The sequence below is a fragment of the Primulina tabacum genome, chromosome 5 (genome assembly GCF_025594145.1).
Source record: "Primulina tabacum isolate GXHZ01 chromosome 5, ASM2559414v2, whole genome shotgun sequence".
Lineage (NCBI taxonomy): Eukaryota > Viridiplantae > Streptophyta > Magnoliopsida > Lamiales > Gesneriaceae > Primulina > Primulina tabacum.
In genome coordinates this window covers 7,306,443-7,535,041 of record NC_134554.1, presented here as the reverse complement: position 1 = coordinate 7,535,041, position 228,599 = coordinate 7,306,443, and the positions used below count along the sequence as shown (strand labels likewise).

Below are 228,599 nucleotides of genomic sequence, written 5' to 3'. Positions count from 1 at the left end.
ACAATTACTGAGAAATTAATTAAATATAGTTAGTATATGCTGAATTATGTAAAGATGATTTTTTTAGTGTATTCCCGAGAATTAATTTATATTCTTTTCGAGTGACATTTTTGAACATTCTACACGTACCATTTCAAATGTTTGTCTGATCGATTGTTTCTTTCATAATAATATATTAAAATTCATTTAAAAATAGAACAGACTTTTCTAAATTGTAAAAAAAATTAAATAAAACAAAAGTCGTGTTTTGTGGAATGAAGTTTTGACCAAAACAATGAACGACAAGACACCATATATTATTAGGGTTTAGGGTGGGTTTGCCAGGGAGGAAGCAAAAGTCCCTGATTACTTTTTTCGGCACGTGTACTCGTAACTTATATATTAAGTAATATTTAAGAAAAATAAAAAACTAAAAGCACAAAAATTAACTCGAACAAGCATAGAAGGATATGATTGCATTATCACGTCAGAATTGTGTCATGATGTATAGGGTGGACAATTGCAGTGTTCTTGAGATTTCAAGAATTAAATTACCAAAAAAAAACTAAACCTTAACAAATATATTAAATGTGAATCAAATTTTATTCAATAAATTCAACGCCAACCAACTCAAAGACTAAAACAAACTCAATTTTCAACTAACAACGCATAAAGAAATAACAACTTTCTACCAAATCGTCATCCCCGAAATTCAGTCTATTCTCATCTGGAATGTAAGGGATGAGTGACATGACTATAATTGGAGATAACGTATTTTTAATCCAGTAACTTGGTCATTGCTTTATTTTTCTTCCTTTTTTACAAGAGTGGTGACATAACATCAACAAATGATGGCGTGGTATCGAAAATTGACCACGTTGTCAACATTGTACAATTCATGTAAAAGTATGCCAAAATTACTGTACAAAAATGGTAAAATCTTTTGGGTTGTGCGAATGTAAAATACATTAGTAGTCATAATATCTAAATGCACGTTAATTAGTTTAAAATATTCTGAGTTCATGATTTGAATATAAACTGTAATCACACGTAAGAGGATCAAACACATGCATTCTTCGCACTTACAGGAACTTATAACTCGTTTCCATGCATGCATTCTCTGATCTGGAAATTGATTCGGTCCGGCGCACACTGTAACTCCCGGTCTTCAAAAATCCGGCAAGGTTTCTCAGTACAGGTAGATCATATTGACTAAAAGCACGTTGTCCTTCACTTATAAGCATGCTTATTTTAACATACAGATTTCCCACTCTTCGTTCCGAAACCGGAAACATCACCTGCATCTGAAGCCGTTGCGAATCCCCTTTTCAATCTCTAAATATTCATGTTTCCTGCTGCTGTTAATTTGATGATCAGCTGCCATTCTTTTCAGTTTCTGCCTCTTTATCATGGCGCTCAACCTTTCTCTCCTGATAATATTCCCAGTTTTTACTGGAACTGGAATTGCATCAAGCCCCATAAGTTTGGCCACCACCCCTGGATTGCACCAAATAACACCCTCCCCACCAGGCATTAATATCTGATCAGTTCTTTCAACCGGACCCAAATTTGTGAAAGAACACCGATACATGGAGTCTTTCCCGTCAAGTGAAAACCGCGGACACTGATTCAAGGCATTTCTCGCACTTCTCGGGATATCGGAGCTGTTTACACACGACATTCTATGCTGAACCCCGACTTCCCCGTCATTCAGTGCCTTTGATCTTCTAGATATTCTCTCCTCCATCTCTAACTTCAATATCATCTCCTACAGCGTCGGATGGCTCTTCTGCGATGGAGAGTTAACAAGTACTGGTTGCGCCACCAAAGTTCGATGATCGGCTGTTTTGTTCTGGTCTAGTGTGGAGGTTGAGATGTCACTATTGCAAAAGTTTCTGAACCCCTTCTTCATCTTTGCTCCAAGAGAATTCTTGAGCAGAAACATAGAGAAGTCCTTCATTTTTTGGTGATTTATACTCCAACAACGGATTTAGCTAACTAGTTTGACAAACATATATATGATCAGTAGTTAGCCCGAATATATAAATGGAATCGCGGCGACACTTTCTTTAAAACTACTCACATGATGAATATGAATGAGAAGGTCTCACGAGAGCTCCATGCCTTTTTATGAAAAGTTACAATAGGAACTTTGACTTTGGAGGTTCATCTGCTCAAGTTGGTTGAGTATGTTTTAATGAGTATTAAAGTCCAAATGTCCTATTTTTTTTATTTTTATAGTTTGGGATTAGACATAAATATTTTAATTTGCAAAACAAAAATTAAAACAAGTGTAAAAAATATATTTGGAGACAATGTGATAATGGCATGCATGATTTAATTTTCCTTTAAAATGATCTTGCTTAAATTTTTTCTTTGCAAAATGACTGTTTGAAAAGACAGACTAGTACTTTTGCGCCACCAATAGGCACAGAGTTAACAAGTACTGGTTGCGCCACCAATAGAAGGTTTCTTGTGAGACGGTCTCACGAATCTTTATCTGTGAGACGGGTCAACCCTACTATTCATAATAAAAAATAATACTCTTAGCATAAAAAGTAATATTTTCTCATAGATTACCCAAATAATAGATCTGTCTCACAAAATACGATTCGTGAGACCGTCTTACAAGTTTTTGTCTATCTCAAAATCTTGGTCAAAGGTAATTTTTTTAATCTTCTCTAAAATACAAAGTACTACATAAAACATCATACTTGCATAAGCATTAAATGTGCAAAGGCATGACATTTAGTATTAAAATTAATTATTTCAATTAAAGCTGATAAGAGTTGTGAGACATTAATTTTTCATGCCATATGAATGTGTTTTGGGCAAATTCCCATTTTAAAATGTCAAATAAGAGGGATTATTTCCTATGAATTACCATAATTAAATTTGGTTTTAGATTAAATCACTAATCAAATTATCATTTAATTATGTTAAATTTCAAACATATTAATTAACTTTTTACCTTTTTTACATTATTTTTATTAACACACACATAATTAGAATACTGTAGTTTATATTAAATTAACAAAATATTATAATATCACTATAAATTAATTCTAAAATTTTATTAAAATATAAATTAATGTATGCAAATAAAATAAAGAACCATACGCATGTTACTAAATTGATTATGTATATATAGCCATAGTTTATTAAATTAAACTTTTATAATTCTCGAAAAAAAGACATCTAAATATTTATAGATGTCTACATGTAGTACTCGAATTCTTAATATAAAAATTCAAGAACAAAAAAATTAAATAACCATTTTATCAATTTTTATTCAAATTAGTCTTTAAGAATTTAAAAATTATAAATAAATTTATGGAGTAAAAAATTTATTCTCATTAAACTTATTACTTCCTATATAGTAGCATATTTTAAGATTAAAACTAATACTTTGATATATTAATAATTTGTAAAATTTCAAAGAAAAAATTATGATTTGGTAATATCATTTAATTAAAAATCTCAGACTCGAATTATAAAATCAAATATAAAAAATTGTATCGAAAAAATTTATAAATTTAATAATTATAATAAACTTACATTCCGATAATTACCCATGATCGTGCGATACGCGTTCTAGTATTAACTTTTTAAATAATTTACAAATTACTTCTACATCATGCTTATTTATATATAAGTCAAATTTTGTAGCTTTTAGGTTCAGAAATTATATAGTTGGAAAAATATTAATTAGGATAAAAGTTACTCATCCTCATACGAGTATCAATCAACTCTCAATAATTTGTGCACGTGTATAATTATTGTATAAATTTGATATGGAATTGAAATAAGTATAATTATAACAAATTTTGTCAACACTATGTCATATTCAGGGGCGGAGCCACAAGCTCGGGTGACCCAATTTTTTTTTTTAAAAAAAATTATAATTAAATTTTGTATAATTTTAGAATAATATGATATTAGCCCGGGTAGATCAATTTAAAATATTAAAAGATTCTAAAGTTTAAAATTTTAGCTCGGGCAAAGTCATATTTCTGACTCCGCCACTGGTCATATTCAACAGGCCAGCTCAAAATAAACAAAATTGTACAAATCCAACAGAAGTCTACTCAAAATTCATAGTATACGGTGAAGAGGGTAAGGCTCATGACATTATCATTCAGAGTCGAAGGAGAAGAGGGAGGCCGTACAGCCATAGAACATTGAGCTCCTGGCGCAGTGCTTCGTTATCCTTCATCAGCGCCTCACATCTTGCGGAGACAGGAGAAACCCCGGATGTCGCAGAGCAGCCTCGGCAGTAGCAGCATGCATCAGAAAGAGCATGCATGCAATAGTTAGCTGCATCAGCGTGAGCAATGGCCTCAGCAATAACAGTAGACGAGCTTGTGCTTGAAGCCCGACCGGCATGACCTGACAGAGCATCGGAGAAGGTGACATATGCCTGAGAACCGATGCCATATAACTGCTTCTTTCTCACCCCCACCAACCATCTACTCAGCAACTTTGATCTTTGATAGCCCTTCCACAGCGGTAGATTGGGAAGCCTCAAAAAACCTCACATTCAACATCTCTTACTAAATACCAAATAATACCATTATGCCATTTATTTTAAAATATGTAAATTTAATTAAAATTTGAATTGTGGAAAAATTGTAATTTTAGTCGTTAAGTTTTCATGTTCTGAATTTCTATCTTGTAACTTGTCAAACTTTGATTTTCATCTAATACCTTGGATATTGCTTGGTTTTGATCGTTTTTTTCGCTAGAAACCATTAAACTCATCAAATATTACTTACTTCGCACGGATGCTCTCTACCATGATTAATATGTCAAAAATAAAGCTCATGTCATACATATTAAAATCCATCAAAGTAAAAATATAGGAAGAAAAAAAATGACACTCAATATTTCAAAATGAGATAAAAAAAAACTTGTCGTTTATTAGTTTTCTTCTATTTTTGCTTACGTATATTTAATATGTACAATATACGTTTTATTCTAATTATATCAATCATTAGAAGGGCATGGTGATAGTACTGAAGTTAATTTTTGTTTTTATCTAACTAATATTGCTTAACTTTAATTTGTACAATGTCCAATATTTATTATTGAAAAATAGAGTTTTTAGATTCTCACAAGAAAAATCCACAACAATGTACAAATTACCTTTACATCAGGCTCATTTATAAATCATATTGTCTGGCTTTCAAGTAAGTTCATGTTTTTGGCAAAATATTAATCAATATACAAGTAAATCATCCTTGAGCAATACTCGTGCGACTATTAACATTTTTATATTGTACAAATTATATTTGTCATGTTTATTTAAAACTTAAATTTTGCAGCTTTAAGTTTGCAAATTTATGTTTTTGGAAACATATTACTTAATATCTTGAGGATAATCTATTTTGTCAAATTACTTCAAAAGGTGAGTCAATATTCATTTAATTTTGTTTAATATCTTCATGTAGATATTATTTAAAAAAAATCACTATTTTTCAGTCCACATTGAAGAAAACAAACCAACTAATTGTACAAAGCGAGACGCATTGAACTGTCTCAAAGTCTTTTTACCATATTCTGTATAGCACATCTATTGAAATACAAAGTTTAAAATACTATAAAAATATTTAACTTCATCATCAACTATAATTTTTATTATAACGAGAAATTCAAAACCAAACAGGAGTGCTTCACGAAAATCACATAATATTAGTACATTAATATAATAATGTAATATTGCACTTACATACTATAATTCGACAAGTCGGATATAAACGACGTATGATCCATAGACTCCCCAGGCGTCTCCTCGTGCTTTGTCGGCTGCTCTTTCCCTCCCACCAGTCTTGCCGGATTTCCCACTGCTGTCGTTCTTGGAGGAACGTCTCTCAGAACCATGGATCCCGCACCAATCTTGGCCCCCTCCCCGATTTTCACGTTCCCCAATATCGTTGCCCCGGCACCAATCAAAACCCCATCACCTATCTTGGGATGCCTGTCTCCACCAAGATTTCCAGTTCCACCTAGCGTCACATGGTGAAGAATGGATACGTTGTTTCCAATCACAGCAGTCTCCCCGACTACTACTCCAGTTGCATGATCAAAAAGGATGCCTTTTCCGATTTTGGCAGCTGGGTGGATATCAACTGCAAAGACATCCGAGATGCGAGGTTGAAGTGCGAGCTCCAAAGGCTTTCGGGATTGGGTCCAGAGCTTGTGAGCCACTCGATGAGTCTGAGAGTGTAAACATGATTTCAATGCTAATATTTAGCTGAAAACGAGATACCAAGAGAGGAGTGAAAATAGAAATAGAAGCATGTAGCAAGTAAAAGATTCAATTTTTCAAGCAGAAAAGTGCCAACATAATTTGAGTTCAGAATTAATAAACTGATTAAAAACATAAGATGAATGCTATTTCTCCAGCATCAAAACTCCACGTCTCATTTACTTCATTTATCTGGTAAAATGTTAATCCCTCTTTCAAATTAAAACACAAAAGGAATACCATTTTTTGTAATGTGCAAAGAAGAAGTATCCATGACAAGTAATAAACTCCTCATGATCCCTATAATTCATCCTTAAAAGTATGTTTGGCCCGTCAAGCTCGACCTCCCAAAATATTATTCTTCTCTAAAAAATAACAATTAAAATACACATAATATTAAAAATCAAATAAAATATGAGTTAACAAAGATTTCAAGAGCTCCAAGTTCCTAATCCCTAACAAAAATTTTAGAAGCATTTTAGAAGCAAGCTAAGTTCTTGGAATGGCAAAATAAAAACTCTAAAAACGAAAAAAGTCATACCTGGCAAGCAAGAAATCCCTTATAGTTAAGAAGGCAATGAGAGAAGGAGACGCACGCGGGATCGCGGAAACGACAGGCGCGAAGGTCGGCGACAGTGGCGGAGCGGAGGGTGGCGTCGTTGGAGAAGATATCGAGAAATAGATCATACAGAAGAGTCGAAAGCAGAGTGGAGCAGCAAAGCTTGTTTCCCAAGTGAAAGGAGAGGGACCGCTCCAAGGAGGAGTGAGAAAGAATGGTGGAGTAGAGGTAGCTAGCTAAAGCTGGTTCGGCTTCGGCGTCGCAACGAGCCTCGGATTTGATCTGGTTCCACACCCACGCCTCCTCCTCCGCCGACCCGAGCGGCGGGGTTGGTTTCGAAGGGTTGAGGAACTCTCCCGCTGGCATCAGGGAAAAACTGTCGTCTGGAGTAACCGAGGGCCGTGTTGCCCTTTGTTTTTTGTTTTTTTTTTTTTTTTTGTATCACCTCTTTGTTTTCGAGTGTTATTGAAGATAATTATATCTCATAATCATACATTTTTTATTTATATACGCAAATAAAATATGTGCTTCATCAATAAATATTAATATAAAATTTACTATTGTTATTTTATTAAAAAATTATAATTATTCCGTATTCCTCCTTGCTTTCAGCACCGAGAAAATGATGCGTGGGAGGATAAGTTTATATATATAATTTCTTCATTTATTATTATGAAAAACAAAAAAATCTGTGAGATGATCTTACTCGTCAATTTTGTAAACAGATATGCTATTTTAATCACTCATGAAAAAATATTATTTTTAATGTCAAAAATATTATTTATTATTGTAAATATATGCAAAGTTGACTTGTCTCAGAGATAAAGATAAATGAAATCATCTCAAGAAAACTAATAATTATTTTATTTATATATATAAAAAAGGTCGGTTCCTGTATCTATGAATAAATATGAATATAAAATCTATCTTTTTAGTTAACAACAAGTAAATAAAAATTGATAGATACTTCTAATTAGCTTCTTTTTTTTAAAAAAAAAAGATAAAATCCTGTTATTAGAATAAAGGACCCATCAGAAAAATAAATTGACTGGATTTTATTTATGAAAATTTTAAGCAGAAAATGACAACGTTTGTCATTTCCTTTCATTATTAAAGAATTGCCATCGTTATGATTACAATGTATTTTATTGAATTTATACTCAAGAGCATAAATAAATACAAAATCCACTAGTAATATAATAATGTAATAAAATCTATAACATAAAATAAAAAAATATGTTGGCTTGTGGGCTATTTAAATATATAACCTATGATGTGGACTATCTCCATTAGCTCATGATCCGTTTTTTGTGAGCTTAAATCCTCAATTATTTCATAACTCATATTGAATAAATATATAACCCAATAAGGTCGGAGGATAGCATGGGCTTCCTACGCTCAAATCCTAACTAATTTGTTTTTGACCATTTTCTAAATAATAATACTACATTTATCTTATTAAATAAATTAGTTTTCAAATGAACAAACAAATTACATCACTATTTTTTATATATAAAAATAGAACATTATCCACACCATGATTTTTCATATATATATATATATATATATATATATATATATATACACACTTTTATACTATATTATTAAGAATATGTATCTTGTGAGACGGGTCAACCCAACCAATATTTACAATAAAAAGTCATACTCTTAACATAAAAAATATTATTTTTTTCATGAATGACCCAAATAAGAGATACGTCTCACAAAATACGACTCGTGAGACCGTCTCACACAAGTTTTTGTCTATTATTAAATGTGAGATATTTAGAGTAACTAACTTAGAAAACACCAAAATATTTAATTCTATAATTACCCTTTTAACTTACTAAAAACCTACTCAAATCACTTCATATTTTACAAAGAAAAAAATCTAAATAAAACTACCATTTTAAATCGAACAACTTTTCTAAATTGAAAATAATTTCGTGTTAATTGTTTAGTATCATTTGATCAAATTAAAAATAATAATAGCACATGGAATACGTATACATCTTTTACTAGTATATAATTAAGTTTGAGACACCTATTATACTTATTTTGATGTCAGATCTGCTTTTTTATAAACCAAAAAAACCATTATTCTTAAATTATAAAAAATCATATTTTTCGTTTAATGATTTTTTTATGAAACACATTTTAGTAAATACATTTCTTATATATCTAACATATCTTAAAATATATATATATATATATATATATATGTTGAACTTTTAAATTAATATCATATCACTCATAACATAAAAGTGATATAAAAAATATTTTTAAGTTTTAAATTTTAATATAATCTTTGGAATTCAAAAAAAAAATTTACATAAATTTTTTTTATATGTGTTCACGTATCATGGGCAGAGAGACTTTATTTTATATTAGTCTCCTTTCATTTTTAATTAAATTAATTATTTGCGAATAAAAATTTATTATAACAAAATATTATTTTTGTACAATTATTATGATCATGCAAAGCGTATGTTTGGCGGCTAGGTTGGCGGCTGGTGTATATGTGTGGGGAAAAATAAAATTTTTATTATCTATATTTATCTTTCTATAATTTCAATATTTTATGTTATCAAATTTATTTTTAGTCAATTACCTTGATAATTTTTTTGTAATTTTAATTTGTTTTCACGTTATATTTATGTATTTAATGTCACATCAATATTATTGTACAAAATAATTAAAATTGTCAAAAATGAAATATATATATTTATATATATATATATATATATATATATATATATATATATATATATCAGGGCCGGTCTTAGACTTTGAAGGGTCCGGTGCAAAAAAAAAAAGGCCCTTTCTATTTATATAGAACTACTACAAAAATCAATGATATAAAGATAATTTCATTATTTGATTACATAAAATAATATCTATAATAAAAAAATATTATATTCCAAATTGTTAATAATCAGTATCGTTACATCATATAAAAGGAAAATATATTATATTACGATTAACAGTGAAAACCCGATCTTCTTGCATTTTTATCAGCAAAGTCATCAATCAATATTTCATAATCAAGTTTTTCCAGAAACTCACTCTCAATCGAAATCATAGCTAATGCATTCAATTTTGTTTGGGTCATGGTTGATCTCAAGCAAGATTTCAACCCAATATACCCTACCCATTATTAAATTTTAGAAAATTTGAAGATAAAATCCAAAGCCCAAATATCCAACCCAATATACACCTAACCTCATTTAATTTGGCCCTATCCAGCTGGGAGCCCTGTGCAGTGACTCCATATTGACCATCCTAGGGCCGCCTCTGAATTATATATAACGAGGCAATGGAAGTAGTTTTCAGTTGGATTATACATAAAGTGGATTATACATAAAGTTCGGATAAAACGATAAGTGAAACACTCGGCAACTTACCTTTAGTAATGCAATCGCGCCACTAATTCTTAAAAACCCTACAAGGATATTTAATTTCTCGAATAATTTTTTCGATATTTTATGTTTATTATTTGTATCACTTAATCTGTCAGATACTTAAATAATCTAAATTAATAAATAAATAAGACATGAACGTCATTCGTTTGACTAATTTGCGTTTCAATCATTACATTTTCGGAAGTGGTTCTCACCTATGAAGAGTGAATCAACTTACTAATTTTAATTTCTATAATAAAATATTTAAAATTTTACGTTAATTGAACAAGAGTGTGTATTTTGATTTTTGCAGATTTTTTCATTACTAACTTAATTATTTGACCTATATATATATATCATGAGAATTTTCCAGTGCTTCAAATTGTCTTACATTTGGCACAAGCACCTGCCCTGGATCAGACCACACCTCGAAAATTTCTGTCATCTATCGACATCCGCATTATTTTATAAAATGCAATCAGACTACACCTCGAAAATCTGTCATCTATCGACATCAGCATTATTTTATAAATTAAAAAGTTAATATAAATAAATAAATATATATATATATATATAATGTGTAGTTGAAATAATTATTTAAATATGATAATTTTTGTATTTTTTAATTATTAATTTTTATATTTTTTTTATTAAGAGTGACATGATTTCTCAAAATTTAAAAATATAAATAAAGATAAATATTTTTTTTAGAAATTTAAAATATTTTTTAAAGTGGATATAATATATTAATTATATATTTAAAATTTTTTAAAATACGTTTTTATGAAAAAAAAGTTATAAAATAAAAATTGATTGTAATTGGATAGGAATTTTTTTTATAATTAAAAATATGACAAGCCCGACACCAAAACAAGGGTAGAGTTCAAATTACCTTTAAAATAGTACCCTAATCGTAGATTTAATGACTCGTATTTTTTAAATTACATTAATACTATAATGTTAATTATATCGATATGAATTATTGGATACGTGATTAATTTGGGTATTACAATAAGCTAACATCCCTTTAGCCAAAACAAGATATCTGAAATAATTACTTTAATAAGCCTCTTATAATGTTTTATAATATAGTAGTAGTATACATAAATATATGTGCTTCCGTGTGTGTGATGTCCTTAATCGCCAAAGCACAATTTTGAGAGGGAAAAAGCATGTTTATATATTTAATTAGAGGGGAAACATCAAGCCACAAGAAAATTGCATTATTTGTACAAAAATTATGTCTGCATGCTGCACGCATGTAAAATTAAATAATGTGTGTGAGATAAAACTTTATCCATGGAGAATGATATCGCGTATTTTTTTTCACAATGTATTTTTTTATGATGTTGACATGACATATGATATTGTTAATATATTTAATGTTGTGCGGTCTGTATCTTTTGAAAAAATGATTAAAAATGAATGAAGACTTGAATTAAACATTGATGATTTATCCGATCGGAAAAAAAACATGGGAATTTATTGGATGAATTTTATTATTTTTATTGGAAGAAGTATAACACATTATTTCTTACTTTGTTTACCAATAAAAGAGGATCCAAGTTGTCTAAAATATCCAATATAAAACAATGGCAATCCAATCATCTAAATTTATTGTGCATATACATTTTCATAAACCCCACCCACCGGCCACCATATACATCATATCACATACAATATCCTTCGACATACATTGTTCTTAATACTAGCTAGCTAGTGTAGTATCCTCCCTCTCTATCTCACAAATACACACCTAGAGCGCGTTTTACGAGCATTGTCGGTGCTTGGAATGCGAAAAGATTTGAGATTTTTTGAGTGAAAATGGGCAGAAAATGCTCGCATTGTGGGAATATTGGCCACAATTCAAGAACTTGCAACACTTCTTCCAAAGTGCCTGTTGGTGGAGTGAGGCTTTTTGGTGTCCAAATTGACATCTCCTCCGCCTCTTCAATTCCCATCAAGAAAAGCCTTAGTTTGGATTGCTTATCCTCCACATCACCCTTATCTCCATCTCCTTCAACTTCCTTATCTTCGTCCATGTTTTCGATTAATGAAAACTCCGATAAGACATCCGCTGGCTACCAATCTGATGGCCCGTTAGACCGAGCTCCCGAAAGAAAGAAAGGTAGGCTACCATCGGGACAAATCAACAATTCTGAAGGAAGACACTTGTCGTTTTCCCAAAGTTACTTGAAAAGTTTCAAATAACAATCATCGTAGTGATTGTTCAAATCACGTTATATGGCCGTTTTCAACTGATCTCTTTCATGATTCATTGATGTTTGGTTATTGATTTTGGTTTGTTAGGAGTTCCATGGACAGAAGAGGAGCATCGCATGTTCCTACTCGGACTCGAAAAGCTCGGGAAAGGAGATTGGAGAGGGATTTCAAGAAATTTTGTGACTACTAGGACTCCAACTCAAGTTGCAAGCCATGCTCAGAAGTATTTTCTCCGACAGGGCAGCCTCAACAAGAAAAAACGACGCTCTAGCCTCTTCGATATGGTAAAACGAACTCGAAACAGCCCGTATGTATATGTCTTCTTACTTTGTGTTGCATCTTCTGTCATACTAGTTCTAATATTGCATTGAAGTATAACATTGATGTAGGTTGGAGACATCAATCTAGTGCATCAAACTGAAAATGATGCTTGTTTGGAGACTTCTTCTTCGAAATTGAGCCAAGAATTTCATGAAGGCGTGAATCCATTTCAGATGGCCTCCCAAAAAAATGTCATTTGGGCTTATGAATCTCTCAACTTCAACTCTCCTGATGCAGATGATCATCTTGAGTTACAGCTTTCACTTTCAGGCTCAGCTCCAACTACTTCAATGGGGCAGAACGAATCTTCGCCTTCATCGCTTTTAATAGAATCGATTCGGGTTATTTGATTTTTCATTTGAATGTTGTTGTTACAGCATGATCAATGGAAGAATAGTTTTTCAAAAAATGAAATACACGTGCTTTAGTACCAGGAAAAGTAGTTGGGGTTTTTTCCCTTTCTAGTTGCTATAGTCCAATGATTGAACCTTAACCTTTGAAGCAGTTATATTTTCCCCACTACTTTATACTTAATTAAGGTTGGTTTGATTGCATTTGCTCCACTAATATAGTCTCAAATGTCATGAGGATCTCGTTGGCCTTGGCCAAAATCTCGGGTTCGAGCATCGTGAATGAAGACTTCGAATTAGTTTGGCCACAATGTGACTCCGAGAATCTTTGTTGCAACCATGCTGAGACTCTACAAGCAGTTTGGCACTCGAAGCTCGTTTCAAATTTGATAAGTTTGAATCGATGTCTTAAAGCTTCCATCCTCGAGTTTTAGAATTTAATTTTTTAGAAATATTTTACATCTTATCCTTATAAATTTGAAACATTTGAGGGCTTCTTTCTAAATAGAATTTCCCGCTCAACCTCGAAAAATCCCACTCGATAGAGTTCGAGTTTGAATACTATTTTGTGGTTGTCTCCGAGTCACTCGAGCTGGAGCTCAAGTCATTTGAGCTCTTGCCACCCTTTATAAACTAGAAAAATAACAGTACTATCAAAAGATAAACACATCGAAACTTCGAAGTTTGATTTTTTAAACAAATAAAACATGAATAACATAGTATTGGCCGGTTACAGTGTCTACATCCTATTATAAAAAAATGTCATCGTGATCACATAAATACACCAACCCTAGGAGATTTTGTAATTATAGGTTAAATATATAATATTCTTACAAAAGTTGAGATCCAATAATTGTCTCCGTAGAGATATATAACGATTGAACCGTGATACTTGAACTGTTTTACCGTTTAAAATCATTATCATTAACTATGATTTTTGTACAACGACAACGCCGAGTCCTACAAATTGGTATCAGAGTCAATGTTACATGTTCGATTATCATTGATTGCAATGATTGCGATTATCTGGAAGAAGATTGTTGTGATACAATAAGTGCGAGCCATCAAACCGTGGTACTTGAGCTGATATACAATTCAAAATTTTTGAGTTGTACTATTATCACAACTTATAATTTTTAGCAAAGCAATCGCTCGTTCCAATAATAAATATATTTATTTATTTATGATGGCTAAGGTAGACCAAGCAAACGAGAAGGATCACACAAATTGATGTCCAAAATTGCATGCCACCAGGTTAGAGGAATTTTGTCCATATTGCCTCGAATAAAAAACACCAAGTTCAATCATGCATGCCCCCGAAGCAATAGACAAATTAAGGGCGTATGATATAATTTTGGATGCAACGACAAATAATATGGACCACTGTCTAAATCCAATTAATTGTGTATATAGATTTTACAATATATATATATATATATACACACACACACACACAGCGACTGCTATTTACACTATAAATATCGATTTACCGCATAAAATTATCTAAATCGGGCAATGCACGTAGACTCGTACGACATTTTATAAAATTAATACATATGTGAATGTAATAAATCTCAATAATTATGTGCATCAAACTTTTATTTCCCTTTTCTTTGTGGATTGTGGCAGACTATAAATATTTTCTCCCGACAAATCACATATATGATGAGTACTAATAATATAATGTCACAAAATTTATATTCCATTTGTGAATAAAACAACAATTCATTTGTACGACAGTATCGATTACGGAACTGGATTTTTTTAAAATAATATTTTTTGATAATGAAATTAAAATGGGAGAAAATAGTATTCCGTTAAGGAATAAAACAATTATTGGACTTTTGGTGAAGGAATTTGGTTTCTGTCAAATTTATTCGTTCTGTCAAATTTAAAAGTTGGACCATCAAAAAAACAGGACCACGGATTAAACTAGAAGATCTCATTAATTGATGGCTTTCCGAGAAATGGACAGTGGAAAAAAAAAAAAAGAAATTAATTTTCTCATGTAATGGATATTCATGCTCCAGCTCGTTGTACGGAGCTGCGAGGCACCGACTGTTAAATTGTTTTTAAATTGTATCTTTTGTTTTTACTTAATTTGATTGGGTAATTGTTTATGTTTTTAATTTTTAAATATAAGAAATATTTAAATCATTTCATATAGATATAAATTAAATTTTAATCAAACTTGAGATTTTTTAGTTAGCGTAGGATTTATTATAACTGGATTTCGAACACGACCAAGAGGACAATGGAATACAATTTACCATTTGATATTTGATGCCTTTTATAAAATAATATTCCAATAAATGCGTCATTTTTTTTAAAAATGGTCCATGTTTGTAAATAAATTATCTGTGCACTTTTCAGAAACTAAAACGATGTTTCGATATATTTATGTTTATTTTTTTTTTATAGTATAACGACGTTCGAGACACAGCACATAATGAAATGTCAGTATTACCCCTCCTCCACCAACCACCTCAATATAATTTATTTTATATATACACCTCAACAATTATTCATGTCGCATTACTCCATTATTGGTTTTCTTTTAAAATATTATTATGAACGTAGGAAACCTCTTCTACCAATAATTTACGGTCAATTTTTTGTTTCCGTTTCAGTTTCAGTATTTTTTTTCTACTTGTTTAATTATAGGTTTATGAAAAAAATTAAATTTTCGACGATGATAAATATGTTCTTTAAGATAATTAATACAAGTGAAAGGAGTACATACGATGTATCTCGAGATATGTTTGTATGATTTTCTGTAGTATTTTAATCACTCGATATTTTTAAATAAAATTTTTGAGTTAATTATGATATGATAAATTCAGATACTTAATGTGAAGATGAAATATATTTTTCCAACAAAAAAAAAACTAATACAAATGTACAAAAATAAGATTTGTTGTGGTTTGTGTGGTGACACACCTCAATATATTTCATGATATACATGTTACTTTCTCTTATAATTATATAAAGCAACAAAAAAAATGACAATTTATTAATTATGGGAAAAAAACAAATTGTGTACCTTCTTCTGGGCCATTCTATGTTTTATATTTTTATATTTTATTATCTTTCATTTTAAATTATATCCACATATTTTCTTTCTCGTCTATTCTATGTTTTGTATTTTATTTTATTAGAATTTATCCTTCAATATTATAAATTAGAATATATTCATACTCATGGTTTAGAATCTTATTCATTATCATTATAATTTTATAATTTTATGTCCAAGATGAAATCTATACTATACATTATATACTTTTGGTATGACTAGTTTCTAAGTTTGCATTTAGATTGATATATTTGAAGTTATTAATTTTAAATACATTAATTTATTTGGTTAAATCCACCTGACAATATATTTCAAATCTCAAATAGTTATTTTTAGTCGTTTTGATGAATTTCAAATTTATCTCGATATGAAATCATTTTAAATTATTATCTCAAATACTTTCTCAAATTCAAATATTTCAATCCAAAAACGTAACATAAATGTCAATACTAACCTTCATTCCATCAGACAAATCAATGTTAAAATGACCATGCTACCTCTATTCATAAAATAAATTAAATGTATATCTATGAGTTGGTATACTATGAGACGGTCTCACGAATCTAACATTCATCCATCAAATAAATCAACGTTAAAATGACCACACTACCTCTATTCATAAAATAAAGTAAACATATATCTATGAGTTGATATCTTGTGAGACGGTCTCATGAATTTAAATAAATTCGTGAGAAGAATCTACTGGTATATATCTAGAGTGAAAATTAATATTTTAGACATAAAAATAATATTTTTTTATGGTTCGTATCATAAAATTGACTCGTAAGTCGATCTCATAAGAGTTCTTTTTAAAAAAATAATAATAAAATCAAGTGTACAAATATGCACAACACCTGTTCAAAGACGCTAATTATACATTAAATAAACAAAGTTTTGAGTAGGTCGTCACAAATGCTATTTCAAGTTTTAAATTGTGTTATAGCACGCAATTGGGCAGGTGATAATATAATCATGGTCTCACTTACTACATATTCGTAATTATGTAATGCTATATTTTAATATTGGGAGCGTATTATGAATTGTGTAGAAAAGAAAATGTTATTTCATGATATTTTTATTGTTTTGAGTTTTAATTTTCTATTTGAGTGTGACAATACAAAGCCCACATGAAGAGAGCCTTAAAAAAAAAATCCAACTAAACAAATTTTATTTTTTCAGAATTCTCCTTTTTTACACCGTCTTCACCTTAACATCAAAGATGTTTCATCGGGAAAATCTCTGGTCGCATTTCCTCTCGTCTGTTTTCTTTGTGTTTCAGGGTTCGGTCGACCCTATCCCGACTGCCCGCAGGGATCGATCCAACGGCTCGGATTTTTCCGAGTCAAATTTTTTATTTTTTTTTTACAGGGAGGTGGGCCCGGATCACTCATGTGGAGTGATCCGAGCCGTTCCAAACTGTGTTTCAGCCCTTTGAAATTCGGAAAACAATGTTAGAACTCAATTCAATAAAACTGTAAATGCTCTGAGCCTAGTCGTCATTTAACTTTTTAACGACGAAAATCATTGTATCAATATTTATAATTCTCGATATGAACAAAGGAATCGTATGCTGTTTCATGGGATACATGGACTATTGATATGTTGACATCCTGATGATTGAGGAATCTCCTTTCAGGGAATAAATGGAGCAACTTTTTACATTAATATATCAAAAAAAAGTCATTAATTGTATATTTTGTAATGAAATCAACTCTTCTTCTGCGAAACTATCAAGCAGATATAGTCTCCTCCACTACTTTTATGCTTTAGATTAAATGCAAGCACTAAATACCATGATCTTATATTTTGATTACTTAATTAGATTTGAGAATATGGATCTTAATCCTCATTTATATGCTTTTCTAGAAAAATCCTAATAAAATCACACTTCTTTTCCAAGAAAATGATATTTGAATATATGCTTTGTTCTTGAGTATATCTTATTAGTTTATGGAGCGAAGCAATATTAATTCCTAAAGAGTTGATATCATTTGTTTCATGGAATATCAGATATCTCGTATCCTGATTTACCTATCATACTTTATATTATGTCTTCGGAGAATCCGAAGACGTATAATCACATAAACATTTGTCTAGAACTTTGCATGATTTTAAATATTTGAATTGTATTATGACTATCATCATTGGTTTAACGGTATGCATAAGGTGAATGGGTGAGAGTCGAGATCGTCTTAAGAGGTATTTCAAAGTAGATCGTGGGTGATTTAAATTTTCTCATTTAGGAAAATGATCACTACTCTAAGCCTCCTAGTTCTAGCAAAATTTAAAAAAACAAACAAACAAAAAAAAAAAAAAACAAAACAAAACCTATGGGTAAAGGGTCAGATCAAATACCATCCACTGGTATTTGACTAAGAATGTTGGTTTCAGAGCCAAAATAAAAAACATAAAAGAATGCAAAATTCAACACTAAACCGCCCATGGGAAAAAATAACCTGGATTCATTTCCCCCTACCTCATTCAACGGCAGACTGCACCTAGTTTCTCCAAAAATCATAAATTAAAATGAAAGAACCCATTAAATACAGTAAAAAAATACTCATAAAAAAGAATATAATAATCCCTGTTGACACGGAAAAATATGCATGGTGGGAAGGAATCAGATGAGTGTTAAGGTCAAAGGGTAGCATCCAATCAAACAATAGTAAGACTCATTTCGTCCAAACACATTTTATTGCTACTATGACTCATTTCGCTGCGTGTTTTAGGAGACGGGACTTAAATTTTTCGAATAATAAGATTTAAACCTGTACTTTATGTCGTCCGGACTCTATGCATGCCACTTCTGAAAGCAAAGACATCCCATAAGCAAAGATCTGTGGCAGGCAAACAACAGATTTGGTTGCAAGTCAAATAAACGAAAATCACATGGCGGGGTGGTGGTGATCTGAACATGGACTTATTTTAACTGTTTTGATCTTCCCAATGCACCCGAATAATTCTCCTTTCAGAAAGGTTTTAACTACCATTCCTTAGAATCAACTGTTCTAATATAAAATTGTTTGTTTCTCCATTACATCGAGATGTGTACACTGATTACATGGATTACCTTTAGATATCGACCTATAAAAAATGCCTACTACTCATTCATTATGCCCTATATATATTCCTCCAAGTTAGAACATCTAACTCATTCAGCATCATAGTTAAAAGAAGACATCCATTCTCTGATAAACAAAAAAGGAAGGAGATGGATATCCCTGTGATCGACCTTAACGACCTCGACAGTGAGAAGAGAAGCGAAACGATGACACTTCTCCACGAGGCTTGTGAGAAATGGGGTTTCTTTATGGTAATGAAAATTATATGGATATTATCTTGATTGAGTAGTCATGCATGTTCTGTCAAAATTAAAGTGTTTGCTACCTGCAGGTTGATAACCATGGAGTTGATAAAGAGCTCATGGAGAAAGTGAAGCATTTGATGAATCTGCATTATAAAAACAACATGAAAGACGAATTTGAGAGCCTGGAAATGGCGAAGACATTGGAAAACAATGGATTTATCAAGGAAAAAGATTGGGAAAGCACCTTCTTCATAAGGCATCGCCCGAGTTCTAACATCCATGAGCTTAACTGCCTCTCAAGAGACCTCAGGCGAGTCATTTAAAATAGCAAATGAAAATTCAAGATTCTTTCAAAGGACAAATATGATAGCTAACATCTAACTTTATTTAAACTTTACTACCATCTTGGGTGTCATATGGAAAATGATTGCAATGTATATGCAGGAAAACAATGGAAGAATACATCGATCAGCTAATTAAGCTGGCAGAAAAGCTTTCAGAGTTGATGTGTGAGAACCTGGGAATAGAGAAGAATCACATTATGGAGGCATTTTCAGGAAGTCAAGGTCCTTCTGTGGGAACAAAAGTGGCAATATACCCTCAATGTCCACGCCCTGAACTTATTAGAGGCCTTCGAGAGCATTCAGATGCTGGGGGTATCATTCTCTTGCTCCAAGACGATCAAGTCCCAGGCCTCGAGTTCTTCAAAGATGGGAAATGGGTGAAAATCCCACCTTCCAAGCAGAATAAGATATTTGTTAATATTGGTGATCAGATCGAAATATTAAGCAATGGAGTATACAAGAGTGTTACACATCGCATTATGGCCATGAAGGATGGTAACCGGCTCTCCATTGCCACCTTCTACAACCCCGCAGGAGATGCAATAATTTCTCCCGCACCGAAGCTATTACTTCCCAATCGCATCTGCTTCCAAGATTATCTGAATCTTTATATGAAAACAAAGTTTGGAGATAAGGGTTTTCGGTTTCAGTCCCTGAAGGATTTGGTCAATGGGCATCAAACCGTTCTTACGACAGAGAACTGATCAAACTTCTTGATCTATGCCTCTATGTAATTGTTATGTCACCCAGTGTGTGTTATGTCTTTCTTTCTCTCAGTTACCTGTTTTTTCTTTTTCTTTTTCTTTTTTCTTTTTGTGAGTCAAAGTTCAAGTGAAGCTGCTGTATTCTGCTTCCTTAACTTTAACATTAAAAAAGTCAATGTTTGGGTGTTTAAGGTGTGAAGTTTGAGTATGTTTAACTCTTTAAGTGCCTTAAGATCTGCTCTTTTAACAGCTTCAATGCTTAATCTCACATTTGAGTGTCTGCAGAACTGCTGATGTATTTCTCCTTGAGGTGTCAGGGGCAAAAATTAGATAACCAATTCTGTAGAACAGCAAAAAAAAACAACTATGAACAGATTCTAATGGGGAAAATAAATGAAAATCATTTAATAATGCCGTCGTCAGATTCATTTCAATATGAACTAACAGCAAATATCTTAGTTGATGAAGAGTAAAAAGCCCAGGCAAGATGTACATGAAACTGAAGAGAGATTTTATTTGATCATATGTTCAAGACCAAAGTCCAAACCAAAAGAGTAGCCTTTTAATTAGGTAAGAGATTATCGGATGTTAATTATAACATTGGACACTCCTTCAGAAACCGATGTTCACAGCAGCCCGTTCTCAATGGTTTTAACTTATTCAGCAAGTGCACACTTTAATCCAACCTATAATGTGAATATGAATACTTCTCTGCGCCCTTCTCATGTTTTCTCATCACGCCAAAACTTACTTTGCAATTATGAAGAAGGCCTGAAGTTCATATGCCTTCTTTATCACCGATGTTTAATTTGTGATGAACTCGTGTGGACGGAATCTCTGTGTTGCTTATTTCAAAACAACTTGAATCTCAATGTTCACTTGACTCAAGATTCAGTTGATCAACTTGTTCTCCGAGTTAGTGAATTCGCTCAGCATAGAAAGGATTGTTAACTCCCTTGGTCCGCAGACTTCAAAAAAATGGTTTGACCGAGATTATTTCGCTAACGACACCGATTTTGCCACATTCTCAAAAATAGCATATAAAGGCTCATCAATGGCCATTCCCTCCACATCAACTCTTCCGCCACCTCATCCAAATCTCTCTTTCTTTCCCTGAGCGAATCCGGCACCGATTGACACTCGTTTTCCACATGTTCTTCTTCAGAATCCAAATTCAAATCAGAAAGCCATCGATAATTAGACACAGACACCAAGTCAAGAAGCTTTTCTTCAGCTTTCTTCACCCAAAAATAAAGATATTTTCCCTCCACCGACATAATTCTGGCAATTCTACACAAGTCCTTATTGCACAACCTCTGATAATCATATGCAAGAAACAACAGTACTCGGGCCTGAACTAAATCAGGCAGTGTTTGTATCCACATGACCCTGCTCATGAACCAAAAAAAATCGACACTTTCAACACACACACACACACAAAAGAAAAAGATGAAATTTCACGACACTTTCAACACACACACACACAGAGAAGAAAAAGATGAAATTTCACAAAATCTACACCCAACACACTCGCAAAGCATCAAAAATCCAAGTTGGTATACCTTTTCTCTCGATTTGGAGTAGAAGAAACAGAAAAATTAACTTCTGCCGGTTTCATAAGCAAGGAAATGAAAGAGGAAGTGGAAATGGAAGTAGTGTTTGATGAAGGGTTGAAAGATTTCTGCAGCCATGTTGAGGTCTCAGTCTCGGGGCCTGGGGAGTTCAAGAAAATCGAAAAGTCGAAAAATGGAACCCAACACTCCATTCTCTTTGTATCCCCTTGCTCCCAAAAAACGTGCACAAAGAAGATGCGTATGCAGATCAGCTTTCAACAAAACAAAACTCCTCTAGAATCAGCTTTCAACAAAACAAAACTCCTCTGCGTTAGATTCTGCACGACGGTAAATTAAAGGACAGATTAATAACCAAATTGATCAATCTAAATTTTCACCCAAAAAATGAGTTTTTTTAAAAAATAAATAATATAAATTACACGAAAAAAATTTAAATCTTATTCGCATTATTAATACTATTATCCTAAATTTATATTTTCTATAACATCGATTTTTTAGAGGTGATAGTGTAACATAAACTTGTCACAACTTATGATACGTGCAGTCACTGCTATATTTTAAACATTTAGCAAACCTTAGAAACGGAACTTTTTTTGGGTTGATTTTGATGCTTTAGTTTCTTCTTGGAAACTTAAAAACAATTAACTATAGTATGCAAAAAAGTCAGTACTTCACCTTTTAGCCCAAAAAAGGGCTTAACGAAGCCATTTTCCCAACAAAACGCCATTGTGTCACTCACTGGTTAAAAAATTTCAAGGCTAAATTAGTTTCACTTAAGACCTCGACAAATTGTAATACTATCAAAACTCAAAATAATAATGTTTTTTTTATAATGTTTCATATCTCTATAAATTTATTTACAACATATAATAATCTTTGATTGAGAACAAACAAAATTTAAATAATAAAATTATTATTATTAATCTGATAATATTATACAAATCATTTTTATATATTCAGATTTGACTTTCATTTCACGACATATCTTTATGTCAAAAACTTTTGTCGCGTAATTCTCGTTTCCCCTCTTGTTACACTTGACTTGAGTGTGTACTCTGAACCTGCCAATCGTCGACCTTTGTCGGGAATATCAGAATTCAGAAGAACACACACTCACGCACCGCCACCGCATTACACAATCTCCCAAAACAAGAAAGATTCAATCTTTTTCAAACAATCCCAAGTCCCAACCCACTCCGTCTGAACTGAAATCATGGCATTGAGCAACAACATAACAGCAATCTTGAACTTCGTGGCCTTGATGTGCTCGATCCCGATAATCGCCTCCGGCATATGGCTGGCCTCCAAGCCGGACAACGAGTGCATCCACTGGCTCCGGTGGCCTCTGATCTTCATCGGGATCGCGTTCTTGCTGGTGTCCCTCACCGGGTTCGTGGGGGCGTACTGGAAGAAAGGGGCTTCTGGGCGTGTACTTGGTGTGCATGGCTATACTTATTGTGGTGCTTCTCGTGCTGATTGTGCTGGCTTTCGTTGCCACGCGCCCCGACGGCGCGTACTCTGTGCCCGGGGCGGGGTTCCAAGAGTACAGGCTGGATGGCTTCTCGTCTTGGCTGAGGGATCATGTTACGGGGAACGATAACTGGGGGAAGATAAGGGCTTGTTTGGAGGATAACCAAACATGCCGTAAGCTAGCCCAGAAATATGTTTCTGCAGCTGATTTCTTCGCTGCCCATCTCTCTCCTATTGAGGTAAAAAAAAAAGTTCTTGATTTTTCTTGGAGTATATTCAAATGCAAAATCTGTGACTATTAATTTTTTAAGGATTAAACCACAAGAAAATTTGAAATATAGGCTTTCAAGTACTCCATAGTTGTCTGTGTTTGCGCTTTAGAGAAAATTCTCTGTTTTTTGTTGGCCACATTCTCTTATTGGAGCCCCTTTTTTCAGTCCCTGTTAATTAGATTAGACTTTCATCATAATATCGAAATCCAGCCTGTAATCTTGTTTGTTCTTTGGCATTTTTTAGTTTCATGCTGCCATTTATGATACCATTCTTGTTTCTTGATTTTACATTTGACATAAAGGTGTCCGATGTGCGCTAATAATGTAAATCCTACAGCATATTTCTTGATTTCACGTTAATTACCACGGATATTGGTTTTGTGCATATTCTTCGATCTCCAACTTGAACGCCCTTTAGAGCTTATTAAATAATGAAACTATTATTGGGCTATATTTGAATCAAGAGAAGTAGATCCACACACTTAACTTGTGCATTTTCTTTCTCACTACAGTCAGGGTGCTGTAAGCCTCCAATGGTTTGCGGGTTCCAATACTCGAACCCCATAACGTGGATTGGGCCATCGAACGCGCCTGCAGCAGCCGACTGCACTATTTGGAACAATGATCCCAGCCAATTGTGCTACAACTGTGATTCTTGCAAAGCTGGTTTGCTAGGGAACTTGAGACATGAATGGAGGAAAGTGAACATTATACTAATAATCACAGTGGTGGTTCTCATCTGGGTTTTATCTCATAGCTTGCAGCGCATACAAGAATGCTCAAACCGAAGAACTTTTTCGCCGATACAAACAGGGATGGGTTTAATAAAAGATGCGTCAAAAAAAAGAGTTCCAGTCTTTCGAGCTTGTGTTTTTTAGTAGCTTTTCAGTACCCATTTTCTTTATGGGCTTTGTACGTATTCCTTGTAGTTTGTTTTGTGCTGTGAAGTATAAAACTTTAATGGAAACCATAAAGGGAAAAGAAAAATGTAAGGGTGGAGCCTCCATCACATGTTCATATTCTTTAGAAGTTGTTGCAGTCACTTCTCCATGGTTACAATTGAAGTCGAAAATTGATCCTCTATCGCAAATTTAATGTGTAGATGTATACGTATACTCACAGCCAGCTTACTCAAATATTATTTGGTATACAAAGTCAGGCAGTTGCTAGTTTTCTCGAGTACATGACGTACATTGGAGCTGTTCGACCAGGGTTTGGAGATATATCCAGAGTCTGAAAGATATGCATATTAAAATGATGTGATCATTGTTGACATGAGCAAAATGATTGTAACGACTATCGAAACTATGTCAATTGTAAACAGATCATAGTGTCCTCGGTATATATTCTTGAATCAGTGAGCCCAAAATATGAACGAATCAAAACCTCCGGCATAATGGAAACAAGCACCGACTATCATTGCATGATCAGCATCTCCAGTAGATGTACATATTGAGATTGCCTGTCCAGAAACAGTGATTTGAGAAGCTTATGGTGCAAGAATAATACCCAAATTTAGATGGAATTTAGAAAGAGAAGGTTGAAAGTTAAATGTATTTGAAATTACAAGATATATTTAAACAACAAACGATAACAGCCCTATAAAACTCAGCTCAATATCATCAAGAATTTATTGCTACTCAAGTGCCATTCTCATGCAGCTTATACTCTCATAAAATCAATTTGTTCTCACCTGATAACGGCAAGTCCGCCTGGTTTAAGGATCCGGGACATCTCCTTGAAAACGTCTAGAAGTTTTGTAAGGTAGTCGACACTAACCTAAGACACAAAAACGGTTAAAAAGCTTGCAATGTAAGAAAACGAATGGAATGATTATTCTATGTCATACCAGGCGAATCATTTTCTGTAGAGGAAGTAACCTTGGAAGGAATAGGTACCAGGTGTATTTCATATAGCTCTCACTAGTCACTACTCAATCATATATTGATGCACCCGATGATCAAACTCTAAAACACTGTTTCTTCCGTTGTAGAATGGGTCAAATCATATTGGGTTAGCATATAAATGATACATTCAACATTTGTAATAACATTGAAGGTATTCTGATTTTTTTATAATTATAATAATTTTTAAATGAGAGTGTTGTTGCAACTCTGCACATATGATTGTTATGTTTGCGTTAGGACATCACCATATTGATGTCATATTAGTGTCACGTGAGCAAAATACCAAAATTGCGAAAAAAATAATTAGTGGACTAAAATTCAAATTTTACAACACAATATTAAAATCGCAAATAAACATATATATAGAACAATTTTAGGTATTTATTTTAAGAAAATTGATGCAGCGCATGAAGAGAATAAATCACCTATTTACCAGATAGATGAGCTAATAATTATCAGTTTGGTAAGATCAAGGTACATAGGCATAAAAATATATAAAGTCAAGTCCAAAAAAAAAGGAAAAGAGAAATCAACTTGGCAAGTTAATCTGTTTTTAGCTGGCGTATGTTATAAATTGTCTGGTGGGCTTTTTTTTCTTAGGTGGTAAAAGAGAACAGCAGAAAATTTTGAACTTGTGAATCTCTGTAAATATTTATATATGTTTACTTCGCTTCTGTTTTAATAACAAATTATTATTTTATGTATATAACTATTATGTTCATGCAACGCGTGTATCAGTATGTGTCGATACTACTATACTTTTCTAGCTGACAACTACATGCAACATTTTTGTGCAAAGTAAGCGACCGAGACATAATGTTTGAACTACTCCGCAATTTAGAAGCTCGGAGTTGTATAATCTTTCTGTAAAGCAGTAAGAACTCCATCATTCAATATATTTCATGTGTGTTTCAATAGCCTGTTAGGCGAACGAATCACGTGCATCTGTTATGTAATTGAAAGAACAGACCCGTAGAAATGGTATTCAAATGGAATTTGAATAAAATCCAACTGGGCAGACCTAATACGAACACGAGGGCAGGTAAAGTGAGGGTTCCACTATAGGTCTTTTTTAAAATGAGTTTGAGAAAGCAGAGCAATTTCTATAATAATAAAAAAAAAATAGAAGTGAAATTACGTAGAGGTAGCCTAATAAACAACGCAAATTAATCATCGTCTTTTAATCATAAACAAATTATGTAAATTTATTTAAAGAGAAAATTTTAATATATAAAAAAATTAGATTTATTTGAACACATTTGTCTCTAATGAAAAATTGACAACCATTAAAAATAATCAGTTCCTAACTTGAATAAATACAACGTAGCACATCAACATCAATCAATTATTGGGAGCCACGTATATTAAATGCATTTTTTACATCATTGTTCCACGTATATTAAATTCGCAATTGGTGTCGGTGAGTTTGGATTTAAGAAAATGGTAAAATTGAAAAAATAAGATTTGAGATAAATAATCCTAAGAGGTGAAGAGTGATTATTTTATCACACCTAATATAACATAATCATTCATATGAGGGATTGACTTGATTAAATAAAAAAAAACGTACCAAATATGTGATTAGATGGGTTAAAAAAATAAACACACCTAATTATCCCTACCAAACACAGCCTTATAGTTCAATAATATATAAATTATAAATATCTGTCATTTACAATAACAAAAATTAGAACGAAACACGATATATTTTGTAAATACGTAATTATCTTGACTGTAATGTAAGTAATACTACAATTTTTAATTATTGTCGTTTTTCTTTTGTATTTGTTGGCAAGATTCATTGAATTGGTAGCTAGGACAAAGTTCCTTCTGTCGAAATTTATGAATGCTATATTCTCTGCGTTGTCTGAATTGTGAGAAATCTTGGATTTAAAATACTCTCGATATGATTAAAGCTAAAAATTGTCGTAAAAATTTTATAGAGTTTTTAAATGTAATTTTGGATTCGTCTTTGGTACAAAAATTTAAAAGTTACATAATTAACATTTTCATATAAATAAATAAAAGGAGAAATAGTGTTACGATTAGTAAGAAAATAGAGAAAACAAAAGTGATTGGGTTATTGTTCTTTTTCGAATAGTTAATTACTTGAAATGTGAATGATGTACTTGATTAAATAAATTGGGAAAAAAGAAACACATTGGTAGAATTAAAATGTAATAATAGTAAAATTTAACAAACAAGATCGACTAAAAACCTAAACACAAACGGTCAACACCTAGTTGTTATAGTGATTCAAATATATGTGTAAAATTTGCAAATTTTTAAAACTTAAAGATATCTTTTTTTATTTATTCAAGATCTTTTATGTAAGATTATTCAGATTATCTAAAGTTGTATGAGATAATTGTTTATAAATATATTTGGAATTAGAAATTTGATGATAAACCTATATTTTGATTTTTGGGTTAAATAAATAGGTCAGGATACAAGATAAATGTATAAGAATTGAGATAATATTTATATACATATGTATCAACATGTAAGGGAGATCGAGCAACATAATAATAATTTTCAAGAATATCAAGAGTCCTATCTAAATGATGAATGATTAAAAAATTAAAAAATACATAGGACAAAAATTCGAAAATCAAGTTGTATTGTAGAATAAAAAAATCTACCGGATAGTAGAAAACTAGACATGTAATCCAAAAAATTTTAAATTTTCGAATTGATTTAATAAAATTCGAACTCAATTTCAAATATAAAAAAAACATATGATTTGGTTCGATTCATTCACAAAGTTGTCCACAAATTTGGATCCCCAAACACATAGTTAATAATTCTTTTTTCGTTGAATCCACGTTTGACTTTAGTTCAAGTAAACTAATTATCGCAAACATTGATTAATTTTTTTATTGTTTATGCGAGAACCAAAGGACAATGAAAGAAGAATTTACATATATATGTATAACATATAGCTAGCTTTCTTTACTAAGAATCTTCCTAACTTATTAAAATAATAATAAAAAAAAACAGATATAAATATTTTGTTGATCTAAACAAATAATAAAATTAGCTAGAGGTAACCCGACAGCATCCATTGGATAATCAATGTTGTTGCTGTCATAAAATATTTAAAGTTGAAGATATATTAAGTGTAATTTGTTACGAATTTTACTATTACGATTAAGTATAATGTAAATTTCATAAGAAATTACACAATATCAAGGAATTAATTTTGCTTCAGTCCGGTTGGTTTGGCTTTAATTTCTTCTGGATTTTGATCAAATATATTTAAAATCGATTTTTTGATACCGTGAATTGAAATTCTTTAATGATATCTAGCGCCCCTAAGTATGCGATGCATATATGGTATATACATAATGAATTTTTTTTGGTCTAAAATATTTTTTGGGGAAAATATAGAGATTATATTAAAATTTAAAACTTTAAAAGTTAGTTTTTTTAAAACATCTTACGAGTGATATGATCATTTTAAAAATAAAAAATATAGATAAACAAAAAAATTATTTTTATTGAAATATGATAGTTATGAATGAGATACAAATTTACCAAAAATAAGTTTGAGTAATTTTTTTATTATTAAATGAAGATGTATTATTTTTTTAATTTAAGAGTGATATTTTTGGTATATTGAAAATTGTCATGACCCCAAAATAGTTACCCCAAAAGTTGAAAACTGAAAATAGAAAATTAAATTTAAATTTTCTAATTTTAATAAGCTTATTAGATTTTTTGGTACATACTTTTTTCATGAAAAAATAGAAAGAAATGTGTTTTGGGGATTCTAAAAATCACACAATATATTATTTTGTCTCCACTATGGCTCAAACTTCACATACAATATAGATATAGATATATGTTGAGTTAAATATGCATGCTTAAGAAAAGTATAGTGATTAGTAACATATTGTGAATTTTTTGTGTTTCAAGCTGTTGACATTATACTTTATAATTTGATTGGTTGAGTGAGCTGTAAAAGAGATACTGCATGTTAATGAGTAAAACTACTTTCCGTTGGGGAGCCATCGACTAAAATATGATAAGATTGATTTTTAAAGAGATATGATATAACACCAGCCGTACGACAAACAACTCCCAAAATTCATAGGCCTCACAACCTGACTAATTGACACCAAAGTAGATGCATTCTCTCATGTCCAAATGTCTCTAAATATTAAAGTTACGTCTTGGGTTACAACTATAACTTTTGGCATAGTTTTAAGCGTTTGATATCAAAACACACATAAAATATTTATATAAAACTTGAATTATGATTCCAACACTATTACATTGATATTAAATAACGGGAAATTTTCAATTTTTGTTCTATATATTTATTTTTATTTGATTTTAGTAATCTATGTTGTCGAAATTGGGTTTTTGTCATATATATTTCAATTTGTGTCTATTTTTATCAGGAATTTTGATGTGACACTACACACATGAATGTCACAATGTCAACAAAAATATCAAAACTGCAAAAATATAGATGATAGGTTAAACTGAAAGTTGTTATTAAAGATAATCAAAATCGCAAAATTACAAATATAAATAATCAAAATTGTGTATTTTCATTTTAATTAATAGTAACAATGTCAAAGTTACTTGGAACGTTTCAATGCAGAATGCTGGTCCAGTGATCGAATACCGTCCTCGTGGTGCTAACAAGGTTGCAGGAGAAATTGTGAATTTTGTGTTTTATGGTTGGAATCATGTTGTATATGTAGATTTCATTAATTGCTAATACAAGCTCTTTTGAATTTTTTTACATTTTTTCGTATTAAAAAAGAAAATGTGTGTGTGCGTCAATCGTGTACTTAAAAAATGTTTGAACGAAGAAATTGTACTGAAAAATGGGTTTTCGAAAGGGAAAAAAACTTAAAAAACCAAGATAAGAAACAATAAAATATAGTTTATACAGATATTTAGATTTTTGTATTAAAAAATAGGAAAATATTTTTGTTATGATTTGTTCAAATTAAAGCATCATCCGTTTTTTTTTTAAAATAAAAAGTTATTTATAAAAGCAATCTTATCTTAATAAAAAAATATATAAGTGGAATATTTTTGTATCCAAACCTATCGTAAGATAAATAATAAAATCTAAGATAGATAATTGAAGATAACACAACAAGATCCTATAAGATCGTCTCGTTTAATTTTGTGAAATAAATCTTTTATAGAACTTGATTTATGAAAAAATATTAACTTTCACTAAATATATGGACCAAGTCGGTCTATCTCACATATTTATATAATTATTATTTTTCACAAGATTAAAAATTGCAATGGAGATTCATCCAATTCACTCAATTTGTTAACTTTTATATTTCCTCCAAAAAAATAATAAAAACAAGACAAATAATTATAAAAATTATGTGATGCAAACCTCTCCTAACTCCAATTTAAAAAGACCACCACCAACTCAAAATCCTATAAATACCAACCACCTTCTCACCATCGTTCCTCCCCCACTCCCACCATTCTTCAAAATCCAATCTCTGTCCCCAAAAATTTCTTCAAAAAATAATTGCAAGCAATCATCCATGGATTCCAAGGTATCCCAATTCGTTACAGATGCTTCTGAAGCAGAATCAATGGCCAAATACTTGAGCCTTCCATCTGTACAGCACCTTCTCCCCCACCTCGTCGACTCTGCCCAGGCCTTAGCTCGCCCACCCATCTCCAACTTCCATGTCGGCGCCGTCGGACTCGGCTCCGACGGCTGTGTGTACTACGGCGTCAATCTTGAATTCCCCGGAGTGCCCTTGCATCACTCCGTGCACGCGGAGCAGTTCCTTCTCACCAATCTAGCGGTCCACCGCTGCCCCCGCCTCCTCTCGTTTGCCGTCTCTGCGGCACCCTGTGGCCACTGCAGACAATTCTTGCAGGAGATCCGCTTCTCCGCCTCCGTGAGAATCCACATTACCGCCGATTCAGAAAATTTTACAGAAAATCTTGAATTAAAAGGTGGGCTTAAAGATCCCACCTTTAAGCCCTTATCCGAAATTCTACCGAATCCGTTCGGCCCGCATGATTTGCTGGATCAAGAAACTCCCCTTCTCCTTGAATCCCATCACAATCGGTTGGATCTGTCACCATTAAATGATGCATCAAATCCGAGGAATCTTTGCAATGGGAATTCGAATGTGGGAAAATTGAGTAATGGGAATTGCGAAAAACACGATCTTGACGAAGCCCAATTGAGAAAATCGGCGTTGGAAGCTGCTAACAGTGCACATGCTCCCTACAGCAGTTGCCCGTCTGGTGTGGCGCTAATGGATTGTGAAGGGAAAGTGTACAGGGGTTCTTACATCGAGTCTGCAGCGTATAATCCGAGTCTCGGTCCGGTGCAGGCGGCATTGGTGTCATATGTGGCGGGAGGTGGCGGCGGGTATGAGAGGATTGTGGCGGCGGTTTTGGTGGAGAAAGAAGTGGCTAAAGTGAAGCAGGAGGATACCGTGAGAATGATCTTGAAGGCCATTTCGCCTAAGTGCGAGCTCAAGGTATTCTATTGCCACTCAGCCAAGAGTTAATGTAAAAAGATTGCTTGCTGTCCCACAAATTCATCTTTAGTGATCTGTGATTGTAATTTTGCTTCTGTGGATTTCATCCTTCAGAATGATTAATCTGTACGCTAAGTTATGTACAAATAATTTTCTACGATGATTCGATAAATGAATAATCATACTTCTTTTTGAATCCATGTTTATTACCTTTTCTTTTGCACTTTGTATTTATCCGTGGTATCGGTAACTGATCATTCATTTCACTGTTCTTAGTTGAGAATTTACCTATCTGCTACTCTTTTGTTGCACAAGTTCTGGTGCACGAGAGCTTTTCTAGCGATACTGAAAATGATAGTTTGTTCTGGGGATAATGGGCTATCCCGGGAAGCTTCGGGATACAAGTTGTAGTGGCCAGTGGTTATCGATATGAATTCTTGGTGGAGCGGCCACAAAGGCGATCGATCAGCCGTCAGGGGTGCACCCAAAAATTACATTGAGTGGGGCGACTGAATACATTTAAAGAAACAAAACTGTCTTGAAAACATTACATTTTAAGTTTCAATCTTTTACTTTGGTTTGAAGGGTGCCGGTTTGCCCCATGTACCCTTGTTGGCAGTGATGATACAATTAAATAGCCAAAAACGCAAGGGATTAGAAATTGGAGTAAGGAAAGTATGTGGCACCCGGGTTGGCCGGATACAGCAACCTCGTTGAATTGGCATGGATAGATCAAATTTTACTTGTTCTCGTTTTATTTGAACCTTTCCTTTTCAATATAAAACTCTCACTTACAAAAGGAAGTGCGGACTGCAGATCGTCCTCGGCAATTTGCATTACAGCTGCAGGGCTGAGTTTTATGTTTAATGTGAAAGTTCTTTCACTCTATGATACATTAGAATAAGTTAAAAATAGAACAACAGACTCATGATCCCGTTGAAGCTGAGTTATTTTTATAGGGAAAAAAAAATTACATTTTCCAAAAAAATATTTTAAACCTGCTTTCCATCCAATGGATGTTGATTGATGTTTGATCACGCTTTCTCTTGCACGATTCAGCTGTTTTTATCGGAGAGAAACATGTGAAAAGGGTGCATTCTGAGTTGGAATTCCACTATTTGAAGTCAATGTCTTTATATGTTTAATGTCAATCGGACCACTCAGCATAAAGACGAATATATAAATATATATGTGTGTATAAACATGAAGAAAACACAAGTTACATTTTATTAAAATATATTAGTCGTCATTCCGAGTGGATTTATGGGCTTGAGAGAGTGCCTGCCCTTTTCTTTTCCGCAATTGCGAGATTCAGTATTGGCCAAACCAAGTGGAATGAATCCTTTATTGTTACATCTTTTGATGGTGCAAATCAAATTGTCAAAGCCACCATAAGATGGTAAGACTTAAATTGACTTCTTTGTGCTGCTAATTGTTGGGTTTGGCCTTTGAAGCTGCGTGGGCTTCTTTTTTTTTTTCACAGATCGATTAAGATCACCGTGGCTGGATTTATTGAAGCGAGAAACGTCACGTGTTTTCTAATATATGATTGTTATTATTAGAGTTTCGTGGAAGTTATGGTTTGATTCTGTTTGAATTTGTACAATTGCATCAGATCACACATATAAACTTTACTCATATTTGAGACATAATAGCAGCAAACCCTTCCTTAAACTCAAAAAAAAAACATTAATTAGATATATATTTATGTAGAAAAACTTCCATAAATTTTTTAGTGTTATTTTTAAAGAATATTAACAACTTTTTTTAAAACCGAAAACAAATGAACAAAGTAAGATATTTTTTAATAGGTTCTCTATTTACACCTCAGTATGTAGAATATTTACTTTTACAAAACACAATCTAACCACTTAGAATTCATCAAACAATTATCAGATTTTACTGATAATTTTTCAACCCCGGTAACATAAGCTTCAGAGTGAGGATGAGTTATATTTGACTATCAAATTCAAAAACGAGTTTAGTCGATTTTTTTTTTTTAAAAAAGAAAATTAGAACAATCATGTTCGGTGCAATAATTGTGTCTATTTGATAGAGCAATTAACATTGTGATTGAGCTGTTGTATGATTTAATATATTAGAGTTACACATTTACCACTAGCTATAAGTTTTATAAAATGACAAACGTTCGATCCTAAAATCGATATCAGAGTCAATGTAACGGGTTCAATTCTCATTTATTGCTAGTAATGCAATTATTGGGATATTGATTGTTGGGTTGCTTGGTAGATCAATTGAAACGTGGTGATTGAGATGTTATATGATGTAAAAATTAAAGTTGCATCGTTACCGCTAACTATGATTTTTGGTAAAGCGACAAATGTTCGATCTTATAAATTATCTTGTATAATAATTCGTGAACATTATTGCTTATTACGCAGTGACATTCTATCAATGATTGTAATGAAACGGGAGATGAGATAAATACGTTTGGATTAAGAACTTTTTAACACGAAACCAGTTTTTAAAATCAAAAAGTCAGGAATTGTAAGTATATCTTTTGAGCTTCGATTTTAACTTTTAATAAAATAAAAAATTCTTTTTGCACTGGTATATCAAAATGTAAAATTATTTATACTCTTTAAAAACTCGATTGAAAAATCATGAAAAATATTTTCTTAAAATAATTATGCTGTCACCAAATTGGTCCATCATCAATAAACACACAAGAGTCCCCATCAGAAGATGTAAGAAATTTGACCCCCAAAAAAAAATAATATGTAAAAAATCACTGTTTATTATAAATCATATAATTTATAGTTCAGCCAATGTGATATAAATATAATCTTATTATATATATGACAAATCCAATAATTTTTTATCATACTATTTGATATATATTTTATTTGATGTATATCATCCACCAACCCTTACTCATGTCAAATAAATATTTTTTACTTATTTATTAATTTTTAACAAAATAAAAAGTTGGTCTCTTGTAAGACGGTCTCACAAATCTTTATCTGTGAGACGAATCAATCCTACCGATATTCACAATAAAAAGTAATATTCTTAGTATAAAAAGTAATATTTTTTCATGAATGACCCAAATAAGAGATCCGTATCACAAAATACGACCTGTGAGACCGTCTCACACAAGTTTTTTCCCAAAATAAATATATATTTATACCTAATAATTTTGTACATTCATCAATCATAATTTCATTCTCCATATCAATTTTTTTTTTAAAAAAAAAAACCATTCTTTATCTGCCACTATTGGCCATTGTTAATCTATGTGCGACCTAATTATTTTATTTAAGAATATTTTATATATTTAGCATATGTTATCTTGTTGCCCCGATTTACTTTTAATCGTGGTCATTGTTAATATGTATGCAGCCTAATTATTTAATACTTTAATAATTTTTTTTTGAAAGGGGACATTTTTTTGAAATATTCTTTTTGTGTTCGGTTCAATATAGTAGAAATTTGTAGCGGCGACAACTAAACATACCTTTGATATCGAGAGTGCACCATTATAAATCTATTGTGTTTTATGTATATTTTTCACCAACTTTTATCGCTTTCGGTAATAAACCTGGGACTTAATTCCTAATAACTGATATTAGAGCGTCATGTTGAATTCAAAAGCAATGGCTAGTGAAGAAGGTTTGACACATGAGATTGGAAAAATATGATGCCAACAATTTTTCTTTCTGGATAATGCAAATTGAGGGCTATCTGTATAGTAAAAAGATGTATTTATCGTTTAAACGGAAGAAATTAAGAAAGAAATTAGACGATGATTGGAATCTCCATGATAAACAAGTATCGAAAGTTATTCGATTGACACTGTCGAATAACGCGATTCATAACGCGATTCATAAATTTGCAAAAGATAAATCAACTACAGATCCAATGATGGTTTTGTCAGATATGTCCGAGTAGTCTTCCCCGCGGATAATAATGTATTTCTTATTGATAATAAGGTTTGTGATATACAATTTTGTCGTATTTACCAAACAGTTGGGAACCAATTATCATATGTATTCTCATTGATAAAACTACCATTTTTGGGGGGGGGGGGGGGGGGGGGGGGGAACGACATTCACGTGACTTCAATACAACCAACCAGGTATCACTTTAAAAAAGAGGAACGAATTTAAGGAATGGAATGAATGGCTATCAAACCACCAAAGGACACAACCCTATCTCTAATTTCATTCTTGGCACACTTGTATGATTGGTCAATCAACGATGGTTCTCACCGCACTATATATCTTAATATAAAAACTTAAGTGAAACGATCTTTCATTACAAATTGAATCTACTTTGTTTGATTTGAAATTATCCAATTTGTTTCGTGAAAAAACATTTTGTTTGCCTCATGCTATATTCGGGGAAAAAAAAAGAGGTGTAAAATTCTTATCTGATGCAACAATGGCAAGATGGTATTCAAACTGGAAAATAAAACGTGTTAGTTGGTTTAGATATAATTTTGGTACTTATATTGGTTTTATTTTGCACATTTAATCTGAATTTTCCAAAATGCTAATATGGTACTTATATATATAGAAAACTAAAAATAAAAATTAAAATATAAGAAATAGTTTTTATTAAAATAAATATAAGAAAATAAATAAATTTTAAAAAATTTAAAAAGTAGTGAACCGGTGGTACTGGTTTTTAATTTGTTCATTGGAGAGTTCTTGACTGGTTCAACGGATTCTGGCTGGTGTGACCATAATTACAGTTTTTAGACTAGATTGGGATTAGATCCATGACCGGTTCTCGAGCAAATCGGTCGAACCAATCGGTCATATCCGATTTAAAAAACAGTGTTCGTCTAAATTGAGGTCTAAATGTTATTAAACTTCATGAGCAAAAAAATGACACGCTGATTTCTGAATGCTGCATGTGTACTGCGTTGTATTCAGATTACCTTAGTATTGCCAAAACGCATTGATTGCCAATGACAGGCAAATCACCTCAAGACCTCCAACATAATATTTTATATTGAGAGAGATTGAGACGTAGATATATTTGGACTGTTATACGGTTCAAAAAATTGAGTCGCTCATTTTTACCAACAATAATTTTTTGAATGTTTGATTTATATACAATGTTAATTGTCCCACGTCGGTTGGATAAATAACATGAGAGTTGTATATATGGGCTTGGACAATCCTCCTCCCTTGAGCTAGCTTTTGGGGTTGAGTTAGATCCAAGTGTCAATCTTAACATGGTATCAGAGCCCGCATTCCACCGTTATGTGTTGGACTGCCTATAATTAGGCCACCAGTTCTGCCCATAATTGGGTCATTTGTAAACTCTACGCTCCAGATGTTCATTCCTGGGCGTGAGAGGGGTGTGTTAATTGTCCCACATCGGTTGAATAAATAACCTGGGAGTTGTATATATGGGCTTGGACAATCCTCCCCCCTTGAGCAAGCTTTTGGGGTTGAGTTAGGTCCAAATTTCAATCTTAACATACAAATCGTGTAATTATTCGGGGAAGAAATAATTGTCTCATCTCAAAGATTGATTAAAATGTTACTTTTCAATCAACTGTTGTACGCATGAAAAAATTGACGTGTACCGTTACGAACATGTATAGCTTTTACTAAAAAAAAAAAAGAGAGCGCCAAGAATGGCATATTAATCTGCCAAATCGTTAGTAAGTGATATTGGTAGGATTTTTGACGCTGATGTTTAGAATATCAGATGGTGATGTAGCTTTTTCCGAGGAATGTTCTTCGATCTTCTGATTTTCGGCTAGAGATCGACTTGAAAGTACGAATAATAAGTCAAGAGGCTTCAATAATTTTGCCCATGAAAACCCTTTGGACGCTCAAGATTATTAACGGAAATATGTAAGCTAAGAAGACATAAGTTAGGTGAAAGGCTTAGTGCCTTGAATATTTTATTAACTTCTGGACGCCCTTAGTCAAATGTCGATGTTATCTTTCCAATTAATGGAGAAAAGAGCCCAATGGACTTTGCAAGTTTCATTAATGGGTCTAACAAATTAAAAATTAGTCGGACCGAATATCACAAAGTGGTACATTTGAATCCGGGTCGGTTTGCAGACTTAGGATAACAGATCACACACACATTTTGAGAAATACGTAATTACATCAAATTGTTCGATTTCTTTTCAAAAATTAATCCTCAAATTAACATAAATATAAGATAACTGACCAATTCCGTGGGAGATCGCCGATTTCAAATACGGTATGGACAGTAAAAATAATGTAATTATCGACATAAAATCTTAAATTTTCAATTAAAATATATTATGACGAATATGATCAACCTTGGGTTGTTATTTTTTTACTACTGGGGGACGATGGACAGCTTAATCTTATATAGCAGCTATCGTTGAAATTTGAGGCTAAAATAGTTATCACTTTTAAAGGTCGGAATGAAAGGTTTATATCTTCGATGTGGTTTTTTAATTTCATTCTAATCAAGCTTTAATTTATCATTTTTTTACAGTAAGCATTATCTTTTTTTTTTTCCCATCAGTGTTGAGGAAATAAAATTGCAGTACCAGAAAAGTTATAAGCAAAAAAATTCCGTTGCTCCGAAAACTTTAGTTTTTGATTTAGTGTTAAAGTATTTGATCTTAACAGAAATTGTTATATGTCTTACATTCGGTTGCATTAAGTTCTTGAGAGTTGTATATATGACTTGGACAATCCTCCTCCTTGAGATAAATTTTGCAACTGAGTTAGGTTCAAGTCTCAATCTTAACATGATATCAGAGCTCAAACTCACCGTTATGTGTTGGCCAGTCTTATGAAACACGCGTTAGTATCTTGTAAACTTCATGATCTAGTTGTTTATTATTGGGCGAGAGAGAGATATGTTAGATGTCCTACAAACTAGTTTGTGGGATTGAATTGAGTTCGGTTATCGATGTTAACGGAAACCAAATTTTGAAATGTAAATTTATACTAAAATATATACCAAATATCCTTCTTAGGTGTATACGTATTTATTATTCTTGACAATAAAGAGAGGTGAAGTGGTGGCCAACTACAACCCAAATTAGTTGAAAATATAGGGTACTTCCCAATTAATATGTTTTACCCTTTACATAATTGAAAGAAAAAATCATATTAAATAACAGCAAATTTTATTAAATAATAATGGCAAAGCCACCATAAAATATACAAATAATTTATTTGTCATTTATTTCTATAAATTTTCAATTGTCTAATCAATAGTAAACTTCAAAAGTTTGAAAACTCGTACAAGTTTTCACTTCTTTTCAAATGGATGATGTGTGGACAATTTGGATTGATGGGTCAAAAATAATTGAAATCGATGTCACGAGTGGTCCAAAACATATAAAAATACATAATTTATCGATGATTTTATAAACGTTTATAATTCTTTTTTTTTTATATATAAAAATAATAATCAAAAGGGGCAGCATTATCAGCATGATATTCTACTCTTACTCTATTCAATATATAATTTTAAAATTATTGAACCAACCTAAATCTCAAATATATCAAGTGACTTGTAAGTTTTATCCTAACTAGATCGTAATCAGGTTCACGCATCTTAATTGTTTGATTCATGTAAATAAATAATCGAAAAGTATTAATCTTATTTGTTTATAAATCTCGATTCGAATTCCACACTGATTCTTAATTAACTGATATCATACTCGGTCAATCCATGAAAAAAATTATTTTTTATTCTAAAAATGTTAATTTTCATTTTAAATATGAATCAGATTGACTCGTTTTATGGAAAAAAATCCGTGCGATCGTTTCACAAAAAACCTACTATTACGAAACCATATTCGAACAACTATCAACCCGATATATATCAACCACGTTTATGGTCAAAACTATGTTCATAATTGGATACATAACATTTTATTGGGAAATGTTTTAGAAATATGGCATATACTGTGTTGTGTGAGTAAGAAGATGGCCAAATCCAATAAATATGGATATACACCGATTAAAGGTCCATTTTAAATTATGTGGCATTCTCATCCACTTTACAAAAACTAAAAAAAATCGAAGAAAATTAAAAATCCACACGCAACTTGCTTATTTTTAATCCATATATGTCATGTGGTATATATACACTCTTTTATCAGTCGGATCTACAACCTCACCTTATTTCAAAGAACTCAAATTATTCATTTCAATCTATATATATATATATATATATATATATTGTCCACCAACGTGTCGTAATCACGAATATTAAAGATTAAATTTGTGATGAATTTAAAATTGTCGTTTAAAAGTGATGGCACGAAGCCACGAATAGACTTTTATTCACAAACAGTTAAAGCAAATCAAAATTTGGATTATATGTTAACATCTGTTTGAAAGAATGGTTTGAGGAAGGAGTGAATCAGATAGCTGAAAATGACAATTTGAAAAGTCCAATTCACCCAATTTATATAGCAAATTAATAATCAATCAATTAATTAATTTGTTTACTCTCTTCAGCCAAATAATTATTCAACCATTTATAAATATATTTCCCTAGGAGTGTAATTTTCTTTTATAATAATGTAAAAATGATCTAATTAATCAAATTTGATGGATAATTTTTTTTTTTTTTTTTAATATGGTACTCCGACGATGAAATTGGTATTCAAAATATATGTGGGTTAACAACGAACTTGAATTTTTGGATTGTACATTCAAGAAACTCGTATTTAAAACATTTGAAATTGTTAATTCTAAAATCCAGAAATTTCGTTTTCACATTGGCCAATCAATTTGTCCTCGTGCATACTTTAAAATAGGAAAAGATATATATTTTGCCATTCATATTTCTTTCTTTGTAATTGGATCATACATATGCTAAATAAAACTAGGTCATAGTTTTGTATCTTTCGATTTTATCAATTTTAATAAAATTTTATTAAAAGTGTTAATGTGCCACTGCACACATGAACATCAAGTTTCGTCAAATCAGTGACATATCAACATCACATTAACACCACGTCAAAAAATGAAAAAAATACAAAGATAGCGGACTAAAAATATTTAAATTTGATAAATTGGAACGATAAATGTGTACATTTATAAATTAAAAATAAGTATCTATATTATATTTTTAAATATTCCTTTTATTCTTCTGAGTCTAAACACAAAATACAGAACAAATAATTAGAAAGAATTAGGTAAACCATAATATCAGCAATTAAATTTATATTATTCACAGCTAAAGCATAATTATGATAACTTTTTTCCAAAGTATAATATTTATTATTAGTTAGTCCGTCAATTTTCAGCAATTACACCATCCCCACTCTATGATAATTAGAATTAATAATTCTGACTTGGATCAGATTTTACCAAATTTTCAACAGATTTGGTGACCCGAAGACTTAGCTAAGTACGTATTAGGGTGCACTCAGGGTTTGGTAGGAGATCGTTAACCGAGTTAGCATGCAACCAAAATGGGACCAATGTTGATTATTTTGTGGCGGAAAATGAAATCCACGATATAAATATTTTACTAACTCCAATTATTATTATTATTATTTTTTGGTTCGACTCGTGGACTTCGAATTGGGTTATACGGTAAAAATATCGTCCGCATGTTAAATCTTTAGTTATGTATCTTTTAATTTTTTTATAATTTTAATGTTTTTTTTATGAAAGTACTGATGAGATGCTATATATGTCAACGAGACATAGGTGCTACATCGACGTTATATTTGCACATATATTTTCCGATGTACGACAACAAAACACCGACACATGAAGTGCAACATTGATATTCCCACGAAAAAGAGACTAAAACTGTTATAAAAAAATTGAAAGATACCCAACGACCAACACTAAAATTTGACAATGCATATGATAAAAATCGCAAAAACACAAATATATAAAACCAAAATTGTATTTTTTTTTTCTGCGATTTTTGTAGTCATGTTAGGCTTAAGTTGATTCAAAATTGAATCGAGTTTGATTCATCATCGAGAAAATTATATTACAAGAAGGTGTAGTAGAGAGTATAATGTATGACCAATTAGTATTAAGTACACTTACTTTATCAACTTAACATTCAGCAAATTCAAAAGCTTTCTTTGATATAAATGAAAATTGATGAGAGGGCATACAACTTGCCACAAAAAGTCGACTTCACATTAAATTATCCCAACTGGATTGTGTTTAATAGAGGGCACCATTTTTTTGCTCTTTAGTCTTTATTTCTTGAGTTCATATTGTTCGATGTATTTGTCGAAAAAAAAATGTTCGATTTTTATTTTATTTTGATATTCTAATCTTTTAACACAATTCCTGGATCTGTGTCTCATTTCTTCGTAAACTTATTATATAATTTGTCTTAATACATATTATAGTAATTATATGCAGACATTTTGCCCGAATAATTTAGATTTTTATGTATAATATTTTTTAGTATTTTGAGTAATTTTTTTTAAAAAAATTAGAGAATACGTTGATTTTTGTAAATATTTTATAAGTTTTTGTTTTTGTTTTTTAACAAATTTGGGTTTTTTTTAAAATATTTTTTCATATATTTTATATTAAATGCGAGATGATCATTTTATGAATATAACTGATATCAAGATTGATTATTTTCACAACTTTTACCTGCTGTAAAATATAATATAGTATATATATTTCAATCAATATATTACTTACTTTGAGGGGAAACTACATTTTTTTGTCATATAACTTGTACGTTTTTCATTCGTAATTTTATTATATGATAATTTAGTATCGTAGTCCACTAATTTACTCATTCTTTATTTCCGATTCTCTTCCATAAAATTACAACTTTGAATCTACATCCTATTATATATAATACTGTAATGTTTTTTGTATTTATGAAACAAAAACACGAATAAGTGCACCCAGCACCCACATTGGTGCATGAATATAAACACCCATTAATATTCATGCACCAATGTGGGTGCATGAATTATTAATCTTGACTTTCATGTCAGCCAAGAAATTCATCAGAATGAACGGCATTATTTCGCAAATAGCGACGGTTTTTCGTGAACCGTCGCAAATTGAAAAACGTCGCTACTTGCGACGGTTTCTCAAAACCCGTCGCTATGTGCGACGCTTTCTCACAAACCGTTGCTAATTAAGGCATGTTCTGAAGAAATTCTCCCCAACGGCTCTTTTCAAACGGCTATATGTAGAATATAATGTCAAACTAACCGTTTAAATAAAAGAGTCCAACATTTTTTTCATTTTTTAATAATATTTTAATGAATATTGAAATTAAGTTATTTTTAAAATAATAATACTATTTATTTTTAATAATATTTGTTATAAAATTTTAACAAAATTATAAAGATATTGAATTAATTAAAATTAAAAAAAAATGAGTAAGTGGACAATGAGATCCATAAATAATGTAAGTTGATATTAAATGAATGTGAGTGTGTTTAGTGTTAATGTAATAAATATGTGGCTCGTGGACCCCATAATTTTTGAGGAGATGGAAAGTTAATAACATAGATTAATGTGGACGGATGCGGATGCCCTAAGAACTACGATTCAAGCCATTGCAATCGGTTGACCATTTGTTCAGTAAATTATAATTAGAAATTGCGGGACTTTTGTCTTTTGTCTAAATTTCCAAGTTTGTACTTCAACGTGGATCATAATATAATAATTTTTAATTTAGAAAATCCAAACAACAAAAAGTATAAAACCGAATATTGTTAGGCATACGTTTGTTATAATCCAAAGATTCTTGTATTAAAAAAGATGGCAAGAAATATACGAAATTCTCCATAAAAATACACAAAATTAACGTAAATTTGTAATGAAAACATAAATATAACACATTAAATACTTTTCTTTTTAGTTATACACACAACTTTATTTTTCATTTTTTGTATCTACTTATTATAGAAGTATTTTTTTATATTAAATAGGGAGCTAAAAATATATTTAATTATAGATATATATATGTGTTTGCTAAAAGAAATAATGAAAATAATGATCCAAGGCGGTATTTTATTTTTAATATCAAAATAAAATTAACAATGAAAAAGTTGATAAATAAAATTATAAATTTCATATTAACACATTTTACATAAAAAAAGAAGAAAAAGTATATAGTTAAATCCGATAATAAAATCATCCAAATATTAAAAATATGTTTCATTTAAAAATTGTAGGTCACATTCTACTCAAATAATTACATTTTTTTTGTAGAATATAAAATTTAAAGATATTTTTGTTGATATATACCAAAAATTTAAATCCAATTGTTTTTTTCAATATAGTAGGTGGAGTTTTGATTTTTTTGAGTATGAGCTCAAGTATCTCGACACGTACATGAGTCGAGCTTGAAATTAGTTACTCGATCGAGTTTGAGCTAGAACATGCATAATTTAATTCGAATCAAGCTCGAGTAGTATGTACTCAACTTAACTCATGTGTATCTCTAGCTGATGATAATGATACAACAAAAATATTTAAATCATACAACAGTTAACACCACGTGTCAATCGTCTACGGGAAAAATTATTGTACCCATATACAGAATAAAACATTGGTAAAATCACTTAACTATCAAGTCTTTAGTCTGCTTAATTACTTTTTCATGGCATATGAAATTATATAGAGTTAGAAAAACTTTTATGACACGACTAAGAAAGCGAAAAATATACCTACTACTTTTTTGTTAATGTGAGTTTATGTTACAGTAAGAATTTTATTATCGATGTGTTTATATAAGATAATTGACTGATTATCTCATTAAAAAAAATATTTATGAACTCCGACACAAAAATCAAAAAATATAATGTGATGTAACATATACTCACTTTATTATTTGGATGAGACCAAATTCCTTGTCAGAAACGCTGGCTCCTCCCTCCATCCCACAAAGAGTACATAATTATAAAAGCAGTTAGAGCTTCCCCCATTTTCTCATGCAAATAACTCTCTTCTTTAAAATTATTATTGTGACAACTGCATCATTATTCTCAAAGAAGCACAAAAAGGAGAGAGAGACAATACACAAGTTTTCATTTTTATCTTTTCCTTCATTTCTTCCGTTGGAAGAGGGAAATGTTTTGAACAAAAAAGTGATTTCAAGAACACGAAAACAGAGGGGCCGGTTGTTTTATTTAGTTATTTGATTGAACAAGAGAAATGGGTTCTATTTCGATAATGTTAAGAATCAAGATTTATGTGTATGTTTTCTTGAGTTTGCTGGCTTGTTCTTCAGTAATAGCCACTGTTTCTTACGATGATAAAGCCTTTATTATTAATGGGAAGAGAAGAATTCTCATTTCTGGTTCTATTCATTACCCAAGAAGCACTCCGGAGGTATCATTTGTAATATAATAATAATAATTTTTTTTGTTTACAGTTTCTTGATTTGGGTGGATTCCTAGTGACCCGCATTGCCCAACTCAACTGAAAATTTTGAAAGAAATTGCAAAACTTATTTGAATAACATATAAAAATTGCAAATTTTCTCTCTTTAGCCGTAGATTTTGAGCTGGTTTGTTATGTACAGATGTGGCCAGATCTTATACAGAAGGCTAAAGATGGAGGCTTAGATGTAATACAGACTTATGTGTTCTGGAATGGGCATGAACCATCTCCAGGAAAAGTAAGGCAAAAAATGATTTATGTATTTCTTCTATTTTTGAGCATATTTACATGAAGAAACGAGTGTTTCCATATGAATAAATCAATCTGTTGTTTTGTGGTTCGTCCAGTACAATTTCGAGGGGAGGTTTGATCTTGTCAAGTTCATCAAACTGGCGCAGCAGGCCGGCCTATACGTCCACCTTCGCATTGGACCTTATGTTTGTGCAGAATGGAATTTTGGGTATCAGGAGAATTTTAATATTGAATTACGTTTGGATTTTTTTTTTTAAAAAAAATATTTCATGTTTGGATTGTTTTGAAAAAAATATGATTCTCAATCACTTCCTAGTAAAGGATTTGCCTCATAAACCGGGCCCGCTCATGAGTTTTTATGTCTTTTCGCGAAAATAATAAAGACAGACGGTTGCGTTTCGATTTTGATTAAACTATAATTTTAATTGAAGTGTATCTTGTTAAGTTTTTTAACTATAAATAGATAAAAGTATGTTAACGAGATCATCATACTTGTAAACTAATTAAGTTAAAATATTTTAAAATATACACATTACAAAATATTCCAACTAAGCTTTATCGATGAATGTTCGAGCTTTTTGTTATACGAGTGAAGTTGGGGATGGAGCTTAAGCCTTATATATGAATGCACGATGCTTGGTCTCGATTTTCAGGAGATGGTTCTGGTTTCTATTCACGGTTCGAACTGAACATGGTTCTAAAGCCATATAGGATGTTACAATGCAAATGAATATTGAATTTATTGGACTCGTAGAAGATCGGGAGTCATTTTTTTATATGCTCTTTTTACATCCCCTGTTTTGATGCAGGGGATTTCCTCTTTGGCTAAAATATGTACCAGGAATCCATTTCAGAACAGATAATCAGCCTTTCAAGGTTTAATGATTTGAATGAATATAATTTTTACCATTTGTTTAAATAATCAGTAGTTTTTTTTATTAATTGGTTGAGTATGATCAAGGTGGCTATGCAAGGATTTGTTACAAAAATTGTCAGCTTAATGAAGTCAGAAAGTTTGTTTGAGCCCCAGGGAGGACCGATAATTATGTCGCAGGTCGAAACAATCATGCTTAGCTTGCCGATGCTTTTGTTTTTGTTTTTGTTTTTTTTTGTAGTATTTGAATTTCTTTTCTTTAATTTTTTTTAATAATGAAATGTTATAGATAGAAAATGAGTATGGACCAGTGGAGTGGGAGATTGGTGCTCCTGGTAAAGCTTATACATCATGGGCTGCAAAAATGGCTGTGGGACTCAATACTGGTGTGCCATGGATCATGTGCAAACAAGACACCGCCCCCGATCCCATTGTAAGAGAGATCGCAAAATTACCAAGTTTTTCTTATCTTTTTTCCTTTTTCGGATGGACATTCACGGTAGAGTTGAAGTTGGTTCTTGATAATAATATCCATGATTATGACACGATTCGGTTTTATGTGGGACCCACAAGTCGTTATGCTCGTTTCTTTTTCTTTTCTTTTTTTGTTTTTTGAACCTTTCCTATGCTTAGGACAAACCTTAAAGCATCAGTCAATGAAGCCTGATAGAAACAGATAGTTGGGCTGTTAAATGTTTTGTGAACCCAAAATGGTAATTCGTCGTATTACAGATAGATACGTGCAATGGTTTCTACTGCGAAGGCTTCCGTCCTAACAGGCCTTACAAGCCAAAAATGTGGACTGAAGTCTGGACAGGCTGGTAAGAAACGCCAAAACATCAGAGCTGATCCTAAATTTTCTTATTTGGATGAAATCATATATTTTTTAATGTGTTCCTCTGTAGGTTTACGCAATATGGTGGCACGGTTCCTCACAGACCAGTTGAGGACTTGGCTTTTTCGATAGCCAGGTTCGTCCAAAACAACGGTTCATTCTTCAATTATTACATGGTGAGTTTATCCTCCAGTCCTTGGGAAGAACATGCTTTTCAAGTCTTAAATGTGTAAGAATAATGCCCTTTACATATTGTCTCTTATCTGTATGCTTTAGTACCATGGAGGGACGAACTTTGGTCGAACTGCGGCTGGCCTTTTCATTACCACCAGCTACGATTATGATGCTCCAATAGATGAATACGGTAAACCTAAAAAATGGCTTATCTCATGCTAATTTATTACATTTTATTACTCATAAATATAGTGTGTTACAGACGCTTTATAATTTGAAACGATCCCATATGAATTAGGACTTGTCAACGAGCCAAAATATGGGCACTTGAGGGATTTACATAAAGCAGTCAAGCAATGTGAGCCGGCTTTAGTTTCATCATATCCAACTGTGTCATGGCCTGGTAAAAATCAAGAGGTAAATTGAATACTATTTTGGATTCAGCTGCACATATATAGTGGAGGCTGAAACTAAACTATATTCTTCAAATTGTAGTCGTATACTAATGTTACTCCTTGATACATTTTTAGGTTCACGTCTTTAGACCAAAATCGGGAGCTTGTTCTGCGTTTCTTTCCAACTACGACACTACATATTCTACAAAACTAACCTTTGGAAATACGCAATATGATTTGCCACCTTGGTCTATCAGCATTCTTCCCGACTGCAAAACCGCTGTTTACAACACAGCAAGAGTAATGAGAATTTCCTTCATTCTTGGTTTTCGTTATACATGTGCCTCATTTCTAATTCAATCGTTTAGCAATCGATATTATTTCTCTTAGAAAGTGTTGCACAATGAATGAAACGTAATATTTAAACAACTGTATGTTTTAAAGATTTAATAACAACTAACATGATTATCATTAGCTATACTTTCTTGTGCAACAACGAATGATTGCTTTTATAGTTCCAGAACTTAGTCATTTCTTTTAAAGAAAATGATTGTACGGTGTGGTTGCAGATAAGCTCCAAAGTTTCAGATGCAAAGATGATACCTGTGAATGGTGGACTCTCTTGGCAGTCTTACAACGAAGAGACGCCTTCTGCTGATGACAGTGACCCTCTCGCTATGGATGGTTTATGGGAGCAAGTAAACATCACTCGAGACTCATCTGATTATCTGTGGTACCTGACTCAGTGAGTATATTCACGATATAAATAACTAGCATCTAGACGTTTTTATGGAGATAGTGCCATTTATAACTATGTTTTTATCCTTTTCCTATGTTTTTGTGCAACACTTGTTGATAAATACAGAGTTAACATAGCTTCTAATGAAGCCTTCTTAAAGAATGGACAGTTACCTCTTCTCACAGTCATGTCAGCAGGCCACGCCTTGCATGTTTTTATCAACGGCCAATTATCAGGTACCATGTGCATTTTCTTACTCGTGCATCGAACAAATTTGCATAAAATTTCTTGTTCCGCGATAGGAACTGTGTATGGGAGCCTGGATCGAACTAAACTAACGTTCAGCGGGGATGTGAATTTAAGAGTTGGGATAAACAAAATCTCTTTACTTAGTGTCGCTGTTGGTCTGCCGGTTAGTTTTCCTATTCCACTCTTATTTTTCATAAATAATACTTGAATCCCTTGATTAAGTTTTCTCATCCATTCTCTTTTAATCAACTCAGAATGGTGGCCTTCATTATGAAACATGGAATACGGGAGTTCTTGGTCCCGTCACTCTAAACGGTTTAAACGAAGGGACAAGAGACTTAACAAAGCAAAGATGGTCGTACAAGGTTCGTTCTATTTTTTAAGCTCATTTTTTCTTCACTGGTAACATAGAAAACAAAATCTTTAAGTAATAAACATCAGAGAGATGATTCTTGGAGTAATGTTTCGTTGATTCTACTTAAATAGGTTGGTCTAAAAGGCGAGTCACTCAGCCTCGATACTATTACTGGAAGTTCTTCTGTTGAATGGAACGATGGATCCCTCTTGGTTCAAAAACAACCTCTGACATGGTACAAGGTAAACAAACATTTCATCATTCCAAGAAGAGATAACATGTAATTTCCTTACATATATTGATGTTTTTGGTTTGTTCTTTCTAGACCACGTTTAACGCACCAGAAGGGAACGATCCTGTGGCTTTAGACATGTTAGGAATGGGAAAAGGCGAGATATGGGTAAACGGTGTAAGCGTAGGAAGGCACTGGCCTGGATACATAGCAAACGGCAACTGCGGTGGCTGTAATTATGCAGGCACATTCACAGAGAAGAAATGCCAAAGCGGTTGTGGACAGCCGTCTCAAAGATGGTGAGACATTATACTGATTTTGATCCAAAAACATTATATAACATCTATTCACAGTACAATGAGATCAACATACTGTATTGCCTCTGATTAAATTTAAATAACAGGTATCATATACCACGTTCTTGGCTGAAGCCAAGTGGGAATCTGTTGGTAGTTTTCGAAGAATGGGGAGGCGATGCGAGTAAAATTTCTCTGGTTAGAAGAACCGTGTAAAAAAATATGCAGAAAACATCAGTTAGTGTATTTTCTCAATACCTACTGGATAAAGGATAAATGGTTGAATACACAATTTTTTTTACTTCTAGCTCGATCAAGTATTACGAGCCGTTTGATGGATCTGGAGGATGAAAAATTGTGCAGTTAAGGTACCATTCTCCGGAGATAAATATAGATAATGCAATTTCAAGAAAATGTATTTGTACATGAGGATTGTGGATTGTTGAATCCGATCTGAAACTTGTATGAAACTTATGTTTGGGTGTAATGAACACACCAAATAAAAATATCTATCACTATATATATTTCCAGTATGATCTCAAAACTCTTCTTTCTTTATTGTTTTTAACTTTCCATATCTCTTCTTTTCACCATCTTTGAATTTACCAACTTTTAAAGTGTTACAAAACATCTATTATTCACATCAATTTCACGAAAAATATTTATAAAGATTGAAATGCGGTGGAAAAGTTCTGTTCCTCCTTATATAAAATAATGATGTCATATCCATTATTTGTTGCTCTAATTTTTATAGTATTGCAGTTTTTAAATAGTTTTCTGCAGACATGTTACGGATGAATAATTGAAAACGTTGATATTCTTTTTTATTGTCATTTTATTGTATTAAAATTATGATTTCTCGTATAATCACATTTATGTTGGAATACGTGATACTGATTGTTATTTATATACTCATACCAGTCACTTTATTTATATTTGTTTGCTAATTAATTGTCTTAAGAATTTCATTTACATCCCTTTCATTGGATTTTCTAGCTTTAACTTAGATATGTCAAAACGAACCACCCGCCTCATCGTATTAAATAGGTAAATTGGATTTGCAATTTCTCGACCTGCCATGCCGGCCTCGCCCCACCCCATCTAATCTAACTCAAAACCGGCTATGCTCGTCGAACTGACCTGCCCCATCACATAAAAATAGGTAGGTTGAATTGGCCTTTTTTGACCTGTCATTTTCCGTATAAGGTGTAAACAGACTGAATCGAGCTGAATATTATAAAAAAAATTTAAAGTTCTAATTATGTTCGAAATAGATATATTCGACCTCAAGCTCGATTTTTTAACATTTTTTGTTCGAGTTCGACTCTAAAAATTCAAATATCGCGAGCTATTCAAACTATTACAAAAATAAATAATTGAAAAGCTTGAAATCTATTTATTTAATATATATTTATACTTGAATTCGATAAATTCATTTACGAAACAAATATTTTTTGAATCGGATCGAAAAACCCACGAGACGAATTGGTTCGTTTACACCTTAGTCCCGTCCCACCAAATAATAAGTTGCATCGACACAATCCACTTGCTCATTTTGACATGTCTACTGTAATCACTCTGATAGGATAAACGTGCATGAGTGAAAGTAATACTGAAATGAGTAACATCGTTAGAAGTTCTCATGCGTCAAGCTGCTGACGTTGAGTGACTTGATCTGGTTCGTTTGATGAATCGTAAAAAAATGAAGTCAGATTTCAATGGATAATATTATATCTACTGTAGATATTGATATCTTTAACTGTGGACTAAAATTTTTGAACTAATAGTTAAACACTCAGAGAAACGTGACAAAATAAAAGCTCTAACACAAAATATAAATAGAGATAATTTATTCCGGTTCCACCATTGCTTAAAAATATTGTAAATAATAAGGAAAAGAAAACGGATAGATTATTGACTGGGCCTCTTCTCTGTCACGCTATCCAATCGTTTTTATTTCTCTTGAGATATTATCAGACACTAACTGTTCATAATCCATATCACATAAATGCGAAAGCATGTCGTAAATGTAATAAATGCTTAACAAAAATTATAAAAATTAATTAATCCAGTAAATAAACGCCAAAAAACAAAAGTTTTCTTTGGGCAGGTTGCACTATTTTTGTACTTGTACACGAATTTGGAGACAAACTACAATAATTTGTGGGCTATATGGTTCGCAGTTCGAACTATGCGTCAGCTATTTCCATTCACAAATTTCTATTTATATTTTTCGAAATACCAAATTCATATGCCAACAAAAAATAAGGATAATAAAAGATGAGAAAAATGAAAATAAATTTAATGGAATAAAGAAGAATTTGCTCCATCTTTATATATATACTTGGATTTTTCTATTGGAAAAACGTGAGGGGTGGTGGGCAGAGGTAAATCGTAATCCTATCCTAACAAGTTGGTCCACTATCCATCTTCGCTACACTCGAGCGAGCGATCGTAAGCCGAAGAGTCCTATCCAAGGTGGTGTGAAATATGGATGTGAATTGATCAGGGCTTAGTTTGGAAGTTGGAAAGGAAAATTTTATTCTCTACGTGGATGCGTAACATATTAATTTTTTTTTTTGTGTGTAATAATTTTTGTGTAAATATATATATATATATATATATATATATATATATATATATATAATTTTTTAGGATATGATACTTATAAATTAGATATTATATAAGATTTACTGAGATAATTTAAAATTTTAGATAAATTACAGATCAGTTGGAGAAAAAATAAAAGAAAATGTAAAGAGATGTACAAAAATTATTAATAACTCACACCATAAAAATTATTTAACATATGTTATAAGGATAAAATCGTAAAAAAACTTTCATGTCACGTTGAAATACCAAAATCAGCCACTATGACGTGTTCAAGTTTAATAATATAGTATAGATTTTGATGCTTTCAAATGAAACCTAGATTTCATCCACCTATCGTTATGATGTCGTTTTTCAATTATCTCTTTCATAATATAAGCATAAATATGAATTACAATTATTCTATTTTTAAAATTAGTTACTTTTGGTCAGTGGTGAAGTTAGAAATATGGTTCTGTTCGGGCTAGAATATTAAACTCTAGAATTTTTTAATATTTTAAATTGATCTACCTGGGCTACTATCATATTATTCCAAAAATATAAAAAAAAATTTTTAAAAAAATTGGACCACTTGGACTAAAGCCCGGGTACAAATGTATGTGCCTCCGCCTCTGCTTTTAGTATAAAAATCTGGTTATATATATATATATTAGCAAATATTACCTAATTTTTTCCCTTTCACGTGAGAAATATATATATATATGGAAAAAATTAGGTAATATTTGCTAATATTATATCTCAACTCAATATATATATATATATATAATAAATATATGATTAATGATCTCAAGTTCCAATCTTATTGCCTATCGGGAAATTAATTTTCCTAGATGTTAATGGCTCGAGATCCCATAGATACCTATTCAACACAACTTTCAATAGCTATCAAGATAGAGGGAAAGAAATTAGGTGCTCAAGGAAAATGTAAAAATTTGTCGGAGACGGTCTCATGGGTCGTATTTTGTGAGATTAATATTTTATTTGGGTCATCCATGAAAAATATTACATTTTATGCTAAGAGTATTATTTTTTATTGTGAATATCGGTATGGTTGACCCGTTTCACAAATAAAGATTTGTGAAACCGTCTCACAACAAACATACTCAAAAAAAAAGGACACAATACAAGGAACTATATTAATATAAAAAAATGTGTAATTAATATTAAGTATTTGGAGAACTCGAGGATTAATTTGACTTGTTCTTGATCAAGCCTTGATAATGATGCATCAACTTAAGTCACATATCTAATGCTGATAATTTGGAGAATCCAAACCACTATAATAATAATAATAATAGTTCTTATTATTATTTAATTTATGCAAAGCTATCATTATGAAGTTATCTATTCTCTATTTATTTTTCCATCTTTTAATCATATCATTTGAACAAGTCGCGGGATCGAGAAGTCACGCTCCGACGACCTTTGAAAGATCCACATCAAATTACGAGAAGTATTTGAATTGATTAAGAAAGTATTACAACGTACAACTATAATTAGTTTTCGTAAAACAAGATTGAATAAATTAGTTGTTACATGAACTCGTTGTGCAATTTTGAGCAGAGAACATGACGTTAAAAATTTTAACACATGGATATTTTAATTAAACTCGGATATAATGAATTGGGCCCTTGATTTCTTTATTAAATATTGAATCTTTCATCACCCCTTTCAGTTCATACGGAATTCAACTATAACTTCCTTTCAAGGTCCAGGAAACAAAACAGTTTGAGTAAATACGATCTCACGAATATTTATTTATAAGACATGTCAACACTGTCGATATTCACAATAAAAAGTAATACTTTTAGCATAAAAAGTAATATTTTTTCATGGATGACCCAAATAAAAGATACATCTCACAAAATACGACTCGTGGGACCATCTCACACGAGCCACACGTGAAAGAAAATATCTGAACAACGTCCAAAATGCATGTGGACTTTAATGCGCTGTCCGAAATTCCCTCCCTCTTAGAACAGTAATGACAATGTTTGATAAAGATAAAGAATAAAGTGTCCATGAATTTACCTCATAAAGTTACAAGAATAGTTGGCTCCATATATGGTGAAAGAATATCAAGATTACATTTAATACCTAAATTAACTTTTCGTAGCATCTTGTGATTTTAGGATTTAATTATGCCTTTAAAACATTTTTTTTTATCAATTTACGATGCTTAAATATCTTCACTGCCTTCTATGAAGATTTACATAAAGGAACTGCTTTTTGATTATTAAAGAATTAAGATTTAATGATATTGTTTTGAGAGAAATTATACTTGATAAAAATTAATCGATGGAAACTTGCACGTAAACCATCCGATTTTTTTTGGCTTAAATATATTTAATATAAAATTATATTTTCGTGAAAATTTTAATGTGCTGCTAATTTTTTTTATAGACTAAAATATAGGAAAAGATAATATATGGATCTTTCACTTGGATTGTCACGCCCCGAGACCGGGTTAGTCGAGACCGACGTTATTCAATAATAGCATTATTGTTAAACAACAAGTATCGTAGTACAATATAAACCAAAACCATTTTATATCATAAATACCATAGAAATAGAATTGTCTATACAATAGTAACTCTGAAAACGATAAAAATCTGCGGAAATATTTATAACTTGAATTAAAAACTTACAAGAACATATTTTTAATTAAAATTCTTCATGCATCAACTATCAGCCCTACAACTGGTGTCCGATTCTTCTTTCTCTATTTCTTCTTTTGATTTATCTGGCGAGGGTATAGTAACTCTATCAATCCTTAATTTTTACTCGTGTAAGGGGGCGATGTCATATAACGGTTACATCCCCACCGCGTAAGGGTCATATAATATATTTTAGATTTTCTCTCATATCAATTTGAATCCTCACTGTGCCAACACATACATCATGCGACAATCGTAACCAGAAGGGGGTAGAAGAAGAATTTTCACTCGACCAAATTTTCAAAAAAAAAATGCATATAACCAAAATTAAATCTTTAAAACAAGCTCACTTACCTTAGACCTGGAAGAAAACTTGAAGAATTCAAAAATCATGGAAGAATCATGCAACAGATACTTCGAAAAGCAGCAGCACATCACGCGGAAAATCAGCTGTCTTGAAAATTTTTTTGCACCTTATTGAACCGTTGGATCAGAATTAAATTTTACATCATGTTCAAAAGTACGTCAAATAAATTATGAATAGCGGAGATCAGGTTTAGAAGTCGTTTCATCCTGTTTATCGATGAAAAACCGTAGGTATGCTGTTCTCGCCTAGAATATGAACAGTTTTCTTGCGAATGTTATAAACGAAAAACTAACCATTGGTTTTGACCGAATTTTGGATATGTGTATTAGAAACATATGAAAGCTTATTCTGAACGGTAGAGATCAGATTCCGATTATCCGAGCGAGAAATTTCAGTGTAAATTCTGAATGGGAGCTTATCCTATTTATAGATAGGTGGTTGCTATCATGATAGTGTATTATCCTCGTGTTTGTACTTTTGAATCAAAATTTAAATATATGATAATTATAATTTTTTTCTATCATACTAGATAATTTCGAAATCTATATATTCATTCTTTGGATATATTTTCAAAATATTCTCCCGTCCAAGCTTGCAAAATTTCGAATTTTTTTGTCTAATTTCAGATATTCGCTTTATCTTTTATTTTTTAGTATAATTAAAATTTTTGCTCTTAAATCCCAAAAATATCCTTTATTAATTTCGAACTTAATATTAATTTTTCCCAAAATTTCAAACTTTAGGGATCATATTATCCTCTTGTTGGATCTTTATCCAGGTATAACAATATCATCTCAAATCTTATATCTCTATCTGGTATAATTTTTTCAACTTTGAATTTATATCTCAAAATTTACTTGCTTATATCCAAAAGTTTCTTATTTAATTTCTTAGATCATGATCTATTTATTTATCCTAAATTCAAAATATATACACAATATTATCTTAAATTTCGAGCTCCATACACGATGTAATTATCCACACAACTTTAGATAAACTTACAAATCTTACATCTTAAATAAAATAATGAGATATATATCCAAAGATTGAATAACCTTAACATATTTAAATTACAAAAATATTATCACGATTACAAAATCTTGAGTTTTACCTATATTACTTTCTAGTTAAATATTGTCTATAAAATAAAGGATATAATTATGTAGGGAATATATGTAATGATGGACCTTCAAAAAGAAAATATTGAATGAATCTACGGAAAATAGAACATGAAAATAGACCCTATACGTGTTTGAAAAGTTGCACTGTTGAAGATTCAGTCAGATTTTTAATTAAAAGCTAATTCCGATGTTGCAAAAAGATAGTCTAATTATCAATATTATTTTGTACTTCAAATATCGAAAAAATTTAATATATAATTTTTAGATCTAATGTCCTTGCACTTTTATTATTATTATTATTATTATTTTTTAAAAGTTTTTGGTCCGTTGTAGTGTCAAAATCTCTAGTTAATTCTAACTTTATTTGTTCATTTATCTTAATGGCGTGATTGATGTGGCCATAAAAGTATTCTTATGAAAATAAGATTAAAATTGCAAATCAAATGATCTAAAAATGCCAAAATACAAAAGATACCATAACTGACTAAACTAGTATTCGATGATAAACATAAAACATTTTGAGAATTGATTCTCTTTCTTTCTTTCTATCTTTCTTTCTTTTTTGCTTTCTCATATTCTATCCGACAGCAGATTATTTGTTTTGATTCTTTGATTGACATGTATAAAATCTTGTTAAATTTGAGGAACTAGGTTTATCTTATTTAGCAATGACTCATCGATGTATTTATGGAGATCTTAACCTGATCTTCTCTTTTCCATTTTTTTGAATATATATATGTGAAAAGTGATTTTTCATTTTCCGATATCCGTGAAGCTTGTTCGATTTTAGATTTGATTCTTTAAAGGGGATTATGGTATTTTACTAAGTAAATGAAAATATTTCTGAATATTATTACCCTCAATTTATACATCATCAAATCCTATCTTCAGTTATTTTTCAAATGTTGGGTCTAAGCAAATTTTCAGATTTATTTCAAATATTAATTAGCTAAGGACTTTTGATTTGTTCTCAGTTCTTCACAATCAAACGTATAATATTTTACAAACACTTCATGAATTTAAAAGGGAAATAATGAGTTTAAACATGAGATAGGGAATATGGCATGTTAGAACAATTTTTATAATTATTTAATTTGTCGATAACGAACAATGTTTACCGTGCGAAAATTACCGGGATCGATCTCGTGGGGACTTGAGAGCAACGCCCCCAACAACTCTTCGGAAACCACAGAATCATTCGCAAAGGATAAGACAACTCTTTTGAAACAACAACTTGTTTCATTATTGGTTTTCATGAAAGTATGCAATGTTTGATTAAATGTGACGTCTGTTCTGAATCGAATTTTCGTTTATACATATATAGCATCATTATATGAAGAAGAAAAATTTTGGTTTGTTGAATTCTGATTTGATTTAGTCAGCTAAAAATACAAAATATTTCCATTGTATCTGAGAAAAAAATTTCATATCCCTTTGACTAAAAAGAGAGACAAAACATTTCTTAAAAAAAAAAATTCATTCACAAATCATTTATATTCGAGATAAATTTCTCGACACATTCATGACTTGATAATTGGTATTGATCATGTCGTTGAAATCTTGTGTGTGTGTGTGTGTGTTGGAAGGGCAACTGGTATTGATTGGAGGGATGATTGAGTAATGAGAACCATTCAGTGTGTTCAGTTTGGTGGGCCATCGTTTATTCATTCACATGTGAGGTTGGTGGCGGGCTTCATCAAACCCTATATCATTTGTACTGTACATCAATCTCTAAATTTTTCCCCACCCTTCTCAACCTAGATTCCATTTTATTTTTTTATATGGGAGATCGACCCGAAAGGGACGACTAGGCTTAAATATTTTAATGCGTAATTTGTTTAAAAAGAAACTGTGAAATTTTATCTCCCGTAATGTATGAAATAGCCCTTCTCACTGGATCTCGCGCGTCCGCTCTCTACCGATGCATATAAATGCGCTTGTGGTAAAATTTGGTGAATAAAGCTAAACAACACAAAGGGCCATTTCAATGTTTGCTACTCTAAATATGGTCTAAAGTTTGTCGCATATTGAATACAAATATTTTCGCCAAGCACCGGTTACCTATCATGAACATATGGTCATGATCGCATGCTTAGTTCTCTTAGTCTGTGTTTGAATTAATGGATTTGATTATCACGATTCAAATCAACCGCACTTCTAAACAATCGAGATCGCAGAAGCAAAGTTGACATGAGAATTTCAACCACACTCATAATTTTTTTCTTATCAATTTATTTATTTAGTGGGTTTTTTGTGAGACAGTCTCGCATATCTTAATCCTTGATACGGTTCATATTTATCATAATGAGTAATACTCTTTTAACATAAAAATTAATATTTTTTATGAATTACCCAAATATGATATATATGTCATAAAATTGACTCGTAAAACCATCTAATAAAAATTTGTGTGCCTATGTGTTGGAGAGAATGGTAAGTGAAGTGTTCAAGAAAAGTCGTGGCATGTCTTTATTAGCTAAATAAATTTGCAAAAGAATAAAATAAAGAAAGGAAAAAAAAAAAAGAATTAAAGAAAAAGGCGCACACTTGACCTAAATAAAGCTTATATACCCTCTCCAGTAACTCATCCTCGCCTCACAAATATCATCCCAATTTTCATTTCACTCTCCACAGAAATCTCTCTCATTATTGCAACTGTGATTAGTTGTAATCAAGCCATATAAAAGGACACAAAAATGGTGAGCAAAAAGCCTAGAATAGTGATAATTGGCGCAGGAATGGCAGGCCTCACAGCAGCCAACAAGCTCTACACAACTGCAAACTCGAAGCAGCTTTTCGAGCTTTCAGTAGTGGAGGGTGGAGCCAGAATCGGCGGAAGAATCAACACTTTGGAGTTCTGCGGTGACAGGATTGAGGAAGGGGCCACCTGGATTCATGGAATTGGAGGCAGCCCGATTCATGAAATCGCGCAAGAGAAAGGTCTACTTCACTCTCAGGAGCCGTGGGAGTGCATGGATGGGATTCTTGAAGATCCTGTCACTATTGCAGAAGGTGGGTATGAGCTCAACAAATCTCTCGTTGAGCCCATTTCGAGTTTTTTCAAGAATTTGATGGATTTCGTTCAGGAGAAGCCCGTTGATGAAGATGGTGTTCGGGTTTGTTGCGAAGTGTTGAAGCGTTGTAAACTTGGCTCTGAGAATTTGAGTGTGGGTTCTTTTCTGAGGCAAGGTCTTGAATCTTACTTGGGGCTTTTGAACGATCAGAAGTGTGTTAATGGAGTTGGGAATTGGAGCAGAAAATTGCTTGAAGAAGCCATTTTTGGTATGCACGAGGGGATACAGAGAACTTATACCTCCGCAGGGGATTTGCGCGATCTTGATTATGTTGCCGAGAAAGAGTACGTGATGTTTCCAGGGGAGGAGATTACTATAGCTAAAGGTTACTCTCGTGTGATTGAATCTTTAGCCTCTGTGTTACCCGTTGGAATGATTCAGTTGAACCGCGAGGTTGCGAAAATCGAGTGGCGATCTGCTCATAGTGAGAGAGAGCTTCCGCACATGGAAAATGGCCACGAAAACAGGCCGGTGAAGCTGCATTTTTGCGATGGATCGATCGTTCAGGCGGATCATGTTATTATCACAGTTTCACTTGGTGTTCTTAAACAAGGTTACGACTTGTTTAATCCTCCATTGCCTAGTTCAAAGACTCGAGCCATTTCGAAACTTGGGTATGGAGTTGTGAACAAGGTGTTCTTGGAACTTAGCCCCTCAAATTGTGATCAAGAATCCAATAATCCCACAAAATTCCCCTTCTTGCAAATGGTGTTCCACCCCCCGGATTCCGAGTTAAGGAAACCCAAGATTCCTCAATGGATCAGAAAAACATCCTTTATATGTCCAATTTACAACAATTCAAGGGTCCTCCTGTCATGGTTTGCTGGAGAAGAAGCTCTCGCACTCGAATCCCTCACCGATGATGAAATCCTCAACGGGTTCTCCACAACCATTTCGAACTTCTTACCGACAAAATCCCTACCCCAAAAGAACACTAATCCTAATCCTAATCCCAACCAGTTCAAGTATTCAAAAGTTCTAAGAACTCAATGGGGCACAAATCCACTCTTCTTGGGATCATACAGTTACGTAGCGGTTGGATCAAGTATAGATGACATAGATACATTGGCTGAGCCATTGCCCCAAATCACCAATCTTGAATCTCCACCATTGCAAATCCTATTTGCAGGAGAAGCCACACACAGAACACATTACTCAACTACTCACGGAGCTTACTATAGTGGGCTAAGGGAAGCCAATAGGCTTCTTGAGCATTATAATTGTCTTGTTGTATGAAATATTATTTTGTTGCTGCTGCATTATTAGAGCTGATTTAATCAGGCTGCTACAATTGATTTGTTAAAGATCCAGGGATGATATATAGTATTTTATCTGTGTTTTTGGTCTAGTGAAAAGGAGAGATGGATGGGGACATGAAATTCAAGAAACTTCATTTTCATGTTCATTAATTAATGTTTTTTCGATATGAGGATTCATTGTAGCGTCTTGATCTTGTAAACAAACAAAACTGCCTCCTGATTGCGTTAGGCCACGAAATTTTTAATATTTTAAACAAAAAATAAAGAAGCATAGCATCTCATTTTGTTATCATTGGAGTTGCTTTACCAGCTTCCGACCTGGACAGGATCCGGAAAAGCCGGCCACCTTCGACTAGCCCGAATCGATCTTCATTAACTCTGATGGTACTTGCTGGCTGGTGATTCTAATTTCTACTCTCTATTTTTATTGTTTTTTGGGTTCCTCAATTCTCCATGTTAAAAGTCTGAGGGATATTTTTTTTTTCCAAAGCATAATTGCCATGTGAGTCCGACAAGGCCGTACCTATGCTGGATGGGGACGTCAAACAAAAATTTAAAAATATATTATCTGATTGCTATAAATTATGTTAAAATTCAGTTAGTAAATAATAAATACATTAAATTCAGTATATTACATAAAAAAAAAGTCAATACATATTTGAAATAATTACATAAATAATAATTGTCTAACTATTTTATAGGAAAAAATATATATCAAATTTGTATAATGTAGGTTTCAAATAATTTCTTTATTAATTAACAATATAGCTAGTTCATTTATTCTATTTTGTGATATTATTTATCGAAGTTAAGTGTTTATTAACTTCAACTTCAATAAACTTCTTTTTACTTATGGAACTGTTATGAGGATAGTTAACAAAATCTTATAGGTAATATAAGTATTTAAAAATAAATCATTCAGTTTTGTCAAACACTGTACCATCTTAAAAAAATGTTGAAATTCTATAAAATACTTCATCAAAATAGTTAAAGACTAACTTGTTAATTTCTCTAAAATCAACAAATGTCCCAAAGTCTTTTTGATATTATTTAAATTGTACAAATCGAATTTGAAAAAAAAAATCGAGTTTGATCAATTATACACAAAAAATAATCAGATTACTCTTCTTTTAATTTAATATTGAGCCAAAAAAAATCTATGTCAGCAAGTCATCAATTTAAAATATATATGTTGGACTCTCTCAAAGATCGGACCTTGAGGCGGTGGCCTCCTTGGCCTCATAAAAGGTATGGCCCTGGAGGCCGGTTATTCTTGCGCAGCGACACCAGCAAGAAGGTCTTGAGCTCGAGATTGAAGCCTTGAACCCTTTTCAATATATATTAAAAAACGTGGCACATGAGACCTGCGCAAACACTAATAAATTAAGAAGACTTTCTTTTTATAGTTTTAGTCATCTCTGAATGGTGGATTATTGATACAAGAGGCAAACATGAACACTCTCTAGTATGGGGAGCAAATATCATCTGACCATCACTATTAGATCGATTAAAACATGATACTTGTGATCATTAGTACAACAACCACTCTCGGAGTGTTTAATTGTAGTTGGCCTATGATCAAATATCTCATATTTGACACTCATATATCGTTACGTGACGTGATTAATTCAAAGGATCTTAATTAATAGATCGATTGAAACATGATATTTTATTTATATAAAAAATTTACTATTAAATTGCTTATTTATATCAAAATTTTAAAATTTTGAAAGATTAACACAAATTTTTGTTTGATCCGATAGCAGAAGACCGCTTGCCGGTGGTTTAGATACAATCATTTTCATGTTATTGTTAATTGTCCCACATCGGTTGGATAAATAACCTGGGAGTTGTATATATGGGTTTGGACAATCCTCCCCCCTTGAGCTAGCTTTTGGGGTTGAGTTAGGTCCAAGTTTCAATCTTAACATGTTATCAGAGCCCGGGTTCCACCGTTATGTGTTGGACTGCCTATAATTAGGCCACCCGTGTTGCCCATAATTGGGTCATTTGTAAACTCCACGCTCCAGATGTTCATTAATGGGCGTGAGAGGGGTGTGTTAATTGTCCCACATCGGTTGTATAAATAACCTGGGAGTTGTATATATGGGCTTGGACAATCCTCCCCCTTGAGCACCCTTTTGGGGTTGAGTTAGATTCAAGTTCCAATCTTAACAGTTATGGGCAATACAATACAATATGGTTCCAACGAGGATAAAGGCACCATGGGGTCTTTGATCCTTACTCTCAATCTAATGAAAATATGTTCAATCTTTTACTTCTGCTAGAGTTTTGGATTTATTTATATGTATTTTGGTGCAGGGTTGGAGATGATCTAAGAAAGACATAATAATAACGTATATGAACAAAGTTCTAAAAAGAGGGAAATATAGGAAACTCGGACGTCAAACATTACAAGTTTAAGTGTAATGAATCGAAACTTAATCATATTTAACTTTTGAATTTCGAAAAGTGGATGAGAAATGTAAATTTGTAAAATTCAATTTGAGGTTATAAAGTCGGATTTGTCCCGTGATATATGGTATAGATACAACGATCGAATCAAGACCCTCTAATTATAATAAAGTCTCAAATTCCAAATTGGATTGTCTATTGATCACATGCAGCATTTCGCAATTAATATATTCATCCCCTTTGTACAAAGAATGAGTGCTCAAGCACACGCACGCTAAGCGCATGAGACTAAATCCCCATACAAGTAATTCGAGTATTCAAATTGTTTTGGCATTATCTTACCGACATAATGTATGGATTAATCAATCATAAAAGTCCTAGGCAAATTATTTGCTAAAACAGAAAGAAACAATCACCATCTCATCGAGCGCTCCGACGGTGCCGAGTGGAAAGGCCGTCGGCTCAATAGCTGCATATTGTACATCACTAAATTCCATAAATCTTGTCTTGTGCGTCATTTCTCGTAGCAATATAGTGGTTGCAAAACTAGCAATGAACATGTAAAAATGCTACCCGATCGAACCCTCGTCACATATTTTACTGCTCATATATGCATAATCCAAAGGAAAGAATCGGCAAAAAAAAAAAAAAAGGAAAACAAGAGGACAAGTCCATTCGAATGTAAGTGCATCTTGGGACAAGCAGGACAGTTCCTTTTACATTTCATTCGTAATTCATGGATTTCTTTCACACATAATAATAATGTCTAAGAAGCTACTCCCCGAATCAAGCAAAAACAATCGATTCCAAAGATTACCAAACATTATTATTATTATTATTATTATTATTATTATTATTTAACAGAAAATCTTGGTGGGCATTAATGGTGAATATAATTGGGGACATGGAATGAGCTGGATGAAATCTTAGTAAATTTGAGGACCCATCCCGTATCTTGTTATTAAATTGGGAATCAGATTCACTCGTGCTTGCTTCCAAAGTGTCCTTAACTAAGAGACACCAAGCATAATAGAGGTGTTTTTGCATGCATTATCTATCTTAGGTTTTATTATCCATCGATAGGTCTTCTTCTACACATATAAGCCAAAAACTATTTGGTGTCATGGATTTCCCTCGACACCATGTCAAATTTCTCAATTATTTTTCTACTAACGACAATAATTTTCTATGTTTCATCATATCTAATAAATAAATGTAACTTCATCGATACTCACATAAATGTGAACAATAGATATGCAACTTTTATATATATATATATATATATATAATCTACAAACTTTTAGTCTCAAGGTTTCAAGTTATATAAGAGGATCGAGTGATAAAATGAGTGTTTCAGATTTTTTTAAAATATATATATATATACATATATAATCTACAAACTTTTAGTCTCAAGGTTTCAGAATTTTTTTTTCGAAATAAGTGTTCACTTTTTCAACTAAAAAAATGATAATTCGTTTTTCCTCTCATCATGGATATATCCTTAAACATTCTCCGCGATGGAGTTTTCGTGTTCCGTCGAGGGCTTCAACAAATGGAACCCTATTAATCGATTTCAAACATGATATTCAGTATATTTTGGGAAAATTACAATTTTGGTTATGTAGACTGTTAAAAATTGAGCTTTAGGCATGTAAATATGTTTTAGTTTTTGACAATTATATTAATTTTTCATCAAGATTCTCGATATGACACTATATATATGAGCGTCACATTTGCGTCAAATCACTATTATTCGCAAAAAATACAAAGATAACGTAAGAAATTTGAAATTTAATAATATAAAAAGATCAAAATTTAAAAAAAATTATAAAATCAAAATTGTAATTTTCTCGCATATTTTTTTTTCGCGAAATGAATATAAATTTTTGTCTTACAAGTATATGTGTTAATATTCATGTTAATTTTTATCTCATATATATATATATGTATGTATGTATGTACGTGTGTGTGACATTTGAATTTCACCAATAGCAAGCAAAATAGCAAATCTAATTCAGAGTTTTGTTTGGGATTGATATTTGGTAAAGGGGACATCTGTGAGTGACATCGAGTAGTCTAAATCAACAGAGCTGTTCTTCGTTACTCTATTATTGAAAATTTTGCTTTGTCAAAAATAAAATAAAATAAATAATATTGCCACAAAAACTAGCTGGCCCACTTACTTCTTATATAAATAGATTGATATGTAATTCAAGAATTAAGTAATTCAAGATAGAAATTAACAATTCACAAGATACGAAAGTTACATTTTAATAAATTATTTAGGTAATTTAATTTCTTTTATAATATAAATTGAATAAGAATATATAACTAGCCACTTGATGTATATTTTTTTATATGTAATTCAAATTTTCAATCCAATCTGTCAATCAATTGTTTTGTTTGGTTACAAATGTAATTTATAATAATTTAAGCACTGATAAGTAAAAAAAAAAAACCAAAACAAAATTGGAAATATATTCTATTTATGATGGTGGCTTACACAATCCAACATGTTTATTAAAAAAAACTAGGACCCCTCCAATATGTGCACTGTTGGAGTTTTTCTTTTACTTTCAACAACCATAGTAACTTGGAAAAAAAACATCTTAGTAACTTTTGGGATTAATTAGGATAGATATTAAGGACAGATGACATGATTTACAGACAATGATACGAAATCTGGATATGAATATGACAGTGATAAGAGGATTTTACAAAATGGTATAATTCCAGAAGAATGAGAGAAAATAATCAGAACACAAAAAGGTCTATCAATAATGAAAGAACACAACAAAGTTCTCGAATCACCATGGATGAATAGTCTCTCAAGCATAGAAACATTCGTCTTGATGCTCACACCACACCGTTATATCAGCACAGTTAGCAGTACCTCAGAGCACAAATTAATTGTCATGTCAAATCATCAGGGTCGATGTGCGTTAACACTTTGTTGCATACTCTACTCAACCTTCACACTGATTCGACACAGAAGAAAAATGAAAATAGTTGTAGAAGTTAGAGTTGATCACCCAACTTATCGTCTGGTTGATCGATCGTATATCTATCAGTCAGGGCTTGTCGTATTGCTGATTGAGTATGTTAGGAGATCTAACTAATGGTGTGACTTCAATTGGAGTGAATATGTACAATATATATGTTAAATAAATCAAAGTTTTCTAATGAAACTTTCCAGAAACAGAAAAAAGATAGACAATAGAGAAATTTGGTAACCGTAGCTTCCAAAAACAAACTTATCTATTTATCTATATTTTTTAACACAATCAATTCTGACACACACTTTTTAACACGTTACCATGTTTTCCTCCCACCCACACAATCATCAGGCTCGTGACCAACTGTTGTACACAGAAAAAAGCATCACTCCATGCCTGTGTAATATTAGCATCTTGTCCTTTATTTTCACCCAATTAAAACCCAACTTCATTTGCTCTAGCGCAAACATAGTTCTAAATGACCAATAAGAATAGGAATTATGAAAATAAAAACCGCGAAAATTTAAACAAATACTAGAGTAACTCAAGAAAATCTAAACAATTTCTGGAATAACTCAAACTGCAGAAGGTGGGGATGCAGGGGTTGAACACCATCGAGGTCTACTTGTTGATCGAGTTCTCGATGTGTTAGAATTATTGAGTAAAGTCATTTCGTGCTCTCTTACATTTCAAGAGAAAGGTGACCTAATCCAAGATTTAATATAATGTTGTTTGGTTTACTTAGGTGAACATGAAAGGAATACAAGGGTGTAGATTATACAAATCTTGTCATTACTATTTTCTTTTGTTGTAAAAACACCAATCCATTTAGGACTAAGGCAAAGATTCTTTGGTTACGATACACGAAAACCACAGAGGACAATCACTGTTATAATATTCAACATTCGACTCCAATTGAAGGGTGAAACATGATCAATGATGTGAGCTTGTCATGACTACTATACTCAAATCAAATATCATATATATTTATAATACTACATTAATTATCTACACATCTCAGTTATTATAAATCTTACAATCATCACATTACTCAGATCAAACGATGCTTACTGTGTTAGATTTAGTGGTAAGCAAAAACTACACAATTGGTTTAAATTAGTCTTTTGATCTAGACGTCATGTCCACATCAAATCAACACCTTGTCAAAAAAGATCAAAATTGGGAGGAAAACAAAAACAAAAACAAAAACAACAACAACGTACTAAAATTGAAATTTGATAATATAAAATACCAAAATAACAACACCAAAAATATACAAAAATAAAATTACATTGTTTATCCGATAATACAAAATTACAATAACTATATTATTAATAATGACATATAAAATACATACGTATCTATAATTATAACCTAGTAATAGCTAATCATGGACAACAATGGCTCTACTTCAGCAACTCGTGATAGGGTTGCTTTGGAGTTGAAATGTCTTTTATTATTTTACCTCTATTCATTATTTTAAATAATTCAATATTTGAGCAATAGGTCAAATAAGTTACTGTGCATGTTTAATCAATGGATAACCCTTTTTCCCTTTATTTATTTAGATAAATAATATAAATTTATGAATTGATTTGATACAAACATATCATCGGAATGTTAAAAACTTGTGTGAGACGGTCTCACGGTCATATTTTGTTAGACAAATATTTTATTTGGGTCATTCATAAAAAATTATTACTTTTTATGCCAAGAGTATTACTTTTTTTATTGTGAATATCGGTAGAGTTGACACGTCTCATCGATAAAGATTCGTAAGAACGTCTCACAATAGACATACTCTATCGGAACTTATTTATCAGTAATCTCCTCAAACATACTTTCCTGTTTCGTAGTAGAGAAATGTGTGTGTGTTTCCAACAAAAATAGTTGATTTGAATGCGTATATTTTCTTCAACCATGACATAAAACAAAAGAATGGACCATGTTTTAATAGCAAATCTAAGATTAGCTACCATAAATCATATCGATTGATAATGATCTTGCCCCACATTTGTCGAACCAAAATGAAAAGTGAGGTTAACATTATTTATAGTTTATATATATCACACATCTTCAATCTTTTATTGGCTAATTAGAATGAATTTATGTGGTTATAGTATGTTATCATATTAACATCAAAGTTTGCTTTTTTAAAAAAAGTCATTAAAGAAAGAAACTCTTTTATTTAAAGAACAAGAACATATAATCTAGATTAACTAGGAGGAATCCATATGTCTAAATCATAAGATATTGGTATTTTAAGGGACTTTCTCACCACTCATAGCATAAACTTTATATCAATACACGGTCTTTTGCATCATAATTGCTTTATAAAAGTATATGCTACAATCATCAATATTTATCTGAATTTATTTCATTGTGTTAGATTTGAATTTCAGATCCACATTCAAAATACTAATTAATTGATAAATTAAAATCTATAGTCAAATGGATATATCCAGACAACTAAATAAATATGTTGTTACGGATTTGAAATCTTTAAATCCAGATCCATCGTCAATCCAAATGCAACCTTAGCATTTCTCCCGATATAGATTAGATAATTAATTTTTGCCAATTAACATATATTATCAGTCTCTTGCCCTCTAATAGGAAATTTGAATCATTGTTACACGAAGTTTTGCTTCTAACCAAGTTCAATCCGAGTTCAAATGCTAGACTTACTCAAGTTCTATTCAAGTCGAGCTCGAGTATACGTAAATGCACAACATAAACTTGAGCCATTGGGGTCACTGCTAATCATGTTATTCGAATTACTAATATCTTTAAGCACTGTTTGATACCAATATAGAACGATATATTTTAAATAAATGTTCATTATAAGTTGGTTCGACGATTAATTATTCTATATTATTATTTATCCTTAAAATTAATAGATTAATCATTCAATAAATAATCTCTCATCATTCTATGAATCGAACCAAATAATGCCTCAAAGCATCCTCTAAACTTCTAGTTTTAACGATTATTTATCTGAAGATTTGATATCCGTCCGAATTCATCTAATAAGTCTAACCAAAAGACTACATTACGCTTGGAGCAAATTAATTTTCATTTATATTCTATTATTAGTGAGTTTTGTAACAATCAAATTACAGTAAAATTATGTAACATTCTCAAGTGTTTTAATATATGATTTTCACTTATAATCAACCAAGATCACGATAGAAGAAATTATCGAACCTATATCTTTGCTATTTTTCCAGATTACAATATCTAATGCACTGATTCTTTATAAAAAATTATAAATTAGCCATCAAAACCAGATTAAATAGAATCAAACCAAAAATTCATAGTTTGGGTTAATTATAAAAATTTTATGGCTTTGTTTGATTTTGAATAAATTTTTTAAAACTGATGATATAATCTGATCCGAATTTTTATGTAAAACCGAACCAAATAGTAGTTGACACCCCTAAAAATGATTTTTAGAACAAGAACACTACAAATATCAAATCCCATGGCATTTGCGATTCCTTAAAAAGTTAATGGAACTAAAGTTTAAAATGGCTTTCAAAAAATTTCAAATGCTTAATAAAAATAATTGGTTTTTAAATATATCTAAAATTAAAGGTACTTCAGTTGTGCTGCAACTTGGAGCAACCTATTGAATTGTATAGAACGCGCTGTAACAGAGAGATGATATTTTAACCTCTTCTAGTATCAAAATGGGAGGAAATGTGAATTAATTCATAAATACTGGCATCAACATTCACCAAGATATGGTTTTGTCTCGCAATCTCGATGTTCAGAAATCAAACATAGACTCCACTAGAAAGTAGCAAGAACAAAGACCCGAAACCCTGCCAAAGAACGGTAAACTCGATATCAACAAACAACCAAAAGTTGAAAGTATAACTGTGAGAATAAGATGAATCTTATAGACGTACCAAGAAGACAGATGCGACCGCACCAGTAGTTAGTTCTTTTGCAAGACTACGGTTCTTCCTCGAGGATGTGGCCTCGTAGCTGCATGTAAATGTCAAATATACTAAGACGAGGTAATCGTATAGCTTTGCAATATTTATATAAACGACTCCACTAAAGTGTCATAATCTGAGATCACTGTATTAATTATTTCAGATAGCATGCAACATTCATTAGTTCCTGTGCAAATGTGATGGACTCCTGAGTTAACATTTAACCTTAAATGAACAATCCGTTTATCATATAAACAGAGAATTGCGAACTTCAGTCTTTATGGCATGCCAAGAAACATGCAATAGAAAAGCAGGGTTAAGTTTAGGTAAAGGATAAAGGAGCACATAACCAAAAGACATTACTCCACTCATTAAATAGCTCGGTCAATAGCTTTAAGCACTAGAAAAATAATTGTCAATCGAGAATGCTCCTAGATCCTGCATGCCTATCGAGAATGTTTCATCAAGTGACGGATTTTTTCCCGAAAGTATTAATAAAAGTGTAATGAGGTGATTTCAAAATCCAACCACCACTAATTTTGAAGGTGCGAAAAATAAAGCTATCACCTCTTCAGGCCTGCTTCAAAATCCTCAAGATCCAGTTGACCAGTTCCAATTCAAAGCTATTCAAGGTTGACCACCATCAACGATGAGGACCTTTTATTAAGGGGTGGAAGGCTGCATTTTTTCATAGGTTGGAGAATTTTGCTGAATGTTTAATGTGTCTAATGTATTGTTGTGTTGACGGCCTGGGAACAACATTTTTGCTAATGACAACATAAACATCAAAATTTGTCCACTTAGAAAAGTGAAACGTCCCTCAACTCAATAATGATATTAGAACTCTCCGTTAATACTCATCATGGTTTACTTCGGTGTTAGCCAAAATTTCTATCCATTTAACATGTAACAGATAAAAACTATCCAGTGTAACATTTACAAAGCACATGAATATTATTCAACATCAAACTGCAACCTTTTCAAACTTTGAAAAAAAAAATGAATAAATTTGGATGGTGTACAACAACCAAGCTATGAATCTTAAAAGAAAAGAGAAACCGAGAAAAGAAAGAATCAACACCAACACCAGAATGAATTCCGATGGTACATAACAGGTATGAATGCTGAAAGAAAGATAAACTGCATGCATAAAATATCATGCACCAAGGCCATCGACCCAATCTGATCCATAGTACATTAGTACTGTTGAGATAATCCACAAGATTTGGCATAATTCCATACAGACACACAAAAAGGGGTAGACAGACTGTCCGGGTAGCTTCAAATCATGTAAATTTTGAACAAGAGTAAATACTGTCATTGGCAAGAGACAGATTTGTCACCAGCCATTGCAAATAAGGTGGAATACCACTATTATCAGCAAATCTATAAATTTAACACGCTCCACACCAACCAACTCAAAATAAACACTAAATTAAAGTTCTTATTAGAAAGCAAAGAATTAAACTTCTCTCCAAAATCGTGCAAGAAGGTGTAGATAAAAAATATATATATACGTGGCAGCGATCTCATCCAAAACACAGCTGTATATTTTATATGCATCAAGTGCATGGATCCCCAACAGAATAAACAGAAAATGCTACCAAAAACAAGTTGTGCCAAAATTAGATCCAAAACCAGCATCTAAAATCAAAAGCATCCAGCAAAAATCCAAACTCAACCCATACAATTACAACAGAATCCAAAATCAAGAGAATGAATCCTTACATGAAGAAAGAGGCGGTGACGACGAGCCCAATGGCGAGCATAAAAACGGCGAGTGTTGGGTACCACGCGTCCGGGACGGGGCTTGAGATCGGTTTCGCAGATTGAGCCTTTTTTGAGAAAATCAAATTGAAATTAGCTTCAAGACATTCCGAAAAAACATGTAATCAATCAAAAGATGAGAAATATGTGAGTAAGAACAGCGGAAATCAATGCTCATGAGATTCAAGATTACCATTTCTTCTTCCGAGGGTTTAAGGGAGCGCAGGCGTGAACAACTGATCCGCTGGTCTATATATTCACAAGAAAATCTCTGGACTTTAAAGTCGCTTCTTAATAACGAGAAAAGCGCTTCTTTAATAGCAACACGTTTTTACGTGCCTAAACTTGGGCTGGCATCTTGGTTCGTTACTGAATCCTATATGATGGATGCATTGGGATTCAATTTGTTGGTTTATTTGCAAAATCTAATCAGAAAATTTTTTTTTTTTTTTGCCCAGATTGGATTTGTTATAACTGAATATCGAACCTGAGACATCGTCTCAAATTTGAAATCTTGATGTCAGATAAACTATTTCATATTTTTAGTTGGATACAAAAAAAACTCGAATTAATTTGAATTTAGATGTTATTGATAACTAGAATAAAATCAAATATTATAATTCATGATATGAATATCATTTGCATGCTTATTATCAAACTGACCATTTAATGGTTATAGCGTCTTCAAAGAAAGCAACCCATGTATTGTATGAGAGAAGTGGATCCAAAAACATATTTAGAAATGCTATACTTAACATTTTTTTTATATATATTTTCATTGGAAAAGACAATAAGTACATTTAAATTCGAAGCACATGGATGAAAATTTTACCACCAAAAACATTACATATATGAACATCAAAATGATTCGCTAACGAGACCCCGGCCGCAATCTAAGGAACATCCTATGCTCACTCACGCTACCTCCTTATAGTCGCCTCATCGTCCTCCACAGACGACTGGTGCTGCTGCTGCTGCTTGTTCTCAAAGGTCCGGAGCTCGAATTCCACCTAAAAGATTCCGAATCGTCTCTCCCGGGTTTTGCAGACGAACTCAAAAGCTCCGACATAGAAAGATCTTTCTGGGCATCGAGCCTGTAGTTATAGTCAGATATCGGGGACTGATTAAGCACAAGATCGGGTAATCTATCTGAGTTAGTGCTTTTCCTAGCTTCCATATCTATAGATAAGTCTTCTTCTTTCGTCTCGTCGCACTCGTTGTACACCAGTTTTCAGGCCTGAACAACTTCTCCCATAAAGGGTCTGTGTGATACGTCTGGTTGGGGACACACATCGAAGCAATAGCGGCAACTTTCGCTATGCTGTCGAATGGGAAATTGGGGCCTAAGGATGGGTCGATGATCGACTCTAAACCTTCTCGACTAGTTAAGAGCGGGCGGGACCAAGAAACTAGATTTTCTTGGCCGGGTGGCTGAGACAAGTCTATGGGTTTTTTCCCTGTAAGAAGTTCGAAAAGGACTACGCCATAACTGTAAACGTCGCTTTTTACAAGAAGATGCCCCGTCATTGCGTACTCAGGAGCTACATACCTGGTATGATGCATAAAGGGCGGTTAAAATTCAAAATATTGACACGAAAACAAAAAAAGAGTGCAAAAAGAATATGAAATAATGATAAAATTTCTCCCCGACGGGCCGATGCATGAATTTCCATAAAAACGAGGGCTAAGGAGGTGGGTTCACCATTTCTAATAAATGGCACACATCAAACTTTTTCAACAAGATCTATAAGAAAAGAGTTATACCCGAAGGTTCCCATGACACGGGTTGAAATGTGTCTGTTTCCCTCTTCCAATGCAGTGCGAGCTAAACCAAAATCAGATACTTTTGGGGTATAATCATCTTCCAGTAAGATGTTGCTGGCCTTGAAGTCCCTGTGTATGACTCGGGGGCTTGAATCTTCGTGCAGATATGCTAGAGCTCGAGCAGCTCCGAGGGCAATTTTTAGCCGGGCACTCCAGTCAAGTGGAGCACTTTCCTTGTCAATGCCTGAAAACATGTATGAGAATACAATATTAAACAGCCAATGAAAAGAAATATAAATTGACAGGAGTTACTCAAAAGTTCATACCATGTAAATGAGATTCCACACTGCCATTTGGTATTAATTCATATACTAAACATCTCGTACGATCCTCAACACATATACCCATAAGTTTGACCAAGTTCCTATGATGAAGCCGGCTAAGCATCTCAACTTCCGCTAAGAATTCACGGCCGCCCTGCTGATCATGTCTCTTGAGTATCTTCATCGCAACTTTGGTCCCATCATCAAGCATGCCACTGTAGACCATTCCAAAGCCACCTTCTCCAAGTATTCTTGATTCGTTGAAGTGATCGGTTGCTCTCTCTATATCACTAAAACTAAATGTTTTTGCAGAGGCAGTATAAGCTGCAAAGCTTGAACTCAAGGAGAAAGAAGGAGAACTGGGGCCACTACCGATCATAGATACTGCCTTGCCTACACCATATGCATTATATATTCTCATCAGCTAAATTTTCGAAATATTTTTGTAGAAGTTCATAAACAATTTTTAAATGGAATCATTGTGTCACTATGATGCTCACAACCACTGATTGCTTCCAACCACTGATGAATGTATGCCAAAAAAAGGAAAAACCATATTCTACCTGATGATTTTGCGAGGGTACGGATGGTAGTTGGTGGAGTTGGATTAGATAGGTAGCCACGGTTTCTGTGTTTGTACAAGAAAACCCATGCAATAGCAGAAAATAAGACAAGAATTATGAATACGGATACAATGACTGATGCCAGAATGCCTCTTTTTGGTCCATCATTATGCTGATTTCTCCTTACATCCACCCCAAGGGGTTGCACAGTTCTTGCATTATTGTCACGACCAGGGTATGGGTTACTTCCTACAATGCCAATGGTTGATGGAGGCAAAGGCGGAGAAGGGGGAAGACCTAAGATTTGTAGGGTGGCAACTCAAATGGTGAGGACAAACCATAAACAGATAACCCATTCAAAAAAAACTAGGTCCACATCGTTACCTGGATATCGCACATATATCACGTCATAATCACCAAACAATGATGTACTTATAACCACTTGCTTGTGACAAAATCTTTGAAATGTTAAATATGCTGTTGCGTCATCAAATTTTGCTCCGGGAGGTATCAAATCAATGAGAACAATGGTCTTTTGTGGATTAACTGCATTTGCATTTGCTCCCATGATGCGAACTTGGCTTTGCTTCATATATACTCCAGCAGCAATTTCTTTTGCGAGTTCTGAAACTAAAGGAAAGAAGGTGTATAGTGCTACAGTAAGGCTAAGCCCAACTTGTATTGGCAGCACACAGACGCAGGGAGAGTCAGGAGGACCATATGTTAATGGCTCGGTGCAAGTCAGAGGAGCACAAGCTGTGAAATAAGATAAATGATTGAGTTTGTTGACAGGTAATAGCTAAAGCACCAGAGGAAATCGAGTATGTTTAGGAAGAGAATCTTTTTGAAAAAGGATTCACAATTTTTCTCTTCCCTAAGAAAATTGAAGTTTGGTGAAAAAAACTCACCTTTATGAGGAGGTGGAGGTGGCAGTTCTTGCAACGGGGATGGTGGAGGCATTTTTGCGACTTTTTGTTGTTGATACAGAGGCGGGGGGCATTATAGGAGAAATGAACGGAACTTAAACACAAAGACAGTATTCATTCAAGCACTCATAGTAAAATCAAACCAAAACTCAAAGGCAGCTTTTCTATCACCCATATAGAAGGGCAAAAACAGACAAAAATTACCTTTGGCACGCTCGGGTGGAGATTTTGGAGGTGAAGAAAATATAGGAGGATGGTGATTTCCTGAGGAAGGAATTGGGGCAAGCATCGGAGATGCAGATTGAGAATAGCCTGTCATTTCACATTATTAGACATTCAAGCACAACAACAAGAACAAAATAATAAGCCGTGGTCCGACCGAGTATAAAAAACCTGCAGTTGTGGGTGGTGGAGCATAATGCCAGAAATCAGCCATTGGGCCTGAGCTTGGAGCTGAATGGAGAAAAAATATGCGTCAGATATAAAGTATGACGGTGTTATTATCAGAAAAAACTTTTGGGAGTGTAGAAAAACCTTGTGTGCTTGAAGTAGGAGGGATTAAATGAAACAATGGAGCAGGAGCGGTCTTATAATTCCTTGAATGGCGTGGCTTTTTCAATGGATAAGGCCCCGGAGCCAACTCGGAATATGGATGAGGAGGAGCACTATTAGAATGTCCTGGCAGATTACTTGCTGAAGGAGCTGAACCAGAAGAGGTGCACATTACTAAGTGTTCATTTACTTGATGTCCAGATTATAGTTAGGAAAATAGAAAGTTTTTGACAAACCTTCAGATGAGGAATGGCTTATAGGTGCATAATGAATTATGGTATTAATTACGGGCGATGCAACTGGTATAGCACCTGTTACACTTGGAGGAGGTGCTGATATGGGAGAGGTATCTTGTTCTACCAGAAAAGGACAGTATAGAAGTTGAACTAATAATATCCTCCCTCAACAAAGATGTTTGTAATATCATACAGCGGGAAGCATGTCTTTCAAGAAATATGAACTATAGCAACTGTGATTAAAAATTGTTTTCATACAAAACGGAGTTCATAAATGCTGATAAAATTGCATTTTTTGTTCTTTATCCATGAGAGTGCATAATTGTAGGATTAAAAAAAAACAAACAAACAAAAGTTCACCCTTGTTACATAATAATTTTACAACCCTCAAAGCAATTTTCATTTCACCAAGATGCTCAAGTGATACCAAAGTTAAACTTCAATGAATTGTCGCTTACTCCCCAAGATTTATGAGATTCCATTGTGGTCAAAGAAGATTCAATGTTTTTTAGTGAAAAAGTGATTGAGGCAACATTCATCCATTTAGCTCAACTTTACTTTATGGTAGTTGGTTGCTGCACAATGCAGCTGAACTAGAAGACTCAAATAGCAATTGTGCTGATAAACTTGAAAAAATTACACTAGTCTCACCTGGTGGGCTGGATGGTGTTTCTTCAGACAATATTGGATCAGCAGGTGGGAAATTTCCAGGAGATGATGGAGGTAAAGACATGTCTTGCACCATGTGATCGACTCGTCAGACAATCATCTTTAAGGAAGATTTGGTTGAAGATTTACTCAAACGGTTTTTTTGAACAATAATGTAGTGAAAAAACTCATACCAGGTGGAAGGGATGGTGGTTCTTCAGGCAAAAAGTAGTGTGAAGGTGGCGGACTGCCTAAGTTACTCATTGGTGCTGATGCATTTGATACTGTATTTCAAAATATCCAATATTAGGTGAATTTCACTGCAGGGTAAAGAATCATGAGGTCAGAACAAATTATCAGCTTTTAACAACCTGGAGCTATTGGTGAGTGGGGAGCATTATTTTCAGGTGCTGTAGTTGGACGAGAATTTGGCGGAGCAGATCTTGGCTCCGATGATGAACTACTAGAAGGTGGAACACTTGGTACTGCGTACTGAAAATCTAAATCATATCGAACCAATATAAATTGATAAGACTTCATATTATTACTAGTTACGACTAGTTACCTGGAGCATCCAACACAGAGGGAGGGGGAACATGTTCTGTGTGCGAAGGCTCCTCTGGAGGAGGTACCGGTGGCATGACTGGGACAGGATGCTGAATAGATGTGGTGGGTGGAACAAGAATATTTGGAGGTGGTGTTGAAAGAGGACTCGGGCGTGGGGAAAAGTTAAGACCTTTTGTTGATTGAGGAACTGGTCCAGAGCTGCGAGGAGGAGTTATGAGTGGAGGTTGGAAACCTGTCCCTGAAATGGTGATACATATGCAAGTTAATTTAATATCACATGTTGCGTTGAAAATTATAATGCATTTATGAATACAAATACTACCATAGGATGGAGGATCTGTAACAGGTGCTACGCTGATTAAGACATTTTCGTCATACAAAATGTCAGGCATTCCTTCTCCATTTGGAAAACCTTCAGAAAATAAGGAAAGAGGCAAAATTATGAATATGCAAAATCAAAACAATACAAACTAGAAATAACAAACTTCAGGACGTTTGCCAGTAGAATTTATAAAATCGGATATCATACATTTCATTGTCAATGATCCAGAATTCTATTTTTACAAGAATAGAGTCGCAGCCGAATTTTTATGCACTCCAGGGAGATGGAACAAACAACTTGTGTATATATATGAGCCCGGTCTTTGAAATTTAATACGCACATATCTGCTAATGGGGGAATAACTTCGGCAAGTACGCATTGAACTTCGATTAGTCTGTGGTCAATGTAGCCTAGCAAAATCTTTCAACTATCAAAAGGCCAAGCTTACGAAATTAGAAGAATGGCCACTAAAATTTGAAGGCATTTGTTACTACAACAAGATATTTGAGGCAATTCAATGATCTGGATCCTTCACATTTCACCGACAAATCTTTAAGGGGTTGTAGCATGGAATTCCAATTCGGTGCAACGAATCTCTCTACATAAACTACAGAAAGTCAGAACTTGTGCTGGCAAACAAACTTGAGAACGTAGAAAGCTTCAGGAAAGAAAAATAGATGAAGATTTTGAGCAATGTGCGAAATTCAGAATTCACAATCATATTTGATATCCACCCTTTACTTCCAAACATTTAAAATAAATAAATAAATAACAATAACAACTAATTCCTAGACACAAGTAGGACATGCATTAGCTTGATGTCGCCAAAACTAAATCAAAACGGCGGCAAGCCTCCAAACTAGAACAATCAAACCAATTGTTCCCAACACTAAGGGAAACAAGGGCTTCTCGGATCTTTGGATAAAACTTTAAGCAGAACGAACTGAAATAATTACCAGCAAGTGCGTGAATCGCCATAAAACAAGTAAAGGCACAGACTTTCATCACCAATCCAAGAACTTGCAGCAGGATCACCCCCATCTCACCCAAAAATAGAAACAAGAGAAATGGAAACCCCTCCACTCAATCTCAATGAAAATCCATTCATCAAGAGGCTACATAGCATCAAAATAAGGGAAGCCCAAAAAACTCTTCCTCACAAAGAACAATGCACTTTCTGAAATCAGTGCAATAAAGATAGATGTCTTCAAGCAAAAACAAAAGGGGTTAGATTAAAGATGGAGACCTACTGGCAGAAAGAGTAAGAGGCAAGCAAAACACAAGAAATAAGGAGGGTCAGTTGCTAGCAAAAACGCAATCAAACACAGGATGATACCACGAAAATAAACCAAGAAAATAAATATTTTCTCGTTCTGATTAAATGGGCGTTGCAGAAATTTAGAACCGGATAAAAACAAGATATGGGAGGGGAGCTGTGAATAAATGAAAGATTCGAAATTTTCCAGGCCGAACACAACAAACAAGTGAGAAACAACCGTTTCCACTGACATATTTGCAATTAAAGAAAAGTGTGCATAAAAAGCTAGCAATATTTAAACATTTCTAGTAAAGGGAAAAAAAAAAGAACAAACTTGTTGCAAGCGAATGTCAGTAGCTGGTAAACAGCGACAGCCATGTTTTGTTTTTGTGCAAGATTTTGTGAATTTATCCCTCCTACTGACTCACATGCACACATGAGACACAGAGATGGAGCGTCTGAGAGGGATTCTGTTATATTTAATTATTATTAATTAATTACTAATATTGTATATTATTTATCATGTTCTTGACTGGAAAGAGATTAGATTTCTTTGATATCGATTGCAATTAATAGCCAATTAATGAGATAGTTGCATGAAAAGAAAGAAGGGGAAGGGTCTCATAATAAGAGCCCCATTGAATTTTTGTAATCTCAGATACTTTTTTGTTGAACCCCAATTATTTGATGATTTTATACAATAAAGTGTTTTTTAAAATATAATTACTTATAACAAAATTCTAATAGAATGTTACTATTGAAATAATGATGTACATTTATTTGATCATACATATTTATGCTTTAAAAACATATAAGATTTGTCAATTGACTGCACTAATTTCACCATTATATGTATCAGGGACAAGTTCAATAAGCAAATCAACTTTAATCATCGCAGAATTTGGAATTTTTTAAGCATAATTACGTAATAAATACAATCATTATCTTCAATCCATAAATTCTAAACTTTACTCTGAAAAAGATTCACATAATTTTCTTTATTATTTTATTTACAATTTTTTTTATCCAAAACGAATATTTTATTTATAAAAATATTTTAGACTAATTTAGTGTTTCATTATTGAAAAAAAGGATTCTTCATTTTCTTTTTTTTTAAGCAAGAAAAGAGGGAATAATATTATGAAAAATTTAACCTTCTTAATTGGGAATGAGCCAAGTGTTGTTTAAACAATAATGATAGTAATTAAACTAACAATAATTGGTCAAAAAACTTGTAAGAGAAGAGGCTTAAATTAATGAATTCCTTGACTCGCTTCTTTTTTGTGTATCGGGGGATTTGAAGTGTTCATGTTTACACGTGGGAATTGCTCTTTGACACCTCAAATATTAATGGGTCAATAAATAAATGAACGAGGCAAATCAATTAATTGTTGCCGAAAAGAATTTCGCCGATATAGCGGAAAACATTTATTCAAACATGTGATTGGATTATTTTGATTAGGATCTTAGTCCCCCATGCTTAGCATCTTTGGTCGTGTATCCTACTCTGATGTATTTATTTTACAAGGTTTTTGTTTTGGAGAGACTTTACAAATTCATTTGTTCTTTGAGCAGGTCTTTTGTGAAACGATTTCACGAATCTTTATCTGTGAGACATGTCAACCCTATCGATATTCACAATAAAAAGTAATATTTTTTCATGGATGACCCAAATAAGATATATGTCTCACAAAATACGACTCATGAGACTGTCTCACACAAATTCAAGATCTAAATCTGTTTTGGGAATATGTAAATCATGGAAACAAAATAATAAATAAAAAAAACTAGGGGCAGAGCCACCTGTTTGGACCTGTCTTCAAACGAGGCACTAAATAGTAACTCAACCGACCTAATTTTCATTATAGGACCGACTGACTCAACTGATCTGACTCGTTGCCGCTCCAAAACCTAACAATGAAACAAAAGGTTTAAAATTTTATTAGCAGTAATGTTTATAAATAATAAATAATAGAAAAAAGTAATTACGTTAGTTATTATTAAAGACTAAACAAATGAAAGTAATTATTTACACATTCAGCAAATTAATTATGTGAATTAGTTTTAAAATTATTGACTTAATAAAAAAAACATAAAATGATAAAATGGCTAGTTTCGAAAAATAAATTAAATTGATAAAATGCCTCGATGCGGGGAAAACTACCCCTTTGCATATGAAGCTGGAAGAACATATCAAAATGACCAAAGGAGTAACAGTCCAGATCCCGATGATCCATAAATTCATGTAGAGGCCATTGAGCCAATTACACTACAAAATAAGACGTAATCAAAATTAAAGCATTGAACACCGCATGCGCGCACACACAAAACACAGCACACTCTTTCCAAAGTGAAAGTCAAACCCTCGTGGACTATTTTTTTACAAGAAACGAAGTCAATTAATAAATATAGAATTTTATAATCATAGGGGGAGGGCAAGACATCCTCCTGTACAAACTTGCAAATATTTTAGAGTTTTTATCTTGACGTAAAAAATACAAGTATCTTTAAGATAAGGCAAACAAAAAAGGATCCAAAAATAATCAAGGAATCAGGGAAATGGTGAAATGTGGATTTCAATTGACAGTAGCCAGCAGGCGTCGGTGGGTTTTACAACTAATGATGGTTGTTTCCGAAATGGGTTGCAAGTTGGAGATGTAGACTGCAAAGTTTGGTTCAAATATTCAATAATAATGCAAATCGGTCCAAAGGAAGATTTTTACATCGTAATTTCATAAATCAATTACAAGCAAGGGTTTTAAAATTCTTTAAAAAATTGATTATGATTTTTTTTTTTTTTTCAAATGGAGTTTTCATATTCTCATTCGAACCGAATCAATTTAATTATATTACGAATTTGTTTATTGCGCATATTTTAGACCAAATAAATATAATTAAAATTCGAAAAATTTAGGTTTTTCTATAAATTATAAATTTTGTGTAACATACATAAAGTATTCTAATATATGATTTTATTTATAATAATTTTTTTAACGATCAAATAAAATGTTTATTAGACTTCTATTAAATGTCAACTTTTACATATCGGAAGTAGAAATAATCAATTTTTTAAGGGATAGAAATAAGCATTTGGTTGAAAGAGTTGTCAAAACTTGTTATTTCGTCTTCGAGATCGGTAAAACCCCACTCCCCAAATATGAAGAGGAAGATTGCCGTTTTACTCGAGTAAATCTCTTGTGTCTCACGAATCTTTACCTGTGAGACGGGTCAACCTTACCGATATTCACAATAAAAAGTAATACTTTTAACATAAAAAATTATATTTTTTCATGGATGACCCAAATAAGATATTCGTCTCACAAAATACGACCCGTGAGACCGTCTCATATAAGTTTTTGTCCAAACCCTTTTTCTATATATATATATTTTTTGCACTTGTTTTTATCAAATTTTCGAATATCATTGAACTTATCACTAATTTTTTTTGGAATCATTTTGTCTGAATGATGATGTATTAGTTGATTACAAATATTAATTTCATTCAATATAATATCATATATCTTTTATCGTCTCGTTCCATTAACTAAATGACTTATTATTTGATGAAGATTAATTCATAACTTGGATAATGCCTTTTGAGGTTATAAATAAACCAGTATTAGGTTTGAATAAATACTATGGCTGTATGCCCGTTTGGGCCCGATATATATGGGCTTTTGAAAAATGAAGTCCAAATTCTAAGCCCATTACAACAATATTTACATCACTATTTATATTATACGATTTTGCTATAATATCATGAGATTTTGTATTTAATATGCAATAAGATTTTGATAAAATGAATTTTTGTATTGAATTTTTTGTGGTGTAAAAAGATTTTATTTTTTAAAGTTTGATTAATGAGGGTTATTTTACAAATTTCCCTAAAAACTGTACATAAGACCTTAAAATTTAATATGAATATATGGATTCAACATGATTGGGATTTGATTTTTTTGGGGCTCTAAATCGAACAGAGATTTTGGTTACAATTATAATTTCGGCTTCGAGAAAACACAATTTCGGTCTTTCAGAGACGGATCAAAATTCGGTTTACAGTTCCAAAAAAATCGTAGTTTCACATTAACTCGTGTACTTCACTAAATCGATTTTTCACAATCTGAATTTTTAAATAAAAAAAGATGCCGTGGTCAATATCGGAAAATTAAACCCATGGGAGTGAAATTAAATGGTCTAAAAAAAATGTTTGATTTGGATTTCATTTCGATTGTTTATGGGCAAAAACTTGTGTGAGACGGTCTCACGGGTCTTATTTGTGAGACGGATCTCTTATGTGGGTTATCCATGAAAAAGTATTACTTTTTATGCTAAGAGTATTACTTTTTATTGTGAATATCAGTAGGGTTGACTCGTCTCACAGATTAAGATCCGTGAGACCTACTCTTGTTTATGGAAGATACAGAAATCTTTGTTCATTGTGCTTTTTTCAAAAATAAATCTTTTTTTGGAGAACTTTCAAATTGGCCTAACTCAAGAATTTATTTTCTCCAAGTGTGATTTTTTATTTAGAACTGATTTCAATTTTCAACCTAGCTACAACCCTAATGTGTCCACTTTAAGTGGCATCAAAGTCCATATGTTCACAACATTATAAAGTCTAAAGAGAATTATCATTGTGTCCAAAAATCAAATCGCCTAAGAAAATATGTAATCGTTAAATTTTGTAACTCGAAAAAATTTAATCAGCTTCGCGAGGCGGCGTATTGGTCTATATATACTTATAAATTATATTTTTTTAATAAATTTTTTTTATATATTTAACATTTTAGTTTTGGGGAAAAAATTATTTCCAACTTAGGAAAAGGGCTAATTTTTTAATAAACTTTTGACATCTCAGGGCAAAGGCACTCGTGCAATAAAGCTGGATAAAAGTAATTGCCATAGACGTAATAATTATTTTTATGTTATGCACGCATGCATAGAAACATAATAATTTCTTGTCTATAATGCTAATAATTTGCAAACTTAGCACGTGAAATTGATTAGGGACATGATTATCTAATTGCCTTTTCACATATAGATATAATGATTTTGGAATATATACACAAGATTTTTGGTTTTACAAGTCTTTGCTCCACATTTGGAAAGCCAACCATTTAAAGCTAAACATATACGATAATAGTTCATGTAAATCTAGAATTAAAAAAATGTAATTTTCCGAAGTTGAATAATAATGAAGGACCTCTAGTCCTCTACGCAAAACGTGTATGATCCTATGGCCACCAGCACAACGAGCCAAAGTATATGGGCGAAATTTCCTCAAAATGAGTGTATGAGTTGATCGAATAGGTGAGTGTACGATCAATTGTCAGAAGTTCGATTTCTCCCATCAACACATTGTTGAACGAGTTTGTCACACAAAGTTTCTCCATTATGGTTTATCTGACTAACGTGATTTGCAGACTATATTGTGTTAAGTCAAGAATTTATCCAGTACGTACCGACATGTAACGTACGTGGATTTTGAAAAAAGTATAATGGCCGATAACCCCATGTATAAAATTTATTAATCTTTGAAAAGATCGTGTTAAAATCAGACTTATAACCTCTGTAAAAAGGGAAAATGTACATCATTTTTCAAAACACAGTTTTAAAATGCTTTTAATTTTATATGAGGAGGTTTCATAATTTTTTAATATTTCGCATGAGTTATAACTACAGTTATCCTACATAATTTCAAATGACTTTTCAAACTATTCAATCCAAACATATTTGAACAAACCATCATTTAAAAATTGACCTCGATTATCAACGAACTTAAAATTAGTAATCTTAGTTCATTCAAATTTAACCAACTCCTTCCATTTATTTGGCATAGTCCAATCCACCCTAATTTTTTAAAAAAAGTTGAGGGAGAAAACTATAATAATTGAGTTTCGAACACGATATCTCATTCCAAACTTAGAACTTTTGCGACATACGAGCAATAAATCATCGGACAGTCCATCACAAGTTCATTTCAAACTTTTACATTTTCGTTATTTTTTAAAAATGTTACCATTATAAATATTATGTGTCAACTGTCAATTGAACATTAATTGCACACACACATATATGGCAAGATAAATAATATACCCCTAACTCCTAACGACTTTATATTAACAAATTGACGTGAAAGGTGATTTAATCGCTAGTTTTTGTGGGCTGCTCTCAGCTCTAATGGAGCATACAATTAATGTACAAGGTCAAAATCATTGAAAATTTGAATGGAAACATGCGACACTTCCTTAACATATGGAACTTTAAAATTTAAAAACATAATAATAAAATATATATATATATATACTGTCGCTGAATACCTAAATCATCCTTAATTGAATTAATATTCTCTATGCTACCACCTAATTTATGGATTTTGCCACATAAATTAAATTATTTCTATTTAAATAATGTTACTCCCAATCACTCCACAACTAGCCTATTACATGAAAATTATGACAAATCCCTTGTAATTTTTTAGTACTTGAACTTGTTCCAAACTTTCTTCGACTCCTTATATTGTTTTTGTCCGTTCGTGTATGTCTGTTGGTTAAGTTGTCTTTATGGGTTGATGAAATACAACACTTAGAGTAATATCTCAATCGTGTATATAATGACCTATATTTCAAAACATATATAATATTAATGTTGATAGTGTTAATATGACAAAACATGCATCAACCCTAGCTCGAACTCAACCGTTTTCATCATTTACATGTCTTTATTGGGTAACATGTTTCTTGAATTGTTATGTATCTTATACCTGATTCAGATGATACATGACTGAGTTTATACGTGCAGTAATTATGTTTGATTTGATTTAAGAAGCTGGAAGACATATTTCGACCACGATTCCAAAGGCAAAATATCGACTAGGTTTCTTTCATCACATATATAGGTATTCTAGGTAAAACCTAAGAATGCAAATTCATCAAAATTCATCGTAATTTTTCAGGCCGCATTTCTTTTTTTCGAAATCCGAATTTAGAACTATATTTTTAGGTTCATCAAAAAAAAAAAAAAAAACTATATTTTTAGGATAATCTTTGGTAGCGATATTTAATATGAATTTAAATTCACGTCACTCTCGAAATATTTTATACGAATCTATCATATCTAGAGTATTGTCTAGTTATAATTATTCATATAGATATTGCATACGTATGCTAAATTAATTTCTTGGTTGAGAGATTCTTTGGTTAGTCATATGTCAGATGAGTGCTTCTCACACGAGACAAAACGTTTTAGAGCAATTTGTGAATATTATCATCAAGAGGTTGATAATTACTTGTTCCATCCAATTATCTAGAATTTTAATTTGACCAACAATTTATTTGTCAAGACGGGTGAACATGATTTGATTAAGCAAAAATTTAATTTTAATTATCTTAGTTTTTAAAATAAAATGAAAATATATAATAGTTCCATGAATAATCAAAATTGTAAACTTTACAAAGTTGAATTAATATTTGCAATTCAATTTTTTTATCACTTTCCTGCATATGTTCTCTATTTATTACTTTCTCCATCTCAAACATATACACATCTTATTTTTCATTTGTTCGAATTATATAATCAAATTTCTATATTTATTTGTAATTTTCTTATTCTTACCAATACACTCATATAGATAAATGTATTAGTTACTTCTAGCAATTTTTTATACACCATTAAAACACTAATTAATAAGGATAAAATAGTATATATGTTTGTACAATTGGTTATTCCAATGATATCCCGGACGGACTTTGTATATTTTAGCTGAAAAATCAGAATATTTTCAAGTTCTAAATAATTTAACCACTAAACTGCTCCACTAGCTTATATAAATTCATCATTGATCGTATGATCGATTCTTGTGTGAAGTATATTTCTCATTGAAATATTGTGTGAGATATGTTCTGGGCAAAAATTTGTGTGAGACGGTCTCACGGGTCGTATTTTGTGAAACGGATCTCTTGTTTGGGTCATCCAGGAAAAAATATTACTTTTTATGCTAAGAGTATTATTTTTTTATTGTGAATATCGGTTATTTGGGTCATCCATAAAAAAATATTATTTTTTATGCTAAGAGTGTTACTTTTTATGTTAAAAGTATTACTTTTTATTGTGAATATCGGTAGGATTGACCCGTCTCACAGATAAAGATTCTTGAGACCGTCTCACAAGAGACTTATTCTATGTTCTGAGAGTCAGTTTTTGTTATTATCTCCCTCAAATCTCTGCATACTCCTACATATAATTCGATTTACCTTCTTCTCTTAGACAAGAAACCTCATACTCATATAGAAGGTTTTATCATTTTAGTTATTGGAGATAGTATACATCTTAACTACTTACGTAAGCTGCAAAGTACAATAAATTTCTTGTTCGTGTGATCTTTGAGTCAAATCATCAAAGATTTGAGTTGAATGTTTCATTTCAATTTTGTCCTTTGTCTGGGACATAAAAATATGCGAATCCAATCTAGATTATGTTTTTTTTAAAAAAAAAAAAAAACATGCAAGGAAAACATGGAAATTTGAATGGTTTGATCGAGTTGCGATTAAAATCACTATGAAATATCAAAAATGAAAATTACATTATTGTAGTCTACAGAGGTTGTTCTTGAATTTATGTATCGATTTTAGATAATGAATTTCACAAGATATGCTTGTAAATGATATTCAAATTCATTGTATCTTGGACGACCCTTACTTACATAGTAGTTTTCAAGTTCTTACCCAAAAAAATTATACATTAGCAAATAAAACACTTATAAAATAGGAGACAAGAACCAATAAAATATACCAAGTGCTCAAGGGGATATGTTACGTATTTTGGTGGGACAAGATTGACATGGCAATTATGGTTAGAATTTGACTTTTAAGACAACGTAATCTTACAATGATCGGGAAAGAGAACATGGGGACGTTTCCACTTCATTTCCTCCATATTTCTTCTCTGATTATTACTCTTCATGGCTGCATCGATACGTCAAATCTCGATTGAATATTTGTTTCAAAGATTCTTTAATTATTGCCATGTATCATCACTCGTACGTGAACCAAATTTTGTAATACAAAGTGTTTTCCCACCTAAGAAGTTTGTTCATGTATATAGTTTTTTTTAGTGGTATATATATTAGCCAAAGTAGGTTAGATTTTGATTATATGTGTTTTTGTATTCAATTTTGAGCTCGGAATTTGTTGAGATTGTATCTGAATAGATATGATTAGTCAATAGAATTAATTGGTTTTGAAATGAAACCAGTTTCTATAGTTTATAAATGTGTCCAGATTGTACGCAAGTGACTTTGAAAACTCATGACTTAAGATTTTATTCATCTAAATAAGTCGAATAGTTTAAAAATTCACGATTTTAAATGTCTCAAAACAAACACTTAAATTAATTTGGTGTCAAGATTGAGAATATTTATATTAGACATTTAGTTTATATGAGTAATGGCTAGGATTGTAAATGAACTGAATCGAGTTTAACATGGAAAAAAAATTAGGCTCGAGTTCGAGTTCGGCTAGAACATGTTTGCAAGTTACTAAAAAATACATGCTCGAAATATATTCATTTAATTAATATATAATCATATTATAGAAACAAAATATTAAATTTCTCGCACTCTTAGTAATGACTTAGATATCAATTTCATTAAAAGTATAGATTCGAAGAATGCATCGAGTTCATGTGATTGTAGTGAAGAGCAATAATTATCCATACATGAAAGTAATTTAAACATGAATTTCTAGATGATGTACTTTTTATGAAAAATTGTTTTTATGATAATGTATGTTTTTTTGCTTTGGGATTTCGATATTCTTCAGATTGACCGTTTTTTCCTACCCTCGTTGCCAAAATCCATCTTCTCCAAATTTGCGAGTTTAATTGGTATTAGCAGGTCGGACGGTTGAGTCTCCGAGATGAAAGTCGGAGTGGCTAGTTCATTAGAATGTAATCGTTGAAAAGAAATGTATATATATAGACATTTTGTGCTCCACAATTCTTCATTCTAAGAGCATATCATTTGGAAAACACGCAGACTTGAATTTTTTCCTCCAAATTGTCTATGTATTCCAATAGTAACAACTCTAGCTCGACAAGTGAAAACAAAGTCCAAGTTGAAGTTGATGACAAAGACTATGATCCGGGAAAAGATCTAATGTCAAGTATATACTTCAAAATAGCCGACAAATAGTTGAATCATGTCAAAGTAATAACGTGATGCAGCGAAGAAGGATGTTTATCCAAAGAAATTGTGAAGTTGGGCATGCGAGGCTCTTTAATTATTATTTATCTACAAACCCGGTGTATCTAGATCAAATATTTCTAAGACGATTTCGAATGCGAAGAGAGTTATTATTTAGCGCAGTTAATGCACTTGAGAATCGTTCATCGTATTTTCAGCAGAGAGACGATTCTGTGATAAGAAAAGGCTTGTCACTAATACAAAAATGCACGGCTGCAATTCGTCAATTGACTTATGGAGTCTCAGCTGACCATCTTGATGAGTACCTAACCAAGGGTGAATCAATTACCATCAAGTGTCTTTTCAAGTTCTGCGGATATGTGGTTGAACTATTTGGTGATCGATATTTGACAAGGGCAAATGATGTTGAATGTCTTCTTCAAATGTGTGATGTGAGGCACGACTTCCCTGGAATGTGGGGCAGACTTGATTGCATGCACTCTGAATGGGAAAATTGCTTATTTTCTTGGAAATGCCAGTTTACAAGAGGTCATGGGTCACCAACAATCGTGCTTGAAGCTGTTGTGTCTCGATTTGTGGATATGGCATGCATTCTTTGGTGTCGCAGGTTCACGTAATGATATTCACATTCTCATATTCAATAACGTCTTGCGAGGAAATGCCATGTAGATTAACTTCCCAGTCAAGGAGACTGAATATACAAAGGATATTATCTAATATATGGAATGTATCCGGAATGAGCTATTTTCGTGAAAGCTTTTCCTTGTCTAGAGGATCCCAAAAGGATGTTGTTTAAGAAAAGTTATGAAGGTGCAAGAAAAGATGTTGAACGAGCATTTGGGGTGTTCCAAGCTTGATGGACAATTGTCGGAGGTCCGGCTCATCATTGTTACATAAAAAGCTAAAATATATTATGTTATCATGCATTATTTTGCACAACATGATTGTTGAACACGAGGGGGTCACGTGAAAAATTGGTATAACGATGAAGGTGACAAACCCCCACAAACCGTCCAGGGCTCAAACCGATTATTTCTTTATTATCTCCGGACAAATTCCGAAATATGTGACAGTCATGTGCATCACCAACTTCATGCCGACTTATTTAAACATATTTGTTCACAATATAACAAAAATCTTTGAATTGGTATTTTACAACTTCTCTTCACAAAATAAGATTAAATCAACATTTAAATTGTGTAAATAAATTTGAAATTATATTTATTTAATGTATAATAAAAGTAAAGATAAATGAGTGGACAGTCGAAATTCAAAAATAATTATTGTTAAAAGGAACATAAGAGAATAAATATATTAATATAATGTGTAGGTGTTACGTAAATATTAACAGTTTTTATGAGATGATAGATACTATAACGTGAAGTAATTCGAATTCACCTGCAACATAGGCAACAAAAGGAGCATATTAAAGTCTTGTCCTTTCGTATCTTTGATATGAATTCATGCATCACATGTCCAAGATTTTTATCCTCAGACCCCACGATTCACCTCACCTTCTTCCATGCAACCTTTTCTTCTCTATAAATACCCTCTCCATTTCCACGCAATTCCCTTGTAAATTAAAAATCAACCTCCATCTCCATTACAGCTACTCGAAAATGGCAGCTAACCATTCTCCGATGTTGGCTTCCTACTTCATCACCTTCTTCATCGTTGTTCCATGGGCTACAGCACTACCAGATGAAATCCTGCGACAAAACATCGGAAAAATTCTTCGAACAGACCTCGGATCCACCTCAATAGCCTCTGCAGACTACGGGAACCTCGTCCAAGAAACCCCGTCTGCGGTTTTCTATCCTTCCACCGTCGATGAAGTGATCAGTCTCATCAAGCTATCGAACAACCTATCGACTCCCTTCTCCATCGCCGCCAGAGGGCGGGGCCACTCTGTGAGAGGGCAAGCGATGGCTGGTGACGGGGTGGTGGTGGAAATGGCTTCACTGGCTGGAAACGGGATCCGAGTTAGGGTCTCGTGGAACCCCGCGTTAGGGTTTTTCGCAGACGTCGGGGGTGAGCAAACCTGGATTGATGTGTTGAAGACGACGCTAGAACACGGGCTTGCGCCGGTTTCTTGGACTGATTATCTGTACTTAACCGTTGGAGGAACACTCTCGAATGGCGGAATCAGTGGGCAGTCGTTCTTACATGGTCCTCAGATCAGCAACGTGCATGAACTTGATGTTATTACAGGTAAAAATAATTTTATTTTGATGTCGTTTTATGTTATATTTTTAACGGGGCAGGTAAATTTATGTTCATTTACTAGGAAAGTCACGCGTGATATGTGCAATATATACGTTGTATCTATAGATTAATGGATACATAATAGTCGCCAGTAAGTATTCCATAAAAAAAGGTGAAATAACAAGTTATAAATTTCGTAATCAAGAATTATTAAATTACCACTTTTTTTGAGTTAATTGCATGCAATCACAATTATAATTATAAACCGCACGTATATATTATAATTTGACATAAAGTCATACTGAGGCTGACCTAATATATACTTTATATATATATATATATATATATATATATATAATGCTCAGCAATCTATCAATCTATATGGCCTTAAATGAAAGGAAATTTAACTATTACATATAAAATTTTGATATGTTTATCACATCCAATAAATAAGTGTTATTAATGGACACAGAGATGGACACAGTTAATGGATAACGTACATATCAAAACTACGTATACACACTTTGAATTGTTGCTTTCTGCACTTTTTTTTGGTTTATAAGAATGTTAAGTGGGCCAATTGATTGATACAGTGCTAGGGAGAGAGTTACCCCCGGATCTAGCAAAGTGATGATGGACAAGATTTGATGAGAAAAAATTAAATTTGTATTTTAAGAGATTGGTTTTTAAATAATTAAACACTCTATTTTAACGTTTAATTTCGTGCTGATCAACTTTGTAGCTCGCTAATGAATATACATGTGGAGAAATACTTAGGAAATTTGCATATTTTATATTGAATAAAGAAACAGAAAAATAAACATCCATCATTAATTACTCATTTTCTAATTTTTTCTGAGATTCTTGATAAGATCTTCATGATTATTTGTAGCCAAAATTTCTAATTTTGTATATCATTTAAAGTAGCTTTTAAGGATTAAAATTGTCTAGGAATATGGTTACATGTGTTAGGTACAAAGTCACAAAAGGTATTTGGTTTTTGGACTGATGAGTTTGTAGTCAGTCTGAGTGATTTATCATGTGAATGGAAGAATCTTTCTTCATGCATTTTTTGCATGCATGTGATTTACTTTTTTCCATGCACTTTTAATATGATGATGATATGGTGGCCGGAAAATTGTCTCCCCCGTCATATTATAAGGAAAAAAATTGAAATTTTATTCACGATTTTCTTTAAAAGTTCGATATAATCAACGTATGAAATCGTGTATTTTCGTCCCTTGTTTTGGCCATGCTAACTGACCAAAGGTCTTTATTTCATATATGTATTTGATTCAGGTACAGGGGAGTTCATGACTTGCTCTAAGGACATGAATTCTGAGTTATTTTTTGCTGTCCTAGGTGGTCTAGGACAATTTGGCATTATTGTCAGGGCAAGAATTCTACTACATAAAGCTCCATCAAGAGTAAGCACATAAAAATTCATTGGATCTTCATATTTTATGGACTCAATTAAATTTATAATAATATTGAAACTAATTATCGATACACATGCATGAAATAGTAATTTTTACTCATCCGAAAAACAAAAATTATATTTCGCTCGTCTCTGATGGGGGATTTCAAAACCGGATTTTGGATTTTTGAGATGGAACCAATATTTTCTGGCAAGCGTTATAACTATATATATGTTTTCCTTTTTCTCTTTTTGTTAGGCCAAATGGGTGAGATTGATTTATAATGATTTCTCAAAATTCACAAGAGATCAAGAATATTTAATCTCCTCGGGTAACATTAATGGCCCAGATTATGTGGAAGGTTCTCTTATTACGGACAATAGCCCTCCAAATAACTGGAGATCTTCCTTTTACTCTTCCTTAAATCAATCCAAAATCAGTTCTTTATTGAAGAGCAACCAAGGTCTCCTCTACTCCATCGAAGTCGTCAAATATTATGATGATCTCACCGCAAACACCATTGATGAGGTATGCACACACATGTATGTATGCATTAGTGCCTATAGATTTAGTTTTCTTTTTTACATACGATTATTGTCATGTTAAGAAATTTTCATAAATTATTAACACCCCTCATTTATTGTAATATCGTACATATATTACTGGTTACAACTTGCAAGTTTCTCTGCTCGTATATAATGTGTATTTAATCTTACAATTGATATCACAGTTAATGTAATTAGATCGAATAGTCGTACTTGTTTTGGGGACCGGGGTACTGTTTTGTCAACATGCATGCAGCTAATTTAACAATTTTGTCATTTTGTTCGCTGTGGTGGTTGTTCATTTAACTCTCAGGAACTCGAAACTATGGGAAAAGATTTGGAATTCGTTTCCGGTTTCATATTCAAGAAAGACGTGCCGGTGATTGATTTTCTGAGCAGAGTTGCGATCGGAGACAATCACAACTCGGAAGCTCATCCATGGCTGAATCTGTTCGTACCCAAGTCAACCATTTTGGATTTCAATGATGCTGTCTTTGCCCACATCATAAGGAGACATAACCACACCACCTCAGGACCCATCCTTTTCTACCCTTTTAACAGAATCAAGTACAAGATTTTTCTATTTCTTTCAAATCTAATATACTTTTTTTTAATACGTTAAAATAACATTTTTGTAGGAAAAATCGTAAAATTGAAAATGTCAGTTTTTGCCTGTTTAAACTTTATTTAGGTTCTAGTGTAATAAATAGCTTTTTTATGGATCGAAGAGTTGGTGCTTTATATATCAATAAATATCAACAATATCCGATGTCATTAATTTCAGCATAGTCGAGAAATCTTGATTATTAGATGGACAAAATAAAACTCATGCAAATTTACGTAGAGGGTCCTTTTTTCTCTTTTTCGTTTTAATTTATTTTTATTTTTTTCTTCAGATGGGATGATAGGACGTCTGCCGTTATACCGGAAGAGGAAATTTTCTACACTCTGGGGTTACTTCATTCATGTGTGCCTGATGAAGTGGAGATTTATGAAAAATTAAATAATGAGATACTTGAATTTTGTGAAAAGAGTGGAATCAAGATTAAGCAGTATCTTCCACATTACAAATCCAAGGAAGATTGGGTTAAACATTTCGGCTCCAAATGGGATTCTTTTCAAGAAATGAAAACAAAGTTTGATCCGAGAATGATATTGTCACCGGGACAAAGAATTTTTAATTCCATTTGATTCTGGGGTAATTATTCTCTCAAGAGGGCTAGAAATTTGTAAAATATAGTTATTTGATATTCCATCCCAGAAGGACGATTTTTATAATTACATGTCTACAATAAATGATCGTTTCAATTTTTTTTCTATTTTCTTTATTCAAATAATTGTTGAATTTTGTATAATGGTTGAAATGTACTTTGATCAACTAAAAATACAAAAGTTGCCAAATTATTGTACTAAGATCCAAAAAAAAAAATTAATCAACTAAAGGACCAAATCTTTTCCCATCACCTAATACAATGTTTTCGGTTCACTAATTTAGTTATTTTGGATTTTTGCCTGCTAAATTTTCAAATTTTGATTTTTGGATTTCATTATTATTTTGTTGGAGTGTCGAAGTGATACAAGAAAATAATGATTTGACACTGAAAAATTCTGATGTGATATCGTTAATTGTTGACTCTTCTTCCTTGCACAGTCACCAATTGGACTAAAAGCTAGCGTACTGAAACCAAACTTTGAAAACATAATGGACCAAAACCAAAACTGAACAAGTTAGTGGAAAAAAAAAGTTATTTTTCCTAATAAATACACACTTATATGATGTAACCAGAGAAAACGTTATTTATTTTTGTCCCAAAATTTCCCTCTCTGGTTAAAACTCTAACTTCTATTGTATGTTTTGGTTGGTGAATCAAGGAAATAAGTGAATAATTGATCCTTATCCCCATTGAACCTTGTTGTTTTGAGGTCATAATTCGAATACCTTTTTTGACACTAAAAAAAACCCTTTTTTGGGCAAAAAGATAAGTTCTAAGTTCATATTACTTTTGATACATTTTTAGACCATATATTCCATGCATAATGATTCATAATTCGGTATGCTTGATTCGAATAATATTCTAGATTATGATGATGTTGATCACATAGAGAGAAAATGGCGACAACCCCTAATTATATGTTCCTTACATTTTATGCAAAAAAAGATAAAATAATCTCTCATTCATTGGAAAACTTCGTAGCTGCCAACATTAAATTAATTTAATATTGTTTTTTATATATATATAATATGTGTTTGTTAAAAAGCAATAGTGTTTCATTAAAATTTGTCATGTTAATGATTGTGTCGCTTTGATTGGTTAATATTTCATCAGCAGACGGCTAAATAGATTTTGTCGGTTGGTGAATCAAACTGTGTATCCTCTTTGCTAGCTGGCATCATGTACAAATTTATTGTGCTTTTTTTTTTTATGTAGTAAATTTTTGTTGCTTCTAAATTATATGATTTAATGGAAAGTTTCTGCATGTAATAAAAGACAAAAATTTATTTGAGACAGTTTTGCATGTCGTATTTTGTGAGACAGATTTTTTATTTGGGTCATTCATAAAAAAATATTACTCTTTGTGCTAAGAATATTACTTTTTATTATAAATATCGGTAGGGTTGATCCGTCTCACAATATAGATTCGTGATACCGTCTCACAAGAGACCTACTCGGAGGCAAAAACTTGTGTGAAACGGTCCCACGGGTCGTATTTTATGAGACATATATCTTATTTGGTTCATCCATGAAAAAATATTACTTTTTATGCTAAGAGTATTATTTTTTATTGTGAATATCAGTATAGTTGACCCGTCTCACATATAAAGATTTGTGAGACCGTCTCAAGAAAGACATACTCTTGATATAATTCCCACTTTTCAAACAATATTGTATTTTAATATTATTAGAACAAAATAATTTATTTGAATCAATAAATTAATTTCGCAACAATATATATAATATTAAATGATGTATGGATTACAAAAATCTTTGGAGTGAAGAGAAAATTATCCCAGGCAGTAATCGATGGCCAATATGTCAATTCTCGAGTAAATAAAATATCGAAAATATTACCTTATCTGGTCCACCCCTAGTTGTACTTAGGTTTCTCATTGTTAGACACATATGATGTACTAAGTGTGCAAATCTTTTAAACTAGATTTCGTGTTAACATCAATGATGGGACTGTTCCTATGCTACGGCTTCTTGATAGATTTTATGTATCTGTTCATTTTTGGGGAGTGGAATAATTTTTGGACCACATTTCATCAATTGTTTGTTTTATTTATATATTTGGTTCAAATTTCACTTCCAAATGTAATAAAAATTTTAATCTAAATTTTGAATTCGATTTACATCATAATTTTTTTTTTTACAAATACGTTATTGATGTGGCAACGATCCAGTAGCCTTTTATACTTCCATCATTTTAAATCAAAATAAAATATGATTTGCATTGAATGAAAGAGTCTAAATTGTAAAATAGAATTTTCTTTTTTTCGATACAATTGTAAGATAGATATGATGCTAATGAAAATTATTGCAAGTCATGAGTCTGTGATTTTTCTCATATCTGACTTCATATATCATGCAAAAGCATATTAATGAAAGTTACGTTCCACGTTTAGTTTTTGCTTTGCGGATTTGTCTATGCTATAACTACTCGTGTGTATAAACATTTGGATTATCATTTGATATGTTCATTTTTTAAAATTCAAATGAGCACACGAATATTTTACGCAAATATGCATATAATAACACTTCAAAATGTCTGTCATATGCATGAAGCTTCCATGTATATGTAGTCATCAATCAAGTCATTATTGTGTATTTGAAAAAATATTGGAACGAGGATTTGGACACTTTTCTGGAACAAGCCCATTTTGATCTCCTAGAAATCCATTACCTGTTTTTTGTAATTTTAATAATTTTTGACATGTGTAAAAAAAAAAGACAAGAATTACTTAAAAGACTAAAATTTAAATTTGACCACATGAATTAAAAAAAAAAATCGCAAATTGGGGAAAATTGCAATTTTTACTCTTTTTATATAATAGTTAAATTAAAGTTAACTAGTATGGGCCGATCTTTTTCAAACCGGTCCAAGTTGCAGGTTTTTACTTTTTACCATTTGGTCTACGGTCCAACTTACAGATGCGAGCCGAGTTTAGCTGACCACTCCTCCATGGTGGCAGTTTCTATATCGCCGTGGAACTCCCACCCGCGCGTTTGAATTTTTTATCATCGTCTTCACGATCAAATTTCCCTTCGAAATGTCCTTTTTTCTTATATTTAATCCAGAAATCCGTTCTTTAAAACGGTTTGATTCGCGTAAGCTTAGGATTTCTTGTTGCCAGTTCAGCTCAAGGATGATGAAACCCAAGAAGAGAATCTCTCCACAAGGAAGATGAGGAAGTCTAGGCCGAATTTTATTGATCAAATTCAAGGCAAATGGTCCCTCAAAATGCCTTCTTTGAGACAGAGTTATCCTTGGGAAGTAGAAGAAAGTGGTAGTCAAAATCAAGGATTTCATGCACAGAGGTTACGTTTTTTCGAGGCTGTTTCTTTAGAAACAGGAGTTCAAGTAGTTGAGTCGGTTGGTGGTTCTGGTTCTGCTGTAAAAAGCAATTCATTTTTGGTTCCATGGGTTCGTGGGAGGGAAAATTCGGGGAAAATTAATGAATTTGAAGGCAACAGAAAATTTAAAGGGAAGGGTTATAAAAAGGGCCAGTGTCAAAGTTAGGAATCTTTGATTAGTTTTGTTCAAGAGTATGGGGATTTAGAAGAGGAAGTTACGTTCGATGGCAATTTGAAGAAAATTGTGGCAAATTCGATGAGTTTCCATTTACATACTCGGAGAAAAATAAGTTTTCGGGTGATGAGGACAGTGAAGCTGCCACTTTTAAGAAGGATTCATCGCCTCTTACTCGAGAGATAGGCATCACGGGACGTTCTGATGCTGCTAATGGTTTAAATAGATTACCATGGGAAATGGGAGCTGATGAAAATTTGGATAGAGGGGAGAAGTTAAGGAAGTGTAATACAGAGCTATCAGAGAGATTTCTACCGGATAATGAGTTGAAGAGGCTTAAAAATGTGGCACTGAGGATGGTGGAGAGAATGAAAGTCGGTGCAGCTGGCGTGACCCAGGCATTTGTGGATGCTATCCATGAGAAGTGGAAGAATGAAGAGGTGGTCAAGTTAAAATTTGAAGGGCCGCTTTCTATTAACATGAAGAGAACACATGAAGTGCTTGAGGTTAGTTGCTATAATCGAGTACATTTCGTTGATAGAACAAATAAACAATCTTGATTTAATTATTCTGACATTCATTAGATTCATTTACCGAATCATATTAACCATCGGGAGTTATATAGTGTTTAATCTTCGAAGTTTGTGTTGTGTTGTGTTATCTGTCACAGAAAAAAACCGGAGGTTTGATAATATGGAGATCAGGGATTTTGGTGGTGGTATATAGAGGAATGACTTATGAGCTCGATTGTATAAAGTCATAGGGTAAACACATCGAAGCTCACATTCGAGCATCGGGCACTTCTGAAGATTTAGGTAAAAGACTCTCCTCAAAGCATCAGTGTGAAGCATGTTAGTCGAGCCACAGAATCCTCCGAAGCTGATGCTTCAAATTATTCGAAAAATACATCCAATGAGGAAGAAATGGCATTAGATGAGCTCAACTGTCTTTTAGATGAGCTTGGTCCGAGGTTCATAGATTGGTCTGGTCGTGAACCACTTCCAGTTGATGCGGATTGACTCCCAGCTGTTGTTCCTCGATACAAGCCTCCTTTTAAACTTCTTCATGGGACTAGACAAGATCTGAGAGAGAGAAATGACATATTTGCGTAGAACTGCAAGAATACTGCCTCCACATTTTGCGCTTGGTGCGTGCGATAACAATTACCTTTATTTTCTAATACATACAACGATATAATCTTTGTATTGAGTTTCTCTATTTTGCTTCATTGTTTAGGAAGAAACAGAGAATTGCAAGGTCTTGATATGTCTCTGGTGAACTTGTGGAAAAAGAGTGCTATTGCAAAGATAGCCATCAAGCGTGGTGTTCATAATACTTCCAATGAAAGGATGGCTGAAGAGCTCAAGGTCTGGATCATTTAACATGTTAGCTATGTACGCTGCACATGGCTACCAATTATACAGTTCATTCCCACTAATTTTCCTGAAAATATAACAAAATAACCACACACACAAAAAAGAAGAAAAAGAGCTATGATGGTTTTTTATGATTCTTTTGGTTGTGATATGCTGTGCTAGAAGGATGTTTGTGTTGGAAATTTTAATCAAATTTAGAGGTTGAATAAAAATTATGTCTCATGAACATGGGAGTGTCTTTTGGCTCTCCACATTCTTGAGTTAGTTGAAGAGTTTTGAATCTTCGTGTTCTTGAGTTAATGGGAAAATTAATTGAGTTATTAATCTTGCATGACTCTTGGTGTGCATTTTGGGACTTATAAATAGTGTGTTCATTTCCTCGTTTCATGTACATAAAAATCTTTTCTCTTTCAAGTATTCTCTTGCATTTCATATTGTTAGCTTTTCATTTGACCTCCGTTAAATCTCGGTGATAAAGTAAAGGTACGTTTTCAGTTCGCCGTAGTAGTGTCTCGTGCTAAGCCTTTGCTGGTTGTTCCGTTGTATCCTGGGAAACAGACGTCCAAGACGATCCTCGAAGCACATACAGGAGGGGACGAATCTGTTTTAAGGACATTGTACTTCGTACAGGTCTCGGTTTGGTTTACTTCATTTATAGCGTATCTCTACTGTTTTCTCTTCATTATATTGGTCGCTGATTTTATTGATAAAAACCTTTCTGTACTGTACCATTTGATAAATTGTGCAACAGTTTGATCATGCAGAAAATTATTATTAACGATGAAACAGATTTAGTTAATGAGCTATACCTACCTTATCATGTATGTAGATATTGACCGGAGGAATGCTACTTTCCAGGAACAAAGACTACATCGTCTTTTACAGAGGTAATGATTGCTGTTTCCTGGTGTTTCAAATGCACTAGTTGAGGCCGAAAAAATTACGGCATTTCGACAGGATGAGGAAGAGCATACCCAGCATAGAGCTGCTCTATTAACTGATTCAAATGTCAGAAAGCCCAAGCAGCCATTAGTTACAGGTACCCTTGCAGAGACAGTTGCAGCAACCTCACGCTGGGGAAACCAACCAAACAATGAAGAAATAGAGAAGATGATGAGAGACACAGCTGTTTCGAGACATGCCTCTTTAGTCAACACTCTTCAGAGGAAGCTAGCATTTTAATGTTTTGATATTAAAAACAAATGATAAATGTACCAAGTTTGAGCACATTCAAGTTTGATCAAAAGTTACCATTACCATATCTGGTGCAGGCAAAGCATAAGATCAAGAAGGCTGAGAAATCCTTGCAAAAGGTTCTAGAAAATCAAGCACCGGCAAACCTGCCAACTGATCTGGAAACATTAACTGATTAGGAAAGGTTTTTATTTAGTAAGATTGGTTTGAGCATGGAACCTTACCTGCTTCTGGGTAACAGCTGCATCATACCGTGTTGCTGGCTCATTGTTTAAATCGGGACCTTATTTTTTTGTTTTCCTTTTGGGGAAGCCGGAAATTTTTGACGGCACTGCTGAAAATATGCACTTACGCTGGAAGTATAGGGAGCTGGTGAAGATTATTGTAGATGGGAAAAAATTTCCACTGGTCAAGCATATTGCAGTTTCTCTTGAAGCCGAAAGTGGTTGTGCTTGTATTTGTAGAAAAGAAATTCCACTAGTCAAGCATATTGCAGTTTCTCTTGAAGCCGAAAGTGGTTGGGTGTTGGTATCTGTAGAAAAACTTACCAAAGGCTATGCTATAATAGTCTATCGTGGAAAGAATTATCAGCAGCCTTCTGCATTTAGGCTGAAAAATCTTTTAACAAAAGGCAAGCATTAGCTCGTGCTATTGAACTTCAGAGACGCGAGGTAATGCCTTGTTGACCATCAACTAGAAGATGAAGCGTTGTGTCATAAACAAGTTGTGTGTTTTTATTGGTTACATACCTTTCTTTCAAATATTTGCAGGCTCTTAAACACCACATTTTGGAACTGGAAGAAAACATCGAAAAGCTGAAGGATGAACTAGTAACATGTGAGTATAATTATTCTATCAGAACAAAACTAAAACACGATGATATTTGATTAAACACTGAATGCAAACTGAACTCACAGGAAGATACGAAAACTGCAAATGAAAACGATTCAGAGAACTTCGATTTAAGCTTGGACGCTGCGTCTGATTCATCTGCAACATTGAACATGCAAATCGCGTTTCAGTCATAGAGGTAATCTTATCTCTGCTTTGGAAATTTTGCCTAGTTCTGATTGATAGTTGATTGCTTCACCTTTGCTTTATTTTCATTTATTTTTTCTACTTTCTAGAAGAATTTTTGTTGAGATTTTTACTTTTTTCTTTCTTCCCAAGTGCATTAAAGCAATCACAGTAAGAAATCACTTTTTTCTTTCTTCCTATCATTGCCTGTTGAAGTTTCTGCTTTTATTTCACGAGACCAACGAGCCCATTGTCACAAGCATGAGAGCAAGAAGTACAGAAATACTGAAGAGGATCGGTGCAGTAATCTGCAGGTCTCCACCAATAAGGTTGATACTTTTATAGAGCAAGAATAGTTGAATGAGGACCTTTGGAAAAGGAAAAACGAACACAAAAATGTGGAAGAACACGTGTTCTATATTATTTTATAGGCGCAGATTCTGGAAAGCAATCACATGGCGTTGTATAGTAAGCCAAAAATTCTCTTTGCATTCTTCATTGAAGTCAAAATTTCTTTATTCCATTGCCAATAAAATTTTGCGGGAAATCAAAATGCGGGAGGTTGTTCCTAGGGAGTACGTTTTTAGACTAAATAAACCGTGGAATCTGTTGTTTACTTTCTGTGTAATGCCTGGACTTTCGTAGATGGTCTAAACCATTTATTTAAAACCTTGTCTGAGCAGTACAAATTTTTCAAGATATCAAGGCCTCAGCCATTTTCCTTGGTTGAAATTCAGATATGTACTTTCTCTCCGATTCCACATAAAACTAAATTGATTATCTAAAGGATGTTACTTACACAAATGATGCAGAATTTATACCATTACATCCATATAAGGTTCATCCTGTCAGCATAAGACTAAACCTCATTTATCTTTGCGTAGCTGCAGATATTCTTGCATATAATGTACAATGGTTGAAGCTAATTCATCTTGATGTTTAGTGTAGCCATGATTAGCTCCTTTTATGATGTGTAGTCTGTGGTTTGGTATAATCTTGTTGAACTCCTCTGCATCATCTCGCTTGACAACTGTATCACGAGACCCGTGGATCGTGAACACCCTGAATAATTTGTGCCAAACTTAGCTCACGTTACAAAACAGAAAAAATACTCAGTTCGAGAACACGAAATGAAGTCGCATAGGCAAATTAATGCAGTTAACTGAGCATCAATCAAAACCTGCAACTTTTATCTATTGAGAGGCAAACATCGTGCATATTTGTATTAAGTCGCTCCATCAAACTTTCCCTGGTGACTCGTTTAACTCCCACCGTTTCTCCTTTTTCAAGATCAATATATCCATGTTTCTTGATTCGCTCCTCAAAATCAGCACCCAGAATCTCTTTAAGGCCTCTGTCAAGGTGGTAGCGGCCGGAAACATTTACCACTGCTTCAATATCATGATATTTAGATGCATAAATGAGTACATCACCACCACCTGCAACAATATTGTTGAAGAAATAAACAAAGATTCAAGACGTTTATTTTAGAAAACTAAGTGGCATGATGTTCTTTTGCAAGCCGAAGGAATAATGGTGCAAAATGAAAACTCTGATCAATAAAGATGTTGGGGCACCTTTACTATGTCCAAGAATCGCAAGTATAGCGCGTTTTTCAGCACCAAAGTACTCAGTCACTGTTCGTATATCTTCAACCTCTCTGTGGTAACCGAACTGAAACAAACCTTGGCTTTCTCTGGAGATGAAATCATAAATATAAACCGAAAAATGGTAAATCGTTGAAGAACATATTAACATGCTATGAAGCAATGACAGGAAACAGAGAGCAAAAAAAAAACCTCATAACTATAATCTTGAAAAACTCTACGTTCTTCTGATTTTTTTAGGCTCTAGTTTGATAGCGAGAACTCGTAAAAGCTTACCCGTTGCCAGAGAAATCAAATCGAAACACACTTAATCCCTGCATTTTCTAATGCCATGGAAATGTTCCTTATAATCTGTTGTTCCTGCGTATGGATTATGAAACTTAGTTAAGCACATAACATTGACATGGTAACTAATCCAGTAAGCTATTTGTTACGTGAAGCATTCTCAGCAATTTAATCTTGTATAACAGATTTCCTTTCTAGCCAAGCAAACCAGCCAACCCCTTACGGAAGTGTACTGATAGGAGGAAAGGTATACAGAGAAATGCATAAAAAACAGCGTGGATCACGATGCAGACAATGTTTTCATAGGTACAGCAGTTTACTTGAAATAAGTTTTTCGAATTCTGTTTCACATGTAGTGAGTGACTTTGATTCCCCTGCAACATATAAACTGCAGCGCAAAAAGGTTTTAACGAGAGATCGGCAGTTGCGTAGTAGGGTGTATGAGGACACATGTTTTAATTATTTGAATTCTGAATAAATATATGTTGAATCCATTCGATTTCAATTGAACATGATGCATTAGAACATATGTAGAGTGTTACTCGAAGTGTGACATAGACTCAGCCGTCTTAATGATTTCAATGTTTCCATCATAAACTCCATTTGTTTCTTCAAGATTTAAGAGTACGCAATGAGGTGGAACCAGAATAGAACAGTTGAATATAAAACATGCATGATTTTGGTGAATGAAAAATGGTGCTTGTATGTGAAGGAGCTAGCTAACTGACCTTGGTGCATCGTAGACCATGGCACACAACTACGATCTCATTAGATCCAGTTTCATGCAGCACCCCCACGAGTTTTTCGCCATTCTTGTTCTTGATTTCTATTTTATACTGCATAGCTGTTCGAATCCGAAAGAATCAAGATCCTGTAACCTCAGGATACGGATGAAGGAATCAAGAAACTACGTACTCGTTGTGACCTCAAAGTTCGAAGATTATGCAAATAGCAAAATCACAAGATCATGCTTAGACATTGTTTGGTTCATACTCTACTTTTTTTTGTTCATTTAATTTAGCCTTCGGGTTTTATAAGTCAAAGCCATCCGACAGAATACGGTCGAGCCGCTTTCAAATTTACTCCATGGAAGAACTTCAAGTTTCAACTTTTTGAACTAAAATCCAACATCCAAAACACACTTTTCCCGTGCAAAATTCTTGAACTTAATTTTGCCCTCGGTTTTTCACTCTCTTGCAAGATTCATGCGAAAAGGTAAGACGATAAGTCTTCCTTTGACAGACTCAAGAATTTCTTGCGTGGGCCGGCAAGTGGAGCTGGTGGGATTAGTGTGTGTTGTATACACGCGGCACTTGAATTTTCACACTCTTTCGTCTCACCTCACACCTCGAGAAGGTTCAACACTACCTGTGGGCAGGGCAGGATCTGGCAATTGATTTTAAAGAAATTAGTGAACCAAGTGTATACGTGTATAAATCTGGACCTTTGATCTTTTCATGGCAGTTCCACAAGGTAGGATAAATCTTCCACACCTCGAAACGTACTTGACAAAATCTCCATGGATAATGTTCCAACAACAGAACTTTAAAAACAAGAAATTAAGACGATCACACATATATACTGAAGAAATGGGCCCAAAAAATCAAAATTTTAAACTAAAAAACTACTTTTCTTACGTTGAAATCTCATGAAAACACTGAACTATAGATGCAAAAAAAGGTAAATTTCACCTGGGTTTTTGCTCAATTTGATGATATATCTGCTTGCGATCAAGAAGAAAATTAAGTGTGCCTGTTGAACACTGATAAGCGATTATATCTATAAATGGGGAATCAAATATGCAACAATTTTCAAACTTTGATCGGTTCAAGTTCAAACTGAGTCAATGGAATCAGAAAATCACATGAAAGTTAAGTGGATAGTGTAGTCCTCGGTAAACCAACGAGGAAGCCAAATATTACACGTAAAAATTAATATTTTATTATTTATTTTCTAAGTTTTAAATAATTTTTAAAATTCATATTCTTCATGAAAGTGTATTTAAAAGATTATGTGAGGAATATATTAATCTATTCCTCAGTAATATTGCTATAGTTTTTATTATAATTCTTTTGGTTTTTTTTAATAAGTAAATAAACAAAACAGTGGATATTTGGAGATCAAAATATTTTCTATTATGAATAAAAAGTAAAAACAACTTTGGTTATTCATAAATAAATAAAAAATGGATATTAGATTGACTAAAATCTAATACTAAACGTGTCCTTTTCTTCCACTTTATGTATATTACTTTCAAAATTAAATACAAACATAATTAATAAAAAAATTGGCATGATAACAATTATATTAGTATTTATTTAAATGAAATATACTTGTGAGACGATATCACGAATCTTTATATGTGAGATGGGTCAACTCTACCGATATTCACAAAAAAAAAGTAATATTCTTAGTATAAAAAATAATACTTTTTCATGGATGACCCAAATAAGAGATCTGTCTCACAAAATACGATCTGTGAGATCGTCTCACAAAATACGACCCATAAGATCGTCTCACACAAATTTTTGTACATAACGTGATATCCTTAAGTATGTGTTTTAATTATTATTTTTTTAAGAAAAACAAATTGATTATTATTCAAAATAGGCGGCTTGTTGTCCCCACAATCTGACATTATTTTATGTGGATGAAATATAAGAAGACTTCATCTTAAAAAAACTATGACGTAGGGAGGCTGATGTAAATATTTGTCACTACCCTCAAGTTTTCGAATTATAAATTGAAAGAATTTGAAAGCATATCTGTTGGGATATACTGACACAACTCAGATGTATTTACACTGGACCAAAATTCGGATCCGGGTTTGGGTTTTTATATTTTAAATTTTAAATTTATAAAATTCAGATGAACACTGGGATTCGACCCGATCACCAACCAAACATCAAAAATCGGTAGTCTGACCCAAATTAATCGGGTACTGATTTGAACTTGAACCCTTTCTTAAGTTTATGGGAATTTTGGACTTGATCCATGTTAAAGAACGATTTTACAGGCAAGCTAGATCAATAGTGCAGCAGAATACTGTGTTAGAGCTGACACACTTTTCTATAAAAACTAACAGTTAATTAGATGATAGAACAAGAAATGATCTCAAATTAAAATTGAACCATTAGATCAAGCATGGAGTTATCGTCGTAATGTCAGCATGACGAATCAAGATTGGTGATGCAGTGCAGCAAATCCCTTGATGGAAGGCACTCATTTCTGGATGTTACCTCACATCAACTTCCACCATGGTTGTTCACAAACTGCTGAAAATGTTCTCTACACTTGAATTTACTCGATCATAGGAGCCACAAATGGAAAGTATATCAGGAGTTTTATCATTTTCTTCATTTATACCCATCATTAGATTTTTATCTTTACTAGGACTAAAAATTATGCTCAAATACAAACTTGTACGAAAAAAATTGTAGTAATTAAGATTAATTAGGATTGAGAAATATCGAAGTTTTCGGTACAATGAAGTTGCCATAAAAAATACAAAAAAATTGGTACGATATGATATCGATATCTAAATTGTCGGTATGATATCGATATGAAATTTTGTTATTTGCTTAAGCGATATTTATAAATTAAAAAATATATATTTAATACTTTTAAGTAATGAAATTATATAATAAAAAAACCAAGGTAAAAATACTCAAAAAAATGTTGCACTTGGACGGATAGATTTGAAATTCATGAATTTCAATTATATTTTTATTATTTAGAATCAAACAATATGTCAAATCTTAAATCAACACGACAACACCTTATTTATTTATGTATTCATAATACAAAGTAGAATAAATTTCAAATGACGTCATTATTGTGTGAACTTGAAATCTATCTTAATTAACCTTAAATAACTATATAAATATGTAAATGTGAATTTGAAGTTTATGACGTTAATTCGCTAAACAGCAAAATAAATTTGAAATTCATCAACTCAAAAAGTGAGCAGTTTTTAAAAATAATAAAATTTCGTCTAAAGTTTTGGTGACCATATAATATAGTTTTATTCATCGTAATTAACAAATATAAAATATTATTTAAACATATAAAAGATGAGTTTGAAGTTTATGATATTATTTATCTGAACAGCAAAAATACATTTAAAATTCATCAACTCAAACATAAAAAAAAAATGACCAATTTTTAAAGCATTAACACAGCTTTGTCTAAGTTTTTGTAGCAAACATGTTTTTTTTTTCAAATGAAATATATAACAATGATAATGTATAGACATCTGAGTATACTACAAATATTTGGCATAATTGATATGCTACTTGTACAGTATTAAAATTTCAGTATTTAGAGATCTCAATGTATTCATTTTACATATAATATTGATTAATTTTTCTTTTATCAAAAATTTCTATATGATACATGGGTTAAGCAAAGAATTTCGATATACCAAACCATCGTTATCTCACATCATTCACCACAAGTAAACACAATCTAAGTCGTGCGGATTTTGATTGGAAAAATTAAAATAAAATGATTTAGTGTTTTATTTCTACAAATGATGACCAGTGTACTTGTATTTCAAGTTTGTAGAAATACAATTTTGATCCACAGATTTTTTAAAATATTTGTAAAATTGGAAAATGGACATAAAGTTCGAAAACGAGCAAGTTTCCCAAGGCCCCGAGCTTACCTTGACGACTGCCTACCACACTCGAAACAAACAATGTAATCATTGAAATTCAAAAAGGAACTTCAACCATCATTAATACAAAACTATAAGAGCTTTATGCTTCAGTCTTCATGCACAAGCAGTTGGCAAGCCACGAGACACCTCCACTACTTGATCATTACCTCACAGAATAATAATAAAAGTGAACAAAAAAGATCAGTTTTCAGCTGATCCAAATAAAATTGAGGGATAGACTCTCAAGGCTGCTCGTAAGAGCGTAAATCTATGGTGAGAAAACAAACTCTGGCATGATCCCACACAATTCGAAGCCACGACAATATGGAATTCTGATAAGACACAGTTCAACAGCTACTGTTGTTTGCATTCGGGAGGCCTCTCACCTTGCTGTGCATCGCTAGCAGGCGGCCTTCCACTCTTCTGTAAGTTATCAGATCAATAAATTATCAGGATTTATTTGCAACGTATGGAAAAGAATTGAAATTTTTTTTATTAGTGTGAGGTGAGTAAAGAATCACACCTTACGTGCTGCAGATGACTGTAAATTGGAAACAATAGAACAAAATTATCAATCACTCAAAAACTAGATTTTGGGGGGAATAAATTTTATCAGACGCCACTTGGGTGTAAGAATAAATGCTATATTACCTTTTTCCGGGTCGTCTTCTCATCTTCCTCTTCATCATCCTCGTCTTCCTCATCTTCTTCATCTTCGTCTTCATCTTCGTCATCTTCCTCATCAAGATCGTCATCTTCTTCATCAAGATTGTCATACTCATCCTGAGCAGCCTCACCGGTAAACCATGACACTGCATGGGGAATAATTTTGTCCCTAATAGTTGACCTACACAAATTCACAACACATTTTCAAAGAGAGGCTTTTTTAAGGAGGTATAAATAAAAATTTAACGAGACAAGTGTGACGAATGAGTAATGATTAAAAGAACCATCGCCAGAACACCGTAACATGTCTACAAAAACAAAATAGGAACCAAAATTTCTTTTTTTAACATCAGAATTAGGAAAGCTCCCCTCTCCGTTTGAAATCCAGGCAATAAAACAATGTACACCATAAGAACCACTTATATCTAGAGAAACAAGGGAGAAAAGAAAGGAAAAAGGAATTAAATATCTCTTAGCTGGTTCCCCTTTCATTGATCGGTACTTCAAACATTGAGTTTCATTAAATTTCAAATCTTTAAATTCCATATTTTAATGGAAAATTATTAATCTTTAAAATTTATGAGCAATTTTATAGAAGTTTCAATCAGACAATTAGGTAAAAAATAAAAACTGTAAATCGCCAATCTTAAACCATCCAACCACAAAACAATTTCCAAAGGTAGTTATTTAACTACCCAATTTCCTGAAAATCACATCTATCTAGCCATTAGAGGGCTTGGGTTACTTAAAGCAACCCAGTCAAAATGATGCAAAAGGATATTATCTTAAACTCACCCAATGTCATAATCTTGTTCCATAAGATTTTGGAGTTCTTCAGCCTGTCAAAAACACACAGAATATTAAAAAATAAATTCACTCAGTAAGCAAACTACAAAACAAAACACTCAATTCTTACAGCATCTTCATCAATGTCTTCATCCTCTTCAGGGACTTGAGGTGGACTAAAGAAGTTGAAGAAACTTTCACACTGTTCAGTTTTAGTAATTGGTTTGGCATTTTTGGACCCTTTCTTAGGCTTCTTTTTCAGAATCTTTTGTGTCAAACATTTCCCAGGATACCATTCTATCTCCGCCCTACAATGCATCATGAAAATTGAATAGGACTTACACTAACTGTTTAAAAACATCCCCGTAGGACAGGCCAGCACATCAGTGGTGGAGCATAAATAATTACCCGATTGCTTTCTCCAGAATAGGCTCATCTTCATCAATCATGTGATAAGTCTTAGTTAGAACAGAGTTCTTGAAGAACGGATTAGTATCAAAAAAAAATTCAAGCTTGAACCCTTTTGGATTATCCACTCTGGACCACTTTATATCTTGGAGAAATTTGAGGGCTCCTTCATCACGCTCAGAAATCTGTCACCAATATCAACACAATAACAAATATAAAAGAAATGAAAAAATGTGACTAAGATACAGAGAGAATGAACAGTGGTTTTCTGAAACAACCTACCTCTTCAGCGAGCACTTCATTATTCTTCATCGCAGTCAGCCAGAAATCAGGAACTCCTTTTTCTGCATAATTTCATAAGATTTTAGGAAAACGGGGATTCCGGTGTTTAATTTTTTGAATAGATGTCAAAACAACCTTCGCCCGCTTTGTCTGCATATTTTGCTGGTTCTGTATCAATTGTGCCACCTCCAACCTCAACAACACCGTTTACAATTTCGTACCTCTGCGGATATTTAAATGAGTGAAATGAAAACAATAAACAAAGATAAATGAACAGATAAAAAAAAGTATTCACACCTCAACATAGAGTGGCTGATACAGCTTTTGATATTTAGATTCAAGAGCTGCTCTTTCCTCAAAATATTTTGCCTCTAACTCATTGTGTCGGGTCTGAGAACATGCGACAAGAACAATATTTAACCCAAAAAAAATGGTTTGACAGCCACATAGAATGGCAGCATAAATTTCTATCCATTCCTAACATATCAACAATTCACAGCCGCTAAAAGTAACCAATCAGCTTTTGACCATAAAACAGGTTCACATCCACGAGTTCAACTTCAATATGAGAATATAACAAGAATAAGGACCGGTATTGGACATACACCAATGAACTGAAAACTGAAACAAGCCAAATATTGAACATTCGAATCGATTAATCTAATACAAACATAATTCTAATAATAGTTTAACTAACCACACTTCTGCCATAAAAATCAATTTTTTTCCAACATCAAACAGCTGCAATACGAATTCCATCTTGATCTCGGGCTAACATAAAGATGCAACTGTAGAAGAGGGCAAACCTGAATTTCCCTTAGCACGTCCACGCGTTTTCTGACACTGGGGGAAAGATTCTCAAGCACATCCGAGTGCTTACCGGCAAGATCCTGAAGTTTGTTATGCAAATTAAAAAATACAAAAACGCATCAATTTAGCAGCGTTGCATCAGTCCAAAACTTAAACAAATAAACCCACCAAATGAATAAGCGACACAAGTAAAAAAAATTTAAAAAACAGTAACCTTGAGAACATTAACAAGGTCAGCCCTTCCCTCCGCGTTCAAAGCTACAAAACATCAAATCACCCAATTAAATTAAAATCAAATCAAACGCAACAGAAAACAATAGTTAGGGTTTCGCGTCGGAGAATTACCGGCATCGAGATCGGCGACGTTGAAGGCGTCCTTGTTGGTGTCGCTCATTTTGGACCAAAAACCCTAAATCGGAGAAAGAAAAACCCCTGCGGGGGAGGTGAAGTAGGGCGACAGAGCGAGCTGTGTGCGGGAGAGGGAGAGGGAGAGGGGATTACACCAAAACGGGAGAATAAATATAAATATATATAAACAATAAAAATAAATAAATAAATCCTTCACCAAAACCTAGCACGTATACTGTTTATACGTGTAAGCTAAGGCCGCGTTTGGATCTTCTCTGTTCTCCGACTCATTGGGCTTTAATATATCCGTGTTTTATGGGGCCTTTCGCGATTTTGTGTCTAAAGAGCTCTGTCTATTTGATATCTGACCCAACCCAGCCCGATTCTCGAGATGCTTTCTTCCTGACATTAAGGATCATTTTGATCCAAAAGTAGATAATTTTTAAATAAAATATGTTACATTTTAATATTATTTTTTCAAAAAATTAATCCACAAAAATATAAAAATAATAATTTTTAGAAATCTAACCCAATAATAAACTTTTTAAAAATTTTAAAATAGGACTCTACTATTTTCTCTATCTTGATTTTTTTTTGGTTTTGAGTGTACATTTATTTAACAATCATAAAAATTGTAAATTTATTATAATTATCAAAGCCATAAATATTTTTCATGAGATGATTTTTACAACTTGATTTTATTTTAATAAATACTTATTTGTATTAGTAATAGTATTGCACATGATAAATCGTGAGATGTTTAATATGAATTTGTGTAATATTTGATCACTTTAATAAAAAAATATATTAAATTCATTATCTATATATTTATTATTATTGTGGAAGAGCACAGCAAAATATTAGAGGATATTTTTGTAATTTTGATTGATTCTACGTTTTTATATTTTATATCGTTAGATGGACTCATTCGGTTGGCTGTTGGATAGCCGAGGTTACGATCAAAACAAGAAAAGCGCTTACAGTTGACACAAAAGTCCGCGATAAATAAAAAAAATATTGTAATTTTAGTTTCATAAGTTGACATGTTTTGAATTTAAATTTGTCTTAAAACTTATCAAATTTGTGTTTTCATCAAATAACTTGGACTTCGAAGTTACTAAACCCACCGAATATCCTTAAGTGAACTCTTGAATTTGAATTAATAACATTTTAAAAAGAAGATAAATTAGTTATAATTATGGTGAAATCAGTTCCCCTGATTTTTATTGATTAATTTCGAACTTTATTGGTTTAATTTTGCATCTTAAATTACTTATTGGATGTTAAATGGCTGAGTTTCAGCTCTCTCTCAATTAATAAAATCCCTTTGAATTTTTCTGTCTGATTTATTGTTTTTAATTTGATAAATCTCCAAATCAATTCGGTATCAGAGTAACTCACAATTTTAAAAAGAAAATAAAATGCCAAAAAAAAAAAGGAATTTAATTTTCATATCAACAAAATATATTACTCTAACTCTCTCGAAATTTCTTTAACAATTTTACTTTCTTGCAAAAATGTCTAATACTGTAAGTTCGAATCCAAGAAAATATTTCTCACATACACACATATGTACAAACATTTACTCATACTCGAGAAACTGAGGAATCTAAGCTCTGCCTCGATTTTGGGTCACAGAGGAATTTCAAGAAGTTCAAGGGTTCTGCCTAAAATTTACAATGTGGGCCCAAATCAGTGACTCAGGGCAAGGTATTATTACAAATGGCAAATATAACTGAAGGGGCCGTACCTCCTCAATGCATTTTCCTGTTTTTGCCCAATTTTCAGACAACGCACCACTCTTTGCATCACACTAGTAGGATATCTTGTTTGCTTTGGAAATTTTACACGTAGAAACACCAATTTAATTTGATATTTACTAAATGTTGGATTATATATATAATATATATTGAATTGTGTGTATTGATGGGTTTTCCATGTGTGTGAATGGAAATCAAGGAATGATAGGTTTGTTCGAAAATTAAAGTTGTATATAAGAGCTTATATTACGTTATACTTTATAAAAATGTAAGAATGATTGGTCAAGAGCCTATTTTTCACGTATATCGACGCATGATTGCAAACTATGAGCCCGATTTGAATTAGAAAATGCTTGACTTGAAAACACATCTATCAGTTCATGCATTCTGCCTTGTGCTTGCTACCTGCGCATACTGCTTCTATTTCTGAGCGCTCTACTTATAAAGTTTATGTACTATTTCGTTCGCTAGTGTGATGATTTTTGCAACATCGCTATAGGTCACCGGATGAGACGATTCTTTTTTAAGAAAACTATAATTGCTACAGACCTTGATTTTGTTTTGTTCTTAGATACACGATACTCATACTTTCAAGTTTAATGTTTTGTCAGCTTTATCTTTACGAGCTTAGTTCTATAAGTGGAGTAGGCATGTGTAGGGTTCATATATTTTTAATCGGAAATCCAACATACTGCTTTGTCAGCTTTGTCTTTACGAGTTTGCTTCTATAATTCTGTTATTAGCAATTTAGCTAACACTAAATGCGAGAAATATAATTTCCGAAAACCAAACTAATTGAATTTTTAGTAGGAATAGGCATGTGTAGTGTTCATATATTTTTAATCGAAAATCCAACTAATAGGATAGATAAAAATACCCGATTATAACTCGATCAGACCGAGCACCAGGTAAACCCAATTCTTTTTAAAAAAGTATTCTTACTAGTGTTAAGAGTCCACAACAAAATATTGTGAAATGGAGATTTGTTAATACAACAAAAAGAGAAACTATTCATTTGAATGGATGGCAGGGAACTTGTTTAATCTTATAAACTATTGTCTATGTTTAGAATTGGATCCCAAATTTGGCGACATAAGAAAGTTAATGGTTGTTTGTTAAAAAAAAGGTGGGGAAATCCCATCCTTCCTATTGTTTAAAATATTGTGTTATCATATTTTATATATAATTTTATTTTATTATATATCTATTGTATATATATGATTAATTTATATTATTTCCCGTATGTACGTGAGAACAATACGTGTGCTTATTATAATGTCGAATCCAAGAAAAAAAAAAAACAAACCGAATATTTTGAAAATAAATCGAAATATAATATTTTAATTTTAATTTTTTTTGAAGTTTGCAGTGCCACTCTCGAAATAATGAATTAACCGATATTCAAAGATTAATTGCCAAGAACGTCGATTATCATAGCAGGAGTACATCACCCTTGCTCGATTGCAACTAGATCAACAAGTTTCTACAAGAGGAACTCCTATCTAGGTTTACCACTAGTAATGTCTGTGAAATATTATATATTTTTTAAAAGTGATTAGATTTATATATTATCGAAAAATAAGAAAAAAATATGAAAATCAGAGGTGAGTAGTATTTGATAAATGAGCGATCATATATTAACTTTTTACAAGTATTATTTTTGTAGACGCGACATCAACGTCCAAAACTTACACAAAATCATGGTATTTGTAAAGCTGAAAGTCGACAATAACATTTTTTAGCAATTGCAAACACTCATTAAGTAACGGAATGTATCGATAGTATGTAATTTTAACTAGGAAGAACAAAGCCATATATTACTCTTATTCTATAGCCAATTTTACTGGCTCCGAAACATAACTAGCATGTTTATCCAACACTCGAGAACACACGCATCTTTCATAGGTATGCGGAAGTAAGTAACCAGCGATATGTCTCAAGCAATAGATAAAACAAAAGTTCAGACACAAAACTTTTTGCAAATTTGATCGCAGAAACCACGATGGATCTGTTCAATGCCCTTACTTAGGACCGCGGCCGCTAAGTCTATTTTCAATATCATTAAACGAGTCTTTATATTTTAACACAAATTCAGACTAAGGTCATGATATTGGGTAATCCGCTTAGTGATTCATAGGATTTTCAAAAAAAGTTTGAAAGGTCTGACTAAAATGTGGGCGTCAAACAGTGACTCAGCGCAAGGGTAGTGCTACAAATGGCAAAGCCAGCCGCACGAGAGGGCAGTATGCATTCCCACTTTTTGACAGCTAACCACTCTGTGTTGCTTTAATAAAAAAGAAATAATAAATATCTTTGTAATGAATTGTTTATCATAGATATTGGGCACCGTTCTCTCTCTCCTCTTCGTAGTGCCACCACCTGTACAGCGACTTGGCTACTACTGTGTCCCTATGCTCCTTTTTTTTATTAAGCAGTCCCTCTCCTTCACGACGCGTGTTTTTGGATTCTTGTGGAGGTATTGGTGTCGAGTAAACAATAAAGATAAAAGGTCTCGTAGTGGCCTCGGAATAGGGAAATACACACACACATGATATCTGGAGTAGCTGGAGATAGTAATCAAGAAATGGCGCGAAATGCGGGGAGGGAGGCTCTGATCGGTGTGAAAGAAGAACCCTTCGTGTTTCTTGATGAGACTGAGTATTCTGGAGGTGGGTTTAATGGCGGTGGCAATGATGGAGGAGGTGAGGATGAATGGGGGGACGCGTCGGAGCATCTCCCGAAGCCGTTAGAAGGGCTGAGAGAAATCGGGCCGCCGCCGTTTCTGAAGAAGACGTTTGAAATGGTGGATGATCCTCAGACGGACTCGATAATATCGTGGAGTGGTGCGGGTAACAGCTTCGTTGTGTGGGATCCCCACACTTTTTCCACTGATTTGCTCCCTAAGAATTTCAAGCACAACAATTTCTCCAGCTTCGTCCGCCAGCTCAATACCTATGTAAGAATTTACAGCGATTCTACTCTCTTGTTTCTTGAATTTTTTCTGTGTGTTCAAGTGGAGACATGAATTGTGTGGCTTACGGGACTTTTTATTTGCCAACTATTTACAGAGGTTCAGGAAGATTGATTCGGACAGATGGGAGTTCGCAAACGAAGGGTTCCAGAGAAGCAAGAAGCATTTGCTGAAACACATCAAAAGAAGGAAGCAAAGTCCCCAAATGATGCGGCCACAAGAAGCAGCACCGCAGCCTTGGCAGTACCCCGCAAATCATGGAGTGGAGTCAGAGCTTTACAAGCTCGGAGCCGACCAAAACGCACTGAAACAAGAAATCTTGAAGGTAAGGCAGCAGCAAGAGTGCTCGCAGCGTTACATAGCCGCCATGGAAGAGCGTCTTCACGCCTCCGAAATGCAGCAAAAATATATGATAATTTTCATGATCAAGTCCTTGAAGGATCCCATGTTTCTACTGGATTCTGTAGATAGGATTAACAGGAAAAGAGCAATAAGCAGCGGAGGAATCTTGAAAAGGAGGAGGCTGTCCGAAAACTTGGAATCCATTGATAATGAGGATTACAAGAAGTTCCAAGTCCAGGAAGAGTACAGCACTATCCAATCCGAAATTCAGACATTGTTCTCTCCCGCTGAATCGGGGAGCCCTGTACAGGACCAGAAGGCCGAAACATCATCGGAAACGAACAGTTCCGATGTCTGCTCCGACAATTTCATATTATGGGAGAAACTTATGGAAGATGACATGATTTACGAAGGGGAAGGAGGCCCGGAGAAGCAACAATCAGATTCGTGTAGGATAGGAGAATTTTCCGCAGTGGGATTCGCGTATTAGAAGTCTGGGAGGTTCTTCAGATCGTAAGTAATTACACGTATAATTGAATTAAGAACATTATAGTTATTGTTGTATGCTAAATGATCAGTTGTCTTAGCTTAGCTCTGTTAGATAGGGAATAGGATTTACATATGAAAATGGCCTTTTGCAGAGAACAGAAAGTCTGCCAATAATGTCGTTACGTGTATCATATCCATAATTTTTTTCCCTCTAGTTTATATCATGTAAAATCGTGTAAAGTCCTCTAATATTCTATTTTATGTATGCCACCGATTAACAAGATAATATAAGAATATATCTAAATATATTTTATCAAGAAATTGTCCTATCAAGATAAGGACTGTCTTTTATTTTATATTTTTAAGCGCAAGATAAGGAATATTATAAAAGACAGAAGCCAAGGGGCCATTTTCTGAGAGTGTAAGGTGGGGTTGACTTGCAAACCCATCAAACATGGGTTTTTTTTTTGACATTTTATTAAATTATTATTCATATTTTTATTACACTATTACGTCGTTGACTATAGTCCGAACATACTTAGACACGAACCAAGAAGTACGTTAGGGAGGGATAAATAATGATGATGAACACGATGACAACGTTTCAAGTCCAACGGGTATTCGATCGTACGGATATGAAAAAGGTAGTGGGTCGGGTGTGAATATTAAATTTTGGGTATGAAAAATACTCAAAAATGATTTTTAATCCCACGATATGAATTGGATCAACTATACGAGATCCGACTCTCACCGTGATCACTGGATTCTAATGTTGCCGATCATAAACAACTGAAAATTAGAATCGAAATAAAAATCAAGGGCAATACCAAGAAATGATAAAACATCGACACCTCTCGCCCAAAGAAGAGGAGCCAGTCACCAGGAAGTACCATAGATTTTGTCATATGCATGCAAAGTTCAGATATTAAAAGAATTGTGAGCAAAGCTGTCAGGGTTTGTCACAAGACAGAAGACTTAGTTCATGTCATGAGATATTGGTACCCATCAAACATGGTGATTGGTGAACAAACATAATCACAAATTGGATGATTTTCAAAATATTCCTGCTACTTCACCAATATTGAAATATTTAATGCAACTACTGCATTGAGATAGCTGTTCGACATGTAGATTCAGCTCATATAACACAAAGATTTGACAAACAAAGATTAGGTACCGATAATAATAGCCACCTAATTTCAGACAAGTAATTAACTATTTGAAATCCAATTTTTTTTTTTTTTTTTACATTTACCTTGGCAAACCCCAATGTTCCAATTAAGAATCTTTATTCATCAGGAAAATCATCGTAAAATCTGGCTTGCTCCTCGTACGGTCCTGTTAACGGCTAGGCAAAAGAACACCCTGTGGAAACATCACCGACCCGTTATTAGGAGCTCCTTGAATGTCCAGGATTGTTGTAACCAAATTGTAAATCTCAACATTTTCAAAAGATGGGACTTTCCATCCCCTGGCAAATCGAGGTCCATGAGCAAAAAATATGGTCCGCATAGAAAAAAATTCATTGTCATATCCATGTGCTCCTCCACAATCTTGCTTTTTCGATCTCTTCTGCTCCACTTTAAACCCTTCCGCAATCAACCCAACAATCGGTGGGATTCGATAACTAGACGAATAATGCAGCCTACTAGGAAGTTCCTCTTTGAGATAAACTGTCAAATATTGGCCATTTTCTACATTACCTGACTTCAACCCCTCGTTCATCTTAGCCACAACATCCTTCGACGAATAACCAGGAGGGGGACGAATTGCAAGCAATGGACTGTAAGACTGAACCCATTCCTTGGGAATCTCAATCCATTTCACTAGATCATCTAAAAATATCAACTTTTTGTCACACGTACCCGCCATCCCATGATCACCTAACAAAATGATATTCACATCCTCAAAAACCCCTCTTTGTTCCAGACCAAGAATCAATTTTCCAATCAACTTATCCACTTCAACAATAGCTTCAGTAATCTGAGGATCATCTGGACCAACCTTATGGCCTTGATGATCAGGATCCTCAAAATACAACGTCATAAATGAGGGGATCTCGCTACTAGGCAAATCAAAGTACCTCAAAACAGTATCAACTCTTTCTTCAAAAGGCACAGATTTGTTGTAAAACATGCAATAATCTTTCGGACAATTCCAAGAACCCTTGTGCACCTCAGAACCAGGCCAGAAATAAGTCGAAGCCTTCAAGCCGTGATTGACCACAGTCTCCCAGAGGGGCTCGCCCAGCCACCACTTGGGCTCGTGACTAGCCATGTTGAAGTAGTCACCATTCTCCGGATCAGTAAAATAATTATTGATAATTCCATGATAAGCAGGGTACAAACCTGTGACAATGGAGTAATGGTTGGGGAAGGTAAGAGTTGGAAACACTGGAATCAACCCCAGCTCAGCTTCAGTCCCATTTTTAATCAGCCTATTGATACTCGGAACATCTGTCTTGTACTGATACCCGAACCTGAATCCATCCGAGGAAATCAATAAGACGACAGGGTGTTTGAGCTTTGTGAGAGATCTTGAAAATTCAACATTGGAAGTAGAATCAGCTGATGGTGCTATGGAAGATGAAGAGGAAGTGGAACGATCAACGACAGAGAAAAACAAGGACCCAAATGCAATTGCAGCAGAAATAGCAATGCAAGTCGTGAAAACGAGAGAAATTATCAGAATCGTAGATCTGGAGGGTGACTTTTGCGAATAATTTAACGAACGATCGTTTTTGTTAAAGGGTAAAAGGGCTTTCGTGGAGGTCGCATATTCATCGTCTTCTTCTTTCGTCGAGAGCGGTATTGGCATGGTCTCACTGTCGGGGCTCAAAATGGGCACCGAATCTGATCTCATGCCAGATTTCAAGTACTCGAAGAATTACTCGTGGAGCGGAAGCTATTGATCTCCCGTTCTCGTCTCTCCGCTACGCATGCGTGCTTGGGAAAATGGTAGGTACGTGTGCGTCAGCAGAACGGTACGCGACTTGTGGTGGGAGTACAGTAATCGATTCACTTCCCAATATTATTTTAAAAATTATTTTAAAAACTACTAAAATATTTTCATTAATCTTTATCTAAACTTTTGGATATAAATCTTAATATAAAAAATTATTATAAGAAAATATTAAATTGAAAAAAATTTAACATGAAATATATTAGATATATGTATAGAACACATGTAAAGAGTCGTTAGGTTTATATAAAAGCTAAAATATGATTAAATAAAAACTCAAATTTAACATTTGCTGAAAAATAATATTCCAACTTAATTACATTTTGTACAAAACTTTGGTATACTAGAATCCATTTTATGAAAAATAATTATATGACATCTTTTTTCATGCTTTTGGCTTGAATGCTAGAAAGCTTTGAGATGTATTCTTGTATTACGTATGTTTTATTATGACTTCTCTCGAGTCACACAACCATTTGGTTCCAATAATTTAATTATATATCAATAAAACGTGTAAAATAAACTATAGAGATTCCGACATTAATTCATTTAACTAGTGAAATAAAAATCTAAGAAATACAAATTTTCTGTAAATACTTTTATTTATTTTCCAAAATTAAATAATTACACCATAATTGTAACATATAAAAAATGAAATTTAGATATTATTCCAAAAATCACATTATATTGCCATTAAAATTTTTATATTATATCATATTGTAATAAAAAAATTATATTATATTCGTGATGCCGAAAAAGTATACCTTGGATTCCGTTGGGTGAGCCCAATATTCCAAACTATTTCAAAATAGGTCGGATGACAAGTTAAAAGATTCCGAAAGTGTTTTCGGTTTAGCTAATACTTAAGTTAGTACTGAGTCTAGAGTTGTCAAACAGGCTACCATGTGGACTAGTTCGCCATCTTATCGGGTTGGAAATCCCCAACCTAACCCAATGAGGGTTGCAGGTTTGATCCGCCAACCCACTAAAATAAAAATAAAAAATCATTAAAAATTTCATTTAATAAAATTTATCAAAAATATCAATAAAAATTTTAATTATTGATTTCACATTTCTATATTATATACAAAATAATTAATACAAAAAAATTCATACTTTCAATAAAAAAAATACATATATAACTATAAATCTATAATGTAAATTTTTTCCCTTCCAGGCCGATAAGCCAACCCAAGCTAAACTCAGCCCTCGACCTATGCGGGGTTGGCCCATCTATAAATAGGTTGAAATTTTTTTTACCCAATCTACTTAAATTGTGAGGCAGGACTGGACGGATCGATCGGACGGACACAATCCAAATTGACTACTCCAAACATGACACAACTCAAGTGTGATATAAAAGTAGTGCTAATAATAAGCGAGTGCATTAAACAAAGGTGAAACACTATATTTATGGTGCGGTTCGTGTTGATATGACCTTACATTGGGCAAATTATGAATTTGGAGTATATCCTGATATCCGAGAGTAATAAATTTATCATGAAAAATTTGTCAAAGTATTTTACTTTAACGAGACTTTATCTATATTCACTATCATACTTATTTGAGCTCAACTTGGAAGATAATGTCTGTAGAAGATAATGTTTTTAGATCAATTGCTCGAACGTCCTCATCTCGTGAGACATCTTCCCGAGTAAAGTCAGTTCGGGCTCCATGTAGGATTTTGAGCTTTTACTTTTGGTCATAACTTTATTAATCACAGGTTTAATCAGCATTGTAAATGGGCTCGATTATGTGATGTTTTGGGTCGGTTCGGGTAGGATAGATAATAAGGTATCAATATTATAAATAACATTAAAAAAATGTTATTGTTGTGAAAAAGTAAAAATTTATGGTAAAAAGTAAAAATCTCAAACTCTCAAAATTTACCAAACTACACACTTTATAATATTTTTCTCTCTACTCAATTGTGATTTTCTTCACAAATGAGAGATCTATTTATAGGAAATCTTTACAAATAATCCAAAAATAAAATACATCATTACCTACATCATCACACACTAATTTTCAATATTTACAACTCTTATTTTCAACATTCAAATATTCAACATTCAAATATTCAATACTCACATTTTAAATATATTTTTCAACACTCCCCCTTGTGATGATTATCATAATGATTGTCTTCATTACGTGTTTTTATACTGCCTCGTTAAAAACCTTACTAGGAAAAACCCATTGGGATAAAAATCATAGTAAGGGAAAAAGAGTGCAGTCACGTAAACTCTCCCTCATGTTGACACGAACAATTCTTCACAAATTTCGTAGATTTCGCATCCCAATATTATATATGTGCTTTCTGAATATTGACGTAGGAAGTGCCTTTGTGAAGAGATCTGATGAGTTTTCACTTGATTGAATGTGACGAACATCAATACATTTATTCTTCTCTAGATTCTTAGTGAATGCGAAGAACTTAGGAGGAATATATTTAGTTCTGTCGTTTTTTATGTATCCCTCTTTTATTTGAGCAACACATGCAGCATTATCTTCATATAGTATCACAGGCTTCTCGTCGAATGATAATCCACATGAGATTTGGATATGTTGGGTCATTGATTTTAACCACACACATTCACGACTTGCTTCATGTAGTGCAATAATCTCGGCATGATTTGATGAAGTTGTTACGAGGGTTTGTTTCTGTGAACGCCAAGAAATTGCAGTGCCTCCACGAGTAAATACATATCCAGTTTGGGAACGTGCCTTGTGTGGATCAGATAAGTATCCAGCATCAGCATAACCAATTATACATGGATTAGTATCTTTTGAATACAAAAGTCCCAAGTCTGTCGTTCCTCGTAGATAACGGAATATATGTTTAATTCCGTTTCAGTGTCTCTTTGTTGGATATGTGCTAAATCTTGCCAACAAATTTACGGCAAAAGATATATCGGGCCTCGTACAATTTGTAAGATACATAAGGGCACCGATAGCACTTAGATATGGTACTTCTGGACCAAGAATAGCTTCATCATCTTCACATGGACGGAATGGATTCTTTTCTATGTTTAATGATCTAACAATCATTGGATTACTTAAAGGATTTGCTTTATCCATATTAAAACGTTTAAGGATCTTTTCTGTATAATTTGTCTGGTGAACAAACATTCCACATTCTTTTTGTTCAATTTGTAAACCCAGACAATACTTGGTTTTTCCAAGATCCTTCATTTCAAATTCTTCCTTCAAGTATGACACAACTTCTTGAATTTCCTTATTCGTTCCAATGATGTTTAAATCATCAACATATACAGCAATAATTACGCATCCGGATGTTGTTTTCTTAATGAAAACACAAGGGCATATTGAATTATTTACATATCCCTTTTTCATCAAGTGATCAGTTAGTCGATTATACCACATTCGACCTGATTGCTTTAACCCATATAATGATCTTTGTAATTTCACAGAATAACATTCCCTGGGTTTTGAACTTTGTGCTTCAGGCATCTTAAATCCTTCAGGGATTTTCATATATATATTTCTATCAAGTGATCCATATAAGTAAGCTGTAACAACATCCATAAGACGCATTTCTAAATTTTCAGATACCGCCAAGCTAATCAAATACCGAAACGTAATTGCATCCATCACAGGAGAATACGTTTCTTCATAATCAATTCCAGGCCTTTGAGAAAAACTTTTGCAACAAGTCGAGCTTTATATCTTACTATTTCATTTTTCTCATTTCGCTTTCGAATAAAAACCTATTTGTATCCAACAGGTTTTACACCTTCAGGTGTAAGGACTATAGGTCCAAAAACATTACGTTTTTTTAACGAATCTAATTCAACCTGGATGACATCTTTCCATTTTATCAAATCCTGCCGATTTTTACATTCACCAAAAGATTTTGGTTCATGATCTTCGTTATCATTTATGATGTCGATTGCCACATTATAAGAAAATATATCATCAATTTCATCTATATCTTTTCGGTTCCATATTTTTCCAGTATTAATGTAATTGATAGAGATTTCATGATTCTCGTCAGTTTGTGGTTCTGACAGAACATTTTCATCATCATGTGTTTCTTCAGGAACACCATTCTCTATTTTGTAATCATCATGTGTTTCTTCAGAAACATCATTCTTTATTTTGTGATCATCGTGTTTCTCTATGAATTTTTTTTTTCGAGGATTTTTATCCTTGGAACCGACTGACATTCCACGCTTCAGGCGTTTAATGACATCATTAGTATCTTCAATTTGTTTCTTCGGAATTTCAATTCGAGCAGGGGCATTTGCAGCATGTATATATGATTTAGTTACCCCTTTTGTGTCTGCAAATGCATCTGGTATTTGATTTGCTATTCTTTGCAAGTGTACAATTTGCTTACATCTTTTTCACATTGTTTTGTTCTTGGATCCAGATGTAACAATGATGATACATACCATGTAATTTTCTTTTCGGTATGTTTCTGTTCTCCTCCTAACATTGGGAAGATTTCCTCATTAAAATGACAATCAACAAAACGTGCTGTGAACACGTCGCCTGTCTGAGGTTCAAGATATCGAATGATTGATGGACTATCATAATCGATATAAATTCCAACCTTTCTTTGAGGTCCCATTTTCTTTCGTTGCGGTGGTGCAATAGGCACATACACCATACATCCAAAAATTCTCAGATGAGAAATGTCTGGTTCTTTACCAAATGCAAGCTGCAATGGGGAGTATTTATGATATGCATTTGGTCTGATGCGAATTAATGAAGCAGCGTGTAAAATTGCATGTCCCCATATAGAAATATGGAGCTTTGTTTTCATAATCATTGGTCTAGCAATCATTTGCAGACGTTTAATCAATGATTCAGTCAATCCATTCTGTGTATGTACATGAGCAACATGATGCTCAACAATGATTCTCATAGACATACAATAATCATTGAAAGTTTGGGAAATAAATTCACCAGCATTATCAAGTCTAATTTCTTGATTGTATAATCGGGAAATTGATTCCTCAATTTTATTATTTGAGCAAGTAATCTTGCAAATGTTACATTTCGAGTTGACAATAAACATACATGTGACCATCTGCTGGAGGCATCAATCAATACCATAAAGTATCTGAATGGTCCACATGGTGGATGGATTGGTCCACAAATATCACCCTGAATACGTTCAAGAAACATTGGTGATTCAGTTTGGATTTTGACTGGTGATGGTATTATAATAAGTTTTCCAAGATAACATGATTTACATTGAAACTTATTATTCTGAAAGATCTTTTGGTCTTTCAGTGGATGACCATGTGTATTTTCTATGATTCTTCGCATCATTGTTGAACCAGGATGTCTCAATCGGTCATGCCAATTGGTTAATATTGAAGAATTATCAATTACCATGTTTGATTCAATGAGACTTATGTGTGTATAATGCAATCCAGTAGGGAGCATTGGTAGTTTTTCAATCACATATTTCTTTCCTGATTTATATGTGATAAAACACATATATTTCTCATTCCCTTCATTCATTGTTTGAGTATCATACTCATGGGAATATATATCATTAAAACTCAACAAATTTCTTTTCGATTGTGGTGAATATAAAGCATCATTGATAAAAAAATTTGTACCATTAGGTAACAAAAATTGTGCTTCACCACATTCTTTAATCAAGTCTACATGACCTGATATTGTATTCACCCTTGTTTTTGTTGGTTTTAGTTCCAAGAAATATCTTTTATCTCGGAGGATAGTGTGCGTTGTACCACTATCGGGTATGCGAAATTCAGCTTTGCTCATAGTATTTTCCATATTTCAACTTCAAAAAATATATGCAATGAAATAAAATTACTGACAATAAAATGCAAAAATATAGCACACAATAAAACATTATCATATGGGTACATAAAATATTTTACATATTTATTCCACCAGCAAATTGATCATTGTCTGAGAAATCAATCAGAAAATCTCCAGCATCAAAATGAGTTGAATCACTCAAATGTTCACTTTGTTCAGTGAAGTTGGTCTCTTTTTCTTTCCCCTTTAATGATTCTTTATACAGTTTACGAAGATGCTCAGGGGCTCGACAAATACGGGACCAATGTCCTGGAGTACCACATCTGAAACAAGAACTTTCATATCTTTTTGAGTGATTCTCATTAACACTCATATTTTCATGATACCTTTTCTGTGGATGGTTTGGGACGTTCTTTTGAGATGAGTTATAAAAGTAACTATCTCGATTATTTTCAAAACCACGGCCGCGTCCACGACCACGACCACGACCACTTCCACGTCCACATCCACGACCACGACCTCGATTTCGTCCTCGACCAAAATCTTGTTTATAACTTTGATTTTGGTTTCCAGATTTAAATTCATATTTGCTTACGACATTTACTTCAGGAAATGCCGTTGAACCAGTGGGTCGTGCCTGATGATTTCTCACTAAATTCATTTGTTCGAATCTTTCTTTTAATCCCTTCCACAAAGCCATGGGATGCCAACGCAAAAATATCATGGCTTTTGCCTTTTCTTAGGATGTCGATATGCCATTTTCTTTTATGGTCTCATTTAGATCCAATGACTCAAGATGCATTTATACATCGAGAGTCCATGACATATAATTTTTTTCCGTGATATCAAGAGCAATGAATTCGAGTTTTGCCAAGTTTGACATGGTGGTACTAAAAAAATTACGATGCATTTTATTAGTTAATGAATATTGCAATACAAAGTAATGGATAAACAACAAGTACAAGTATTTGTAAAAATAAAGAAAACACACGAGGAGGATATTCTCCGATAAATAAAAGACTCGTGAGTATGATAACCAAAATAATTAAAAATAACTTTGAGAAAGTCATCTTCTTTTTTCTTCGAAAAATTTGATGAAGAATAATTTTTAGAGAAGAAGAGAAAGTTGGAGTGATTGAATGTGTTTGTGAGATGATATTTATAGGGCAAAAACTAGCCGTTTTGTTACCGTTTATGACCGTTGGTGTACAAAAAATAAATGTATGTATTTGTATAATTTTATGGTAATAATATGGTGAATATAATATTAATCATGTTTAAATAATTATGTATATCATATCACATTATTATAACGAGGTGTCGTAAGTTATTTTGTTTAAAAACCTTATAGGCTTTTATACTTGTCGTATCCCTTACCGGGAGTGTGGGATGTCGTCTTAACATCCTCCCATGATTTATAACAAGTTTTTGAAAAATTTATTTTTATTATTTCTAATAATAACATTATATTATATATTAAATATATACACAATAAATAAATAACAGTAAAATAAATATTATTACTTTTGTTACCTTTTTCTTCTGTTTGGAGCTTGGAAAAATATGGAGGACTTTTAGAGCTTCGTGCTGATAACGTGTTGTGAAAAATTAAAAATTTATGGTAAAAAGTAAAAATCTCAAACTCTCAAAATTTACCAAACTACACACTTTATAATATTTTTCTCTCTACTCAACTGTGATATTCTTCACAAATGAGATATCTATTTATATGAAATCTTTACAAATAATCCAAAAATAAAATACATCATTACCTACATCATCACACACTAATTTTCAATATTTACAACTTTTATTTTCAACATTCAAATATTCAACATTCAAATATTCAATACTCACATTTTAAATATATTTTTCAACAGTTATGTTAATATAATAAATGGGTGTGTATAAAAGAAAGTGTCACGTGTCTCACGTGACCAAGGCCCCTGCGACTATGATCTCACCAAAATCAAACCTTCCATTACACGCGCGATCAACGCGTGCTGTCCACGCCCGTTTCCTTGACTTTTAGCACCCAAACAACGAACATAAAGGAATATATATTTCGATCGAGATTCGTAAATTGTCTTTCTTACGTCTGCTAACCCTAGGTGTTTTTCTTAAAGTGGGAATTAATTTCTTTTAATCCTCTAAATTCATGCGCAAAATCCCTAAAACGAGCGTGTAGATCTCTGTATCTTTTTCATGGAGTCCCCTTGCTGATGAATTTTGTGTACGGAGGGGGAAGCTGAAATCTAGTTTTTTTTGTCGATGGAGCCGCGAGTGGGGAACAAGTATCGACTAGGTCGGAAAATTGGCAGTGGATCCTTCGGAGAGATCTATCTTGGTAGTTACAGCTGTTTGATTTTCATGCAATTTCTTCGATTTTGAACTTGACTTTGTTGATTCCGTGTTAATTGTTGGTTAATTTGCTGGTGCAGGGACTAACATTCAGACTAACGAGGAGTTGGCAATTAAGCTTGTGAGTTGTGTTATTTCCTTTAGTTTGTAGTGATTTTTCTGTTTCTTGAAAAATTATTTGCTTGTCGACCACATGGTTGTGTGATTAGTTACATGAGAAATTTGCTCTTTCTTTTGGCTCGAGCTTAATTAATGAGGTCTCATGAGATCGTTAATTTTCTATTATTTGATTTTATATCTAGACACATGCTTGCATAAATACATATACTGTTAATTGGTCATGTGTGTTGTGGAAATTGAGACTTATACCGAGTAGATTTTGGTGGAATTTCATACTGTCAAATTTTAATTGACGTAGAATTTTCATTCTACTCGTCTTCTTGTGCTTTTGAATTTTGGCTAGTTTATTGGCTCTAGAAACTTTGTTATTGTTATACCAAAATAGTTGAAGAGCATGATTCCACTAATTTGGTACTTGAATCGAATAATTGATAATTTCTTTTAGTATGAGTTACTAATGGAGATTTTATTTCCCTGAGTGGGACGGATGGGATGACTTGGTTTCTTGCTGTTCTTCTCTTTAATATGGAAGATAGTAGAATCTACATCTACATGATTCTGTAGCAGATTGCATGGTTAATGCTATGACTAGATCTGTATTAATTTTGTCTGCATACATGATGTGATTGTCACTCTGTTATTACTATAGTTTGTCGTTCCTAACATAGCCATGTTTTTATTACAAAAGTCGTTAAAATTCGATATTTGAAGCATGTGCTTTGGTCTATTATTGCTATAGTTTGTTGCTTTTAAACATAGACCTTTCCTTTTAAATTTCGGAAGTTGTTAAAGGTTGGCATCAGATACATATGCTTTGGGGATAATAGTTCATTCCTAAATGGTGTGATTTGCATCTTGTACTTTTTTTTCCAATCCTTTCATCGGAAAGATAGAATACTTCTTTTTGGAATGAGCAAGTTGGTCTATTTGGCAGCTATTTAGAATTATAAAGCATCATTTTCTCTTTTTCTCAGCAAAAGCTGGTAGTTACGATTCCAACAAAATTTCATTTTGGGTTCAAGTTAGAGCTATTTGTGAAATACTTGACAGTCAAAATAATTTATTTTGTGCAATTTCTCTTGGAGGGTCATAAACTAAATTTAGTTGTCAATTTTCATCACAAATTCATGCTGGAGAAGAAAACTTGAGATTCAGTTATTGTTTGAAGTTTATTTTAGAGTTGAGACCCCCTGATGCAAAGTAGGAAGTTGTCCGTGCTACTGTATCTAATTTTCCAATGTATATATTATATCTTCCTTGACAACTATTTTATTTCACAGACTGCATTGGTCTTTGTATTGTTTTTTATCAAGTTAGCTATTGTCTGCGGTTTTTGTTTCCTACCGAAGAAGTTCCGCTATGATTTATAGGTGAAATAATATTGACTGAATTTCCATTTCTCATGTAATTGCTAACAGGCAACAACAATGTCCTATGTGACATTTAAAACACTTATTGCGTGGTTGGGAATTGACAAGTTGAATTGTGAAAATCGTATTGACTGAAATTTTATTGATCTTATAATTGCTAATAACAATGTCGTATGTGATATTTAAAACTCTTATCCCATTCTTGATAAAGTTGTGAGGCAAATAGCATTTTACACCCCCATGAAAATCCAAAAAAACACAAAATCCTGTATAAATTCAATAGCCTTTTACAGCCACGTGTTTTTAAAAATCATGCACCTTTACCTCTTTTGCAAGGGCTTTTATGTCTTATTTTTAATTTTTACACGTGGTTTTAAATGTCTCTTGATTTTACATATGGATTTTTCTCGCTTTTTTGAATTTTCACAGACGGTGCTGATGTAATTTGCACTAAACTTATGCTATCTTGTGAACAGTAATTCATTTATTGGTTAGAATCTTCGTCGTTTCTTTTCTTAAGGGAGAGTGCACGAGTTTGTTGTCTTGATAATTCAATGTATTATGAGTTTTGCTGATCATTTGTTCGCATGGGAACTCAAATTTTTTATCCTGTTTTACTGTTTCAGGAAAATGTGAAGACTAAACATCCCCAGTTGCTGTATGAGTCAAAACTATATAGAATTTTACAGGGCGGAAGTAATGATTCATTTGGAATCTTATTTTCATTATTGATCTGATGGTGGATTTTTCTCAAATATATTATGGAACCAAATTTTATTTGTTCATCACATTGCAGCTGGGATACCGAATGTGAGATGGTTTGGTGTTGAAGGAGATTACAGTGTTCTAGTTATGGACTTGCTTGGACCAAGTCTTGAAGATCTATTCAATTTTTGCAGTAGGAAACTTTCACTGAAGACAGTGCTCATGCTTGCAGATCAAATGGTTATTTTTTAAACTTCTTATACTTGTTACCAACGACATTGGTATAGGAAGAAATGCTTTTTTTGAAGCATGTACCAATTAACTTAGCTTTTTTCTGGCCCAATCTTACTTTCAGATCAATCGTGTTGAATTTGTCCATTCAAAATCATTTTTACATCGAGATATCAAGCCAGACAATTTCCTCATGGGCTTGGGACGGCGTGCAAACCAGGTTCTTTCTTACGTGTGTCTGTGCTTTATTTGGATGATTTCTTAAGATACACTGATTTAATGTTTTAATTTGACATTAATATTAGGTTTACATAATTGATTTTGGCCTGGCCAAGAAATATAGAGACAGTTCAACTCATCAGCATATTCCTTACAGGTGAGACGAGTGTTTTGGTTACCTTCTTTGTTGACTACCTTGCATCAGCATTGGTTGCAGCAATTATGCATAACTGAGAACATTGGCAACAATGGGTGGTTGGTTCTTGTGACCTACATCTGTTAGGGTAATAAGAATGAAACTATTTGCAACTGCTTAACCTCCAGGTAGAGGGGATACATAATCATTTTAATCAAAAAGAGGAGAGTAAAATTACTTTTCAGAGTAAAATCTGTTCAAAGAGAAGTAGATCAGAGTCTATTTGCATTTAATCATCTTGTATTTTGATCTTAGTGTCATAACTCTGTGGGATGGAAGGCTTAAAAGGGTTGTAATCAGTTGCATGGCTTCGAAAAAGTATTCTCCCCGTTCCTTATGAAATTGAGCTGGTATAATTAAGTAAGATTAAATGTACCTTGAAGTCGAGATTAAATACACAGTGCACTACAATGTGGTAAATAAAGGTGACACCCCTTGAATGTAGGCGATAATGTCATTTGTTTCTATCTTCTATTAAAATATTCATTTCCGAAAGTAAGAGATGACTCAATATTAAGAGCAAATGTACATATTTAAGGTGACCGTTACTGTTTAAATTTGTTTGATCCCACTATGTTGTTGTTCTTTATCAATAATTTTGCTATATTGTGTTGTCATAATGCAGGGAGAACAAAAACTTGACTGGAACTGCACGATATGCCAGCATGAATACGCACTTGGGTATTGGTATGGGTCTCTCGATATTGTATTTAACTTATTCCTTACAATTATATTAGTTTAATTACCTACTTTCCCGAGATGCTACTGATATGCTTTTCAGAACAAAGCAGGAGAGATGATTTGGAATCTCTTGGATATGTCCTAATGTATTTTTTAAGGGGAAGGTAACTGTTGGGACTGGACTTCATAATTTTGGCTCCTGATTATGCGGTGATTTGTCTGATGAATTATACTCTGTGCAGCCTTCCTTGGCAGGGACTAAAAGCTGGAACTAAGAAACAAAAATATGAGAAAATAAGTGAGAAAAAGGTTTCAACTTCTATTGAGGTGATCTTACGCCTGAACTTTGTGCTTGGTAGTATTTTTTTCGTTTGATGTGGAAGTTTATCTGTGATCTTGAAATTTCTTCAGTCACTGTGCCGGGGCTATCCAACCGAGTTTGCGTCATATTTCCATTACTGCCGTTCACTGCGTTTTGAGGACAAACCAGATTATGCTTATCTTAAGAGAATATTCCGCGACCTCTTCATTCGCGAAGGTCTGGAATATCTGGTCAGAAAAGCAGTGATTGTGTGAACTCCTTTCAGTTCTGAATCTGTAATGCATATATTTTTGCTTCAGGTTTTCAGTTTGACTACGTTTTTGATTGGACTATTTTGAAGTATCAGCAGTCACAGATGGCCACTCCTCCTTCGCGGGCAAGCAATTTTAATCTGTGTTAAAAATCAATGATATTTAGTTTTTGTTTCATAAATATTGTACTTGATTTTTGTGATGATCACACTACTGTGTTTTCCCAAAATTCCATGCCTTCTGATATTATATTAGAGCAAACATGATACTTCAATTTGCTTTTGCGTGATTCCAAGATGTCCGTTCCCTGCTTTTCCAAATTTTATGAAGCCTTAGAGATATGCCACATGAAGCATTGTGTAATAGTTTGATTTCCATTTATCTGTCAAACACCACAATCAAGAATATTTGAACTTGAGGGGAGGGTTAAGAATCAAAGCATCATTCTAGATGATTTGGTTATTAAATTGTGCATAAGTTGAATTAAATATTTGATTTCAATTTGATCTTGAGTGTTATTTGGTTGGAGTGATTTCCACCACTGTTCTGTAGTCATCTTGGAGTTGTATCACCACGATCAATTTATTTAATGGAGAAGTGTTTTAGCTATATCCTTTGATGCATTTGTTTGTGGATTTCGGCAATTGATCAAACCCCTTAATTTTTGTGTGTTTTATTCGGGTCTCTTTCTTCTTTTCTCTGTTTAAAATTTTAAATATTACGGATTTCCTCCACTTTAGTTTCAAGTGAAAAATGTTCTTTCGCGAGCTGATTATTGTAATTTACATCAAGAGAGAATTTAGCAACAGCCCTGGGCATTTTTCTGCGTTCAGGGTGACCAAGTCATGCACTGTTGCAGTTCACCCTCTTCTCGAAATTTGAGTTCACATAGTATCAGAGACTTGGAATGACTTAACAGAAAGCTAACCTTAATGCCGCTAGCTAACAGCGCCGTTCTCGGCAGAAAGTAGACTGAAAGGCATTCACTGTCTCGGGTTACTGTCTAAGCAAACCCACTATTAGAACTCCCTCGAGTAATCTGTCTCGTCTGTCTTTATTTTTTGCAATCAATGCTGCAAGTGCTTTCTCTTGTAATCATTCTAATGCATGTATAGTGTTGTGTTAAGTTGTTTAGTTGTTGAAATTAATTTTTTTAATATGTATTTAAACCTCCAGCTTGAGGGGACTGTTGAGACTTTAGAGTGATGCTTCTGTCTTCATATTATAGGGCCAGTTTGTATAAGTGACCTATTAGTTGAGTGATGAGTCATGACAAACTTGCTAATTCTCCCTGGTTCCTTACCTCCTAAAAACAGGGGAAATTTTCCTGTTCATTATTTTCTTTCGAGCAAATGATGTATGTTGTTTCAGGGCCCAACTGCTGTTATGACCTCAGGACTGCCCCCTGCGATTCCTAATGGTGAAAGGTTGCCAGGTACTTTTCCATGCATCTGTTGTCTGCCTTTCTTATTCCAGATCAGGTTATCAATCAATTGTGATTTTTGTTTTTGTACAAACTTAATATTTCTGTCAGCATATGGTGAGTTGCTATTAAGATTTATGCAAGTTTGACCTCGTGGAAAGATGTATAATCCATATATGTTTCTAAAATTATTTTGACTTTGTATTGGTAGTCACACTCAAAAGACTTCTCTTGGTATATGTGGTTTTTATTGTAGGTGGGGAGGAAGAGGGGAGGCAAGGAGGCACTTCTTCAGCTGATCCATCCAGACGGAGAAGTTCTGGACAGGTGATGAATGCTGGAAACTTTTCTAGACATAAAAGCCCTGTTGCAAATGATTCAACAAGCAAAGATGCCATGGTAAGCTGTAATTTTATCCGCATCTGGCTCTAGATTAAATCTTTGTGCTTATTGTACATGCAACCATTGGGTTAAAAATTCAATGTTCTGCCTACTAATATGCACAAAATTCGTAAGAACATGAATAGTATAGTTCAACTCAAATAGATTGGTGCCCTATGCATTGAGTTGTCAAGCTCGTGGGATGAATAGCTCCTCAAGTTGCACCAAAAAACTAAAATTTGAGTGCATTTTTTAACCAAGTATGTTTTTGTTGCCTGTTATTTTTGGCCTGTAATATTTTGTAAATTGGATGGTTGGATTTTGCAGCAGTCAAGCTCCACTTTCTTTGGAAGGTCTAATGGATCACTAAGGCGAGGTGCTGTTTCTGGAAGTCATGAAGCTCACACACTGGGAAACAATTCTGAACCCAACTGTTCTCGTACTCCTGAAGCTAGTCCAGCAACGATAAACAAAATATCAAGTGGACAAAGAATCTCACCCCTTGGTGGATCCTCGGAGTCGAAGCATATTTCTTCTGGGAGGAACAACCCTACCACGAATAATTACGATTCAACAGTAAAGGGTATCGAAAGCTTGCACTTTGATGATTAAGAACGGAGTCTCTCTCAAGTGCCATCGACATCCTAACAGTCCTGTAAGTCATAAAATTGTGCGATATACATTATCCGGATTTAAGAACCTTGATAATTCTCTTCTGGAAAGATGTGAATTCGAACATCAAGAGAACAGTTGTACTCACGACGATTCATTATTCATAAATATGTAAGAGTGGATTGTGTAACATAATCAGAGAAGGTGAAGTTATGTTCCTTCAACTGAGTTGAAGTGGCGTGGGTCTTTAATACCATGTCCTCTTGCTCTTATTTTAACATTTGGATATCCTTCTGTCTCCTCTTAATTTTAGACTTAGGTTGTGGAGCATCAATTTCCGCAACTATTTATCAGTTTCTAACCTTAACACTGTATCCCTGCTTCTCTACTTCAGGTTACTTAATTATGTGGTCACTTGAATTATATCATTTAAGAAATCCTTTTCTTAAAATGAAGTTTCGTCTTTCAAATAGCTAAGTAGCTTTCCCATGGGCCCGGATCTGTTTTGGCCCTCACCCAGTTTCATTGTCTTCAAGGAAAATTTTGCGCTGTTAGCTTATTTTCTGAGGGTCTTCTGTCAAATGACTCCAATTTTACACATATACATACAAAGAGTAGGGGCATTAGCAGTTAGTCGTATGTACGTACGTACATACACGATGCGAAATGACACCGAATTCTTTCTCTTTCGGTTCCAAGTGCCAGCGACACATGGAATTTCCTAAATACAATTTACCAAGATGACAAGGAGTGCCACCCGAATGTGTAATGTCGTAGAAGCAAAAAATATAACCCGGCTCGGCAGATCAAAGATACATAATAACCCGGGAAAAATGTCCAATAAAAAATCTTGAAGATACAATCAAGGAACTTATGGATGATCTGTATTAACATATCTCTAATTAAACTAAGCTGCTCGCAAAAAAGCAATACCTGGAGATTTTCATACATTATCGGAAAGCTGATCTACAGAAGGGACTTGAACTTGGAGAGAAGTATTTGATGCATGATACTTTACCATCAATGCTTGGAAGCAGATAGCGTGAATTCATATTGTCATTCTGTAATATCGGCACATGAAAAAACTTGAGAAACATCATTTCAAGGCTTAAAAGGGGGAGAAACGAAGGGTTAGCCTAATGATGAGGAATAATAACCAGGATTTGAAAAAGGGTTTTGTAGAATTAGAGCTATGCACCTTTTTTCCGTTTTCGACAGATGCTTAAATTGGTTCCTCAAATTCTTATCAGTTGAACCAAAAACATGACCATGGAGGTTATAGGACAATATACCCAAATACTTACTGTCTCATGGGGCCCTGGGGAAACAAAGTTTTGGGGTAGGGAGGCAAGCTCGAAGGAAAAGAGGCAGATGGGTGAAACTTGAATATTTTTGGAGAACTTCACATAAAATTGTAAGTTTTTTGCTTGGGTATGGGGGGAGGGCTACAGCCCACTGTATCCGCTCTTAGTCACTTCGCTACAACCTCGCAAAATAAAATACCGTTTTTCAGAAGCTGGGGACGGTGAATAACTCAGATAAGATCATAGATCATCATCCACAACGAACATAGCATATGCAATGGAACCAGAATTGTAATCAACAGCAAAGTCATGCAACTTCAAATAAACAAGTGAACCAAACAGCTATCCCTGTAGCAAAGCATGTGTTATCCTAACTCCAAAGAATGTTAGGTTTCGGGACTGAGTCATATGTGTGCACCTCATAAAAACAATAACAAGAAACAGAGAACTCGAAAGCAAAAGATACCAGCATATATGTTATTGCCCGCCCCTTACTGCCAGAAAACAATGCAGATTGATAATGTAAAAGGAAAACAAACTGTTGAAAGAACCCCACTTCTTGTAAAATGGTTCATCAACAAATTATAGAATAGCGTACTCAATTATTCAGAATGAGTACATACTTTTAACTCATATCCAAGAATCTCGTACACCAAACAAAACATATATCAATACACTAGTAGATCATATCAAGGACAACGAAACATGAACTCTTATTACATGAAATCATATAATTAAGACCATTTATAACAAAATCTTCATCGATATCCATAAAGCATCAGATTACACCTCTCTTTAATCCATCTAAAGCTTTTCTTAATAGAACCCTTGACTTTACCTTCAACAGTGTAAGCCTTGTAGCTAGCGATCCTCTTCTTCCTTTGCAGCTCAGGGATCATTAAAGTTCCAATTTTTGGAACTCACCCCATTTGTTGACTTGCCTTTCTTGAACTTCCACGGGTCTCCGGCCGCCGGAACCACGATATCCATCTGCCCATTGGTTTGTACATAAGATGTCGCGTATGAGGCGCTGTAGCAACGCAGATCTTGCATCCCATTTGGGTTCGACGAGACACCGTCGTGATTGTTGCCGCTGAAATGATGGTTGTGAGTGTTGTCCAGTTGCATTCTTGGGTCCTTGTGCGATTTGGATCTGAAATCCTCCATGTTTCCAAGATTTTCTTGGCTTTTTTTCTTGATTTTATTCGTTGGTGGGTTTCCTTTTCCACTTGCTATTAGTCCATTTACGTGGGATTCGGGGTTTTTCTAGTTGATTTTAATTAATTTGATTACTTCGCGAAGATGATGACAAAACATAATCTTGTAATGCCAATTTCTCCGATAATTGATAACAAACATCTAAAATATACATGTTTCTATTTCTAGATGTCTTAGATAGTACATATCATCATACGCCCATTTGCTCAAATTTGAAAAGAAAACAATATTCTAACATCGAGTCAATTCTTCTTAGCAATATCTTGAGTACTTGGTCGGATTCCAGTTGGAATTCCCGAAACTCTCATTTTTCGCTCGATAATATCCATGTTATATATATTTCAAATCTATTATAATTTCATTACATCTGTTTAGATTAACGCTTAGATTAACAATAGATGAATTTAAAATCCACCAAACATAAATTAATCATTACAATCAATTTGATTTAAAATCCATAGAATTGAAATTCATACATTCAAATCTTTTCATTAAAACACAACTTCATCTTCTCCGGTTGAAGGTATACTTGAGTCCAATCTAGTACAAGAAGTATGATGTTGTAAGAAGATCCCAATAGCCCAAGTACGATTTTTGACACAAACTTTAAACCAATTCACCCTAATTCCTCCTGATTTCAAAATCTTTTCACTCTGCCTAGTTCCATTTTTTGAATGACTACTTCCAGCTATGATCATTCATTGAAGTTTTGATATTTTATTATTATTTTTTTTAATATCACGCTTCACCCGTTACTGATTTTATGAAAAATATTTATGAAATGTATCTCAATAAGCAATTCTAATGTTTGTAACTATAATACTTATATTGTGATTACATTAAAACGATTAAAGCATTTTTATCATTTTATACATGTAGACTTACGGATGTGAAACATGTTAAATTTGATTTGCGAAATCCAACTCGGATTAATGAACTATTATTGAGCCGAAACGGAATCAAACTTAAATTTGATTATTTATTTCAAACATGTGTGTAGGCATTTCGAAATTATCGAACTGAAACTAAATTAGAGCCAAAATTATTTTGTTCTGTAGTTCGCAAGCGGCTCACGAACCTTAATATTTTATTAATATAGACTTATCATATATTAAATAAATACATTTCAAATTTTTATATGCAGTTAGATGTAGAAAGTGAAGGATTATCATTAAAAAATGGTTGATTTCTTCTTGCTTGGTGTAGGAAGGATAAAGTGTTCTCATATAATTGATGTTGTGTGTGTCTGACCAGATCCTTATTCACATTATCCTCATTTTCACCCTTTTAATAATATCTTTTCTTTTGCGTGTGTGGACAATAAAACAGCTTGCGCACGACTTTGTGTGTGAGATTGTGGCATGAGGTGTTGTGTATGCTGATGCCCGAAGATTTCAAGTACCACTACCTGAGAATCCTCCATGGTGGATAGATGAGGTTTGTCGAGTTCTGGCTCACTTGTACAGCCTAACAAAAGCCATATTCCCATGTGCAAAGAAGGGGGTTCTTTTGCAACATGTAGTCGATCAAGGGATTCACCAAATCAGTCGGTTTCAAAGGTAATTACTATTCTCCTGGTGAATTGCTTTATAGTTTGATTAGGTTTCTGGTCTATTTTTCCTCACGTGCTGCTTAGCTCATTGTGACATATCGGCCAGCATCTCTTAACACGTTGGCTCATTTTCTCCCACTAATGTCAATTTTTCTTCCGTTTTTTTTTTCTGCAGGATGGCTCCTTGGTGGGAACAACCACAAAAGAAGGTGCTGGTACTGTAAAGGTGTCTTCCACTTGTATTAGCCAGGAAGTTGGGAAGGATGAAACAGTTAAAGCAGCTCTTGACAAATTGAAGGAGTCGAAGAAAAAGTGATGACCAATCTAAAGGCATACCTGTTGAGGAAGAATCAAGAGAAGAACTTGAATCGACATTAGATGCTTGGATAGGTTCAATCATTCACATCAGACAATTCATGGGGAGGACAATGTAATGATTGAGATGAGTAAAATGTATAATTTTACAATTATAAATGCACGATTTATGTTTTTTTTTTTTTAAAAAAAATTTGCACTATGAATGTTTTTCGAGACAAAATATTTGGATTTTTTTTAGTACAATTATTATAACTATGAGGAATGGGATGGAAGAGAGATTATTTTTTATTAACGTGAAAATAGACTGCGTCCTTACCACAATATATAATTTTTGATAAAACGATAGACGATTTATTTTACAATTTATATAAGACATAAGATCACATGTTCTATTTCTATAGATTGCAAATAAAGCGATTATTGGAAGAGATAACATTGTTATGATACAATAAGAGAGCGGTTGACAGAATCATTGTTTCAAGATCCGGCACTAAAACACAAATAACGCTAATTGCATACATGGTTCAAAGATAAATATACAAATAGTGCCAAGGTAATTTTGAATCCAACCATTAAATTTGCTTTGATAATCAATGCATTTATAATCTCTGCCATCAAATTTATTTTTATATATATCGATTAATAATAATTGTGCACAATAACAATAAAATAACAAAACTAACATTATTTAAATATGTAAATTTGGTTTTCATTGGTTGTCCAGTAAAGAAATATGTCAACTTGCATGTCCAGGTAGATGCATATTGAGCACTTGGACAATCATTTTGCAGAATTCTTACTTTTAATTAATATTATATTTTCCTGTTATAAAATGGAAATCAAATAATATAATACATAATGCTTTGAAGCAATCAAAAAAGGAATCTTGTATTTTTTTTTAAAACTAGATACACTATCAAAGCAAAAAAGTCAACAATTCACCAATGTGAAAAAAAAGTGTAGGTGATTACCAAGAAAGTATAATAATTGAAGAAAATGATAAAATATGCATATTTACTTTGAAAAGAAGACTAACAACAAATAAAAAGAAAACAACAAAAAAAATAGTGGACAGTGAATGAAAATATCACTGTTATATCACAACTTTCTATTATTGTTTAGCTAAACATCATTTATGCTATCGAGGGCTAACCAAATAGTTGAACCTGATGGCTTGTGAAAAACCATCCATAACACATACAAATGAGAACTTGAACCTAACTGACAAGGAATAAATAATGTGTTAATATAAAAAATATGCAAGAACGAACTTGATTATTGTCAAACACTACATCTTGAATACAAGCATGAGTTGTCGTGCTAAAAACACATTCACGAGCAGGAAGATTCCAGAGTGACAAAGATTGGCCCTTTTCACAAGCCTATGACGGTGCAGATAGATGGAGAAATCAAGACTTCGAGCCAGAACAACGTAGCACAGACCACAGAGTAATAAAATCATTAGTGCCAATAGAATAAACTAAAAAGGATAGGTTAGTGGTGCAAAGTGAACAAAATTAAAATATAGTAACATTTTTATCGCATAATCTCTTACCAACCAGCTCTCGCTACAATCAATAGCAATGCAACTAACACATGGATAAGATGTGTTTGATTTCTTATCTGGTATGGGATCAATTATTTGGATGCACTTCCCAGCTGTGCAATCTACAACAGATCACAAAATTCAATCAAGTCAGATACGTTCGTAATAAAAAACGAAGACTACTCAACTTGTATATATGTGGCAGAAACCAGAAGAAACACGCCGATTGGATATTTATTTTCTAATCAAACTCACATCAGTTATGTCCTGGTCGTACAGTAAATTTAGTACCCCATATTTGTGCAACACCATCTTCTGAACCAGTTATGATCTGAAATGGAACAAAAAATAGCAAGTAAAAGAGCAGACTATAAACATAAACGTTTTTGAGAGTCAGTTTGTACAAATCTCTTGGCCTCAGCTGACTCCTTTTACGTGATTTTGTATTACAGAGCTTGTATTTTACAAGTAAATATTTATATGCTTCTCAGTTACTTCATGCGATTTTCATTTTTATTTCTTCCTTTTCTACCTCTAAGCAAAACAGTAAAAGCTTTTTGATTCTTGTATTAACAGATCTATGTATCTTTTTCAACTGGTATCTTTAGTGAACCAGACAGTACATACGAAGTAGCTTTAAGGGAGCCCTCTATTCAAGATTGGCCGCTACTCTTCAATACAGAAGCTAGAGTGAGTTTCTATTTGCTTTCTTGGTGATCCTACTTGTAGTTCTTTCTTTGGGCCTCTGTGAGCATAATTTCAGGACTCAATTTTCCTCTGTAAATTTAAGTCCAAACAAAAATAACCCAAACGAGGCAACAATAAGACAAAGGAAAGCTGAAACCTAATTAGCTAAATGAGTTTCTGGTTCTAGATTGTCGATGGAAAAGAAAAGAAAAATGATGACCTGATTGCTTAACTTGCACGCAGAAATGCGGCGTAGATAGTTTGAGTGCCCTTTGAAAACCGTCTAAACCTCACGTCTCCTGATCATTGTACCAAGACTTGTTCAAGAATGTTGGTCATTTCATTTATTCACTTAATATTTTTCATACGAGGAAGGGTAGAAAAATCATGCCTCTCGTATTGGGCGAAGCAAAGTGAGAAAATGCATACCACATCCCAGCAATAAGCATGAGAATCACCAGCAGCCGCATAGATGGATCCCCTCAAGAGTAATCATGAAAATTCCACATTACTACATGCAAAGCACGATAGGCTGAAGTATGACGGAGAAAGGCCGGTATAATATGAATTCTCAAGTTGAGAGAAAGGACTGATAATGCCTAGGAAGTTAGCAGTTCACTCTCTAAAAGTTAGAAAAGCAAATTTGCAGGGCAATGAATATTAACTCGTTCAATATCAGAAATTAATGCACGTCGTTCCAGTTCACTCGTCTTAATCATTCATCTTTATCTGCAAAAGGGGCAGCAATAAATCATATAGGTGACATTTACTACTGCACAAATCCCGTCCCACGTAGCTACAAGAAAAAACCCTAGGCTGGAAATCCTATGAACTCCATACTGCTTAAAGGATAACAATGCACATAGATAAACGACAAAAGAACACAGTACTCCTACTGAAATTGTGGAAGATAACAGGAAAAGTGAAAATGTTTCAAATATCCAAAATGATTGGGAATTAAGTTCAAGAGCAGTATCTCACTAAACCAAATGGATAAACTAAAATGAGAAAATAATGCTTCTTGCTCATCATTCAAATAATTTTGCTTACCAAAAAAAATACATCACCTTAGAGTCTAGAGAAACCATGTGATCCAATCTCGACATGTCAAAGACTTGTAAATTTCGGCACTTAGACATTTCATGAAATAAATCTAACAGCAGCTAACTCGAAATAAGAACAATTAAAGAAGCATAAACCTGACAATCAACTGTCATAGCATTGTTCTCTAGAATAGGAGAGAGCGCACCACCCCAAGGAATAAGAATTAAACAGAAAACAGAAGACTGAAAAAACCAAGGCTTGTGTATCCGATACACAGTAAGAACAGAACTGAAAGACGCAGAAACAAAAATTGGCCAGTAATATAGACCAGTAACAGCACCAACGATAAGCTTTATAATATAGCTTCCATCACTAAGTGATATATACTTACTTTTCACCCCTTGCAGTCCCGCAACCATGCTCCTGCCAACAAATAAAGATGGCATATTTAATTCACACTTGAGTGTCCGAGAGTACGAATTGCATTTATCATGACTATAGAAGGAAGTAATCCCAGGTTTTAATTAGAAAGAATCATACCAAGCAGGAGTCAATGGAGCAAGAGGCAATGGATCCGGAGCTGGAGGCGCTGGCGAAGTGATCGGAATTGGGATTAGGGTTAGCGTTTGGAGCGAATGTGACACGGAAAATGGTCCGGGTAAGGGTTTCTCTCTCCCCTAAAACGCTCTCTCTGTAAGCGTCTTCATCCCAGTTCCTGCAGTCCATTCCCATTTCTCGTTTCTCTAAACTCCTCTCGCGAACTCTTCAAAACCTCAGTGGTCAATAAATTACCCCTTCTAGAAAAAAGAATTTGCGATCACCCCAAATTTTTTTAATTTTGTGTAGTCCACAAAATGGGTTAAAAGCAAATAAAAGTTTTTGAAGAGAGAGGGGGGACAAGGAAGGTTCCCAGGAGGACCAAGAAAGTTCCAGGTCAACTGAATAATGCTGTTAACTGCTGGCACAAAGCCGTCCAATTATCTTGCTCTATTCTCCTGTAAATCACCTCAATTAGAAAACAAGAATTAAGGGAAAAGCGCAGAAACAAAGAAACAGACTTTTGGTAATTCGAATTTTAATGGATTTTGTTACACCACTGTTGTCGCTTCTGGGTTGTTTGGCTGATTACCTTTTCAGAAAAGTAGCTATAGCCGCACATGTGGATCAGAATATTGATTCTCTTGAAGCTGCACTTGAGGAACTTTTTGATGTGCGGGACGATTTGAAAAAAGAAGTTGATAGAGCGGAGTTGCTAGGATTAACATGCACTAGCCAAGTCAAAGGGTGGCTAGCTAGAGTTGACAAAGTGGAAAATGAAGTAAGAATTATCAGAGAGGATATGGAGCAGAATAAGAGGCAGTGTATTCGATGTTGCTGCACAGACTGTTCTTTGAGATGTAGTATTGGCAAGAAAGTCGCAGATGCGATATTGTTAGTAAATGATCTCAAGGGGAAGGGAAAATTGGAAGTTAACTTGGCAGATGGATTGCTTCTTGTCCCTGTGGTGGAGATACCGAGCCGGCCAGCTGTGGGGCTTGAATTGATGTTGGAGAAAGTCGGGAAACTTCTTAGACATGAGAATGTTGGAACCGTTGGAATTTATGGGATGGGAGGCGTTGGGAAAACAACTCTGCTGAAGAGCATAAACAACGGATTTCTGACCTTGGATCATGATTTTGAAGTGGTGATCTGGGTCGTAGTATCGAAAGATTATGTGATTGAGAAGATCCAACAGGCGATTGGGGTGCGCTTAGGACTGTCTTGGGATGAAACTCAGTTTCAAGAATTACGAGCCTCGAGAATATACAATGTCATGAGAAAGAAGAAATTTTTGTTGCTCCTAGATGATCTTTGGGAAGGCCTTGATCTCGACAAGATTGGTATCCCTATTCCCAATCAAGAAAATGAAAGCAAAGTGGTTTTCACTACACGCTCAATGCAAGTGTGTAGTTATATGGACGCACACTTCAAGCTCAAAGTGGATTTCTTGGATGAGCTGAAATCTTGGCATCTATTTCAGGAAAAGGTTGGTGGAAATGAGATCATAAACTCACCGCCCATATTTAACCTTGCTAAGACCATTGTCAGAAAATGTGGAGGTCTTCCGCTTGCTATTGTGAGCATGGGAAGGGCAATGGCCAACAAAAGAACAAAGGAGGAATGGATCTATGCTGTAGAAGTTCTGAGCAAATCGCCATCAGAAGTGCGAGGTATGGAAGATGTTTTTACACTTCTAAAATTCAGTTACGACAACCTTGACAATGATATTTTAAGATATTGCTTGTTGTACTGTTCTTTGTTTCCTGAAATGTACTGTATTGAGAAAGAACAGCTTATTGAATATTGGGCTGGGGAAGGATTTTTAGATAGCTTACAGGATAGCAATGTCCAGATCATGGGACATGCCATTATAGGATCCCTAAAGGTTGCGTGCTTCTTGGAAACCGGTGAAGAAGAATCACAAGTGAAGATGCATGATGTTGTTCGAAGTTTTGCCTTATGGATCTTGTCTGAACATTCAAGTGCAGAGAAAAAATTCTTGATGCGGGCCAGCCAAGGACTCTTGGAAGCACCTTCTGTTGATAACTGGAAAAGAGCTGAGAGAATTTCGTTACTAGATAACGGAATCATTACACTAACTGAATTACCTAGCTGTCCCAACCTATCTACATTACTGCTCCAGTGGAACAAAGGTCTGAGCAAAATCTCTGATGGCTTTTTCCAATCCATGCCGGTTCTCAAAGTTTTGGACTTGTCATTCACCAGCATCCGAGAGCTTCCAAAATCTATCTGCAAATTGGTTGAGCTTCGGCATCTTGATTTATCAGGGACTAAGATAAGTACATTACCAAAAGAGTTGGGATATCTGACTAATTTAAGGCATTTGAATATTCAACGCAATCCATACCTCAGATCTATCCAACGTGAAGTAATATCAAGGCTCTGTCAGTTAAGGGCCTTGAATTTATATTACAGTTACTCTGGTTGGGACGTGCAAGATATCAGAAGTTCACCTGAAGTGAGATTCACCGACTTGGAATGCCTCACAGATCTCGTCTCTCTGGGGATCACAGTAAATGAATTATCAACATTGAGTAGTGTGTCGCATAGCAAATTCTTGCAACAGCGTATACAGTATTTGTACATCAAGGAGTGTGAAGGTTTACAACGTTTACCTATATCATCATATCCTGGAGATGCTGATCAGTTACGCAGGCTTAGTATCAGCAATTGCTGGAATCTGAGATACTTGGAGATCAATGAGGCGGCGGAGGAAACGCATAGTTGGTTACCGAGTCTAGAGATTCTTGCTTTAAATGGCCTTCCTAACCTCACATCAGTTTGGAGAAATAAGGTGAATCGTGGATGCCTTCAAAATCTTCGATGTGTGAACATTTCGTATTGTCACAAGTTGAAAAACGTTTCTTGGATTCTACTGCTGCCAAATCTTGAAATTATCTACATATTTTATTGCGAAGAGATGGAAGACGTGGTAAGTGAGGAAGAAGTGAGGGAGGAGGATTACTTCCACGCGTTTCCAAACCTAAGGGTCATGTCAATTCGAGATGTCCCAGAGTTGAGGAGTATTTCCAGAAGAGCTATCTTTTTCCCTAAGTTGAAGAATATTGCTGTCATAAACTGTCCGAAATTGAGGAAGCTTCCACTCAAAGCTATCCATGTCTCTGAATTGCCGACTGTTTACTGCGACAAGGAATGGTGGGAGAATCTTGAATGGGATGACTCTGGTACCAAAGAGGCGTTTCTTCCCCACTTCATGACAGCTTAATAATTGGAAAATTTACTGCTTTTTGTTGCTCAAACAACCCTGTTTATGCAACAAGTGATTTTGTCTCCCCTCAGACTTCTGTAAAGAATTGATTACAAGCTCCTGTGGCCAAGTTTTGGTGGGGTTGTAATGATGCGAATAAGAAGATCCGTTTGCTAACATGGCAACAGCTTTGTAAACCAAAGAAAGTGGGAGGCCCTGGATTCCATGGGGTGTCGAAGCTTTCGATCAAAGACCACGTTGGCGCGCTTAGCCTTTTGAATCCGACTACCGAGATACTTGCAGCTCTATTTCATCTCTTTTTTACATTTTTCAATCTTCCCTAAGAATAATTGTTATACTACATATAATTCCATTTGTGATTCTGAATCTGTCTCTTGGCCAAGATTGTGCAACCTGGAATGATAGAAAAACACGAAATCTGCAAGAACAGTATTTTGGAGGAGCACAAATAAAAATAAACTTTATATCCTCTCTTGGAAATATCTTGAATCTTATTTTTTTTTCTAGCATCAAGTGAATACAAGTAACTAAATCCAGTTCCCTTCAGAGTTAGTCTATGTCCAACTGTGAAATTCTTTTTATATCTCATCTTCATTAGATCATGTGAGTCATTAATGTAAATTGTTTATTTTTATAAGTTAAAAGTTAGAACATTAATATTAATCGAGAATTGTTGCCCTCGGTTTTCTGAAATATTAAAAACTAACCCCTTGTTTTCTGCTAAACATAATAAACTTGGGAGTTTTCTGAAATTATAATAAACCGACAACTATTTATCTACTACTAACTTTATGATTATTCTATGTTACATTTGGAATATTTCTCTCTCGTGATGTTGTCAAATGTTAGCTATTGTGGATCGTATATATATTCTTCTATAAAAATATGAGAGATTGATATGATCTAATGATACTGGAATAGGAGAGACAATTTTTTCAGTATAACATAGACTAAACCATATTTTTGTGTACACGTTTCGTATATGTTCAGTCGATTATATTTATTCACATACTATTATCAAAAAATTGAAATTTAAAATTCAAAATTTTCTGATTTTTAATAAGTATATATTTTCGTTTTTTTTTTTTTTACATAAATTCAACATTTCATAGAAAAGAAAAAATGGAAGGATAAAAAAAGAAAGAAGTATTTTGAGAATTCTAAAAATTACACCAAACCATATTTTGTTTCTATAACAGCTCAAATACTAGATATAGTATAGATATAAGTATATAGATTATTAGTATTATATTGTTATCAGACCCGGATTTGTAGTATAAAATTTGAGACAAGTACCTCGGGCCTCCAAATTTTGGGGGCATTAGAATTTTTAAAAAATTACAAGTATAATATAATCTAGTTAATTCATTAGCTCATCTCATAAATAATGATTAATGTGAAGTGGTTCATAATGAAAACTTGAAATATCATCTTCCATTTTTTTTAAAAATCTAACTCATGACTTTCAACAAGAATCAATAATCAATTCAATATACCTCTCTCGCAAGTTTCTGTCAAAAACAAATCATTCACCGTTCTACAACGATCAAGCTCGATGTAACTTGATTTCTCTGTCTATCTCTCTGTTTCTAGCGATTTTTCAATACTGACTGCATATTTTTTGAGATTCATAAAAAATTTCTCAACTCAAAAAATGTTTTTTCAATTTGAAGTTGTTTGAAGCTTATTTCCTATAAACTATTCTGTAAGAAGGACTAAATGACTTGACTATATTATTGATCAAGAAAATGTAGTTGAGAAAATTGATTATGCAAACTTAATTAATATTTTCGCTTCCAAAAGTGTCAGATAAGCAATATTCAAGTGACTATGTATTGGTTCGAAACATGAATTTCATATTTTGTTTGGATGATATTGACTTTATTAGTATCTGTTTATGACATCTTGTTTTGAATATTATATTTTATCTATTTTTTATTTTTAAAATCCATGTTATCTATATTATCATATTTATCGATAAAAAACACATCAATATCAAACTTTAAGGGTGTCATTTTTTGTCCTTAACTCATGTCTCCAAAATCTCAGGTCCAACAATTTTTGTTATTATTATTTAAAACTTTTTTTAAAAAAGAAGTACAAATGAGAAGGTGACGGTTTGTTCTGTTAGTTTTGCAATATATTTTTTCCACTTCTCAATGGAGTATATATTTTTTAATTATATTATATAATTTTTTTTAAAAAAAAACCCTCTATTGTCACGCAATTATTACTAGATAGAATTTGATACCGGATGATATAATTCTCATTTTAATTATTTACTGAAATAAAACTATTAAAGTATATTTTCATAAAAAATAAAATAAAATTTTAAGATCTTAAATTTTTATTATTATTTATCACTTTTCACGTTTTTTTAATATAATTTGATGCATTAATTAATAGGAGAATGATTGCACATTTATATGTTTGACCAACATTTATGTCAAAAATCAAATATTTCCCTTATGGCTCTAATTTGTATCATCAATTTCTAACACACCCATATAAAAAAATTTAGCATAAATCAACTCAACGTAAAGTAGAAAATTCATAATGGAAAAACTTTTCCCGCAATAATTGTGAAGACCGTGAAGGTGAATATATTAAAAGCTCCATAGTATATGATCAAACAAGCCACAATGCCAAGAAATGAATCTGATTATTTTGCGACAATGTTTAATTATGAAATAAACTATATTACGAGTTTTGTCGTTTTTTCGAATTTTATTTGTTAAAGAGCGTGGATATCAGACGTGACAATAATTAATAGGATAATGAACAATTTAGCCTTGTACATTACTATGTTTTACCAATCCTTATGTTAAAAACCAAATATTTCGTTTATGACCCTAGCTTAAATCTTTAATTTCCACCAAATGCCACATAAAAAAAATTAACATAACACAAATCAAATACGATCGATTGACTTGGGTTCAGTGCCGTGTCACATACTGTGGTGGACAAAAACATTTTTGTGTGTGTAATGACATGAAATAGTCGATATCTAATTCGACATTCCCATTTCCTTCCATTTGAGGAGATGAAGCTATCAATATCAAATTCAAGATATTCCTCGTTTTCAGAAGGAGAAGCAGTGAGTATAATTTTCAAATCCATAAATTTGATACTCTTTAACTTCAATTTTAAGTTTGTTTTACTTTTTTGAAGTTATTTTTTGATGCATATCAATTTCAAACCCATCTTTTAAATCTAATCTTAAAATGAAATGCTTCCATCCAAAATCCACTTGTTTGATCTACTCTTAAAATGAAATGTTTCCATCCAAATGGGGTCGATTTGCCCGTACATGGGATAAACCAGACTCATACTCCTAGCATAGCATATTCGAAATCTTCTTTTCCTTGAAAATAATAATAATCATAATAAATATTCTCTTCGAAATAAATAAAGTAGTTACTGTCCTCCTAGAATTCCCAAAATCCTTTAGCATCATGCTAACACATGAGCGATGATTGTTAACTTTGTATCAAGTTCAATTTTAACCTTCTGTTCATGTGATAGGTCACAAGTTTAAATTGGATACTTACAGTATTATTAACATATCTAAGAATCCAACTGAGTTATACAAAGTTGGCTCGTTCTCTCAGTCAGAGCCAACATTTTCTTACCTTTCAAGTTCACCTTATAATGTGCCAACACTCGAGGCAAACCTAACTCATATTTACTCCAGCTCCAGAACATATCACAGCTACGTAACAAATCGATCAACAAATTTCTTAATAGGATTATGGTTTCTTTCCCGAGATGCACTGCAGATGCTACGCCGTCAGCAAAACCTCACCATGCAAACCTGCAAAAGTGAAAACCAGAAATCAATTCAAAAATTCGTAGATGATGTCTAGACTGTTGTACGTCTAAAAAATTTCAATTCCATTGTCACCACCATATGTAACATTTGATACAGTCCAAGATAGATGGTAGCAAGAAAGAGAAATATAAACGAAAGATGAGTTTGAAGGAATACATTGATCAAAACAATCTGTAGCAAACTGCAGGAGGGCTTCCATTTCTTCAGCCATCATTGCTACCCTTTCTGCCTCCTTCACAGCTTCAGCAGCTACAAATGATTTATTTTCAGCCTCTGCAATTCTGAAAGCAGTGGACCTCGCTGCTTCTTCAACAGTATCCCCAAGCAATCCAACACTCTGAATCTGTCTAGGGTGGGAGTCTTTCAGTCCCACGGTGGGGGTTTTCATATCTGGTAATACATCTCTTTTGATTCTGTAACAATTCTGAACCTGCATTTGGAACTTAGAAGATTACACAGACGCACAAATGATTTAATGATTTTTGGATAAACTTGGGTTTCTGAAGGAAAAAACTCTCAGAATGCTTCCGCGACATTCCTAGTTCTGTATGTATCAATCTATTTTCACAATAACAAAACATGATGTTGAGTAATTAAATCTGTGGTATCATTTACAATTCAAGCTTTTGACAGAGAACGCGGAAATCCAACCAAGAATAAGGAAATATGGCCATAATTTGAATGGTCAAGTCAGAACCAAGAACTGGATTATCAGAAAAGAGAAGAAGATATAGAACAGCTCGGCTTTATCATTTTTAGCTTGGTTTCCTTTCAAAACTTTTGCAAAGGTAATCCCACCTAATAAAGTGTGGATTTCTAAATGCTAAATAATCAAGCGATACGTTTATTTAACACAATTTTCCAAAGTAACTAAGTTCATGAACAGTTTTCGAACCAGTAATCGAAACTCCACCAAATCAAATAATATATACACTAAAAACGCCGTTTGAAGTTCTCATTGAAAAGAACATGGTGTATAGTCTCGTTTAACCAGCAATTTAATCATTAAAACCAGCAATGAATCATTAACAACTATCACCGATAATTTAATGGCAAAACTCAATTCGAAACAATCTCCAGGAGAAATTTAATCATTAAAACCAGCAATGACTCATAACAACTATCATCGATATTTAAAAGGCAGAATTCAATTTGAAACAATCTCCAGGAGAAATACATAAAAAATGTGGAAGCAATCATAAAAACAGAAAACAAGTTCCATACAAGATATGGATGGATAAGTTCAAAAAAGGTACAAGTACAACTATGAACTGCATCGCACTGTAGAATCGAGAAGAAATTTCACCTTTTCGAGTTTGTCTTGAAGAACAAGCCTCCTTAATCTAGAACTCAGAAGCCGTTTAAAATTTTGTGGAACTTCTTGCCTTTGCTGAATGAATCACTCATAAAACAGAAAAATCTTTAGTTTTTAGAAACAAGCACTATAAGCAAGAAGGATAACAATGCTAAACACAAAGCAAAAGACACAGTTAACGTTTGACAATGAGTTGATAGATATCAGTACACCACAAATATTTTGTTCATGAGCACAATCGGTATGATCAAGCTACCAAAAATATCCAATCTAAAAAACTTTCTTTCTTCAGATTCATATTAAGCTATGAAACAACGAAAATTTTTAAATGTATACTGCCAAGCAAAGTCATCTTCCAGATATAATGTAAAAATTACAGAGAGCAGCTGAAGTATTCTGCATGAGTTGAAAGACTTGAAATTTGAAAACACATAAACTTTATGTCACACACAGTTTCATTCTTTATAAAGATTAGAAACAGTCTTCTAATCAGTTTACGAAAAAAAAGGTTTTTCATTAAGAATGTAATAAATCACAAATAAAATAGTAAGTTATCCTTTGAAAATTTTATCTTATGAAAGACTTCTGTGGAGAACATCACATATAGTTAGCTGGGGGAGGGGAAAAAACATATCAGAGAAACTCCTACGAAAAGTGATATCTTGATAGTTAGCATGGGGATCATGATTAACTCCGCTTCAAAAATAATCAACAGGGATTTAAATGAAAGTGTAGGAAAAACACAAATATATGAGCAAGAGATATGTGCAGCTGTTTTCCTGATGAGGCCACAAATTCATAAATAATTTAAAATGTAAACATCAAGAACACCATCCTCAAAGGACGGAGCTAAAAACTACAGTTTGACTGCAACCTTATTTGTGGCAAGGACACGTCATTATCGAGTAAATACTTGTGTTGTGGTGTATTATACGTGTTTTACTTCTAGAGATAACTGTGGCTGTCAATTCATTTGCATACTGCAGCTTTTAGCACTTGAATCAACAATGAATTCCACTCATATCTCTAGATATGTTAAAAATATCTTGAGGATGCTCTTTTCTTTCTTCTAAAGTGATAGTTCTCAAGAAGCGAGTTCATATTGAACTACCATGTGGCTGCTAAGGGAAAGTCATACCTCCTCAATGAAATTCAATTTTCATGTATAATTTTTCTAAAATTCAACTTTTGCCCCCTCCCCCCACCACAAAATAATAATAACGATAAGTTAATTGTATCATCCCTACCCCCTCTCCGAATTTTGTAAACATCCCTCGTACTTTTCCAACTATAAAGCATAATGAGATTACAAAATTAAACAGACCTCAATGAAATTAGCAATTGTGCTTGAATCTGATCCATTTGGTTCCTTGAGAGTAGACAGTGCCTCATATATCATGGCATTGTACCTGAGGAAAAAGTAATAATGTCACATGCCTTAGATAAAAGGGAGGAGACAGATAATAATATAAATATTTACAAATAAAAGACAATATGATATCGAAAATACAATATTTAGCATAAGAATATCTAACAAAACTAACTTGGCAGCACTATTTCCTTCAGATAACGGTTTTGCAGAATCAACCATCGGTACATCCAGTGGTGCATCATGTGATGATGGAGTGACGGATGTAGATGTCTGTGCAATGGGTGCTGGTGTAGTCGGAGTGTCAGAATTGGCCTTCGCTTTTGGTGTCTTCGATTTATCTCTTAGGCCTTGGCCATTTGCAACACTCAAATTCCTCCACTTATCCTGCATAATAAAGCCAACATGATAGTCATATTTGGTTAATTGGTTTAAAAGAGTGTGGTTTCCAACAGTTATATGACTGGCAAGAAAGTAAGCTTTCAGCACGGAACATATGTATCTTAGCTACAAACAAATTTCTAGGGACTACAAGAGGGAGAGAGAAGTCGTCAATCCAGAAAATTGATATATGTGGTAAGAAGGTATTCCAAGAACATTATCCTTATTTCTTCATCTGATATTTTAGTTTAATATAATCACGTAGAAAATATAATAGTATGCTTCATCTGATGTTTTAGTTTAATATAATCACGTAGAAAATATAATAGAATGCTGAGCAATACTATCAAACGCGATTGATTCTTTTAGCGATAACATTTTCATCATGACAAGAGTTTCATAATTACCAATGTAAATCAGTGTAAAGTTGATGAAACATATACAATTTTTTTTCAACATAGAAATCGGGCACGATTACTAATCTAAATACAGTTTTTTTCTTTTACTTCTTCATATGCATCACCATAAAAATCAGCGATAAACCACAAATTTAAACTTTAATTAACAACCCCTATAAACTCATATAAAAAAGGCTATAAGAGTTCCAAAAAACTACCATAAACTAGTCAAAAGTGTCTATACGAGCACAAATTACGACAGCAAATTCGAATAAAAACTTATACGATGGTGCTTCTCGGATGCCCACTCTAGTATACGGCGCCACATACATTAATTTAAGCAAATGCTGTGTACCTTGAGATCGATGTTAGATCGAGCAAACAGGAGGTGGTTGAATTCAGGGTCTCTTTGAATATTCTTCCACTTCCCGGCGCCGTGCTTCGCCACGCCGGCTCGCAACGCTTCCTCCTCTTCGGAGGTCCACTTCTGCTTTGGATTCCCCATCTCTTCCTTCCTCCGCCTCCGCCGCTCAAATTACTTCTGGTGTTCGCAATATTTTTTTCGGCCTGTTGCTCTTGAGCAATTGCGGCGGCGCCACTTGTAAATTGGGATATCCCAGTGAAATATTTTTTGTGTGCGCTTCGCAAATTTAGTAAACTTTGGGGACTAGAAAGCTATAATAGGAATAATTCAGGGTGGGCACGGGTCCGTTTCCGGGTTAGTTGAAATAATCGGGTACACATTACCCTCTTTTTCTATCCGATCAGGGTCGGGTCGCTACCCGAATGCACACTCCTACTTTTCGTAGACGATACGCAGACACGTACCATCTGTAGTATATACATCAATTTTTTTAATAGTTAAATATTAAAAAATGTATTTACAATTTACAGATATTGTATTAAAATAATTTTATAAAGTATTTTATATTTATTTAATTTATTGGAATAATTATTTAGAAATATAATTTCTTGTCATTTTTAAATATATAATTTTTTTATCAGAAATAATCAATTATTTTAATTTTTAAAAAATCAAAAATATAAATAAAGATAAAAAAAATTTAACTAATTTTAAAATTTTGAAAAGTATATGAGATATTGTAGTTATAGATGAGATAAAATTTATAATATTTTGATTTTTTTATTAATAAAAATTAGCGTATTATTGTAATTTAAGAATGATACTTTTGGTATTTTAAAATTTACACAATGAATCTTAAAATTAGTTATCTAAATATTTCGTTTTTCTAATATAGTTTAGATATATCTATACCATATTATAAAATATGTATGACATGCGTTAGGATTAAAATAAATGAGAAGTATGGCGTAGAGAAGAAGTGAATAAATTTAATAATAATTTATTCATTTTAAAACTTAATCTAGAACAATAAGTTGATTATAGGAGCCTTGTTCGACAATTTAATATTGAAAACAACAAATCTATTAGTAGATTAAATAGCTAAAATTGTTGTGAAAAGTAAAAATTTATGGTAAAAAGTAAAAATCTCAAACTCTCAAAATTTACCAAACTACACACTTTATAATATTTTTCTCTCTACTCAATTGTGAATTTATTCACAAATGAGAGATCTATTTATAGAAAATTTTTACAAATAATCCAAAAATAAAATACATCATTACCTACATCATCACACACTAATTTTCAATATTTACAACTCTTATTTTCAACATTCAAATATTCAACATTCAAATATTCAATACACACATTTTAAATATTATTTTTCAACATTTAATATATTATTTTCAACACTCCTCCTTGTGATGATCATGATACGAAGATGTCTTCATTACGTGTTTTTGTACTGCCTCGTTAAAAACCTTACTAGGAAAAATCCATTGGGATAAAAACCATAGTAAGGGAAAAAGAGTGCAGTCACGTAAGCTCCCCCTCATGTTGACACGAACAATTCTTCACAAATTTCGTAGATTGCGCATCCCAATATTATTTATGTGCTTTCTGAATATTGACGTAGGAAGTGCCTTTGTGAAGAGATCTGATGAGTTTTCACTTGATTGAATGTGACGAACATCAATACATTTATTCTTCTCTAGCTCTTTGGTGAATGCGAAGAACTTAGGAGGAATATGTTTAGTTCTGTCGCTTTTTATGTATCCCTCTTTCATTTGAGCAACACATGCAGCATTATCTTCATATAGTATCACATGCTTCTCGTCGAATGATAATCCGCATGAGATTTGGATATGTTGGGTCATTGATTTTAACCACACACATTCACGGCTTGCTTCATGTAGTGCAATAATCTCGGCATGATTTGATGAAGTTGTTACAAGCGTTTGTTTCTGTGAATGCCAAGAAATTGTAGTGCCTCCACGAGTAAATAGATGTCCAGTTTGGGAACGTGCCTTGTGTGGATCAGATAAGTATCCAGCATCGGCATAACCTATTATACTTGGAGTAGCATTTTTTGAATACAAAAGTCCCAAGTCTGTCGTTCCTCGTAGATAACGGAATATATGTTTAATTCCGTTCCAGTGTCTCTTTGTTGGATATGTGCTAAATCTTGCCAACAAATTTACGGCAAAAGATATATCAGGCCTTGTACAATTTGTAAGATACATAAGGGCACCGATAGCACTTCGATATGGTACTTCTGGACCAAGAATATCTTCATCATCTTCACATGGACGGAATGGATCCTTTTCTATGTTTAATGATTTAACAACCATTGGAGTACTTAAAAGATTTGATTTATCCATATTAAAACGTTTAAGGATCTTTTCTGTATAATTTGTCTGGTGAACAAACATTCCACATTCTTTTTGTTCAATTTGTAAACCCAAACAATACTTGGTTTTTCTAAGATCCTTCATTTCAAATTTTTCCTCCAAGTATGACACAACTTCTTGAATTTCCTTATTTGTTCCAATGATGTTTAAATCATCGACATATACAGCAATAATTACGCATCCGGATGTTGTTTTCTTAATGAAAACACAAGGGCATATTGAATTATTTACATATCCCTTTTTAATGAAGTGATCACTTAGCCGATTATACCACATTCGGCCGGATTGCTTTAACCCATATAATGATCTTTGTAATTTCACAGAATAACATTCTCTGGGTTTTGAACTTTGTGCTTCAGGCATCTTAAATCCTTCAGGGATTTTCATATATATATTACTATCAAGTGATCCATATAAGTAAGCTGTAACAACATCCATAAGACGCATTTCTAAATTTTCAGATAGCGCCAAGCTAATCAAATACCGAAACGTAATTGCATCCATCACGGGAGAATACGTTTCTTCATAATCAATTCCAAGCTTTTGAGAAAAATCTTGTGCAACAAGTCGAGCTTTATATCTTACTATTTCATTTTTCTCATTTCGCTTTCGAATAAAAACCCATTTGTATCCAACAGGTTTTACACCTTCAGGTGTAAGGACTATAGGTCCAAAAACATTACGTTTATTTAACGAATCCAATTCAACCTGGATGTCTTCTTTCCATTTTATCCAATCCTGTCGATTTTTACATTCACCAAAAGATTTTGGTTCATAATCTTCATTATCATTTATGATGTCGATTGCCACATTATAAGAAAATATATCATCAATTTCTTCTATATCTTTTCGGTTCCATATTTTTCTAGTATTAATATAATTGATAGAGATTTCATGATTCTCGTCAGTTTGTGGTTCTGACAGAACATTTTCATCATCATGTGTTTCTTCAGGAACACCATTATCTATTTTGTGATCATCAAGTGTTTCTTCAGGAACATCATTCTTTATTTTGTGATCATCGTGTTTCTCTATGAATTTTCTTTTTCGAGGATTTTTATCCTTGGAACCGACTGGCCTTCCACGCTTCAGGCGTTTAATGACATCATGAGTATTTTCAATTTGTTTCTTCGAATTTCAATTCGAGCAGGGGCATTTGCAGCATGTATATATGATTTAGTTACCCCTTTTGTGTCTGCAAATGCATCTGGTATTTGATTTGCTATTCTTTGCAAGTGCACAATTTGCTGTACATCATTTTCACATTGTTTTGTTCTTGGATCCAGATGTAACAATGATGATACATACCATGTAATTTCTTTTCGGTATGTTTTTGTTCTCCCCCTAACATTGGGAAGATTTCCTCGTTAAAATGACAATCAGCAAAACGTGCTGTGTACACCTCGCCTGTCTGAGGTTCAAGATATCGAATGATTGATGGACTATCATAACCGATATAAATTCCAACATTTCTTTGAGGTCCCATTTTCTTTCGTTGCGGTGGTGCAATAGGCACATACACCATACATCCAAAAATTCTCAGATGAGAAATGTCTGATTCTTTACCAAATGCAAGCTGCAATGGGGAGTATTTATGATATGCACTTGGTCTGATGCGAATTAATGAACCAGCATGTAAAATTGCATGTCCCCATATAGAAATAGGGAGCTTTGTTTTCATAATCATTGGTCTAGCAATCATTTGCAGACGTTTGATCAATGATTCAGCCAATCCATTCTGTGTGTGTACATGAGCAACAAGATGCTCAACAATGATTCCCATAGACATACAATAATAATTGAAACTCTGGGAAGTAAATTCACCAGCATTATCAAGTCTAATTTTCTTGATTGTATAATCGGAAAATTGATTCCTCAATTTTATTATTTGAACAAGTAATCTTGTAAATGCAACATTTCGAGTTGACAATAAACATACATGTGACCATCTGCTGGAGGCATCAATTAATACCATAAAGTATCTGAATGGTCCACAAATATCACCCTGAATACGTTCAAGAAACATTGGTGATTCAGTTTGGATTTTGGTTGGCGATGGTCTTATAATAAGTTTTCCAATAGAACATGTTTTACATTGAAACTTATTATTCTGAAAGATCTTCTGGTCTTTCAGTGGATGACCATGTGTATTTTCTATAATTTTTCGCATCATTGTTGAACCAGGATGTCCTAATCGATCATGTCAATTGGTTAATATTGAAGAATTATCTACTACCATGTTTGATTCAATGTGACTTATATGTGTATAATGCAATCCAGTAGGGAGCATTGGTAGTTTTTCAATCACATATTTCTTTCCTGATTTATATGTGATAAGACACATATATTTCTCATTCCCTTCATTCATTGTTTGAGTATCATACCCATGGAAATATATATCATTAAAACTCAACAAATTTCTTTTCGATTGTGGTGAATATAAAGCATCATTGATCAAAAATTTTGTACCATTAGGTAACAAAAATTGTGCTTTACTACATCCTTCAATCAAGTCTACAGGACCTGATATTGTATTCATCGTTGTTTTTGTTGGTTTTAGTTCCAAGAAATATCTTTTATCTCGGAGGATAGTGTGCGTTGTACCACTATTGGGTATGCAAACTTCAGCTTTGCTCATAGCATTTTCCATATTTGAACTTCAAAAAAAAATATGCAATGAAATAAGATTACTGACAATACATATCATAATATAACACATATCATAATTGTAAAATAAAACATTATTATATGGATACATGAAAAATAAATTATTGTACATTTATATTCTACCATTATATTGTTCATTCTCAGAGAAATCATTGAGAAAATCAGTAGCATCAATATTGTTCATTTCTATCCCACCAACATATTGATCATTTCCAGAGAAATCATTCATAAAATCAGCAGCATCAAAATGAGTTGAATCACTCAAACGGTCACTGCGTTCAATGAAGTTGGTCTCTTTTTCTTTCCCCTTTATCGATTCTTTATAGAGCTTGCAAAGGTGCTCAGGGGCTCGACAAATACGAGACCAATGTGCTGGAGTGCCGCATCTGAAACAAGAACTTACAAATTTTTTCGAGTGATTTTCATTAACACTCATGTTCTCATGATGCCTTTTCTGTGGGTGGTTCGTGACGCCCTTTTGAGATGAGTTATAAAAATAACTATCTCTATTATTTTCAAAACCACGGCCTCGGCCACGACCACGGCCAATTCCACGTCCACGACCACGACCACGTCCTCGACCTCGACCTCGACCAAAACCTTGTCTTTGAATTTGATTTTGGTTTCCAGGTTTAAATTCATTTTTACTCACATCATTTACTTCTGGAAATGCTGTTGATCCAGTGGGATCGGGACTGATGATTTCTCATTAATAGCTCATTGTTCTTTTCCGCCACAAGAAGACAGGCGATGAGTTCAGAATATCTCGCAAATCCACGCACTCTATATTGTTGTTGTAAAGTTATATTTGATGCGTGAAACGTGGAAAATGTTTTTTCAAGCATTTCCGATTCTGTAACCTCATGTCCACAAAATTTTAGCTGCGAGATTATTCGATACATCGCTGAATTATAATCATTGACTTTCTTAAAATCTTGGAATCTTAACATATTCCATTCATCACGGGCGGTCAGAAGTATAACTTCCCTTATATGTTCAAATCTTTCTTTCAATCCTTTCCACAGAGCCATGGGATCTTTTTCGATGAGATATTCACATTTTAAACCTTCATCGAGATGTCGACGCAAAAATATTATAGCTTTTGCTTTTTCTTGTGATGAAGATATACCATTTTCTTTAATGATCTCGCTTAGACCCAATGACTCAAGATGCATTTCTACATCGAGAGTCCATGGCATATCATTTTTTCCCGTGATGTCGAGCGCAACAAATTCGAGCTTTGTCAAATTTGACATGGTGGTACTAAAAAAAATTACGATGCATTTTATTAGTTAATGAATATTGCAATACAAAGTAATGGATAAACAACAAGTAAAAGCATTTGTAAAAATAAAGAAAACACACGAGGAGGATATTCTCCGATAAATAAAATACTCGTGAGTATGATAACCAAAATAATTAAAAATAACCTTGAGAAAGTCATCTTCTTTTTCTTCGAAAAATTTGATGAAGAATAATTTTTAGAGAATATGAGAAAGTTGGAGTGATTGAAAGAGTTTGTGAGATCATATTTATAGGGCAAAAACTAGCCGTTTTGTTACCGTTTATGACCGTTGGTGTACAAAAAAATAAATGTGTGTATTTGTATAATTTTATGGTAATAATATGGTGTATATAATATTAGTCATGTTTAAATAATTATGTATATTATATCACATTGTGATGTGTCACAAGTTATTTTGTTTAAAAATCTTATAGGCTTTTATACTTGTCGTATCCCTTACCGGGAGTGTGGGATGTCGTCTTAACATCCTCACAGGATTTATAACAAGTTTTTGAAAAATTTATTTTTATTATTTCTAATAATAACATTATATTATATATTAAATATATACACAATAAATAAATAACAGTAAAATAAATATTATTATTTTTGTTACCTTTTTCTTCGGTTTGGAGCTTGGAAAAGTATGAAGGACTTTTAGAGCTTCGTGCTGATAACGTGTTGTGAAAAGTAAAAATTTATGGTAAAAAGTAAAAATCTCAAACTCTCAAAATTTACCAAACTACACACTTTATAATATTTTTCTCTCTACTCAATTATGAATTTCTTCATAAATGAGAGATCTATTTATAGGAAATCTTTACAAATAATTCAAAAATAAAATACATCATTACCTACATCATCACACACTAATTTTCAATATTTACAACTCTTATTTTCAACATTCAAATATTCAACATTCAAATATTCAATATACACATTTTAAATATTATTTTTCAACATTTAATATATTATTTTCAACAAAAATCAATATATTTCATAATTGTTAATGTCTTTAAAGTACAAAAATAGAATGCGAAATAAATTGCAGTAGCATGCATTCTTTGAAACTAGTGCACCGACATACGCGTTGCGTGCTTGTACAAAATTTTTTATAATTCATTTGATTTATATTTAAATGAAGATCAAAATATAATTATAAGAAATAGTGAGTGACTACACTGTAATTTTGATATATAAATTAAAAAATAAAAGAATAAAAAATGACCTCAGTAAAAATTGAACCTATAACCTAAACCTCAAGAAACAATGACTATATCCGCTGAACTACATATAACTTACATTAAAATTTTATCATTTTATTAATATATATAATTAATAAAACAGAGCATGACACCAAAGTTAGTTACTCTAAGTGTCTCAAACTTAATAAATTAGTATAGATAATGAAACTTTAAACAAACAAAAGTGCATAGATGTAAACAAGCACTAATTACACCGGATCGATGAATTATTTGACGCCTTTCCATGATCCTATGTATATTACAAAATAGGTCTCTGACAAAGATAAATTAACACAAGCTCATAATATTGAGTAGGTCTTTTGTGAGACGGTTTCACGAATTTTTATATGTGAGACGGGTCAACCTTATTGATATTCACAATAAAAAGTAATACTATTAGCATAAAAATAATATTTAGCATACGAATATTCCAACATCTTTCATGGACATTATGAATCGAGTATTTCAACCGTTTTTCGATAAATTTGTTGTAATCTTTATTATTGACACTATGGTATGCTCCAAAGGCCTAGAGGAAATTATGGAAATTTATGTATTATAGCAATCTAGAGTCAATTTTTGCGTACACTAAATTTTGATAAATACGCAACTAGTCACATTTGAATAATTTATTTTTGAAAAAGGAAAAAATTTTGTGACGACTTTCAACTCTTATGAACAAGACAATTTCAGGAAATCCTAAATGGTGTTACTTTGTTTAATAATATAAGAAAAACACATCTTAAACTCAAAATATGATGTTGTAAAATGTCAGTTATATTTATTATTCGTTTGGCTTGTCCTTATTAATGGCAATATAGATTCTATTTTTTTGCAAACAATTAATTTTAATTGTTGTCCATTTAATAACAAATATACTGTATTTGTATCCTTTTCATAAATTATGTCTCTAATAAAAAAAAAATAGTACTGGTTTTAATTTCTATGGACAAGACATGTTTCTGAAAAGATCAAACTATCTTATTTTGTTTAATAATGGAAACAAAACCCACATTCTACTCATACTATATAGTGTTGAAATGTCTACATTTAATAAATTGTTTGGCTTAATCAAACATGTAATATGTAGTCATGTATGGTAATAAATTATGCATTCCCATTGACCAAAACCAAAAAAAAAAAGGAAGATGGGGACCAAGTTTCCAAATGGAGGGTTGAAAATTAATAAAGTGATTTGTTTGTAAGTATGTGTGATCGATAGCTTTCAAATATAATAAAACTTTGCAAAAACAAGAGTGGCTCAAAGTTAGATCATGCATCTTTGTTTTTCTTGCTCATTTGCTCCACATGCTCAAATCAGGTGGCTGCATTGGCAAAGACACCATTAATTCGTGTCACGAAATCGAAAAACAAGCTCTTTCGAGCTTGAAGAAATCTGTAGAAAAAGATCCATCCAGTTTACTATCTTCTTGGAATATCGTTGATCAATTTGATTGTTGTATGTGGGAAGGCGTAGTTTGCAGCAACTTGACAGGCCATGTTCTTGAACTGCACCTAGAACATCGTTTGGGAAACTCCGATGCATATTCAGGTTAAGCGTTTAATCCATCTGTACTCAATCTGATCTTGACTTGACCCAGAATTATTTTGGAGCAACAGATTGTCCTTCCTCTGTCGGGTCATTATATTCGTGAATTTAGAGTATCTTAACTTAAAAAACTCGAAATTTCATGGAACCATTCCTTACCATATCGGAAATCTCTCAAATCTTCTCATGGGATCATTGTCAGTGGATCTAGAGGTCGATGGATTTCAACGGTTGTCTCACCTTCCATGTTTGGAGCACTTAGACATGAGTTATGTGAACCTTACGAAAGCTACAAATTGATTACAGTTCATCAACACACTCCCCTATTTCACAGAGCTATATTTTCACTCTTGCGGTCTTAATTAGTATCATCGATCCTTTAGATTGTGTCGACCTTTCTTTTTTGACGATTCTTGATGTTTCCGAAAACGAGAAGATCTGTATCTTCTTGGCTATATAAATAAGAGCTAGGATTATATAAATGGGCCCCATACATCTTGGCTCGAGACGTTATTTCCAAGCAATTAAGGTGCACTTTAGGAGATGGATTAAAATCTATATTTGTTTTATTGGTTATAATAAAATAATATATTAAATTTTAAATTTGCACAGTACTTATTTATACATAATAATAATACAAAATAAAATGAATTTTAAACGATATTATTATTGGGTGAATTTTAAATCCATCTTTAATAATATTAAATATTATATATAAATGGCAAAAACTTGTGTGAGACGGTCTCACGGGTCGTATTTTGTGAGACAGATCTTTATTTGGGTCATCCATGAAAAAGTATTACTTTTTATGCTAAGAGTATTACTTTTTATTATGAATATTGATAGGGTTGACCCGTCTCACAACTTAGGATTCGTGAGACGGTCTCACATGAGACTCACTCTATATAAATATTGAGAGTATTTTATTTAACATAATGGTAAAGAGTGTGAATCATATATAAGTGTTGTCTTGAATATAAAATATTGTGACAACATGTAGCAAAATAATATCACACAAATAAAAAACTTAATTAAAAATAACACAAATAATTCAATATTAGTGAAGAAACGAAAAACTATCTTTCTTAACATGTCCAGGAAGAAAATTGCATCACAAAATGTTAATAACAAAAATAACCAAAACACAAGAATGCAAATATGTGTGGCCGAAATTTGGAGCAACAAAACAATTCTTTAATTAACATTTTGTACGAGTGTTGTCTTGAAATGTCTCCAACACGTCACAGTAACACAGTGAAAGAGTGATACTTCGTCTTTGCGAGTCTTTAGAAAATTCTCTTTTTGTTATCTCGTATCCTATTCATCTCGCTTATCTTCCCGATCCAGTAATTATTCTTCAATATATATACTGGTGTTGATCTTGATAGAATTTCATGAATAGATTCATACAAGATAAAAAAACTAGTATTTAATTAGAAAAAAAAATTTTAAACATTAAATATTAAATATAGAGTTTAAGAAGCTCATTAATTTATAAAGACAAAACTCTCATGTAAAATCTTATTTAAAAAAAAAAATTAGGAGATAAATCGTCTTTCGAGAAACTCATTATTTTAAACAGATAAAAATCTTATCAAAAAAGAAAAGAATTTAGAAGATAAATTGTGTTGAAATACATAAAAGATAGATTTGAAATTTATGATTTTACTTTTCTAAATATCAAAAGTATATTCGAAACATTTAAAATCTATGAATTTGAAATCATTCAAACCAAGCACGATGTAAGCTCGTTTCATTACTAAGTTGATGCATGAGATAATATACATAGAGCTAGCTATAAATGGAGCTAGGGTGAAACATGATAAGAAATATAAAAACCATATTAATATATATTATACACACACGTATCAATTTATCATCAGAATTAACTAAATAAATTTTCTCTAATTAATTTATTATTTAGTATTATTATATTTTTTTTTCTGGAAGGTCTTGTGGAACAATGGGAGACGTTTTATACAAGGCAATAGACAATTCTACTTTGCTATTCAAAATAATTAATTAATTATATATATTATATATTAAAGAATCATGTAAGTTCTTGTAATATAATCCCAAGTATGAACAGCACGAAATAATTAAAAAATTAATTTTAGAAGAAATGCGAGATTCACGTGTAGCGTTTGTTGAGACGTGCATTATCTAATTTAATGCAAACAACTCATATTTTATCTCAAGTTTTAGTATGGGTACGATTTTTTTTCAAAAAATATATAAAAATAATGGGATGTAAAAAATTTGATTTACCAAAATGTTATTAAAATTTGATTTGAAATACAAAATATCTTAAATTTAATATTAAAATTAAGATTCCTATGTTATTTTATATTTTTTTGTAATATATATTTAGTGATTAACAACATAAAAGGTATTATGATCATATTTAGTATAAAAATTAAAAATATAATGTATTTATAACCAAAAATGCGTAAAGAACACTCTTTTTATTTGATTATAAAATTCACGGAGGAGAAAGGATGTTCATTCATTTTTACTATTAATTTTTTAAAACCAAGATTAATACAATTAATAAAATTAATATAATATAAAGTCACAGCGAATCATATCCACACACGTGGCAGGCAGTGGATGACCGTTGAACACCTCATCAAAGAGCGCCTGTTCATTCTATCCTTAAGCTTCGGCAAAGTCAGAAAATCTCCACCCCCCAGTGTTCAAGGAACATCGAGCACCAACTCTACAGTTCCTTCCCAGCAGTTCATGCGGTTCTTCACTCTGCACTTTCACATTCCACCTCAAGAAATGTCTCCAAATCCCAGTCTTTAGCTTTCCTGTGACAAAACGGGTGTCAGTGCACAGTGAAAATGGAGTGTGTTACAGCAAGAAACATGGCAGCAATGGTGGTCTCTATTTACCCAATCACTAGTACTTCGCATAAAAATAGCCTGAGATATGAAATGGGATTTCCTATAAATAGATACAGTTCGTGTGTATCAACTGGCCTGAGAGTGAGGTGTAGGGGTACGAGTGCTGGGAGTGAGAGCTGTTTGGCTTTGCCTGTGAAAGAAGATTTTGCTGATGAAGAAGATTATGTGAAGGCTGGTGGGTCCGAGCTTTTTTTTGTCCAAATGCAGCGGAACAAGGACATGGATCAGCAATCTAGGCTTTCGGATAAGGTGATTTGTTTTTTTGTGTGACCTTCTTGGTGGCTTTCTTGTTTATTTTTCTTGTTTTTAGATATTTCAGTTCGTATTACTGTTATTCTTGGTGTCAATGTGTCATGCATTAATTCTTCATATTATGTGGAGATTTGTGTAGAACTGTTCTTACAAGAACGCAGTTATGCTCCGCACAGTATTGTTTTAATTTTTAAATCTGGATAAATGGCTTAAATTATCATATTTGGCTCATTGACTTGAAATTTTTTCGGTTATACCTGGTGTTCCCCAGCTGTTCCTTCAAGTGTGAAATTATGTTCATTGAGGAAAACTAGTATTTTAAAGTGAATCTTGTTACCAGATAATTGATATTCTGTACGAGAGATCTTCTAACTTCTCTCCGAGCACTATCATGCTTGACATTTTCTTGTTGGCAGGAAGATCACAGTAACTTTATTATAAAAAAAACGCTAAAGGCTCATGGTTTGGCCATTGCCCTCAGTAAATTGTACTTGCCAACTTCTAGTAAGGAGAACTGAATGTGCCTGGATGTGGGAAATCATAGGGGTTGCGGACTAGACTGCTATGTTGATTTGCGCTTGTTGGAGCTGAGTTGGTGCATGATGTACTGAGAAATGAACTAGCAACCCAATTGTGTGTTGGTAGAACTCCACCTCAAAGTTCTCATCCAGGAGAGGATTCGTAGAATTAAGCAAATTTTTATCTCATTCTGCTTGTTTCTTTCTCAATTATGGCATTTTTGTCCGTAGGTCACTGTTTGAAGAACAAGAGGAGAAGGAAAGGAGAGAAGAGTAAAGTAGCTTGTGTTGGTATCTTTAGAAAGTTTGCCACTTATAGATTGTCCATACTTCACGAAAAGACCTAAAAATGATGGCCTAAACTTTATATCCTTCATCCTAATGATCGAGAAAATTTTGTACCTATTACTTTGTCTATCTCATTTATCTTGAATAACTTCGAAGAAGAAAATAATATTACAACAATATTAGCACAAAGCAATGCCATACACTAGTCTAATTGTATGCTCTGACTTCTGACCAGAAGTGTGATGCTGAAGATCTTGAGATCTATTTGCTAAAAAGGATGGACGAGTAAACGCCTTATGCAAAGGGAAATTATTTCTATCAAGTGGATGGAGCAGCAAACTCTAAATTTGTAGTCGTTATAAAGCATTTAGGGAAACATGTTACATGAAAACTTGTGGAAAACAAGACCAAATAAAACTTGAAGGGAAATAGAGGCTAAAGTTGTTTTTCTGGTGTAGCCAAAGTGATTTTCTGGTCGAGCATGGAAACTATGACTTGATACTGTAATTTAGTTGGAATTTAGCTTGTTTTCACTTACTTCAAGTCTTAAGCTATATGTATAATCTGATGTGTATGTGCGTGTGGGTGTATATGTTCAAGCTCTGAGCCGAATGGGTAAACTTCTTCTTAGAATTCCAGTTAACATCTTTATCGAATTTTTTACCAGCATATCTACACATACATTTGCAGTTGCCAAGAATATCAACGGAAGATAATATACTGGATTTGGTGGTAATTGGCTGTGGACCTGCTGGCCTAGCTCTTGCTGCTGAGTCAGCTAAGCTAGGCCTGAATGTTGGGCTTATAGGCCCTGATCTTCCCTTCACAAATAACTATGGTGTGTGGGAAGATGAATTCAAAGGTATTTACTTTCTAATATTTGAATTTACTTTTTAAAGTGATCTTGATGTTACAAGCATGTAACATCTGACCGTAACTTGATTATTAAAACCCACCTTATTATGTGTTTTCTTTTAAAACTCTCTTTTTCTATATTTTAAATCATGCAAGTAGTCCTTAAAATTGATTTTTTGTTTTGTATGTATGCTACATTTCTGACTTTTCTAACTCCTTTGGTGATTGAATTGCTCATCTCATCCTAGTTATATCATGTGCCTTGTTTCATTCTTGTCTTTGATTATTTTAAAGCTATAGAAGATAAATGCTTGCTACTATCCTGTCATCAGAATTTCAACTAGACCATATTTCAAATTAGTCGGTTGACTGTCTTTCATAATTTCTGACCACCATTTATCTCTACAGCCTGTTTTTTATTGTAAAGCTACTGCCATAATTTCAACTACAAGATTCGAGAAAGAGAACAGTCACCTTTCTTCATTTATTTATATATCAATATTTTGATATTCATTTAGATCTTGGGCTTGAACGGTGCATTGAGCATGCCTGGCGGGACACCATTGTATATCTGGATGACAGTGAACCTATTTTTATTGGTCGTGCGTATGGACGTGTTAGCCGACATTTGCTCCATGAAGAGTTATTGAAAAGGTAAAACATCACAATTTAATTGCCGTGTATTTGATATATTATCTTGCATTTTGCATCCTAGCTGATTCACAAAAGCAGTTTGGATTATGGTTTATTAACTTCAAAAATTTATCACAGGTGTGTTGAGTCAGGTGTATCTTATCTTAGTGCAAAGGTTGATAATATCATTGAAGCTTCAAGTGGCCATAGACTTGTTGAATGCGAAGGAAATATTGTGATTTCCTGCAGGTGCGTGCGCTTTTGGCCAAAGTTTGTTGAATACAAAAACTCTTTATTCTTCTAGTTTTTTCACCTTACGACTTATAGGCTCGCCACTGTCGCGTCTGGAGCAGCCTCCGGGAAACTCTTAGAATATGAAGTTGGGGGTCCAAGAGTTTCAGTCCAGACAGCTTATGGAGTTGAAGTCGAGGTAGTCAAAATGATTTTCATCATTCAGTTCTATCTTTGGTGCTTGCTCCCTTGAATCACAAATTGGACACGGCGCAAACGTTTACGCAGAATTTTAAATAGGACAGATATAATGAAGAGTCAATGCAACAAAACACAAGTTTTATAGTTCGGCTACAAAGGCCTGAACACGCAACGAAATACTCTCCGGGAGAAATTTCTATTAATCTTTCTTAGTTTAGATTACAATCACATCTTGCTTAGATAGATGAAACATGTTGCGATAAATATATCATGGAAAATTATCCGAACTATTAAATTTTATCAAAGATATTTATCATCTTACTAGTATGAAATTTATTTTTACAATATATTCTTAGATTTCTATTATCTATCTATATTACAAGTAGCCTTCTTTATTGATTAAAATGCAGTTTTGTGCTTACAATAACCGCTTTTCTTAGCAATGAGATTTTATATTGACTCATTCCCGTTGTAGCCACGTCATGTTCAGTCATGCTCATGTCATAAATATTTATAGGTGGAAAACAATCCCTATGATCCTGGTGTGATGGTTTTCATGGATTACAGAGATTTCATGAAAAACCAATGTAAATGTCTAGAAGCACAGTATCCAACATTTCTATACGCCATGCCTATGACCCCAACAAGAGTTTTCTTTGAGGTGTGTTTATATTGATCAAATATTATTGCCAATCTTTTACACTTGTTATGGCTATATGTAGCAACTAACACAATCATTTGCATTGCAGGAAACTTGTTTAGCATCAAAAGATGCAATGCCTTTTGATCTTCTGAAAAATAAGCTCATGTCTAGGCTTGAGACGATGGGTGTACGCATTGTGAGGACTTACGAAGAGGTATAACGGTTGCTTTATTTGTCTTTTGTGAGAAACTTTGTGGATCTTTCTTTAACATTTAAATGTGTTTAATCTTAAAGTAGTAAAAATATAGAAAGAGAGGCAGCATAATGCATAAAATGACTTCCGTGACACGGTGTCCTGAGAGATAAAACTCTTATTAATTTATTATATTACAATTATCGTCTCTTTATCTACGTTAAAGTATATTGGATGAATAAGGTAGAAAATATTTCATATAACCATATTACAATAAAATCATATAAAAGATAATGTTGAGTCCTGACAATATGAAGCTTTGTTTGTGAAGGAGTGGTCTTACATCCCAGTTGGCGGTTCCTTGCCAAATACTGAGCAGAAGAACCTCGCCTTTGGTGCTGCTGCTAGCATGGTCCATCCGGCCACAGGTAATAGAGGAGAGATTGGGTACCTTAAGTCCAGAACATTAAGGAAAATTCATACTTTATTGGCCCTACGTTGTGCAGGTTACTCAGTCGTGAGATCATTATCAGAGGCTCCAAAATATGCGTCTGTTATTGCAAACGTTTTGAAACAATGCCATGTTAAGAGCATTCTTGTCAATGCAAAGATTTTTGAGAACATCTCAATGCAAGGTAATTGAATGTGGATTCTGCATTGTATTTTGCATGTGATGTAGAAATCAGTTTATTGCTAATATCTTTGTAGCTTATCACATCCAAATGAATCTCTTTGTTCAGCTTGGAATGCTCTTTGGCCACTGGAACGAAAGCGGCAACGATCATTTTTCCTCTTTGGGCTGGCTCTTATATTGGAATTGGATATTGAAGGCATAAGGACATTCTTCCACACATTCTTCCGTCTGCCAAAATGGTACTTCAAAATCTTATTTCTTCTCACCTCTTCCTACTGCATTGCTCCGCTCTGTTAGAAGAATAATCCAGCACTTATCTATAGTAACGATACAGTACATCAAAACTTTCTTTTCTTGGGAGTCTGTATCGTGTTTTTCTTGGGTAACTGAGGGGGCATGTTTCCGGAAACACTAGATAGAATTTGATTACATGAGACATCCTGATGTTTGGTCAACCTTACATTTACACGAATATTTGTTTGTTCATCTTGCATTTTTTAAACCCCCTTTCTATATTTGTGGATAGATTATATTGAGACATGTTCCAAAATTTGAAAAATTAGGACTACCCTTGAAGTTTGTTCACTTATAGAACCCCCACCCCTGAGGACACCCCTTGAGGTTTGATTTCCTTATACTCTCACTCCTCTAGGCTCTAACTGCTCAAAAATCACCACCCCGTTCTCTCAGAGTGTATAAATGGAAGTTATACCAGCCATCAGGACATGTGATGATAAGCTAAACCTCGTTGATGTTAGAAATCACTTGTCCATAAGGCTCTAGCTTACAGGGAGTGAACCGGTAATCAATTTACAGGTTAGCTTCCCATAAGTCGAAAATCAAGGAACAAGAGAGCGTTTGGTGCAATTCCCATTCTTTAAATCCCAAACTTCATCAATTCATTACATCTCAGATTATCATTAGAATTTGAACAAAAGCTGATTCTGAGAAATGGTATGAATCTGACAGGATGTCACAAGGATTTCTTGGCTCTACATTGTCCTCGGCAGACCTCTTACTATTCGCCTTCTATATGTTTGTTATATCACCCAATGACATGAGAAAGTCCCTTGTCAAGCATCTTCTATCTGATCCTACTGGTGCTATTATGGTCAAAACATATCTTACTATATAAATTGTGAGTTTTATTTTATTTTTGAACTTTCCCACTTGATTTTCTGAGTCAAGATTGTATTGTATTAGCTGTTTGTTTAACATGTATATATAAGTTTTGGACTCAAACTTTTATCGTTTTAAACTGGATTTGCTTTTCCGGTTTTTGGTTTTAAAGGTCAAGGGATGATTCATAAATCTTGACGAATATTAAATCTAATACATTTATATAATATCCAACAAAGGGTCGATTTGGATTCAGAAACACTTGGCTTAGGTAATCAGAAAGTCTTGTTTCTGTATCTTTAACTTCTCATTTCAGGCATCAATCCATCCTCCAAGTCATCAAGAATATCAAAAAATATCTAAACATATATATTTCTTTAAAGTAAGCCGTCATATAGAATACTTAATATAAAAATATATATTTCTTTAAAAATTATTGATGCTTAAAAACTCTTTTCAAAAAAATATCTCAACACCTTTTCCAGAAAGTGGGAAGTTCATTTGGATAGAAGAAGCCTTTTGACGGACAACGTGTCTTTAAAAAGTGTATCATGTTTGGATGAAGTCAAGAAAATGTTTGGATGAAAGTCATGAAAATAGTCAGTTGGAAAAAATATATATTTTAAAATAGGAAAGTGGGGCTTCTAGTTTCTAATATAATTCATTCCTTTAAAATTTAAACCACATTGTGCATATAATTGAACTTCTCCTTAGAAACAAAAAACAAAAAAACAAAAAATCCTTCAGTGTATCCAATAATAAAAACCAGGTCTAATAATATATTTTCAAAAATCCGATTTCCTAGGTCCAAATTTACTCAGTGTGAAAAAATAAATCGACACGAACGATAACATCATGTCTCAACTAGGAATGCATAAAATTGCAATGTTTATTGTCACAAAACTTAATTCTAACGGGGAGTTAGATTTTCATTTCTATCATAGCTATAATTTTCTAAAGCTAGTTTGAGCTGGTACTGAGCAAATTGAGTCTCCGGTCCATTGAAGAATTAAACTAAATTCGATGTATAAAAAAAATAGAAAAAAATCTAAGCCACTCGGTCAGAGCAACACATCTCTCCGCCTTTTTATGTACTTCAGAAAATCATCGTCCCCTTGAAAAAATATAAATTAATATGTAAATATACTTAGGGTCATATGATTCAATGGGTATTTTTCTAATCGAACACAGTATCTTCATAAATTCTTATATATGATAGAAATGTCTATTAATATTGAAAAATGACGACTTTCTTCCCTGTTTTGCTTCGCAAATAAATCTAGATAGTCACAGTCTCCGTACGCTGGCAGTGAGAGTCAACCTACGACTCTATGTATATACGTGTGATTCAAGCGTATGTGTTCATACGTAAAATGCTAACGATTAATTCATTATAAAACCGTAAATTAAAATATAAATTTTATATAACTTTTGGGAGTATTATTTATGCTCCAAATTTTATCGATCATGCTTTAATCTAACTTTTTAATTCTTAATAAATTTACTTTTGTATCTTTTTCACTCTTCTTAATTATTTTTTTTACGTGAATACACCCGACTATCCATTTTATTCATATGATTCCGTAAAATATTCTCAATTTAATATTGAAATATAATATACGTAATCATTATATTATATGATTATATATTCAAAAGTTTTTAAATAACAGGATATTATTTATATTCTAAATTTTATTTAACTCTTATTTTTTTTATCGTTTACCATAATTTCTAAAAAATTTAGTAAAATAAATAAATAATATTTCTTTAAATTAATCCCTGATTAATTAAACTAAAAAATTTAAATAACAAGATATATTGAGTCCGTGTGAATTATAAAGTCAATTTAATATATTCTCTTTTATATGATAAAAAATTTAATTTAAAAATATCTTAATCTAACTTTAATTTATATTGAATCATAATAACTATTTTTAAAATATTATTCTGTTTTTTCCCCTAAAAAGTAGAAAATTAATGGCACAAGATATTGTAAAAATTAAATTAAGATTTAAAAAATATTAATATAATAGCATTATTTCATATTAAAATAAATTTAATATATTATCATGTAGTATAATAATTACAAATATTATATGAATATAAAAAAGTAGCATATTTTAGAGAAAAAAAATCATTATTGAAGTGAGAAAAATAAAATATTCATGTTATGCAATTATAAATAAATTGCAAAAATGTTTCTTAGAGTTTTTATTGAGTGCATTTATTAATATATGAGCATTAACAAGAGTGATAAAGTGTATCGTAGTCAATTTACAAAATCAAAAATAATTTGGAGTGATTATTAATAATCATCCACGATAAATTAATTGTATAAACACAGATTGTTTAAGGAGTGTTTGAAAAAAAAAATATATACTTTCATATAAGTGAATAAATTTATAGACAACGAAAAGATAATTAAAATCAAAAGTGAGCGATGTTTAAAAATAAGTGAAAAATTGAATTTCTTAGAGTATATGGTAAATAAATAATTATCAATATTAGGATTTTAATAACATATTAAAAATGAATTTTGAGATTTTGATTAAATTAAAATTTAGATTAAAAACACACATTTATTTAAGTGATTATTAAAAAACACTTATTTAAAGAGAGCTAAGCACACAACCTATTTTCATAAAATAGAATGGAGGAAAAGAGGAATCCGATATTTTGTCACTATTGGCGTGTAATGTTCTCGGGGATTCCAAAAACTCAATCCAACCCTTGTACTTTACTTAAAGCTCAATCCAACCCCTCCCTGGAAACTTCAATACTAGTTCCTCCCCATTTCCCGAAGCCCCAAAACGTGCTTTAATTATCCCCAAGAACCTCCACCGCGTGGAACATCCTTAGAAAAATCAAAACTTGACCCACACCGCGAGTCACCGTCAAAAACACATCGCCCATACAAGAATCTTTCTCCGTACCGCGTCTCACGCGTCGCTCCACTCCGCGACTGCCCGATGAATGTATAAATATGAAGATGTTAAATCCATTTTCCACTCCAATTCAATTCAAAGCAATCAGTGTGTTCACAACTTCATTCGGTCAGACCACGTTAATCCATTCAAACACTCGACCATCTGTGGATAAAATCTTGATGGAAATATCGTCCTTCTCATTTCCTGAAGACGTCCCTTCCTTGTTCTCCTTCCTTCAGGACTCTGAACCCAGTAACATATCTTTCTCGAATCCCAGTAAGCGGCCGAGGCGTGATGATTTCTACGATTCGTCGGCGGAGGATTTAATGAGCAAGTGGTTGGATTTTGATGCTCAACCGGAAGAGAAACCGGCCCAGAACGTGGATTTTGTGCAGAATTCTTTAGTCTCGGTGGGTTCAAGGTGTGCCAACCGGGAGATGGCTGAGAGTGGGTTTTGCTTCAATAGCAATCCGGGTATGTCTGATTCCGGCAACTCATCGAATAACAAGAGGTCGCGATCCGAGCCTGAGGATGTGGTGAAAGCATCTGATGAATCGACCAGCGCGGGGAACGGATCCGGCCAGCGTAGGCTGTGGGTAAAGAACCGCTCGAAAGCGTGGTGGGAGCAAGTCAACAGCCCAGATTTCCCTGAAGAGGAGTTTTATGGAGCTTTTAGGATGAGTAGATCAACCTTCGATATGATCTGCGAAGAACTCGAGTCTGTTGTCAACAAAAAGAACACAATGCTGCGGCAGGCGATCCCCGTTCGACAGCGTGTGGCTGTCTGTATATGGAGATTGGCAACCGGTGAGGCTCTTCGGGAAGTTTCGAAGCGTTTTGGGTTAGGAATTTCGACTTGCCACAAGTTGGTTCTTGAAGTCTGCACAGCAATAAAAACTGTTCTAATGCCCAAGTTCTTGCAGTGGCCTGATGAGGGTAGAATCAGGGATATCAAGAGGAGTTTTGAATTGGTTTCGGGGATACCGAATGTAGGTGGATCGATGTACACTACTCATGTACCCATCATCGCGCCTAAAGTCAGTGTTGCTGCGTATTTCAACAAGAGACATACTGAGAGGAATCAGAAGACCTCATACTCGATTACAGTTCAAGGGGTTGTCGATCCTAATGGAGTTTTTACAGACATATGCATTGGGTGGCCTGGTTCTATGACAGATGATCAAGTCTTGGAAAAATCGGCCCTTTATCAGAGGGCGAACCGGGGCGCATTGAAAGACACTTGGATTGCCGGGAACTCGAGTTATCCGTTAATGGATTGGGTTTTGGTCCCTTACACTCACCAAAATGTTACTTGGACTCAACACGCGTATAACGAAAAGATCGAAGAAATTCAAAAGGTCTCGAAGGAATCGTTTATGCGGTTAAAAGCTAGGTGGAGTTGCCTACGGAAGAGGACTGAGATGAAACTTCAAGATTTGCCAGGTGGTCCTTGGAGCTTGTTGTGTGTTACATAATATATGTGAGATCAAGAATGAGGGGTTGAGTCCAGATCTGAGGTTCGAGCTCTTTGATGATGAAATGATACCCGATAACAACGTTAGATCGATCAACGCGATGCACGCTAGAGATCGAATTGCTCATAAGCTCTTGCATCATAATCATGCAGGCACAAATTTTATGTAGTGTTAGAAGTTTTTGGCATCCTTGTTATGTAGCTATTGGATTTTTTTTCATGGCTTGGCGTGGTCATGTGGAGTGAATAAGTTAGTGGTTTATGTGATAATTTCACATGCTGTACAATCTTTTTTTTCCTCAATTTACACAGATGAGATTTTGTCAACTATCAAAACGTTATCCAATAACAGGGACTTATTATCATTTCCGAATTCTTGAACTGAACATCTCTTGATATAGCTAAAAAAAGTTTCAAAATATCATATCTTTTCACAATTGGATCATGTAAATTCTTGTAAAATCCATGTGATAGTGACAGTTAAAAAATTTCTACACGCAATAAAGCATTTGATGGGGTTTTTTTTTTGGAAAAAATTATATTGGTTCTTTATTTTGGTCATGACATCTAGGCAGCTAGATGACCATTGAAAATTTAGAAAAATGTGAATACTTTCTTGGACTGATTTACATAGTCAAATAGTTCTCAGCTAAAGCATTCAATGGCGAGAAATGTTATTTTATATCAAGATCTAGGGAGGGCCAGTCAAAGGTGGGCTCTCACTTGGAAGATAAGGCAAGCACTTGGTATACGAATCAGGGGGCTGAGTTTTTGGGGTCTATCTGAGAATTGACCAGTAAATCTTGAAAATGAGAGGCTCAACCGTTTTTTTATAATTTTAAATAATTTTTAATCGAAATGTTTCATGTGATAATGCAGACATTATCATTACCTCGGAGTTAGAATAATGTCAGATAGTAAAAATGACCGAAATCACAACCGACAAAAAAACAATAACAACAAATATAACAAACTAAAATGTAATTTCTAGATTATGATATAGCTAGCAAGAAGCCGAATTGTCCTAGAAGGAAATCTAGCCAATGATGTGAGTTGGGTCTTGGTTGCTATGATCGCAAAAGTATGCACTTTTAGTTTTTACAAGTACAAAGTTTTGACCACTCGACTGAGGTTGTCCGCTAACTAATCAATATTTCGTATTTTATATGTATTTGTAATTCAGGTATTAATCATTAATTATGTGAGAACGCAGACCACTATACTTGCAATATCATATATCTATTATTAAACTTGACCAAAGTTATACTTGCTATGGTCGTGGAAGATGGAATCAAAATCGGGTTATTTGGATACGGATTGTTATTCGATGGTTTACAAAAATATTATTTTTTATTTCAAAAATATTATTTTTTATTATAAATATATCTTGAATTAACTTATCTCACGAATCAAGATCCGTGAAACTATCTCACAACATATCTGTTTTTGATTGTTTTTGTTTTAGTTTGGCATTGACTCGTACTGATTTTAAGTGATAATATATGTGAAGATGAATAAGTTAGTTTGTATAAGTGAAGAGACCCTTTATATAGTGTATTATCAAAGTGCGATGTTTGCGAAGTATTGCAACTATTTCTATTCCCAATAGACAGCGTAGTTATAGATGAAATACAAATTAGTAAAACGAACTTTTTATCATATGTTTTATTAAATAAAAACGAAATATTTTTGTCATAATTTAAGAAGTGACATATTTTTTGTTTATTAAAAAATATACTCCTCAATTTTAATAATAATATAATAAATATAGTATAGATGACAAATGGAATATATAACCAATTAATAAGAGGAAAATAAAATAGATTCATTAATTTATTATTTTATAAAAAAAATTATTTATTGGTCAGATACTATCTTTCTGATTTATGATTTTCTGTTATTATTTATTTGTGGTGATTACCATACGAAAAATACGTAATTTTAAATATGAGATCATGTGTAAAAAAAAGGCAGAAGATTATGTTGAAATAATTTTTTTTAAAAATTAATATTTCAAATAATCCAAATATATAATTTTATTTTGCCTTTCTGGTTGCTTCCCCCAAGCGCATATATATATATATATATATATATATATATATATATATATATATAACGTCACAGCTGGAAAAAGAAACAAAAACAATCTAATCGTTTCTTCATTTCGATCCAGCTCTCGTTTCCACGTCCCCCACATTTTTCACGCACTGATTAATTTATACAACCCCCACCAGTCGCCCACATTTACGTGCGTATAGGAGACGGTGGAGATGGAGAAGGCAGTACTGGAGGTGGAGGAAGATTTGGGGTCAAGTTTCACTCAGGAAAAAGTCGCGGCGGCTAAGAATTTCATCGAGAATCATTTCAAAAGCCATATGAAAGGCATGCAGCAACGCAGGCAGAGATGATATGTATATTTGTGTATGCAAAATATATCGTGCATTATCGCAATTCAACTCAATAACATGCATGCAAACGAGCTCCTATATTGTATTCGACTAGAATTTTCGGGAAAGGTATGATTTTCTGGCATCGATGGACAATGGTATTTTTTTAAAAACAAAATATCAAATTTATGTGGTTATGTTGCAGAATGTACACTAACATCATGCACGATACAAGTTTTGACGAAATATATATTTCTGTTTGTTTTGTGGGTGGCAAGGTTGACAATATTTATTTATAGGTTCACAGAACTAGAATAAATGTTAAACCACAAGACTTCTGCTGCAATTCCAGCAAGTACCTCCTTAGTCGGTGCTGAATTAAAATAGAAATGCTTTCTTTTTATGCTTACTACTCTATGAATGAACTGTTTTTCTTCCTTAGAAGGCAACATGTTTGTTAAAGGGCATTACTTAAAGTTAGACACCGGCACTTAATATTAATAAATAAAAATTGCAGGCGTCTCATGCTAGAGACGGTGTTAGCTAATTCAGGTGTTTCCGAGGAAGAGCAAATGAATATTTTGAAAGACTTGGAGCGCAAAGAGACGGAGTATATGCGGCTTAAGCGGCACAAGATTTCAGTTGATGATTTTGAGCTCTTGACCATTATCGGGAGAGGAGCCTTTGGAGAGGTTCGAGGGTTGTATATTTCTTTAACAGCAGTTGATATTTCCATTTTCCGTTTGCATTTATCATAGTCACATTTCTTTCAATTGGACAACAGATTTTTTTGAGCACTCAGTTCTTTTTTGTTTGTAGTTTTTGCTTCAAACTTTTGTTAAATCATGACAATTTATATATTCTTTCTGGAGAGAATGAACTTGTTGTTTCAACGTCATTTCATTTACTTCCCACCTTTGGTTTTTTTAAACATAATAGTATCTAAACTATGAGTCACTTTGGATTTGTCTGTTACTAGATCCAAAGGGTTTGACAGCAGAATATGGTGTCTGGTACCTAAGGTATTCATTTTTATGTATCTTGATTATGTATTCCTAGATAAATTTTACAGTTAATCATATGGCTTTTCTATGGTCTTCACTTGTGAAGTTGGGATTTGTTTTCTCAAGCTGGTTGTAGGTTCTCCCTTGGTTTGTACCAATTTTTGTCTAAATTATCTTATCTTGATGCTAGTTTAAGTGATATGCCTTTTCTAATCTTGACCTCGCATGATAAATGTTCGTGATATGAAATTTTAGCCTCTCGGGCCGGTAATACACACTTCATCTGTACAGGTGTTTTGTTTTATCGTACAACATAGTTATATCATTTGTTTCTTATGCGGAATTATGTGGCAGGTTAGACTGTGCCGGGAAAAAAAATCTGGTGACATATATGCGATGAAGAAGTTGAAAAAGTCAGAAATGCTTAGTAGGGGACATGTTAGTGAAAATTAATGCACAAAATACAATCAATCAAAGATTTCAACGAGTGGGCTTTTTATCCCCATTAATAGATACCATGGAAATGAAAGTGAAATTAACTGCAAATTAACTCTGAAATCTCTTGAGGACAATGATTATCTTTCAAATATCAATCATTTCTTTTATTGTGTTGTCATACTATGTGTGCATTACATTTAGTTTTGTAACTCATTTACCTGAAAATGAAAAAGAACTTGGCTCAGTCATTTGTCAGCGGCTAACATTTTTCATGTTGTTACTAATTATGTTATTCTGCCTATGTGATTTTCCTTAAGAAGGCAAATTGCAAAATAACATGTACTTACCAAGTGGGCAAGTACAAATATTGATTGGAAGTAATGCTTCTGAGTTTCTGGTGACTAAGTACCAAAACTCACAATAGAAAGATATTGTGAATAAATTACAGATGCAAAATGATGCTCTTTTTCCCCTTCATTTATAATAAAAAGTCACTACCTATTTTCTCCAGCTTTACTTGGGAAGACATGTTGCCTCTTCCCAGTTCTTATCATAATATTAAGTTTAGAGATTGATGATGTGAGCCATTGTGTTGAAATATAAGATAACTTTTATGCTAATTCTTTTTATTAATCTTAGCTTAAATTGTGAAAGCAATATTTGAGGTCTCTATGATGAAAATTTTAAGGTTGAAACCTGCTTAAAGTCAAGTTAGATGCATAGGATCTTTTAACTAGATTTGATAACCAAGGATCCTGTTACTTGGCTCAAATCGTGGCAGCCATGAACACAGAACGAATGTTCTCAAATTCAAACGAAGAGATAAAATGCAGCTATTATCTGTAGTGTAATAGTAAATCAAATAAAATATAATTGCTATAGAAAATTAAATATATTCAATGGCCTCCTTCACTTTTGCTCAAACTACAGCCCTCTTCCGCCAATCACTTTTGTCAATGGTGCATGGGAAATTTTTCATATAAATGAACTCATCTTGATGATTGTATTTACATGTTATGTAGGTTGAACATGTGAAAGCTGAGAGGAATTTGTTAGCTGAGGTGGCCAGTCCATACATTGTGAAACTTTATTGTTCATTTCAAGATTCAGAATACTTGTATTTGGTAATGGAATACCTACCCGGTGGAGACATTATGACATTACTCATAAGAGAAGAGCACTTAACTGAAACAGTAGCTAAATTCTATATTGCACAAAGTGTTCTGGTGATAGAATCCATTCACAAGCATAACTATATCAACAGGTCAATGATTCAGAATTACTCTCTCTAGCGGATTGCGGAAATTAGCTGAGTACAAGTTAAAGATAGTAAGTTCCATAATTCTGAGATTCTCCATCATCTTGTTTGCAGGGATATTAAACCTGATAACCTTCTGTTGGATAAAAAGGGTCACATGAAGCTATCTGATTTCGGCCTTTGCAAGCCTCTCGACTGCTCAAATTTGACTCCCATAAATGAAAATGAACAGATGAATGAAGAGAACTTTAAGGGACTAGTTGATGCCAATGGATGCTTACCTGATAGGGGAGATGGAAGTCATTGGAAGAGTTGTCTTGAGCAATTGCAACATTGGCAAATGAATAGGAGAACACTGGTAAAAGAAAACTTCCTTAGCCCATAAATATAGAACTCAAGATATATCACGTAAACCTCAAATTTTTTTAACATGCTAATGTTTTTTGTATGTAATTGCCATGCCTATGGGAATCACATGAAGTCTGGGAGGTATGAAAATGGATGTTGAGTGATATTAATTGCATAAAAAGAACTATTTTCCTAAAAAATTGAATATTTGGGGAGGGAAAGTGACATTACAATTGCAACTGGATTTAAGCGACTATTTGCTATACAATGGCCATTGTTCTTCTTCTCGCGCAGGCATTTTCGACTGTTGGCACGCCTGATTATATTGCTCCAGAAGGATTATTGAAAAAAGGCTATGGGATCGAGTGTGATTGGTTAGTTTCTTGGCATTAAAAAGTATTTTTTATTAATTTGTTTCGTGTTTCTGATTGAACATTTTGTGAAGATGTTTCCTGCTCTCCGATATCCTGTACAAGGTAAAATTGTCTTAATCTTTTGGATACTCTTCTTGCAGGTGGTCTCTAGGTGCCATTATGTATGAGATGCTTGTTGGTCACCCCCATTCTATTCTTGCAGGTGGTCTCTAGGTGCCATTATGTATGAGATGCTTGTTGGTCACCCCCATTCTATTCTGATAATCCAGTAACAACATGTAGAAAGGTGCTCATTTCTCAAATGTTTTGTATGATAATGATGCTAAAAGATTATATCTCAAACAAGTCTAAGTTACACAGTCCCCCTCTTTATGTATGTGTGGTATCTGGTAGGTTGTTCTGCTAACTGTAAAGAATTTCTGAGTTCAATCAAATGGGTGATCAGTTGACAATTTAATTTGTATTTTAATGTTCATAATGCTCATCAAAATGGATGTGCCAAAGAAAAATGATTCATCAATTATTCCAGAGAATTTATTTAGAAATCAACTGTTTGTGATCATCTTAGCTGATACTAATGTGATGAAAACGTGATTGTTTATATTATTTAATTCATCGACCACATGCTTATAGCACTTATTTTATTGCTTGTTTTCTGCTTGCTATTACATTGTAAGGTTTTTCATTTGCTTTCTTTTTTGATTATCAGTGTGTTGTCCCTATATAATGGTATGCTATTAGGGTGGAATTTTCTATGCAAATCGAAATTAGGATTAATTCATTGCAAATAGTAAGACCTTACACTTTCTATCGGGATCAGCTTTCTGCACTATCAAATGTCTGTTTTACTGTGAACTCAAATTCAGCAAGAGCTGTGAAACTTCCATTGTTGTGTTTTGAAGTAGGCAACTTTACTTTCTGCTCTGTAGATTGTAGTTGCCCAGGATAACTTCTGATATTAGCCTTTTCAAAAATGTTGTTTGCAAATAATTTAATTTGTTGTGGTGTGATTATTTATGTAACCGCATGAAATTAACACACTCAACTCTCAAATATGCCCTTATAGTTACTCAATAATTTCCAGTCACTTGTTCCGATGTTTCAATTGAACTACTTTCATTAGTTACTGTTTAACCTGTATGAATATGTTTTTCATCAATATTGTATGGATGATGTACCATTACATCAGATTGTGCACTGGAGAAATCATTTAAAATTTCCAGATGAAGCAAGGCTAACTCCTGAAGCAAAGAACCTGATCCGAAGGTTAATCTGTGACGTTGAATTAAGGCTAGGCTCTCATGGGGCAGATGAAATAAAGGTGTCTTTCCTTCCCACAGTTTCGTGCTTACAACTATCGAGATAGTAACGTTTCAGTATGTCATTATCAGACTCATTCATGGTTCAAAGATATTAAGTGGGACAAACTTTATGAGATGGAAGCAGCATATAAACCAGAGGTTAATGGGGAACTTGATACTCATAATTTTATGAAATATGACGAGGTAGAGTATTTATTATCTCTAGTATCATAAGAACTCCTTAACACCGGAAGATGGTTTATCTAAGAATTTTCTTAAATATCATAAATAAAGTGTTTCGAATGCCTGTTTATTCTAGTAACTACTAAAAAGTGAGAATGATAGTGATTGAGCCTTATTTGCTTGCATGTTTAACATAAATAATTTCAAGTATTTAGAAGCTATGAATGGTTCCACATGTTACGGAATATACATATACTCAATTACGTTCACTGAGTTGAATCTTCTTAACAAAATGGCTTTTGAGTAACATTTGAGAATTCATATCATCTTTGGATCTCGACAGAAAATTTACCAGGATATGACAACATGTTAAATCTTTTTTGTCATTTTCATCTCCTTGTAAAGCTTTTTTGATAATTCTCGGGTTGGCCTTTATTCTTATCTCATATCTCCTACCTAGATCAAGAAAACTTGAGACCGAAAAAGAGAGGAAGAATCCAAATTGAGTAATTCTTATTTTCACCATGTTGCTGATCAATGGTGGCTTCCTTTTGTTTACTTTTAAATGTTAAAACTTATGCATTATTTCACAACCATTCTGATATCCTTTGCATCTATATAATAGGTGAATCCGCCGCCAATAAAATCTAGTTCAGGGGCTTGGAGGAAGGTCCGTCACTTCATTCTCATCATCTAGAAAAGGAAATTTTGGATTCCCCCCAAATTATTATTGGGTTTCTCATTCTTCGTTGCTTACCATTATGTGAATGAGATAGAGAATCGTTATTGTGCACTTGAAATGTTTTACTCGAGTTGTATTTAACAAAAAGAAATCTAAAAATTTGTCATCAAGTGATTCATGTAAACATTTACATGTTTCTTCAACAAAGTTGTGCATGCTTAGAAGTGGTAATCCACATTATATTGTATTCAATTAGGATATTTAACTCTCAATTCATAGGTTTTCTCAAGTGAAGAAATTGAATTTTATTTCAATTATTTTATTTTCGTGATAATTTTGCGGAGTCTAGAATGTTGTGAAAGTAACTTTGCATTTATACCTTCTATGCATCACAAATAAAATACCGAGTTAGAGAGTAACCTTCCTTCTATTACACATATATATAAGGTGATGAAATATGGCAAGTGTAATGCCCTAGATTCGACGATTATCTCTACTGTTACAAGACGAGTCTTTGCAGCTTGCTTATGTCTCCACTCACACGCACCTTAGGAAACTTCTCACGGGGTCGGTCACTCATCCCAAAATTGTTTCAAGTCAAGCATATTTAACTTTTGAGTTCTTATGTGATGAGCTCCCGAAAAAAAAAATATAAGCATGCTGGAAAGACTCGTCTTGGTGCAGTAGGACAGTCGTCGAATCTTGGACGTTACAACAAATGTGATGATAAAAACTTTGAACTCTATTGAGATCAATAACGCTAGTCTATTTAACATCCTTCCAAGTAAGAATTCTGTTCATGCATGGAAGTTCGGTTTATTTCCTTTTGGCGACGCCAACTAGCTGGTAAAGAGTTTGTCTTATTCAAGAAGTCATATCGACACATCTCCTCGTGTGGACTCGAGGCATGATTCAAAACCAAAACCAAATTAACGTTGGCACAAAAAGATTGGCAAAATCAGCATTGGTTAGGTCCATGTTCAATGAAAAAAATAATTGTGAAATACTTCTTGTAAAAAGATGGTTGTGCCCTACTCATGTGAGAAACTGGTAGCTACCTGGAGTATTGAGTCCAACTCTCTTCGCATATGGGTGCATCCCTTAGGTCTGGAGAGTGCCTACTTTATCATATTTAGAATTTCCATTAAAAGGTGTCTTTGCCTCAACTTCGTTTTATTCACGCTGTTAATTAATGGATCATTTATTGTTCTGTTTCTGTGAAAGTTTGGCAGAATAACGGGTTTTCCCCTCTTGATGTCATCAAAATACACATATTTACATGTGAAATGCACAGTATCATCTTACATGTTGAAAATTTTCCACTTTTATTAACACCTACAATGTTCTTTTGTACATTACTTACTTTTTATGTCATTGTTCGTTTTATTTAACAGTTGCGTAATCCAAAAGATTCGAGTTTTGTCGGTTACACATATAGAAACTTTGAGGCCATCAAAGGAACCAAGTCTCTTGGTAAATTGCTTTTATTATGTTCAATCATTGACCACTTCTAAGTTCTGTTTCTTTTTGTTAATTTTGATGTTCATTTCTGGATCAACAATTTTAAGCCATGTCTGATTATGTCGTTATCCTGGATTATCCTAATTTGGCATTTTCTACTGATTCTTTTAATACTCAAGACTACTACAAGGAAATGTGTTAACAAGAACATGTCCTTTAGTTTATTTTCCCAAATTTTTACCTTGTGGCGGGTTTCATTTTCCGTTTCATTCAAATTCTTTGTATGCTTCTTGATTGCATCATAATACACCAGTTTTTTCCTTCTTTTACATGCTTCTTCTCTGTTACAGATTCTGGAGTTTCACATGTTGTTGCAAGATTGGTAAACTCCAGAAATTATGTTTTCTGTGACTGTATTTGAAAGGAGCAATTACATGTCAATGCTTAGTCTCTAAAGAGAACTTTTTCTGATCTCTCTTGATTTGAAATTATACAAAATGACCTTTGGAATCACAGAGATTTGGAACATGGAGTTATGTTGTACAAAGCGAACCTTGTCATGTTATATTTTTATGCACTACTCTGAACTGATATCCAGGAGGTGGCAAACACTTTATTCACAGGACAAAAGTGAATAAGCAAATAATGTAGTTCTTGTAAAATAATGTTTTGACTTTTATTTTGGACCGATTGTGTTTTCTGCCGCTATGAGTTCCACTTTTTGATGTCTTGAAGCTGACAGACAATTTATTTACAGCATTCTAGTAGTATGATGTGATTGAATTGGTTATATACAGTCGCAAACTTAATCATCAGAACTCTCTTCTATCTCAAATAAGTCACCTTCAAATATAGTAAAAATATAAGCTTTGTGGGATACTATCTGTATCTCTAGTAGAGGATAGGGGTCCTTATTTGCTCGTTTTTATTCGAGGAAACAGTCTTCTATTATTATCATCTCTCTCCAAAATATTAAATGAACTTGGAGTGGTTTCCCGAAAAGGTAAAACATGGAACCCGTCATCTTTAATTTCGGCCATTTTTTAATTGAACGAGAATGTTCTTAATCTTGTGTTCTTTTTGTTAATTCATTCAATTGATATCTAATGAATTTTCACGTAAAACTTATGTTTATGCAGAAAGTAGAATGCCTATATCACTTGATCGTTTGTCAATCGATTCTACTCAGCGTTAGTTTCCTCTTGCCAATCATATACTTCTCATGGAGTAAGACTAAGAATGAATTTCTCTAACCACAATCGTATTTTTCAGGTGATCGTGCAGTGGATTATACTGCATAGTACTTCATTAAACAATTCTTTTCGCACTCACCCAAATTTCTTGCATAAAGCCATGTCTTTACTGCTAGAATGTTGGAGTTAATTGTTCGCAAAGTGTCACGAAACTTCTACTCTATCTAGATGCTCTGAAATCAAGAACCAAATAAACTTAGGAGCATCCAAATGCATTGTAATATAGATGGACTTTAGGGGATTATTTTTTAATGTTTGGTTAGATGCTTTAGTTGGCTATTGTCTTATCTCCATGTAGTCGTGCCATTACAAAAAATGTGTTACACAGCTAGTTATTCATACAACCGAAGTTAGATGATCATTGATGAACTATAATGTGATATTTGTTTTTATTTTAGTAGGGTTCTTAATCTTAAAAAAATAACTTTTTATGATGAAATTTTTTTCAGTTTACCTTTTAGTGAAAGGGTGTAATCATTTTGGTGTATGTCTTGCTCACGATTGCTCTTGTTTGCTTTACATTGAATAAGATTTCATTTCCGCAATATTTTTCTTGCTAACTAATTGGCGTTGTATGCCTCAAAACTCAGATAGTTACCCAAAAAAGACATTTTGCAAAAAATTAATAACTATTTATAATCTCGTACATATACAATTTTCAATTTGATTTGAAACTACCACACAATACACCAATTCAAAATTTTAAATTTGTCTATTTAGGAAAAAAAAATTATAGTTTTATGGTGTGCAATATTTTGTGAATATATAAATTTTGATGATTTGTACATACTACTATTCTTCGTTTAAAAATACTATAAATGAAAGATATACAAATTTTTTTAAAAAAATATATATATATCAAGTTACCAATTTTATTTCTCGAGGTTTACTAAAATCATACACGCTGTTTATCAAGGCTCGTAGAACTGATGTTTTCTTGATTTCTGAATAGAACGAATAATTTAAATCTAAATGTCATATTATGTGGCTGATAAAAAAGTAATGAAATTGTTAATTTTTAGCTTTTCGTTTACCATCAGATACAACAGGATTACAAGTGTTGTAATTGAAGTCTTAACCAATTATTTGAAATCTATTTATTATATATTCCACCTAAAAAAAACTTGCAAAATAGGAACCGAAACTTTAACATACCATAGATACGTAAATTTTGTGGTAAAAAATAAAATAAAATGTTTATATATTATTTTCTCACTAAACGGACTATGCAGTTGGCCCAAACTTTCCCATTTTCACTTATATATTCTGTATAAAGTATGAATAATTTACTTATTATTGTTCCTGATTTTATTTACAAAAAAATTATAATAGATTCTAATAATTCTGTTAAATCTACATTACCTAATTACACAGTTTCTTTTATAATTGGGGCTAAAAACCGCCAAAATTCGGTGAAAATTAATTATCTGCACCTTCGATCATTTCGTCGACCACCGATCGACCACTCGCTCCCGGCGGGCAATTTTTTCTCGGCAATTTGTTTCATAATTTCAGGTTTCTACTTTATTCTCCGTCTAAATTATGGTGATTTGAAATAATATATTAGGTTAATTTCAATGATGAATGAATGATGAATGGGGGTACATGTAATGATTGTATTACGTCTTCGTCATCTGTATGTTTTTTCTGTTTTTGAGTTCGAGTATCATTTTCCAAAACCCTAATTGAACCCATATATGATTGATTATTAACGATGCTGTGTTGATTATCGCACGATTACGAGCTGGAGTTGTGTAGATCACACGTTTTTTTTCCCGGATTTATCAGTTATTATGGAAGAGTTCAGTTTGCGGATAGCATTTATGTGATAGCTATTGGAAAGAAGGTAGTGCCGATTCTGTGACTTTGTGGACTTTTTGGGTTGTGGGGTGTGGAACTCAGGGGTTTTGAATCTGAGCTATAGATGCTAAGTTTTATGAAATTGAATTGTTTTTTGCAGATTCTGGTTGGATTAGAGAGGTGGGATTTTGTTATTTGCCGGTGGTAGTTAAAATCGGTAGCTGTGGTTAAGGAGAAATATGCATATAAATCCGGATGTTGTATGGGCCACTTGTTCGAAGCAGAATTTAGCTTATGCTTAAAAAATTATGTAGAATTGGACTTTGGCTCATGGAGATGAAAAGTGAAGATTCTGATGTTTGAGGATAATTTTTCTATTAAAGTTGTTTTTCAAAAATGAGAAAATGAGTGAGTTAGTTAGCTGAATGATGATGTCTGGTGCTTTAATGCACTAGCCTCTGAACTTGGAATCTCAGAAATTTGACATTCTGTCATCAGTGTGACATTGATGATCCAGGGAACCTGAGATTTTTACTTTTTTAGCGACGTTAAATGTTAGAATTCAGCGTCAGACTTACAAATGGAATTGCTGGTGTAGAAAAAATAGTGATCATGATATTCTTTATGCTACTTGGTTTAGTTGTTTGGTTTTTTTCTTTCCAATAATCATTTGTATGATGACCTGACAAGCTGTTTCTTCATTTGTACCATTCACAGCATTATCTTTGACAAGGCTTTCTATTTTATACTACAGAACAAACTAGTTCTTGCACTTGATCAAAATTCTGAACTAGCTCTGACAGATGCATTTCCAATGTACTTTGACAGCCTGATACTTTGGTATATTCTTTTAATGAAGCTGTCTTAGATCTCTTGAATTGGGTCTTGTTCTTGTTTATATCATGGATTTTCTGTGTACCTGATCCAAGGTTTTAGTTCTAAGGAAAATCATTAGAAAAATTGCATCTGACTTTTTTGAAGTGGGATTCTTTTTGCATCACAGGTGTCTTATTCTCCAATTTGACACTACAACCAGTTGCTTTGATGCATTTTAAATTTTAGTCCCACCAACATTGCCATGCGCAATTGTGTTAACTGGTATTCTAAGAGAGAGATAGGGTGGAATCTGATGCAATGTCAGCTTCAAGCAAGTTTGAACTTTCTTCTGCTAGCCCAGATAGGCCACTCTATGCATCTGGGCATCGTGGATCCTCTGGTGCTGCTACATTGGACAGATCCTGTAGTTTTCGCGAGAGCATGGAGAACCCGCTTTTATCTAGCCTACCAAATATGACAAGAAGCACTTCATCTGTAACTCAAGGGGACGTGCTTAATTTTTTCCAATGTGTGCGTTTTGATCCGAAATCTATGGTGGTTGAGCATAAGCTGAATCGACCGGCGGAATTTAAGCGGTTTGCAAGTGCTGCTGTTGGATTTCCTTTGGAAGATTCTCTTACAGCACCTACAAAAAGCAAACTGTCTACTCCTGCCCCGGAGGATCTCAGACGACTCAAATCTGGTGTGCGGGAGAGTGGGACTAAAGCTAGGTATTCTCTAAAAAAAGGCTATTTGTTCTGTTCATGCATCATTTATGGATTTGGATGTGGTATATATTAAAGTTTCACTGTTTGTTAGGGAACGAGTGAAGATATTGAACGACTGTTTATCGGTAATCAATAAATGTTTCCCCACCATTCCATCCAGAAAGAGATCACGGCTGGATACCCTGTCTAGCGACCGATCAAACACATTGTTGTCAATTGATCGTACCACAGGAATGGGCATTGGTAAAATTGGATCTCAAAATCATGTGAGTACAAGTGGTTTTGAATTGGAGCAGCAAAAAGCTGATGAAAGATCCAAAAATGCCTTTCCAAACAAGCGTACTCGAACTTCCATGGTTGATGTCAGGGTTTGTTTCTTTTTCCTTTTCGATAATTTAATTTTGATTGGAAGTTGGTGAACTTTTCTTTGCACATAGCTGATGTTATGATTACTGCTACGGACAGATTTTTGACTATATTTTACTTGTTAGTGTTGTCCATTTATTCTAAGAATAGTATGGATAGATGGTACTTCAAAATGTTTCACGAGTGGTTGATTCCTATCTAGTTTTTGGATTGATATTTACCTATTTTAATGGGTTACAGCGAATCACGTAAAATTGTCATTTTGAGATTTTTAAACTGGACATCAAGAACAGAAGCTGCTCTTATTGTTTGAAACCCCTATCTGTCTGTCTTTTTCTCAACCCGTCCCTCTTCTGCTTTTTCCATAAATTGAGTATTTATGTAATCATTATATTTATCCTTGTATTTATGTAATCATTATATTTATCCTTTCCCAGTGTTTCTCACTTGGAGATATAATCTTCTACTAGGAATGGCATTACATTATCTTTGCTTCGTTCTTTTTGTTTTGGGGTTTCTTCTATTGCTACTTATGCTTTCAGTCGATTTAACTTTTTCCTGAGAAATAATTGACTATGTGATTAAATTATACAGATGGAAATGCGTGCCAGTACCCCGTCAAAGCCACCTGGAACTATGGACAAGGACAGGGATGCTGTAAGATTCTCCAACAGCAGTGTAGTTCAGGGTGATGAGCGTTCTTTATCAATTAGTGTTGATGGTTGGGAGAAGGCAAAAATGAAGAAAAAGCGTACTGGAATAAAGCCAGACGTTACTCTTAGTTCCATGACAACAAAACCTGTTGATGGTTATCGGGAAACCAAACAAGGAATGCAGCCAAGGCTTCCTACTGAATCTCGTTCAAGGTTGAATGATTCTCATGGCTCTAGGTATCCTCTTATATTCCAATGACCTAGCTACATTCATGTTGTGGAACATTTTGCTCCAAGCGCTGGATATGTTTATTGAAATTTGGAACTTTTGAGTTGTCCATCCATCAGGTGGATTATTGTATTCATAGTAACCATCTTATAATTGTGAATAATGCGGCTTGATTAATGGTTTTATATTTGTCTTACAAGTGATTCATAGTTCCTTGGTTGATAAAAAAATTCCATCAGGTGCAACAACGCTTGTAAAAACGATTGAAATGAGCACTGCTACTTGTGGTTTCGGCTAAGGAACATTTCATTTATTGAACTAACATATAAGCTTTTTTTGTGAGTCAGGAATAATCAATGAGTTTCCAGTTTATTGGAAATTGCATCTGAGAAACATCTGATTCATTGTTGATAATCTGTAGGAATTTTTAATGACAAGTTTAGGCGTGACATAAAGCAGGAGATTCCTAAATTTTTTGGTGCTGTCTTGTATTAAATTAAGTTTGGATATTTCTCATGTCAAGAGACATAGATGTTAGAATGCTTACATGTACTTGAAATACCTCTTGACAGATTTTGTGCCATGAACTTGAGGTTAATCAATTTTTCTCTATTTTAAGTTTTAGTGACATTGAGGCTTTATTTGCCATCAATTTCATGACGACGATAGTTCATGTTTGATAGTGAGTTTTATTCAAATTGTGCATGACAAAATCGGTTATAACACTTTAAAAACCGTGCGTAAGTTGGGGTTCAAATATGACTGGTTTCGGTACAAAGTTTTTCCTACTTTTTGAAGAAATGAAAATTTCCATGATCTAATATTAATCTCCTAGCAGTATCACCAGATATATAATATTGGATTCTAAAAATGACGGCCTTAGATAACTAGGGACAGTTTGGGTTTTTGGACTTTCCAGAATAAAATGTTCTTTTCATGAAATTAATAAGCATGCTAAATTTAAGTCTCTCTCTATTTGTTTCCTCCAGTTTTTATTTATCTCTTTCTGCTTTATATTTTGTTATCATTGTAAATGTGAACCGCTTTGTTATCTAATTATGCACCTTGATTAGACCTGGAGTTGCTAATGGAGGTTTGGGAGTAGGAAAAGCTGAAGCCACCTCCCAGACCAGCTCAGGCATTCGTTCTTCTATTTCCAGAACTGATTCAGACAATAGTTCCCTTCTCCATGAGAGGAGAGAACGTCCAAGTGGTCAAGAGAAAGAAAGGGTGAATCTGAAAGCTGTAAACAAGTAACAATCTTCTCTCATTGTTTCTCATTATTAATCGCAAAATCTCATTGATCTTGTCATTTGACAATCTTATGATTTTCTCCCTTATTTTCTGATTGTGTGTGTTTTTCTGTTTTAGTAACGGAGCTTTTTTTAGTACTTCGGCCTTTGGTTAGTTCCATTTGCCTCAGCTTTTGATACATGCATGCTTTCTGTGCAATGCTGCCTCATGATAATTTGGCTGTAGAAAATGGTTTTGCTGCTTTTGAATGGGTACAAATTGATTGGGAATTGTGCTAAAAATGCGCACTTTTTTAAAACAGAAAAACACACCTTTTTAATTTGATCCAAAAAGTATTACTCCAATTGACCAAAATAAAATTTTCATCAACACGCGTCCATGCTCTATTACAGTCAAGCACCAAGAAAAATGCATTGTACGAGATAAGTGAATAAAAGCTGCTCAGCTGCTTTCTCAAATCTCGAGTCCCTTTCTTCGTTTGGATTTGGGGATTTTTACTTTTTACTTATCTTTGGCTTACTGGAAAGTGCTTTGCATGTGCTAAAGAGGATTCGTGTCTACTCGAAAATGCCTCAATTGAGTGTTATGATGTTATCCCCGCAGTTGCAAGTTGCTCAAAATTACTATACTCTAGTACAGCCTTATTTGAAGCACCGAAAGAATTAGCTTCAACTGTTGCTATTTTAATGATTTGCAACTCTGCTGAATACATCAATTTCTTTATTATGCCTTTCTTTCTATGTCTTTCTTTGAATCTTTTTGTGGAGTAGAAAATAAGACTACATCCAGCTGCAGTTGAATAAATTATTATGCCTTTCTTTCTATGTCTTTCTTTGAATCTTTTTCTGGAGTAGAAAATTAGACTACATCCAACTGCAGTTGAATAAATTATGATGTCTCCGTTTAAATTTGGAAATATGCAATGAGTTGGATATTGAGGGAAAAGTGACTTTTTGTATTTGGTCTTCATGGAATATGTTTTTTGGTTTATAATGTTAATTTTCCCTTAGTTAACTATTAAAAATAAATCGTGTTGCTCTTTTAAACTGAGTTCGCACCTCATAATTAGGGCAAGTTCCCGAGAAGATTTAAGTTCAGGCAGCCCTACCTCAAACTCAAAGTTGAATGCTAACATACGTGCCCCACGGTCTGGTTCAGTTGGTGGGGTTTCCAAGTTGTCTCAAGTGGCACAACGATTCACGTCTTCTGATGATTGGGAATTATCTAATTGCACAAGTAAACTTCCTAGTGTCTTTGGGGATAACAATCGCAAGCGTACACCTTCTGCGCGGTCTACTTCTCCTCCAGTTACCAATTGGGTTCAGAGGCCACAGAAGATTTCGCGAACTGCAAGAAGAACTAATTTATCACCCATTGTTCCTGGAAATGACGAGAACCCTGCTTTGGATACGGCTGAAGTGATGGTAAACGAAAGGCGTTTGCCTGCTCATTCTCCTCAGCATGTTAAAATAAAAGGTGACAGTTTCTCTCCAGCTGCATTATCTGAAACTGAGGAATCAGGTGCTCCTGAAATTAAGTCAAGAGACAAGAATAAGAAATGTGATGAGATAGATGAGAAAAGTGGTCAGAATGTCCAGAAAATGTCAACCCTACTCTTACCGCCAAGAAAAAGTAAGGGCGCCTGTGAGGATGATCATGGGGATGGTGTCAGAAGGCAAGGCAGAACAGGTCGGGGAGTGACTTCATCAAGACCCCTCTTGCCTTTAACAGCTGAGAGGCTTGGTGGTGTGGGAACGACAAAACAAATTAGAAGTTCCAGACTTGGTGTTGACAAGACTGAAAGGTTAACACAAAGTCTAAGTTTCACTTTTTTGGTCCTATATATGTTTTAATTTTCAATTTGCCATTCTTGCTGATGTACCCTGAGTTGTGAATTGGTTGGAGTATTTTTTATGACTTGGCAAAACCTTCTTTTCAGCAGAGCTGGTCGGCCACCTACAAGAAAGCTTTCTGACAGGAAAGCGTATGCACGTCAAAAGCACATGGCTATGAGTATGACAGCAGATTTCCTGGGTAACTTACTTATGATCTCTCGAATGTTGGCATTGCTTTTCATGGAACACTATATTTTAGTTACTTTTATTGACAGTTGATTGATTTTTACTGAATAATCTTAGCAGTTGGTTCTGATAATGGACATGAAGAACTCTTGGCTGCTGCAAATGCTGTTACGAACAGAGGTATTGTTCATGTGATATGTTTAGTTTTATTTTTCTCAAAGTATGTTGTTCTTCAAACAATAACTATCCTACTTAAAATTCAGGCCAATCCCTTTCTAGCCTGTTCTGGAGGGAGATGGAGCCTTTGTTTCGTTTTATATCTGATGCGGACATCTCCTATTTGAAAGAACAGGTAATGAACATGATTTATTTTCTGATTTTACTCAACTTTATTCAGTCCTTTTAATTACAGATGTTTTCAAATTTAATGCTAACCTAGTACCCTTTGTTAAAATCGATGTATAAATTGCCTAATTAGATTTGAAGTCACTTTGTGATGCTGCAATCGAAAAGAAGAGTCGCATTTTATAAACTTGCAGTATTCCCGCTATTGCTTTGAAGCAGATCTATTAGCGATAAATGCAAGCTATTGATCATTTCATGGAAAGTACTAATCTAGTACTTAACAAACGTTAGACCATGGACCAAGCTTGAATGACAAGTTTATCACTTTCTTCTTAGCAGCCACGGACAAATGTTAAGCCTGCCATGCTAGTTATCTAATGTTCTTGATTAGCTTTCCTGGGGTTATCAGATTTTTTTCGTTTCCATGTCAGCATGCTTAATTAATTTTAGTTAGATTTTTGCTTGTAGTTTTTCCTCTTGTGCGACTTCTGTTTTTATAATTTGTTTCGGCGTTCTCTACAATGCACCAACATGTAGGAAAATCAATCTATTTGATATCTGACTCAGATTCCTGTGTGTTGATTTTTTTTTAATATAAAAAAGTTGCAAACTGCGTTGGACAGATGCTGAGAAACTCACGCATGTGATTTCTTATCAATCTTCAAACTTCCTGCTTAGATATGCTGGTGCTACAGAAATGTTAGTGCATCCAGCTTTACCGTGACATGATTTACCTGCAGAAAGCGGAACAGGTGCCTTGAAAAGATTGAGTGTGATAGTGGAGGGGTTTTTATAACCATGAGGTGTCTTGGTGGTGACAAGGAATAGTTATCAGAAACCACCTATCTGAGAGAATGAAAGTGCAGGCGATGAGGTGAAGAGGTAGACCGTGCGAGGCGCCATGAGTGTAATTAATAAAGTAGGCGGTCATGTTCTATCAGCCCTGGGTTTTACTTTCGTATGCCAAAGAATGCATGGGTATCCATATTTCTAATCTTCATGTAACACTATATAGTTGATAGTTCCTTGTAGCAGAAACACAGGGATTTTCTTTTTAAGTGCAAAATATTAAAGGACCATACGATATGGTCCAACGGCAGCTTCAAAATGCTTGATGGATGTTTGTTAATTTATCGTAAATACTTGTATCAATCAACTGAGATCCCAAAACATAACTTTGCCAGAAATAAAATTTCCAATTTTGTTTTTCCATATATTCCTATTTACAGTTATTTTTTCTGTGCTTATGATGATTACATTATTTTTTTCTATTTGTCCCTTGTGTTTCAGTACATGTTTCTGCGTGGGCCCCTTGTACAAATTCTGATGAAATTAAGTAAAATTTACCTGACATACAATGAAATTGAAATGTGACCAGTACAAGTTTCTAGAGATGTTGACACATTATATTATGATGATCTTTTGCCTCATTCTGTTTCTAATTTACTTTCCTTCTAGGTGACCCTTGGTTCAGCTGCAGACAATCCAGCAACAGCACCCTTTGCTGCAGATAGTTCGACTTCAATACCTAATGGCTGCAAGCTAGACGAGTATAAGGAGATCGAAACAATAAATGTTGAGGTTAGTCCAGAACGTTTAGGTTCAAGAGCAGAGACACACAATGGTATCTCCCTGTTCCAGAGACTTATTGCAGCTTTGATTCCTGAAGAAGGAAATCAAGAGCTTAGCTGCAGTATGGAAGACCTCAAGCACGACGTCCATGAATCACGAAATAAGATGGAAGATGATATGGTATCAGATATTTTCTTCCCAAAGATGTGTCGAAGTAGTGGCCTTTCTGGTTATCCTTCTTCTAATGGAAATGTTGTAAATGCTAAGGGTAATTCAATTTATGAGCTGAACCACACTATGCCAGAAAACAATATTTTATCCATGCCGAACACCGTTTTTATTCCAAACCATGATCATGCGCAAAACGGTTTAGTTTCGGACCAGGTATTGCCTGGCACAAAATGCTCCGAGTATCAATACTATAGCATTCCAGCGGATGAACGACTTCTTGCGGAGGTTCACAGTATTGGAATCTATCCAGATCTTGTGGTATGCTGGATTTCATTCAAGAAAAATTGGATCTTATGCATTTAAATTCCAATGTCCTTCTCAAGTTCTTCTACATATCCGTGAGTGCTATTTTCCCCTCTTGATGAGTCTGATTTGTCACAGAATGGAGATGAAGACATAAACGAAGATATTGGTGAAACGGATCACAAGTACCAGGAACAGGTAGGAATTAGGATGTGTTGATCCCTTCTGTAGTCTGGAGTAATTAATATGCGTGGAATTAAAGCATGAGCAATTGACTTCTGGTTTGTTACCATGATTATTTTAAATCAGCTCTTAATATTTCTCTAAGTTTCATTTCTGTTTTTCATACAACATAACTCATTCTGCTGTTATTTCTTGCTATTTTGGTTATGTGCGTGTATACAAGAACTTGGAGTGATGGCAAATACATAAATAATATGCATAGATACTTTATGCAAATTATATATATACATATATATATATATATTGTGTGTCTGTGTGTGTATAAGATGACACATTACTGTTTATAATGGCCAAGGGTGCGCTGTCACCAAGGCATGTAATTGGCAACTTTAGAATGGATTCCCACCCCCTTCCTTTCCATATCTTACTTTTAAGAAAAAGGAAATCAACACAGGACAATTAAATACCTCAAACAAGAATTTGGTGTGAAAGATGCTTCAATGTCTTCTTGTACTAACTTAGCCTACGTATAGGTGTCCAAGAAGAAAAGACTACTTGGAAAACTACTAAGTTCTGCTTCTGAGGCTAAAGAACTCCAGGAAAAGTATGAAGTTTTTCTTCTGTTTCGTTTATGAGATTTTCATTGTGATCTCTGGATAATCTCTATGTTCTGATTATCTAATCATTTTGACATATTTTAGGGAATTTGAAGGACATGCTCTTGAGAATCTCGTGGCAATGGCTTATACAAAGTACAGGGTAATATTCACTTTCCTGAACATGTCTCTCTTTGATCTACGAAATGAAATTTCCTTAAAGCTTGGGGTGCTATGGTTTATCAGCGACATAAACTTTCTAAGGAACTGAGGTCGTTTGTGGTCTGTCTATCAGATTGTATCTATCATATGATGGACTTATTAATTCATGATAGTAGCTGTTAAGTTCTTAAGATAAATCCAATGAACTTTGATTAGAACAAAATCCCACCTTATTGTTTGTATGGTTTGAGTTTGGCTGGTCATCAAATTTAAAATTCAAAATTTCCGGGCAATTATAATGGTTTTGGTTTTAGATGATTGAAAACATGTAAGAAAAGGATCATGTGATGAATTATCGTTTCACGATAACAAGTTAGATCAGCAGAGAGAGAACTATTAGAACCAAATGAGAAGTGGACTTGATATTCTTTCAAAACTAGAAGTGTATTACGTTGGAATATTTATCCAAATTTTTTTTAAAAAAAACCCGGGCAAATGTTTTGTTGTATTAATGCGTGACATTTGTTTGTAATAGACCTGCTAACCTAATTTTTTTGTTGCCTATACTGTAAGTTATCAATGCTGCTTTGACCTTTATTCTAAAACGTATGAGGGACAGTAGGGGTGTGTTTGATACAAATGATGAGATTAATAAATTATTGATTATGTTAGAGATAACAAGATTGATATATTATTAATCAAACATTATGTGATACTAATTGTTTGGTTCAACATTTTTAATATGTGATTAGCTTTTAAATATTAATAAATTTACTATTATACCCTTGCTAAGTTTACTTATTTGTTATACACATCTGGAAGCAATACATAATATTAGATAATAATAATAATAATGTTAATAATAAAGATATTAATAATCTTTGAATTAATAAGTGTAAATATCATAAAATTAAATATAATAAAAATAAAAATATTATTGATAAGCATAACCAACGTGAAAATTTAGTTTTTATTATTTTATTAAAATATATACAAATAAATTATTTTTTCAAAATAAAAATATATCTTTATATTTTTTTAAGTTTAAATCAAATTAAATAATAATGATATATATTAAATATCAGGATCGACATCTAATGTACAACACTCTAAAATAATTTATTCAATAAATAACTTAACCCACTACTTGGATTCAATAAGAGGAGAAAAATTTTATTCAATAAATAACTTAACCCACCACTTGGATTCAATAAGAGGAGAAAAATGTAATTTATTGAGTTTTGATAGTGTATCCCACTTGATTTGTAGATTAATAATCAAATAGATATCCACAAAATTGGATCGGAAACCGGGTCAAAATGATTATTAAAACATCTTAAAATTTTAACCAAACATTGGATAAGTGTTCGACTATTGATCTATCCTTGTTTAATCCACTCAACCAAACACACCTTAGCATCATAAGTACAAGCTATTATGCATTCACTCGGCTGAGTGCTTCAAGTATTGAATAAAAAAGTTTTATTTATTCTTAAAAATTAAAAAGTTTACTAAAATATAATTCTTAGGAAGATAAAATTTATGCTTACATTTGTATAAAAAAAATTCCTGCTAAAATTAAAACTTTATCACTTGATATTTTTTTCGTTAATAAATTTTGTATGACTGATTCTTAGAAATACCCAGTTATTATCCTTTTACTTTTAACTGAGCTCAGGGTTATTTTTGAATTCCCCTTCGTTCTATTCTGTTTCCAAATTTATGATCACTTTTAAAGTCTATTCTCAATGTACCAAAAAATTTTTTAAGTTGATATTATAGGTTGGTTTTGACATTACACATTTAGGGATGCAAATAAGATTTTAGAGGGTTTTTTTAATTAAAATTTGAGAAATTTAATATAGATATATATTGCTTAAAAGAAGGAAAGAAGCTACAAAATCACTTGGTGACACACCAAAGAGAGCTTTAAAAATATCTCTAAAATGCTTTTATTTAATATGAAGTAGATATTAGATAATGAGAAGGGTTAGGGGGAATTTGGTTATTATATTGTCACACCAGAAGAGAACAAGGGTATGTTCAGTTTTATTTTCAGTGTCTCTAAAGTTTGTTTTAAGAAAATGAGCATTTTGAAACTGTGCTGGGAGTTGAAGTGTTTGTTTGATTTTGTTTTTATTTAGTATAGTGGTCAATTCATGTAATTTATGCCTACTAATTGATATTTAATAATATGTTGGTATTTTAAATTTAAGAATGTATTTTATCATATTATGTCCGATATAACCGCTGATATTTTTTAGGAAATATAAAAATTTGAATTAAAAGTAATGAGTATGTCTCGTGAGATGTAAAAATGAGTTTTTAGAAAATGGTGTGGAAATGAGATAGCAGTGTTGTTTTCAGTTACTATTAGTATTTTTGCACACACGTGTATAAAATAGTGGATATAATATAAATTTATATTTTAATTCATAATTGCAGCTTTTTATAATCTAACTGAATTGAAAAGAATATTACTAAAAAAATATATTTTTTAGAAAGAAATCAAATAAAATAATAAATGATATGATTATTTTAAATAATTTTAAAATAATTATAATTTTTAATCCTTTGATAAAGGAGAGGATGTTCAAAAATAATAAAGGTATTTTAGGTAAAATAAAAAGTATTTCACCATCCACACCAAAATTAATTACTCTTTAAGGGTCTCACTTAAGAGAGTAATAGATAGTGGACAAATCATGCAAATTTGTCTACTAATAGATATTTTTAACAGGATATTGGTATTTTAAAATTTAAGGATGTATTTTATTATATTGTGTCCAATATGAGCATTGATATTTTTAGGAAATCTAAAATTTTGAATTAGAAGTAATGATTATGGTGTAATGAAAAAACTTTCAATCCCTAACTACATCTGAGATAGCCAGATGATTGAACTCTTTGATCTTTGTTGTCGACGTTGCAACCCTGAATTTGAGCATCTCCCATACTTTATCGATCGAGGCAGACGAGTCGTTGAATATTTTGTTATTTCTCTCGAGCCATAATGTCCAGAACGTGAAATGAACGATCATATATCATAATCTCTTTCCTGTTGTCCCTTCTTGAATTCCCGGCTCTATAATGAACATATCTTGTGCCCTTCTCGGAAAAATCCAATAAAATCTCAGCTTTTGCATCACCTTAGTCCATATGCCTGTAGAAAAAGAACAATGTACAAGTAAATGATCCTGATTCTCTTCGTCGTTTTTGTTAATTAGACATGTGAAATTTGTTTTGAAAACAGAACCAAACATAGCCCAAATATTCTCTAAGGAGCTTTTGTATGTTGCATAGAGATGCATAAAAGTTGCAAGCCTGCAACCAAGCTGAGCTACACGCTAGGTCTTGTTCGAAGCTTAACTCCAGCTTAGTAGTTGCTTTCTCGAGCTGAGCTCGAGCTTTGACGTCTCATGCTGAAGTACTTGAGCTCGCAAAAACTATTTTATTTATTTTAATAAATCTCAACTAAATTATTTTTACCCTTAATTCTGTCATACATTACATATTTTAACATTATTTTTCAAAAAAATTTAAAGGGTTTATTTGTAAATAAAGTTTTAATACTTGAGCTCGAGCTTGGATAACCGAGAATTACTGAGCCAAGCTCGAGCTTGAGAAGCAATGCGAAATTGAGCATCGAGCTTGAGCTCAAGTACCATTTTTTGTTGTATTGAGCTTGAGTAGGATGCTACTAGAGCTCAACTTAGTGCAATTACCATTTTTGGTAACGTTCAATTAGCGACGATAGGAAATATCCTTCATTATGATACTTGCTCTTTTGCCTTTCAGTGAAGTCAGTTCTATGTATGCATCAAATTCTAATTTAATTTATTTAATGATTTTCAGCCACTGAACCAAGTAAAAAATCACTGACACCTTCCTTTTTTAATATGAAATTAATAAGTCGAGGCATCTTTTCCTACAGAATTGCCGGGGTTCTAATGTTCATGGGATGAAGAGTGCTACTGGTAAAATGGCCAAACAAGCTGCCTTAGCTTTTGTTAAGCGCACACTGGAACGGTGCCAGGAATTTGAGGCAACCGGAAAGAGTTGCTTTGATGAACCATTGTACAGGGACATTTTCCTTGCTGGAGTATCACGGTTCACTGATGAACAACCTCGAAATTTAAACACTGATAGTGAATTTGGCGAACCTTATCTTAGGACATCTGGTGGCTCTTTGGAAGTTAGAGCTTCAGGTATGTGGCAGTAATACATGACAATCCCTGTTGTCATTTATATGTGTTAAATCAGAAGTAGATTCTTTCATTTGGGTGATGATTGTCTCTTACTTCTATGAATATCTTAGTTTCTTGAATAAATTTTATATTGCAGCTCATCTGGGTGCGCAGCAGAGTCCTTCAAACAATCAGGAAATGTATTATTCTGACTTGTTCCCCTCATCAAATTTGGGGTCCAAACCAAATTCTGGTCAAGAAGACAGTTGGTCAAATAGAGTGAAAAGGAGGGAACTACTACTTGACGAAGTTGGTGTTAGCACATCTCCAGGTGCCCCATCATGCCTTAGAGGTTCGCTTGTATGCAGTGCAAAAGGAAAAAGGACTGAGAGGGACAGAGAAGGGAAGGGAAATAGCAGGGAGGTGTTGTCCAGAAGTGGAACTGCTAAAATTGGTCGCCCTGCATCAGCCACTGTCAAGGGTGAGAGGAAGTCCAAAGCAAAACCTAAGCAGAAAAATGTTAATTTATCTGCTTCTATTAATGGTCCTCTAGGAAAGATGGCGGAACACACAAAAGGAATGTTGCCATCGACACTTAAATCAAATGATATCAGTGGAAGAGATGTAACCCAGATATTGGAGGAGCCAATTGATTTATCTGGGCTGCAACTCCCTGACATGGATCCGCGTGATTTTGGTGGTCAAGGAGAAGATATAGGATCATGGTTGGATATAGAAGATGATGGATTACATGATCATGATTATATGGGTGGCCTTGAAATACCAATGGATGACCTGGCGAACTTAAATATGATGATTTGAGGCTTCTACTCTATACGTTTGTCACATGGTACAGTCACCAGGAAGTGGTTGTCCTTAGTTGACCAATCACCTGGAGGTCTTGTGACCATTCAAACCATAATCAGGAAACATATTTGTTCAGTTGAGCACTGTGCAAGTTGATTTTTAGTGAACCACGTTGATTATGCTCTGTCGACTGTAAAGATCTTTTTGTTCGGCTGTACTAGCTCATGTTGTAGTGATAAGCTCTTAGCACATGGTTGTAGCAAAGATCAGAGAACAATGTTCAATGTACATAAATTATATTCTCAATAAAAATATGCTTTTTGTTCTAGTTATCTAGTAATGGTAGCGAGATGTTTCACATTTGTACATATAAACTTGTCGTCCAATTACAATGCTAATTCCTGCAGATGAACTTTCGTTTAAAGATCCATGTCATCTATGGTTGCAATTGATTTGTTCTTCCTTGTTCTCTCGCTCAGTTTCTTTTAGGATTTCAAATCTTGCAGGAAGCACTAATGATTGACGTTCCAAACTCTCTTCTTCAAGACTAAAGTGTAAAATCCGATGGTCGAGGGAAGAGACAATGTGTGAGCTGGCTGATTGCAGAATTATTAATTACCTTTTTCTAGCCGTCCATCATGTTCAACATCGATTATAGCTAGATTGCAATGTAAGTTCGTTCTCTTTTTCATGCCTAGTAGCTATTGAGTCACCTGGTCAATTTGTTATATCCTATCTTCTTAGACATGTGAACAACTCTTATCTCTGACTGAATTTATAAACTTTTTGAAGCACAAAATATACTCAGTTCTCACTTTGCTGAGCTTGAAATGCGTTTGCTCTGTGTCTGCCATTTTGGATTTATTTGCAGGTTCTTAATTCTAATCTAGAACATCCGATTTACTCGCCTCTGAACATGAACTTGAACTACTACCTCTACATGAAGTTATCCCATAATCTTTGTGCTCTAACTTGTGGCTAGACGTGTAGGAGGTACGCTGACTTTTATCCTAATGTTATTGTGATTGAGGAATGGCGTAGAAATGAGTATGTCGACAGACGTAAGAGGAAGAGTAGGGAAAGGGTGAATAGAATATGAGAAACTTTTAGAAATATTTGTTCCTAATATAGGTTTTGTAATCCCCTCAATTTTTCCTCGACGGTTTTTTTAAAGATCGGGAGAGGTTTTTTACCATTGCTCTTGGTCTTAAAATCTCGTCTCAAACTTAACACCTTGTACTAGATTGTCACGTTATTTTTGTGAAGATAATTTACTTTTTGCTCTAGTAAATCAGTTCAAGGGTCTTTGAAACGTTTTACTGGTTAAGTAAAGTTGTATGATAACTTCTTTAATTGAATTGTGTCAGATGGGTTTGCTTAGTTATAGGCTGAAATCTGAAAGCTACAATTGTTTCTTAAAAGCATTTAAGGCCACAATTTTAATCGACTCTATATAAATACTCGTCGGAAAATATTTTGCGAGTCATAAATCAAATGTTCATAAACAAGTTTCTTCCAAAATATATTAAAAAAACTTCTATTCAATTTCACTTACTTTTAATTTTTAAAAGTTTTTCTATTTCCTTTTAAAAAAGATTTGGTTTCCTCTGTTTTTCTCGTGGCGGCGGCGGTTGAGAGCGAGATAGATGGGTAAAATTTTGATTCGTTGTAGCCTTTTATTCATAAGAATACCTCAACACTTTATTAATTTTTTAACATTAACTATACATCTTAGAAGAGAGCATTTTCCATTTAAATTTTTTTTAAAAAAATTATTTGTTATAAAACATTGTCAAAGCATTTAGTTAGTTTTTCAGTCGATCGAATTTTTCAGTTATTTAATTATTATTCTTATGATAGATTACATGATATAAATATTAAAAATGTACCTATAAAATAGGTTTATTTCAATTAGTATTTATATTTATTTTTCAGTCGAATGTTAAAATGTACAAGTTTTTTTCTTTAGAAACATCAATAATTGACCCACCCAAATTTCTAATAAAATAAGAATTAGAATAATTATTATTATTCTTCAAAAAAAATTGGAATACAAAAAAAATTATGATATTAAAATTTGAATATATTTTATAACGTGAATATCATCCTCCAATATTATTTTTATGCGAAAAATATATTTTTACAAAATAGTTTAAATAAGATAATATATATCATATAAAATACATAATTTAATATACAAAAAAATAGCATACGATAATTCATCTAAAAGAAAATTATCATACGATGAACATATATAAATAGTAGAAATACATTGTGTGTGTGTGTCTATATATATATATATATATATATATATATAAAGTAAAATGATTAATGCATCATTTAATACTTTAGAATCCACCCTTGAGAAGTTGACACGCACCTAATAAGCCAACGTCTGTCACACCAAATCTGATGTCTTCTGCAATCACCCGACAAATCTTCTCCCAACCGTGGAGAGTTTCTATTGGCTAAGGTCCCACAATTCCTCGAAAGCCGTGTTAATCTATGTTAAACCAATGTGATAAATATTTCGATGATTCGAGTACTAATATTTGAACATACCATAAAAATAAATAATCCACGTTGTAAAATAATCTTGTGTTTGTTGTGTAGTTTTTTATTTTTCAAAAAGAAAATGACATCCATGGAAAGCAAACCAATCGTCAGAGAACCGAGTATATCATCATGGGACAACTAAATGGACACATGTCCACAGGTGGCCCACAAGACACAATTTTTATACGAGGGGTTGTTCCGTGTGGAGAGAAGTTTGCCATAAGTGAGATGGGAAGATTATTTGAAGTTTCCTTTTGGTTGACACATAATTGTTTATGTTTCTGTGGGACACCTTTTTCTTTCTTGAGAAATCAAGAAACAGCACTTTCCGCCTTTTAGGCATTGTTTTGAAATGGTAAACAGCTAGCCTTTTTCTGTATGAATGAGCGGTTTTTTTTAATATTTATATAGCTAGAGCTAAGTCTTGTTAATGATCTTTTCTAGAAGTACACACTGCAGGCAATTCTCTAGGAATGCCAATTATGTTTTGTTAAGAGGTTAGGTGTCCCTAATGCTTTTTCGTAAGAATTTTGATTTTAACTGATGAAAAGGTTTCTGGGTGACGTGGAGATCAAAGGTCGGATTTTTACTACTTGGGAGTTGAGGGGGACGAAAGAAGCCATTTTAAATCAAGAGGTAAGATGGAATTTTTCTATTTATAGAGGTTCAAGATTGAGATCTTTCCAGAACTTGTAAGTTTTGTATTCGATAATTTTATGCTTTGTGTGTTGGGGTGTGTGATAAGTTATGGTTGGAACTTGGGATTGCTGACGTCTTATAAATGAAGAAGAATATCAAAATAGATGCAAAAGATTCTCTGTTAGTGTCATTCAGTTTTCTTGTGTGTGGATTTTGAGTCCCATTTGATGAAGTTTAGATTACATCTCCTGAACTATTTAATAATCTATCATAGAGTCACTTCTCTTAGGTCATGTAATCTCTTGCATTGGAGTTGTAATAAACTCTTTTTTCTGTTTTTCTTGGAATTTATTATGTTTTGGTCTCAATGAATATGTTTATGAGATTCACAAATTTAAGGTATCTCTTGTATTTGATGGATGAAATAAATCACTGCTTGCTACAGCATTTAAGCTTTGAAAGTTTGATTCGGAGTTGATAAATTCTGATGATATTACTGGGATTAAAACCACAGTCAAAGTTTGTTATCAGAACCATCTATGACCAAGCTGCTTTTAGAACCTCTGATTTTTTAAAATACTCAGAATGGAGTTACGAAACTGATGGTTCAGATTAATTAAGTTCTAGGATGGTGAAGCAATTCTTTAACATGACATGAGCAAACTGTAAAGTTGTTCGATTATAGATGATGACATTAACCAGCAGCTTAAGGAAGAACGACAAACTTTTGGCCTGCAGGCGCTGTAGATCCTCAATGAAATCAAGCGACTCTGTGCATCAAGGAAGTTCCAGTTTAGGACCCTAGTTTTGATCAAATATTGCTTAATCTCATGGTAAAGAATTAAAGTGTTTTTTTGTGGAATCGAGAAGCTCAGTTCATGGGAATTGTCAATCAAGTCAGAATAATAGTTGAGGATTTTTCCTTTTTATTTTTCTAGTGAAGAGAATGGTGAGGTTGCGGAATTAGAAGAATCAGAAAGACTATTTTTTTTTTTCTTGAGGATTCTTAAGTCTTAACAAATGAAGATAAACAAGCAGATCTCTCCCTTAGATTTTCCACCCCTTTGGGGCTTGTCATCGATTTGTGGAAGAATGTCCGAAATGGAAGATTCGGTCATTGCACTTCCACATTTCTTGAATATTCCTTCTCAGATGTTGGGTGACATCCAAATTTTTGGTCCTGAGCATCAAGATTCAGATTCAACCGCCCATCTATTTGGTGTTTTTGATGGACACGGAGGTCCCCAGGTAGACCCAACGAAAACCTTTTTATCTAATTGTTTTCATTAGAATGTAAAATATATTTAGGATTCATATTTGATGTCATTAAGGTTGTAATTATTCTTTGGTAAAATTTGATTTTGATATAGTCTTGAGGTATAATTTTTTATTAGATTTATCTGTTTGTATTTTAGTCATCGGGAGACATTGTGTTCTAATGTGTTTAAAGAGCATTCTTTTTTTTTTTTGTTGCACGAATAGGTTGCTAATTATTGTCGAGAGCATCTACACCTAACTTTAGCCGAGGAACTAAGTATTGCTTCCGAAGCAAATTCTTTGATTGAAAATAATGTACATAATTGGAAAGAAGAGTGGACAAAGGTTTTTGTCAATTGTTTGCGAAAACTAGATGATAAAGTTGGAGGATTCCCCATAGCTGCTAATAGGGGCATGGCTTCTAACCTTGTACCTCCACCTATTGCTCCCGACTCAGTTGGTTATACCGCGGTTGTTGCTGTTGTTTGTTGGACTCATGTTATTGTTGCTAATTGTGGTGATTCAAGAGCAGTTCTTTGTCGGGGGAAAGCATCGATGCCATTATCTATAGACCATAAAGTAAAGCTCGTGTTCCTCAAAATCTAATATTTTTCACTTGTTTCCTGTGTGTTTAGCTTCAAGTCTTATCTTATTTTTCCTAGCCAAATAGAGAGGATGAGTGCGCCAGGATAGAAGCTGCAGGAGGCAGGGTCATTAACTGGGAAGGATATCGAGTTTCAGGGGTCCTCACCATGTCAAGATCCATTGGTATGCGATTGACAATATGTTTCTCAATGAATGATCTTGCATACTGATTTGCAGAAAGATATATGTATCTACATAAAAGGGCTGATGCAGGATTGTGTTGAGGGGAGACAGACGGATTTAAGGGGAAGACTTGGTGCATTTGCGAGACAAAACTAGCATTTACTATACACACGCTATTCGATGGATGCCTAGAATTAACTCAAGTGATGATACTAATATTAATCTTTGGTTTTGAACCACGTAATTCCTTGAAATTGACAAAACGGTTCAACCTTTGGATCTTGAAACTCCAATGTTGGATCTTGATATGATTGTGAAGTTTTACAAATCTTTTGTCTGCAGACAAGAGGCTCAAGACAACTAATAGTATTAACACTTCTTTTATGGGCAGGTGATAGATACTTGAGGCCCTTCGTTATTGCTGATCCGGAATTGATGTTCATTCCTCGAGCAAAAGAAGACGAGTGCCTCATCCTAGCAAGTGATGGTCTATGGGACGTAATGACAAATCAAGAGGCTTGTGATTTGGCTAGAAGACGAATCCTACTTTGGCATAGAAAGAATGGTGATACCCTTTTGAAAGAAAGAGGTGAAGATGTTGATCCTGCAGCCCAAGATGCAGCAGATTATCTCTCACAATTTGCTCTCCATAGAGGCAGCAAAGATAATATCTCCGTTATTGTGGTAGATTTGAAAGCTCAAAGGAAAGGTTAGAAACAAGACTTGAGCTGAGGGAGCTCGGTACTCCTTTTTTAAGTTGAACTGTTGAAGTCCTCGTGTCTTCTAATCTTGTTATGGTCTTGCAATGTGGTAAATTTACCTTTGTTTTATTCTCTTCATGTTAAGATCCCAAATCCTTCAATGGGACTGAGAGTTGTAATTACATGGGATTGAAGATTAACCATTACTAAACAAGCATCTGGTTCAATCTTAGAGAAAAAGTAGAGTATTTTGTTAATTGCAACATCTAAAAACTTGATTGTTATAATGTGAAAATAATTAGGATTATCACAAGTGTTTCAAATGTAAATTTTATCTAATGTTTACTCGAGTACCGAGTAGATGGTCTATTTTGCACAAACATAAAGTTGAAACTTAATTGACTCGAGGATTCTTGGGTTAATGAGTTTGTCCAGCTATGCGGCTGTGATCATTGTTGGATCTGTTGAACTCGTGAGCACGTGCTTAAGATTGTTAGATAATTGACCCCCCTTAATTTTTTTAATTTAAAATTTTTATTTGTAGCCAAAAAATTAAATCTTCAAGATATTATCGATAGAAGTGTTAATAGAGGGGTGATATTTTCCATTGTGCAAAAACATGGATCCAATGATGAGCATTCAAGGTTGAATCACCAGATGTAATACTCAAATGCAAACACGGCCCACGAATATATGGTCGATAATTTGGAGATGAATCCAGGAATCTTGATTCCTTTCGTTTTCCCATGTCGGAGGAGGATCTTGATGTTTTCTTCCCCACCTTCTGCCCTGCCAAAATTTCTTTCAAGAATACAATATTGATGATCGCAGTGCAGTGCTGGTCTATAAGAAGCAAGTTATTAAACAATATTTTGCAGTGGCTTTAAGCTTGCAAGAATCCCCTTGGATGTCCAGGAAAAACAAAAAATTACCTGAATGTGTCAGGCAAAATCAAGTATATCTTAAACGATTGGGGTAAAGTATATCCAGCTACTTTTAGTTCTAGACTGGATATTAAGATCTCCCTTTTTCTACCTTCTATAGACAAGAGTAGGATAACTTTTTCAGTTATGGAAATATTTTATTTGATTTTAGCATTAAATCATTGTGATTGATAATATTTATTTATTTTTACTGCTTTTTAATAAATATTTGTTGATCATCCAGACAATAGCAGGTGTTTTTGAAGCTGAAATACTTCATTTCAAGGATTTATTTTTCTGGTACTAAATTTGAAATGTTATCCTACTTTGAAGGATTGCTAAATTCTTTAATCCTTATTATATATAGAACACTGTCTATTATAAATAGCTTTTAATTTTTTAAAAAAATATGTTTAAATAATTGAAATATTTCATTTTTTTTATAATAAGATTTAAAATCGATCGTGTAATCCAACCAAAATCAAACCGTTTTGCTTTGGTTTATTTTCAATTATAAATGATTTGATGTTTGTCTGTTATGCAAAAATAAATCGATAAGCTTGGTTTGACTTGTGTTTTGAAAGTGGGTTAATTAATAAGGAATTGAAGAATTACATTTACATGTGAACCTACAAGACCCTTGCACAATTGTGTTTGCCAGACTGATTGGGTAAAGACAGATCTGTCATGGGCTTGTATGGTTTTATTTTCATGTTTCCGGGAGTAAGATATACATACATATATATATATACATACATATATATATATGTATACATATACACACACACACAAATATATATATATACTAGAAATAATGTACGTGCAACGCACGTGGGAAAATAATTAGAATTTGAAATAAAATTAATTAACTCAACAAAATATAATGATAATAGTATGATAAAGTTTGACAATTCGTGTTAATTAGTATATGTAACTAATTTGGAAAAAACATATTTTTTTAATTTTAAAAAAATATTTGGACTACTAAAATTTTTCTCACATCTTTTTTATCATATTGTTTTATTTTGTTATTTGTCATATTCTCTCAATAATGCATATATTTTATTACAATATTCAATTATTACAATCTTTTTTGACAATCAATGATATGCAATTTTTTATTTACAATGTTGTTTGATTATTATCCTCTTTCATGTAAATTGACAACAATTTTCACTGAATGCTTTTACTTTCCTAGTCACCTTTAATTTATTAGACATTTATAATTGATAATATATAAGCTACACATTATTATTAGGGGTGAGCAAAATTTCGGTTAGACTGAATTAACCGACCGAACTGAGTCAATTCGAAAATTTGGTTCGGTTATTTCGGAAATTCGATTTTAAAATTAAAAGAATTCGGTTATATCGGTTAATTCGACTCGGTTACGGTTTTCAAACTTTTGAAATCGGCTAACCGAATTAACCGATATAATAAAAACTATTATTTAATAAATTTTTATTATTTATCAATTTTAATATATTTTCTTATTTTTTATTTTAAAATCAGACCTAATTCTAAAGAAAAATTTGTGATGTATGTGATTTTATGTTTTTATGCATTTGTGTAGATTGTAGTGTTAAAAAAAATTACATATATAATTAAAGTTAAATTTCATTTTTTTTTAAAAAAACTAATTGGTTAATTCGGACACCAACCGAATTAATCGATTTTAATTCGGTTCGTTTTCATCGGTTATGAAAAATAATTTGGTTGGTTCAGTTATTGCTAAATATTTTGGTTCGGAACGGTTATGACTAATTTAGTTTGGTCATCGATCGAACCGACCGAATGCTCACCCCTAATTAGTATAACAATCTATCATCACATAAAAAGTACTGATGGATTGATTCAAAAAAATATTGATTAAATGTTGTCATTTATTTGTAATTTATAATAATAATATTTGTGACAATAAATCATCTTTTTACTAACTCTTATGACACTGATTTTAATATTTCATATTAACTCATAAGTATAATTAGCACAATCAAATTACTAATGTTATATTGGTATTATTTCTAGAAAAATAATATATTTAATTTTTTTAATTGTTTAAATATCTTAACGGGATCATTTGTGTACCCTGATCTTGAGAAAAATTCATTGCATTTATAAATTTTGAACGATAAATATAACTTTATAGTATACATTTAATTTGGAAACTGAATTCATTGTATGACAAACACTTCTTTTATTTCTATTTTTTTTGTGTAACCCAAAGAGTTTGTAGGACCGAGCGCTTGCCGCTTTACCAAAAGTTACATCTAGTAGTAATGGTGTAACTCAAATCTTTTAAACCGCACAGCAACTCAAGCATCACGGTTCGATCGCTCCACCAAGCAGAGACAATTATTGCACACAACAATCTCCCTGACTCCCTCCCAATAATTGCGCGCCTTGCAATCAATGAGAATCGAACCCGTGACCTTGGCTATGATACCAATTGTAAGACCGAACGCTTGCCACTTTACCAAAAGTTATAGCTAGTAGTAATGGTGCAACTCAAATCTTTTAAACTGCACAACAACTCAAGCACCACGGTTCCATCGCTCCACCAAGCAGGGACAATTATTGCATCCAACAGAGTTAATATTTTTTCTCTTTTATCTTCTCCAACTCACTGTAAAAAGTTATTAAAAAATATTTATATCTAGAAAAATATTTTTTTCATGTCTATATATTTTGTCATATGTAAACATATATTATACTTCATTGTCTTAATTGTCATATATCTTTACTATATAATTTGTGTACATTGAAGATGAATAAGTTCATTTTGTAGTTTTTTATTACCTAGACTTTGGTTGATATATTAATATGTAATATATGTAGATATAAGAATTTTCAAATTCAATTTATCCACAATGATTTTTCATAACAAATGCCAACTCAAAAAAATAAAAATTAGAATTCATAATTATTTTAAATATGATATAAAAATAATATGTGGAAACTTATTTTGACATTTTAGTTGCAAAATATAGTGATAAATGCATGTAGGTGCATTATTTCATTGTGGCAATTATAATTTTATTTAAATATCTCGTTTCTCTTTCAAGGATCAAAATTTGTTTATTTCTTATTTTAATTATCGACAAATCCAATATTTTATTTAAATGTTTTTGTTATAATATTTACATGAGTTTTATTATATATTTATCCAATTTGAAAGTAATAAATTATAATTCAATATATAATAATATTTGAAAACTGTAGAATGCTTCTAAATTTAAAAATCGAGTAACATGTAAGGGATCGATTCAAAACTAAAAGTTGATGCAACATGTTTCTTCTAGCTTTACAATCGAACAATGTAGGATCGAGCGTTTGTCGCTTTACCAAAAGCTATAACTGATGGTAATTATGCAAGTCAAATCTGTAAATCATACAACAACTCAAGCGCCTACCCATCGTGGACAATTATTGTACCAGACAATCTATCTCCTAATAATTGCACCAATTTCAATCAATGAAAATCAAAGTCGCGATCTTGGCTCTGATACCAATTGTAGGCTCAAGCGTTTACTGTTTTATCAAAGCCTATATATTATGGTAACAGTGCAAATCAAATATTTTAAATAGTACAACAGCTCAAGCGCAACATTTCAATTACTCTACCCAACATGATCAATTATCGTACCCAACAAATAAGTTTATGCAAATAACATTTTACTATATCATATGAATTTATAAGACATTTGAGTAGAATATATACTTAATATTCTACATAAGTAGTAGATAAAAAATAATCATTTTTCATCTATTTGAAAATTTATATTTTAAAATAAAAGAAAAATAAAAAAAATTATTTATATATATATATATATATATATATATATATATATATATATATACCCAAATTGAAAGTTGAATTAATACATTCATATTCATCATTAAATTCTACTATTTAATTTTAATAGATTAATTAACATGTTTATCCACTAAAAATATCGAAAGAATTGTTTATGCAATTTAATAAAAAAGTCAAAGTACATCATTTTCTGATTCAAAATAACTATCACATTATTATTACGTTGCAATGATAAATAAATTATTATTTTTAGTTTATCATCATAGTATTTACCTCAATATACACATTTTCGAATGTAAAATGTTAAATTTAAAATTGACATTGGATAATTATAGTATTAATTCTAACATTCTTTTTTTTATTCTTCTCAATACATTACTTTTTCTATCTTCAAATATATTAATCTATTTATTATTGTATATAAAGTATAATAATTATTTGGTTAATTGATCACATTTAAGATTAGATGTTTAGAAAAAATTCTAATATATCTTTAAAGACCAATAGATGATGAAATTAAATTTTAAATCAAGAGAAAAATTAAGAAAATGTAGAATACTAGAGTGCATGAACTTTCGCTTTGCAGAGTGGCAAAACATAAGGTGAGACCAAGTGAGATACTTATATATATAAGTCTCATTCAACTTAGCCTATTATAATATTTTTATTAACTCACTTTGTCCTTCATTTTTACTTCACTAACTTTGCAGTGTGACTCATTCAAGCATTAACTTTTTATTTTTTTAGTACATAGTGGCCTCCACTTTACCGAATTCAATCTTTAGAAATCGGTATTAGTAGTTTGTACGTAATAGACAATTATTTAGTTTTTATTTCTCTCTTTTGATTAATTGTGTAATTTTTTATGTTCTATCTAATTCATTTTTAAAATTTTTATTAAATTTTTATAATCATGATTAGAAGTGTTGCACACATACAATATAAAATTAATATATTTTAAAATGTTAATATTGAAGTGTCGAATAAATGTATTAAATCATTAATTAAGAACTTTTAACAAAACAATATACATCATAATTCAGATTTAAAGATTAACATAAAAATAAATAATTGCGATGAATATCTTATAAATTAAACGATGTTAGCCCAAAAAGATTAAATATGATTATTGTAAATGAATTTTTCTTAATTAATTAGAAAATTTTCAGCAAATGCGCTGAATTAATTAAAATATTTTCAATATAGTATGTCGATAAATGTTTTTTAATATGATTTAGTGATTGAGTCCTTATGAACATTTAAAAAAATATGTCTTTAGTTATAGTAACAGTGTTTTATAATTTAAAATATTAACTGAAACAAATTATCAAGATAAAAAATTAATTAAGAAATTCAAGAATATGTGATTACTCAATTAGTTTAATTGACACCCTCTTTAGTTTGTTGATTTAATATATGTTAAATCCACAATCACTAAGTTTGACAAGAATTTTTTTAGAATAAAATACAATTATAATAAATTACTTGATTGTATATGTAATAAAATTTTGTATATTTCATATATGTTTGATTTATTTCATTTATAAGGTTGAAATTTTATATATTATGATATAAGATTTGTGATACATCTTAACATCGATAAATTCACTAAAAATTTATATATTAATTTTCAATACCATATAATTCTGATTTCGCCCGGACTTTCTGTATTCGTTTGTTTGAATTTATTGTTCCTCATTTTACCAAGACTCATAATATGTCAAACATGAAAGTGAATATTAATTTAAAGAGATGACAAAATTTATATATTGTAATAATATATTTACACCTCACGATACTGATAAAACTAACTTAAAAATAATCTGTTGACGAATATATTGTCAGGAATCCAAAAAAATACAACTTAAATGTCAACTTTGACACTCAATTTTGAGTGACTGCCAAAATATCTCAACAATCCACAATTTTGGACAAGATAGTAACATCAAAAATTTGAAATCAAAATGATATTTTCTATTTTATATCAAGAATTCATGATTGAAAATCAATAATATTAGATATATGGATATTTAATATAAACTCGTGCGAGCTCATTTAGTCTCACCTTTAAATTAGGCGACAAAATTTCAACCCAACTCACTTAAACTGTTTGGCAGTGCAGGCCAAACCGACATACTCGACCCAAATTGACGGCTCAAATCACAACGATCTTTTATCATATTTTATTTAAATAATTTATAAATATAAATCGCAAAAAAATTTCGGTTGCAAAAAACTTTAATTTAAACACATAAATTCTACAAACTGTCACATGAGGACATGAAAAAAAAATTTAATAAGACACCAAAGAAAATTCAAAATTCGATAATGAGTTATTTCTAAATATTAATTAATTAATTTACACAATGAAAAGATAAATAAAAAATCTAAATCATTGAATTAAAAATAACACATTATGATGTGAGTAGGCATAAAAAAAACCAAATACTAATTTACATAATGAAAAGATATCATTGGATAAAAATAATATATTATAATGTGGGTAGACATAAAAAATTAAATACTAATAATCACACATATTTAAAATATGAATAAGGAGAAAGAAAATATACATTTAAAGTAAGCAATTAATGTAAAGCAAACAATTAATAAAGAGATAAATGTAAATTCACATATAAAGTCACATATTTATATATAATAATAGAAAATCAATAATATTAGATATATAGATATTTAATATAAACTCGTGCGAGCTTATTTAGGCTCACCTTTAAATGAGTCGACAAAATTTCAACCTAACTCACTTAAACTGTTAAACGGTGCATGCCAAGCCGACACACACAACCCAAATTGATGGCTCAAATCACAACGATCTTTTACCGTGTTTTATTTAAATAATTTATAAATATAAGCCGCAAAAAAAATTTAATTTAAACACATAAATTCTAGTAAACTGTCACATGAGAACATGAAAAAAAATTAATAAGACACCAAAGAAAATTCACAATTCAATAATGAGTTATTTCTAAACTTTAATTTTATATAATGAAAAGATATCATTGGATAAAAATAACATATTATAATGTAGGTAGACATAGAAAATTAAATACTACTAATCACATTTATTTAAAATATAACACATTAAAGTAAGCAATTAATATAAAACAAACAATTAATAAGGAGATGAATGTAAATTCACATATGAAGTCACATATTTATATATATAATAGATTTCTAAACTTTAATTTTATATAATGAAAAGATATCATTGGATAAAAATAACATATTATAATGTAGGTAGACATAGAAAATTAAATACTACTAATCACATTTATTTAAAATATAGCACATTAAAGTAAGCAATTAATATAAAACAAACAATTAATAAGGAGATGAATGTAAATTCACATATGAAGTCACATATTTATATATATATATAATAGATATAACATAGAATTATCATTACACGCCTGCAAACAATTATTTAGCAGTGAAATCTCATTATAATCTGATTTTCAACTAATTTTGGGTTATAATAGAATCTCATGACGCGGTCCACATGAAATTCATATGGTCTTTAATTGCTTATGTAGCCAGCATGAAGTGCTTAACATTCAACCAAACAATACAAGGTTTTACACAACATTGCAGGAGACATTTACAAATGCCAACTTCAACAGACAAAACCTCAAATTATGCCTATTCATAAAGAATCTTCTGCAGAAGAAACCATTTTTTCTTCTTCATGGCATTTAATATATTGCGATCGTGAAATATGGCAAAGTTTCTGGAATTCATAATCAATGTGTTGGTTTCTGCAGCAACAGAAACCTCAAAATTCAGGTATAATAACATGAAATTCAAGTATGCTAAGGTTCATATCTTCTGTTACACGATATTCCAAGCTTCAAAGTATCATATAGAAATGTGGCACACTAGCAGATAAAGCCTACTATAAAAAATATATAATTATAACAAATAAAATATCACAGTTTTATGAGGCAAACCTCGGCTTCAAAATGCAGATATGACATTTCTCAAACTAAATTCAACAATCGCATAATTCAAAAACTTACCTCTTTCCATAGTAGGAATGATTTGAACCTCGAATTGCTTGAGCTGATGCAAAAATTGATCAAGCTGGCCTTTGGTAAACAGAAGAATATCAAAGTTCGCTGATGCTTTAGACGACTTCCTTTACCTGAAACTTTCAATCAGATAGGCTTTTAAGTACATAAAAGAATTAAGCACTCCAACTTCCTCTTTGGATGGATCGCTTGGAAGTATTTCCAACTTTAATTTCTATATATGAAACAAACTATGCCTTATTTAAAAACACAAAAATATCATCATTGTAAATAAGGAACATCCACATATGGATAACCATACAACTTTTTAAACAAACCCATCAGTAGAAAAACATATATTGATAGTGTTCTCGTCTCAAAAACCAATAATATATCTGAAACAGCCTGTCCTTGAATTAGCATCCAGGGCTGTTCTATGATGACGGCTGCATGCTTACCACACCAACACAATGGCGAAGAACTAACACATTCACTGTTCTATAATGTTGAAGGAGAGTTTGGACAGCAGCTGGGGGACTCCAGATATAACTGATCCATATGTCTACAGAATACAACAATTGGGACAAGTTATTTCTTAGTTAATTGCAAAAGTTTCAAGAACATCCAGAAAACATAAGTATCCATGTTTCCAGCAGCAAAAACTTTTCTTTTTTCCTTTTAAATCACAATAAGATTAGTGCCAAATTCAATGTGGCTGCATTGATTGCTTCTGTGACTGCAATTAAGTCATACCTCCTCGTTGTTATGAAGTTGGCACAATGGAACAGCAAGAAGTTTGAAGTTCCTTGGTACAATGAATCTCCGACTTGCTGGAAGCTTGACAAGAAAAAGTTTGTGGCACTCCTGAAAAGATAAGCATTAGACCATCAAGATTCAAGAGCTTCTGGCAGCCATCGAAGTGTGAAAGACTAATATGTCGAGAAACTCACCTTAGGTTTTTTCGTACTCGCAGGCAAATATGGATAAACAAGTGATTCAAAGTTAGGCCTCCACCAAATTCCAAGACATTCTCCAATCTAGAAATCCACAAAAAGAAGTGTTGAGCAAATTAAAGTAATCAAACCATTATTGGAAGATTGTGATTCTATTTACCTCCCATTCAGGACCCCGGCCATCTTCACCAACTGATAAGTTGCTTGAAAGCTTGCGTTTTAAGCCATCAATATCTGCAGCCGAAAACAAATTTTTAAGTCCTGAACCTTGCCTAGGATTTCTATCCAATTACCAAGTCTAGGAGCTCAGTTCAACCAATGACTCCCAAAATTGAGATTTACCAGATTCACCCACACGTAAGCGACCTCCAGGAAGTTTGAATGTGGAGTTTTGTACTTGAAGCAACAAGACATGCGGGTGTTTAAACAATTCAACCTGTAATTAGAACTACTGATGATTCAGGGATGGGGATGGAAAACGATCTCAAAAGTCATATGCAGTCCATATCTCATGCAAAAGTTCGTGGATGTAAAACAAACTATATATCTGAGAGTCAGCGAGTTCGGACTAAGTATGGATAGTTGTACCAAAACGAATGAATCAACTATATCACACCAGATAATAGGATTTAAATCACTGAATCAACTCATAGAAACTAGAAAGATAAGCTGGTGCAGTACACTTGACACCTACTCATATCAGCATCAATAACATTATTACAGAATATAGCTTGATACTATGCTGGATGTCAAGCATTGTTATTCCAAATGTCATTTGTCTACCTACTAATTTCTAGCTCCCGCGGCATATTGAGAGGCTATAAGTCCAGAGAATTGTTCAAAACAGGAACTAGTACCAAAGTTCAAACACCAACATGACATATACATTTACATACAGTACTATAAAGTAATGAGATTTAATTTCCACTCTTCATACCATAACAACGCTAATATCATGAATGCGGCGAAATAATGAACACCCTCAAGATATGACAGTTATCAGTCTGCTGAGTCAAACACATTCAAAGAGAAACAACAAAAACAAAATAGTTATTGAATCCAATAACGGTAGCGCTCAGTTTTACTTTATTTTGTCAACAAGGACATTAATTCTTAGTAAAATGTTATTATTTGCAAGTCGATCATGGACAAATTTATCCAACAGAAAATGTAAATTTCTACTACATTTTACTCAACAATCAAGACGATTACCATTCAATCACTACTATATCATTATGGGGCACTATACTACGTATATCGCATCACCATTTATTCCGCAGGAAACTAACGACGCCCACAAGAAATCCAGAGTCCTGACATGGTGTAATAAAACAACACAAAGAAAAGAGAGAATACTGACCACAAGCACCGCAGACACGCATTTCCTCAATCCATACGCATCGTAGCTGATTCCAAATCACAAAATCAGTAACTTTCCAAAAAAAAACCCACATAAAAAAACACCCAAACTTAAGAGAAACACTCTCCCGTCATAAAATCAGTAAACTCGTACATACTTGGCTTTCATACGCAAAACCCGTTCAGCCACCGTCTCGTTCCTCAACGAGACGGCCTCTCTGGAGCCGAAGTAGTAACAGCTCAGGGGGTAAATATCCACCTCGTCAGCATCAGTATGATCAGCACTCTGGTGGGAGTTACCATTCTCCAAAACCACAGTTTGATTAGCCATTTGCAACGATTCCGATGAATCAGAAATACGCTACTGCAACAGTGAGAGAGAATAAGCGAAGGTGGTAGAGGGAAAGGGAGAAGTGGGGAATGGGAATACTGTAATATTCCGGAAAAAGCAGCGGAGTGGGAAAGCCACGTGGCTGTACTGGAGAGAAACGGAGGCTGATAATGGCGGCACGAATATAATAATAGTATAAAGAATAAATAAAGGAAGATAGTGGTATTGCCAGAGCCAATTTCTTAATGGCAGACCAAGGGTAATCGATTTGACATATTTGCCCCACAAAAAACTTGTACGCAGGAACGTGTTTGGTTCACGTCATAAAATAATAAGTTATTTTTATACATATTAAAATAATATTATAATATTTAAGTCTAATTAGTATAAAATCCATTGGATTTAAAAATATTGTATAATCGATTTCATCAGTAAAATTCTAAATAAAGCACGATAGAATCGACACAACTTAGGACCTAATTATGGGAAAAATCATGATTTATTAACGATATCATATTAACAAATATTTATGATGCGATAAAACTATTGATAGGTTAAAAAAAGTGTGGAGATTTGAGTAGAGAAATTGCAAATCAGATTTATTAATGAACCCGACAAATTCCTCACCAATTTGCTAGCGCCAAGGATTGGCAGCGGCCAGAATAATTGATGGGGGTCAAAGCTGTAGAATTTAATATGAAAAATTGGAATGTGTAAAATATTATCTTTTACCGAATTTCATTAATTAAATCAATTTTTCAGAAATACAAAACACAAAACATAAATAAATAAATATGTTTGAAACTTGAAATATATATATTTAAATGTTTCTACACAATATAAGTAGATCTACCCCCTAACCCACACAACTATCATAAAAAATATAAAGAGTTTAAAAAAAACATCCTAGTTAAATAATTAATTATGTTGAAAATATGAAAATTATTTGTATTGAAAATTATAATGTTGAAAATTAGGTAAAATTAGGTGTTGAATATTGAAAATTAGTGTGTGATGATGTATGTAATGATGAAATTGTTTTTGGATTGTTTTCCAAAGAAATCCTATAAATAGGTCTCCATTTGTAAAGATTTGATACAAGTGAGTAGAGAGAAAAATTTTATAAAGTGTGTAGTTTGGTAAATTTTGAGAGTTTGAGATTTTTACTTTTTACCATAAATTTTTACTTTTTCACAACAAATTAATTATTACGGTGTTTTTGTGTGCACATTTATTTCTTTTTTATTATAATAATTTAAAATTTTGGAGATCTCCACACGACACTCTTTAATTCGAGGTCCAGCAATAAGACATTACTAGAAATATTTTTATTTTTATTTTTCACGTGTAAACATATTTTTTTCTTTATTTGTTGTGATGAATTAAATGGATTCGGATTTATTTATTTATTTGAAGCTAGATATAAAAGAAATTTGACTTTAAAGGTACCCTCTACACATATACATGATAACATTAGTAAAAAAAAAATAGCGAGGATAATCTAAATTTAAAATTGAGAATATTATATTATTTATTTAAAATGGTATATTTACTCAGACAATATACATCTTTATTATGTCACATTACTATCATGTATACTTATGTGAACACCGACAATATAACGAAACATAAAAAATTTACAATATTCAGGAATATCCAACAACATAGTAACAATTCGAGTTATTCACTGTTATTTATTTCATATTATACTCGAAATATCATTTATCCGGATGGGAGTGCAAAACTAAGTTTGAAATTGATTTGATGGTTTTTGCACGAATATCCGACATTTTTACAAGTCAAATTTATGTATATATCTCTACTTATCCAAAAGGTTTCATATCTACGAGGTTTTTACTCGTTTCTTTATTGCATGAAATTGTTATTGTAGGTGCATTTGCTTTGTAAAAATGCAATGAATATGAATCAAACATTTTATCATCGGTCTAGATTCCTCCTGACTCCAATTTTTCAGCAGACAAATATGTGAGTCAGCCTGATCGTGTCGATGAATCACAAATATCACACATGCTTATACCTGAAAATTTTGTAAGATAGCTGGACCAACTAATAGGTCGAAGCATTATGTCTGCGAACGTCAAATGACTTTATAACTAATGCATTTGTCGTTATTTCGTCGCTACTTTTATACCAATTAGTGTCATTTTAATGTTATTTGATTGACATTTATGACGCAACAATATATGTGAAACAGGTACTCTAAAAGTGGAGCCTTTATGTTATGCCGCGTGTAGTTCGCGAATCATTGGATGTAATTGACATAATCAAATACAATTTTGAGTGTGTGTTCTTTTTTTTTCCGAGTTTGGGTTTAAGACATTAACTTTTAAATTAATCGAATATGATAAATCGTAAGAGACAATTCATGTGTGATAGACTCTAACAAAATAGTATTGTTAAGAAGAAAATCAAATTCGTAATAATTTGTATGTACAATCATATGTTCCATTATATCGAATGTGCAGTAACAAAATTAGCCCTTTCTTATTCTTGCAAATCAAATAAAAACCATCTATTACAGTGGACAAAAAATGAAAATACAGCTTAATATTCCTTGTTATTTTTAATTTCAAATTATTTTGTCAATTTAACCAAATTTTTTTTAAATTATTTACCAATTTTTATTCCAGATATGGTCCATTTATTTCAATACTCTCTCAAAAGAAAAGGCAAACTGAGAGTAATAACACGGAGTCCGAGTCAAAATTTAGTCATATGCAAATCACTATTCACACCTGACCTAGGGTTTTACGCTTCCATATCCATGAAACTAGCGCCACTCAGCTCCGTCCAGAATGCGCACGACGACTCCCTGTGGACGGCGGCATGGGTTCCGGCGACTGAAGATTCGGCGGCGCTTCTACTGACGGGGTCGCTGGACGAGACGGTGAGGCTGTGGAATCCAGAAGGCCCTGAGAAGCTGCTGACGAATACCGGGCACTGCCTCGGAGTCGTTTCTGTGGCGGCTCACCCGTCCGGCAGAATTGCGGCATCCGCTTCCATCGATAGCTTTATTCGAGTCTTCGATGTCGCCACCAACAATACTATAGCCACTCTCGAGGCTCCCCCATCTGAAGTCTGGCAACTGAAGTTCAATCCCCAGGTATCTATTTCTAGTGCTAAAAGCTCGTGTAGTGGTGATTTTTTTTTAGCATGAGCTCATGTGCCGATGATGGTTTGAATCCATGTGAATCAAGGGAACAAATTGGTATTGAAATTTGGTGTTGAGGTCGTTATCCTTTTGAAGACTTTTGTATGATAGACTAAAGATTCCGTTTGTTTTTATCGTTGTTCCATTTTAACTGAGTAGATTTAAAAATTAAACTCAATGGAAAAACGAGTTAAAAGGAACTATGACTGAAATGAAGTCTGAAAACCCCTTGCATCTGAGACTCGTTCTAATAAATTTTGAAGGAACGTGCGCTTCTTGTCATTTTAGTTTAGCTGGTGTCACCAGCTACTTGTGCTGGAAAACACGGGTCCTGTTAGTCAAATATTTGAGACTAGAAAAAAACAGAAAAAAAATTGTTGCTTTTGGAGATCATTGGCTGAAAACCGTACGTTTAAAAAACATAACTCAACTTTCAAGGAAAATCTGAGTGCTTTTGTTATGAACCCACCAGATTAAAATAACAGGACAACAGTCGAACAATCCAAATAGAATGAAGATGCCAAATGTGAGCTAGATCTTTATTTTGGGACTTCTTTAACTTGAATTTAATGCCTGAATTATCATAATTATGAATAATCACCACACGTGGAAGGTGTAACGAGATTTTTGCATTAATGTAATAGCTTAGGACTTTATTCTACTTCACTCTTTGCTATTTCTTACCTTTGTTTTCCCCTCCTAGGAATAAGACTACCTGGTGATAAGGTATTTCTTCCAATCTAAAAATCAGTTGTACAAATTTTAACGAAATTCGTGGAAATTTCTATAGTGGTTATATTTTGTTGAAGTTCCCAAATATGCTCCAAGTTAGTAGAAGTTAAAGGTTATCTTACTATTAATTGCTGATGTCAATTCAGTCTTCTGGAGATTGCTTTGACTATATGCTAAAATCTGTAGGTTTCATTTGTCTGTAGTTTATGTTTCCTGAATTTATGGCTCTTCTGTTATACGTTGAAAAGAAAAGGTTTGCAACTTGCCCCAATGCCATGTTCCTGGTCCGCATGATATGTTTGAACCATGATGTGTCTTGGGCATTCAACAAGTATTCCAGACTGCCACATTTCTAACTTGTTTTGAGAGTTCCTGAACATCCACCGTTGTTTGCTGTCATTAAATTTTAGAATTTCTCTCAGTGCATGGTAGAAGTGTCACTCAATATTCTTTCTTTCTTCTTTGTTCTAACTTGTTTTGAGTCTCCTCACCATGTGTTGTTTGCAAAATAACCGATGATTGCATTTACTTGCTGTTGGAATTCGTCTCAAGATTTGATAGAAATGTTATCATTCGAAATTCGTTCTTACTTATTTTTTCATTTTGTGAATGAAGGAAATTAACATTAGCAAATTATGGAAATTTATACTCTGTTGATCATGTACGTGAGTTGGATAAGTTTTTCATGCCTACGGTGAACTTAGATTCTAAGTTTGGAGCATAGATCACAAAGTTTCCGATTCTTGTTCACATATTTCAGTTACAAATGCACTCATTTTAGGTTCATTTTAGGTTTGTTTTGACACGGGTTTGTACATGTCTACGTATCTGTCAATCAATTTAAGGTTAAGCAATCTAAATTTCTTTTTGGCTTTTAGATAAATTAGATCTGGAAGTTCTTCCAGTTACAAATGCACTCATTTTAGGTTTGTTTTGACACGGGGTTGTACATGTCGACGTATCTGTCAATCAATTTAAGGTTAAGCAATCTAAATTTCTTTTTGACTTTTAGATAAATTAGATCCGGAAGTTCTTCCAGTGCCATTATACATATTGTTTTACAGTGAGATGTTTTTGCTCATAATTTTTTTGTCAGTGAATAATACTTTGGAGCATTCTTCAACAGTCATTCCGGCTGGCTGCTTTGATGTGCTTGATTTATTAAATTCAAATTCTCCTCATGGCACATATACTATACTCTTTTCCAGGCAATTTGATGATTGCTATTGTGTAGCTCGGAGAGTGAAATCCCCTGATTCTGTCAAACTTCGTCAACTTTTGATTGAAACTCCCGATCAGCCGTGAAATTCAATAATGTTACTAGCTCCTTTATGACTAAGCAAAAACTATTTATTCTTTTTCAGGGCACAACGCTAGCCGCTGCTGGAGGTGGTAGTGCTTCAGTGAAGCTTTGGGATACTGCAGAATGGCAGTTAATTGCTACATTATCAGTTCCTCGACCAGAAGGCTTGAAACCCTCCGAGAAAAGTGGCAATAAGAAGTTTACCCTCTCGGTGGCATGGAGCCCTGATGGTAGACAAATCGCTTGTGGCTCAATGGATGGCACCATCTCTGTTTTTGATGTGGCTCGTGCAAAATTCTTACACCACTTAGAAGGCCATTGCATGCCAGTTCGCAGTCTGGTGTACTCATCAGCACCTCTTGATTCGAGAGTTCTCTTCTCCGCCTCAGACGATGGCCACATTCACGTTTATGATGCTGAGGCAAAAAGTTTGATTACATCAATGTCAGGGCACTCTAGTTGGGTTCTGAGTGTCGACGTGTCCCCAGATGGAGTGGCAATTGCTACAGGATCGAGTGACAAAACCGTACGGCTCTGGGATCTCAAAATGAGAGCAGCTACCCAGATATTAACCAGCCACACCGACCAGGTATGGGCCGTGGCATTTGGACCACCTTCGCGGACAGATGTAAGATCTTGTCTGCTCGCGAGTGTGTCCGATGACAAAAGTTTATCCTTCTATAAATATTCTTGAGTTTGTCAATTTAAATTAAAGGTTAGCAAAAGCAGTGGATAGCAAACTTATGGGTAAACTTCTGACCTGCTTTATGGACTGTCCTAATTTGTGTTGCGCAATGTCCATACTAAAACTACATTATTTACTTGGTTTTATCACTGACCATATTGGTAAATTTTGGTGCAATTTTTTTGAGATGATTTTACTGCCATTTTAGTGTGAGATAGTTTGATTTTGTTTTCAATTATCCTACACTAGGCTCTTGATAAGTGTCAAATTGGCATTTCCAGATTCATATACTTGTTGAGAATCGAATGGCTATATTTTATGATTTTTATTTCAATTTTTTATTTTTATTGCGTGACTCGAAAGAAACCCTCATTAGCTAGCTACCCTTTATGCTAATTATAATATTATTGGTAGTATGATATTTTTTTATTTATGAAATCATTTTTTGTTATTATCAGTACTGATAAAATTATAAAAACTGAACTTAAAATTTCAAACGTTGGATTTCAATATTAAATTAAGCTTAACCGAGACAAGGAAATAAACGTATACTCTTAAATGCTATTCTATTACAATGTTTTAAATTTTTTGTAGAAAATAAATTTCGCTCCACGAATCTGATTAAAAAAAATTTCTTTTTATGAAATTATAAAATAATCATCTTAATAACACATTTTCAAGTCTATGAAAAAAAGAGTTACATAGGAATCATTTTAACTTCGAGCAGTACTTTTATCAATATCTGATCAAACATATCGTCCTAAAAAAAAAAATAAAATAAAAAATCACCAAAAAATTTAATATAGTTTAACAAAAATAGTCCAAACAAAAAATATATATAAATATTTAAAACATACAAAAATATCACACATTCACCCAAAGCTAGCATATTATAGAAAATCAATATCAAATGCTTCACCTCTGATTATATAAATTTATTTGAGTGCGATAAAGAAAAAAAGAAAAAGAATTTATCAAATGGACAAAATATTATTTTGAGAAAAAAAATAAAAAATGAAATGATTGAAATTTACTTGAGAACTTACAGATATATGGTAATTATTTTCATTAGTTTTTATAATAATTATTATTATCTATTCTATTTTATTAAGATTGAACACATGATACTAAATACCCAAGAGGACACCAATTTTTTCTTCCAATTTTATCCTTATATGATACTAATATTACACTTTTGTTTTTTGTTATTTTGTTTTTTTTTTTTAATTTCAACACACACTTTTTATTTTTAATTTTTTTATTTCAACAATTAAAATATCAATTTAGTCACTGCATAAATTGTCAAATTACATTTTAGTCCATCGATAATGATAAAAAAATTTGTACGCGTGTGAATAATAACTAGTTTTAAATGAAAAAAGAACCGTGTGACGGAGTGAGATTTGCTTGCGCTAGCAAATGTTGACCGGACATCCGATTGTTCTAAAATCCCAAAACTATTGCCAAAACCATTCCATGCAATTACCATTCGCCCATTATTCAAACTTCTTAATTGTACGACTAGTTTAATCTCTTATTAGTCGTAATTTTTTATAGTCAGTTATATTCAAATCCCACGTCATAATATAAAATTTAATATTATTTAAATAAATTACTCTAACATTTCAAAATTTGATTTTAAAAATGGGTCAAATTGATGAATTAAAAGAAGTAGTTTATCTTCTCGAGAAAACAGTTTATTGATTTATTTCTTTATTATTTTTTATAATACCACGGTTATCATAGACAGTTGATGGGAGAAAAATTAAGAGAAACAACAATCCATACTTCATATTAGTACACTGACGGATAAGCTGTCTATTTGTATATACTTTTAGACTCCGTTTGATTAGGTGTGATAGGATAAGTAAATGATAAATAATTAAAGTGATTAAAAAATGAGATATATAGATTAATAGTATGGTGGGATAAATAACATGGTATTTGGTATGATTTTAAAATGATGGATTAATTTTGTAAATTTTATTGTAATGACCAAAATGCCCCAAATACTAATTAAATATATATTCTTAAAATAATTAGATAGATAATTAAATATTTATAATTATAATTTACATTTATTAAAATTAATTTAAATATATTTATTAGAAATAAATTTGTAAATATATGCATTTATTTTAATAATTAAAATAGCAATAATATTTTGAATGTTAATGTTAAATAAAGTTTTAGTAATAATTACAATATTATTGTTTTTTCTTAAAATAATTATAAATATTTTTAAAATAATTTGATAGATAATTAAATATTTATAATTATAATTTACATTTA

General features: G+C 33.0%; 22 protein-coding genes, 2 long non-coding RNA genes and 5 pseudogenes across 53 annotated transcripts; 18 read left to right on the top strand and 11 right to left on the bottom strand.

The window, feature by feature from the left end:
• Nucleotides 1-4,095: 4,095 nt before the first annotated feature.
• LOC142544680 (serine acetyltransferase 5-like) lies at nt 4,096-7,234 on the bottom strand. Of its 3 annotated transcripts, none has more exons than XM_075651716.1 (3): nt 6,768-7,234; nt 5,708-6,195; nt 4,096-4,502 (listed from the first exon to the last, which is right to left on the bottom strand). In XM_075651716.1, the coding sequence occupies exons 1-3, from the start codon at nt 7,149-7,151 to the stop codon at nt 4,118-4,120; spliced, it is 1,257 nt and encodes a 418-aa protein (XP_075507831.1). In that variant the 5' UTR covers nt 7,152-7,234; the 3' UTR covers nt 4,096-4,117. The 3 variants fall into 3 exon arrangements, with proteins under 3 accessions (XP_075507831.1, XP_075507832.1, XP_075507833.1); XM_075651717.1 differs by lacking the exon at nt 4,096-4,502 and adding an exon at nt 4,505-4,532; XM_075651718.1 differs by lacking the exon at nt 4,096-4,502 and having other exon boundaries at nt 5,594-6,195.
• Nucleotides 7,235-11,827: 4,593 nt separating this feature from the next.
• On the top strand, nt 11,828-13,264 carry LOC142546086 (transcription factor MYBS3-like). 2 transcript variants are annotated; one of them, XM_075653589.1, is made up of 3 exons: nt 11,828-12,314; nt 12,497-12,693; nt 12,799-13,264. In XM_075653589.1, the coding sequence occupies exons 1-3, from the start codon at nt 12,011-12,013 to the stop codon at nt 13,078-13,080; spliced, it is 783 nt and encodes a 260-aa protein (XP_075509704.1). In that variant the 5' UTR covers nt 11,828-12,010; the 3' UTR covers nt 13,081-13,264. The 2 variants fall into 2 exon arrangements, with proteins under 2 accessions (XP_075509704.1, XP_075509705.1); XM_075653590.1 differs by having other exon boundaries at nt 12,497-12,716; nt 12,799-12,952.
• A 5,742-nt stretch (nt 13,265-19,006) lies between these two features.
• Nucleotides 19,007-20,699, top strand: LOC142546083 (1-aminocyclopropane-1-carboxylate oxidase 1-like). The gene is made up of 3 exons (XM_075653587.1): nt 19,007-19,466; nt 19,547-19,770; nt 19,905-20,699. Exons 1-3 carry the CDS (start codon nt 19,365-19,367, stop codon nt 20,506-20,508), a joined length of 930 nt encoding a protein of 309 aa, XP_075509702.1. The 5' UTR covers nt 19,007-19,364; the 3' UTR covers nt 20,509-20,699.
• LOC142546084 (uncharacterized) lies at nt 20,284-22,391 on the bottom strand. Its single transcript, XM_075653588.1, has 2 exons — nt 22,071-22,391; nt 20,284-21,897 (listed from the first exon to the last, which is right to left on the bottom strand). Exons 1-2 carry the CDS (start codon nt 22,271-22,273, stop codon nt 21,510-21,512), a joined length of 591 nt encoding a protein of 196 aa, XP_075509703.1. The 5' UTR covers nt 22,274-22,391; the 3' UTR covers nt 20,284-21,509.
• A 691-nt stretch (nt 22,392-23,082) lies between these two features.
• On the top strand, nt 23,083-24,907 carry LOC142546082 (tetraspanin-2-like). The gene is given in 4 exon segments (XM_075653586.1): nt 23,083-23,486; nt 23,488-23,791; nt 24,337-24,570; nt 24,572-24,907. Coding segments are annotated over 4 exon segments (807 nt in total). The 5' UTR covers nt 23,083-23,295; the 3' UTR covers nt 24,650-24,907.
• Nucleotides 24,908-31,149: 6,242 nt separating this feature from the next.
• On the top strand, nt 31,150-32,421 carry LOC142546080 (cytidine deaminase 1-like). Its single transcript, XM_075653585.1, has one exon. It carries the CDS (start codon nt 31,266-31,268, stop codon nt 32,253-32,255), a length of 990 nt encoding a protein of 329 aa, XP_075509700.1. The 5' UTR covers nt 31,150-31,265; the 3' UTR covers nt 32,256-32,421.
• Nucleotides 32,422-45,051: 12,630 nt separating this feature from the next.
• LOC142546077 (beta-galactosidase-like) lies at nt 45,052-50,490 on the top strand. Of its 3 annotated transcripts, none has more exons than XM_075653581.1 (18): nt 45,052-45,508; nt 45,702-45,797; nt 45,907-46,019; nt 46,621-46,687; nt 46,773-46,865; nt 46,975-47,118; nt 47,418-47,506; nt 47,591-47,696; nt 47,797-47,884; nt 47,993-48,111; nt 48,225-48,389; nt 48,659-48,834; nt 48,955-49,240; nt 49,332-49,442; nt 49,564-49,674; nt 49,758-49,963; nt 50,068-50,180; nt 50,269-50,490. In XM_075653581.1, the coding sequence occupies exons 1-17, from the start codon at nt 45,332-45,334 to the stop codon at nt 50,174-50,176; spliced, it is 2,256 nt and encodes a 751-aa protein (XP_075509696.1). In that variant the 5' UTR covers nt 45,052-45,331; the 3' UTR covers nt 50,177-50,180; nt 50,269-50,490. The 3 variants fall into 3 exon arrangements, with proteins under 3 accessions (XP_075509696.1, XP_075509695.1, XP_075509698.1); XM_075653583.1 differs by having other exon boundaries at nt 45,055-45,508; nt 48,955-49,064; nt 49,131-49,240; nt 50,068-50,490; XM_075653580.1 differs by having other exon boundaries at nt 50,068-50,490.
• An 8,790-nt stretch (nt 50,491-59,280) lies between these two features.
• LOC142546078 (putative polyamine oxidase 5) lies at nt 59,281-61,194 on the top strand. Its single transcript, XM_075653584.1, has one exon. The coding sequence runs from the start codon at nt 59,412-59,414 to the stop codon at nt 61,023-61,025; it is 1,614 nt and encodes a 537-aa protein (XP_075509699.1). The 5' UTR covers nt 59,281-59,411; the 3' UTR covers nt 61,026-61,194.
• An 8,824-nt stretch (nt 61,195-70,018) lies between these two features.
• On the bottom strand, nt 70,019-72,511 carry LOC142546076 (uncharacterized). Its single transcript, XM_075653579.1, has 4 exons — nt 72,364-72,511; nt 72,132-72,238; nt 70,374-70,452; nt 70,019-70,286 (listed from the first exon to the last, which is right to left on the bottom strand). The coding sequence occupies exons 1-4, from the start codon at nt 72,364-72,366 to the stop codon at nt 70,239-70,241; spliced, it is 237 nt and encodes a 78-aa protein (XP_075509694.1). The 5' UTR covers nt 72,367-72,511; the 3' UTR covers nt 70,019-70,238.
• Nucleotides 72,512-72,913: 402 nt separating this feature from the next.
• Nucleotides 72,914-79,750, bottom strand: LOC142546075 (uncharacterized; annotated as a pseudogene).
• Nucleotides 79,751-89,664: 9,914 nt separating this feature from the next.
• LOC142547840 (uncharacterized) lies at nt 89,665-90,147 on the top strand. The gene has a single exon (XM_075656305.1). It carries the CDS (start codon nt 89,665-89,667, stop codon nt 90,145-90,147), a length of 483 nt encoding a protein of 160 aa, XP_075512420.1.
• Nucleotides 90,148-91,083: 936 nt separating this feature from the next.
• On the top strand, nt 91,084-95,032 carry LOC142544679 (cytokinin dehydrogenase 3-like). Its single transcript, XM_075651715.1, has 5 exons — nt 91,084-91,741; nt 93,035-93,162; nt 93,412-93,681; nt 94,012-94,265; nt 94,595-95,032. Exons 1-5 carry the CDS (start codon nt 91,150-91,152, stop codon nt 94,887-94,889), a joined length of 1,539 nt encoding a protein of 512 aa, XP_075507830.1. The 5' UTR covers nt 91,084-91,149; the 3' UTR covers nt 94,890-95,032.
• A 2,847-nt stretch (nt 95,033-97,879) lies between these two features.
• LOC142547839 (CRM-domain containing factor CFM3, chloroplastic/mitochondrial-like) lies at nt 97,880-102,707 on the top strand (annotated as a pseudogene).
• Nucleotides 102,708-102,811: 104 nt separating this feature from the next.
• LOC142546073 (uncharacterized) lies at nt 102,812-105,824 on the bottom strand (annotated as a pseudogene).
• A 2,789-nt stretch (nt 105,825-108,613) lies between these two features.
• LOC142546072 (nucleosome assembly protein 1;2-like) lies at nt 108,614-112,078 on the bottom strand. 2 transcript variants are annotated; one of them, XM_075653577.1, is made up of 12 exons: nt 111,884-112,078; nt 111,753-111,796; nt 111,535-111,618; nt 111,026-111,118; nt 110,864-110,951; nt 110,729-110,790; nt 110,447-110,631; nt 110,169-110,346; nt 110,048-110,091; nt 109,238-109,433; nt 109,110-109,127; nt 108,614-109,009 (listed from the first exon to the last, which is right to left on the bottom strand). In XM_075653577.1, exons 1-12 carry the CDS (start codon nt 111,930-111,932, stop codon nt 108,941-108,943), a joined length of 1,110 nt encoding a protein of 369 aa, XP_075509692.1. In that variant the 5' UTR covers nt 111,933-112,078; the 3' UTR covers nt 108,614-108,940. The 2 variants fall into 2 exon arrangements, with proteins under 2 accessions (XP_075509692.1, XP_075509693.1); XM_075653578.1 differs by lacking the exon at nt 109,110-109,127.
• Nucleotides 112,079-116,050: 3,972 nt separating this feature from the next.
• Nucleotides 116,051-117,655, top strand: LOC142546071 (heat stress transcription factor A-7a-like). Its single transcript, XM_075653576.1, has 2 exons — nt 116,051-116,602; nt 116,715-117,655. Exons 1-2 carry the CDS (start codon nt 116,195-116,197, stop codon nt 117,447-117,449), a joined length of 1,143 nt encoding a protein of 380 aa, XP_075509691.1. The 5' UTR covers nt 116,051-116,194; the 3' UTR covers nt 117,450-117,655.
• A 947-nt stretch (nt 117,656-118,602) lies between these two features.
• LOC142546070 (uncharacterized) lies at nt 118,603-120,452 on the bottom strand. Its single transcript, XM_075653575.1, has one exon. The coding sequence runs from the start codon at nt 120,308-120,310 to the stop codon at nt 118,790-118,792; it is 1,521 nt and encodes a 506-aa protein (XP_075509690.1). The 5' UTR covers nt 120,311-120,452; the 3' UTR covers nt 118,603-118,789.
• Nucleotides 120,453-128,232: 7,780 nt separating this feature from the next.
• Nucleotides 128,233-135,338, top strand: LOC142546065 (casein kinase 1-like protein 2; annotated as a pseudogene).
• On the bottom strand, nt 134,975-137,885 carry LOC142546069 (uncharacterized). The gene is made up of 2 exons (XR_012820417.1): nt 136,249-137,885; nt 134,975-136,111 (listed from the first exon to the last, which is right to left on the bottom strand). It is a non-coding gene; the product is annotated as an uncharacterized LOC142546069 (long non-coding RNA).
• A 710-nt stretch (nt 137,886-138,595) lies between these two features.
• On the top strand, nt 138,596-141,760 carry LOC142546068 (uncharacterized). Of its 2 annotated transcripts, XR_012820416.1 has the most exons (4): nt 138,596-139,131; nt 139,300-139,554; nt 139,822-140,682; nt 141,647-141,760. It is a non-coding gene; the product is annotated as an uncharacterized LOC142546068 (long non-coding RNA). The 2 variants fall into 2 exon arrangements; XR_012820415.1 differs by having other exon boundaries at nt 138,606-139,554.
• On the bottom strand, nt 140,690-143,589 carry LOC142546066 (THO complex subunit 6-like). 14 transcript variants are annotated; one of them, XR_012820409.1, is made up of 5 exons: nt 143,260-143,451; nt 143,111-143,142; nt 142,875-143,007; nt 140,998-141,319; nt 140,690-140,857 (listed from the first exon to the last, which is right to left on the bottom strand). XR_012820409.1 is itself a non-coding variant. In XM_075653570.1 (5 exons), exons 1-4 carry the CDS (start codon nt 143,449-143,451, stop codon nt 142,130-142,132), a joined length of 384 nt encoding a protein of 127 aa, XP_075509685.1. In that variant the 3' UTR covers nt 140,690-141,319; nt 142,105-142,129. The 14 variants fall into 14 exon arrangements, 8 of the variants coding, with proteins under 8 accessions (XP_075509685.1, XP_075509681.1, XP_075509687.1 ...); XR_012820410.1 differs by having other exon boundaries at nt 140,690-140,824; XM_075653570.1 differs by adding an exon at nt 142,105-142,156 and having other exon boundaries at nt 140,690-141,319.
• Nucleotides 143,590-143,797: 208 nt separating this feature from the next.
• LOC142546063 (disease resistance protein RPS2-like) lies at nt 143,798-146,877 on the top strand. The gene has a single exon (XM_075653564.1). It carries the CDS (start codon nt 143,798-143,800, stop codon nt 146,504-146,506), a length of 2,709 nt encoding a protein of 902 aa, XP_075509679.1. The 3' UTR covers nt 146,507-146,877.
• Nucleotides 146,878-149,985: 3,108 nt separating this feature from the next.
• On the bottom strand, nt 149,986-154,460 carry LOC142546062 (telomere repeat-binding factor 4-like). The gene is made up of 6 exons (XM_075653562.1): nt 154,160-154,460; nt 153,201-153,412; nt 152,981-153,065; nt 151,648-151,731; nt 150,498-150,771; nt 149,986-150,323 (listed from the first exon to the last, which is right to left on the bottom strand). The coding sequence occupies exons 1-6, from the start codon at nt 154,307-154,309 to the stop codon at nt 150,292-150,294; spliced, it is 837 nt and encodes a 278-aa protein (XP_075509677.1). The 5' UTR covers nt 154,310-154,460; the 3' UTR covers nt 149,986-150,291.
• An 11,512-nt stretch (nt 154,461-165,972) lies between these two features.
• Nucleotides 165,973-171,958, top strand: LOC142546064 (lycopene epsilon cyclase, chloroplastic). Its single transcript, XM_075653565.1, has 11 exons — nt 165,973-166,482; nt 167,982-168,153; nt 168,665-168,800; nt 168,918-169,028; nt 169,107-169,209; nt 169,729-169,872; nt 169,961-170,068; nt 170,379-170,475; nt 170,554-170,682; nt 170,788-170,920; nt 171,651-171,958. The coding sequence occupies exons 1-11, from the start codon at nt 166,171-166,173 to the stop codon at nt 171,814-171,816; spliced, it is 1,611 nt and encodes a 536-aa protein (XP_075509680.1). The 5' UTR covers nt 165,973-166,170; the 3' UTR covers nt 171,817-171,958.
• Nucleotides 171,959-178,367: 6,409 nt separating this feature from the next.
• On the top strand, nt 178,368-187,169 carry LOC142544678 (uncharacterized; annotated as a pseudogene).
• A 1,040-nt stretch (nt 187,170-188,209) lies between these two features.
• On the top strand, nt 188,210-203,411 carry LOC142546060 (uncharacterized). Of its 8 annotated transcripts, none has more exons than XM_075653556.1 (16): nt 188,250-188,405; nt 189,445-189,530; nt 189,694-190,237; nt 190,326-190,602; nt 191,195-191,490; nt 192,556-192,735; nt 193,806-194,540; nt 194,676-194,770; nt 194,875-194,937; nt 195,021-195,109; nt 196,561-197,163; nt 197,287-197,346; nt 197,865-197,935; nt 198,033-198,090; nt 202,024-202,297; nt 202,434-203,411. In XM_075653556.1, the coding sequence occupies exons 3-16, from the start codon at nt 189,825-189,827 to the stop codon at nt 203,096-203,098; spliced, it is 3,879 nt and encodes a 1,292-aa protein (XP_075509671.1). In that variant the 5' UTR covers nt 188,250-188,405; nt 189,445-189,530; nt 189,694-189,824; the 3' UTR covers nt 203,099-203,411. The 8 variants fall into 8 exon arrangements, with proteins under 8 accessions (XP_075509676.1, XP_075509674.1, XP_075509675.1 ...); XM_075653555.1 differs by having other exon boundaries at nt 189,408-189,530; XM_075653561.1 differs by lacking the exon at nt 189,445-189,530 and having other exon boundaries at nt 188,210-188,405; nt 194,679-194,770; nt 194,878-194,937.
• Nucleotides 203,412-205,852: 2,441 nt separating this feature from the next.
• Nucleotides 205,853-209,311, top strand: LOC142546059 (protein phosphatase 2C 7-like). Of its 2 annotated transcripts, XM_075653553.1 has the most exons (5): nt 205,853-205,994; nt 206,191-206,275; nt 207,761-208,114; nt 208,198-208,303; nt 208,695-209,311. In XM_075653553.1, exons 1-5 carry the CDS (start codon nt 205,915-205,917, stop codon nt 209,015-209,017), a joined length of 948 nt encoding a protein of 315 aa, XP_075509668.1. In that variant the 5' UTR covers nt 205,853-205,914; the 3' UTR covers nt 209,018-209,311. The 2 variants fall into 2 exon arrangements, with proteins under 2 accessions (XP_075509668.1, XP_075509667.1); XM_075653552.1 differs by lacking the exon at nt 205,853-205,994 and having other exon boundaries at nt 206,016-207,526.
• An 8,678-nt stretch (nt 209,312-217,989) lies between these two features.
• LOC142546058 (pre-mRNA cleavage factor Im 25 kDa subunit 1-like) lies at nt 217,990-220,607 on the bottom strand. 2 transcript variants are annotated; one of them, XM_075653550.1, is made up of 7 exons: nt 220,243-220,607; nt 220,086-220,131; nt 219,068-219,161; nt 218,886-218,959; nt 218,719-218,809; nt 218,526-218,633; nt 217,990-218,334 (listed from the first exon to the last, which is right to left on the bottom strand). In XM_075653550.1, exons 1-6 carry the CDS (start codon nt 220,413-220,415, stop codon nt 218,536-218,538), a joined length of 576 nt encoding a protein of 191 aa, XP_075509665.1. In that variant the 5' UTR covers nt 220,416-220,607; the 3' UTR covers nt 217,990-218,334; nt 218,526-218,535. The 2 variants fall into 2 exon arrangements, with proteins under 2 accessions (XP_075509665.1, XP_075509664.1); XM_075653549.1 differs by having other exon boundaries at nt 218,526-218,636; nt 218,723-218,809; nt 220,243-220,606.
• Nucleotides 220,608-223,109: 2,502 nt separating this feature from the next.
• Nucleotides 223,110-226,505, top strand: LOC142546057 (WD repeat-containing protein VIP3). Its single transcript, XM_075653548.1, has 2 exons — nt 223,110-223,539; nt 225,684-226,505. The coding sequence occupies exons 1-2, from the start codon at nt 223,201-223,203 to the stop codon at nt 226,314-226,316; spliced, it is 972 nt and encodes a 323-aa protein (XP_075509663.1). The 5' UTR covers nt 223,110-223,200; the 3' UTR covers nt 226,317-226,505.
• The last annotated feature ends 2,094 nt before the right edge of the window (nt 226,506-228,599 follow it).

Excerpts from the sequence above, each read along its gene's own strand:
- LOC142544680 (XM_075651716.1), bottom strand. The coding sequence starts at position 7,151 with ATGCCAGCGGGAGAGTTCCTCAACCCTTCGAAACCAACCCCGCCGCTC. Across the intron at positions 6,196-6,767 it reads AGGGATTTCTTGCTTGCCAG|ACTCATCGAGTGGCTCACAA; the intron begins GTATGACTTTTT and ends TTACACTCTCAG. Across the intron at positions 4,503-5,707 it reads GACTTGTCGAATTATAGTAT|GCTTCCCAATCTACCGCTGT; the intron begins GTAAGTGCAATA and ends AGGTTTTTTGAG.
- LOC142546086 (XM_075653589.1), top strand. The coding sequence starts at position 12,011 with ATGGGCAGAAAATGCTCGCATTGTGGGAATATTGGCCACAATTCAAGA. Across the intron at positions 12,315-12,496 it reads AGCTCCCGAAAGAAAGAAAG|GAGTTCCATGGACAGAAGAG; the intron begins GTAGGCTACCAT and ends TTGGTTTGTTAG. Across the intron at positions 12,694-12,798 it reads GCTCTAGCCTCTTCGATATG|GTTGGAGACATCAATCTAGT; the intron begins GTAAAACGAACT and ends ACATTGATGTAG.
- LOC142546083 (XM_075653587.1), top strand. The coding sequence starts at position 19,365 with ATGGATATCCCTGTGATCGACCTTAACGACCTCGACAGTGAGAAGAGA. Across the intron at positions 19,467-19,546 it reads AGAAATGGGGTTTCTTTATG|GTTGATAACCATGGAGTTGA; the intron begins GTAATGAAAATT and ends TGCTACCTGCAG. Across the intron at positions 19,771-19,904 it reads TGCCTCTCAAGAGACCTCAG|GAAAACAATGGAAGAATACA; the intron begins GCGAGTCATTTA and ends ATGTATATGCAG.
- LOC142546084 (XM_075653588.1), bottom strand. The coding sequence starts at position 22,273 with ATGGAGTGTTGGGTTCCATTTTTCGACTTTTCGATTTTCTTGAACTCC. Across the intron at positions 21,898-22,070 it reads ACTCCAAATCGAGAGAAAAG|GGTCATGTGGATACAAACAC; the intron begins GTATACCAACTT and ends GTTCATGAGCAG.
- LOC142546080 (XM_075653585.1), top strand. The coding sequence starts at position 31,266 with ATGGATTCCAAGGTATCCCAATTCGTTACAGATGCTTCTGAAGCAGAA.
- LOC142546077 (XM_075653581.1), top strand. The coding sequence starts at position 45,332 with ATGGGTTCTATTTCGATAATGTTAAGAATCAAGATTTATGTGTATGTT. Across the intron at positions 47,119-47,417 it reads ACACCGCCCCCGATCCCATT|ATAGATACGTGCAATGGTTT; the intron begins GTAAGAGAGATC and ends GTCGTATTACAG. Across the intron at positions 48,835-48,954 it reads TATCTGTGGTACCTGACTCA|AGTTAACATAGCTTCTAATG; the intron begins GTGAGTATATTC and ends TGATAAATACAG.
- LOC142546078 (XM_075653584.1), top strand. The coding sequence starts at position 59,412 with ATGGTGAGCAAAAAGCCTAGAATAGTGATAATTGGCGCAGGAATGGCA.
- LOC142546076 (XM_075653579.1), bottom strand. Across the intron at positions 70,453-72,131 it reads GTCACCGCCTCTTTCTTCAT|CTACGAGGCCACATCCTCGA; the intron begins GTAAGGATTCAT and ends ATTTACATGCAG. Across the intron at positions 70,287-70,373 it reads CGGTCGCATCTGTCTTCTTG|GGTTTCGGGTCTTTGTTCTT; the intron begins GTACGTCTATAA and ends GTTCTTTGGCAG.
- LOC142547840 (XM_075656305.1), top strand. The coding sequence starts at position 89,665 with ATGCGAAGAGAGTTATTATTTAGCGCAGTTAATGCACTTGAGAATCGT.
- LOC142544679 (XM_075651715.1), top strand. The coding sequence starts at position 91,150 with ATGGCAGCTAACCATTCTCCGATGTTGGCTTCCTACTTCATCACCTTC. Across the intron at positions 91,742-93,034 it reads TGAACTTGATGTTATTACAG|GTACAGGGGAGTTCATGACT; the intron begins GTAAAAATAATT and ends TATTTGATTCAG. Across the intron at positions 94,266-94,594 it reads TACCCTTTTAACAGAATCAA|ATGGGATGATAGGACGTCTG; the intron begins GTACAAGATTTT and ends TTTTTTCTTCAG.
- LOC142546072 (XM_075653577.1), bottom strand. The coding sequence starts at position 111,932 with ATGAGCGACACCAACAAGGACGCCTTCAACGTCGCCGATCTCGATGCC. Across the intron at positions 111,619-111,752 it reads ACCTTGTTAATGTTCTCAAG|GATCTTGCCGGTAAGCACTC; the intron begins GTTACTGTTTTT and ends AACAAACTTCAG. Across the intron at positions 109,434-110,047 it reads GAACAAGATTATGACATTGG|GTCAACTATTAGGGACAAAA; the intron begins GTGAGTTTAAGA and ends GAATTTGTGTAG.
- LOC142546071 (XM_075653576.1), top strand. The coding sequence starts at position 116,195 with ATGATATCTGGAGTAGCTGGAGATAGTAATCAAGAAATGGCGCGAAAT. Across the intron at positions 116,603-116,714 it reads TCCGCCAGCTCAATACCTAT|AGGTTCAGGAAGATTGATTC; the intron begins GTAAGAATTTAC and ends AACTATTTACAG.
- LOC142546070 (XM_075653575.1), bottom strand. The coding sequence starts at position 120,310 with ATGAGATCAGATTCGGTGCCCATTTTGAGCCCCGACAGTGAGACCATG.
- LOC142546066 (XM_075653566.1), bottom strand. The coding sequence starts at position 143,451 with ATGGGAATGGACTGCAGGAACTGGGATGAAGACGCTTACAGAGAGAGC. Across the intron at positions 143,008-143,110 it reads GGGACTGCAAGGGGTGAAAA|TTCTGTTCTTACTGTGTATC; the intron begins GTAAGTATATAT and ends TGCGTCTTTCAG. Across the intron at positions 141,320-142,874 it reads CTATGACAGTTGATTGTCAG|ATCATAACTGGTTCAGAAGA; the intron begins GTTTATGCTTCT and ends GTTCCATTTCAG.
- LOC142546063 (XM_075653564.1), top strand. The coding sequence starts at position 143,798 with ATGGATTTTGTTACACCACTGTTGTCGCTTCTGGGTTGTTTGGCTGAT.
- LOC142546062 (XM_075653562.1), bottom strand. The coding sequence starts at position 154,309 with ATGGGGAATCCAAAGCAGAAGTGGACCTCCGAAGAGGAGGAAGCGTTG. Across the intron at positions 153,413-154,159 it reads GATCTAACATCGATCTCAAG|GATAAGTGGAGGAATTTGAG; the intron begins GTACACAGCATT and ends TTTATTATGCAG. Across the intron at positions 151,732-152,980 it reads CAATTGCTAATTTCATTGAG|CAAAGGCAAGAAGTTCCACA; the intron begins GTCTGTTTAATT and ends TGATTCATTCAG.
- LOC142546064 (XM_075653565.1), top strand. The coding sequence starts at position 166,171 with ATGGAGTGTGTTACAGCAAGAAACATGGCAGCAATGGTGGTCTCTATT. Across the intron at positions 168,154-168,664 it reads GTGGGAAGATGAATTCAAAG|ATCTTGGGCTTGAACGGTGC; the intron begins GTATTTACTTTC and ends ATATTCATTTAG. Across the intron at positions 170,683-170,787 it reads TGAGAACATCTCAATGCAAG|CTTGGAATGCTCTTTGGCCA; the intron begins GTAATTGAATGT and ends CTCTTTGTTCAG.
- LOC142546060 (XM_075653554.1), top strand. The coding sequence starts at position 189,825 with ATGTCAGCTTCAAGCAAGTTTGAACTTTCTTCTGCTAGCCCAGATAGG. Across the intron at positions 194,541-194,675 it reads GGTGTTGACAAGACTGAAAG|CAGAGCTGGTCGGCCACCTA; the intron begins GTTAACACAAAG and ends CCTTCTTTTCAG. Across the intron at positions 197,164-197,286 it reads GAATCTATCCAGATCTTGTG|AATGGAGATGAAGACATAAA; the intron begins GTATGCTGGATT and ends GATTTGTCACAG.
- LOC142546059 (XM_075653552.1), top strand. The coding sequence starts at position 207,299 with ATGAAGATAAACAAGCAGATCTCTCCCTTAGATTTTCCACCCCTTTGG. Across the intron at positions 207,527-207,760 it reads ATGGACACGGAGGTCCCCAG|GTTGCTAATTATTGTCGAGA; the intron begins GTAGACCCAACG and ends TTGCACGAATAG. Across the intron at positions 208,304-208,694 it reads CACCATGTCAAGATCCATTG|GTGATAGATACTTGAGGCCC; the intron begins GTATGCGATTGA and ends TTTTATGGGCAG.
- LOC142546058 (XM_075653549.1), bottom strand. The coding sequence starts at position 220,415 with ATGGCTAATCAAACTGTGGTTTTGGAGAATGGTAACTCCCACCAGAGT. Across the intron at positions 220,132-220,242 it reads GTTTTGCGTATGAAAGCCAA|CTACGATGCGTATGGATTGA; the intron begins GTATGTACGAGT and ends ATTTGGAATCAG. Across the intron at positions 218,637-218,722 it reads CGAGTACGAAAAAACCTAAG|GAGTGCCACAAACTTTTTCT; the intron begins GTGAGTTTCTCG and ends TTATCTTTTCAG.
- LOC142546057 (XM_075653548.1), top strand. The coding sequence starts at position 223,201 with ATGAAACTAGCGCCACTCAGCTCCGTCCAGAATGCGCACGACGACTCC. Across the intron at positions 223,540-225,683 it reads AACTGAAGTTCAATCCCCAG|GGCACAACGCTAGCCGCTGC; the intron begins GTATCTATTTCT and ends ATTCTTTTTCAG.